Below are 288358 nucleotides of genomic sequence, written 5' to 3'. Positions count from 1 at the left end.
TTATTAGTATAATTATGGGAATGTTTATAGCCTTGGGATATTTTCTTTTTTCAAAGCAAACAGTATCTCTAGGGGACTAACAGATAAGCATGCAATTCAATTTAAGTACTAAATATTTGTGAAATATTGAAAGCTGAAAACTTTGGGTAATTAGTCTAAGAACTGTCATTGAAATACTTTTAACCAGCGATCCCCAAACTTTTAGGCACCAAGGACTGGTTTCATGGACAGTATTTTTCTGCAGATTGGGGGTGGTGGGGAGGCTAGTTTCCAGATCAGTCAGGGGCATTGCATTTATTGTGCACTGTATTTCTATTATCATTACACTGTAATCATTGTAGTATAGAAATGAAATAATTATACAACTCACTGCACACCAGGGTTCGCATGTGGGCTCAGCAAAACTGTGACTGAGACAAGTGCACCTCCGAAAGAGGTGTGGATGGGGCGGTGAATAAAACGGTGGGCGGGCCACACGTGGACTCAAATAAGTGTGGGATTCTTTTTTTTAATATTTATTTATCTTTAGAGAAGAAGGGAAGGCGAGAGGAAGGAAACATCAATGTATGGTTGCTTCTCATGCATCCCCTGCGGGGAACTGGCTCCTGCCGGAAACGGGCCTGCAACCCAAGCATGTGCCCTGACTGGGAATCGAACCGCGATCTTCTGGTTTGCAGGCCCGCGCTCAATCCACTGAGCTACACCAGCCCACACCAGGGCATAAGTGTGGGATTCTTATTTAAAGCCTGCCACCAGATGCAGCTGTGTAATTGAAGTACATCAGCTCCCTGGCCACCAGATGAAGCTTAATGGTCACTTGCCACTCACTGATAGGGTTTTGATAGGGGCCTGCAAACCATTGATTTATTACATTTCCTGCGCCAGTCCAACCTCCCTGCTCATGATCATCTGTTTGCAGCTGCTCCCCCACACTAGCACCTCTACCTCAGCTCCACCTTGGAGCCTCAGGCATTGTATTCTCACAAGGAGTGAGCAACCCAGATCCCTTGCCCGGGCAGCTCACAGTGGTGTTCAAGCTCCTGTGAGAATCTAATGCCATTGATCTGACCGAAGGCAGAGCTCAGGTAGTGGGTGATGTGAGTGATGGGCAGCCAGCAGCTGTAAATGCAGCTGAGGCTTTACCCGCTGCAGCCGCTCACCTCCTGCTGTACAGCCTGGTCCCTAACAGGCCACAGACCCATACTTGTCCACGGTCTTGGAGTTGGGGACCCCTGCTTTTATCTGTCTTATACTTATTGTTTTTCCTAAAATATAAAATATAAGGTGGTATTACTTTTATTATTTTGTTTTCTTGATGTTTGTGTATCATTTAAGCTTCATGTAATCGCATATAACTTGGAGCTTTTGTGTAACTGCTAACGTGTGGGTGTAGATACCGCATGGGGCAAAAGTGGGCCTGCATTTGTTCATATGGAAGAACAATACAGTAATCAATAAACAATAGTGCAATCATAAACTCTATTCAGTGACCTCACAACTGTAAACCTCCTTTGGCCCCACCCTGTTTTTATATATAAATAATTCATATCTAGAGTAGAAGTCATTGCACTTCTTTCTTGACACAGTGTGGTTCTAATTTTTTTTCTGCATTTTGGAGGGAGTGGGGGCTTCTCTCAAAACGTGTAGGTAATAGCTACTAATAAGAGATGTGTGTGGACCATGTAGATGTTCCTGAGGATACCATGCTAAGGGAGATGAATCAGAGAAAGACAAATAGTCTGTGATCTCACTCTTATGTGGAATGTAAAAAGAGCCAATAAAAAAGATCAACTTTGTGGATACCAGAAGCAAATTTAGCAGTTGGGGGCTGGCGGCAGGTGGTTACAAGGTACAACTTCGAGAGGCGCCATGACCAGGTGCTGAGGGTGGAACGTACAGCATGATGACTCTGGTTAGCACTGCCGAGTGATGTACTTGAAAGTCACTGAGAGGGTCGAGCCTGAAGGTTCCCATCACAGGAGAGGATACGATGTATGCTTATCAGGACAGGAAGGTTCGTACTAGAGGATTAAATGTATAGTATATATTTCATGATTAGGGACATATGAAAATGGCAAATAAAGCAAAGTAGCAGTATAAATAACCTCCGGAAGTCAATGTTTTTTGACTTTAGGTATCAGCAATAAAAAGAAACGTCCACCAAAAATTAATTACATTTATGCTTCTGTATATAATATATAAAAACAAAGGGCTACTGCTTTGTCTCTCAATTAGGATAACATGTCTGTCAAATAGTTAACAACTCGTTCTCTCCCATAATCAGTTTCTATCAATCTCACTTCATACATGGATTTCTAACGATTTAAATCCTCTTCTGTTTCTCTAGAAATCATCTGTGGCATGTGAGACTTTTAAGTGTTATTATAATAGTGTTTTATGTGGGTTGATTAACTCTGATATTATTCATTTATTCATCGACATGGATATAGTTTAATCAAAACAATTATTAATTTCTCAGACATTTCTAGACTTTATAATAATAAGTATGTCTTCAATTATAGCTTCTATTTTAAGTTAAAGTCGCTGCCATTTCTTCAGGAGGAAAATGACATGGAATGCAAAATAAAGGCTGCTAAATTACTTCTAAATATGTAGCTTTTAGGAGGTGTTTTATTTGTGAGCTGGACATTCAGCATTAGCATCCCCATGCAGGGAAGAGTACATTTAGTCAGACATACCACTGTGTACCTTCTAGATTCTGAAAAACACAGTGAAAAAGAGCTAAAAGGATGCTGTAAGTTCTTGGTCCCTCCATCAATTCATAGCTGGCATGAAGAATTTTAAACCAAGTTTGTTATTAAATTATATAAAACTGTGTTAGTATTGACAAATGATGTATTTTTTCAGACTGCCTTTTGTGCGGGGGATAAATAAATCTGGTAAACATACCCATCTTATGGTTTTGTTCTTCATGGACACATTTGGAGACAATTGCTCAAACATTAATTTACTAGTAAAATAGCAAGACTATACTTTCAGGGATCATTTCTATAGTTTGTTACTAATAAAATTTGTTACCCATTTCTCCCTTTTAAAAATCTGCTTGCAAATATTTATTAATACTTATAATAAAATATGAAAATAATTTATAATTATGTTCTAATGCAAAAACACTGGGTTTAGTCCTAAGACGTGAGACAATTTTTCATAAATGGCTTTGTAATATACCATAAGTTAGATTGAGCCAATGATAGAGACAGTAATGCATAAACACATCAGAATTTTAAGGATTAGAAATATTTTAATATACTCGATTTTAGTTCATCAAAGGGGGAAGTGAATTGACCATTATAAAGAAAGCATAATTGATTTACATAAAATATCTATGCATTGAGGCTACAAGTCACACTGATAATCTTGAATTCCTGTGTATATGTAATAACTCTTTTTTTCAATAACACTTCTTAACATCTGTGTGAGTGACGTGACAAGAGTCTCTAATGGGATTATTTTACATAAGGAACTAAGTATTGACAAACAAAATGTGCAATTAAGCCTAATCATTAATGGATTTTCAGTCTATTTCAATTCATGAAATTTGAACAAGAACATTTACACTAAACAGATTTTTCAAGTGGAGGTGCTGACTTCTGCCATGTTTTGTTATCTGCTAATATAAGTGATGGGAAACCTCTCATAGTCCTAAACGAGCTGTACTTTCTTATGAATGTTGACGTCGAAGGGGGTCTAGACCAACTGTCACATTTTGCAGAGCAGAAAATTAGGTGCAGAAAAGCAAAATTGCTTTTTCTTAGCTCACTTGAGATTTTTTTCCTAAGAAGTGTAACTTTGAAGATTGGCATTATCTTTTGATTCTGAGTCATTGTTGCTCTTTTAAGTGTGCCTCTCCAACTGAAGATTTTAGACTTGATGATACCTGAAGTATCTTTAAGAGAAAAATAATGCAACATTCAATTTCTCCCATTCACTTGACAATTTGTTATATGTAATATTTTTTTATTCTAATCATTTTAGATAATAAATGAATAGCTTTTATTTCTGTTCAATAACATTTTAAAATAAATAACAACAAAAATGTGTATTTTTGAAGATTAGTTCTTGAAACTGCCAATGGATCGCAGTTGTTTGATGTAGTAAGGATGTGTGACGAACTCCACTATTTAAGTACACTCCATTGTATAATTTTGTCACTAAAATTTTATAATCTTTAAAGTTGCAAGTTAATTTCCTTGAGAATTTGCTAATATATGAAATGAAAAGAACAAACAAATGGAATTTCAGTCTAGTAGAATATTGTGAAAGCTGATATCTTAATTGTTCATTCAAATAAGTGGGCTTTTTATTGACAATATATAGACTTTCATTTTATGCATTCAGTATATAAATTATGTTTATTTGTTTATTTTGAAATGTATTGATCTCTAGATCAACTTGATAGAAAATGTGACTCATATTTATCTGACTTGTTTGTATGGTCCTGAGATAATTCTGTTGTAAGAGTGATCACTAAGTTGGCCTTGAAAGAGTTGATGTATTTTAATTTTCCCTAGCAGTTTATTCTGGTGATGAAAATCTGATTAAGTGCTTAAGAATAAGATAAATCAAGTAGTCTTGTCCTGGATAATTCCTGTGAATTACCCACCTGTGGACTGTCAGCTTGTTACGTGCTTCCTCCCAAATGAAATTATTACTATCCAGGAAATGCCAATGCAGTAAAAATAAAATCTTAATTATTTGAATGTTTTAAATGTGCCTTCAATTAAAACCTGAGAATCAATAGTTGGCCGAACCATCAGCATTGGAAAACTATAATACATAACGGTAAAAATTAAAGCAATCATTTACTATATATATTAGTTACTGAGATTTAACACAAAATGCTTCTAAAGATATTATTTAATCCATACAAAAAAACTTGTGAAAATACATTTTTCTTTGCTATGAACAGAGTGTTTATCTTCCCCATTCACATTTCCATGTTAAAACCCTCTCACGCAATGAGATGGTATCAGAGATTTGGCCTTTGGGAGGTAGAGTTAGATTAGGTATTAAGACAACTGTACTTGAACAACAATTTTAAAAAATTAAAAAATAAAATAAACCAAAAAAGAAAAGAGGAGCGGGCCTTTGGTAATGAGATTAGTGGTCTTAAAAAGAGCAAAGCCCTTGTCTGCAAGCCAGAAAGACAACACTCTCCCCAGGAAAAAGTTAGTGGGCACCTGGATCCTTGACCTTCCAGCCTGTAGAACTCAAAGAGAAGAATCTCAGTTAATCCACCCACCCTGTCTGTGGTGATTGGTTGTGGCAGCCCACATCAGCTAAGCTGCTCTGGCACCAAGAGCTTTTGAAAATATTCTGCCTTAAATTCAAATGATCATTTCATGAACTATTTTGTTTTTCTGCGTGAAATTTGATGAACAAAGAATTCTTTTTTATAAGATTTTGTTTATTTATCTTTAGAGGGGAAGGGAAAGAGAGAGGGAGACAAATATCAATGTGTGGTTGCCTCTCATGTATCCCCCACTGGGAACTGGCCTGCAACCCAGGCGTGTGCCCTGACTGGGAATCGAACCACGATCCTTTGGTTCACAGGCCCGCGCTCAATCCACTGAGCTACACCAGCCAGGGCTGATGAACAAAGAATTCTTAAAAAGCTGTTTTAGTGAGAAGTTTTATATATATAGATACACACACATATGATTATATTTTTGAAAAACACCTGTGATCATTAATGTTAATTTATTTATTCTTAAACAGTGATAGAGGGACTACATGCTGTAGGCACCAAACATTGAGCAAATAAATAAGAACTCTTTGCCCCTAAAGGAGACAGTGAATACTAATGAAGTCAATTGATTCAAATGGTAATAAATTCTAGGAAGAAAGTAGAAGAAGATGGTGAACTAGAAAAGGACTTTGGCCTTAAAGACAGTCAGCAAAGGACTCTATAAAATGGTGATACTTAAACATACAATTGACTGATAGAAAGTAGTAGGAAGCCAAGTGCCCGTCTGGGGAAATAGTTTCACAGGATACGGGAACACGGAGTGCTAAAACCTCAAAGACTTTCTATTACTGTATTTCAAGAGAATTTCAAACATTTTCCATCTTGCATCGGTGTGTATTGTTTTTGAGGAATGCAAATGACATTACTTAAGTCATTAAGCAAACATCTTTATGTTTTCCAGGGTCAGAAGGAAAGTGAACCACACGGTAGATTCTGTCCAGCCCCTCAGATGTGAAAAAGAAAGTAAGGTAGGTGAATTATTTTTACTTTTCTAAACAATTACACACTTTATTTCATCTTCTTTGTGAAGAATCAGCAACAGTTATATCTGAACATCATATTCGTGTAGGACTTTCTCTGGTGAAGCATATACTTGTTCATTTTATTCAAGTCTTGTATGAGTATTCTATAGTTGGGACTCTCAGAGATCTCGTGGTTGAGTTCTGAGTTGTTACCATATTTTAAAGCAGTTCATATTGGCTGAATGTGCCACTAATCCAATCTAGATATCAAATAGGGGAAGAAGACCTGAAGGTTCTTATTCACTAAGTGTTGATGGAAGAAAATGTAATTCGTTCATGATGTCTAAGTCTATTTTAGATTGCAAGTCATTTCCTTTCATTGTCTATATTTGCATAAATTATTATGACATCATTTTTTGTGATTTATTTTGCCTTTTCAGTTTTGCCAGAAATCTGAACGTATGAAATCATACCTTAGTGTTTACCTGGTATTTTTCTGTATGGGGAAGAAAAAGACTAATTTCAGATACTTTCTTCTGGATAATTATAAAATCAAACTTTTAAATTCTTTGATTCATCCAGAACTTTTAGTAGGGATAGAGCAGGGATGTCCAGCCTTTTGGCATCTCTGGGCCACACTGGAAAAAGAAGGTTGTCTTGGGCCGCACCTTAAGAACACAATACTGCTGAAAACCCATGAGTGAGAAAAATGCTTTAAGTTTATATACAATTTTGTGTTGGGCTGCATTCATAGCCATCCTGGGCCATGGGTTAGATGTAGAGAATCTATGAAGAAAACCTAAATTAAAGTGATTGGAACCTAGGAATCGATTGAATTAAGTATTGTATTTATGAAATAAATATAGTAGTCTTTATAGTAGTAGTAGCCTAGAGCCAAATTGTTCTAATCTGCAAGATAGTAGACATCAATAGGAAAACAAACAAAAAAAGACCTTTTCAATGACCAACATTAGTAGAGAGCCGTGGACACCAGTTGGATGGTTAATCATGAAACACAGGACCCTCACATGATATACTGCATTCTCCACAGTGATAAAGGTTTTATTTCACAAGAAACTTACCTGAAAATAGTTCTGTGTTGCTGAAAGGCAAAGTCAGCCAGAACTCTTCCTACGAACAAAACTCAAGGCAGACTGAGCAACACTTAGAACGGAAGCAGACGAGCCCACTACTCAGAAAAAAGCTAACCTCACTGTTAAATTTTTACCTTCTGAATTCCTTAGAGACTTTGCTCTATCAATAATCCCTTCCATGCAAAGTAGCTTGAACTTCTCTCTTTTCCTTGCTCTTCTATCTCATTATAAATGTCCTTCTGATCTTAGGATGGAGAAGGGAAGAGAAGGGAAGGGAAGGGAAAGGAATGACCAAAATAGCCCTCCTCCCCCACCCCCCTGCTGTCAAAATCTCTTACTCAATAGCATGCCCTGTTCCAACTGTTAAATTTCTTCTCTCCCACCAGGGCAAAGTCGCTTAAAATGATCTTCTTTTGACTGAGCTCTTTATAACCCCCGGCTCACTCTTGAACCTTCCCCTTCACTCACTACCCACTGAAATTGTTCTGGCTGGCATCACCAAAGGCCCGGGTGCTAAACCCATCACATACACAGAAATCCTGGAACTCTTTGACTTCTCTTATGCATGTTGACATTTTGCTGGTTGGCGCTTACTTATAATCTGGATTTATTCCTTTGTGTTTCCTCTGGGTTTTGGATGTTATTTACAGTCGGCCCGCGAGATGTGCTGCCATGAGTTTGGGAAGCAGAAGCCAAGCTGAGTTTCTGCCCCTGGCAGAACAGCAGCCAATGCACGGGCTTGTGGCAGATGTGGCTGTTGGCAGAGACCAGCCACGCTCCCTGTCCCCGTGCCAGCCAGCAGTTCTGGGCTGTGCAGCTGCGACGGAGGCAGATGTTTTGTGCAATTTCCTCAGTTCTGGGTGTCAGCCGCAACTTCCTGGTCCCTTGCATGTCAGTTTCAGTGACATGATTTAAAGACCCACCTGCAGCCCAATCCAGCTCCTGTTCCTCCAGCCCCTCCGGCAGCTCAGGATGCTGCTCATTACTCCCTGGACCCCTTATTGGTGGAAATGCACAGAGTGCCCACCCTTCTCTGATTCCAAACTTGCATGATGCAGAATTTTCGTACCATGAATACTTCTACAACTATACCTTTAATGATGTGAATTTGAGACTAGTTTTTATTCATTGCCATCTTTATAATCCTGACATAACAAAATATGAGATGCACATTTTGATCCTGAAGATGATAATATGATATGTATGTAGATTATATGCAGATTATGATGTCAGTTGAATTCTCAGTATTGTCAGATCCCTTATATAAAAATGGACTGATTGGGGAAGGGAGTTGATCGTAGGAACATGATCTTTAGTGGATTCCTTGAGCTGACAAATGCCATGAGGCTCTGGGATGAAAAGCAGTAGCCCTCTTCTTCATTTTGAGGGCGTTAGTCCTCCCATATTGGGAGACTTCTTAGTGATCTCATGTCACTTGTAGTGGGCCTTTGTTTTAAATGCATCAGCAGCGTACTAAAGATTTAATATATGCATCTGTACCTGTACTTAGGTCTCATAGATAGCGACACGCGCTTCCTAATCATGGCAACGATGTTCAGCCCCTTAAGCAGGGTCCCACTTATTTTCTCCTGAAATGTTATAATAAGCTGCCTTTGAAATGACTATGCATTGAAAGATAAAAAACACCTTTGCATTAGATTAAAAATTGCATTCTAGTAAGCTATGAGCATGGTACCAGCTTGTGGAGAAAGTATTATGCAAGTGCAGACACATCTAAAAGACCATCACTAGAGTGAAAACTTAATTATCTCTGGTGACAAAGTTATTATTATTTATTTTATTTTTTGCTCATATTTAACTCTGTCTTTTCTAATTTGTATAGTGGATCCACTTTGCATGCATTAAAATACATTCAATAGTAAACAACCTTTTCAGCCCATTTTATGGTGTCTCTTCGGTCGTTCTGACATCGTGCATTGTTGAGTCTCTTCATTGTATCACCAACTTCTTTGTTGAAAAATGACTTCGTTATTATTATAGATCAGCGTTGCACAGATTGAGCATATTGAAAATTGCGATAAAAATTATGGTTCCCAGTACAAGAAGAACCTCTTTTATAATGTGTTCATTAAAATGACTTATTCTTACCTGAATGAGACAGAGTTTTGCCTTAGCAGAAACCTAGCATTAAGCAGTAACTTGAATGTATTTTGTAGAAAACTTCAGGGAAAATTTCTGTAAGCGACTCAGCATATGGCTATCTATACCCCCAGTGCCTCCCAGGAAGACGGTTCCAAACCCTGATGCTGGGCTAAATTGCAGAGGGAATCGTGGGCATTGGGAGAACTGTGAGCTTCACAAGGACAGACTGTGTCCGTGACCCAGTGCACCGCCTCCTACGCAGCACATGTTAGTTAATTATTTATTGAGTAAACAAATGGCCTCATGATTTTGTAAGAAAAGCCTAGGCATGGTTTGTCCGCTGGTAATGAAGGCCATGGACGACTACTTCCAATTGCTTTAGCGTTGCGTTTTCAGAAAAGCCATAATTAGGATGGTTAGTATTAAGTTAGTAAATATGTTTAATGTTTTTTTTTTCTGAAAAGACCAATAGTTTTGTTAAAAATGGTAAGCCCACCATTCAGATGACTAGGAGTTCTAAAAACAACAGAAAGTATCCTAGTCAACTTACATTGAGTGCTTCAGACACCACTCTGAAGGCTCTTGTTAGAAATATCACACAGGTCCTCTCCACGCTACCTCCATCTCCCGTGGGTTTCTAGCAGCTGTTTGTTCATTCTCTCTCCGGCAGCATCGTGGCCCTTTACTCACAGAATTCGGATTTCAGGTATGCAGATGAGATCACCCCTCAGTTATGAAGGCCCTTTTAACCTTATGGTGTGTCGGTTAAGTGCTTTTTTCTTCCAATTCTTTTCTCCGTCACTTCTACTGCATATTGAACTCCACACCATGATTAGCAGTGTGGTGGTTGTAGAAAACAAGAGGGCATTGTCGTTTCAATGGGACACTTGTACCGTGGCGGGCGTTGGCAGTAGCCTTCTCTCCTCATCCACTTGGAGCTCTCTCTTAAGTCACAGCGCTTCCACCTTCATCTGGGTGGTGCGCAGCTCAGGCCTGGCCCTTGTAAGTGTCTTCCCATGAATTCCTTTGGACACAAGAACTGTGCGTGGAAACCCAGGGATGCCCTTGTAAGTGTCTTCCCATGAATTCCTTTGGACACAAGAACTGTGCGTGGAAACCCAGGGATGCTGGGAAATTTTCACTCACCTGTATTCACCCCCCCCCCCTCCACAGTGGCCGTAACCAATTGCTGACGAGTTTGGGGCTATGAAACCCAGCACCTTTTCCTCTGCTGAGTTGGGGGTGTAGTTGACCGTCCACAACTTTTTGAAGGAGAAGATTGAGTGTAGAACTTCATGTGGAAATTGGAAGTTTGTTTAGCGCCTTCTCTTTCTGATGAATGTAGTTTTTAAATAGAAAAGTAAGTGTAGCTTTATTTAGGCAAAGTAATCTATACTACACCTTTATTCTAGATGTTTTTCCAGAGGTATCTTTTAGTTTATTCCCTTTGGCATGATTTTGCTATTGTTTTCTCATGATTTAACAGTAAAGAATTTATTTTTGAGTATCCCCCTGTCCTACTGGGTTTTGGATAAATCTTCAAAATGTGCACAGCCTATGGTGATTAATACATCTTTGGGCTTTTGTTCTTATCTTTCCATCACATTACAGCTCTTATTTTTTTAAAAAAAAAATTCTTGTTCTAAACTCAGTAGCCTGTGTGGTTTTGCTGAAGAGATAAGGTTTAATTTAAATATATATGTATTCTTGTGTTGAAGAGAGTGTTCATCTCCCCCCTCATTTTGGAGAAATATAAACATCTTTTTTTTTCTTGGCTGCTTTCCTGTCTCCCTCAAGTTGATTAGAAAGATTTATTCTCATCCTTTTCACATGAGATAACTGCACTCGTCAGCATGTTCAGCTGTTTTCAAAGTTCCATTAGTTCGTGTTCGGTAGCTTTCCACATCTGACAAGTATACATGTAGTTGCACAGAACCTAACAGAAACTCGAAAATCAGTAGCTGGTAGTTAAAGGTTTCACTTTGTTAAAAAGGAGGCACTATCTTGTTGATGGTTGTTTTGAAAATTTGACAGCTGTTTACAAGTAACTCATAGCAGCAACAAAGTCTACAGCTTCTAAAAATGTCCTCTATTACTGCCGTTAAATACAACCCAAATATTTTAGCAGCAAGCTTTTTTTAAAATGTGAGATCTGGCTTCCATATAGTAATGGCAAACCACCAGTACCTTAAATCCTGAAATTAAGACTGTACGCATGTTCAAAGGCAGTACAGCATTGTGGCTCAGAATGATTGATGAAGACTTGAGTGTCTGTTGTAACCTAAAGGACAATGGGCAACTCGCATAATCTTTCCACGCTTTTTTTTCACAAGTTTCTATAACAACAGTACCTACTTCCTAGGGTCTCTGTGCATCTGTTCTCCAGTGTTTTCTTTCTCGTTATCATATAAGAGGACTTTTGTAGGCATACACGGAGCAGAACTAGAGAGGTGCTAACCATGCGTGTGCATTCATGTTCACACTTGCTGCTGTTTGCTTAATGGTCACAAAATTGTTATTGAATGCATTTATAATGACATTGTCTTCAGTCACCGTGGGCTCCATTGCTGTATGTTTACATTGGCTACATCCTAAGGACTGAGTAGGAAGAAAAAGGAAGCATTTCTAAAACGACAAAGAAAAAGTGATTAATAGTCTGAATATTGCAGAGGTATAGGATAAGGAAGGCAAGCTGATTTAATTTGGAAGAGCAAAGAGTGTTTCCTCGAGTCGGTGTCAGTTAAATGGAGATCTATCTGAATGACGAGTGGGACTAGGGTCAGGGAGAAGACTGTGCAAAGGCCCCGAGGCAATGACAAGTTCCAGGGTGACTGGAGGCAGGGAAGGAACGTCAGGGGATATTGGAGAGTTTAAGAAGTGTAAGATTATGGAGGACCTGTTCTTATTAATTAAATGAAAGTTCTCTGAAGGTGGCTAAACAGTAGAACGACATTGAAGGGGCACTTATTTAAGACTGCGTCTCCAGCTACTGTGGGAAGGGGTACATATGAGACCCCTGGGATCTAGCTGGAAGTCTCCTGCTAGAGCAGATGTCAGTAGTGACCATTAAAGTGGACAAAATACACAATTTTGAATCTACACTATTTAGTTTGGAAGGAGGTGGGATGAGATGAAGGGCATGTGTAACATGCTTTCACTCCTGGCAGGAGGTAGGCAGTGATACCATTGACGGGATGTGGAGGAAGAACTATGGAAAGTGATAGATACGGATTTAAGAGAGGAAGCTAAGAGCTCACCTTTTTGTAACTGCTGTATTTTGAGTTACCTAAGAGATATTTACATAGAATATTCTAGATCGTACATAAGTAGATAAGTCATACCACGTGACATAAATTGGTCAGTCATCTACTTACAGATGATATATAAAGATGTGAAGTGATAATCACTCCAGCAGGTTGTTAAAAAATAGGACCTTATTTGAGCTCTTATGTAGATCAACATATAGAGTAGAGATCAGCGCAGACGTTCGGAAGTGCTGACCAGAGAAATGGACAAACACACAGGAAAATGTGATGTTGGAGAAGGCAAGAAAAGGAACTCTTCAAGGCAGTAACAGTGGGCTGCTGTTAAGGGCGAGGATAAAAACGTCCCAAATGTGCTAACATGGAAATAACTATTATAGGACAATGAGTTTATAGTGAAAATTGAATGCCAGGGTTTGACTAATGAATGGGAAGTCATGAAGAGAAGGGTCTTGAAGTGGTAACCGAAGGGTCTATGATTCTAAAAGAGGTTTTTAGATATTTTTGTCTTGCTTCTTGTTTTATTTTGCTTAGTGAAGTCAATTAAACATTGTTCTGTGTTCTTCTGTATTTTTCATTTTCCAGACTTCAACTCAAAACTGATATTCCTGTGTCAGACTTGAGATGATTTATCCCTCCCCCCTTGAGGAATTATGCATTCCTTACAAAATATCCTAAGTTGTAAGAGGAAATCATATGCTCTAAACAACTTTCATAGAATGAATTCATTTATTTAAAAAATATTTCAGAGCTGTGATGCTACAGTGCAGTAGTGGGCACGGGGCTTGGGGCGTGTACACAGGTGTATCCAACGGCTCCCACTCTCAGAAGCTCAGAGACCCCCCTACAGGAAAAAAGACAGGACAAGAAAAGATTGCAATATAATGTAAACACTGATAGCACGTTGCATTGTTGAAGTGCTTATAGTTATTTTGGCATTTTTGGAAAGCGTCCACAATGGAGGCGACACACCAATCGGGGAACATTCATTCCTGATGGAATCCAAGGCTTGAACTCTAAAGCAGAGAAACAATGATACAAGTAGAGGTATCTGTCTATGGAAAAGCAGAGTGTACTCATAAGGAACGGATTGAGTGGAATTCCTGGAAACTAAGGTGGCCGTACAGAGGCTGGAAAAAGTCTCAGGCCAGATGTGAAAACCTGTAATTTAGCTAAAGATGATCAAATTAACTGGGAGATGAGTTATGTGGAAGTTTGTTTGACAAGGGAATAAAAGGGTGAAGAGGGAAAATTGGAATTCAGTTTTTGCCCACTCAAATTTTAGAGGAGTGGAATAATGATATATTCGGTTTAGAAAGGCAATTTTGACAGCCGAGAATATATTCTGAGTTGAAAAGACTGAAGACAAAATATTAGGGCTTCATTTTATCAGTCCATAAAATGGATAATAAAGGCTCAAACTAAACTATTGGCAGTGGGAAAGAAGAGGAAGGGAAATCAGAGAGGGATTTATGAACGGATTTTACAGTCTTCTCTGACAAATGGATAAGATGGGAGGTTGAGAAATTGAAAATTCAATAAAATTTAAGAAATATTCCACCTATAAAACTTATACTAGATGTTTTCACATACCCGATCTCATGTGAATCTCCAGGGCGTCTCTAACGTACATCTTTTTATGCTCACTTGGTAGGTAGGTGTATTGACTTCTGGAAAGGGGGGAATAATTTGCTCAAGATTTTACAGGTAAAAATTGCCGGAATCAGTACTTGAACCCCAGTTGTTTTATTCACCTCTACTTAGCTTGTTTCCTCATTTCCACTTAAAATTTTCTGACTCTCTCAATGGCGACTAAAATCCTAGATGGCCGAATACCACCAAAAGAGTAGTTTTAACATCACTGTAAGCGATAGCCATGTTGAGACTCCAAAGATGACCAAGTGCTTGGCTAATAACTTGCATTCGTATAGTGGGTTACGGTGTCCTAAAGGCTACTCGCACAGAGATTATTTTACATGAGGTTCAGCACTGCCCAGTGAACAGGTGGGGCTATTTCCAGGCGAGAACGCTGCCTTTACTTCCCAGTCTTCTCCTCACCACACCTCCCGTGCATATTTTAGTCCATCATCGTGGGGGAGCTTCACAATTTTCAAGGAATGATCAAACCTGAAGGCTGGAAAGAGACTTGTAAGAGATCAAGTTCAATTCCCTCATTTACAGATGATGGAAAGTTGACCCGTAAGTGATTCCCCCAGAGTCACGAACTGAACTCAGATTCTCAGATCTTCTATATCCTTTTTTATAGTATTTTCTCTCCAAAACCATTCCTCGCTTTGGTTTTAATAGCATTGCTAATACACGTTGCAGTCTTGCTTCTGTTGATGATTTACCTCTTCAGAAGTGACAAGCCTATTTGAGTAAAATAAATTTGATGTTTACATTAAAAAAACAGCATTATGGTTTCCTTCCCCTGAAATATGGGTTCTATGTAATAATCTACTAAGGAATTAAAATACACTAACAAGTGACAGTCATCCCAGCCCAAGACAATGTCGGGTAGTTCATTTGCCCACCTTGGTTCCTGGGGCTTTTATACTTATTTGGATCTTTCCTTGTGGACACATTTGATTTAGCATTTTGAAATCCGTTCAAATTTATCACTCAAGATGGTTTGCATGCACAGTTAACTAAATTACAATTTTGGAAGCTTTCTCTTTTAAACCACACCCATCACTGACAAGGTAGATAAACTAATGAGGATCAACATAATTATCTCACTTTACCTGAACAAAATTTAACTAAAGAATGTCTATCTATTGAAACGGATTGCTTATTTAAATGTATGACTTTGATTTTCAGTTCTAGTTATATTTACAGTAAAGCAATCTTCTAGGGTGTAGTTTCAATGAATCTATTCCCATTTATAATTATATATGAATAAAGTTTACATTCATTTTTATTCAGCACAGTTGATATCTTCAAGGAAGTGTCGTGCCCTTTTTACACTGGTGAATTACAGAGAACAAGTGACTTTGGAAACTACCCTTTGCTCAACCAGCACTCATTCAGTAACACCCTCATTACAGCCCCTCCACTGACTGGGGAGAGAACGCCAATGCCGTCATACTAACAAGGGTCCAAAATAGTCATTTGAATTTTTAAATAAGAATTTCCTAGATGTAGCACCAAATTAAACTAAGTCATTCCAGAGTGGCTACGTTCATGCGAGGATCAGAGTGTCAGTGACCAGCCCCGAGGCGCGGGAGAAAGATGCATTCAGCAAAAGCAGACGGCGACGATGTAGAGGCAGAGAGCCGTGGTGGTACAGCAACGTTTGCTTTCCACCTGATTTTACATTTCAGCAGGACTCAGGGTACGTGCGGGAATTTCCCTCACAAAAACTTTCTTTGGAATGAAACTAATATATTTTGAGTACTTGTCAAATGTGACATCTTTTGCTACTCCGTAAAGTAGAAATTGTGCCCTGGCTGGTGGGGCTCATTGTTTGGGTGTTGTCCTCCAAACTGAGAGGGCACAGGTTCAATTCCTTGTCAGAGGGGTTGTGGGTTTGGTCCCTGGTCAGGGCACCTACAAAAGGCAACCAGTCTGTTTTCTTTCTCATACTGGTGTTTCTCTCCCTCTCCCCGGCCCCCACCCTTTCCCTTCCTTTTTCTCTAAAAGCAATGAAAAAATGTCCTTGCATGAGAACTAAAAAGATAAAAGTAGAAATTGTTAAGTAGGGATAGAAGAGTCTTCAGTAAATTAAAGCTCAGAAATTGGTGTGTTGTGAATAAGTTTGGAGCTGTCTGAGAAGTTTCCTTCTCATGCAATAGGAGAGTTAAAAACTTTTAAACATCCCTTTTTTTGTCTTAGGCGACACACATACTTAAGCGACTTTTCTCGTTTATTTCTGAAAGTAGGCATCTGAATCACAAAGATGCCCTGTCTTCCTGCAGGAGTAAACAGGCCATTACCATCATCTCTGATTGCCTAAATTTGCCTAAAAGAGATGATTTCTCTTCATTTCCAACACAGTGTCTGGCCTCTGTGTTTTTATTACTCAACACACTTCTTAAAATATCCATTTTTACTTATGACTAGCATTTCAGATTAATAATACCATAAAACATAATATCAACCTCCTCTGTCAATTATTCTTTGAAAATTGTGACTAAATTCAGGTAATAATGTCTTCATGACAACATATACTTATTATTAAATAACACATAAAATGTATGTAATGAGGCAAAATAATTAGAAAATTCATATATTCTGTGAATTAAGATAATTGAATACACAAAATATGTAGAAAAAAATGAAAGGAAGCATACTAAAAATTTAATATCATTTACCACTGAGTGCTGGGTTAGGGTGACCTCTGTCTCTTTATACTTTCTGGGACATTTCAAATGACTGTGAATATGTAATTCCTTGAAACTCAATTAGGAGTCAAAGGAAGTTTAAAAATAATCAAACAAGCAAAATATAACCAAAGGCACTGAAATAGAGAACAGGCTGACAGTGTCCAGAGGGGAGGGAATTTCAGGGGAAAGGGGGAAGGGTTTACAGGAACAAGTATAAAAGACACATGGACAAAAACTAGGGGCGGGGGTGGAAATGGGAGGGAGTGGGAAGGGCTGGGTAGGTGGGCTGGGATGGGAGTAAAAGATAAAACTGTGCTTGAGCAACAATTAAAATAAAAAAAATAAGAAAAAAAGAGAACATCTGAGAAATCCAAAAAGCCTTCAAAACCGTGCATGGGTTGAGGCATCTCAACTCAGATCCTTTCTCCGAAATCCCACCACATGTCTGTCTCATTTTGGATTTCTCATAGGCTTCTACAGTCAGCAAATGCAAACCTGAGCTCCTGCTATCCCCTCCATAAAGCCCTCCAGCCTTGCCTTTCTCAGTTCATGTCCAGTCCATTCTTCCGATTGCTCCAGCCCAAATACTGGAATCAGTTGTTTCTACGCCTTTCTCGTATTCCTCATCTAGCCTATCAGCTGTGTTCATGGCTCTGTGTGACCATTTGATGAAATGTGAACAGAACACTCCACACATTTCTCACACCACCACAAGTAACCGTCTGGCTGGTCGCCGCTCTGTCTTTACTCCCTTTAGTTGAGTCTGAACAGAGTAGCCATAGCAATGACATTGGCATCACTCAGGCTGTACCAGGGGTGCTCCGCACTCTGCCACATCCCATTATCTCCTGAGAGGAAAAGCCCAACGTCCTACCATGATTCCCTGGACCCAACAGAAATCTGGCTGCAACAGATTTCTTCACTGGAATATACATTAAATGTGCCTTGTGTTTCACTAATGTATTTTTTTATGAATCATAGGTAAAAAGCTTTATTCATAGGTACAATATTGAAACAATGGACAAAGACATTTCATAGAGCATGTATCTGTCACGGACCCTCTTTTGATCCTTCTTATCTGATGAAACTTCTGAAATGATTTTGAATTCATTTTTTGGTCCACCGTCTTGCATTATTTTCACCATTTCCCTAGGAATCTGTCTCCCATTCTCTAATTTCCTCCCCCATTTCCTACACCCTGTCCCCACAAACACGCATGTATATATAATCCCAAGTCATCATTCTGTGCCTGTGATTATAACATGGCTCTGAGTCAGAAAAAAAAAAGAAAACAAGCTTAGATTTAGCTTAATGGCAGAACTTATAAATACATCTCATCTCAGAAAAAGTTAAGTGTTATTTTCCTAGCACAAGTAGTTTCTTTGATTACTTTAACTCTAGCCTGGAAACAGAAAAATCAGGAGAGCTTCAGATTTTTAAATTCCAGACAGTAATATTGGGAAATATGTTTATGAAATGAGATATTTTAAATTATGGAGAAACTTTTCGTATGTAATTCAAATTCAGTTGGATTTTCAAGGAAATAAAAAATTGCATCACCTAAATATGCATAGAAAACAATGTGGAACTCTCCAAACTAAGCTGTAATTCACAATCCTATACAACAAGGGCAAAAATATACTATGACAAATATACACACTTCTTGGACCAGCCTTCATTGAATTGGACCTTTTTTTTTTAGTAGAGAAATACTAACTAGAACATTTTTTTTTGAAATTCTGTATAAAACAACCCAAGTGTCCATGTATACTATTCAGTTTCTTGTGTTCTGAATTTGGATGCACTAAGGTATTAAGAAGGAAACTTCGTGTCCCTTTTTTAAGATGTGGAACTAGAGTTTTGCTGGCTAGCACAGGTTTCCCGCTCCATCAGTTCAGCCCCACAGCGGGGAGGCTGGAATCTGAACGTTTGGGACGGTAGACAGCAATCAGATTGCACCCACATCTGAGGGATGTTTCTGGTTTTGAAAGCAAAATAAGATGACTGGTCCTCTTCAGGCCCCGCCCCCCTCATCCCCTCTACACGAGCGCCCCACAGAGAGCAGAGCAGAGCGGAGATGCCCCGAGTAGGAAGGCTGTCCTCAGCCTTGGAACCTGGTGTGCTGAGGGTTTTGGAGCAGACTCACTAAGTATGCAGGTCATCTCCTTTCTGCTGTTGTGTTTCCCCCTTAGTAAGCATGGGGGTGCAGACAGGACTCTGACCTTCTCGTCTTGGGAAATCCAAGAAATTTGGGGACTTGGGAGACCCCAAATTTCTAACTTGTCCATTTATAATGCTAAGCGAATACTTATATATACTAATGTATATGAAATGTATTTTCTAACTTTATTGGTTAGCTATCTCGCCAACTTTCAAATTTACGTATGCATATGTACGTATGGATGTAAAATATTTGATTATGGTATAGTTCATATCATAAATATCTTTTTACATTTAATACAGTTCATATTTCTATGTTTAAGCACATTTTATCTCTTTAAACATAGGTTCTGGCAAAAGAGACCATAGACCCTTACTTAGCATTACCAGTCCCTCCAAAGGCCAGGCCGTAAACCTAATAGCGACATGAAAATCATAGGTGTCATAGAAAGTTTAGCGTGCTGAAATCTACTAGTGGGAATTCTAAAGTAGGGATTTAACTCCCCTTTCTAGTTATGAGCAGAGAGCTATAAATTCACCTGCTAGATAGAGAACAAATGTTGTTTAAAGCTGACATTAAAAGCTTTTCATGATGCTGGGGCCTCCTGGCTGGGCACTCTGAGAGGCCGCTCGCAGGGAATATGAAATAGTGCCGCCCGGAGTGTAATAGGAAATCCATTCTCATTTATACTCCAAGGAGGAAATTTGTTCTTGCGCTCAAAGGAAATTTAAAAGGACACCCCCTCAGCAGTGTGAACTGGCTGTGGAGATAACCCAGCTCCTGCCTCGGGAGGTGAGATGAAGAGATAAACCTTCAGCAAGCAGCACTCCTGCGAAAAAACAGAGCAAGCAGGAGGCATTCCCTGAGACACCAAGGGGTAAATCCATTAAAGCGAGGGACAAATCCAGGCAAATACAAATGAGACACTGAGTCAGAAGGGCCGGCCTCGCATTCAAGCAATGGTATTTTCTCCTCTCTGTGAGCCTGCAGCTGAAGAGCAAGGTCTGGGTCCACTTGCCTTGGGTTCAGAGGCCTGCTCTGACCTTTGATGAGCTCTGACCTTTGATGAGCTCTGACCTTGAATGCCTGCATCAGCCGAGGTCCCAGCAGGAATCAGAAAGCGTGCTTCAAAGGGTTTTGCTGAAAGGAATTTTTAAAAAGGGTTATTTTCAGAAGTATAGTCAAGGTCAACTAACAAAGATGCCAGCCTGCCCCTGGGCAAGCCACAGTGGAAAGCTTTTGTCATCTTAGGCCTGAAGGAAAAAGAGGTGGGCCCCAGGCTGCAGTTGAGCAAAGCTGGTGAGGGCTGGAGCCTGGGATGGAGTAGGAGCCAAGAGTTTGTGAGGCAGTGGACAAACCAGCCCCTGCCCATGGCCGGCCCCGCAGGCCCCAGTGGAGGATCCAGGGCCACTCTGCTGTCTCCTCCTGCCTCTTCACCTCCCCACGGACTCCATCAGTCCCCACAGACTAGCAGCCTGAAGCCAAGAGGCTCTGAGCAACTCAGTCCCTGGAGAATTGCTTCCTGGGGCAGAAAACCATTAATGGGCCAGAAGGGGCCATGCCTTGTTGGATGATGGGTAGGGAGCAGGGAAGTCCAAGGCCTTGGACCCTGGTTTAAAGGATGGGAGTGTTCTCCTCCCAGGAGAGTGTGACCTTGAGTTTAAACTTCATCATTAGGAAGTCCATCACTTTTTAAATTTTTATCTCACCTCCTTCAGGACAAAAGCAGCTGCATGTTATTATTATTATTGTTACACAGATCCTCCAGGCCGGTGTTTCTCCCATCAGTTTGCTTTTAATAATGGTATCTGTTGCACACTGTTGAAATGGCTCTTTCTCTTCGCTTGCTTTAGAAAAAATCAAAGCAGAAAGCATGCCCGACCGTAGTGTTCTCTTCTGCCCCAAATTAGGCAGGCTACATCTGCAGATCATCTCTTTCTCCTTGTTACAGTGCATTGATAGCATTTTTCCCCGCTTCCCTAGAAAAACAGAGGACTTTTTACTGTGGCGCAGCAAACCACTTACTTTGTGCAGTAGAAAAGCTCTGAAGAAAGTAAAAAATATCTCCTAAAATGAGCAGAATGTACCTTATTTCCAGCCTAATGCCTTTGTATATCTTTGCTCATTCTTTGTAGACAGTCTGCAAGACTCATGTCAAGGAGAGCAACTAAAGATTGTATGATTCGATGAGAAATCTTTTTCTGCTCTTACTAGGGAAAATGGTTACTTTCTTTATATTGTCTAAATGTTCTGTGTTTACCTTCAAATCATCATCTCAAACTAATGCATTATCGCAGTTGCTGAATGAGAAGAGAAAATGAGCAGAATGAATGATGGCCTAGAATTTACCAAAATTTCTGACAGACTCCAAAGAGATTTGAGAAACTCAGAAAAATCACCGTGCAAGGTGAACACAAGCACACATGCATGTATTCACACATACCTTTTGGCAAATTATATTCAAACTACTGAAAACAAGACAAAAAGAAAACTGTGGAGGCAGCCAAAAAGAAAGAAACATATAAAGGAAACAAAGAGAAAAATAAGCAAATTTCTCCTGGGAAAACTTGCAAGTCAAAAGAAGAGAAGAAATAAAAGTGACTCTATTCATAAATGGCATTATTGTTTATGTAGAAAACTCAAAGAATTTATTAAAATTTTCTAGAACTAATAAGTAACTTTAGTAGGATGGCAAGATACATTTCCATACATTTCCAATTGCATTTTGAGATATTAGCACTGAGTAACTGGCAATCAAAATTTTAAAAAGCAATACTATTTATAATAGCACCAAAGATAAAATATTGTTTATAACTGAGTTTATTTTCTTTTTTCTCTTCTCCCTGAATAACATAAATATATATATTTATTTATTAACTTTATTTCTATAATTTGCTTGCTGCAGGATCTTGTTTAGTATCATGTATAAAGTTCATCTAGCTGTTAGCATTATGTGGGGGCAACTTTACTCTCAAGTTCCCCCCGAGTGCCACAGATGAGAGTAAATATGGGTGAGACATAATGGGATCTGCTTGGGGAGGAGAAGTGAGCAGTGGCCAGTTTCTCCGAGGAGAAAAAGGCCTGGAGCCCCCTCCTCCAGGGCCTTTTATTGGGTTGTAATACACAGGAATACAGGGCAGCAAGGATCAAACAGTAGATAACATTTCAAAGAAATCTGAGGGCTTACTATGAGTCAGAGTCTCTCAGGAACAGAGTTTTAGGGTTTCCTGCTCAAATCCTTAACATATGAATGAAAGCACTCTTAGCAGAGCAGATTTCACAGGTTTATCAGCAAGTCTTAGTGATGCCAGATTTTTCTCCAGGACACACTCTAGCAAGGCAAGGAGCTGCACCTCTTCCCCATCAGGTATTCAGGCTTAGGGGATTAGAGCCAGGAAGCACTTCTCCTGGAGGACATGGGGACGTGGGCTTTGTCAAAGCCGGGTTGGGGGGGAGGGGTGGGCAAGAGTCCATTGCTTCTTTTAGAGAACATGGAAACTGGGGCTTTGTTAGAGCTGGGGGGTGGAAGTCCATTGCTCTCTGTTGCAGCCCCCCCCCCCCAGTCCTTCCATGAAGGCCTCCCAAGTGATTGAGTCTGGCTTAGGTTGCCCCCCACTGTGAGGGGTCTTACCCGTCATTGACTTCTGACCAAGCTTTGGGGGCAGGGAGAGGAAACTGAGGCAGCATTTGCTACCAGAGACAAGCTTTGTCTCCTGTGGCTGGCATTCCAAAGGTCATCCCTCACCCTTAGCCACAAGGGGTCGAGATACAATTCCTAGAACCAGGCAGAGCGGTCTACAACAGCATTAAAAATACAAACTTGCATGTCGGTTTGTTTGAAGAGAGCTACACTTGATTTCATAGCAGTTTTATATGGTGACGACTACAAACTACCAAGTAAATAGAAAGCAGTTCCAAAGGAATCAGTAAGCTGCAAGCCAGTGTTTCCTGCTTTCTTTGCAAAATAGAAGTTTGTATTTATTTATTCTGTCAGCCCTGTGTCTTTCCCATGGACAAAGCAACACAGTGATCTTCAGATGATGTTTGTAAAGCACCTTTATTGAAGATCTACTAACAAAAGAAGTGTCTAAGGAGGTAGAACTCAGATCTTGTAAGCTCCTGTTCATTTTGCCCAGTATCAGCTGTCAGCCTCTTACTGTCTTTCTCTTTTCATGTAGTTCTCCTCCCTGTCACCTAGTTGAAAACATTGCCTTATTTTGGCATTCTGGTTAGACTCCCATCAAAGGTGGTGAAAAGGCTGATATCTTTAACTGGAAGAAAAAATAAAGGGAAGATGTTAGTGACAGGGTAAAGTGTGAATTGCGTTTCCTGTATCTGATAAAAGTAAAAGAAGACAGATAAAGATAGACATAAATATTAGAGGATAATTACGTAACCGCAGCCATGCATGGGAATAGGCATATGGTGGTGACCTTCAGTGTTAAGGAATTCAAGGTGAGCGAGAAAAATGTACACATTTCTCAGATGCAAATGGGATAGACAGTAAAGGGCACTTGTGCACTTAGCATAGAGTAGTACTTTAAAGAACTGACTCGAACCCTGAGAATTCATGAGTTTGCAGGAAAATAGATCCAGATGATAGACATGCAAATCAATAATGAAGCAAAGGAGAGAGTAAAACAAGAAGTGGTAGAAGCAGAGTTTTATAATAATGAATATAATAAAGAAAAAAGTAAGGTCTCAAATAGAGGAAACTAGAAAAAAGAAAAGGAGAAATTAAAAACGATGAGGAAGCATTTCAAAATGTAGACAAAAGTAATCAATCGATGTAAATAATAATTTTGTGGAAAATGTTAATGAAATCACAGCATATTTTGCCTCGGAAAAAGGAATGGCAATAGCAGAAAATAGAGCATTCCTCTGAAAAATCATTCCATTCGGTAGAAACTTGTAACTTTTTCCTTGTGATTTTTATATTACTACATACTTGCTCTCTAAACATCAACAATGGAATGGCATCTGCTTTCTTTTCCAGTGTGGGGTGGGGGGAAGATGGGAAATATGTTCTGTAAAGAAAATTTCCAAAATACAGACTAAAATGAGCTTTACTTTTTATGAGCTAAACCAAGCTTATGTAATCATGGCAACCTTCACATACATCGTTTACAATAGAAAATTAATCAGTTCTATCCCTTTAGTCAAGATGGGCTTGGAAAGGTAATGGGTTGAGAAAAGTCAGACTGTTCTGCTCAAATACAAAGAAATGTTCACTAAATAAAATAAATTGCTCTGGATGAATCCAGGGCAATAGAGGTACATGACCTTTGGAATAGTAACTGGGACAGAGAAAGCATTCAATAAATGCTAGCTATTATTGATGTGATTACTGTTTCATGGTTGAAATCTTGATTTTTGTCACATCAACCTATTTTGGAAAAACACTGCTTCATGGAACAAATCATTCCATGTAGCTAAACCTATTACAGTTTAATCTCTGAAGTCCAAACATGTCATTCATATGTCATTCATTTATTTGCTCATCCTCAAATTGCTATTGATCACTTTGGGAGAGGCACTGTGGCTTAGGTTTTAAGGATACAAAAAGAAATGTGACTTTCCAGCTTTTCATCACATAATTTACAGCTACAATGTGGAAATATAGAAAGGGAAGCACAAAGACATTGTTCTAGAATATGAGACAATTTTTTAGCAATGCCTGATGTGTTCAAATTCCCCTCAGAATAATAGACAACATATTTTTTGGTGATGGGAAATGGTTTATCTTCCACTTTCTCATTATTTGTTTTTTGCAAGCTTTTATCCATGAAAAAAAGGAAAGATTTGTCACGAGGAAGATCATGGGTCAGGTACTCCATATGACCATGTTCCCAGTGTCCGTGATCTGCCTTATGAAACTGATTTCAAATAAAGCACCTCGCCAAGTGACTCGGCATAAACCAAGACCACCTTGCTGGAGGCATAAGCCCAATAGAAGCAAGTGTAGAGTTGGAACCCATCATTCATTGAATTATTAACTTTCTATATGGACACTTTCTAATAATAGTTTGCTCTCAATTACCTGGCTATTCTCATCACTTAAACCCACATCATGTACTAGAGTAATCTCCTAATTATGAAATACATGTATGACAGTGGTCTTTGTTTAATAACTGATAACTGAACTTAATGTATTAATCATACCATAGGATCAATAGAATTTAATGAACTCTATAGCCAGTCCGTGAAATAAGGATAAATTATTCATGTCTGAAAATGAACTGTATTAAGTTAATCAAGCCATTAGGATCATTTTCTAAAATAAATTTTGAGACAAAGGCAATATATCTTCTAAAAAATGAGCAATCTGTATAATAGGATCTGGCACAGATCAAACTGCATTTTCAGTTAAGTTTTTAAAAATATTTTCGTTCAAATTTATCCCACAAATATATGTCATTATTATTAAACATTTTATGAAATAAAGTATTTCCACTTCAGTTTCACAACTTTTTAGAGTGAGTTTATAGACGAGAAGACTTATTTTTCAATTTGTATTCTATATGCTTAAAATGAAGAAAATATTAGAATTCGCTGAATGACTTTTAGTTAAAAATTAATTCAAATAACATGTTATTTTTTGCAATATTTTCTGTATTCCATCTCTTTCTGCTGTAAATCCTCTAGATCTGTCTTTAGATCTTTTATTATTTACATTTTAACTAATTAACTTTTCAATTACACCTATACTATATAATTCTTTTATTTAACCTGTTCATTAATTTTTTATATTTTAGAAAACATTGTATAATAAAACTTTTTAGGGTTTATTTTAATTTACAAAAATGTTGCCAATAGCTGTAGAGTTTCCATAGACACATTCTCTTATTACATTAAAAAGGGACATTTGTTAAGCCTTTGTCTCTCTTCTTTTCATAGGAGTCTCTTCTTAAATCCCTTCCCCAGTGAACATTTCTTCCCTTTTCCAAAGGGAAATATATGCACTTCTTTGGGATACATTCTAAATTTTGCTCTTGACTTTTACATTTGATATAGGTAATTATTTTTCTGTAGTTCATTTACTTTAGTCTTATTTTCGTCTTAAACTTGTCATTTATATCATTTTCCATGTGCTTTTAATATTTGATTTTTATCTGATTACTCAGATGTTTTTAAAATAATCTTTATTTACTTTTAAATAGGTTTGTTGAACTGTTAACTGGTTATATAATGAACCAAAATGGAAAAATCTACATCTCTACGAATTTAAAATCAGATTGATTACCATTGAAAATGAAGTTCATTTTTATTACTAAGTTATTGGCTGGCCCAATGCATCCATGAATTAAATATTAGAAATATGTGCATTTTTTCCTTAACTGATCATGTATTTTTACCATTTAGAGTCTTCTAAGCATTGTCACTAAATCCAAAGCCAAGAACAGGCTGTATGGTCACTTTCAAACAGTGGCCTCTGATTGCGTTTGGTCCTGGTCTGTGACACTTGAGAGGGAGGTGGAGCTCACCCACTCTTCCAATCAACTCTCATCATTTTCTTGAGTAGAACCAATATTCTCAAGGCCCTAAGCTTTTGGGGCAAGCCTTGCCCTAGCTATTCATACGCACCAGAACCTCACCAAGCCCTCTCCTACCCTCTGCTCTTGGTTCCCACTCTCAACTCCTTTCTTCCCCTGAAGATCTTGATCTTCAGTCCATCAATTCATTTCAATGACGCCCAGAGGCAGAACTAACTGAATTTTTTATTGTTGTATATCTCTGATAGATTAACTCTTATCCTTATGTCTCTTACATATAAACTCTTCCTGGACCTTTTTTATCTTATCTAATTGCCTAATATATCTTGTTCCATTAAAAGTGTAATTATACCCCTAAGGTGAGGATCTGCCAATCAAGGATAGTATAGACACATAGATGCAGTTAAGTAGGTATTTTTCTCCTTAAGAACATTGTTTTTTCTACCTTGCTTTCTCCTAGTAAAATGTTTGCAGTCTCAGCAGACATTATGATGTGTAAATTATTTCCTGAAGTGAATGTTTGAGACATAGTTCTTAAAACATCTTTAGTTGGACTGTTTGGTTGGTATAGACCTACTTTGATTCCTCATAGTGAGCGATTTCCACATCAGAATCAGCAACAATTTACATGAGTGATGTTTTTTTGAGTCCGAGATGTCAGGGCTGCGTAGGGAGCCATTTTTCTTAGCATCCCTTTCTGCTAATAGCTCCCGTTAGTGTCTCTTACTGCATCTTTAAAATGTTCAGTGTAAGGAACACCGTGTTCTTCAGAGGTTCCCTTCAATTAGGGGAAATCTTCAGAAATTCTGTTGTGACTGAAAAATGAGCTGCTTTCGTGACTCATATAGTAACAGCCTCAGAATTTAGTTTTAGCTGAGAGAGTAACCCATAGCTCATACTTGCCTCAAATCCTTTTCATTTAAGTCCAGTTTCAAATCTCGGGACAGATGCAAATGTGTACGGCTCCTCTCTTCTTTGGGAAACTTTCCCTTCTTTCCCTTCATCATGATTCTCCCTTTGGCATCCGGAGTGTGGGTTTTGGACTTGCACCAATTGCTCAGCCAATGCAGGTTGCGTTTGGGAGCTGGGCCAACACTCTCCATATGTAGTTTTTCCAGAGCTCTCGACCCTCTCGCTGATTGGGTCTTTTGACACAACTCACTCACTCATGGTTGTCATTTCACTGAAAAACAATCTTAGCAGTGTTTTAACGTATAAAATGAAACCTGACATCCACTTGCATCTCTCACTATAGACTGACTTGCTTTCCTAAAAGTAATCCTATTTTAGAATCTAGATTGTCATTCTGTTTGCCTGTGCATTTTGTAGACACACAGATGGCACACATATTTCATAGACATACCTGTGACTACTATAGGTATTTGTCATATAAATTAATTTTATTCCACAAAGAAATATAATGTTGCGATTTTGTTTGTATGTATACCTTTATAATTGTTCTTTTTCATAAGTCGCAGTACCTAGAATTAAATTAATAGCACCAGTTCTATAGTGGTCTTTAAGAAAATTTGATTGAACTAACACTGTACATTAATCATATTTTTTACTTGCTAATGCATCTTGGAGATCATGAAGTACAAGCCAGAAATATATGTAATAGCAACTTCTTTGGAATTTTATATCTATAAGCTAAAATTCATATTATTCTTCAAACATCATTTATTGAGCTTCATACCATAACCCTGACATTGTTTAGGCATTGGAGATGCAGGTGGGAATGCAGACACACTCCGTTTGGTCATAACACTCATATTCTGAGAGGTGAAACAGATATCCACAAAGTAAATAAATCAGAAAAGTAAATTCAGAGTGGATGCGTGCTGAGAAATGAGCACCGCTATGTGCATAGAGTGAGAGGGTGAAACCACTCCCTTAGGGGGATGATTAGAGAGAGCATCTCCAGAACATCGCTGTTTGAGCTCAGATCTGTGAAATGAGAGAAGTCAGTTGGCAGAGGAGTGAAAGGAAGTAAACAGAACAACAGTACAAAGAGCTCGAGTTAGGAAAAATGTTTTTCCAGGGTAAGAAAGAAGTGGTTGGAGTGATGGGGGGTAAGAGAAGGTACAAGGGTGAGAGTGAAGGGCCCACACTTGCTGAGTTCTGTAAGCCATGGGAAAGTCAAAGTCACGGCGTGGGGATTATCTGATTTCTGTGCTTTTGAAACCTCTCTGCTCCTGGGTGTGGTGTGAATTGAGGGAAGGCCCGTGGGGAGGGAAGAAGGTTATAGTATGGCCATTTCAAGACTTCCAGGTGGTTTGTCTTTTCCAGTGATGTGAAGGCACAGTGGGCATTCACGCACATATATTTTTGTGCAAATCACTCAATATTTCTTCAGGAGAGATTCATAGATTCTTGGCTTAATGGGTCTGTGCTTTTTTCTTAAAACACGTGCCATTTCTCCTTGTTATTATGTAATACTATAAATATAATAATAGTAAAAATTCTTTCTAATTTTGCTAAATTTATACTTGCGCATTTAGTAGAATGATTGGTGTGGCAATATTCTTATATCTCCTATGAATGAAGTCAGCTGTAAGCAGACAACAAAATTATTTCTAGGAAAGTAAATATTAAAATTCTAAGACACATTCGTCACTTGTCTTCTTTCATAATTTAAGATAAAATATCTGCCCTGACTCATCTGTTTTGTCACTAAGAAAGTGGAGCCAACAAGCCGAATTAAATAGCAAGCTGTGTACGTACAAGTATTCATACAGCAGGGTATTCAGGCAACGGTCTTTCTGAAGCAAACCAGCAGATGATTCCGATTCCTGTGAAATGCAATCAAAAGAACAAGGCTCACCTTTCATCCTCCCTGCTGTCTAAACCGCAGTGTGAAATTAGCACACTGGGAATCAGGCATCATGAACAGAACCCTCAAACAACGAACGGCACTTGCCAGAGGGTTAGAGTTTTTTCTTCCCTTTTCAATAAGCTACGTTCTGAGGAAAACTTGGCCATTCATAGTTCACCTTGAAGATCACAGCAGAAGTTCGTTCGCATTAATACTTCCCCGAAAGTGTTCGCATGCACGCAGCAGCCGCTATTTTCTTTCCAAACCAGCAGATTTACTGCCCTCAGCATGCTGTAGCTGTAAATACATTTTCATAGGGTGCACAGAGACAGGAAATAAGACTCCTGGAACTTGGCCATTGTTTGATTTGGTCTCTGGTTAGAAGTAACGTTAATTTGAAAGAATAGATTGATTGCTAACGTGTGGGAAATATTGTGGGGAGTAATATGACATCCAACTCTGCCGAGTGTTTGCTGAAAAGGAAAACATGTATGCAAATATGGGAAATTCATTATAGCTATTTCCTGCAATTCCCGTACTCTTTTCAGATCACCTAAAGTTATTCCATATGCTGTAAAATGAACATTTTGGTTTTTCTCTGTGTTTTAGCAACCTAGACATTAAACTCAACATATACACAAGTTGAATTCTACCTCAGATGCTCTCATTGTAATATTTTCTAGGTGATGGAGTAGCTACTACATAGTGTATGTGCTGTAGAAAATGAATCAAATATTCTCAGAAATGAATCTGACACTTAAGGGAATTTTATAAAAATATGAATTTAATTGTATGCTCATTTTTTACATTGAAATATTTGTAAAATAATTTAACAGTAACATATTCCCTATACATGCAATCTTTGGATTACTAATTTGATTAAAACATATTGCTGCAGGCAAAATAATAGCCTCCCAAACGTGCCCACCTCCTGGGCTCTGGGACCTGTGAAATCGTTACATTTCCAGCAAGGGAAATTCAGATAGCAGACCTAATCAAGCTGCTAATCAGCTCACTTGAAACTAGGAAGATTATCTTAGATTTTCCCTGTAGGTTCAATGTCATCACAGGGTCCTTGGTTGTGGAAGAGGGCAGGAGAGTTGAGGGTCAGAGTCGTGCATTGTGGGGGAAGGTGGATCCCGCCAGCCTTTGCAAAGACCCCTCCCCCCCATCACCAGCTTTGTTGTTCCAGAAAATGCAAAGTGTTGACAGGCTGCTGCTGTTCTTTAGCCCCGGGGGACTCATTTAGGATTTCTGACCTCCAGAACTGTAAGATTGGAAATTTGTGTTATTTGAAGCCACGAAATTCATGGTGATTTGTTATAGAAGCAATGTAAAATTTACTATATACATGTAAATATTTAGTAAATAACTTGAAGGGAATGGATTTTATATATCTTTCATATTGGTAGGATACAAAACCATAATAAATATAGCTTCATCTTATTACAGATATCCTAAAAGGAAAGTACAAGTTCTTGAGTGGGGAAATGAGTAAAATAAAAACTCATAAATTGTACCCTATTTTATAACTCGTTTTTATGCACCAAACTGAATATACTGGTAACTCAACTTAATCTACAGCATCTCCGTATAAATGCTTCTCAAAGGCCAAAGAACAAGGTTCTTAGATTATATGCTAAAGAAAAAATTTTAATCCTGGAATTAATACAGATAGCTACTTAAAAATTAAGATCTGCAAATACTAAATTTTGACAAGATTTCTTCTAGAAAAAAGTGCAGCCAATATCGAGCATAATTTTGAAACAGATTTCCCCCTATGTAAATAATTGTTTTTTCTCTGAGAAGCTTATTGTGTGTTTATTATTTCATCCTAGTTCTTGAGTTGAATATTTGACCCTTTGTATTATATGAAGTGGTTTGAGAATTAAAGTCTACAATCTTATATTAGAATGGGTTAAGTGAAATGAAAATGTAACATTTACTTATCTTTTAGCACATAAGAGGTTTGGGATTATTTTCATAGTAAATACTTTTGCACCAAATCTTTTCATTCACAGAAGGCTGTATTATCACAAATTCGATAATGTCTACCTGAATGAAATCTTGGACTGCTTTATTCAACATTTTTTCCCTAGTTGCCACAAATAGAAACAAATTGCACAAATCACCTACTAACTTGTAGAGCTAGTCCAAATGTAGCCTGACAATGAAAACAAAATTCTAAGCTTAAATAACAACAGTGATTAAATGCTGAAGTCATTTCACAGGTGCCTTTACAGGGTAGTCTGAATTACTACGTGGTCACTCCGTGATCATCCAACAGAGTTCACTGAAACGACAATCAAAATGTGTTCCATTGCAGAAGGAATGTCCCCTGGGACACAGTGGAGTGGACGAAATGCATTTAAATAAACAAATCAAACACTGAGCCCATAGAATGACACATTTTTTTTAAATTGCAGAAAATGGGCTAGACTCCAGATGTCGTTATATCTAAATTGACTCTATATACACATGACATAGGTAATTTGGGGAAAATAGCTACTAATACTATTAAGTCCATTGATTTCTTTCTCATGTTTAAAGGTAGAAAAAAAGAATTGTCTATGGCAGTGATTTTTCAACCAGTGTGCTGCAAGAATTTGTAAAACATGCACTATTTGACTATTTAGCCAGGGTCACTGGCCTCTTTCCCCTTAGACTGTCAAATTAAAAAAAATGTCAAAAAAAACATTGCAGCCCTGGCTGGTGTAGCTCAGTGGATTGATCGTCTGCGAATCAGACGATCGCGGGTTCGATTCTCAGTCAGGGCACATGCCTGGGTTGCAGGCCAGTTCCCTGCAGGCCAACTCCCAGCAGGGGATGCAGGAAAGGCAACCATACATTGATGTTTCTCTCCCTCTCTCCTTCCCTTCCTCTCTAAAGATAAATAAATAAAATCTTAAAAAAAAACACACACAACAAAACAGTGCAGCCATCTGGTATAAATGAATCAAAATTATACCTATTTTTTGTCAGATCAGCAAAAATATATAATGCATTTTCTGGTCTGCTACAGAATTTTAGTAATTAGTTTATGTGTGCCATGAGATGAAAAAGTTTGAAAATTGTTGGCCTAATTTTTCTTGCATGTAAAATAATAATTTTTAAAATCTCTTCAATGTTTAAATTTGGTGATGTTTATAGGAGGAGAGTGAGGCTTTTAGAGGAGAAAATTTTTTAAAAATTCATGCTTGACATTCTTTTCATTAGTGTCTTCTTTCAGCGATGATCTTATAATAGTCCTGGGTAATCACATAAAATAAAATAAGTATCCACAAGTCTATCTGGTATAGATAAATGAGTCAATCAAGTGGTAGATATTGAGGGAATAGGAATATTCTTCCTTGTAATAGAATTGTAACGTATATAGGAGGAATAATGAAAATAGAGAGATCAGGGGAAAATGTCACTTTTCACATGTTCTTAGGAGACCAGTCCCGTTAGAAATTCACACACTAAGGAGTAGCACAGTTGCCTTCGGGGAGTGTGGAGGGGACTTGTGGAGGGACCCAGATGCCCGGAGAAGGATTTTGGACTTGATTTTGTGTTGTTTCCTTCCTGCTTTTCATATTTTGTTTGTTCATAAGTTCTGTAAACTCTTTGTTCTACTTTAAGTCAGATAACCTCATTGGACTATTTTATGATGTTTACAAAATGAAACCTAACTTGATGGTTTATATCAAGTAATTCCACTTTTCTCTAAGAAGGTAGCTTCTGAATGTCACATGTTTACTACAATAATATATGTAAGTAAAACTCAAGTATTATATATATATGTATGTATGTATGTATATAACATGTAAAAGGTGAAATATGTTGCTCTCAAAAAATTTTAGATCCCTAATGTGACTTTCACTTTTACATTATGGGTGTGTGCATTTCTATTACATACATAAACTCTTTGAAAACACATGGAACTTCAGATAAAAATGAGGAGTACCTATAGATTTTTTTTACCTGGCCATTTTCTACTGAATGCGTGTTATTCTATTTGGGATAAAGCCTGCTTGAATTGCTGAATAACACCATTTCAGTGCAACACACTTGAGAGATCAGGCCTGTGGGTGGCAATGATGAAGGGTGTTATAAAAAGGATTTAGTAAGTTTCTGGGCAAAAGGATCTCTCCTACCAACTGTTCCACGAACTGCTATCCAAATATGCTGAGAGAAACCTATCACCCGTGCGACTGACAGGTGCTATAAAGCTAAGCTGCCCTTTCCCAGTGAATAGAAATAAGCCCCAGTGGAGAATAGAAAGTGAATTTAAAGAGGTGAAGTGTTTTTAGGAAGAGTCTATGAAATTTACCTTTGGACAAGTTGGACAAGTAAAATCACAATGTAATCTCTGTTAAAGTCATAGACGGGAAGACGTTAATAGGACAGATTCAAAATAATTTTGTAGTTGAGTATACTGATGATAGCATTGAATAATTTTTCCTGAGAAACAACTAAAATACATTATATCGCACAAAACCATTGTGTATGGTATATTGAATAAGTCACGTTTATACTGAACGAGCCACTAAGCTGTTCGTTTCCTGATATTAAAACCTCAGCCTCTCATTTGAAATAGGAGTTTGGCAGTATATGCTTAAAATGTTCACCTTGTCCAATGCATTTTGTTTCTAGTTTATAATTATACAATTATGTAATTATTATATTGGGGGTATCCATGTTAAATGGATTTCTTAGAGATTCTTATTGAACAGGAGCATGGAGTGGTGAAATGATGAGGGGAGATGAGGGTTTGTGATAAAGATCTCAAATGGATGAACGTAAAAACTCTATAAGAACGTGGTGAGAAAGGATATATTTTCAGACATTATTTTCAATGATAATGCTTCCGTGCAACATTTCAATGCTCTTTGGATAGAAAGGACACATGTGTTTTGGGTTTTATGTGTTTATTCGAATTAACTAAAGTATAAAATGGTTTTTATATGCAAATAATATGAATGTTGTCCAACTTGAGTTCTTTTTGATAAAATCCCAGACAAGATGTTCGTCTAATAAAATTTCAGTTAAATAACTGAACAGGAGACCTGTAGTTTTAAATAAAATGTTTGATTTAAAATAATGTGACATTTTTCTTATTTAAATTGGCAATAAATATCACAAACTGCATAATGCTTAAATTAAGTAGTTCTTATTAACGACCCAAGTGGTTTTCTAGAGAGTGATATCATTTCATGGAAGCGAGCGAGGCAATTAATTGGATTCTATTTATTAATCCACTTCAGATGTAATTAAAACATCATGGCAAACAAAATATATTTGCACTTTCATCTGTGATTGATGCCAATATTACTGTTCTATTCAAAGTTGCCTCATGTTTTAAACAAATGTATGCAAATGCATAATAATAATTTAGATAAAAATCCAAAAAAATCACTAGAGACTTTAAATAGAAGTAGAAAATTATTTTTATTTATTTATTCAATCAAAATTTATTTATTTATTGGCCTCATTCTGTGCTTCAGATGCTGGAATAAATTTAGAATCAAAAGCTTATCAAGATAGCTAAAGCCCTTACCATCTGAAAATGTTATTGTAAGTTTCAAACAACCTCCTAACTATATTTGCTCAGATCTATTGACCTATTATATTCAGACTAGATTCTAAATAAAGCATGACAGGGTTTATTTTGCTTGTTTCAACATTTCCAATAAATGTCATATTGGGAAAAATTTTACTGCTGTTCGCTCCCTTGTCTCTCAGTCATTTGTTTTAGAGAATATTTTTATTCATATTCCCGCACATTAATCTTTCCTTTGGAATCTCTCCATATGAGATCAAGTCATCATTGAGTAAAAACAGCTGAGTTTCATTCTTTCCCATCCATATGCCTTGCATTTCTGTTCTGTACCTTCCTGCATTGGCCGGAACCTCCGAAGTGGCAAAAGCGAACTTCCTCCCTCTTTTCCGTTCTGAGGGCGGAGCATTCAGACCCTCCCCATTAGGCGTGATGCTAGTTGTAAGTATGCTGTTAGCTGTGTTAAATGGTCATTGATATACCCTAGATTTTGGATATATTTTTAAAGCATGAATGGATATTTAATTTCATCAAATGATTTTTCTACATCTATTGAGGTCATCTTATGGATTTTTCTTTTATTGTTTTTAATGTTTATTGAATATTGAATATGGCCCAGGCACCAAATTTAGGACTTTTTTGTGTCCTGTTTTTATGTTATGGCAAACCTAACAGGGAGCCATGAGGAAGTGTGGCTAATATTAGACTAATTTGAATTTTATCAACCTGGTTTGAACATTCCGTACAATTTATATCTGGCCTCACATATTCGCAAGAATTAGCCACCATCTAGAGTTTATGGTATTTTCATTATTACCATATGTTAAACTGTAATGGCCATAAAAAATTGAATTTGGTTATCCAAACATCTTATCTCAGCTTACCACAAGTCATATGAATGGGAAACCAGATAACTACATATAATCAAAACTTGGCTCTGGGTAGTAAACACACAACACAATGTGCAGAGGATGCACTATAGAGTTATATACCTGAAACACACACAAGTCTACCATCCAGTGTCACCCCATCAAACCCATAAAAATAATTATTGGAAGGAGAGAAAGAAAAAGTAGCAAAAGTATAGCAATGAATGCTTCTTATTAGAGATACTAAAGGGGCATCAGAAGGCTACATGAGTGTATAAAACTTTCAGAACAGATGAAATAACCTGAGAAACGTTGGCCATTCTGGTAATCATATTTTCTTACTTTTACCAAAAGTAAGACCACGGGGGTCTAAGACCCACAGGCAGCCATTGTTGACTGTAGGTCTTAAATTGTCCAAACTTAAATTACTTACTCTTTATAAACCTTGATATTCTTTCTTACTTACTTTATTTATTTATTTAAAATCGTTGGGGTGACATTGGCCAACAAAATTTTATAGACCTCAAGGGCACAGCGCATCATCTGCATATTGCATTTTAACTATGAAAGTGGAATTTTTCTGCACACTTGCCCACAGGTTGTCTCCACATTCAAAAGGTGAATGGAAGTATAAAGTAAGGTCACATTCCTTAATTATGATTAGACACAAACATACCAGCAATAACAATTTTGCTTCCAGTCCCTAATAGATGCTGAAATAAAGGTCATTGAAATTTTAGTAATCAGTCTCTCACAAATTTACACAGTATAGCTTGGAAAGCATTCAGACAGATAGTATGCCTCGTTGAGCCTGATTATTCAGCGAAGATGCTCACCTCTATTAGCCCTCTTTGCAGCTGATTATATGTAAACAGCAATCTATATTTCGCAATACTTATGGGTTCTTAGAGGAAGAACTCAGAACTATGTAAAAACAAGGCCAGAATTCCCTGAAAATTATTCTACAATGTGGGAAAATGGGTTTTTCCCCATTTTTATGGTAAACAATAGAACTCAGTATAACCTAGATGGGAATAGCCATGACCATGACATTGTTATTTCTCCACGCAGGTCCTCTCTAACCCCCTTTGCATCTCGGGTCCCTCTCCTCATGCTTTGCTGTGCTGGGTGTGTCTCCTCATCCTCAGAGGCCTGCCCCCGGGTTCCGTGGGGCCTGGGAATTTTCGTTTCCCTGGGTTGGTCTTGAATACGCGACATCCTCACGTTTCAGAATGCCTCTGCAGAATAAGGGCACTTGTCTTGAAATCAAACTCTTGAGGGGCTTCTCCCTCTTTTTGTCCCTCTTTCCTTACACCCTTACCAGTTTTTCCTAAAATTACATCTTTGTAAGTCACACGCACAGCCGTCTGCTTCTCTGGGGTTGCTTTTGGGGACCTTGACAGTGATAAGTAATAATTTATAATGTATACACACTGGCCATCACATAAGTCCCAATTCAACCTCAGCTAGGGTCTGTGGATTGCCCACCACCACAGACTTCAAGGGCACGGTGTGAAGTTTTTGCCGGAACTTCATCTGTTCCTGGAAATCTATTAGACTGTGCTCTCACGCTGTATCTGCTTCCCCCTTCCCATACATTTATCACTTAATCAGAGATCTTGGATCTTGAACCTTCACTTATCTACTTGCTTCAAGTATTGTCTTTGAGTGCATGGTCTCTGCTTGCTTTATGCAAAGCTTTGTTTCTCTCACTAAATCACACCAAGCGCCTCCTGCCTGGACATTCCAAACCTCTACATTTTTGCTTCAGACACCTCTTTACTATGCATAATCTGCTTTCTGCTCGTCAAAGTAGAGAAACTGGAAATCTCTTTCCGAAGGAAATGGTTTTCTGTGTTTAGCAATGGCAGAAAAGGATTCCCCCCATGACTGTTCAAAACAGGACCGCTTCTTAAACATCTTCCTAGCAGCCTCCTCTCGTGAATATTTTGCCGGGGCCCATAGTTCGTATTTGAGGCAACAGAAATTGTAGACTGGCCACCGTAGCATTCTTGAAAACCTTTCCTCTCATTACTGTCGCCAAGGATACTGTTATCCTTGGCGACAGTAAGGACTGCACAGCCTTCAGTCCTTTCTGGAACAGAGTCTGAATAAGAATGTTTATAGTCATGTGTTCACCTCACTAATTTGGAGGCTGCCTGCCTGTCTCCACCTCATGTCCTTAAGGATGTGGCTGCTTGAAATTCTACTTCCTCGTATTTGGTTATTGACTCTGTGGTGGTATTAGTGAAGTTCTGAATTAATTAATGTTTCCACAAGACATTTCTAAATCTGGCTCCTCATTTACCTCTCTCCTCTGTCTTCTTCTTATGTCACTTGTCATTCAATTACTGTGATCTTCTCCTCATAGCCCCTGGGGAAGATTATGGAAGAGTATTAGGGAGATAAAGGTTTAGGGTGACATATATTAACAAGGCTGAAGTGATTGGAAACCCAAATCCGCCTTCATTCCCACCATGTTTAAACCAGTCAGGAACACACAGAAAAGTGTATAGAATTGCCTCAAATATATAATTTAAGAGAAAGAGAACTCTGGAGATAAGATGCTGAAAGGAAAAAATTCAGAATAAAAATTTTATCAGGCAAAGTTAAAAAATTAGACATATATATTTAAAGATATGTTTAGTTCTCAGAAGAGAAAACTATACATGCTGGAATTTTCAGTGACTTTCTTCACATGTATACTCATATTTATTTCATCAAGTAATTTAAAATATACTTGAAGTGGCTTACATACTTTTAAAAAATTAAGAATCTTTCAAATAATTATAAAAATAAGTGTGCCTGTAATTAAAGATAGTCATTTTTTTTGGTTAGGTGTCCAGAACAGTAACTGATAGAATCAACTCTTAACCTATTTCCAATTCCATTATACTGATGGTTTGAAATATGTAGATTTCTTGAGTCATCTGCTAAAGAGACAAACATTAAACTCTTGGTAGTAAATGAAGCTGGTAAAAGAGTAATATGGAAGAATGTGTTTACAAAGCTATCACCCCCCTGAACAAAAATGGGTTCCAGGACGGACCTTCAGAAGTCACCGGCAGAAAACCAAAATGGCCGGAAGGAGAGCTCCGTGTCTCGGGGTGACGCTAGACCTATAACTCAGAGTTGTGCCCCCCCCCACAACACCCGATAAACTGAAGTGTGCACCCAGAGACAACTCCACAGTGGCCATTCTGTTTCTAAGACATTGCTTGCTTATAAATGTAAGAAGACAACGAGATTAAGAAAAGAAAAAAAGAAGCCAAGAGTGGAGAAAGCAATGTAGGTCATGGTTAGAAAATAAAAACTCTACTTTGCACTTCCATGTTCCAATGTTCTATACATGCATTGAAGTGACAGAACCAAAGCATTTAGATTTTTGGCTTTAATCTGGATAACCTCTCCATATAGACAGAGGATGAAACAGATGTTTGGAAAATTAAAACCATTATTCATCTAGAGAACAGGGATGAATACAGTCATGCTTTATTTAAAGCATCATAGGAGTGATACCAGTGTAAATAACATAAAATACAGGCAATAATAAAGAATATGTATAAATGTAAGGCCATTCAGGGACCTCATTCCCTACAGAAACTGTTACTGCTTTTTAAGAACAAGCTCTTTACATTAAATAGCATCAAAACTGAAATGAAAAATAAGGTGATTACAATTAAGAAAATATAATTGTGAATATCTAGATTACTCCTGGTTTAAGATAAATAATTTTAATCAATACTAGCAGCAGCAGATAGATTTTAGTTTCCATTTTTCTAATAAAAGAGAAATAAAAACCCAACCTAAAAAATTACAAAGGTTATTGATATGTTTTTTGTATGAGAGACTTTGAACAAATTTCTGTTTTTCCCAATTTCATTGATATATAATTATTATATAGCATTGTGTTAGTTTATAGCATATAGTACAATGACTTAATACAGATAGTGTGAGGCATAATTTCATTTATTTCTCTCACAACACTCAGCTCATAGATAAGGAAGATGAAAGTAAACTAGTCTTAACATGGTTGATTATTGGCATAGAAATAACTAGGAAGGCACAATATATTTGGAGACTATGGGGACATCAAGTAGAAGTGATGATGCAAAAAGTCTGTACGAACAAGTGGCTGAGAGATGTAGAAATAAATAGATTTGGATGAGAAGATACTAAGAGTTTGAGATTTGTACTTATCAGTGAGTCAAAGATATAGTCATTCTAAGCCATGGCTGAAACAAAGTGAGAATGAAAGCCAGTTGACCAGAGAAACTATTACAATGGTACCCTGTGATTTACCACAATACATGCTGTATTTATGGGGGGTATATAAAATATAATTACAAAACTGCATTAAAATTACTGAGGGAAGTTCTTATAAAGTCACAGAGCTCAGCTGTTATAAGCATTCCTTACAGAAGAGCCCTCAGGTGCACCAAATCTTACACAGAACTGCATTTTGTCAATTTACTTTTAAAATATATTTAATATTCTTAAACAAATAGAGTATGAGCAGTATAAATTCTCTGTTCATCTCTGTTGTTTTACCAGCACATCTGATTCAATATTATTAGGAAATCATTATAGCAAAGACAATTTTGACAACTACTACTAGAAATACTGATAAATCAGTGAATTAAAATTCTGGAAATTACCTATTATTTCTCTTTCAAGCACTAAGATTGATTAGGTATTTTAATATATACTTATTAAATTAACTATACCTTAACTTTCAAAATGAACACAAATCTTTCACTGAAATTTCTCCAATGTCTGGAAGTAAATTTAATTTTTACTGTTAATATAATCATCTGCAGTCATTTTTCATGTAGTTATAACATTATTTTAGACTGGCAACTCATAAAAATTTAAACTTATTATGAAAAGAATATTAAAATATTATTCTTTCCAGGCCATGGTCTCTAACTAAGGCTATATATAACTATTATTATGCACAATTTCAATTTAAAAACAAGTTAAAATAGTAATAAAATTACAATTAATAATAGAGAAAATAAACAGAAAATTAATGACAAGTAATCCAAAAGTTTTATTCTTTTTGAAAAGAAGAGTAAAATAGACAAAGCTCTTTTTGAAGAGTATGGAACTGAGAAATAAGACATACACATCAGTACAGAAGAGATTAAAATTATTGTACGAAGACACTGCTTTAAAATTTATGTGAGCAAATGAATGGTTTCCCAAGGAAATGAATGGTTTCTTTGTAGAGATGTGGATTGACTAGAAGAAACAGAAAACTCAGAGACAGTGTAGGATGGAACTGAAAAATCTGTTGCAGAAGACACAGAATCTAGTTGCCTTTCTCACCGTGTTCTGGCTGCAATCTTAATAATAAGACACATCACCTGGGGTGAAGGGGCCCCCCACTCAGAGCTGGACCCACCAGCAGTCTACATGGAGTCGATGGCTCCTCAACCACTGAAGACTTGAATGTGACATCTCGCTAGAGGGTGTGGGCGTCTGTGACCCCACTTGGCTGCTGAAGAGGATGAATAAGACAACCGAGATGATGGAATGAGTCGCTGGAGAATCAACCTTAATCCTCTTATTTTGGGGGTTTACACTGAATAAAAGTTTCTCTTTGAAGCTGTTTGGGAGAAGTCCATAGCATCCAGTAATGTCTTTGGAATTATCAGTTCTTTTTTCTTCTAGGCTTGGTTTACATCAGCTGCCGACATGCGCTGTGTTGCTTCCTATTGTCTTTCTTTTCTCCTTTCCTTCCCATTCCTATTACTGCCTTACCTTGGCACCAGCCAAGTCCAGTGTCTGTTCTCTCATTATTTTTTAGGCTCTATTAGGTAGAGAACTCAGACTAAATCAACAAGGATATTTTTAAAAATAAAAAAATAATAAAGATAATTTAATGTTTTTAAATTCATAATCCCAAACTTTTCTTTTGATTGAATAATATAGGCAATTTAATGCCCAAGGAGAGCTACTAAATATACAAAGAGACTTGCACCATCTGATATCAAACTATAATATAAAACTCTAATCAAATCATTATGATATTGTTTTGTTTCACATATAATAAATTTTAATAATCTAAGAATATATACACGGGTCTATTTAAATGGGTATAATAAAATAGGTGAAGTATTTAAGTGGAATAAAAAGATATTTCGGTTCATAAATAGGATGGTATTGATCACAAAGAAAATAAAGGCAGACTCCTATGTCACAGAACAGTTTTAAATAAACCCCCAAATGACTCAAGAAACTGATTTTTTAAAACTTCCCAGATAGGAGACCCCAAGTACATTGTGCGAGGAAGGAAGACTTTCCTATATCATGACCAACAGACGCAAAAATAGGTCCGTGCTGCCATATTAAAACATTAAAGCTTTTTAGGACAAAATGTAAGAAACAGGTTCAACTCAGATTACAGACAATGAGCTATTTATAAAATAAGAACCTTAAAATGGAAATGAAAACATTTTGAAAACTGGGCCAAGGATATAAAAAGTTACAGAAAAAGAAACTTATTGGCAATACATATGTAAAAATAATCTCCAAGTTATCAGTACCCAATGAAATATGAAGTTTCCAAAGGTAGCTATACTCATTAATTGGCCAGTATTAAGAGGCTCATGCTTAGAGATAATAAATAAACCACCCAATAACACCTATCAGTGTCCGTGAGTGCAAGGTGAGGAATGCGTCACAGGAGGTATGTAGTGATGGGGTGAGAAGAGAGACATGCTTGCTTTTAGATCAGCTAGTCAGTCACAGCTTCTGCCAGTAAGAAGGGCAGAGGTTGGTGGCTGTGACACATTTCAGTGCCAGGCCCTGGCCTCTCATGAGAACCTACAGAGAACAGAAGCCGTGTACCCTGAGGACTTTGCCCCCTTTATTCAGTATGAGGTCAGTCAATGAAATGTTTCTGCACCCACACCCTGCACATTCATTGTGTCGAAACTGCACTCCTTCCACAAAGGTCACGTGAGTCTTGCTTTTGCCAAGACAGAGGTATGGTTATTGCTTTGTCTGTAGGGCAAATCCATCACCATTATAATTGTTTGCAAAAAAAAAAAAGGCTAGGTATAATTTAGTTTGTTTAAAAAAAAGAGGAAAATCAGGTAGCTACCTGAGGGTGAATCCTTTGTAGAGAGAGCTGTAAATATAAAAATGGAAGGCCCCACCCTGTCAGCAAGCTTGGTGATTTCCCAGGAGAGCAGGGTAATGGAAGTTGAAGATTCTTCTGAGAAGGTTGTGTGGTGTGTGACCTGGGAGAAGGAGACAGAGGCAGACTCAGGTGTGCCTGTGACCCGGGGAAGGGACCTTAAATTTGAGTCCTTGGAGGATTTGGAGCAATGGAATGGCAAGGTGTAGCTTAGATTTATCACTAGGTAGAAAGTACAAGTGACATAACACAGTGTAAAATATGTTACTATTTCTATATAGAAATGTACAAGAAAGTAAATGGAATCTCTCCAAATATGTATGTTTGAGCAGACAGAGAAGTGTGCTGATACATTTATCAAGATGCCAGTAGCATTGCCACAGGCCTGTGGGGTTGCTGGGGTTGTAATAGAAAGCCTCATTTATAATTTAGTGTCATTGGTTGCAACTCTAAAAGCATCAAAAAAGGATGAGTATGCAAGAGGTTTAAATATGATCAGTCATAATTATAATGGAACCAAAAATACAGGAAAGCGCAGAATATTAAAAAGATAATTCAGAATCTTGGCTGTACTTTGAAAGAACAATATACTGAGATGACATTCACAACTAAAAGACAAACAATTAGATATGTATTTAAAGCAGTTATATAATGCTAATGATAGTGTACCACCTTTTAGGAAGTGACTACTTAACTCTAAAAATCAACTTCCATCGTGTTGAGAAGTTCGGATTGCCAGTTAATTTAGAAGGCTTGGGTTTCTGAGGTTATGGGTACAAAAGCGCCATTTTGTGCTCTGTGACTTGGCATTTGCACACAATATTCTTTGTTCTCACATCAGTAAAATGAGAATGATATTCATCTGTCTCAGGGGATTTATATAAGGATTAATTAGATAATGTTTGCAAAATATTTTGAAGATTAAAAGCGCAAAGTGTTATGCTTATTGCTTCACTGCGAACTCCTCTGAGCTCCTGAAGGACTTAGAATCTCTTACTTGGCGGGCAACCAACATTGCAGATGATCAAGCCACTGAAATAGCTGCGGTCTTCAGCACACTGAGCCTAAAATAGTTTTCTTTGAAATTATCCCACGAAATAACAAGAAGCCCTTTTCCTATAGATCACCCAGTCTAATACCATCTCCCAGAATATCGTTCAATCAGATCTTGAGTACCTCAAATTATTTCTCCAGTGATTAATTCATTTTGCCTAATAAACATTGCTTTCGCATAATGCCTACAGAAGCACAATCAGATCATTTTAAAGGATTTACAAGAAAATCTGTGAATTTTAAAGCTATCATTTAATAAAATAATGCATTTATTCATTACCCTACTCAGAGATATTTCAAGTAAGATCTTCAAACTGTAATTTAGACAGAAATCTTGTTTTCATTCCTAGTGATAAGCATGCGCCCCCCCCCAAAACTTCCTAACTCATTCCTATACTCAGGCATTGTTTTTTAGGTGATGGTTTTGGACAATATTTTAGAGTCTAAATTAATGACAAGAGACTGCGCAAAATTTGAAAAGAATATTTACAAAAGCTGTAGAAATATGATATATGCACTATTTAGCGACCTCCCATGTTATACAAGAAAATGGGCTCAAACTTAAAATACATTTATTTAAGCTAAAAGTAAACTGTATGAATATCAAAAATTAACTCTGATTGAAGACACTTTCACTATTTTTTCTTAAAATGACAGATATTTAATATAACTACACATTCATTAAAATCCACAACATTTTAGGTACCCTCTTCATTATAGCATTTATTTTCAGAGCAACATTTATTTTATAATTTCTATTTGAGTGTCCAAGGTTTACCATTAAAGTATTATTATTATTATTATTATTTTATTTTTAAAGGATTTTCTAAAGATTTTTTATTTATCTTCCAAACCGCGATCGTGTGGTTCACAGGCCTGTGCTCAATCCACTGAGCTACACCAACCAGGGCACCATTAAAATATTATTGAAGAAGAGACATAGATACTGATGATCTCTTCAGTGTAGCATCTTTCCATCAACTCATCACTACCTTGTTATACATTTAACTTAAAATTACACTAAAGTTGGAAGTACATGGTAACCTGTCTATCTGTGAGAGGACTATTTTCTCACCAGCAAAACCATTTCTTCCCTCATGCCCTGTAGCAGTATCAGGTTTGTTTAGTAACACTTCCAGAGCTGTTGTTCATGGATTTGGGAAGCCACATACTTTGACAGTACTCAGTAGACAAGTATATAGTAGTAGCGCCTGCCTAACGATGCTTTAGTCCACCAGGGACTGCATGTATGACAGTGGTCCCGTAAGAGTGTAATGGAGCTAAAAAACTTCCTGTTGCCTAGTGATACCATAGCTCTCTTAACCTGGTAGGGCTGTCTGCCCACAAGCAAATCCATGATGACAGAGAGAAAGAGCAAGCAAACAACGGTGGACGTATTTCTGAAATGAGGGCACCCTCTCAAGAAGGGCCTCAGGCAGGTCTTTCAGGAGATGTTCCAGAAGAAGCACTGTGACTGTAGCAGGTGATAGCTCCATGTGTCCTACCGCCCCTGGGGACCCCCAGTGGGACAGGCTGTGCCGGTGGGGGACAGTGACATCGATGATTCTGACCCTGGATAGCCCTAGGCCAGTGTGTGAGTTTGTGTCTCAGTCTTTAACAAGAGTTTAAACAAACTAAACTGGAGAAAAACATACAAAATAAGGACATACACAGAAGCTACGTTTGCAGCCCTCCAAGGTATGTCTTATGCCGTGCCATTATAAAAGTCCAAACGTTTAAAAATTAAAAAGTTCATAAAGTCAAAAAGTTACAAGTTAACCTATGTTAAGTACATGAGGATTATCGAAAAGAGAGAAACTACTTTTATCAAGGTAGTGTGGCCTAAGTGGGTGGCGGCCGTCAAGTCCGCAGTCACGTGCACTCCTGCCCATGCCTCAAGCCCCTCCCCCACTCACTCACGATGCACCCAGAGCAACTTGCAGCTCCGCAAGCCCCTTTCACGGTCAGTGCCCTCTACAGTCATTACATGTTTACCCTTTGATACCGCATTTTTACCGTGCCTCTTCTGTTTAAACACACTTAGATACACAAATAGCATTGTGTCACAATGGGAGGCAGTATTCAGTACAGTAACACACTGCGCTGAAGTGGCTGTTGACTGGGCTGTATCCTCCACCCCAGAACCTATCTCCGTTGCTGAGCGACACACACCTGTAATTCTGTATCTTCCTGTGTGGTGCACGACTATGCGGGCTGTTCTTTACACACACAGTGTCTGTTCATAGAACCTGGGTGTACATCGGCATGTAAGAGATGCAAGAATGCACATCGATTTTTTATGTTAAGTGGAAGTTTTATGGATATTGATCGTGAAAATGTTATAATGGAAAACAAAAGTGACTAGCATATGAAATTAGAAAATATTTGGATATCATCACATTACATGATATGCAGATGCACATTGTAATGACTTGCAAACAAAACAGGACTTGTGATTTAGGGGTTCATTATATAGGCTTTTATAGATTTTAATAAGCTCTATGGTTATACTTTACTTTTTTATTTAAATGAGGTCACAGCACTTGAAAACCATGGGAGACTGTATCGGGGCAGAGAGTTATTGAAGTAATGTTAGGCTGTAAAAAAATCCACTGAAGATTTACTTAAAGTACGTCCAGGCTAAAAGACAGGGTCTGAAAACATTAACATTTAAGGAAAATGAGTAGTAAAAAAACAGTATAGGAGAATGGAAATTAAGAGCCACTAAGGTAGGGTAAAATTAGGGGCCACAAAGAGGCAGGCAAAGAAAGCAATATGTGGAAGTGAGTGGTGGTTAATAGTGGCCCAGAAAGGGATGCTCACCTGATCTGTAAGCAGAATTTTAAACTAAACATCACTGGTGACTTGGGAGTGTGCCATCCTTTTGGGAGCAAAGAAGGAGGGGAAAAGAGGCTGCTTATGGCATAGAAACAGGCAAAAAAATAAAGTAGACTAAAGAATGAATGATAAGGGATGAAAGGGAGACAATAATAAGGATGGAGCACTTTGGGAAAGTATGTCCCCCACCAGGGGTGAGCTAAGACAGTGTGGTCATAGATGTGAGTCACTGAGCATAATGTTGGTTAATTTTGTGTGTCGACTTGGCCAAGGGGTGCCCAGGCAGCTTGTTAAACATCATTTCTGTGTGTGTGCGTGTGTGTGTGAGAGAGAGAGTTGTTTCTGGAAGAACTCGGCAATTGGTGAACTGAGTAAAGCAGATGGCCCTCACCAAAGTCATTTGGCGTGACCTGATAGATAGCTCCTAAACAGGACAGAAGTGAAGAGGAAGTTGCGTTCTCTCTCCTTCTTGCACGAGCTGGAAAATTAACGTCCTGCCATGAGCACCCTGGTCCTCAGGCCGCAGACTCTGACCAGCGTCCACTCCATCTGGCATTCCTGTGTCTCAGCTTGCGGACAGCCCACATGGCTTTTCAGTATCCATCATCCCATTGGGCATCACCTAAACTCATATTCACGCATATGCATATATGTATATACGGGTGGGCAAAAGCAGGTTCACCATTGTGCTGTGAAAGTCATTTGAGTTAATACAGCTATTGTCACGACCTGCATTCTTTTCTCATGGGAACGGCTACAAACCTATTTTTGCCCACTTCTGTGTGTGTGTGTAAATTATTTTTACTTTTTGGTTGGTTGCTTGACTGGTTGGTGGTCACTTGACCTTCATTCTGGGTTCCCATGAATTCCAGTGTGTGCAGAAGAAAGACCCATAAGCATGTGCTTGTCATAAGAAAGTACAGTTAATCGGAAGTAACACCAGCCAATGTGTGTGTGTGTGTGTTATAAGTATGAGAAAAATCAAGGGAAGTGAAGTCATCTTCTTTGTCCAGAAATAGATTGAAGTGAGCCCAAGGAAGGTTCTCAACTCAGAATAGCTGATGATTGAGGATTTTACAAGTAAAATATTCCAACCAAAGTGTGGGGCAGAGAGGGAGAGGAGCCCATAAAAATAAAAACTTAAAACATTACATTGCTGTAAGCTCAGATTTTAACATACTAGGAACCAAGGCGATTGGTTTTGTTTCTTCTTGGGTGGCCTTCTAGACTCACTAGTTCAATATTGTCAGTGTTGGCAATGAAGTTCCAGTTCCTAGACCCTCGTTAACACTTCTGAATGCTTGACCCCCCACAACTCATAAAGAGCTGGGAAAGGATGGAGACAGCAGCAAAACCCACTGCTAGGCCCGCCATTCCTGCAGAAACAGATTCCCACTCGCCCGTTCTCATGTGTAAGCCCGAGGGGCCGCCACTTTGCTGGGGTCCTTGTGCCGTAGTGATGTTAGGTCAACAGAGCTGAGAGCTGGAGGGGTCTTTGTCAGTTTTCTGTTCCTGCCTGACCAGCCACTCCAACACTCAGTGACTCAAAGCCATGAGCATTTACCATTGCTTACAACCCTGCAGGTGGGCCAGGTGTTTCTTCCAGTCTTGCCCAGGCTCACTTTTGTCTCTACAAGAAGTTGCAGTGTGGGTGGTTGACTCAGTCTTATTGATTGGGCTTCCTGTTGTATTTTGAAAGCAGCAGTAGTATGACGACTAGTCTAGGGTGACCTTGGATGGGACCAATAGGCCGGGTGATGTCTTACTCTCCAGCAGAGAAGCCCAGGCTTATTCACATAGTAGTCAATCAGGTTCTGAAAGGGGGAAAAAAAAACTGTTAGTACAGGAAACTTCCAGAAACATAGGCTATCACCAACAAGTCTTCACTGCTGCCACATTTTGTCAAAGTCACAAAGCCAGGCCAGATTCAAGGATTAGAGAAAGAGCTTCCACTCTTGACGGGAAGAAAAAGCTGCCTCCACAACCCAAAAGGGATAAAGAATCAGGGAAGAAATCCACGGTAGGGATTTTAGGGAGTTAAATGGTAGACTGAGGCATATTGAGCATTTTAAAGAGTTTATTGGAGCAAATATTAATTGAAGTCAGGCAGTGCCAAACCAGGAGTAGTTAGGAGTGGTCTAGTCCATAGAAGCCGGAGAAAGACTTATTCAGAGAAGGTATAAAAGCAGACAAAGGGAGTGATGGACTGGCTAAAGCTTAAGACCTCTTTGGCTGCTTGTTATTGCTTGCCCTTAGTATTTTGACTTCGTCACCTGGGTGCACCCACAAGCTCAGATTTCATTTGCCTACATAGGCTCTCAAAGCATTAGAAGCACTTTGGGCTATTAGTTTCCTTATTTAATTAACTGACAAGGGGCTGCCCTTGTTCATGAGGGTCCACCACCAACCCTGGGTCAAAGAAGAATGCCAGGGAACAGTTCCCTCCACAGTTCTAACAGATCCAAGGCAGAAAGTCAGCAGAGAGGAAGCCAGCTGACCCGTAACTATGTTTGCAGCTGGGACAGGTACCCATGTGGCAAAGATATAGAGTGAACTGTGAGCTGGGTTTGAAGGAAGCAAGGTCACCTCCTAGAATATTGCAGTGAAGACAGAAAATGCCCAAGGAGCAGATGAAATTGATGCCATCCAAAACACTATTAATTTAACATCAAGAAAAATCAATAAACCGTCTTCTATGTTCCCCTCCCCACAGATCTGTCTGGTATTTCCAAAAGCCACACTAGAGGCTTAGCATGAAATTCAGCAGGGTTGAAAGTCCAAAATGGAAATATTACCAAATATACCTGGAGGTATAATCTGATATGACTGAGAAATGGCTAAAAATAACACAACTTAACTGGAAATGACCAGATTCCTGTGTCACTGTGCATCAGACAGAATCACGTGTATGAAGATACACAGTGAATTCCACGATGGAAAAATAAAGTTATATGTTTTAAGGATCCACATTTCTAATTACAAAACTTATACTTCCAAATTCCACCAAAATTCCTGTAAGAAGGAAGCATTCATAAATTTGATAAGGAATTTGGGGTATAAGAGTCTATTAGAGCCCTAACTGGTGTGGCTCAGTGGATTGAGCGTGGGCCTGTGAACCACACGATCGCGGTTCGATTCCCAGTCAGAGCACATGCCTGGGTTGCAGGCCAGTTCCCAGCAGGGGACCCACGAAAGGCAACCATACATTGATGTTTCTCTCCCTCTCTCCTTCCCTTCACCCCTAGAGATAAATAAATAAATATTTTTTTGAAAAAGTCTATTAGAACTAGAGGTGACCAAACTGCCCTATTTCAGACTGTCAACAAAAGGAAGTCACTCTGGCGTTTAAACCTCGGTCAAAAACCATCTCAACCCACCCACTGCAGGATTTGCCTTTGGTCATAGCTAATTCTGCAAACAGAGAGAATCAGACTCAAAAACTGCCCGAGGGAGAGCAGAGGTTGTGGAGTGGGTGTACTAAGGCCCCACAGCACTCAGAAATCCAAACTAAGGCAGTGGCCTAAAGGCTTGTAATGAGGTTATGTGTAATTATGGAAAACAAATGTGTAATTGGTAAGCCCTCCACTTGTGATTCAGCTACAGTAACAAAGTCTGGTACTGAAGTCTTAAGCCCTGTAGAAGTTCATAACGATATGTGAATGGCATCCTTTAGCTTTTACCTTTCCCATGCACATGGTCTACTTGGGCACCAAGGTCAGGCCTTGTATTTTTCCACAGGTGCATAGCCTATTTCCCCAGATTCCTTACTGTGCATTTTGTGTTCCTCTCTGTCATACAGGTCACAGTTGTCATCATTTCCCATCTCTCTGTTGTTGAAAATATAATCTGGTATGCTGTGGTTCACCCTAAGAAAGATCTTACATTAGTCTAAACTCACTTGTACCTTAAATCTCCTATGTTCTCCCTAATGGGTGCCATTTTCAAATATGTGTCACTGTAAAATTTAAGCCCCTACCAGGCACACAAGTCCTGATACGACATTGGCAACAATCCATTTGTTTACACCCCATTTTCTTAAGTTATCAAAATAACCCTAGGATATATAAGTAAAGGAACTATAATTGGCTGGTTTTCCCTTATTTGGCCCAGAGGAATGAAAAATTAGCCACTTAGACATAGCATGCAAGCTAGCTTGTCTTATAGCTCCCAATTTTTATTACATGTTTTCAGTGCTCCATCAAACCCTTTTATTTGCCGCAGATTTTGAACTATGAGTGACCAAATCACTAGGTCAATTTTTTTAAATAAATGCTTCTTAGCCCCGGAGTCATGCAGATAATCAAAGAAGATCAAGAAGCCAGAAAAACCTCTAAGACAGACTAGTCCCGACTCTGAGAGTCCTGTTTGAAGTGAGCACTCCCCATTTTCAGAGGACAGAGAAAACAGAGGTTGTTTGGGTTTCTTCTTACAATTTTTTAACACCATCAGGATCGTTCTGTGTTTTAATGGCTTGAAGAAAATACTGATAAGCAATGAGGTTCTATTGTGTTTGGAGAAGGTAGATTTCCAGAAGATTGCTTCAACAAACACTCTCACCACAGTCAGAACCCCGGGGGCCTTTGTTTCCCCCAGGAGCGGTGGGAATCCGCCCAGACTCCGACGCAGGGACGGCAAAGCCAAGGAGCCAATAACTCTGTGCCCCGATAGTGCAGACAAAGGCAGTGACAGAGAGGCCTGGATGAGAGGGAACCTGTGAATTCTAATGACTGCCCTCCATCACTTGTCAAAGAGGAACCACCAGGTGGTCAGAGACCAGTGTTTCCACAACCAGCCGCCATTGCTTCTCCCATGGGTCTGAAATGGGGACCGTGGTCCCATTTTAATGCCCGTGAATGACATGATAGTTATATTACGGATCTGAAAGATGTCACTTACAGTACGTTTGTGGAAATGGAAGTAGAATTCTGTGTATTATGCCAAAACATGTGCGCATGTTTTATTTACAAATTTGTCTAAGTGGTATTTAGACCCTGCTTTTGTGGGTGTGGGGTGGAGGGCGGGGTCCAAACGCCAATGTAATGACTTATTTTTTTTTCCTTCGGTGACAGGAAGCTATTTAGTTCTAACTGTAATATAAATTAAAATTTGTGTCCCATCGCAGTGCTGCAAGGGGGTCCATCCCTGAAAGTTAGGTGGGGAAGAAGGAAGCAAATGGATTTAGCAATCCACAATCTCTATGATCAGTTCTGATTAAAAACAATCACTTAGCACTTGAGACTGAATTGAACGAGGGACTTGCAACTGGAATGGGAAGTGGTTACAAAATTCACATCTGAACGATTTTTAACCCGCGTGGAATTCTCTCTACCATCAAAAATGAATTTCTTCTTTGAGCCTTTTCCTCTTTTAATCTTCCAACCCCTCAAACCCAATGGGCACACACTGCACCACCAGGCCCCTCATTTATTCATTGCACTGCACACCTCTCTCCACCCTCACAAGCCTTATCTTCCTCAATTCTTTGTCCCACCGTAAATTCGAATGAGAAATGGCCAAACTCTTTTTCAATACTGCATGTTTTCAAAATGTTCCATGTACTCATTCTTAAAGGAAAACTTAGAGTACATTAAAAAATAAATATGGAATGTTTTTTAAAAAAGAAATTCTACGTACCTCTAGATAGCTTTGAGAACTGAAGAAAATACTAGGGTCCATGTTTTTGCTGAATTTTCAGAGCTTCTCATTATCACACAAAACAGGAAGGGCATTATTAGTAGTTTCTGCAGTATTGTGTGGGTGGCATATATTCTGCGTTAGTGCTTATATAAAACACAGCGGATGTGAACAACCTGAGGACAACCGTGACCACGTGAAAGCCATGCACTTTGAAGGGACAGTGATGATCACAGACATGGCCCTGAACATCTTTAAGGACTTGAGGTAGCACTCCAGGGAACAGGGGAATCTGACAAGGATTCAGGGAGAGCAATGTTCTGATTGTGTTGTTGCCTAAGAGGCTCCAAAGCAAAATCCCAAGTGTGTGTCTGAAGCTGGCTTGGAAATATGCAGAGAATAAGGAGCCAGAATAATAATCAGAAGTATGTCACAGTATTAGGCACGGACATCAGCACTGGGAGGAAATAATTTGAATTTGTTCAGTGAGCTTGCTAATGATGGTACATAGGTGTGTATGTGTATACACACATATATAAAACATGTATTTAATATAAGCAGGTTCTCTGATTATCTCACTAATACACAGCTCTTTAGAGACCTCTCCTACCTGCATCAGGACATGAAAATTACGTCCAATCTGGGTCTGGTTGTTGTGGAGTGGGAGAGTTCCTCAGAGGATCTGTCCTATCGTGATGCTCCAGGTGATTTTCACAGTCAACCATGAATAAGCCTTAGGGAGATCTGTTATATCCATCAGTTGTCATTGTGTCAGTTGTTCGTCCCTTGGCACCGAGCACAGAGCATCCAGTGTTGAGGACCAGGTCACACAGCTGATTTACGGGGTCCCTGCACTCCGATCCTTGCACTCTGTCCTTTCCGCTTCATCAATGCCACGGCTCAAAAATAACTGTCAGACGTCAGGTCCTTCCAATTTAATTGTTGAAAATAAGCTGTACTGAAGTCAATAAACTCAACACTGATTGAATTGATGAGAGTTAGGAAACAGAAAAGAGGAAATTTCCTTTTCTACTGTCTTTAGAACCCTCATAAGTCCAGATATCTCTGGGCCTTTAATTATTGAATTGATTGGTTAAAAATCATGTTCATTGTAATATTTGATATAAATTGTCCAGGCAAACCACAAGAAATTGGGTGAATAAACTGCATTACTAATGATGGCTTACATATTCTAGTTGAAAAGCCAACTTGCAAAAAGAACAGTATATATCTATATTATATATACATACAATATATATTATTAAGGAAGGAAATATACATTATCTTACTGTTGATTTTTTTTTCCGATCCAGCATAATTTGAGCCTCTCTATGGACATTTTAAAAATATTTATTCCAAGTCTGTAGCATGCATTGCACGAGATCAATGTACTAAATATATTGAATTTGTTAATATCTAGTATGGATTTATTCTGAAAGCTTTGTCTGTCAAAGGAAAGTCTAGTCTTTTTGCTTTCAAAATATAAACAGCATCCTGCAACAAAAACTACATCAAGAACAAAAGTGTGTGATACCGAACATGGAATATTTCTGAGGAAACACATTATGATTTAATAACTCATTCTTTTTCAGTATAACTTTCCCTGTGTACCCATTACTATCAGACCTGTGTAGACTGTGAGTTCAGGAGACTCAGCGGAGGGTATGAGCCCCACGTTGCTTCCACCAGCCCTCGCCATTAATTACGTACTCCATGCAGCGCATTAGGAATTGTAGAAAGTGCCTTTGCTACATGGACAGAAGAGGATGATTGAAGAAATAAGATGCAAGATGAGAAATCACCACTACCCCGTGAAGTCAAGTGATAAGAACATTGTCCTTGACTGTGTTCAGGGCCACTGTTAAATTGAGCAGAATCAAGAGTGACAGGCGACTCTGGGGCTGGCGATTGGTAAGGCACATTCTGTTACATGAACATGCATCAGAATACATTCCATGAAACACAGAGCAAAGAAATTGAGAGGCACTGTAGGGAGGAAAAAGAAAATATTTTTGAAATATTTTTCAAGTAAGCTTCCTATAGCTTTAAGAGATCAATAGAAAATACATGAATGTCAATAACAGGAAAAATTTCATGATTGTAACCAAAAATGTAAAGGTCAGTGTCCTCAGCTTTATGAGAGGTATAGAAATAAATCTAAATCTTTAAGATTTTGAATAATAAAATTACCACCAGGTTTTAAAAATAGAGTTAATAATGATGATTTTTAAAAGAGACAAGAAAGGAGAGTGACAACAATAATAAGTCACAAGTAGCTTTAATAATATTGTGATTCTAAGTACTTTTATAGAAAAATTTCCAGATGTTGAATTCTATAGTTTGTAGTAACAGAATATTATTTTTGCAGAATCTGAAATTTCTGTAGAAACCTTTTTTGTTTCAACAAGCATTTTACAAATGTGTGGATCAAATAAACTTCAGGTGTTAGTTTACATTTATGTGAAATGCAGATAATTTATATTAGAATCCTGTAACATCCTAAAGCTATATTAAAGGGAATTACATATTGATCTGCCAGGCAACCTTTGGTTTTCTTATAATTAAAATTATTCTTACTAAATTTTTAGACTTACATGAACTTTATCTTCTACCACTTCCCAAAGAATAGCATCTCCAAGTCATTCATTAAAAATTGTGTCCAAATTTGATGAGATACAATTGAGAATGTTAAGTTTTGTGGTCTTTGCTACTTATGATTTAATGGGAATGTAGTATTCCTGAAACAGGTTAGTTTTATGCATTTAATTATTATAACCCTAATTAAAATACTCGGGAAGAAAATGTACATAATTCATTTTGAAAAATATGTATATGGTGTATAAGTATCTACACCTAGAGTAGGGATTTTTATTTGAAAGTTTAGAGCATTAATAAAATCAGGATCGTTATATATTTCAAGACCCCCAAATCCAGAGGAAAATGCATATGTTTCTTGAGACAAATGGTCATGTTACCTCCACATTCCTGGGGCAATTGTGAACATGCCTATTTTATAGATTGCAGGTGTCTGGTTCTGAAGAAAACAAATAAGGGCAAAGTCCCTTTGGGTGAGAAAAAAAGGTCGGTGAGGAATTTAAACTGTGTTCAGATCTTCCATACAAGGACCTAGAATAAATAATAGGAAAGCACATGCGAGTGTAGGAAAATACTCGGATGGCAGGGAGAGAGCTGAAGAGAAAGTAGAACTACATCAGGTCTATTAACATCTTAAATGCTGTTGAAAAAACTTAAGGATTCCTGCGGTCATTAGAATCCCTTCGAACTGTTTGTAACAGGTTCAGTGATAGGGGAGAGTTTACTTGACCAAAACTCATCTCCCAGAAGCTGACCTCCCAGAAGAGAAGCCAGCTCAGGCAGAAGCCCAGAGGAAGCTGTCACAGTCTAGCTAGCATTTAAGCATCATTTCTGGCGGAGAGGGGACTCAGACCAGGGCCTCAAGGCTGCCAAAGGAAGGCTTGTACTTCCCACCCATAAACACTGCATTGGCAGGATAGGACCAGAGCCAGGATCCTGCCCATGAGGTCGCTCCTGCGTCTTGAGCCTGGCCCTGCTGAGAGGGACCACTTTGTCACTCATTCATGCAGCTGAGAGGATCACGGCAGGAGGATGAGCGTCCCTCTCCTGGAGTGTGACAGCGTTTCCTGTTAGGTTCTGGGAGTGTGTTGAGCAACTGTGGGTCCCACACACCTGCTACTGCTCTTACCTCTGAGTTTTCCCTTGAGCACTCACTCTTCCACCCGGCCTGACTCTGGTGCACTGAACCCATTGCTCTTGTTTACGGAACAACCAGCTCCACCATCATGTGTAAAAGAATAAGCTACATCATATACTTAGAGCAAACGAGGTTTTTTTTGTTTTGTTTTGTTTTTGTGAATTCAGTCACTTAGAATTGCCGAAACCGTAATAGTGTGTTGCGCCTTGCCATTTCTTTTCCTCTCAGTGTTTATAAATATTTGAAGGGCATTTAATTCTTATTTCACAACAAAGTATTCTTATTAAAACATCAGGAAGGCTGACAAAATCGATATCGTGCTTTCCCATGGGTTCACTGGTCTTTAATATTAGAGAATTGACATCTAAGGAAAGCTAAGTAATGACAAGTTTGTACTGAGTTGAAAACCTAACTCATTTTCTTAGAGAGTTATCAGTGATTACTTTAGGCAGCATCACAGCCCACCTGTCGTGGGGATGTTGCTGGGGCAGAGGTGGCAAAGGCCTCCCTGGCCTGTGGTAGGTCAGTTGAGTAGAAGCCGAGCCAGTATAGAGGAAAAGGGAATGTGTTCTAGGCAGACACAGAACAGGAGTAAAAAGACAGGAAGCACATGGTGGTGTGGTAGGTAGCAGGGAATGGCTTAAAGTAGTGTCTAGATTGAAGAGGATAAAGAAGGGTTTTGTGCAACTTGAAGATGGAGAATTTGGTTGACACCAGATCACTAGCTAGTAAGCCAAGCCAGGGAACTGTGAATGGATCCTGAGAACAGGGAGAACCATTCTAAGGTCAAAGAATCTTAACTGGGTAGGGGAGGGACGGGTGGGGGTGACACTGTCATATGAGTTTTAAAAATACATCTCTTACTGTGTTCTGGAGAATACAGGTTAGATGTAGTTAGGAGGTGATTTCAATAGTCCAAATGAGAAATAACAAGAGAGCGGCAAGGGTTAGGGTGGGGCAGTGGGAGAGGGTTGGTCAGAATGATTTCACAATGTCCTAGGTAATTGCTGGTGATCGAATGTGGAGGAAGGGTGCAAAAGTCAATTCAGGGATGACACAGTTGGATGGATGGTGGGACCATTCACTGAGATTGGGGACCATTCACTGGAAAAGGAGTAGGATTTGAGGAAAACGATGGTGAGTTCACTTGTGAGTTTATCAGCTTAGAATGCTTTGTGACATTCTTCTAATAGGAAGTATTTCATGACCAGTGGTACACATCAGGGACCCAGGAGGATGACTGGACTCATGGGTTACACGTTCTATTGTTCTATACTGTTGTTTCTAATGTTCTGTACTGTTGTTTCTACTGCTTATTTATGGGAAACATATTTGCAACTCACAGGAACTTGAAACCTGTGTAATCTTATTGACCAATGTCACCTCAATAAATTTAAGAAAAAAAAAGGAACAATGGTGCACCATTTAAGCAGATGTGTGACTTCTCTGGGAAGATTTTTATTAGTTCAAGGGTGCTCTAGCTATTGCCTGAAAAGGCTAAGCAAACTCCTCCTGCCAACAAACCCAGGTTAGAGGTGACACACTTAACCTGCTTCCAGAAGCTGCTACATCTACATAATATAAATAAGTAAAGCTTGCCAGCTGTGTTTCAAAAGAGATCTATGCCTAGGCTAAGACACCAGCAATTCCTCAGCTCTACGTTTATTATTTTCTTTGTCGTAAGATGCTTGACTTCGGTNACAAGAGAGCGGCAAGGGTTAGGGTGGGACAGTGGGAGAGGGTTGGTCAGAATGATTTCACAATGTCCTAGGGAATTGCTGGTGATCGAATGTGGAGGAAGGGTGCAAAAGTCAATTCAGGGATGACACAGTTGGATGCATGGTGGGACCATTCACTGAGATTGGGGACCATTCACTGGAAAAGGAGTAGGGTTTGAGGAAAACGATGGTGAGTTCACTTGTGAGTTTATCGGCTTAGAATGCTTTGTGACATTCTTCTAATAGGAAGTATTTCATGACCAGTGGTACACATCAGGGACCCAGGAGGATGACTGGACTCATGGGTTACATGTTCTATTGTTCTGTACTGTTGTTTCTAATGTTCTGTACTGTTGTTTCTACTGCTTATTTATGGGAAACATTTGCAACTCACAGGAACTTGAAACCTGTGTAATCTTATTGACCAATGTCACCTCAATAAATTTAAGAAAAAAAAAGGAACAATGGTGCACCATTTAAGCAGATGTGTGACTTCTCTGGGAAGATTTTTATTAGTTCAAGGGTGCTCTAGCTATTGCCTGAAAAGGCTAAGCAAACTCCTCCTGCCAACAAACCCAGGTTAGAGGTGACACACTTACCTGCTTCCAGAAGCTGCTACATCTACATAATATAAATAAGTAAAGCTTGCCAGCTGTGTTTCAAAAGAGATCTATGCCTAGGCTAAGACACCAGCAATTCCTCAGCTCTACGTTTATTATTTTCTTTGTCGTAAGATGCTTGACTTCGGTTATTCATCTGACGTCTTATCCTAAGCAGTGCTTGGCCCACAGATGACAATCCATAAATTTGGTTTTCTTTCTAATACAAGGGTGACTGATGATGTGAATAGAGTGTAGGATGGACTCACAAAGACCTTTACATTTATCAGCATACTTCCCTTACCCTCTTACTAGGACATAAAGACTGTAGCTTACTTATTTTTATATTCTTATAACACTTAGAACTTTGCTTCTCATATGTAAGTACTATTCATAAATGATTGTTGAATAAATGCTCAATAAATATTTGTAGAATTGACTTTTAGGCCTGGTCTTCTTCCATAAATATGAAATGAATTCATTTATATAGTCTTTTAAAATTGCTTTTGTCTGTAAGTTTCTAGTTTGTCCTCAGAGGCAAAGTCCATGATCAATGTGAAGGATTGTTTTTCTGCCCTGTTCAGTGTATTCATTTCTTTGGAATTGGAAGTACAGGAGATTTAAAGGGATTTAGTGATACCAGGAGAATTGGCAATCAAGTAACTCAGTTTCTTTTCATTTTCATTAAAAGGGGCAAAAGGCCTTAGGAGTTCATGAGACACTGAAATTAATGATGCATCCTAATTAAGTAAATGTTCAGCTTTTTTTTTTTTACTGCAATACTGTACAAAATACAAGGAAAAAATGATCAAATTGCTTCATATCAGTCTTTCCATGAAAATAAACATCCTCCCACTCCCTGTCAGTCTTATTCTTATGGTCTAATTTTAAATCTTCAATTGCTTTGAATATTTTTCTACTTTTCATAGGCTTGTGTGCTTAATCTCATTGCACATAGTGTCTTCCCTTCATACCACATGTTTCTATGTAATATTCAAATGTAATGAGCAGTATTCAGTTCTTTACATCTAAGTCAGTGTTAGTTACAACAAAACCAACATGTGTTGGGTGCTGAGATGTGAACTTGTGTTAAGTAGTACAATCTAAATGAATATAACCATGTAATATTATAAGTTTTTTAACTTGTTATTTTAACTTGTTAATATTATTATTAACTTACTAATATTATGTTAATATTATTAAAATTTTAATAATATTAACTAACAATATTAACTTGCTAATGTTATTTTAATATTATAAGATTTTAAACTTGTTATAGTGCTATGTTTAGTTCACCCAACCCCAGTTTCTATCCATTCCCTATGGAACCCAGTTGGACGAATAAACTTGGTTTTTAAGGAAAGCAAGTTTCATCTTGACGAAAATACCTGGAGAAAGGGACTGACCCTGAGGCTAGAGTTTGCTGTTAAATCATAAGTTGCTAAAGAGGGAAGAGTGTACTGTTGATTCTTGCCCTCTTTGTGTGACTAGTTCTATTTGTTTCCTTTTGCTGCTATTATACATTAGCACAAGCACATGGTGTCTTGAAACAACACAGATTTAATGACTCAATTACATTCTGGAGGTCAAAAGTCTAAAGTGGGTCAGCAGAGTTTCATTTCTTCTGCGAGTTTTAGGCAAGAATCACTTTTCTTCCAGCTTCCTTGGCTGACAGTCCCCTATTACTACGTCTGCTTCTGTCATAACATGTCTTTCTCTGATTCTGTCCTTTCCTCTGGTAGGATTGCATTGGGCAGACACAGCTAATCTGATTAGCAGACATTTGGTCCCACCCCCAAACATCCACAAAGGCATTTGGTCCACGCTGACCAATCCACCTCTGCCCAGGAACCATGGCTTGCTGAGTGACTGAGGCAAGAAAGATTATTATTGGCAACTCAGCCACCATGCAATATTGGACGAGTGAAGCATGACGGCAGTTTTCGGGAATGATTCCTGTAAACCAGAAGTAAAAGTAAGCATTATGGGCTCATTAAAACCAAGGATGTGTTCTAAGAGTGGGCATTTGGAATGGGGCCAAATTGTCCAGGACATTTTGGTGTGAACCAAAAGTCCTGCAAGACGTAAGCTAGGCTACTCTCTGTATCTGAAACTTCTGAACAGTATGAACTCTGTAGGGTCCCTTTGGCCATACAAGGTACCTGGTCTCATGCTCTGGGCATGAAAATGCGGATATTTTGGTGGATATTCCTAGTGTGTACCACACTGAGTAGCCATTGAAATTCAGATACCCAAGACAAGGGAGGATTATAAGGAAGTATAGCCAATCACTACTTTGAATGTCTTCAAAATTATTATTTTGCAGGTTATGCCAAAAATTGTGCAAATTTATGCATGTCAGTTGATGATACATGGATCCATATAGTCATTGTGCCACGGAACATATTTTGGTCACTATACTCATGAATAGATTTTGGGGAGTACAAATGATTTGGAAACTAATCATTATTCTTATCAAAAAAATCTTAATTCCGAAAACCCTGAATAGTCAAATGTTGTGTAAATTGATAGTTTTATAATTTATGTCATAATGTTAGAAACACTCTGCTGTTCTATGAATATATTTTACTTGCAAAAGATGACAGATGAAAAATTACATTTACATAATTTGTTAGTAAAATAACAAATAATTTGATATTTTCATTATATTTCTTTTTTCCTCTCACAAATTAGAAAATATAATATGGTGAATAAACAGAATTCAATTATTATTTTTGTGATGAATAATGGTGCTTCAATTTTCTTATACCTCATTTCTCTCATTTTCAAAGAAACAAAATAGAGGATTAAATTAGTATGGCGGATGATAATGTATTTATAAAAATATAAAGTCTTATACAATAGCAAAGGATCATCATCTTTAACATGATTGACTAAGCCAAATATATGTAAAATATTCTGAAAATATTGTGAAAAATGTTGTCATTTAGTAACAGTATTTCTAAATGTTGGGTGAAAATTAAATACAATAAGTCTGTTAGAACACTAAAGAGGGAAAGTTTGGTGAAGTACTTGATTTTAAGCATTGGATAAATTCTCATTGATCTTCTCCTCCATGTAGGGACCCATATAGATGGGGGGGATTCAAAGTCAGGGAGTCGAGGATCAATACTATTAAAAAACACAGACATGCGTCCTTCATCATGGCGCTGGCAGTTGGTGGCATGTCCTTGGAAAGAGATCAAGCTCCGAAATCCATTGTAGGCACATGAAGACGTCCTTAGTCCTGCAGAAACAGGTGCAGCAACATGAAAGCTCCTCACCCAAAACTCCCAGAATGCTGCTCTTCCCACAGTATTTTATACCTGATGGAAGGGTTTAGTGGGAACCCAGTCAGGCTTTGGAGTCATAGAAACCGATTTCCAGTTCTGAATCTTCCACGTACTCTGTGACTTGTGGGAAATGAATTAAGCTCTTTGAGACTGTTATTTCACTTATGAAGTGTTTATAACCAAAGGGTTATATATATACATTTGGTTATATCTCAGTATAACAGTTGCTATTGAGATAATCTATTTAATGAAACAGACCTAGAACAGGCTCTTAAATATTCGGTGAATCTTTCTCTTTAATAATTAGAAATTTGTATTCATCAACAAAAAGGCTTTGAATAGTGTGGCTTTTATTGTCAACCCTTAAAACATAAAATAACCAATATCAACTTCTCATATGGTTCCATTTTTTTTAGTATTTCAGATGAATGCAAAAGTTTAATTGTATAAGAGCACATTATGGGATCTATGATTATAATCTTGTCTTTTTAAATCCAGGTAGTGATGATAACTGCTAATGAATTGTATTGTTGATATTTATCTTTAAGCTTGCCATTAAAAAAATAGATTGCATGGGATACTCAAATATTGATGCATCTGAAAGAATGAGGACAACTGATATGGCTTCAGCCACTCCAGAAAATTGAATGCTCCTGAGTGGTTGTAGCCTTATAGCTTTCCTTCTAATTAAGAAAGCTTTTTTCTTCAATGGAGCAGAGATTTTTTTTTTATGTTTTCATCACCACGTAGTGTTTTTGGCTCTGCATAACCTTCGTAATATGTGAGTGTGTGTGATTTCAGCCATAAGTCAGGGTCTCATTAATCACCTTATTTGGAGATGATGGCCTTCCTCTTGCTACACTCTTATTTTTTTTTATATCGGCAGGGAATTTAAAAGGTAGAACATAAGGGTGACCTCATGGAGTATGAGATGGCACATTCATAGTTGGCATGTAGATGGAATGATCTAGTTTAACGCTGTTTGGTCAGAGGTGGGAGGGAAGTCTGAGAAACAACCCAATGCATGCATTAAAAAAAAAAACACCCCAAACAGGCTCTTTTCTGAGAAAGTAAAATGATGCTATGAAATGTTCCCCAATCATTGAGGGTGGGGGTGGAGGAAACTGGGAAGGGTAAAACACAGCAGCCAAATAACTTTCTGCAGTGTGGGGTATCAACAGAATAAGAAGAGGATTGCATTTTATACATCTTTGTATGAACTGCTCCTTCTTCCAGTGTTCCCGGCTCCAGTCTCCAACAATACCTGTTTCAGCTGCTACTAACAGAATTTAATTGATTTAGAGTGAAAACTAGCTAAGAAGGTAGGGAAACTACTTTTAAAGTTCCTTGAGTTACTAGTTTGCATATGATTTCACCATGCCATTAATGAAGGAGTTAGACTAAAGATGTTTAAAATCCCTTTAACTTTTGACATACTTTCTTGAGATTCAAATATGTTGGCTCATTGTATTGAGCAGTATATTGGCCTTATGGCATGAAGTAAGTAAGTAAGGCATGGAGATACTTGCACTCTTTGGGATTTAAGAAAATTTAGACACTTTCAAAGAGAAAGCTCTAAAACCAAAATAAAGACATAACAGGGATTAAAATAAATAAATGTAAATATTTGAATGAGGGCAATTATATATGCATAATTATGGATGCCATGTATGAACCTGATATACAAGGGACAGTTTAAATATACTTAATCATGCTTAACCCATTTTTTTGCTATAAATTGGAATTAAGGTCAAAATAATCTAGAGCATATTGACATTTTGCTTCACCAGCAATTTACCTCACACTTTCTCTAATGCAATATATCTTGAACATTGCTTAGATTGGGGATTTTAGTGGATTGATGGTAAGAAATACATTAGGCGGTTTGCTTACATTTAAGAGAACAAAGAGCCAGGGTAGCAAACAAGAACATCACCAATCATGCAAAATGTGCTAAAATGCCAATAATCTCTAATAATGCAGGAGAGGACATGCTCCATGTAAAATTAAAATATATAACTCCTGCGAAAGTTCTAAGTAAAAACCAGATTTGTACTTAAGGTAAAAGCCGCCAGGAGGTTTAAAGCCCACAGCTGTCTTTTGAGGTCCACTGTAACTATATGATTTAATATAATGCTCACACATTTAACTTACCTAATAAACTCAGTGTTGTAAACTGTTTTGAAGTTAAGAAACCATGGAGCACAAATTTATTTTTTTTAACCTATACTTTTTTCCCCCTACAAGTATTTTAAAGAATAAGCAACCTCTCATTTATCTGATATGAGAATTTAAAAAAATTGAATGTTATGTTTTGTGATTTAAGCCAAGCTGGGTCCTCAACGAAACAATTGTATTTCTTTGAACAGCAAGTTCGGCCAGTAAGTTTGGGCAGCACATTGAGGATTTATATGAAAAGTGCGTTCTTCATCACAGCCATTAGGTTGTGTTCATAAGTGGGTGTGACTTAGGATATTCATCCTTCTTATGTGGACATCAGGTTCCGCAGCCAAATACAGTCCCTGTAAAACATGAGACATACACAGAAATCATCCTTTTGGTAAAGTGAAGGACTGAAGGAAAACTTCGACTCTACAACATCATTAGGGCTGGAATAGAGCCTAAGGAGAGAACGAAAACGAGTTATACAAACAAGTCCTTACTGACCCCACCCCAGCCTCAGTTTTGATAATAATAATGTCAGTAGATATTTATGCATATGCACCCTTGCCTGGCTCTTGTAATAATGCCGCTTAGTTGTCTCCTGGGATTTTAGACTACTATTTTGAGAAAATTGATTGTCTGAAATGAAGTTTATTCTACTCAGCAAAATTTTAATATATGATATCTCCAATGAAGTTAAGGCCATCCTGTTTGCTTCAGGAGTCAATTGTGGGCCAGTTAGCTTTTTCTTTATCATTAATTTTTAAAAATATTTTATTTCTTTTTTTTATTTTTAGAGAGAGGAGAGGGAAGAAGAAAGAGAGGGAGAGAAACATTAATGTGTGGTTGTCTTTCACATGGCCCCCGCTGGGAGCTGGGCAGACAACCCAGGCATGTGCCCTGACTGGGAATCGAACCATGACCCTCTGGTTCGCAGCCCATGCTCAGTCCACTGAGCTACACCAGCCAGGGCTTTATCATTAAATTTTGATGGGTGAAGTGTTTATAGTAGAGGGACGGGCAGTAAAAGAGGGTAGAATCTGATATGACTCTTTCACCAGTAAATATATTTTGTAACTCAAAACTGCGATGCTTTCTCTTAGAGTAAGTCCCCTTTCAATGCTCACATCCGCAACGGTCAGCTTACACTTGGCATGCATGTTCAGCCCATTTGTAGAACTTGTTATTCTACACTCGGTGCCCATAAGTAAGCACTGTCAAGAGCCGTTTGGCCTCTTCCCCCTGGTACGCTTCCCCACTCTTCAAGGGATGGTCATGCACAGCCTGGGGTTGCTAAAGACCTGGAAACCAGAGGCCCTTGTGAAAGGGATGGGTCTCATCACAACATGCAAATCACTCTTCTGGAGGCTACAGATTCATACAAGAGATTGAACCAAGATGCACGCATTAGTGGAAGGTTGCTATAGCTTTAACTTACTTGGTGCAAAATATATATATACACATATATGTGTGTATATATACACACACATATGTGTATATATATGTATATATACACACATGCATATGCATGCATTCTCATTTCTGGAATTGAAATAATACTATATTTTTGAATATTGCTGAGATATACCAAAATCATAGACATGGGGCTTCTACTGGAAACTGTAATTTTCAGAAAGGAAAGAGAATTAGTAAGAAATAAGGGAGGTGTTTACGTGTCCCTTTGGCAGAGCAAGCAAGGATCAGCTTTGCCTGTGTTCCAGTTTTGAATATGGGAAATGAAGGGGCTTAAAGCCCTTCCATCGCCTCCTGAAAGTCCCCTGCTTCAAATTCACCCATATTGGCAACTGCTGTCCCCGGGGGTGGGGAAAGGGATGTTTTCACCGGCCCTGCTTGTGATTTACATACGGAGAGCGAAGAAGCAAAGGAAGTTGGGGGGGGGGGCGAGGGGGGCCGGGAGAAGCATTGCCTTTCCTTTCCAACCACAGAAAAGATTACTTACCAAGAACAGTTTTGATCCAGGGTGAATGTTTGATCCCTCTATCATTTGCTGCCTCAGTCTGTGCAAGAAATCAATTTCCACCCAACGTTTCCCTCCGAGAGAGAGAGAGAGAGAGAGAGAGAGAGAGACAGAGATAGAGAGATAGAGAGAGATGAATGCTTGCTCCGGGGTCCAGAGGAAGGTAGAGCCGAGGGCAGGAGGCTCCCGCAGTGCTTTTTATCCACATCCTGGCTCAGGAGTGAGCGCAGAGAAGGGGGGAGGTTCCCCAGGGAAGGTCGGACATGGCCAGGGCATTTCACCGCCCAAATAGAAATCGTACCCGCTTCCCTGCTCCCTGTCAGCAGAATCACCAACCCCTCAGTCACACTAGCCATTTCCCAGGGGAGGTAGGTTTCCGAAAGGAAAGGGAAGTTCCCGAATTGAGACGCAGAGACAGGGATTTGGGATTTGGTCTTGGAGAAGGAACGTGACCGTGGAGAGGAAAAGGGGAGAAGGAATTCAAATCTTACCTGATTGATCAGGGGATCCTTCGTGCGGTAGTGGGATCCGAAAATGGCTAAAGAATTCGTTCTGCAGCACAGCCCTGCCTAGCGCACTCGCCCCGGGTGCAGGAATCAGAGGGGCTGCGGGGCCTCCAGGCCTGCTACCTGCTCCCCAGGGACGGTCCCGGAAGCTCCAAAGCCCCAGCTTCTAAAGACAGCTGAAGCGGAGGTTTTCGGGTAGAAGTCGGCTCCTTGAGTCTCCGGCAGCAGGTTCGTGGGGAAATCAGGACCCGGGAGAGCTCCCGCCGCCACCGCTGCGCTTCTAACCACTGTGCAGGGTCCCCTGGCCTGAGCCTCAGGCACAGCGCCCCGGACAGCGCTCGGGTGACGGCCTCAGCCGAGTCTTCAGCCCTTTGATCGCCTCCCGCCCCCCAAATGCTGGTGATTTGATCATCCTAAAGTGACCACAGTCATTCCTGTGGGGAGTGGGGGGTGGGAAAGGCTGGCGGTGCTGGGCTTCTTCACCACTCCGGCCCCCCCCCGCCCCCCCCCCCTACAGTTGCAGGGAGCGAGAGGGTTCCAAGGGAAGCCCTAGTGGAAGGCGCTGATAGAATAGTGTTAATCCCAATCATGATGTTCCCGATGCAGGTAGCTTGTAAGGCACAGAGAGTGGGGAGGTGAGAGCGCAATTTCGGAGACGGTGCCCCCTCGGATTCTCATTGGACGCTTCCCAGCGGTCTCAGTCATCCCCGCTGCTCCGTCTGTCCGGATGCCTACAGCCTCGCTCCCGAGTTCTCTCTAGCTCTCCTCGTCTTCAGCGCATCCTTCTACTCCTCCTTGCAGATTTCTCTGTGTTCCACCCCCTGTCCTCTGGGGTAACAGGGCTTCTGTTCCCCCCGCTCTCCCGCTGTCCGCAAATTTGCATTTTGACCACCTAAGGATCATCATATACAAGTCCCCTTCCGCCCCCACCCCTCCCCAAGTAAAAGGCGCCTCTTCCACATTTTGCTTCCCTTCCTCCGGGGTTCTTGGCTCTCGGTGTAACTGGGTTTTACTTGGTTACATGCCACCAGGAACTGCTGCGTATTTCAAAGTCCCACCACCCTGCAGCTCCAGACTTTACCTTGATTGGGGAGATCATGGAGTCTCTGTGTGAATTCTGGACATATTTTCGCTCTCTGTCATCTCGCTTCCTGAAATGTCCTCTGGTAAGTTATGCTCTTTACACATTTATTAGAAACTTACTGCTGCTGTTCTTTTTCATAAGCTGTGCTTGCTTCAGAAGTGCTGCTTTTTGAAACATTGCTTGTGACTTTCAGAACTCAGAGATCTCTGTGACCGTGTCTGATGAGTATGTTAGTTGCTGTGGCACTGATCTACATCCCATGTGGTGAATCACCTCCTCGTCTTGTAAATTCTCTGTTTGTTTCTGTTATTTGTAGCACAGGCCATAGGAAACAGTACCCCTTCTGCCCCCCACCCCCTCCAGTAATGCTTCTTGGCACACACTCTGGTACCATTTGAAAGGTCAATTTTTATGCTTATCTAAGAGTGAGCTTAAAAGAGACCTTATGACAATCTCAGGGTCTGGGAAAGCTTGCTGGCCTCTGGTCATCGGAAGGTTGTCCAGGTCAGTGCTGGTCACTGCCAGCCAGGAGGTGACCAAGGGAGGACTTGTGCAAAGTGTGTTTTTATGGGTTAGCAGAACAGTAAGCACTGCAAGCCAAGGTGTGGAGAGGAGTGTGACTTGTCAGTGCACCATTTCCCCCCCTCCCCGCCCCCAACAACATCCCACATCACGCACGGGCACGTTATTTTGGGCACGGTGTTTCAATGTAGGCATCATATCTGGGAGCACATTTCTGATTTCGTGAATTTAGCCAGTGAACAGTTAATTGGACAGAGTCCTCACTTGGTGAAGTGCTATCTGAAGAAAGCATTGATTATCTCAGTTCTAATACATTGAAATTCAGGGACAGACTTTATATGAAAAATGTAATCACCTCCTTCTATGCACGTTCAACCCCAAGACTCAATTTTTAATAAGTATGTTAAAATGTCAGTGTGTTTTTTCCTTTCATGAACATTTTTTTTGTGGGCTTAACAGGATGATCACGTCCCCTTTAAGTGTTTGGGAAACATTTTAAAGCTCAGCATTAACTTCACTCAATGATAAAGACATCGTATTCATTAAAGGCCAAACGCACATGTATCAGTAATCTCTAAGGAAAGAGAGGTTTAAGGGTTTTCCTCTGAGACTGCCCCCCCCCCCCCATAAGAACAAGTTTCTGGTTTCTGCAACATTTCTCTCTATTGGGATGAATGGACATGAGAACCTATTGTTCAAGCTTTTTTTACATTTCCTTCTCTATACATGAAATTCTCGGAAAGAACTATTCCCCTCGTCACTGATGGCTGACGCGACAACCCAAGTAATGCTTTTCAAATTCAGAAACCCTGCTAGCTTCCAGACCTCAGTGTTCCTGGTCCAGCCACCGCCCATCCCCCAGCCTCGGGATCCGAGGGTTTTCCCCTGGGCTCCCACCAGGAGAACCGGTCTGAGACCTCCCGCCCTACCTGGTACCCCTCACCCCGCACTAGTTTCTACCTAGTCCCCTTCCCTGCCTGGTCGTCCCTCTGTCCTGACAAGTGCCATCAGCGCCCCTGACTTCCGTTGAAGAAACCAGGGCTTAGCGTAATTCGCCCGTTCAAAACCCCCTCTTTGGAGGACGGCTGCTGTTGCGCAGGGTGGAGGGAGGGGGAACCAAGTTTCGGTGCAGTCAGATCTCTCCTTCTTCAGCGAGTCTTCTTCAGAAAGGCGCAAGCGGGTGGTATTTGGGTAAGTGCGTTTTGCTGGCTTATAACCTCACTCTCAGGCCTGGGGAGGGGACATGCCCATCTGAGAGACTCCCGCAGTCAAAGACGTTTGAACCCGAGGACTAGCAACAGGCGAATGTGCCTGGAGATTGTCTGCAGCCCCTGGCAACGCCTAAGCCACCTGGGCTCCAGGAGCGAGGAGGTCCAGGTGCCCAGTTGACTGGCTGGCCCCGGGCTTGGCTCTGGGTGTGGGAGTGACCCGTGTGGGTGGGGACTGTGCCCCTGGCTCCGACCCGCTGGCGCGCAGGCTCTGCACTCAGCCCTGCAGCGAACGCCGCCTGCTGTGGGCTGTTGCAGCCCCGGAGCTCGGGGCGCACCAGGGGGGGTTCATCCTTGCTGAATGTTCCCTTTGCAGCCTTCCTCTGGCTGCACTAGAGCAAAATCCTCGCTGCGGTGCCAGGGAACAGACTTGGGAGCTGGGGCCTCGCTTATCAAAGCCCTTTCTGCGCTGGCGTTAATTAATTAACTAATTAATTAATTAATTTTTAATGAGGCATCCCTACGACGACTTCATGAGGGCTCCTTAGCCTGCCTGATTTGTAAAGCCCAAATCGCCCTCCTCGGACTTGCTTGGTTGGGTTTAGGACTCCTAAGTGACTTCTCAGGCTCTGGGTTAAAGTGCTGTTGACCATTCCTCCCTCCCCTCTCCAACTGGCAGCAGTCTGAGGGGCTGTGGGATGGAGGAGTTGATTTCAACTTGCAGCCAGAGCTTGGACCCTGAGGTTGAGGTTCAAAGCCAAGAGTGAGGTTTGGGGGCCCTTGGGCTTATATGATACCTACTTTCCAGTGGGGCTTTTATTTTTATGGGTCCGGTTTCCTGGCGCCAGGGTGGGAGGCAGGTGCATCTGGGACTGGAGCCGGGGCCTCCGGGCGTCCACCCGAGAGGGGGTGGTGCCTTCTGGCCGCTGGTTACAGGCTGGTTCGGCAGCCAAGCGGGGGCACCGGTTTCCGGCTCTGATGCCCATTCTCCTAGTCCCCAGGAGTTGAACCAGAGAGCATTTTCCTTGGCACCAGGTCAAGAACGTGGTCAGCCCCTCGGAGCAGGGACCTCCTTCCAATGGGAACTCGGCAGGGACACGCTGGGGAGGTTCTAGGTCCAGAGAGGAGATGAGACGCTCCAGCTGTCTGAGCCACCAACCCGAGCAGCTCCCAAAGAGGAAGAGGCGACCAGGGTTGCTAAATGTTCCCTACCATTGCTTACTAGTATTCTAGCCGTTCAAGTGGACGGAAGCAGAGAAACAAGCACCAGGGCATAAAGCTGTCACAGCAGCTTGGAGGGCAGGCGATTCGGGTTTGCGAGACGTCTCCTTTGGTGTGCCTGGTGGATGTGTTTGTCATCACGCAGTGAAGCAGGTAAGGACTGAGTATCTGTGTTTTTTTGACAGTCGTGTAACCTGTGCCTGACCCCCTCTGGTGATCATTTTTCTCTCTTTCAAGCGGTGGAGTGCGTGTATTTTCAGATGGTTCGGCTGTGATGCAGAACTTCTTGATATTCACATTCATGCACATTTTTTAACTCCATCGACGTGTCGAAAGTGCATGGATTCATTTAAATGTCAACATACATTGACTTAAATGTTTAACAGTGGTACGAAGTCATCAACCGGGCCAAGGGGAGAGGAAAAATAGGGAGCGAGTAGAGAGTTACAGGGAGACATGTGTCAGCCCAAGCAAGTAAGTAAGATAATGGCATTATCAGTACTTCCCGAAAACACCCCTGTCATTAAGGTCACAGACCTTAATAGATAGAGAACACTTGCAGAGCTAGTTAGGGCATCTCGAACTAGCAATTCAATTCTGACTACTTCATAGGAATGGACATTTTCTATTTCTTTAAATTAAAAAAACATCCTGGGAGTGGGGGTTGACGGGTTGTCAAACGAGAAGAGTTCTCCCTAAGGCAGTATTATGTATGACTCCAGTGTAGAAACCTTTGGGCTCAGGAAACCATTTGGAAAGTGAAAAATAAAATCCGAACAAATTTGAAAAACTAATGGCAGATCTCCCATAAGCAGAGCTTTTTTAAATGATAAGTTTTGCAGATTTATAATTCTAGCAGTCAGTAGATATCATCCATGATCAGACTTAACGTAAATGTCCATTACAATGACAAAACAGACTTTGAATGTTTTAATGAGTTTGGTTGTTATTATGGGTGCTGGTTTGTGATGTTGTGTTTACATGGTAAAGGGTTCTGGAGTCCCCACCCGTTGAAGCCAAAAATATTAATAAGACATTATCCTGAAGCTATTTCTTTTATTTCTTAATGCTTTCTCTTCTCTAAGAACTTGTATTCTCTATGATTTTCTCTGGAAATATTTTTAGTACTTACATTTATTGACATGGATGCCTGATCAATAATTTTTCTGCTTGTAAGGCTCACTGATAACATCTTGAGGAAGTATAAAAAATAATTGCAACTTTGGGTCATAAAATTGCAAAGTTTCAGTGTTTGGGTTTTTTTTTTTTCTTTTTTCAGTTTGATGCAAGAAGTAATTTTTACTTCCCTGGGAAAATAATTTATCAATGGAGTCCAACTCCTCAAATCTTTTGCATTCCCCCCCCCCAGAGTTTTATAGTAGTGAACTTGCTCATTGTATGTGTGTATGTGTGTATGTCTGTATGTGTGTATATATATCCCCACTTTGGGGTGGGTGGGGAAGGTATTTATTTTAAACCTACATTGCTTTAATAATGTTTTCCACATGATGAAAAAGGCATGATGCCATTTGTGACTGAGTTCACTTATTACTTAATCAAATAACATGTGATTCCAGCCTTTGGCGACACTTTCTTTCAATACACTCAACATTATACTGGCAATGTGAATTTTTATAAAATACAGTGCATCTTGATTTCTCCACACAAAATGATTGCTACATTGTAGTTAAGTAAGTCAACCCCCAAGTTAGAAGAAATCGTTGGAACTCTACAGGAGCACATCCCAGTGCCCACACACAGGTGTGTATTATGTACACATGCGAATATATAAAATTAGCCTTACCCCTGGATTTCTGTATTCTTTCCAGAGAAGTGAAATTTCTTTTCAAAATGTTGCCTTGTGTGTTTCTCTCTGCAAGTGCAGAGAGCTCCGCTGGTGGGACTTGAGAACTTTGATGTCTGATTATGAACTTGGGCTTCCATTTCCCGTATTTCCTGTTCTTTTGATTTTTGAACATTATCTCTAGAATGGTCGGAACTACTGATGAGAATACGTGTCTACAATTTTAGTAATTTAGAGAATTGGCTATTCCTATTAAAAGTTCAGACACAGAAATATACTACCAATCTGTGCAAGTTTAGCACTAAATTATATTTTGTTTACAAACATCACAGAGGAGCTTAGCTATGGTTGTGCCTTTTGGTTAATGGGGTCTGTCTGCTTTTAAGGTTGATCATATTTTTCTCTTCACCTCTGAGCAGCAGGTTATTTTGAAAGGTAGAGTCAGGGGGAGCTGGTATCCCTTCCCTGATTTCATCTGAAGTTCGATCTCATTCATGGGATGCTAGTGAGAGCCCCCGACCACTTTTTATTTATTTTCCTCATCTCTCACCTGGGGAAAACCACGTCTACTTTAAAATGTCTTTGTACATAAAGTGACATGAGATGAGGATGCTTTAAAAAAGGCAAACATTAGGAAAGCAAAATATATTCCTAAAAGATATCATTTATGTGTACTTTATTTTTGTCTTTTTGGATAGAGCTCTCTGTCTATGTAAGAAGTAATGTTGACTCAACCCCCCCCCAATTTAATTAATTGTTTTTTAAAATTTTGTATCGTTGTTCAATTGTAATTGTTCCCATTCCCCCCCAACCCCGTTGCTCTCCCCTGCTCTGCCCCCCTCCCCCACATAGTGTCAAATATTCTTGGTCTGTAGTGTCATGGTGTCTAATGGGTTTAAATACTATTTCTTTTATCTTAATATTGTACAGCTGAAAGTAAACGTTAAACGACGCACTCTTTGAGGCACAGTAGTTCTTCCTCGCATTCATTTACCTTGGCTTTAATGCAGTTCTGGGAGAAGAGTAACTGACAGAAGAAGCAGCTCTTGCTTGACCCTTCAGTGTCATTCCATTAAAGGCAAGTCTGCCTCCTCTAGCAGATTTCTGTCATTAACCTGATGATCTCTATCATCAGTTTAATGGGAAACAGGATCGGAATTCTTGTTTTCCACTCAAGAAAGACCGTTGATTCCTAACATCTTTTACGAAGTGTATGCAGCTCCCCAGAGTGAATCCTGCAAGGCCTGGTGTCATCCATGTTTTAGTTTAGCAACTACTCGGGTAATTTTATTAAAATATTTACAGTGTGATTTTGACCAGTTTCTCCAGGCAGTCATTACTCTATGCTTTTGTGATTTTAATGTTGATATTTCATAAGTTCCAAAGGATAACAGAACCGAAAATAATTTGTGTTTGAGTGTTACTGGGTGCTAAAGGAGGTTCTTGATTCTTACAAGAAAGGGCTAGTTTAATCATGTTTAGTCTATCCTCGAACCTAGAAATGATTCCTGAAGATGAAATTTCATCATGAACACTGAGGGCCTTTCTGCAGAAAATGTATCTGGAAGTTCCGGCCTCACTTTTCTTCTCCTTTCTCTTTTTTGCTTAGTGGTACCACTCCAACCATTTACACTAGTCATCAAATATCTTCATCAGTAACATTTTAAAGATTTGATCACTATCTGATCTCACCTTTAACAGAAAACTAAACAACAAACAAACAAGCAAAATACAACCAAAGACACTGAAATAGAGAACAGGCTGATAGTGACCAGAGAGAAGAGGGGAGGGAATTTCAGGGGGAAAAGGGGAAGGGTTTACAGAAACAAGTATAAAGGACACATGGACAAAAACTAGGGGCGGGGGTGGAAATGGGACGGAGATGGGAAGCGCTTGGGGGGCGTGGGCTGGGATGGGAGTAAAAGAAAACCATACTTGAACAACAATTAAATAAATTAATCTAAAAAAAGATTTTATCACTATCATGTAAATGCATATTTGATGAGTTATGAAGAATATTTATATCCAGTTAATCACTTGCAGACCTATCCAGTTACAATGTTTCCAAAGGTGATTATTTCATAAGCTATCAATCCACACTTCTGTGTTTAGTGTCTGAAATAAAGTGTTCGTGCAATCGGTTCCCACATATTTCTCAATTTTGCATTCAGAGTAAAAGATCATGAATAATTAGTTGATACTCTAATAATAGAAATAAACCCAGTTATGATTTTCTAATCAATTTTCCCCATATTGAAAGATATAACTAATATATTTTTAATGAACTGAGTGTATTAGTAAGTACTATATCATGAAATAAATAGTTTGGTTGATTGTTAAAATGTTGGTTTTAACCAAGAAATTATAAATGCAGATGTAGAAAAGTGGTATGCAGTCTAACAAATTAAGGAATTTTATAGATTCTTATTCTATATTCATTGCTGTTTCTTAAACACAGGTCACAATTTCTTAAAAAAATAGTTTTTATTAAGTTTATAGTCAACAATGCAATTTATCCTGTGCCCTATTTTTACTCATATTTGATTTTTAGGAATATTTGTTTGAATGGCTAAACCCTAATTTACTGAAAGATAAATGCCTTTAAAAGCACCCAAAGCACATTTCCTTTAATAGCTAATGAAGAAGCTACTGTGTTATAGTTCCAGAAAATTAAATCTATAAAATACACATTTATTGATTAAATTAATAAATATGTTACCATTACCTTCAAATGTATTGTAGCTCTCTGCTGTATAAGAATTATTGTCTCATAATGGTGTGTTTTATTTTAATTCCATTATAGATTTATTGTGAAAGAATACTTAATAGATAGACTTATTCTTGCTGATTTCTGTGAATATTAGCCGACCTCATCAGGATTGAGCTGTTTTTTATGAACTTTTCTGAAGTCTTGCATTTTGTTAATTTTAAAACTATCTCCTGACTATTGCACTATTAAAAAACAATCTCGCCTTGGGAAGACCAGAGTTGAGTAAACATACATTTTAGAGTTTCACTGTCAGACAGTGGCCAGTATATAAACACACTGCTACTTTATAGACTCATTAGATACCCACTCTCACAACCAAAAAATATTTTCTTTCAAATATGTCAAAAGGTGACCACAAATATCAGCTAGTTTGGGGAAAAGTGATTACATCAAATTAAAGGATAAGTTTAAAACTCGAAGCCTGGGTTTCCTCAAGTATCATATTGCAAAATATCATGTTTACAAGTTGCTTATAATGAATGTGTGCTTTTCAATTTGTAATATCTTTGATATGCATATATTTTTCAAGAATCAACTCTTGTTACTGCTTTTAGATCAGTTTTGTGCTGTGTGTAGAAGCTCCGTCTGTTGCAGCTAAAGTTAATAGAGAAGAAAAGTTAACTCAGTGATGGAATTCCTGGGTGGACAACATATAGATACATGACTTTCATGGCTGTGGGGTGGTGACATTTCTGATGGTCTGAAAACAAACAGCCCTGCGAATCCACATGTAGAGACGGTGGAACAGTGTGCTTCAGAAATGAGCACCTCTTACGTAATGAAAAACACAATCTCACTTTTCCGAAGAAAATTATTAAAGGTTGACTAAATCATGCAGTAAAATGATATCCTTAAGATAGTTAACTCATGCTTTTCTCAACCTTTTCTTTCATATTAGTATGTAGACCAGGTCTCCCTTGCTCAAAACATTTATATGGAGTGGCCCTACCTACGTTTACAATAAAAAACTTATTGTTCATTCAGACCTGTCAATACTATACAATAACAAAGTTACAGAACATTTGCTAAATGTGATAGGTCATATTTTTAAGATTATACTATGGAATAATGTGGAAGAAGATTAAGGTTTCCAAAATAGAATACAAGGAATCTGCCAGTTATCAATTAACCTCAGCAACAAGTGGAAAGTATATTTTGTGTTCCCTATGAATAATTTCATTCCAAATAGAGTTATTAAAAAAACTCATGAATTTTGAATTAAAACTTTTCTTGAAGAAGGAATTAGGGTGGAATATGAGTTTTCTGGATTTATAAGCTATATTCTTTTCTACTTACCAAAAGTTTCATCTTGTCATTCACCATTGCTGCAAAATAACACTTTCATTTCTCAAATGGCAACCAAGAGAAGGGGTCTCAGTCATATCCAGGAATTAAAACTTAAAGTTGATAGCTAAGAAAAAAGGAATCCTGGATGATTTTCTAAGGGGCACCCTACATGCTTTTAAAAATTCATCTTACACTCTTTTTTTTTTTTTTGGCTAATACTTGTTTTAAGCATCTTTCTCACCCTTAAGTGGGGACATAGGTTATACATCCCTCTTTATTCTTAAATAGACCTTTTAGACCTCGGACAGATTATTATTTTCAAGGTAGGTGCAGCTGTCTTCATATCTGGGAATAGGGAACTGTGGGGATAGAGCTCCGAGCATCCCAGTTGCCTCTTAGTGTGAACCACTCATCCATCCGCGGGATGCAGGTGTTTCAACACATCTCTTCTTTAACCAATTTGACAGAACAGAACAACAAATTGTGGTCACATGGAAATAGGCCAAAATGAACATGAAAGGTTACTCATGTCATGAGAACCTTTTAAACCCATCCTCAACAGCCGCTACTGAAGGAAATCTTCTCTGATTTAGAGTAAGAATTGGCAACTCTAATATAAACCGGGGTGACTATTGAAAAGATTTCTTTTACAATAATGATACTGAGTCAGTAAGATAAGCAAAAGTTTAATCGTGCTTCACATGATTTTTTCATCATAAAAGTGATACACATTTGACATGTTTTGCTATCTTTTAGGTATAGATTTGCAGAAGCCCATGATGAAGATGGAGATTTATTTGCTCAGGACTGGAAACTACAATTCTTACCTGTTCATTGAAAATTTATGTATTACCAAATTTTGGTCTCCTATAAGTCCTATAATACTGATACCAATAATCCTTATTCAGAAGGTAATTTCTGACAAGTTTAGACAACATGATGTTAAAAATTACCCCTAATGTAATTTATCAAAATTACATGATATTTTGGGTATAGCTAATATTAAGTAGTCCCTATATGTCCCATTTAATGTCCCATTTAATTCAAAATATGGCTAGTTCTGTTTATATTAAAACACTCTTTAAGAATAAAGATGGTTTTTTCACATAGGTTAACTTTGATTCTGAAATTTAGTTCTGTATAGCTGAGTTCTTTATCACATTTTGAGCTTGAAGACAATGTGAGCTATTTTAGAAGTTAAAGTAATATACTGACAAGAGCGGTTTTTGCAAATAGGAAATGTTTTCAAATTGCGTGTTGGTAAATAATGGGAAAGCCAGGCACTTATTTTAAGAAAAAGTTTAGACAAGCTAGAATATATTACCAACATCAGGCAATGTAAGGCTAACTACCACGTGAAAAGATGGACCATTCCAGCATCTCTGGCAACTGAGAGAGATGTGCTGTGGTCCATTGCTAATGAGTCATTCTCTAATAAGAAACATGCAATGTTCCGGTGCCATTATTGGGTGGTGGTGCAGAAGGCATTGGCCAATGGCAGGTAAAGACTTACCTACTCGATGCAGGATCGGTTTGCTTGTTGTCGATCTCCTGGTTTTGGTATTTTCAGTTTTTGTGGGTCAATAGCTACCTTAACTCCTTTTGAATGTAGTAGTATGTAAATTTTTAAAGTAAGCATAGACTGGATGGTTTTCCATTCATGAATCTTCTTCAGTTTCACAATATGCTTCGCGTACCCTCGTTAACACCCCTGTTTCTATGACCAAATCATGAAGGACTTGCTGGCAGGGGATCCTACTGCAGCGACCCCTAAAAAGTGATGGAGCAGGCACTGAATTGAAGTCCTTTTCGAGAACTTTGTGGGTTGTCTCATTTTATTTGCTTACACTAGCAAGAGATCGTCATTATATTAATCTGTGCGTAATCTCTTAGTCATCGTACCTTTTTGCTTTCCTTCTGATATTTTTGAAAGTAACTGAGCTTCCTTGATTCAGCTTACATCCTATAGGTTAAGACTGGCCTTAGAGACATGAATCCCCCTAGTCATTTCACTGCTAAACCTGTGTTCCGGAGGGTCTTCCTCGTTATTGATTTTAGCTGATTAGGCAACAATGTGCCTCTGAATTACAGCATCACATGTTTCCTGTCTTAATGAGGATTTCTTAGCCTTCTGAGGAGTCAGTACTTCAGAGGGAGGTACCCTTCTTGATCCTGTCAATCCATTTTGTTCTTCCATCAAGGAGAGTTCGGTGCTCCCAGCTGAGGGTAGAACTGATGAAAAACCGATGAAGAGAAGGGGAGCCCCATTCCTCAGTTTTGTCCAGCACATTGGGCAAATCCCCAAGGTCAGAGTAATTTGGGTTCTCTTTAGATTTTAAATATAAAGCATCTCAGTATTTCAACATATGTGGTCATAGCACAAAATATCTTGGTAAAATTAAAAGTGCACTTATTTCCAATGTATAAGAAATGCAGTCAGAGACGAATGTTTCAGAAAATGTAATTAGATTACAAAATCTAATTTTAAAGTAAAATATGGAGAATGCTTCAGAGAACTTATTTATAACCACACACAACGGTGGTACTGACCACCTTTGACTAACAAAACAGTGAAACAAAAGACAGTTTAAAATCAAGATGAAAATAACCTACGTGTAGGAATGGAGTGGAAATGATGATGACAGATATGTGGGTATACTAGGGTGACTATGGATGGACTCAGGAACCTGCTTTTTCTTTATTTTATTCTGCTAATAAAAGTCATTCTAGTTTGTAAGGAGAATCAAGCGTTTCTTGTCAATAAAACAATTTTGTCACTTGAATGAAAATTGAAAGGGAATTGGAGGAAGCAATGGATTAAAAAACATACTCAGCAAATCTAGGTGAGTTTAAAGGTAATAAAGCTCTGCCTCTGTCTTAATGGACAAAGTCCTCAGTCTCAGTTTTGCAAAGATTTCAGACTGCTCCTGGGTAAATGATGCTGGGTGCAAAGTGAAAATGTAATGCTAACTAGCTCTTCAGCAAAGGCAGTGCTGTAAATAAAGGCTTACTAATATATATAATCTAAGAGTAAGTACTAACAATGAGATGATATTGAGAAATCTTGGAAACTGGTAGGCAGATATACAAGACGTTTGTTGATCTATAATATGACCAAAACTTACCTTGGAGCTAACGAGGAGTAGAAGGTAAAATGAACTATTTAATTAGAAGATATATGGACAAACATAAGCAGAATATGTCTTCTGGAGTCACGCAGAAAGGCAGTATTGCATTTGAGAAACTTTCAAAGGAAGTTCACTAAACATATTTAAAAATCTTTTTAAAAGGTCCAGATTATTTAGGAAAAACTTTTAGAATTTAGAATTCTTAGAATTTTAGATTCTAAGAATCTTCAAGTTCTTTTTATCCATTTCTCAGGAAAAGAAAATGTTCAAACTTCTTAAAACTAGGAGTGTGTGTTTATAAATATGGTCAATGAATTCCTAAAATTATCTTCTAATGCTGGTTATAGATATCATTTTATTCACAGGATAATAAATCTTGTAACTATTTAATAATTCCTACAGTAATATCACAATTCCTGTAAATCTAGTATAAGCGACATCTGGCAGAGATTTGTGCCTGCACTTTCCCCAGACTCCAGGGACTAAAACTGATGAATTCACTTATTAGTTTAATAACTTTCACTTTCTTTTATTGGCTCTCATGATTTTCCTTCATTTTCAATACCTCTAAGTTTAGCTGCTTCTTTCAAATATCCTTCAAGGAACTCTATTCTCTACTTTGGTCATTGGCTTCTGTGTTACAAAGTCTTCTCTCACACAAGGATCATTAAAGTTATTAACCCAAAGCAAATAAGAAAACAATTTAGGGCATTTAATAATAATTAAAATCTAGTACTCACACATAGAAAGGTGATTCAAATGTGCATTTATCTGCTTTTGAGACAAACCAGGTGGATAAAACCCTTTTACTATTGAACGTTAAGACTAGTGACCACAGGTCCAAAGGTCTTTGGGCACCTGCATCCTTATCTTACTGCTTGCCAACTCTGCCTTTCTTGCTGGTTTGGAACTCTTCAGGGCAATTTTCCAGAGACACTTTCAGGAGAACTTTTAGGTATCATATTTGGTCATCATGCATCTCTCTAAAAAGACCTTATAAGTATAATCCCCCAAATTCATCTACGTTTAGTCAGGATTCACATTATTATGTAGTAATAAACTCTCCTTTTAGAAAAACTAATTTCTGAGTGGAAGTGGAAACATGTACCCAAATTAGAAATAGAAGAAGCAGAAATAATTAAAACAATGGTGTTGGGAAAATGGACAGAAACGTGCAAAAAAGTGAAACTAGACTGCCTTCTTACACAATAGAAGAATAAACTCAAAATGGATTAAAAACTGAACTGGCAGACTTAAAACTATAAATATCTTGGAAGAAAACACAGGCAGTAAAATCTTGGACAGTTTTCAAAGCAGTATTTTTCTTTCTGATGTGTCACTTCAGGCAGGGGAAACCAAAGGAAAAGAATAAACAAATGGGAATACATCAAATTAAAAGGTTTTGCCCAGGAAAAGAAACCAACAAAATAAAAATTCAATGCACCAAATGGGAGTGCATATTCTCCAACGATATATCTGGTAAGAAATGGATATTTAAAATTTATAAAGAACTTATAAAACTCAACACCAAAACAAACAATTTAATGAAAAGAACGGGCAAAGGACCTGAATAGACACATCTCCAAAGAGGACCTATGGATGTCCAGTAAATGTATGAAAAGATGTCCAATGTCACTAATCACTAGAGAAATGCAAATTAAAACCACAGTGAGTTATCACCTCACATCTGTCAGAATGACTGATATCAATAAAACAACAAACAACAAGTGCTGGCGAAGATGAGGAGTAAAGGGAACCCTGGTGCACTGTCAGTGGGAATGTAGACTGGTGCAGCCACTGTGGAAAACAGTATGGAGTTTCCTCAAAAAATGAAAAGTGGACCCAGTGATTCTACCTCTGGGAATTTATCCAAAGGAACCCGAAACACTAATTTGAAAGATTACATGCACCCCTGTGTGCACTGCAGTGTTATTTATAATTGCCAAGATTTGGAAACAGCCCAGGTACCCATCAGTAGATGAGTGGATAAAAAAAGCTGTGCTACATTTACACAATGGACTACCACCATGTTGGAAAAAGAAGGAAATCTTACCTTTTGCAAATGCATGGATGGACCTGGAGATCGTTATGCTGAGTGAAATAGGCCAGAGAAAGACACATACCTTACGACCTCACTCATATCTGGAATCTTAATGAACAAACAGCTAGCAAACAAAATAGAAACAGACTCACAGATGCAGGGAACAGACAGCTGTCAGAAAGGAGGGGGTCAGAGGGCTGAGTGAAAGAGGTGACAGGATTGAGGCAAACAAAAATCTCACACACACATACAACAGTATGGTGATTACCAGAGGGAAGGGGTGAAGGGAGATAGAAGAGGGTAAGGAGGGGTAAGTGGTGACGGAAGGAGATCTGAGTTGGGGTGGTGAACACACAGTACAATATACAGAGGATGTGTTACAGAATTGTATATCGGAGACCTGTGTAGTTTTATTAACCAATGTCACTCCAATCAATTCAATGAAAATAAATAAAAAAATAGAACCTAAATAGATGAACAAATACCTAATACTAATATCTTAAAGTAGTCCCCGTACACGTAGTTTAAGAAAATCTTTCCATTTTCCTGTGTGTGGAGATTAGGAATAGGCCCGTGAGAGCTTTTTAACACATTTGGTAAAGAAAAGAATGAAACAGTGGATCTGAGTAATTATATATTGGAAAATTACAGAATTTGAGAATAGGACCTTAAATGCCATGCAGTTCGGTCGTTTCCCACTTTTTCTGTAGTGCTCTGTGTCTTACAATATCATGTGCTTGAGCAGAATTAGATTTAATTTTGTGATTTGAAATTAAACAGGTATATAATTACGTGATTTCATACCAGTAGGAAATATACTTTGAAAAGCTGCTAATGTCCTTGTCACATGCTTGGCACTATTCCTGCTTCTTTGCATAAGGAAATATAACATTTTGTGACAATTACATGTAGCGAGTGTGAATGTATTTGATCAGCAGAGTAAAAATGTGTGTTTAACAAAGATAAGAAATATTTGTTAGTCATAGGGTGATTATACCATTCCATTATGCATGATCGTAATTCTTAGTTTATGGATGTAAGTAAAATATATTCAAAATGATACAGATGCCACATAAGAAAAACAATATGTAAAAAATATCTGTCTTCTTCATCAGAATTGGAAATTATGACTTGAATCATGTGATGATGTTCAATTTATACAAATACTTGATGGAGATCCAGCATCTCCCAACCCATATTTCAAGCTGTTTCTATTGTATAATGTTATGATAAAGCATTTTTTAAGTGTACCACTTGGGAGACATCCTGTGTTGTTGACAAAGAGGGCATTCTTTAATCACCACGGTGAAGTGACCCACACAATTGGGACAACTCACATAGCACATGGGTATTAGTCCTTTTGGTTGTGCGGCGGGTAATTCATAGACTATGAATTTGATGACCCAGGCCGGTCACATTATATTCCTGTTTAGGCATTCTTTATAGTTGCAAAATCATTTATGTGTGCCTCTCAATAGAAGCAGATGAGGATTAAATTATGAATTATAGGGTTATAACTAGAAAGCAAATTAAAGCCATCAATTGCCTATTCAAGCACCAGAGAACTGTGACAGCTACTATAATTAATATAGTTTACCTAATAGTGTGCATTTTGATTGCTTTCTAAAGAGATTTGTCTAAGAAGTTTCACAACCCAAACTTTGTCATTGGTGGAATTTATATATCGCGTAATTATACGATAGAAATAACAACATTAGAAAAATTGGTGAAGAAGGAAAGTAGAATTGAACTCGAATACGTATAGAATTTTTTCTATATCATGTAGACATTGCATCAGCAGCTTTATGTAAAGTCCCTTGGTTCTGCCACCCTGGGATCACACCTCTCTTTACTTGATTTCTGAATGCTCATAAAATGAATGTATGTGGTTTCATAGTTTATGCATAATCTGCATTGTCTTAGTTCCTGTGTGTGTATGAATTATGTAGGTATGCCTATTTATCTCATGCGGAATACAGAGGGGCACATTTAAATCTTGTAGATACTGAAAGTAATTTAATAATATTCAATTTAAATAATCAGGAAAGTTGGTTTCTAACTGGATATTGGGAAAAAAATATCTGAGTGAATGTATACCTCTGCTTCCACTCCCCCCCCACATCCATCCATCCATTCATTTACTTACAGAGAGAGAGAGACACACACTCACCGATATAAAGATGTAAATATCTTTAACTCATTTTAAAGTGTTTTCCTAAAATCGCTCAACGATAAAATGCACTTAGTATTAAAATGTATGACATGACTTATAATAGAATTAAACATTTATATTTATCTGGAATGCGTTCGATGTTATAATGCATTTAGCAGAAGAAAAGAACCCTTAGTCACAACTTTTTGTTGTGGCGTCCGGGTTCCACGCTCCACTGTGAGACGCGCTCACAGTGGGCTCACTAGACTGAAGACATATTTTCCAATGCACTCAACAAGATCCCGGGCGAGGGGGATATAGCTTGGGCNATGTATGTGTTCTTAAACCCATAGTTTTGTTCCACCCCCCATGTCTATGTTGTGAAAGTAACTCCCTAAATATCTTTAACTCATTTTAAAGTGTTTTCCTAAAATCGCTCAATGATAAAATGCACTTAGTATTAAAATGTATGACATGACTTATAATATAATTAAACATTTATTATTTATCTGGAATGCGTTCGATGTTATAATGCATTTAGCAGAAGAAAAGAACCCTTAGTCACAACTTTTTGTTGTGGCGTCCGGGTTCCACGCTCCACTGTGAGACGCGCTCACAGTGGGCTCACTAGACTGAAGACATATTTTCCAATGCACTCAACAAGATCCCGGGCGAGGGGGATATAGCTTGGGCAAAAAGAAGTCATTTGGGTTTACTTACTCGCTTTGGCTATTGCCCAATTTCAAACCATGGTATTAGTTGTAAAAGAAAGAAGGATTCGCCCCATCAACCCCTCCGTTGCTGGAAAGACCCACGTGGGGCTGACTAACCGCCTGTGTATTTCGTCTAGGTGTTGAGGGAAAGCTAAGAGGATGACGGCCCTAAGTCCCCAGAGGAAGGATGATATGGCGGAGCAGAGCCGGTGCTGACCTGTTCTCTCTGATGGCTCTATGGGAGTGGATAGCCCTGAGTCTTCATTGCTGGGTTTTAGCGGTCGCTGCTGTCTCCGATCAGCATGCCACAAGCCCCTTCGACTGGCTCCTGTCTGATAAGGGACCCTTCCATCGCTCGCAGGAATACACAGATTTTGTGGACAGAAGCCGACAGGGATTTAGCACAAGATACAAGATATACAGGTATGAAGCCAAGGGAAAGCCGTTGTGGAGATCTCTGCCATGAAGGTTGTGTGTAATAAACAAGTTTCTCTAAGGGAAAGTTTCAGAGGGGAAAAGGTTCCTATCAGAGGGTGTTGTTTATCATTCACCACAGTCATGTTTTCGTGTTATGCAGACCTGTCTCTCATAGATGTGGTATATTCTAGAACAATGAGGTAACGGTGACCACTTGGATGTCCCTTTCAAATTCTGGGGATGTGTTGCTGCCATGGAGTCAATTCCAATTAATTGTGAGGTTGGATCCATCATTGTAAACAGCAAAAATCGTTAAAGCGGATTTTTCTCAAATGGTATTTCCTGTCTACTTTACACCATGCCATTACCTTCTTTGAGCTTAAATGGGAATAATATCTTCTACTGGTCACTGAAATTTGAGTCAGTTCATCATTTTTTATATTTTATTTTTATTTTTATTTTTAGAGGGGAAGGGAAGGAGAAAGAGAGGGAGAGAAACACCAGTGTGTGGTTGCCTCTCACATGGCCCCTACTGGGGACCCGGCCCACAACCCAGGCATATGCTTTGACTGGAAATCAAACTGCAACCCTTTGGTTCACAGCCTGTGTTCAATCCACTGAGCTACACCAGCCAGGGTGTCAATTTTTAAAATCTATTGGGTAATTGTACATTCAGAAGCAGCAGAAATGGCAGTGGAGTAGAAGTAGATACATAGGACCCGAAAGTAAAGGCCAAGAAAAAAGAGGGAGTTGAGATATATGGCCTTTAATATTCTGTGCTCTTCAGTGTTTGGTTATAAATAAGGTACACAAAAGAGATCCTGTATTAAACCCCACAGACCACCTGTCCCCCGAGTTCAGTGAATCCCGTAAATAGAGGACTCTATGAGTGGTTGCGTGAATGGATTCAGTTGTACCCATCTTTGCCACAGGGAATGTTTGACCGAAGGTCTGTTTGGCTTGTTTCTTCAGGACAGAAGCTAACAGTTTTCAGTGACTGGTTTGGCACTCACAGAGAAGCAGCACAGAGCTGTGTGTGTGTGTGTGTGTGTGTGTGTGTGTGTGTGTGTGTGTCTGCACCTATGTAAATGCTGTGGTGTGTTTTATTTCATGCTGAGCATGTGCACCAGAGGGCACTGCACTTCTGATCCGTATGACGTCTTCTACACAGCACTGGGAGAAACGTGTAAGTTCTCTCCGCAGAAGAGACTGAGGGCACTGAGCTAGCTCTATGCGGCCTCACAGAATTGCTGGTTTGTGTGTATGTGTGTATGTGTGTGTGTGTTAATAGGAAATTCCTTACTCCCAGCAGCCAGAGCCCTGCCATAAATCTACAAAAAGACTGACTAATTTTTTTTACAAAACGAAATGACCGCGATTAAAAACTTCCTTTCTGAAATGCAGTAGGGAATAGCATGTTATGAGCCCAGGTCTATTCCTTGGTTCCTGTTTGTTGGTTTAGCTGGCTATTCCCCACACAGATTGGGTGAAGGGAGCCCCTTGAATTCAAGGTGCAAGAACATCTTCTAGTGCAGCCCACTGTGGGAAGACGTCCAGCAGGGTGTCGGACAAATGGGTGCAGAGCATCTTTCCGTGAGCCAGTGGCATCTCTGTTGGGAGGTCTGAGGTATGGTCTGTGTGTGATTGTTGGAATTTGGTTTGTTAGTGGACTGGTTACCAGTTGCACACATGGCATAGCATGTTTTTAGAGGTTTCAGGCTGTGCAAGAGGCATTCAAATGACTTGGGCCGCCCTAGTGAAGAGTAATAAGAAACAACACCTTGTGATTTGTTTGCAAGGCTCATATAGCCCCTTTACAATTTCTGGGACTCTTCTTCTAAGGGCCTGAATAAGTCCTGTACTTCTCAACTTTCCCATGTCTTTACCTTTGTGGCCTGAATGAATGTGTACGGAAGTCATCTGTTCATGGACAGTGGAATAAGGTGTCCTTGTCTCCAGCCCGGACCAGACTAGGATTTCTTATGCAACCTTTGAAACATTGTCTCGTGATGCTGTTAACCTTGATGGTTGCTATGAAACAAACACTACAAATATAATCATGAAGATTTTTTTCATCTTGCCAGTGGGAGATATTTCATTGGTCTAACTAGCATTTTCCCGAATTTCAGAGAATTCTACTTGCCTCTCATTCCAGTAGAATGGATTTGTGATCTTCCTGGAGAAGTTAACTTTATTTTTGACATACCAGGCAATCTCAAATCTAAGGATTGGAATGGTTTTCCAGGGTTCTGTGGGTGCTTTTTTTTTTGTTATGCTGCTGTTCTTACTTTTGTTTGTCATATTTGTCTTCAAGAATAATTGTTAGATACTTTATATTTCACAGAGGTTTGCCCTCTAATACATAATTTGTGTTTAAGACACATAGATAGAAAATTGATATTTTTTCCAATTTAAGCACTAGCTTTATCATTTTAAAAGGCCACCTAATTTTCAAAAGTGATCAGAAAAATTTTACTAGTGCCTGTTGTTACTGTCATAAGCTATTTCATGCACGGCATTGCACTGAGATAGTTTCTGAGAGGCATCAGTTAGGAATGTAAAACACATTAAGCCTGTTAAAATAATTATGTCAAATCTCTTTCATTTGTCTTTCTTCATCTATCTCCTTCTCCAGAATCATATTGTCCTTCTCATCTCAGATCCAGAAGAGCAAGATCATAACTGAACATTAATAAGATTATTGTAAGGGCTTACAGAAAAAGAAATGTGATTTTTTTGAAAGGTGCCTTTTGGGGTTCAACTAACAAGGCTTAGATATATTTGTACTTTTAAGTGAATGTGTATTAGGAAGTATTATTTTAGATTTTTTTCTGAAACCACATAATGACTCAGGAAGTGATTATTTTATGAGCAGATCATTGATTTCTAGATTCTAGGATGAGCTTGCTAACAGTTGGTTATTTGGTTAAATATTAGAAGTTGGGTTTTCAGCCATCTTTCTCTCTTAGTTGAGGATTGGAAATAGAACCTAAGCCCAGACATTTAGGGTAAGTGTGTTCACTCTTAGAAAACAGACTCTGCCTGGAGAAATTTTTCCCGCTGCAGAGCCTAGACTAGGAGCATCCTGGCCCCTTACTACACTGGAGCCCCCGGTCATGGTTCTTATCTTGTAGAAACACATTTTGCAGCACATTCACCAGCAAATGCATTGTTCCTCCAAGCCATGGAAATCCACATCCTTTTCTTAACTTACAGGAACTCTGGACAAGAGACTCACATCAGCAACACAAACTTACACACAGTTACCTCAAACCATGGGTCCTACTGATGATGAAGCCCTAAGCTCTCTCCACACATCGCCAGCAAACCAAAGAGTTAGTGGGAAAGAGAGACCGACATTCCCCCTTTGTTCACAAAACCTAGGTATTGATAGAGCTCTCTTTACATGTCACAAATACAACCAAACAGTAATGACACCTTGGTGCTGGCAGTGTATGACAGTGTTCCTGTCACCTTGTAGGGCAACCTTGTAGTGAAGCAAGAAAGGAACACGTAAAAGATGGTAGAGCACAGAATTGAAGAAGTGTCATTATGATTGGGTGGAAGCGATTCCCTCTCTGTAATCCCAACATGCCACATACACGTACACTAGCGTGTACCCACAGGCTCCAACTGGTCTTCTACATATGGTATCTGTAAAAAGGAAGGATGGTGAGGAGAGAATCCCTTGGAAAGGGAAAGAAGTTGGGCAAGATAAGGTAATAATGCAAATCAAATAAAGTGTATCAATAAGAATACAATCTACATAATAACCATTACATATAGAATTAAGTATGAAAATTGTAAATATGGCTGTGAAATTGCATGGAAATGTGAAAATCTAACTTTTGGAAGAGATACTATTTAACATGAAAGATAGTGATTAAGTTTATTTAAATCACCTAGGTTTATAAAGTCAAACAATATGAATAAATCTCAAAAAGAAAGGGCAATCTAAAGATTGAGTGAAACCTTTAAAATATTAAGTAGAGAGGCAAAATTTATATTTATTTAAACTCTGAAAGTAGGAATGGGGGGCAGGAAGCAGTAGTGGTTAATTCATCTATCTTCATTCTTCTATCTTCTCAGAAGTCACACGAATACTTTAAAAAGATATCTAAGACTCTCATATTATTCTGTTCTTAAACATAACTTTTATAACTTCTCCCTGTTACTTCAATTGTTTCTCATTTCTTATACGTTACAGTGTGGTGTCTATAGTGAGAAGGAAGCTATTTTTCTTAGTTGGTTGATTTTCTATAAATCATTCTATTAGTTTGCTAGTGCACTTTACAGTGCAGTGATAAATTAAGAAGAGAGTTGTAAGTAGTAATTTTATACATAAATATACTAAATTTTAGTTAAATACATTTATTCAATAACTCTATTCAGTATGTCTCTAATTTTGAGATGAAACCATTTAATAAATATAAAACTAATTTTAACTCACAGCCAAATATATCTATGAATTCATACTTTATATGTTAGTAGACATTAGAAATATTTCAGTCACAAATAAAATAGAACTATTAATTCAAAGGTTTAGGAAATATAACTTTCAGAAAAGGCAGTTCTTAATGGGGATTGTATATAATCTTATGATTATAAGTAAAGGACATGCTTTGTAACAATTAATAGAATTTGTAAATAATAATTTTTAGTCTAACAGTGTGCTCATGTTTGTTGCTATTAAAATGAGAATATAAACAGGATTGCTAGTCCACAAAATTATTTACAGAAGAGAAAATAACAATTATGATTTTTTTTTGGCATTCAAACAAATAATTTATTTGATTATTTTTCTCTCTTTGGTTCCAACTTACTGAGCATTCTAATTCTTCCCTGTTATTATCTCTGTGGTCTTTCTCCAAATACAATGACCAAAATTATCAGTTTTGTTTCTTTTGTTATCACTGTTGTGTGTGTTTTTTTTTAATCGAACGCTATTCCAAAAATGCCAAGTTTAAAATTAGAGGAAAAAACCCCTAAGTGATAATACCTCTTCATGTTTTTCTTCACTTTTTTTCTTGTGGATGTATTGTGTATATTGAAATGAATGCTAATAAAAAATAGTCATTTGCATTATACCTCATCGTAAGTAAAGGTCGTAAATGGACGTTTATCCATGGGCTTTGCCTCTCAGTCTCAAATAATCTATGCTGATACACAGAGGTTCTACAAATGTTGGTTGAACAATTACACCAAAGATGTTCATATATTCTTAATTTTGCTTTAATCTGTTTCTCTAAATATTATAGTGAAAAAGGCACTATGAAATGTATACTATTTATTAGATCAACAAACTTAAGAAAATATGAACTGTTTTAGTTTAAGTATAAAAGCCTAACATTTTGATTATAGGCAAAGGAGAAAATTGTAAGCTCTTTGACTACTATTGAAGAATTATTAAAGGTTCTCTGAATATTTTAGTGATAGTCAAGAAACAGAAGATTTCACAATATGTGGCAGTAGTTCACTTATGTACAGGTTTATTGTCAAGGGACCAGTAGCCCATGTATACATATATCCTACATATGTGATTACTTTTTGTCTCTCTCCACCTTTTTTAGTGATCTTCCTCCCTTTTCCACTTATGTGCCAGCTGCCTGTTTCCTTCTTTTGTGACAGTTGTGCAAAGGCAAAGAAAGTCGTGTCACCATTCATTTGCATGTCCTTTTTCTAGCAGACTTGACTTTGGCTATTTGCTTAAATAGATAATAGCAGCTGACTAATTAAACTAGCTCTCCCATTAGCCTCACATCGGCAAAGCTCTGTTTTGCCGTGGCTTTGTGTTCTGTCTTATTTTAAAGAAACACATGACCATTATTCCTAAAACATAATAGAAAATTAGATTTAAACCAATACCCCCAGTGAAAACTGATAAGGTCTTTGTTCACAAAATGGATTCTCTCGGAGATTAACCATTACATGAAAAGTAATCTTTGGCAATCATCACTAATTTTCTTCCCATGTAAATTCATCCCATGTAATAATACTTGCGATGTTTATTAAAGGAAACTAAGTGATGATGAATTTCTATGCAGTTATTAGAAGTGAGGCTTTTAAAAAATAAAAGATTCTAAGGATTGAAAATGCCCTTAAGATTCACCTACTCAAGCTATAGATATATTTTTTAAAGATTTTATTTATTTATTTTTAGAGGGGACGGGAAGGAGAGAAATATCAATGTGTGGTTGCTTCTCATGCATTCCCCTGCCGGGAACTGGCCTGCAACCCAGGCATGTGCCCTGACTGGGAATCAAACCTTGGTTGTTTGGTCTGCAGGCTGGTGCTCAATCCACTGAGCTACACCAGCCAGGGCTCAAGCTATAGATATTTAAGTCGTGCTTTCTAATCCCTATTCCTAGGATCACAGTCAAGTGATCATCAACCCTTTCTTTAAATGTTCCAGGTAAGTGAGAACTCACCCCATCCCAAGATAACAGAATCCATATATGTGCAGGTATAACTATTAGGAATGCTCTCCCATGAAGAGCTAGAATTTGTGAGCTTGTACCTTCTAGCATCTGTGCCTACTAACCTGGTTATTGTTCATTCACATCAGAGCACTCAGGCCTCCCATTCATCCTGTAGTTTATAGAAATGATATTTTGGCTCTACCCCAGGCTGTCTCAATGTTAAGGCTTCACTGTCCTCCGGCCGAGAGCACGGTGTGTGTCTTCTCCTGCACTGTAATATAAAAACCTGGTTGTCCATTTGACAAATCTGTCAAGATGACAGTAAGAAATGGTATCTCTGAAAGGTGAGAGTTGAACTGAGATCTGAAAAGCAAGCGTGATCTGTTCAAAAGCTGAGAGAAAGTCTATCCCAACTCAGAGGAGACTGCCTGCAAGCAGGGGAGGACCATGCACCTGGTGTCCCCTGAAGTTAGAAAGACCAAGAAGCTAGATGTTGGGTGCATTTAATGCTGCAGTTGAGTTCAGTTGCGGTTCTAAATACCAGGAGAGTTTGTTAAAGTTTATGATCAGAGGATCTGTTTTACTTTTTAAAAGATTATTTGTCACTGTGAAGATAATGGATTAGATAGCCAACAATGGTAGAAACCAGGATGGCAGCCGGACGTTTACAGCAGTCCAATGGAGAAATGGTGAAGATGTGCACTGGGTAGTAACAAGACAAAATTAAATTTCCCCATTTTCTTTAGTTCTAATTTGGAACAACATTCCTAACTTCTCAATCCTTAAGGAGTGATCCTGTGAACAAAACATATTCTAAAATATTTGTTAGTCTCTATTGCCTCTTTCAAATAAATGTGATTTGATTATTACCTGTGCTTATTAAATGGTTCATATAAAGTATGCTTTTCTTACAAAAATGAAAAGCGAACATTGTAAACTATGTTCACACATGGGTTGACACAGCAAGTTGTTCCCTGTTAGAGTTCCAAATACCAGATGTGATCATTATTGTGAATCACTGGTAAACTTCAGCTCATGGGAGGTCCCCACTAAACCTCAACAATTCCATTCTTTTCCTTACTCTCATGGCAGGTACAGGAATTGCAGAGAAAGGTTAGGGCAGATGCTGGTTGAGAAGCCCAGAAACAGGTCCTGCCTCTAGTTAGTCCTACAGAGATGGAAATTTTACCAGCCACTCTATTTCCTCCTCGTAAAACAGGAAGTAGGACTGCCCACAGAGACAGAGAGTTCTTGCCTCCTACGAGAGTAAAAGACAGAAAACTGTACTTGAACATAATTAAATTAAAAAAATTAATATTCTAAGAAAAAAAGAAGGTGTCAGCCCTGAAACCCCCAGCTCCTTCGGTGTCAAACTGGAGACACAAAAAGATGGAACTTTCTGATGACTGCTTGGTCAAAGGGTAATACATTAAAATCACAGTGTTCAGTTTTTGTGAGTGATGTGGATTCTGAGTATCACCAATTTTTGAATGACCCAGAGGGTGAGCAGACTATTTTGAATTCACAAATTACCAGCTCCAAGTATGGTTTCCAAAGTCATTCACTTTGGAAATCAGAGAAATATATTCTGAATGGCAATTGGAGATTCCATTGTTTCCAATTGCAATAAAGTTCCTCGACTTCCATGTTATGTTTAAGATATAATTTCTGGACTTTGAGTGTGAAAGCTGTGTTTAGTGAGGCATAATCTGACCTGTAAGTGAATTCAAGAACTGTAGCAAGATGTGGAGAGAAAGGTTCTGTTTTATAGAAATCTGTTGGGATTTGTGTATTTGTGATTTGAATTTTTGGTTATGCCCAATGCCTCACTCTTTCTATTTGTGTATATATTTGTGTATGAATGAACTTGAATGTGCTTTGTTCCTGGGTTTGCCTTTAACCTTGAGTACATATCTCTCAATAGCATTATGTGGTTTTTATTTTATACTAAAAAAGAGTGCCCAGTAGAGCTCATGGGTTTTTGTGCAAATTATTATTTTTCAATTCTTTCAGCAATGCAGATAAGCTTTTGAGTGACATTTTAGAGGAAAATGAATAATAATGTAGATTAATATTCACTTAATTTGCATTAGACAGAAAAACAAATACAGTTATGCAGTAGGAAATTCTTGAAAGAAAATGGCTTACTTGCAAGTTTATGCATATGACAGAATTCACTTTTCTGTAATATTTTTCCTCATTGAAAAGGAAATCCTCTTTTTCAGTTTAATAATTTATTAAAATGATTGTTTTTAAGGAAGAATACAATTTTCAAAATTAATTTTATATAACATGATCTCTTAAACTTGCATATAAATAAATGGAACCTATGTACATACAATATCACATGTATTTAAAATCAATGAATTAAGATAGTCATACTGAGTGTATTATTTAAACAAATGTCTATCACAATTCCAAGAATGTTTTTATTTAAAGTTAATAAGTTCATGAGGATTTGTGAATATACTGTCCTTTTGGAAATAGCTACTCGAACTAACATTCTGGCCTGTGGAATAATCTATAACATGTTATAAGTTATCTATTTTCTGAGACATTATCCTGTAGTTCTATCAGATATATTACTCAGGTATAAGTTTTATGACAAAAAAAATCCTGTAAGGCTGTCATCTGAACAGGATCAACATATTTGATAGTTTACAGCACCATTAATTTGATTTCTTATAAATTATACAATGAGGTTGAACTGTTTCATTTTATAGGTTGGTTTTGAAAGCAAGAAGCAAACAAATAAATTCCTTGCTTCATAAAACTAAATGATGCCTTTTTGTCAACACTTCAACATTATCCCTTACAATGGTTCAAGTAGCAAAGTCTTGATAAGAGACAGTCACATATAATATTGAATATATTACAGTCATACAATTTAAATACTAAGTTCTGACCTGTTCTCTGTGCATGTATTCTTCCTTTCCCCCCAAATTGGTACCCTTTGACTTTTATCATCGGGAATAGGCACATTCAGCTGACTTTTATACCTTTGTATAAATCTTAGCTCAGCTGAAAATGTAGATGGTTATGGCCCAACATTGTAGGGCTGAGCCTACCTCCCACTCCCTGTTTTGTGCGAGTATAAACTTGAACTACATCTGTTGAGTTCTGAAACTGGGATTCTGCTTTGTTTTTAAGAGTAATTGACAACCCACACAGAAGTATTGATACCTAGCTGTCTGCTATGGTTTTTTGTTTGAGTCACAGCATTGACATTTCTTTCTTTCATTCTTAAATCCGACTGTTGGGAAAGTGACTAATGAAGACCCAAAGTGGCTGGTGAGATGTTTGAGAAGCATTTCTTTCTGTGATTCAGCTGACCTCTGATAAAAGTCAGATCTGCAGTGCACATCTCTATTGGGCCATCAAAGCTAACATGATAAGAAGGAAACACGTACTGCCCAGAGACAATGCAATTTACCTTTGGGTATATTTCCATCTCGTAGCGCTTTTCACATGCATACTTCACACAATTGAGATTACATAGGGTTTTTTTAAAAGATTTTATTTATCTTTAGAGGGGAAGGGAAGGAGAGAGGGAGAGAAATATCAATGTAGGGTTGCCTCTCGTGCGCCCCCTGCTGGGAACTGGCCTGCAACCCAGGCATGTGCCCTGACTGGGAATCGAACCTGGATCGTGTTGTTCACAGGCCCGCGCTCAATCTACTAAGCTACACCAGCCAGGGTGAGATTACATAGTTTTAAAAATTGTACTTGTTTCTGAGTTTTATAATATAAATATTTCTTAATATAACATATTTAATTAGGTCACATACTCTCCTGTGAAGTATAAGATGGTAGAATGGTGAAAACTATGACGTAAAAATCATAGACATACTATACATTTAATGTTCCCATAGCAACACCTGTTTAAAAAAATGAGGGGAATGGGAGTATAAAGATGAGATGGGGAATATTTTATTTCTTCTCTCAGGGATAATTGTGAATATTATCCTCGGGATTCAGTTATATATTTTCATTACATATTTACAAACTAAAGCATACATATAAACGTATAGAATTCTCAGACCATATTGTAATATTGCAGAAATACATGCTTCTTCCTTTTTTGAAACTACACACGCTATGTATCAGTGGCTAAGCACAGAACTTTTTTGCACAACTGACAATGTATTTAAATTTTTTGCTGATTAAAAACAAAACCCTTGGCTTTTCATTATTTATTGGCTTTTCATGAAAGTCAGATTTATTGGCTTCCCGTTGAAATGGATACTGTTGAAGAGGGAGATTTTATTGCCACGATTTTGTTCAAGCCATTTACCTTTCAGAAAGGCACAAATCAACATTGTTTGGACCTAATGGTTATTGATTTGGAAATAATTCTAACCAGTACAGTTCTTTAAGGTCACGCCAAGGTTTTGCCAACTGAGCTGTTACACAACAGTCCATGTTGCCTCAGCTTCTTTGCATAGGAGCCATTTTATTTCATTTGGCTTCAAGTTTACATTTCCCGTGGGGGGGGGGCGGGGAGAAGGTTGCCTTGTTAAGTAGGTTACTGCTGACTCATAACAAGGAATTGCCATCATAAGTTCAAAATGGAAATTTCTTTGAACCAAGTAATTTGGCACGCACTTTTTTTTTCATTCCGGCTCTCCGTCAGCTTTCTTCATTGTTGAAGTAAATTGGTTGCTGGAGGTGGAAGATGTAAGAGCATTGTTCCTTCATTTTTAAGAGCTGTGTTAAATGCGTATTTTAGGACGGTCTCTGTGTATTTGCCAGCATTTATCTGTTGTTTGAAGTCCTTGGTTTCATCTGGAAATTGTGCAGTCGTCTCAGGCTCCAAGCATAAATCTCTTTTCTCCTCATCTAAGGCTTTTTTTCAACTGCGTTGTTCATTATTTTCTACGTATGTAAATTGTTCTGTAGTACCTCTGACTCATAGTTTGCACAATTTCATTCTGTCCTTCAGACGATCACCTTGCTTTTATTATTTTATTTTTTTTCCTTTTCCTATCTAAGAGATCTTTCTCAGTGTTGTCCTCCATGCCTTGGTAGTCTCCGTTCTGTTTGTGTTGGCCTTCATTCTGGTTTGTGTTTTATTGCTGCCATTCTGGTTCCCTGGGAGTCCTCCCTTATCTCATCCATCATCCTTTTAATGACATCTCTTGTCTCGCTCTGGCTTCTTCATCTCCTGCGGGTGTTCCTTTAAAGAGGTTTGCGCTCTTACATACTTCTTTGCATGTTATTGGCGGAGGTCCAAAATGTCCTTCCAAAATTAGGACAGAGGGAAAGACGATTTTCTGAAACTAACATCCCCGGAAGTCAAAATTTTCTTTTGTGGTGTTTTTTTTTTAGAGGCCCTCTGCGGTGGTTTTCCCATGACCTAATAACCTTTAACCTCTGAAGACTCTGCTGCGCTTGCTGTTGCCCATCCCTTCTGGTATGACCAGCAGGTGGGCCCTCTGTTGGGCAGAGTTTCTGGACCCTAGTTTCTATCAGGCATTTCCCAATGGTACGCAGTTGGGGTGTTACACTAAGCCACTGAGTAGTTCCCAACAACCTGAATGAAAAGTGTGCATGAAAGCCTAAAATCCCTGGGATAACACAATTCCAACAATATCCATCCCCGCTCTCCCAATGATATTGCTCTTCACACGAAGACTCTCTCTCTCACTTTACAATGCACCCCCCCACCGCCAACATCTGGTGCTTTTCTGGGACTTGGTGTCTCCGGATGGATCCAAAAAGACTGGGACAGGGAAGAGCGTATGATTTTGAGAGCAGACCACAGGAACCAGTGATAATATTTTACGCCAGCCTCTCAGTTTTGGCTACCTAACAAGGCATTTGAGAACACAGTGAAGTAATTCAGCAGACTCAAGAATTTTATCCATAAACCAAGTTGTCTTTCATGGAAAGAGGCAGATGATAAGATACTATTAAATCTGTAATAAGTTGGAACAAACCCCAAAATGGATCACACATGTACCTCGTTAAAAAAAAAACCACGTATGTGACACTCTCAACAATTAAGAAATCCAATATAATTTAAAGTTCAGGATCTGCAAAAGAACAGGTGAGGGTTCACAGTGAAGCTGGGTTAACATAAACTTCACATTGTTTAAAGTTGGGTTGTAGTGATTGAAAATTATAAAATTCCTATAGACAACAAAGCTACCATAATAATAATAAAAAAATAAGACTGATGTCTAGCACCGATGACAGAAGCTACACATGGACATATGCTTCCCCCCGCCACCCCCGGAGGTGGAACAGTTGAGAAATACGTGGGAAGTGAAGTTTGACAAATTTATTTGTGACTAGGAGAGTATCAGAAAATAATATTTCATCCTTTTGTAATAACTTAATCTTGAAAATGGTTTAAATGTGCTGCATTGGATAAATAAATATAGCATAAAGCTTAAGCTTTACTTATGCTTTAAAATGACCCGCATGTTTTTTTGTTAAATTGCCGATATGGAAAAGCATGATAATTCTTCTCATGGTAAGAGTAATTGATCTGCCTGCTGCTGTTCACAGTATTTATGGAGGGGAAAACGTGCACTGTTCTATGAATCCATTTAGAGTATTTTTAATATTTGATCAGTACCCTTTCTCTGACTCAATGCTAAATAAATGAACGAAGAATCCGAGTCAGTGTAGTAGAGCAGGCTCCCTTGGAAAGACTCAGTTCCAGCGCTAACAGACGTGTGGGATGACGTTTGGCTGTGGCCTGAGCTGAAACCTCAGACATGAAAGCGAAGTGCTCAGCTTCCAGAAATAAGGAGGTAACCCCCGTAAGAGAGCGCACAGCATGCTGAACACGTCAGGACTAGTTTGGGTGTCCTAGTGACACCCCAGAAAGGGTCTGTGTGCCTCAGACCCTGGCCCACAAGGAGCTGGAGCAGAACGGAAGCATAAAGAACTGTTCATTTAAAAGGAAGATAGGAAAGATCAGGGCACCAGAAAACCTCTTTTCCTCCAAATAAGATGCTCCAGGAAGCTTCCTGCCTGCCTGGACCACAACTGACAGTCAGTCCCTTGGGAAAACTAGCCTTTCAAAGGTCGTTTTTAATATGAGACAGTGATAAGTTGAAACAAAGTAATAATGCTCTAGCATTTTAAGTTCTATAATAGCTGCTAGTGTGGACAAATGATATATGTCAAAGGAAGATTTTTTTTTAACATAGGAAGGCTATTTTAATTCAGCGAAAAATGCAAACCTAAAATAAATGCTTAATACTGAAAAAAACTCAACATCCTGTTTAGTTTTTGAATGAAGTTCAAGATTTTAAATTCAGTCTTCCCCTCCCCCATTCCAACAACTGACTGCAGCTCTTATTTCTGGAAGCCGGGTGGAGAATATGATATTTACAGGGGAAATAAATCAGTTATAAATTCTAGGAATCCTCCAGCAGCTTTGGTGCCGTAAGTTTCTAGTTACCTATCAGATCAGAGAATACTCACAAGGAATTCACAGCCTGTGTCCTGAATGTGTCATTTTTCATGTTGACTTCCCCAAACACTGGCATCATTTTTCATCAACAATTATGTTCATGATTTTTGAAGGCTTGAATAATAACATAGGATCTAATTTTCTATTGTTATTTTCCTGAGGTTTATAGAGTAGCTGAACTTTCTGAAAACCACTTGTATTAATCCAGCAGCAAATAATAATCTTTCCAAAGTGAAAATATAACCTAACCTCAGACACTCACATACTTCTATGTTCCTCCCCCAAGTGTGTGCCTTACATGGCCGAACCTTTGGGTTCAATCCAGCTGGACTCTCAGATGTCTCATGCTCACTCTGAAAGTCAAGATTCTGCTCAGAAATTCCTGCTAGAATCATTAGAGATCACTTTCCAACGATTGTGTCCCTTTATTTTCTTATGAACTCCAACCTCAGGAAAACATTAAAAGTCCATTTCTTATACACATTTTGAAAATAACCATTTAAAAGCTACTCAACCACACTTTAAAAATCATGGGACCATTGCCTGGAGTTGTGATAGTCACAGAGTATGAACACACCCAGTGGAATAGAACCACCTCTGAGAACCACGCAGCAAGAGTAGGAATTTGTACAGAGGATCAGTTGAGAATATTAGAACTTTTAGAGAGAAAATTTTTTACAAAGATTATATAATATGAACATAGCAATTCCAGGTTTCATAGAATATTAATAATTAGGACATGACCTTTTTGTTGTATGAAGTCCAAACAACAAATTGATATTTACTAATATATGTAACTAATTTCAAGAAATGGAGCAAAGATTTATAACACAGAGAATCAATGACTTCTCATAACCATCCCATTACCACCCTTTGCTGAGGTCATAGAATTCCCTCAAGTGTGACACGTATATGCATTTCTGTAATAATTGAATAAAATAATGGATAGATTCATTTCCAAGATTATTTTTTGAAAATTTACATCTTCAACAGTTCATCAGTCGTAGATGGACTAAAGAATCTGCTAAAAGCCAAGGTCTCCCTAAATCCTAGTCACCCTTTAGATCACTTGGAATGGCAATAAGTAACGATCTCGTTCCGGTACCCTCTACTATTTTTCATGAAAGGCTACTCATTATTGTAATATTCCAGTTGTGCCTCATACACACAATAAGACATTCATGATTTAAACAGGTAGGATGGTTGTTGGGAATCCTTATGAAAAACCTGGTTATTAGCCATGTATGGGATCACAGCTTGAATGGTCTGATTTCTAATTACAGTGAGTATCCTTGAGAGGTGTGCGCGATCGTCAGTGGACTCGCTGCAGGAGACGGTTGGGTCATCCTTTCCTACTAAGGGAGGCTCAGGCAACGATTGTCCTTGCTAAAGTCAAAGGGCAGGAAACTCACACCTCTGTGCTCAGGAGGTTTCATCGAACAAGCTTGTTCTGACCTCTTTCTGGCAACCATAACGTAGAAATGTTTAGATGGTGGAAGGGCCGCAATCCCACTGGAAGCCCCAGGTTTTGCTACCGCCCTGCGTAGGCTGGCCCATGTCTAAAATCTCAACTGTTTTTTTTTCTGGACCTGTGAATGAAATAGCTGATGTTACCTGGTTGAATGGCAGGATTTGTGAGTTTCACTGTCAAAGAATGGTAAGATTTTTTTTTTTTTTTGCTGAGGATGATGGTTTGATGGCATCGTCTATAATTGGAGGATTAAAGTCGGCTATTTGTCTAAACAGAAATTTGTCAAAACCTAACACTTTACCAAAGGTATGTGGACAATTTGTATTTGAATTAGAAATACTACTGCTGAGACTCTGACCATATCTGGAATATGTGACATGTTTTAGAGATAAAAGAATTGGTTCATTTGGTTAATCCAGGGTTACCAATGGAATGGTTGTTAAACATTTGTTTTTCACCTGCCCTTATGATGAAGGTGATCAGTCTGATCTAATTGCATTTGCCAGCAAAGCTTTCCTTTCTCCCTTGGGTCATCAGTTCCTGTGTTCTTCCAAGCTCTGACAACCTCCCACCTTTTCCTCACACGTATTTTTTTCTAATTTTTTAAAATATATTTTATTGATTATACCTTACATGTATTAATATACCTCTGAAGCATGTACCCTCAGGGATGGTAACACAAAGACCATTGAGAGGATGTGACACGTTGAGACCATGGGAGACAAAATAGGGGCCAAATGATTGACGGGAGATGTCATCTTGAGGGACTGGAGAATTCTTACGGCAGCTGTGCGTCCGTGGTTACTAACACGTGCTCCTTGAATAGCTTTGGTTGTCAAGTCATTACCACCTGCAAAACCATCTGTATGCTTTTGAGTCTTATTTAAGACTCATATATAGGTTCATTATAAAAATCTATTCTGGCCCCCAAACTTGGTTGGCTTGCAAACATGTTATACCAACACAGCTGATATTTGCAAAGCCTGTCAAGAGCAATATCTTATTTTCAAAGAAAGAATGCTTTTGGATGATATTTGCATATTGACCTGGAAATATTTTTTTAAATAGGGAATTTTTTTTTTTGCCCGGAGGTTAGCATTGATGTATACGCCAGAATTTTGCATTATTTTTTCGGGTTTTTGGGAGTGACCGTTGTTCTTTTTCTAGTTTCTTAAGAAGTTAAACTAAAATCTGTGTGTGGTATATGTGTGTCTAAATGTACATGTACATATAGCTTTGAAGACTAGGAACCATACAAAGAAGAGATGAAAAATGAGGGGGGATTTGCTGGCTTTATTTACTTAGCATTAGATATCAAAACATGAAATAAACTACTTCTGTGTGTGGTGTTATTTCAGATATCCATTCATTGTATGACAATATTTTTAGAACTAAGTTAGATGGAAAACTCCTGGATGAATACTTGTATTAGTCATCTTCAAACTCCATTATAAATATTATAGGACAGTTTTTAATAAGTATCAGGAATAAGTATGAGAGTATATGATTTAAAGTTAAAATTCCTAATAGAATTTTATATTTGGTTCCTGTGGAACCAAAACGAGCCAAAGAAACATATTGGATTTAGTTTTCTTATCTCTGTTTATTCAATAAGATATCAGTGAAGATGAAATGAATGACTTTTGTTTTTGAACATTGGTTTTAGTGTTCAGAAATTAATTTTAACTTTCTAAATGTAATGCTTTCAAAACATTCAGTTTTTCATTTTCCCTTGTGGTTATAAAGGAACTCACATAATTAGAGTTCTCTAATATTTGAAGTTTAGCTAAGGGATGAATATTGATTTTAAGATATGTTTTCTCTCTTAGATAAGCAAAGAGCCTTGAGCTTACAAGTGGGTACTTAAATGGAAAATACAGAATAATTCTAGCGTTTTCATGAAAATTATTTACATCAGATGCATGAATACTTTATAAGGTGGTTTGTGTCACCAAAGAATTTGTATGATTTAATTTTCCAGGAAAAGTGAACTCTCAGAGTTCATTTTCAATATGGATCCATCACGCATTGGTCTGGACTTGATTGCAGTGTAATGAGTATGTCAAGGCAGCATTTCAAAAAACACTACAGCTGAGTTGTGAAGCCGTAGGAAGTGGGGGTCCCAGGAGGCTGCCCTGGCCCTAGCCCTGGCCCTAGCCCTGGCCCTGGGTTGGAGGCCCACAAGCCACAGCAGAACAAGGCTAGGTGAGCAGAGAGAAGGTAGATGTGAGCCTCCTGGGGCTCCCAATGGGTCTTGATGCTTGTTGACCTTATTTATCCAGTTAGCCCCTTCTCGCACCTTCCTCAACCCAAAGAGGTGTGCACACAGAGTCTGTAACCAATAAACAAGCCCTGTGTCTTTCTATACCTTTTATTGTTCTGCAGATTTTTTGTGTAAGGAAGCAGAGGTTGATTTAATTTTAGGGTGAATTATTCCTAAATGAATTGACTTTTCAAAGTTTTAAAATTGACTAGTTTTGTTCAGAGGGGTATAGGAAGAGATGTTCACCATCATTAATGATCAGTAAAAGTAAAATGCAGCTAAACACTGCAAGGAGATATGACCTCCTACTTGTTAGGATAACTCATCAGAAAAAATAAGTAACAAGGGTTGGTGAGGATGTGGAGAAACTGGTAGGAATGTAACATGGTGCAGCATGAATGTTTCTCAAAAATAAATATAAAACTGGCATCTGGGCCATCAAATTCTTATCACACTTCTGGCAGGCCATGGGCATTCAGGAACTTCTGTGGACATGTACTACAAAAGTGTGTCAGATATTACGCTCATGTGTGTCTGTGTTCTGCTTCTGTTTTTGAAATTTAGTTCCAATGAACTCGGGTTCTTTCTCAAGCACATATGCCGTGCAAGATGTTCTTACAAGGGCAGCAGTTATGTCTGGAATAAATTGAAGTCCATTCTGTCACAGTGCTCCTGGCCCAGGGTGGCCAGACACATGTAGTCGGTCTTAGCATACAGTGGATGTTTATTAATTAGGTGACAGACTGAAAACTGGGTGGCCTACAAATACAGAGTGAGCAATTTGTGCACACTCACCATAGCCAAGAGCTATGTCCTAGGTTTATACATTGATATAAATGTTTACCTACTACAATGTGGAAGAAATATAAGCCAATGGACACATAGAAGTAAATCTTTGAAGAGGTTCATGGTTCTTGAGACAGCCTCATCAACATTTGTATTGAGATGATCATTATTTAATCAAATTCTTTTATTTTGTGCTTGCTATAAGTGTCCATTTAAAAGACATTCAAAGGCATCCACCATTGGGTGTAAGGTTAAGAACGAATTGAATATGACCGAGACACTGAAGAATAAAATGTAAAGTAAATGTAGATGATACACATGAAAGAGTATTGAAGACTTTTTGAGACTGAGTCATAGTTAGATGTGCATTTATATTGTGCTTACGTTCATCTGTTGAGTAGTCTTCTAATTTAAAAGGTAACAGGTGTATGTAGATGAAAATGTCCACCAGTAGAGAACGATCTGGTAGGACAAAAAAGAATCTGAGTGAGGTGTAAACAATGGAACCACGAACCTTCTTCCAGCTCCATTTCTCAGCTGTCTGGAGATTCTGGGAGCAAACTGATTTTCTTACCTTCATCCTTTCAAGTACTTAGAGTTTAGCTTTCTCTCACTTTTAATTGGGTTTTCTGTCTGTGCTTTCTAAATTCCAAAATGTGTTTAAACATTTGATCTGCTATGATTTTGCTGTCCATCTTTGGTCCTCCACCTTGTAAATGTATACCTTTTAAAAATTCTTCCTGTCATTTTAGCAAAGCTTGGGTAGGGAGGGAAATAGACATTTGTGCAGTACCCTTATTCCCAGAAGTCTTCATTTTATTTTAACCAGTCCAGTGAGACTTTGGCCTCTGGCATTCACTTGAATAACTTGTGTTAATATGATAACGACATTTCCTTTCGTTGTATCCAGTGCTCGTTTTTCTCTCCTCTCCATACATACTTGACCTTCACGGAGTAAGTCTCTGTTATCAGACTTTTGCGGAAACGTTACTTCAATTGTCTTTCAGAACAACGTTTTCTGTTTGTGTCTCTTCTATAACTGCTTGCTCCTCTCATTCTCCCTTCCAGATTCCTTAGCCTTTTCATGACCTCAAAGCCTTCAAATGCTCTAGTTCTCTGTTCTATTTCTTTTTTGTCTTTTATATCTTCACATTCTCCATAAATGACTTAATTCAATTAAAATACTAACTGTATGCTCCTATGTACTGATGACATGAAATTTAGAACCTAATCTCAAACCTCCCCATGAGCCCCAAACATTGCTCGCATCTCTGTCTGTCTGATTAACACGCTCAACACAGAATGCTTGGTTTTTCACTAGTGAAACAAGAAAAGCAAACAAACAAAAATTTCTAAGACAACACTTGCCTTCATCTCCATATCTTAGTGAAGCCAATACTATTTGTCCAGTTGTTCAGCCAGAAATCTTGGAGGTGTACTCACCCTTGACCCTCATGTCTGATTTGTCAGCAGATCTTAGAAGCTTCACCTTGGGCCACACGCAGCACCCGACCAACCACTTTTCGTTTTCCGTTTCCAGCATTACCAGTGTACTCTCTGGATCATTATCAGTTCTCACTTCTCTAGTCTGTTCTCCGGTTAGCAGTCAGAAGAATCTGAAAGGAAAAGAGAAAGAAGAAGGGACAGAAGGAAGGAAGGGAGGAAGGAAAGAATATTTGTTACATGTATCGGATAATTCTTTGTTATGCACAACCTTTTGTCTTGAACCAAGGCATAACATTTCAAACATTACTTGTTAGAAAGTTAAATTGATGTCCTGTTTATTCTGCATTACTCTGTCAGCATTTGATCTTAGAATATTTCCTAACCACTAATATTCTATACATTATCTGTCGGGGAGAACTGGGGAAATAGAAATCGACACACATGATTTATTTGATCTATTTTAAAATTTTGGCCCTGGTGGGTGTAGCTCCGTGGATTGAGCATAGGCCATGAACCAAAGGGTTGCCCGTTCGATTCCCAGTCAGGGCACAAGCTTGGGTTGTGGGCCAGGTTCCCAGTGGGGGCCATGTGAGAGTCAGCCACACATTGATGTTTCTCTTTCTCTCTTTCTCCCACCCTACTCCTCTGTCTAAAAATAAATAAATAAAATATTTAAAGAATTACAAATAAAATAATTTTTTTATTCTTTTTTAAACCCTCACACGAGGATATGTTTATTGTTTTTAGAAAGAGAGAGAGGAAGGTAGAGAGACAGGAAAAAGGTTAAATTAATGATGTTAATATGGTCTATTGCCAAGTTTTAAACCTTGTATAAATTAGAGTTTAAATGCCTTTAAGAAATAAATGCCATGACCCACAACTCTTTTTCCTTGACTATCCCATTGTTTTCCAACTGGGTTTACCAAAGAACTGGATAATAAGCCACGCCTCTAACGTTAAACTTTCTGGAGAGAGCTTGGCCTGCCACAACCATTTATTTATTTATTTATTTTTTAAAAATATTTTATTTATTTATCTTTTTAGAGGGGAAGGGAAGGAGAGAGGACAGAAACATCAATGTATGGTTGCTTCTTGTGCATCCCCTGCAGGGAACTGGTCCCTGCCAGAAACTGGCCTGCAACCCAAGCATGTGCCCTGACTGGAAATCAAACCGCGATCGTCTGGTTCGCAGGCCCCTGCTCAATCCACTGAGCTACACCAGCCAGGGCCCACAACCATTTATTGACTCTAGAAGTATTCCAGGTCCTCGATTTCAGGCACGCTGTGCTGGCATCTATTATATAACTGGGTGAGCCCAGACTGCAGCGACATTCAATTGGAAGGATCCCCGTCATCGGTGGGGCTGGCCCTCAGAGTGGCTGGCAAAATTCAAGCTGTGTGTACCTTTTTCCTCAATAAATTACTCTGCTGTTGCTAAAAAAGCTTAGTCTATAATGATCAAGGAGGTTCTGATTGAGAAACACGGCTAATATTTCAGACTGAGATATTTTAAGATCCCTTGTAATGTGGCATCTAATCTGACTGAAGAAGACCCTCGGGAGTGTTTGGGTGGAATCTGTGATTTTGTACTGATCACTCTTCTCTTTCAGTGCTTTATTTAAAGGGAACTAGCTAGAAAAGGTACCTAAGTTAGTTACTAGGTGGGACTGTGTTGATGATTTTTCATTTGAATTTTAGAAAACATCTCCCAGAGTCAACTATTTCCGTTTTGGTGGACGTTTCTTCTTCTTCTTCTTCTTCTTCTTCTTCTTCTTCTTCTTCTTCTTCTTCTTCTTCCTTCTTCTTCTTCTTCTTCTTCTTCTTCTTCTTCTTCTTCTTCTTCTTCTTCTTCTTCCTTTTTTTTGTGAGAGAAATTAGACAAGAGAATCAAAGGCTTTTTTAGGGAACTGCTGGTTCAGGATGATAAAAGCATGTTCTTAATAGATAGGATGCACGCTGATTTTAAATGAACGTGGATGTATGTCACAACAGGATGGCCTGGATGCCAGTTCATCTCAGAGCTGCCCCGAGTTCTTGAAAAATAAGCGAGGCCAAAGCCACACTAAAATGCATTTTATTTTATATCACTTTAGATTGAAATGTGATCTGTCAGGAGACTCATCTCGATAGCTCTGATTCTTGTGGTGCTAAGAAAACACAGGCGAAGCAGAAATAGTCCTGTAGCATGACATGATTTGTGCTCCACTTGTAAAACAGGGTCCATAGCATATTAAAGAATGATGAGGAATGGATGATACTGTGGAACCTTCTATATTATTCCTCTGGACTTCTGAGTAAGAGGAAGCTGTTGTGTGTTAAGAGCCAGTGACATAGAATTACTGGTAGATGCTGAGTTGAATGCAAGTATTCCATACCCGTCTCTGCATTTTCACTTCTGAAACTCTGTGGGGTATGAACAACTCACAACTTTGCAGAATGTAAGCGTTTATACTTTACAAGATCCTGGTTAGTCTGAAGAAATTGTTGGCTCCTTCTGGAGCAGATAGTAACTTGGAGGTCAAATGAAAAAAAAAGGAAGAAAAACATAAAATCAGCCTGCCTCAGCGCCCCAAACCATCAAGTATTAGTTGAATGTCGCTAGACAACTTGGACCTCCTAAGTAACGTGATGGAAAGGACACATGGACGTGGCTAACTTGTCTTTAGTCTTACAACCTGAATATATTTGAATTAATGTTGCTCGGTTGCCTTTCTTACACAGTTACTGCAGAATAAGTGGTAGAGGACAATTGTAAATGAAATCCTTAAATCCACCTGCAGAATTCAGAAAGCTTAAAGCTGCAGGATAAACCAATATTAGTGTACACGTTGGCCTTCTTTCGGGGTATATCACACCCGACAAGCCCTTCCCTTCTGTCGGCACGCATTCTCCTATCCCGTCTTGCATGTGGTACTGCGCTAATTTGTACAGTGAGCCTCCCAGCTGCCTTCTCGTGATCCTGCAGCATCATTAGAGTGCAAACGGCTCGTCATTATTCATGCTAAAAAATGATGTGGCCTGTCTCTGGTTCTGGGAAAATATTCCTCACTCCTACACGCTAAGAAAAGGCAGTGCTATCAATCCTAAAATCCAGGAGCTGCGCATGCAAGTCATAGCTTTCCTTCTTAGCCACTTTGATAAATTGAAGAACAATTGCTTGCTTTTTGGTTCATTTGTTTACATATTTTGGTTTTCTGTGTTAGACATATACTAAGTAATTTCTATGCAGGATTTTTAAAAGCCTTCGGGGGCCTTTATGGTTCCGAAGTCATGGCAACTGTTCAGCTGTAATTTTTAGATTAATACCATTTTGAAAACCTGGGGAAGAAATTGTTCAACTCCCATCCCAATTAGTAAAAGCATTGCTGCTGAGAAAAAGACACCAGAAAATTCAGAATGAAACTTTGTTTTAACAATTTAGAAGTGTCACCATAAAAACTATATGTATTATCAGGTAAGGTACTTAATCTTTCTGAGCCTTAATTTGCTCACCCATAAACTTGAGTTAATAATTTATGGGTTTTTTTGGGCAATCTCACAGGGCTTTTGAAGGACTAAATGACATAATGTATATGAGAGAGTCTTGGAAACTGTGAAGTGCTTTGTGAATTTAAGGAAACGGTATTATTAGCCATTTTTTTATAGAGATTACATCTTCCCCCTTGGTTAACCATATTGTCCTTGTGTTTGTTTAATTAAGAAGGTGCTGTTAGTAATAACCATTCTTCTTCAGAAAAGGAAGTAGATATATTAATCAATAATGTGTCTCATAAAGTTGTGAGCATCTGTAATGTTATTAACAACAACAAAAAAACCCTATCTTTTTAGCATGGTTCTGTTGGTCCATCAAACAGAATTATTCTGAAAATATAATATACCTTCTTATTGAATTTCAGCCCTGAGTCATAGGACTTACTCATTCGATTTATTTTTCTTCCTCCAGCAATAACTTTGCAAATGTATCCGATTGTGCTGTGACACAATACTGCTTTTAATTTTGCTTGCTGCGGGCTGAAATGTTTTCCATTAGAGTAATTGTTTGCCAATAACAAAACTGTAAACAGACTGCAAAGTAGCCAGTGATTTGATTTGAAGCGTGTAGATGATGGGGTTCAGAGTCAAGGGCTGAATTTTAATTTGCACGTTTTTTTCTTATGCTTACATTTGGTCCTTTGTGAAATTACCTGGAGTAATTATCACTATCTGTTAGGGCCTTTTGGGTGGATGAAGTGAGATGTGGTAGGGAAATTATTTGGCACATTGTTAATTTCAAATGCATTCAGATACATTTTCCTCTTTCTCTTAAGAAGCTTTCCTTAAGACACACATTGTTCTCAGATCTAACAACCTCCGCCTTCAATTTTCACTGTGACATGGAAATATTTACCAAATTATCTAAAGGGATAGAAACATCGATTCAAAATCAGTAAACAGAGTAACAAGAGTGGGGACATTAAAGGGAATTAATATCAAATATCCAGATAAATTTTGAAAAGTGAACTCCAAAATGTTGGAGAAGCTCAATACTTTTCAGTTTCTCCACAGAGTCATCCTTCAGGCCTGTTTCCTTTGGAAAATATGTTTCTTATTTCTACTCTGATTCATTTATGGGATTAATTCCTTATGCAATCAGCAAGTCATTCACGTACCAGTCGACGCACAGTGACGATCTCTATATGTCTTGTTCTGTGCTATGTAGTGAAGGTAGAAGGGGATCGCTGGCTCCGGCATCCTAATTATTTGATCTGATGATGTGGCTTCTCCTGTCTCCAGCAGATTTTGTCAGGCAGTGTGATGTCACTCTGCCTGTTTTCACCCGGCACCACCTGATGGGTTAGCCAAGTAGAAATCTCATAAAGCTTTCTTATTTGTCTAGGATACCATAGCCTAACTCACACCAAGTTCGATTAGAGTCTGTTCATTTCTTTACGTTCATCTTAGGCCAACCTGATATTGAACTAGATACGAATACTTGAAAAGTGTCAGTTGTTGGTTTAGAAGAAAATGTTTTGAGGACAGTAGAAAAAATGTTGTAATAATAGAGGAAAAAAATGAATCTATTAAAACTATTAAATGTGAGTACACTTTTTAAGAATTCCTTGCAGGAAAGTTTACCTTATCATTTAGTGAACATAGTATCTTTATTTTTCTTTTTTTTTCTCTTTCTTTGCTTTTTGTTCTTTATTATGACTATTATTTTTGGTAGAGTTTTCAAAATTTTACCTTTCACCTGATTCATCAACTTGTCAAACTTGAGCCTTACATTTATATATGTTCTGTTGAATATAAAGCGGAATTGATGTTTTGCTAAATTAAGCATTAGTGTATGACCCTGGGGCTTGCTCACCTGTGAAGGCCCCAGGTGTTTTCACAGCAAAGCATTTTCCCCTGGAAGCACCTTTACAGAGGTTTTAACACCGAGCCTGAAAGGACTTTATAAAAAGTAAATTGGGTTTCTAAAGTTAATAATTGCTATTAAGTGTAGAGATGATGTAACTAATTTTAATGTACAATAAGAAGGAGCTATTAAAAATCATTAACATTTCAATGTTCATCTGTCTAAAAAAATCTTCCAGTTGATGAATATATGAATACATTAATTGCAATATTTCCGTAATGTTTAAAACAGCCTATAGTTTTACAAATGAAACTATAATTAACTATATAATTTTTTTATATAATAATATATTATTACAATGTCTTTAAGTTAAATTTCCTTTTTAAGAAAAAAACCTGCCATATAAATTAAGCTTTGCTGTCATACATGAAATAATCCATGCCTACATATATGACATCAGTTTTCATGTAAGAATGGTTCGTAGGCACTTATTCTTAAGACTGCTAGTCTAATAACAATAACGATAATCTGTTTTTACTATTAACCATTACATTTAACTCATGCATATCAGACTAGTGTAGAACAAACATACCCACTAAAAGTAAGCAATTGGTTCTACTTCCTCTCTGTAACACTTCTGACACCAAAGATATGTCCTCCCCATACTCACTGGTTCTCTCAGGACGCCAGCGAGAGCCCTACAATTCCATTACTGGGGTTAGCGCAGCCTCGTGGGTGAAGGGCTCAGGCCCCAAACACTGTGTCCCATTATAGACACCAGCTGCAAGCAGCACATCGCATCTCCAGGTTACCCACCCTTGTGTTGGCTTGGCTAGAAATTGGGTGTCCCCCTGCTCCCCTGCCTGGTTCACTAAGTTGCTGCAATGGCCCTCAGAACTGTGGGAAGCAGTTCCTTATGGTTACCAGATTGCCATCCAGGATACCACACAGGATGTGGATGAACAGCCAGAACAGAGTCAGGTTCAGGAGGGTCCAAGCCCAGCGCTTCTGTCCTTGTGGAGATGGGGCGCGCCATCCTCCTGCCCCTGGACGTGTTCACCAGCCCGGAAGCTCTCTGACCCCTGGAGTGTATGGATTTGTGTGGCAGCTTTATCCTGGCAGCGTGTCCAATTATCAGCTCAGTCACCAACCCTTCTTCCCTTGCTAGAGGATAGGGGCGGGGCTGAAGTGTGTAAGCTTCTAACCACGACTCAGGCTTTCTTGTAACCGGCCCCCTGCCAGGAGCACGCCTCCTCACTTCATTAGAACACAAGATGCTTGTGTTGTCCGGGAAATTCCAAAGAATTTAGGAGCTCTGTGTAGAATGCTCCATCACTCAGGAAATTGCAAGGATTTTAAGAGCGCTGTGTCACAGCTGGAGTCGAGGACCCAATATTGGAGCAAAAGGTGCTCCTCGCACCCCGATCGCTCAGGAGCATACAGGGGTCTCTGGGAGTTCTGGGCTCGGTACCAGATTCGGAGACCCATCTGCTCCTCATTATTTCGCGCTGACTGCGACTTAGCGAAGTGCGAGTGGTAAATGATACGTAGATTTCTTTTTGTTCAGTGAAAAATGAATGTCCGTGGGCAAAAAGTCTGGATGAATAACAACTTCAAATTGAGATTTCAAAGGGATTTGCATTAATTTCAAAGATAATTTATTAAAGTTTTGTTTTACCATACAACATTATTTTGACAACTAGATGCGTATGTGTAACTCTTGCATTCGGTTCAGGAGAACTGTTTGGTCTTGTTTATTAATTAGGGCACGTCCAATGATAATTAATAGAAAGCTTGACTGAAAAGTGGTTCATATGCAGGCTTCTCAAAATTTGATGTGCTTGAGAATGTCATGGAGACTTTGTCCAGCTGGTACACACTCTTAGGCATCTTTCCAAGTTTCTGACTCAGGCAGTCTGGGATGGGGCCCAGAGTTTGCATTTTTTAAAGTATTTTATTTATTTATTTTTAAAGAGAGGGGAAGGGAAGGGAAAAGAGTGGGAGAGAAATATCAATGTGTGGTTCCCTCTCATGTGTCCCCCACTGGGAACTGGCCTGCAATCCAGAATTGTGCCCTGACTGGGAATTGAACCGTGATCCTTTGCTTCACAGGCCCATGCTCAACCCACTGACCTATACCACCAGCCAGGGCTGTGACGTGTATTTTTAATTTAACCTGCAGGTGTTACAATGGCATAGACTCTCTAATCATCTTCGGGATCATTTTCAGATCATTTTCAGAACTGTAGGAATTGCCAACACTTTTATAAATCGGAGGCCTGTTGTAAATTCAGATACACAAAATATTCTGTTCTATACTCTTTTGCCCCACCCGATTTTCCAGTCACATTCTCTCGTGGATTTGAGAGGTCTTTTCTCAGAGTATGTCACACCTCCACCTCTCAGAATTCAGATGACCCAGGTTTGGGGAAATCCATCAATGTTTGTTACCTGAGTCAGTGCAGTTAGTGAAGACGGGGAAGGAGCGAGAGACAGTGGTGGGTATAAGGCACAGTGGGTTGAAAGTAATCAGATTATTGTCATTATTAGGATGTATGTCGTCATCCTCTCTATTTAAGTAAATCTGAGGCTGAAATAGTCATCTGTAAGTCAGGGAGCCCATGAGGATAAATGACTTCAGATATGCTTTCAAGGGCTGGAAGTGAGTGGCCCTAATTGTGGCCTTTGTTTTTGACCCCAGAGAATCTAATAGAGTGGTTTTCAGTGCAGGTCGACAGGCCAGAAAGTCGGGGCGGAGAGACCGCGATGCTGAGGATCTTGTACCTGGGTAAGAGACCGCCTCTGTGTCTTAACCAGGCAGAACACGATGCTCCGCGGAGGAAAAAAGCCATGTGATCTGTTCTCTTCCTGTTCCACTTACACCCGCGAGCACCAAGAGACTGGTTGTGAACAGAGGAACCCGACATACTCATTAACATTCTTGTCCCTTTGAAACCCCTGGGGAATTCTAAATGAGAACTATTTATTGTACTCCAGGAAGATATTCTTTAGCTCCATGCTCAGGTACCGCCGCTTTCATTTTTAGCTCTAGGCCATTGGAACCTGATGAAGAGAACGGAAGGGTCACAAATTGGCTCCCCTGGGAAGATTTCCTATTTTTAGTCAGGGGCCTTAGTAACTAATAAAAAAAAAAATCCTATCAGGACTTTTTAAGAAATATTTTCTCCCTTTGCTTTCTCAGGGCACTGCAGGTGTGTGTTTTTTTTTTTAAACATATCATTTATTTTCATTAACAATATTAAGTGGATCATTTCAATTCACATATATCTAGTATGTCCCAAGAGTGTTTCAGCATTTAGCTTCGAGCTGAACTGTCCCCTCTGTTAGGCTCAGAAGTTATCAACAAGGAAAATTAAGACAAATAACTCATCATCTCTAGATGAACAGGCATAAAAACAACATGAATGAACACTTTGTATTGGAGGGAAAATAATTTTCTTTCTGCTCTTTTAAGTGTTTCTGTCTGGTTTAATCATCAAACTTCTATGAGACAGATTGACCGGAGAAAATAACCAGATTTATTCCAGATGTACTTACAGGAGACCCCATGGAGTGTGGGGCCTGAGAACCCACCGGGGAGGGGAGGCTGCTGTGCTTCTAGAGGAAGAGAAGGGAGGGAGGCCTAGGATGTCCCCACGAGAGTGGGCCATTCACAGGTAGATAAGAAAGAGCCACCATGTGGTGGACCAGCTCTTCCTGGACCACCAGAAACAATGGGCCACGGAGGGGAGTCCAGCAGCAAGTGGTGTTGGGTTCTAGTCTGTCCACCACACTCAAACCTTGTCCTGATGCCAAGCAGGTAGCTCCCTCTGAGATTTTTCTACAGGATTTCCTTTAGGGAGGTAAAGGGGGCGGGCCTGAGTGTCTTTCCCAAGACTTCGGTCTAAAAAAATAACCAGCTTAAAATAGTATTCGGAAAAGGTGTATTTGGGGAGTGACACACTCTTCTTCCTCTCATCGGCCACCCACCCATTGGTGGTACATGCCTAGCCTTGATGTGTTAAGACATATCTCAGCAGAGGCACTGAGCAGTTTTGGATGCTGAAACCTTCTTGGAAGAGTTCAGTTTTGAAAGATGTAACTTTTTAGCCACGTTATTCTTCATACCGTTTTTCCCTGAAGGGAATAGTGTAGCCTGTGTGTGCTCAAGACCATGACTGGGCATACGTGTTAAATTAATGGAGCATCGACTGTAGGATACTGGCTCTGGCCCTTTAGAATGGTGTATCACAAAGAAAAATTCATGACTTCTGAATTGTTTTTAACTTCTGTGATATCTGAGAATAGAAGCTTGATTGATAGGGATATTTCAAAATCAGTCAAATTCTGATTTCTGTGGCTTAGAGAATACTTCCTGTAACATATGTCACAGGTGATATAACTTCACCATAAATCAAATCTGCAGTGAACAGGACATTAATCCTGTGGTATAGTAATATTTCAGCAAAATTTGACAAGTTTATATTTTTATTTTCTTTCCTTAGAAAAAGATTGTAGCAATCATCTCAAACAAAAAAGAATGATTCAGAAAACATTTTTGATGTGTTATTATCATTACTCAAATACTAAAATATTAGTTGTCCTTCTTTTTCATGAGACGTTTACATTGAGTAAATTGTGGGGAGAATTTTAGTCATTAAAGTCACTTAATTAAGCTACTGACATAGGTAATTAATTCTAGAGTTAATTCTATCTTTATAACCATAATTTGAAAGGATACTCAGTTGCATCCCAAACTTGCAACTCAGGGAATACCAAATTTAAATTTAGACTATAATTAGGTTAGAGTTTCACTCTATTATTTTTTTTAAGATTTTATTTATTATTCTTTTTAGAGAGAGGGAAAGAGGGGGAGAAAAAGTGGGAGAGAAACATCCATGGATTGTCTCTCCTACATGCCCCAACTGGGGACCAAACCCCAAACCCACAAACCAGGCACATGCCCTGATCAGGAATCCACTGGCAGCCTCTCACTCTGCAGAGTATCACCCAACCAGCTGAGCCATACTGATCAGGGTGAGTTTCACTGTGTTCTCAGTGCGGAGAAAATCAGGATCCGGCCTGATGGAAGTGAGAGGTTCAAGACTCTTTGTTCCCAACCTAGGAGGTGAGCAATTATCAATGGTGAAGCAGAGAAGTGAGTCACATGCCTGAGTCATAATGTGTGGGAGGTGGGGACAGACAGGACAGAAAATACTGCGATAATTATGGACAAGTGAAAGAACAGCCACCAAAGGTGCTGGAGGGAGGCTCACACCTGTCAAAGAACACCAACCATGAACAAGTCCAACTCGACATGGAGACCTGGTGTTGGCAGAAGGTACTAAGAGGGTGGGACTGGGCATCTTCGGGGTTCCCACAGCTTCCAAGTAGCATGTAATGGGCCATGAGTGCCCCCTTGCCATGTTAAAGGGATGCAAAGCAATGACAAGTGGGTCGGCAGCATAGGATCAGACTTGGAGTCCAAGTGAGAAGGTGAAGGTCGAGTGGCAGTTGAACTTCAGTTCGTAGTGACAAGCACAGCAGCTGCTGCATGTTGGACCGTGGTCTGTTCACCTCCATGCACTCACAGACTCGCTCATCTCCTTGGTTTTGAAGAGAAGTTAAAGAAATAGGGACATGGAGAAACTTTAGGCTTACGGAATCAGGAGATAATGCCTAAAGGGAAATTCTTACATGCTGAAAGCAAATGTGTTTGTTTACCTGACTTTATATTGATTTTGTTGTCCTTTCCTACCCACTCACAGCCCTCCCTATATCCAGCTTAGCAGATGGGGACATTTAAAAAGACATGACCAGTCAAATGTTAATATAGAATTTAATTACACTGATATTAGATTAATACAAGCATCACAATACACTTTGATCAATATGCTTTGAATTTTTTAACATCCTGACCATTAAAAGGATTGTATTCAGGATTTCTTTAGTGATTGTACTAAATCTCCACTTTAAAATGATATATTTTAAGCATGCTATAAGGACATCTGCAATTTTGCAAGCATTTAGGAGTCTTCCTCTTTACAGAAGGCAAGAAATTACTCAGGGCCAGGCTGTGCGTTACCTTGTCTTTTAATCCTATGATTTAGGTGAGTGTCCACTAAGTATACAAATCTTTGTATATAAGCAATACTAAATAAACAGCATTTGTGTGGAGATTATAAACATTAATAATGAGTACAGAATATAGTATTTTTAAAAAAATATGGGTAGCAAAATACACCTTCTTCTTACCTTTAATTAAATTATTTCCTAATCCTTTTTTGCTATGTTTTAGTTTTAGTATTTCTCTATAGTGAGAGAACTATGATATTTTAGCTACCTAATTTAAGAGAAGAATAGGGCTCCCACTATTTTAAACCTGTTGGTCAAAGCAACCGGCATAGTTTGCAATAATAAAAATTTGGAGATTTTGCCTTTTTTTTGGCGTACACACGTGCATGATCTTTGTAGACAAGAGAATTAGTAATTTGAAAAAGAGTGCAAGAAACACATTGCCAGCTGAAATTGGTGTTGTTGGAAATAATGACATTTTAATTGCACTACACTGTTTAATAATTCCATTTTTATTAAAACGGAAATTATATTTGTTCCGGGGACTCATTAAATACTCCAAATGATGAGGCTAAATAATGGTACGTAAAAAGAGGGAGATATTTTAAAGTATTATAAAATGTGGCAGAAGTGAAAGCCTTGACACTTTTATAATCACATACATGTTCCCTGGTTTAATTTGTGTCTTTGAATCAAACTCCAATCTAATTATGATGAGCAATTTACCTGCAATACTTCAGTTATGTAACTGATAAGAAATTCACAATACAGCAGAATTGACATTGAATATTTCGTATGGATGAAGGTTGGGTTGAAAAGAAAGAAATTCTTGCTATTTAGTAATTTCTCAAGCAAAATGGTAGTTTTAGTTCAGAGGGAAAACTTAAAATAAAATGCTTAAAGTGTGTTTCCTCTACTTAGTCCTCTTTCCCTTGGCTTAGCTCTAGGGCATGTGGATACATTAAAACACTTCCTAAAACTGAAATTCTGCAGTGAGTGCAAAAACTAGCCATAACATCCAGTTTAGCATAATCAAATGCAAATTTTAGCAACCATTTTCAGAGTATTACATGCACTCAAGGTTTTTCAGCATGCTTTTAGATTTAATAGTTCTGAGATGTGAGCTATATATAAAAAATTAATCTAAAGTATATTTTGAATTTCTCCTTTAAGCACATGATTTTACTAGGTAATTATAAAGGAGAACACAAAGATGTGATTTTTTTATGTTTAAAGTTTTCTAATGTCTATTGCTTTATTAAAAATATGTATGTGTATATGAATAACTTGCTGCTTTTCATTTATTCTTCATGCATGAATTGCAAAAGTGGATTTCATGTATACTTTATATCACAAATTCTGTTTCTGTATTTGATGAAAAGCATATATCAACAAGGTTTTGTGTTGAGGCCTAAAAGATACAAATGTGCAGTTCTTAGTATGTTCTCTCCTCGTGGAGAGCTTTCTTCCCCATCAGACCTGGCCTCACCTTAGCAGCCCTCTTAGACTTACTAGAAGGCCATTATCAACAAGTTGAATTGACATAAGCAACGCCTGTTGCTATCCTGATCTTAAGAGAATTTTATAGTCACTTTAGGTCCTTTGGCGTACGCTACATGTGCGACTATGCATTCACATCTATGTGGATATGCATTTAAATGCATACACACATATGTACACATGTAAATATATTTAACATTTACTGCATATATAATGTGCTCTAGAATTCCTCAGTTAATGTTCAATGGAATATCACACATCAAGCGCAGTTGGAATCGTGCTCTATCTATAATATCCTCAGTGTAGTGAAAAGCCTACGAAGATACCTGATACTCTTCCTATGAGTAGGTTTTTCATTTAAGTACCTCCTGTTCCCAAAACTTTGTGATTTCAGCCAGGTCACAACTGCAAAGGAAGTGTAATAAGTAAGAAGACAGCAGGCAACCCAAAAGAACGGAATCAGGCACAAACATTTCATTACATTAATAACCTTTCTAGGACAGCACAGTGTGAAAATTCACAAAGCGTAGGTTAAAAGAAGTCTCAATCACTTTTTTGATTCCTGTATTACTTTATATTGATTGACTGGTTGATAGCATTGAGAACTGACAGTTCTCTTCCTACAACGCAGCCGGGTATTTGTAGAATGGCAATGGAACAAGGTATTGGCTCTATTAGGGAAGGTTTTATGGTTTTCATTGTTACCCTGGTTGACAAAATATAGATGGTGTGAACATGGAAAGGAAATACAAACTAATACAGGTTGAGGTCATCTTACTTTCTCTGTTAAGAAACTTTTGGGATGGATCAAAGTGCCCTTTTCAGAAAGATACCTTTAAGCCTGGGCCATCCCATTCTAGTCTGCGGTACAACGAGTCCTGTGTAAGGAAGTGAGAAAGTCAGATGGCTGGGCGGCTCCACCCACACCACCTTTGAGCTGGATAACCTTGGTCACCTGTTTGACTCTCTGTATTTTCCACCTGTAAATTGGGAATAATGATAGTATCTACCTTGCAGATATGTTGTGAGAATTGAATGGCAAAAGTTTTGTGTACACACACTTCGTTTCTGGCTATAGGCAGGGAACTGAACATTATAGATAAATCCAATATTATCGATAGTATTGCTACCATTAAGTTTACAGTAGTCCATTTTGATATTACTGTTAAAGATTTTTATATTATTTTAATCTCTTATTTATATTATGGGTTAGATCACAATATAATTTTAAAGCCTGTTTTAAGAGGAGTATCAATTATCTGGCACCAAAGCATTTTTGAAGTTAATCTCCTGGAGAGTGTTTTTAAGTACAAAGTTTAGGGTATTTGATCAAGGTAAGCCCTTTTTCCATTTTTAATGTCATACTGTCCACTGCGTTAACCAAGTAAAAGGGCCATGCATTGAAAATTAGAGTTACCCATACACCACCATTCCCGGGAAAACATTGTAGAACCAAAGAGGATGCCGTCTGAAAGCTAATGAGTAGTGTCTGTCCTACGGCAGGTATTGAGTGTAAAGTAGAAAGTTAACTGTCTTTAATGCTTAGAGTGATGAAGATAGGCATGTTTTGGTCTATATCATTGACCTTGATAATCTGGCCCACTGTGTTCTGTAACATCAGTGGATTCAATTTAACTTGCAGCATAGTTACAACTCAATCATTTCCTACCTGTGGCTCACCATGGGAAGCCTTAGTTCCTGGAGAAAAAGGTGACTGAAAAGCACATTTCTGTATCTTACACTCCCTAAGAAATCTATAAGGTTTTAAAAATGTCAGCTTGATCTTTTCAAGATTCTATTTCAAGAGAGCTATTTTAAAATCTCTTGTTCGGTAGGGAATATAATTCGTGTTTGTGTTCTAATAGTTAATCCAAGACTAGCTATCTGTCATGATGACAAATTGTTGTCATAGTACTGTCAACCCAAATGTTCTTTCTAATTCAAATTAAGATGCTAATTATGCTGAATATGTTGAGTATTTATATACCAGCATATGGAGTCCCACATATATTTTATTAGGTATCTGCTATAAGGCACTGCTGTGAAACACTATTAAGTTTTGGAAAAGGATAATCTATATTCTGTTCCTTCCACAAACTGGTCAAATAAGTTTTTTCAAAAAACCTGTATAGGAATATTTTTATTAAGTGTATAAATATGTTGTTGATCCTATAAATTAACAAAGCAAGAAAAGATTACTTTAATCCATGACTGCCCATTTCAGCTCACTTCTGGACAGTAAACCTCGTGAAAATTTACATGCACTTTATTTTTAATTCTTCTTTTTGCATTTTTTGTATCTAATTAGGGCATACCCACACTATTGGGCCTGTTCTTATAACGAACTCTAAGAATGTCCATGTTATTAAAATCAATAGTCAGTTGATTCATTTCAGTTCTAATAGTATCTATTTTCATTTATTAAAGACTTATCAATGAGTAGACATGCCAAATGATACGACTTAAGCTTGTGGTTTTATTTTCCCAGAAAAGAGAAGACTCTCTCCCCCAATTCATGAAATAGAGTTCTCAACCTCAGTATGATGGGGTCCAATTAAGTGCTATCCAGTTTCCCTTGATAATAGACACTTGGGCACGTTGTCCACCAGTTACTCAGTCTGAGCTACAATGGTGGATGTAGCGTATACGTATAAGGGGATAGGATGGTGTACGTCTATCAAATTTATTCTTGGAAGTAGAAAATAATATCTTTTTAAAGATTCACAAGCCGTATGGTTTACAGTTGGATATTTTACCAAAATTAGTATTCTGTTAGGAAGAAGATACAGGAGAATAGAAGGAATGAATAGTAGCGAGTGATCACAAGTAGTTTGAGATTCATTTTCCCTTTTTTGGTGAGAATTGTGTCAGGTACAAGCCTATCAGATCTTGTTCTCCCACACAAATTTACACCTAATAAAAATGCAATAAAATACTTACTATTATACATGCATATTAGTTCCTATATTCTGTGTGTTTCATACTAAACAAAATGTTGCCTGACACATGATGTTCATTCTGTCCAGCATATTCTTCTAGCCTCATTTTGCCTTATTCCAACTCCATACATTGAATCATTTATTCATTATTCATTCAAGCAGTTATTAAGCATCTATTTCGATGCCTCATCCCCTGTTAAGGGCAATACATGAACTAGAATCTTGGATGCATTTTTGACCTCAGCTGATCTGAGTGTGGTCTTGGAGACTCCTGTAGATCTTTGCTAAAGAGTCATTAGTCTGTGTATATTTCCCACCTTGTAGGGAAAAGAGCCAACTGGCAGGAGCTGCTCTTGCAAATACTCAAGAACCAAGCAAACTTCCCCCAATAATGATCATACCTGTAACAGGAGGTGAGATGGCCAAGGTTGAGATCATCCCAAAGGCCAACAGAGAAAGGAAGCATTTCTCCCTTTTAGTCTCTGACCATTGTGGTGAGTGCTAATTGAAGTGTGGCAAAGGCCAAACCAAGGAGTCCATTCTGTTGCATTTATCCAGGTGAGAGATGAGGGTGAATTGGACCACGGTAATAATAGTCTTGGAGGTGGTAAGTGGCCAGTTAACGCACACGGTTGGAGATGTGGATGAAACGTGAGGACGACGGAATTGTGAAGATGGCAGTAAACACTGTTTAAAGGACAACAATGATGAGGTTATTTAGCAGAGGATGCATTTCTCATAAAGTGTGTTTGGGGGAGGAATCAAAATCACACTGCCTTTGATTTATTGAGTTTAATTAGGCTTCCAAGTGGAGCTACCCAGGGTACTGGCGCATGAAGTTTAGGGAAGAAATCCATGCTGAAGATACAAGCTTGTGAGTCATCATGGTAAAGGTGGCATTCAGACCCCCGACACGGGATGAAGTCATCAAGCAAGTTAATGTCAACAGGGGGGAAAAGAGGTTCGGACTGGGACTCAAAGTGCTCGGTGCTTAGAGGCTGAAATGAACGTAGCCAGTACAAGACTTCACCAAAGGAGCTGGTGCTGGCAGGATAATGAGAATGCCATGTCCCTCTAGACATACGAAGTCCCTTTGAGAATGTTTATGAAGTTCAAACTGCAGACTTGCCTTCATCTTTAACCTTCTCGGATAGTTTCTCATGTCCGTTGCCCTTTCTAAATTTTAGTCTCCAAAATTAAACAGCGCTCCAAATTCATTCTGACAGTGCAGGGTACAGTGCACTTATCAATTCCTGTGATAAGCACCCTATAACTCTATTAATGCTGCCTTGGATTAAATTAGCTTCTGCTAGCTTGTCATATTATTTGCTTTGATTAACTGAAAATCCCCAGATCTTTGGCACATGAACTGTTTTGAAGCCAAGGTTCCTCCATGCTTTAACATTTAGTATTGATTTTTGAAAACTATATCTAGAAATAGTCATTTGTCCTTAGTAAATGTCATCATTTGACATCAGCTGATTTTTCCTTTCAAATTTATTTTTTTACTTTTATTTTTAAAATTCTTTTTATGGAAGAAAAATCCTTTCAAATTTATTCTGGTCCTTAAGTCAGCAAGCAAATAAAATAGTTATGGTTTTAGCTACATGTCACAGAAACCTGATCATTATAAGTTAATTGCCTTCTCCAACTCACTGACAGTAGTAGTCAGAAGACAGAAGGTGTGTGGCCCCCTATTAGAACCCTAGACAAAGAACAATGTTGATTCTTCGCGCCATTGCAAAAAGACAATAGTTCTTGCTAGTGGTGCTGGTATTTGCAAAACATTTTAAAAATCAAATTGAAAGTCCAGATTTTAGTCTCACTCTAAAAGAGTAAGAGTGTTTATGATCATATAATTAGAGCGTAAGGGCATAATGGAAACATTTCCTCCTCCTGGCACAGTTAAGAAATGGCTTGCCATTATTGACTGAAATGAGTTGTCAGCTCTTTACTGGGATAGTCATTTAATCCTCACCGAAAGCCTAGACGCTGGATGTTATGCAGATCTCCATTTTGCAGAAAAGAGAAAGGGAGAAAGTTGAGCCTAGAGAAGTGGGGGTCGTGCCTCTTTAGCTGTCCATCAACACTTAAGAGATGAAGTCAACATATCTCACCAGGCAAATGACTGCAGAGCGTGGGCGCTTATCCAGTAGGTTCTGTTGGCTCCTCACACACGCTGCCTCTCTAAGGGGCCAGCACAAAGCTGAAACTGTAAGGAGTCTCCGCACTGGATAGAATTACTACAGATATTTGCAGCTGTATGCGTTTGGATGTTTGAATATATATTTATTTAGAAATTTAAAAAACTGAATTCTTACTATCTGAATATTTCAAAACCTGACTTTTTATTTAAAAACATGCTTTGAACCCATTCCCATTTCAGAGTGTCTAGATGTACAGCATTAATTTTAGTGAGCACATAACTTCTACTGGAAGGGTGATTCACTACACAATTAATCTCTTGTTATCTAACTTTGTTTCTAAATTTTCAAAAAAGCATTTTAAATAAAGCTGATAAAATTCATGACGATACAGTTTTCGCCAGTATAATACAATGGCTTGGAATCACATCGCCTAAATTCTAATCCAGGGCCCCCCATGAAGTGGTGGTTTTAATCCCTAGTGAATTATTTAGATCCTGTAAATTTCACATTGCTGATGTTGGAAGGATGTGATAACAGAGTTGTTGTAGCAGAGTTGAGATGTCGGTAAAGAAAGAGAATGCTAAGGAAAAAAAACCTTAGAATTATGCCTGGGAAATTACGAACTATTATTTTTGCACTTACATCTGTGCAAACTACCTCATTATCTTTCCAGTACCCAACTGACACCACACATAGTTACCGCCAATGAGATTGACTCTATTCCCTCTGCTGTACTTTACGTCCCGTAACTACTAGTTTGCACTTCTTAATCTTTTCACCTCTGGACCTAGAAGGTATTATGCTCAGCGAAATACGTCAGTCAGTAAAAGGCAACTATCTTATTATTTATATAGACTAAACCACTGAAAGGAAAATTTGGGGAACAAAATATTTATAACCTTCTCCACTATGATGTATATATGCAAAATTTATTCCCAGAAATACTTTACTGGAGCCCATTAAAACTTTACAACAGCAAATGCAATACCTTTAGTTACATAGCCATAGATTATAGTTTTTGAGTATCGTTACTGAAATTGGAAATGGCATAGAAAAGTTGATTTTCCTAGAAGAGACATGTAAACCACTTATGTCCTCGGGTTTCCTTTAGCAAAAAAGGAAGTTTTCTTCCTTTTGTTTCATATAAAATTTAATAATTTTTAGATCCAATTTGGTGGCTGCATGTACATGACCCTATACTAATAAAATTCTCAAAAGAGAAGTTGAGAAAGTAAAAGTAACCGGAAAGGAATGAGAAAGGAATTTGGAGTTGAGTTTCCCATCAATAAAATAACAAGGAATGACATTCCATCACAACTTTCCATATAAGTAATGAGGCGACCATTTTAGCACATGTGTCCCTGTGATAGTTCCATCTGACAAGTGTGAGGAGGCATCTCATAGGGTCTTCATTTGCATGTCCCTTATGACGGGTGACATCGAGCATGTTTTCATGTGGCTATGGGCCATCTGCGTGTGCTCTTTGGGGATGTGTCTATTCAGGTCCTCTGAATGTTTGTTGAAATCAAATGATTTGTTTTTGGTGTTACGTTTTATAATTTCCTTGTATATGTTGAATGTTAATCCCTTATGTGGTCTATTGTTACTGAATATCATCTCCCATTTAGTAGAAATGGCCAGTCATGAAAATAGTTATAGAGTTATAAAATACAGTGCTTCTAAAAATGATGTGCTTCTATATCTAGAAGATATAGTCATTAATACAGAGGTTGGCAAAAGTAGGTTTATAGTTGTCTGTATGGAGAACAATACAATAATCAATAAATATAATACAAGAATATACTTTGTGTTCCGGGTGCTCACAACTATACACCTGCTTTTGTCCCACCCTGTATTATAATAACTATGGTGCCAGATGACTACTAGACTTACTAGGGTGATCTTTTCATAAGTATATAAATGTAGTCACTATGTTTTACACTTGAAACTAGTATTGTATTATGTCAACTGTAATTGAAAAACAAATTTTTTCAAAGTCCCTGAGCCTTATATCCCTATAATCTGGCTGAACATACCACAGCTTCTGGGCCCTTCCAAAGGTCTCTGATTGACTATATGAGAACCAAGAGTTTAATTTACTTTAAAGGCAGAAGGCAGCAAACCACACTGATGCACAACGTATCCATTCAACAGGGAGGGCAGGTGGAGTGGGGCCCCTGCACTGACACCCCATTGTTAACCCAGAGGAGAGGTGTGTCCTTAGAAACCATGTGTAATTGAAACCTCCTGCTTGTTTGTCAACACATGGAAAGCAACAGCCACCTGGAAGTGGTTTTCATTATTTGGGGATTATACGGGTGTCAAAAGTGACAAGAGAGAAATATTGTTAGTGATGTTGCCTCCTTCTTTTATCTCAGACTTCCTTGTGAATGTGGCTTAGTCATCAGCCCATACATTTATATAATATTTGCTTTGTGAAATGTTCACATTTTACTTTATACATCGCAACCATACTTAGGAAAACACATTTCTTGTTCTTCATGGAATTTCTTGTTCTTTATTTCACTACTCACACTTTATTTAATAACAAGGATTCTATGTTGGAAATCTACTTTTAATTGCAACACCAGCTGGAGCCTTGGATGATTAACTACAAAGGGCCTCTGTCTTAGGTTTAGTTGTTTTTTTAATTTACTTACAAAATATGGAAGTGAAGGAATGCAAATAAAATTTTAATTTTAGGAAGTGTCATTTTTAAAAAGATTTTATTTATTCATTTATAGAGAGGAAAAGGGAGGGAGAAAGAGAAGGAGAGACATCAACGTGTGGTTACCTCTTGCGCACCCCTACTGGGGACCTGGCCAGCAACCCAAGCATGTGCCCTAGACTGGGGATAGAAAAGGTTTTTCAGCGTAAATAGCTTGTTAAATGGCAGAGATTGGATTTCTCCCCAGGGCTTTTGATTTGAATTTATTTCACTATTCACACTCTGTTTTGGTCACTAACAAAATTACGAGTTTACTCTTTCATGCTATAAATGATGTGCTAAAAGTGGTAGCGGCAGTGAATCTTGTATGACGGCCACATAGTTACTGAAGTATCTAGAACCCAGGCAGCAGGTCCTGCTGACTGAGAGAGGGCCACGCAGATTGCCATGCTGCTCCGAGGACACGTGACGTTGGGACTTGATCATGGTGCTTTCTTGCCTCTGCACAGGCTCACAAGGCAATGCTGTTGCCTTGCAGTCTAGAGGAGGTCAATAATGTCTTCCATGAATCAGTAGCCAAGTTCTGTGGCTGTTGTTTTGCTCCTAGAACAAGAAATTTTGGTTTTCCTTAATCTTACAGCCCACTAATTTTTTTTAAAAAACACACAAAGGAGGTACTCTGTGAATGACCTCATACATTACACCCAGTTTGATGTTTTCCTGGTCAACATCAGATAAATAGAGAAGGAAAAATGCACCCAGCCATGGGTGTGTGCCAATGTACTAACTTCAAGGGCCCCCTTTCATATGCCCCTCCACCTGCACCACTGAGCAGACACGGATCAATACCGTATCTGTTCTGGGTTGTCAGTCTGCCAGTCGAAAGAGGCGAAAGCACTTGAGAAAACTGAGAAGGAGCCTGGGTCCACATGACTGCAGTGAGCTGAACTCACGGCAGGATTTGCGTGTGCTGGATTGGGTAGCCGTGGCTCCTTTACGCGGCGGGGACCGCAAGGTGCATAAATAACAAGGCATGTCCATGTGGACCGAATGCAGGGAGACCTGCTGAACTGTGCTGGGGCCAACTTAATGGCTGCCGATTTTGTGAAAGGAATACTTATGTACGTATAAGGATCAATAATTTTTAAATATTTAAAAGCAGGTGCATTCATTAGAAGGGCCTGTGCATTGCCAGATAAAGGACAACATTGAGTGGCATGCTTTAGAGGGAGAAAAAGGTTAATCAATATGTATTTTGCTTCAGCATTTTCCAAAAGTAGGGTGTCTTTTGCCCAGGAAGATTATTAAGGACTGAGTTCCCTGCGCCCTGTCTCCTTTAAAAAAATCGAATTTTGGCTCAGTGTGGTCTTTTGCAGAAATGTAGAGTTTGGGGTTTTTAAAGACTTATTACTCTATTAAGTTGAAGGATGAGTTTGTTTGGACTTGTTAAGTGAGTGTACACATCCAAGTTTCTCCAGAGCCACTGAATGTGCAGTTTGCACCAAAAACAATGTTTTCATTTGTGGTGGTGTTTTAGGAGGGGGGATGTAAATCCTGGCTGTGTAGACAAGGAACGATGTGACAGGGTTTCTAAGTATGAAGTCATTAGGGGGAGAGGTGGGGAGGATTAAAAAAAAAAGCTCAAGATTCTTTGCAAGTATGTTCATGCATCTTGTTTTTTTCTTTTCTTCTCATTTTATACTTCAGTGAAAAGGGTAAATGTAATTGGAAGGTTCATTGTAATGCAAGTTTTTAGACTTCCTGAAGTAGAAAAATATATATATTTTAAAGAAAAGAGTTAATATCAAGAGAGAAAATGAATCGCCACACATGTTCTCTGCCAGGAATAAATGCGAGTCGTATGCAGCATGCGTATCTATGTTTTGTATGTGCACATAATTTTCTGCTACCACCGATTATTTGTGCCTTTGTGCTTCTAAATTTATGCAATCTAAGCTTTACTCAGAGGATTTCAGCTTACTATAAAACTTTCTAAAATGAAAATTGCCTTATAAAATCTGAAGAAGTTAATTTCCACAAATTATCTGTATGAAAAGAAAGAGAACATTGCAACAGTCTTGGAAATAAGTAATGATTCACACACCTAGGGTGGGAGGGATTTCAGTGTGTGCTGAATGAAATTGGGTTGGGACATCAATGAGAATTAGCTGATGGATTTAATGACAGAATGTGCTATTCGCTGCCATTCATTTACATTATTATTATTTGACACAGTAAATCTCTGGCAGGAGTTTAGGAATATTTTATATGATTTAGGCTAAAAGGCAAGATAGCTAAAAGAACAACTCAAGGTCACTGGTAGATACGCATGTGACCAAATAAAATGTTAAAGATCCCTTAAGGTTAGAGACAGAAATGTCTAAAAATAGAACTAAGACATAAATGGATGCTTTTACCACTTTCACCTCGATTTTATTTTAAAAATAGTGAATGAGAGTCAAATCCCATAAAAAAAATGTGGACTCCACTCTTGAACCTCAGCACAGAATGATCTGTAACCATCCCAGAGGGTGAGGTCGCTGGCCTCCTGAGAACTCCACCTGCTCCAGTGCTTTTTTTATGGAGGGAGGGTCAAGGGGGCAAGGTATTGTCAACAGGTGGCATGGGGACCAACATTGAAAGTGTTTCAAATAACACCTTTGAGTAAACAGATGCACGAGGACAGGCCCAGCTGCTTTTATAACCAGGGTGTAGCTGGGAACTCTGGTATCCTAGGTCAGGGAGGAGGGAGGGAGGATTGGTGTAGGAGCTGAGACAAGTTCTAGTCTTGGTTCTACCACTTATTCCTGTCGTTCCAGTCAAATTAGGAAGTTGTTTTGAGCCTCATAGTTTTTGGTGGTAAAAAAAAAAAAACCCAAGAACCTGACTTACCATCTTATCTTTATAGGTTTGTAATATCATAATATCATTATCAATATGATAATATAATATCATATCATAATATCATAAACATTAAAATATTTTTATGAGCCATAGGGTGTTGGGATACAAATAAGTCTAGTTTGAATGCCTGGCTCCTCTATTTACTAAATGTTTGTAACCTTGAGTAAGATGGATTTTGTCTATGAAGATAAGTCGTGTTACGTGTAAAGTAGGTAGGCCGTGAAAACTACCTGTATGGGTTGCCAACATCATGGGAACTGTGAGCCCACAAACTGGGTACGCCACCCTACCTCTAGATTTACTTGTCTGTTAGTCAATGAGTTTCCTTCTTCATTTAGTTTGAGCTGGAGGTATTTTTATTGCTCATAAGAGATCTATTATTCCTTCTTTAAATGTGCATCTGACTCCAATCTCAGTTCTGGTACCTCTTTTCCACTGAAACTGGTGTCTTTCTAAGGAATTACATTCAGTCTTGTTGAAAGCATTAAATACAAGTAGTTCCTGATAGAGATACATAACATTTATTTTTCAGTCCACATCTCCTTCCCGAAGGCCACGCCAGTCCTCATGTCTGTCTGTGTTTCTGACATCTTCTTTTGGATATTACCGTAAATAGCCATCTCAAAATGAAGATGTCGAAAATGGAGCTCTTGATATCTTTCCAAAAATATTCTGCCTGCTCAGATTTCCTCACCATCACTCAGCTGCTTGCTTAACTTTAAAACCTATGGGTTATTCCCAGTGTCCCCTTTCCTCACTGACCACATGCAGTCCATGAACAAATACTGTTAAATCTCCAGTTCACCCATCTTGCTCCATCCCATACCCCGGCCTTAACTCACGATACAGTATCCAACCTGGACCATTACCCTAGGACTCTCAACAGGACTGAGTGAATTCACTCAGAGTAGCCAGAGTGACTTCTCAAGAATGTCAATTAGATCACATCAATCCTTTGACCAAAGATATTCAGGGATTTTTTTCCCCTGTTGTTCTTAGAACAAATTCTAAGTCACTTCCCATAAGCCTTCCCATACTTCTTGGGTTGGCTCCGTCTCTCAATGCCTCTCTTGTACCCTCCTTCACCCCCTTACTCTCATGCTAGCTTGGTGCTCAGGCGTTTTTCCTAGCCTTCTCCTTTGTTTATCTCCTCCAGAGTGTGCCTCCCTGGCTTTTCTCAGAGTCTTTTTATTCTTAGCTTCCACATCAGTACTTAAATGTCAGAAAAGCGTTTCTTAGCTGCTGTATCCAAATAGGATCCCCGGAAACTTTTTATTTTTAAATTGTTTTGCTGGTTTATTTTTCCCCTTCATAGCACTAGTCTCAAGCTGTACTTGTTTTGTGATTGTATTTTTCCACTTATTTATTGCAGTTACCTTGCCTCCCTTCCTAGAATGTAAATTCCACAAAGGAAATGTGTCCATGTGAGGACTGCACNACAGTATCCGACCTGGACCATTACTCTAGGACTCTCAACAGGACTGAGTGAATTCACTCAGAGTAGCCAGAGTGACTTCTCAAGAATGTCAATTAGATCACATCAATCCTTTGACCAAAGATATTCACGGATTTTTTTCCCCTGTTGTTCTTAGAACAAATTCTAAGTCACTTCCCATAAGCCTTCCCATACTTCTTGGGTTGGCTCCGTCTCTAAAATGCCTCTCTTGTACCCTCCTTCACCCCCTTACTCTCATGCTAGCTTGGTGCTCAGGCGTTTTTCCTAGCCTTCTCCTTTGTTTATCTCCTCCAGAGTGTGCCTCCCTGGCTTTTCTCAGAGTCTTTTTATTCTTAGCTTCCACATCAGTACTTAAATGTCAGAAAAGCGTTTCTTAGCTGCTGTATCCAAATAGGATCCCCGGAAACTTTTTATTTTTAAATTGTTTTGCTGGTTTATTTTTCCCCTTCATAGCACTAGTCTCAAGCTGTACTTGTTTTGTGATTGTATTTTTCCACTTATTTATTGCAGTTACCTTGCCTCCCTTCCTAGAATGTAAATTCCACAAAGGAAATGTGTCCATGTGAGGACTGCACAGCTCTCTTTCCACTGCCTAAAACAGTGGCCAGCAGGTAGTAGGTCCTCAATAAGTACCCGCTTTGTGAAGAGGTGAATGGGGTGCATTAATACGTAAGACACAAACCAAATGCCCAAAATGAGGCACATTGTGACAGAGGAGAGAAGCATGGGCCCAACTTATAATGGGACCCACACAGGACCAAAACACAGGTGTGTGTGAACCAACCAGGAAATAGGAGAAGCATCAACCACTCTGATGGGGCCTGACGTCCTATGACATCAAGTGTGTTTGTCTGCTTTTGTGATTGTGAAAGAGGTTTTAAAATTTTTCTCAGGCTTTTCCCACTTCCATTGCTTTTTGCTATGCTTTTTATTCTTGTTGGTAAAAGAAATAAGTTCTTCTATCCCCTTATCTCTTTAACAAGGCTGCTGATTTCTGTATTTTAACTTCACACTCCTCACCTGGCTGAATTATTGTATTGTTTGCACAGGTTTTTGCTTGAGTCTTGTGGAGTTGCCAGGTTTTAGTTATTTCATCTGTAAATATTGCTATTTTTAGTGCCCTCTTTCTTTAGAGTTTATACTACTTTCTCTGTGTTGTTTAATTACATCGGTGAAAGGATTTACCATTGTGTTAAATGGTAAAGTTGGTTATTCCCACATTCTTGACTTGGCAATAAAACTTCTGGTATTAGCTCGTGTATATGAGGCTTCCTTTTCATATATATTCATGAAAAAATATATTTTATATATTCGTGCTTGTTATAGAACACACACATATATAAAACACATATATGTAAATGTGTATACATGCATATGTATTACATCAAATTATATATGTTTTCTACAGATGTGCATGTAATACACACACTCAATTCTCATCCTTCACAGCGGTTATGTTCTATAACATTGCCTCAAACAGTGAATTTTGTGAATTTCGAGACATATCTCACCTAGACTACAGTCTTCAAGGTTCAGATGTGTTCAAGCGACTTGCCTGGGGCTGTCCCCTCCACGGTACCGGTGTTGGCGTCCAACCCCTGTATGCTGGCCACAGAGCGGGATGGTGCTGGACTGCACTGCGGTGCCCTGCCATTGCTGTCTGGAGGCCACCTCGGTGGGGCGTCGAAACAAGGCCGAGCGTACACTTGGCTGGACCTCAGGCAAGAAGGTACAGGTGGGCAGCTCCTGCTGCACTGCCCGGGGTCCGTCCCTAAGCACGGACTGCAGTGTGACAGCTGTGTGTCAGCCTGCCAATGACGGCATGAGTTTGCAGCCTGCCGTAGATTGCATGCACTGCATTAGCAGATAAAGAGTATTAGTGGCACCTAGGTTTATAAATCATGTTAAGAAATTGCCGTTCTGTGTCACTCAGTGTTTCGTTCACCAGTGCAGTAATCAGTGTTGTTTCAATGCATTTCTTTCCGGTGTCCAAAGAGGGGATCATTTGAATGTTCTTCTCAGATATAGTAACATTGTGCATTTGGTTTATGAACTTCCTAATATTCTAGGACCTCCCCGGCTTCTTAGAATACCCTTCTTACTCATAGTACAATGTTGTTATTTTTTTAATGGAGTCCTGGAGTTTATTTTCTGGTGTTTTATTTAGATTTTTAATTGATATTATAGCAGAGTTTAGCATGTGAAATATTTATGCCGTATTTGTTTTGTCCGTATTGATTTACAGTGGCTTCATAAAAACAATTTGGTTAGAAATCTATTTTCTGGAGGAGTTGCAATGACATGTACGATTATTTGCTCTTTAGAACAGTCTGTTTTCGGGTGTAATTCATGATCTAGACACTGGAATTACCTCATAAACAATTAGTAGATGGGGAGCTGATGGCTGTTTAATGCTCCAGTTAGACTCTTCTTGGGGTATCTTGGGTCTAAAACACTGCATAACGACAGCCGCAGGAAAGCATCGTAACTAACAGATGCCGCGGTCCCCTTGGGCCCAGGGCACTTTCTTGTTGGCCTTCCAGCTGGTACAGGTCTTGATCTTGTGGCAGCAAGCCCTTCCCGAACCGTATGGGGCGATGGCGTCATAATCCCGGGGCCGCCCTCTCTGTCTCCAGCCAGCCAGAGCGCGGTCAGGAGGCTGCCGACCAAGCGAGGGCAGATGCCGGACACCAGCTGGAATGGCATCTGACGCCCCTCGGCCTCTCACGTGCTGACTTCAGTGACTGCTGAACGTGTTCGGGGTCTGGATGCCCGGGTGCCCTCGCTCAGGCTCCCAGGACTGCACTCCTTCGCTGCTCTCCTCTGTGCCTCAGACGGGTGGCTGCTGACAGGACAGGTGGCCCTTAGTCACCCCAGGTGGAAGTCATGGGAGAGCCTGCAGCAGTTGGAGAAGGAGCCACAGCTCCAGTCTGTGGCGTATGTACTTTCCAGATGGGGAAGTAAGACCCTGGAACTCCTTATGTGGCCGCAGATGCCTGATGTGGGGGCCAGGTGGGCACAGACATGATTCCAAGGTGGTGATACTCGAGCAGCCTCTGGAAGCCTCGGGAGCTGGGTTGATGCCCAGAGCTGTTGAACTTGACCATGTGACCGGACTGGTCAGTGGCTGGTCCATTCCGTGCCGCAGATGGAGGCCACACCAGGGAGGGCACACAGCCCACCCTCCTCTCCTAGGCCATCTCTTCCATGGGTCCCAAGAATCCTCCATCCCATTTCCCCATAAACCTATTTATTTTTAATACCTTTTTTTCTTTGGGAGGGCTTTTTAAAAAAGGCAAAAATAGAAAGATCTGTATACAATAGTAATTCCCTCTGAATTCAGGGTCATGTTTTATCAGAATAGTTCTCTCCCTCCTCAAATTTTTCAGCTTTATTTTAATGGCTTCTTTAGAAGTATATAAAGCTTTCAGCAAAATTAAAACTATCAACAGAATTGTAAAAATAAATCCACTTTTGCAAATGGAAGAAATTCAACTATCTTCTGTACTTCTTATAAATATAGGCGACTTTTCTTATTTCAAAATATTTGTCTACTTGGTGTGGTTATTGCAATTTTTAAGCGGGCCAAATTTATTGCTTTTTAAAATTATTTGACTACTTTCCTTACTCATGATTAACGTAGATTTTATAGAACCTGGATGTGTCCTGAAGACCTGCGTTCACATCTGCAGGCGGGTGATCCTCTAAACCCCTGTGGCTCCAACAGGCCAGAGTAGCTGAAGAAGCGGTTCAGCTGACGTGAATGGACGGTTGCAGTCCTGAGACTGTTTGTGATTTGCTTGTGGATTACATCATCTGTATGTTTTTCTTGCTCCCAGCTAAAGAGGCTGCTTACTTTCTTACTTTGGGCCCCATGGGTCTATTTATCCTACTCTCTTATGACATGAGTAGTTTCTTACTTAAATTCTCTCAGCAAGATCTGTAGCAAGAGCAGAAATAATAAGTGATTATATGTGAATGTACTTACTTTTTCCCACAGTTGAGTGTGTGTGTGTGTGTGTGTGTGTAGGATTCATATGTCTTTGTATGCTTTTATTCACTCACTCACGTGACTGACATGCCACCTAATATAATCTGTTTGCCGACCCCTCTCCTAAGTCCCAGTCTTCTCTTTCTATCAGGCATCATTATGTGCCTCTCTGGATGTATGAAACTGAACTTATTTAAATCTGACTCATCGCATTTACCTCCTTCTTCATGATCTATTTAGCCTCATGAGCCAGCACCTAGGATCCTTGCTGAGCCCTCCTGTTACCAATGTTACTGGTGGGGCCCAAGTGGAAAGGGGAAAGAAGTATGAAGTAGAAAATGGCCCCCATTCCTCAGGACTCTTTCCTTTCCCTTTCTAGACCCTTATCCCCAAATGTGTTAATATTCTAAAACAAAATATCGTCCTGCCGTATGTGTAAAACATGTGAGAGATTTAAAAATTCTGCAATGTCTCCTTCGTGCACGGCGGCCTTTAGACTCAGGACCGATGTCCCCAACATGCAGGGGCCCAGCCGCTGGTCCTGTCGATTTCACCTCTGGGTGTTTGTTACTCCTGGCCTTCACCTTCCCCAGTTCGGGGGCCCATTTCGATTTGCCCACAGGGCATGCCCAGCGGTGCCTGCCCTGCAGTATCTCACCTCTTTGCAGCGATGACAGAGATGTTTACTTCATATGCTACTTGGTCCCCGTCCTCTTCTGAGTGCAGGGTCTTCGGTGGCTCCTCCAAGCCTCATCCTGCCCCACCCCCCCCGGGTCTCTGTGGAGAGGCCCCCCTTCCCGTTTCCTTGCCCTTCACTGTGCCTTCCATGCCTCAGTCAAATGGAACTGCCCACTATTCTCTGAACAAGGCTTTTCCTCCACATTCGTAAAGATTTTCGTCCTTCCTTAAGACGCGCCTAATCTCTTCCCACCCACTGCCCGGATACGTTTGGTGTCTCAGTAGCTGGTACCCTGACTGCGCACACAGGATGAGGTACCCTTCTTTATGCCCCTTGGATATCGTGTGGATATATTAATGTCACCCCTGTGACATCCAGATGACTTATTTACGTGCCTGCCCCTTTCTCTGGATGGAAGCTCCCTCAGCAAACCCGGGATTCCTTTCCTTAGGACTGCGGCACCCCACCTGCTGCCTGGTTATTCCTGAACACTCTCTCCGCGGGGAAGAGAGTGAACCCCGAGCTTCCCCCCACCGTGGCGGGGGTAAGCCTGAAAAAGAAATCAACCACATTGCCTTTCAACTCTCCCATTTAAGATTGTCATAGGGGAAATAGATTCTCATCCCAGGTGAAAAATAAGATTCTATGATAAACTCATACTTTGAAAAGTTTATGTGCATAAGCCCAATACAATGAAGGTCAATGAAAGCATGCATTAAGTAACTCATTTTTTAAAAATTAAAGTTTGATGTTAGAAATGCTTTATAAAGCTGACCATGCTGTCCCTCAATCTTGTTTGGTTTTCATTTTGTCTACATGTCATTTCTCAGGCAAATCTGTTCCAAAGCAGGATAGAGGTTCTATGACCACATTCGTTGGGATAGTGCTGCCTTGTAGCCTGCTTCACTGGGATTCATCGTTTCCAGTATTTCCTCTCAATATCCAAACTATTCTGGTTTGCAAAATAATTACACATGGAAACGTTGGTGGCTTATGTAGAGTGTCACACCGAACATCACAGGACAACACTTTACAGGGGTTGAATAAGTATTCCTGTTTGTTTCATCATGTGAAAATTGAAATTGCTATTGAAAAGGGTTTGCTAAATGCCCCCCCCCCAGCAAAATCCCCCCCCCCCCACCAATCAGGAACACCCTGTTTAGGAGCACGTTAGGAGAGACGAGTAAATAGGAAACTACAACCTAGTGATTGCGACGTGCTGGGTCTCCTCTGGGAGCGTGGTCCTATACATCTCAGCCAAAGAAGAAGCAAGGGTCACAAGGACCTGGGCTTCTAGGGAGGGGAGGGAACTTGCGGACAGAGAAATGAAGCTGGACCAAGTTTTTAAGTGACTTATGTATCAAAATTTCGGGGTTTTGTTGTACAGGCAGTGAGAAGCTGTGGAAGGATTCTAGGGAAGAATGTGATTTGAGCAGGTTTGTGTGTAGAAAACACAACTGTGAACAAGAGGCAAAATTTTTCAAGAGGATGTTCAAGTTAGAGAGATTTGGCCCTATTAAACCCAGTTAGTATCAGTGGGGATGGAGAGGAGGGGCCCATCTGAGAGACAGTCATTGTGGGGTGGTAGCAAAATCTGTGTGGTAGGGGCACTGAGGAAAAAGGTGACATTTCTGGGTATGGCGATTGGTTGGTGGTGCGTGATCCACTCTCTCTTTAAAGAGAAGGGAATATCATTATGTGCAGAGACACACATTCATATATAAGTACCCGGTACCCCACAAGGAGAATAAAAATGGTAATTACCAGTGTCACTTGCATTATTCTTGTAGCACTCGTGTTTTCGTTATAGCTGCTTAACATCAAAGGGTTCACATTTGAGCGACCCACCGTGATCATTCTGTGTACCAGTAATGACGAAATCTCAGTCGAACCAACTCATATCCGCTCGTGTGAAGTGATGTCGCTGACACACTTCCAGTATCCTCTCCCTCGTGAAACACCAGTTTTACGGCAAAAGCCACAGCTTTGCTTAGCCTCCCATCAGGTGGCATTAGTGCTGCCTTTTTTGGGCTCACAAGATTATCATGCTGAGGAATACCAAGAAGTAGCCACCTTTGCCTCTTCGTTCTGTGCATTTCAAATTCCTAATTACAGGCAGATTTCCCGCGTCCCCCATTGTACTTCTTCCCTCGCCTGGTAAGCAACACACCTTATTATGAAAAGCCCAGCCGTATGAAGTGTGGAATGCATTCAAAACAAACCGTGATGATCTCTGGTGAGAGGCTGCGCCTATCACTTCAGTTAAAATGTTCAGTAAACAAAGATTTTTTTTTCTTTAGTTGGGTTGGTCACGGACAGCAAAAATATAATGCATCTTTTTCGAGGAACAACCATCCCTGTGTCTGCTCTAAGGGCAGGATGTCACAAAAATGTCTTATAGGCAGTGTTCTACCTTTCCCAGTTTAGCGGGGAACAGGGGAGGGAGAGGGGGAGAGAGAGAACATCTGTTACGGTATAATTACCCTTGGGAGGAAATCATCACACTATTTATACCATAGCGTGAGTGTGATGAAGGTACACAGGTTTGTGCGTCTGGAGACAAGGCAGGGCGGTGCAGTGAGATCTGGGAACCTGACAGGAGAGAAGAACTGCGTGGTAAATGGGGTGTACAGTATAAACGAGGCCAGAAGTCTTTGAGACATTGCACGAAAACGTATTTCGGCATTCACGAACATTTTATACCACCTTTCTTTTCACTAGAAAAGGGGCATTTATATGGGTCTCCTTTGGGTAAAAGCTGTAATGTACATAGTCTATATTTTTAATTCTTGAATTTAACCATTCTCATTACATGTAGCACCTAGATTTTAATTTTCTCAGCAGAGACACAGTGGCTATTTTAGGAGACATCTCTTTGTGTCACGCGAATCCTGGTCATTGCCAAATATTTAGCATCATCAGGCCTCTAGTATATTTATTCACTCTGCCACATTTGACACTCAGGAAAAGTGCTCATACATTGGTAAGCTTCCCCCTGGTGGGCTAGGATTGCCCAGACAGATGAACGCTTGCTAAATTCTGAGGATGCAGTTTATAGGTTTAAAAGTCTAAGTCAAATTTTTTGGTCAAAATGCTACATGAAACATATCATAGAAATGCTCTGTTCATCCAAAGTTTTATTTTTTTTCACATAGAAAAATAGAATTCTACATAATTTTTGTTCATTTTCAATATACCAGTCTGAGCAATTCTCCCTGAAATTTGGAGCAGTGTGCAATGAATTCTTTTTGAGCATGCTCTCTTGGTTTTGAAGAAAAGTAACAATTTCTATTTAACATGTAACAAGAAAGGAATTTCCTTACAAAATGTAAAAATTCTTATGTCTAGCTTATTCAAAGAATATTCAAATCACTCTTTGTAAAGCTTTCAACTGTTTCAACATATTAAAGGTAAATTACTTTCATGTTTTACTATATAATTTATTTATTACACTGATTTATTTATCTGGGAAATGGCAATTAGAAAAGTGAAAAATGACAACTTCAAAGAGTATTTTTGTTCAGTTTATATCTGTCTCATAAGAAACTACCAATCCTTTTAAAAATTCTTCAACACAGCTACGTGAATGCAGGCTAGCATGCAAGTACCTATAAATTAAGAGAACTTATTTCTGTGACATTTTTTAATAGATGCTTAACAGGCTGAAGAGCCTGGAATAACAGTGCTATTTTCAATAAGGCAAAAAATTGTATTTTTTCTTCACAGTTGGCATCTTTTCAGCCAGATAGCATATTTTAGTAGTTTTCAATATCTGTGTATTTTATAAATGCCACAAAATACCATGCTATTATAAGCTACTTCTTTTCCAACTGTTTTGTCAGAATTCCTTTCTTACGGATTTGTATCTGTAAACTACTGATAATATCAACTGGTAAAGTAGATAAACAGTTTCAGAAATTGTAAGTTCCAGTTTCAAGCGAAATAACTGCCCTAATGGTTTGACATGTTGGCCGTGTTTCCAGTGTAAATCGCTCCCATGGACTGAATACTGGATTCTCGATGAGTAATGGAAATGTAAAACTCTCTCTCGGAACATTTCACTCCCTAAGTGGAGTGGCATTCTTTATCTACTTTAGAGCTGTAGCACAGACTCTACTACCAAGAAGCAGGCCTCTGTCGTGATAGATTTTGGCAGGTAAGTCCTTTCCCCGTGGTGGGGAACCGCCCAGCGCCTGCCTGCTAGGTCATTTGCTAAGCTGGATCGAAGGTGGCCCCCATCTTCAAAACCGTCAAGGAAGGCCAGTAATTCATTTACTTGAAGCAGAGCTAGCTACTTTCATCATTATTTTTTTTTTTAATTCATTGATTTTGAAGAAGGAAGCTTTGATTTGTTGTTCCACCCCTCCACGCATCTACTGGAGCATTCTTGCTTGTAGCCTGATGGGGGTTCACCCTGCAGCGTTGGCGCTTCTGGAGGTCGCCATGTAAAAGGAAACCCAATTTCACAGTGGTCTGAAGCAACGGGATGTGCGTTTCCCTGTCTCTTAGACAAGCCAGGTGTACGTGGTCACTAGTGACTTCGCTCCTTTAGTCTCTGCCATCCCACTTCGGGGTGTCCACCTTTCAAGGGCAGGCCCCTCTCTTGTCCTTTGTACTCCTGGAGTTCAGGTGGCAGAGAACATTATACCAGGTGTTAGGAAGAAAGAAGGGAGGCTACAAAGAGGGTGCTGCTGGCAGTTGGTCCTTTTTGGAGTTTTGCTGGGAGTCCGACTCCCCAATACTGAGTCCATTAGTGACGCCTTCTAGCTAAGAAATAGGTGTTTGGGTTGAACACTTTGCCACCAGCATGTATCTAAGGAGTTCAGCAGAGTGTTACGTAAAATCGACAATGTTGTTCTATCTCCTCTTGGGCTCTAGTCTTAGCTTCCAATGACCTTGGAAGCTCTAAAGCTCCTCGATGAACACAATGCTTTGCATCAAAGGTGTATTTTAGTTATGGCTGCCTAGGTTAAAGCCCCAATTCAGTCCATTCCTTTTTCTCTGTTGGAATATTACTGTTTCAACTCATACTCTTACTAATGATGGCATTTCTAAGCTTCCATAGAAACCTTGAATTCATGACTTCATTCTTTACTTTTTTATGATCTAGCTACTTGGCCACGTACTATAAAAGACAAAAGGAACATTTTTTCACTTATGTAGTTCTTGCAGTGATAACTGAAAAGCTCTAAGGAAAGAAATTAGGCATGTCATGTAGTAGTCATCTTAGGGGCCATGCACACAAGCCTCAGTGATCCCAAGGTCGTGAGCAAACAAAAAAATAAGACTAAAATTCCTAGCTTTCTCAAATAGAATGAAAAATTCACCCCACTTTGTTCCAGTTTCTGGAAATTGAAAAATCAGGGGGGAAATGAATTTGTAAATTTGTTTGTAGGCAAATATTTGTTAAATGCTTGTTCTGTGCTGAGACATGGATACTAGGAGTGAAATATATTCAAGGTGTGTGTTTTTCCCAGAACTTCAGTGACCAAGAGATAAAGACATGAATATTTTTTTTCTTATCTCTAATGGCAAGTTATCGATGAGTCTTGTCTTAAAGCGTTTTTCCTAATCTGATTTTTAAGAACTGTTTTGTTGACTTCTATTGTTTTTCTCATTTTGTGAGGAGGAAGGAGTGAATTTAAGGTTGGATACCCACACTTGAACAGCTTAAGCTTGTGTAAAACACAAGTCCTGTGCCCCTTCTTTTTCTTAATTGCATTTTGACTCAAACCTGTGCTAATGCAGTGAAGAAGAAGCTACTTTCACGCCATTTTGCATGCCGATCCCCATGGCTTGCAGACTGTTGCTTCAGGTCTTGGCCTTCATCAGCCATAGCCCTGAGGCCCTGCCAGTGTTTTCCAAATGTAGTTGTATTATGTATAGGAAGAAATATGCACATTTTCCTCATTATATGTTTTGGCAATATTCTCCTACTCTGATCGAAATACTGCCTTTGCAACTTTTCCCCAGGATGTTCCATGAGGGGGCCCCTGCAAAAAATTGTTTTATGTCAAATCCTTTCAGTACAAGTTGATGGTTATTCTCACCAATCTGTGACTATCTAGCGCTGCTCTTGAAAGCCTATTAAGATGATAGAGCTCCTGGAAATGCCACATTGTAAGGACTCTTTTATAGTTCTAATATCTGGTACTCTGAAATATCATTTCTATTTTATGTAATCTTTTCCTAACATTTTCATTTTATCTAATCTTTTGCTTAGCTCCTGGTGTGACAATTTATTTAAATATGGACAGTCTTTCAAGGAAACTGGCTATTTCTGCTGTTGTTGCTGTTAATCATTTCTAGGAAAGATACGTATTTCCCTATTTAGAATCAATTTGAGAACTGGAAGACACTTGGGACTGATTTCCAATGAATGTTGTAAAGGGGAGAAAAAAGCCTTCATTTAACTTAATAGATTATCCTTTTACTGTTTACTGTTTTGAGGAGATAAATGATAAAAGAGCCTGCAGAATTGAAAGATTATTGGTTTTTTTGGAGAGTCAGTGTTTCTCTCCCAGAAATTTTATGACCTGCTTTCCCAATGAAGCTACCTTGTTTTATCAATAATTTCTAAACAATTTGCTTGCAAATTTTGCATCTTTTTCAGGTTTTCTAACTATAAATTAACATTTTTTTATTTTAAACCCTTTTGCAGTATAAATAAAACCGTCATGTGTGTGTAACTAATGCACATTGTATTTCCAAAAAGGTATTGAAAGACTAAAAGGAAGGAAGGGGACAGAGGGAGGAATAACAAGATTCTCCTAAATCCATCTTTGTAACTCGGATTCTTGTTTTACTTTCATTCTGAGTGCCATTGCTTCATTTCCATGGATAAACTGGCATTTGTAGAATTTTCAAAGTTTAGAGAGTCCAAATTTAGAATTCTTGAATCTATCCTCCAGAGAAAAATCGTAGTGTCTTTTTTCTGGAATGACTAAAGCACCGGGTGGCGGGGTGACTGGGGGAAAGAAAAGTAGCCTTTGAGACCTGTGAGTCCAAGTGCTTACCCCTTCCAAAGCAAATTTGACATTGGATGTTCGTATCGAGGAACAAAGGTTATGATTAAAATACTGTGTGGGTTAATGGGCTTATTTAAATGATCTGAAACTCATACCCTGATTTAGAAAATCATTAATCATCTGTGACAGTTTTTACACCATGTACGTAGTGTGCATTCAGTACGATTCTATTAAAACGAATGACAGAGCTCTCCCAGGGCCCACTGCTTTTGTTTTAAATTAGTATCTTTATCGCCCTGTCATCACGGTCTCTTTCAGATTTCTACTCCTGTAAGGTCATCGATGGCCTATAGGTTAACGTAATGCTAAATTGTTCAAATATTTGAACTTTATCCAGTGACGAGTAATCATCTACTACTAGGCCAATTACTATCATTATTGAGCCAGACTATTTATTATGTCAAATTGTTCAACTACTTCATAGCTCAGAGGGTCATGGGTGGTTGCTCATCAGTGCATGTTTGATATTGTGTGAACATATTGTTTCATTTGTGGTCTGGTTGTTACCAAGTTTTTTTAAGATGAATGGAAGAGAAAATCAGGATTATTAAAAAAAGTATTCTCAGTGTTCTCTGAGAGGTGCATGGTGATTATATTTATTTTATAAGACTTTACTTTTTATAGCAGTTTTATCAATAAAGGTAAGAGGAAGATGCAGAGATTTCCTGGATACCTTCTGCTGTCATGTGTGTGTGACATGCCCCATTATCAACATCTGCCACCAAAAGGGTACAGTTCTGACGAACCTGCAGTGACAAATCGTATCCACCCCCCCCGCCCATGGTTTACCTTATGTAATACTGTTGCCCTAAGGTTGTTACCTTATGAACAACATGGGTCAATACTGTTCATTCTATGGATTTGGACACACAGATAATGACAGACCCATTCTTATAATGTCATACAGAGCATTTTTCTGTGACCTGCCATTTTATTTCTCCCAACCCCCATTCCTGGCAACAATTGATCTTTTTACTGTCTCCATGCTTTTGCCTTGTCCAAAATGTCACGTAGTCGGAATCACCCAACAGGTAGTCTATCAGATTGGCTTCTGTGACTTAGTAATGGGGATTTAAGGTTCCTGCATGTTTTTTCATGGCTTGATAGCTCACTTCTTTTTTAGCACTGAATATTTCATTGTCTGGAAGTCACAGTTTATCCATTCACCTATTGAGTGATATCTTGGTTGTTTCCAACTTTTGACGGTTATGAATAAAGCTGCTGCAAACATCTGGGTGCAGGTATTTTTGTAGACATATGTTCATTTTCAATTCCTTCCAGTACACGGCTAAGAGTGTGATTGCCGAATTTCATTTTTTACTAATGAGTGAGAAAACTACTGAGTCAAAAACAAAACAAAAACTGTGAATGGAAGACAGCAGTGGTCTTAGTCTATTTGGGCTGCTAGAACAAAATACAACAGACTGAGTGGCTATTGACAACAGAAATTAATTTCTAGCAGGTCTGGAGGCTTGAAGTCTGAGATTAGGGGGCCAGCATGGTTGGGTGAGGGCCCTCTTCTGGCTTGAAGACTTCTCACTGCATGTCATATTACAGAATGGTGAGGGATGTCTCTAAGTCACTTTTAATAAGGACATCGATCCCATTCATGAGGGCTCATCCTTAACGACCCAGTCGCTTCCTCAAGGCCCCACCTCCCAACACCATCCTGTTGGGTGTCAGGCTTTGACAAATAAATTTGAAGGGGGAGGTGATGGGGACATAGGTATTCAGACAATAGCAGTAGCAGGAATCAAATCTTTGTTATTTATATTCGCATCCACCAGTTTTTTCTCTTACTGTAATCAGTCAATGATTAACACATCTGCCTGTTCATCCTAACAAGCCCTCCTTGATTCATCATAGACTTTCCCCCCTATAACAGTTAAAGAGCACAGCTCAACCACATACAAAGGCTCTCCCATCCCTACTGGATCAAGTCCACGACCTTTTTCTGTACCTGTGGGGAGGAGGTTGGCAGACAGGAAGTAATCAGTTCTCACTCTGGAAGAACGCTCTGTGAACAAAATCATCATACAAGGAATTTTTCCACCACCGTTGCTGTTTGGATGGACAAAGAGGAGCTGTTGTTCATAGGTTTTTGTTACCGAACAAGGGTCCGAGGGGGGGGCAATACTTGGCCCACCGAGGGATGCCAAAAACTGCTACAGAAAACAGGGGCCCCTCCCAAGGACGATACACTAATATCTATAGGGCTCTTCTGTCCGCCGCCAATTGGAAACACATCTCTCAATGCCAGAGATTTGTGAAAAGGAAACAAAATGTTTATTTAATGCTATTCAGGCCTAATGCCTTCCTTAAAATATTAAAGTCTTTAAGGGTATACACCTACACACACACACACACAGCGCTCCCTTCTCCCACTGTCCCAACTCCGGGTACCGTAAATCAGGAAAAGAGCACACTTCCGTTTTTCAGGTCTCTGGCACGTGAGCTGTGTCGCCTGCCTGTCCAGGCAGGATCTCCAATTAATCCAGAGTCCCGTGGCACCTTTCACTGGCAAGAGTTCTTTGTACCAAGTCCTAGTCAAAGTCTCTCCTGCTTTCCAGGCCCACCGAAAGCGTGCATCTTCTTCACCTAGCCACAGGGATCTCCATTCTGGCAAAGCTGTGTGGTTTTCCCTTTCACCTGGCCAAGAGGGGGGTCTGCACTCTGCTGAAACCGCGTGGCTCTCCCCCTCACCTGGCCAAGAGGGGGTTCCTCACTCTGCTAAAGCCACATACCTCTCTAGCAGGCACTCTGTCTCAGAGAAGCAGCCCCAGTTCCAGCCTGGTTCGCTGCCACTCACTTCTCCCTGGCCCCAAACTTGGCCACAGCTCTTTAACATATCTATGAAACCAGTTAAAGGTTATAGATATGTTAAATGACCATTCCAGAGGTTAGCTGCAAAACTGTTGCTATGCAAAACAGCTCTCAATGGCCCTGATCCATTCGTCCCTTCCCCCAACTGACACCTTGGGGGGGGGGGGCGGTGAGGATATCTTAATATTTCCTCCAATATTCCTGTACACTTTGAGTTCTGGACACCATTCCAAATCTTTTCTGGGCCCCCCCTTGGCTGCACCCTGTATCATTTTCATTCGCTATAACATCATGCATTTCTTTGCTTGACCCTCTCCTTTTAATGTTCCCAAGTTGATTCCTGAGCCATCGCTGTGTACGCCCACAGGTCCCTTGTCCAGCGAATGAGACGTGATGGGTGGGAATATTGCTGAGAGATGAGTGTGCATCCCTGGTTTACCAGGGTTCCTACTGGGCACAGAGGGAAGGATTCCATGCTGTTTTTCTCAGTCTAGGATGACAGTCCTTCCCAGAGATGTTCTCGATTTTAATGACGCTGCAGGACTCAGAGAAGCTAAAGTGCTCCAGGAAGCATTAAGCAGAAAGTGGGCGAAGAGCACTTTAAACATTTTTGTAAAGCTGTACAAGGGCCATTGTCCCCAAGAGGGTGAGGCACATTGGTTGGTTGGTGGGCACTTTTAGTCTAGATTCCAGACCTGCTGCTTAGTCTCTGCAATGGCAGGATAGAAAATCTTCCTTTTCAATTTTTTTTTTATTCAGGATCACCTATACTCTGCCTTATAAACTGAAAATAGACGGAGGGAACTATCATGCTTCCTAATGTGTACTTGCTTACACACAAAAAAATGTGTTTGCTTTAATCAGCTGTCACACCTTGAATTATGAGCAAGAACCAACGCATTTCTAGGCAAGAGTGGTAACTCTATCTAAGCCCTTCGTGAAATGAAGGTGATGATATGATGTCAATTCTTCTTAGTTAAAGCTCCTTACTAACCATTTCTAAGTCTAAAATTACATTACGTTGCATTTGAAATTGATGAACTGTCACTATTTCCATGGAATTCTGGAAGAATATCTATAATGTAAGACAGGTAAGCAAGATACAGTTCAGCAGGAAGACATAACACCCCTGCAAATGTGCTGTAAACTGGTAGGTAGAAATATGCTTGCATTTAAAAGTTGTTCAGCCTCCTTTCAGTTAAGTATGCCTTGTGCTTTGACATGCAGCTTCCGCATATCCTGCTTTTGAAAATTTGTGTTAATAAGATCTGTGTGCACGATATCACAACCAGTCGAAGTGCTGGCATAAATTGCATTATTCTCTCTCCTGGGTGTTGACAGGATTAGTCGGCATTAGCTTTCCCTTTGCTTTGCGTTGGGCTCCTCAATCATTCAGTCAACTGCATGTGCCTGCAATGTGCTTTTCTTTCCATATCTGATGTAAAACCCTGAACTTCCTCTAGTAATTATTAACACGTCTAAAACTCACAGAAACAACACATTATTTGTAGAGCTAGCCTCAGCCCACCATTGTTAGTTGCCCGTCAGCTCAAATACCACAGTGAAAGAAAAGAGATTGTTCACACTGCATTCACAAATTTCTATCAGCTCCTTGGATGCAGCCTTAATTGCTTAAATCGCTTACATGTCAAACTTAAATTTACATTAGTTTTCAAAAACATCAGATCACATTTCTTGGAGTTACTTATCTTTGAATTCTCGGACTGTAAGGGTTTATGATACAGAAAACAGAGTGAGTCCACTCGGACCTACCGGTATAAAATCAAAGAAATGGTGGCAAACTAGGCAACACTGTTCATGTAGCAGAAATAGTTGTGATCATATTTAAAAACACATAATAAAAAATCGGAGCGTGGCCTTTGATAGTGTCCAAATCCAAAGTCAAAAAAAGCAAAGTTGACAGGCCTAGGGAATTGAAGAGTCCCCCTCTGCTTAGTTTAATTCTTTTCTCTTCAATCAGAGTTGGGGGGTGGGGCAGGGTGGGGGTAAGTCCTGGCTTCCTTTGGTGAGTTAGAAATCTACCGCCAGGGTGTATGGTCTTCAACATTAAGCCTGTGGTTCAGACAGAGAGAATGATTTCTCACTTGGATTAATGGCTCCTTTCAAGATGCTTGATGCTGTTATGGGTACAACTTAAGATCATATGTAACTCTTGCTTTTTGCTGACACTTACGAAGTCCTAAAGTTACTTTATCAAATAACCATTGTGCTTATTGTGCACATTTTTCTAGGTAAGGCCATTTGCAAAAGATGAAAGAGGATGAAGAGCAGGGAGAGAGGGAAGAAAGGAAGGTTGGAGGAAGGAAGGAAGGAAGAAAAGAAGGAAGGAGGAGATAGAGGAAATTCTTTCAGTAGTTATTTTCCAATTTAGTGAAATATTATTTACTCCATTTTTCAAGCTTCCTACAGGTGGTTTTGGCTGCACCAGCTTTAGTTCGCTTTCATAGTTTCAGGAGCCCATTTTCCTAAAACTTAAGTTGCCTTTGTAAATAACATGCACAGTGATATTTGTCTTGAGCTAACAGCCTCATTAACTATGCATGGGCTTTGATAAGAATCACATTTTCTTTAGTGGAAAATAGTTCTCTCCATACTGTAGTAGCACGAGCTTTGGGTTTTTCCTTGTGATAGTTTATTTCCCGTGATGCTAATGTAGATCTGTGTGGCTTTCTTTTAGAATTCATACAGTAGTCATCCCATAATATAGTTTATTAAAGACAAAAACAAGTAAATGAAAGCTAGGTAATTATTCTGACTTTATTGCTAAAAAAAAACCCCACATATGAGAATGTGAAATTTTTGCTTAGAGCCCAACCATAGCATCAAAAAGATGTCGTTGTAACCTGGGTGGATCTGCCATAGCCCATGGCTACAACTGCGAGTACAGTGTCAGTGGAAGTTAGGCACTTTGGTGTGCCGCGGGAGTTGCAGAACATGCAATTTAGAGAACAAGGGACAGTAATGATAAAATCAGGGACTATCGTAGCCTGAAGGTATCTCAATGGTTACCACTTCATTGTAAGGCTGGGAAACGGGGAAGGTAAGCCACTTGCCTTTATCTATATTACACAGCTGGATTCCAAAATGCCAGACTTCCCACTGTGATGAGCTACTGCCTTATGATAGAGTCCCTGGACTCCTGGGGATCAGTGAATAGTCCTGTTGCTTGCCAGGGATCCCGTCTGGAGGAAGAGAAGTTTTCTGCTCTCCCGGTTCCTGCCGTTTGTCTACAAAAATATCAATGGGGAAAACCCTTGATGGTCCAAGTACCAGGTATAGATGCACAAGGTTAGGGACCCTGGCTCCTCAAGGATTATAAAGTCTTGTTTATGATGAAGGACTTCCATATTTTTATTGGCTGAAATTGTTTTCCTGAGACTATCCTGAGTTCATTTGGACAATATTTGGTGATTTCAATTCACATTTATAAGAAAATGGAGTCACAGAGAACAGGCTGACAGTGACCGGGGGGGGGGGGGGGGGGGGGGGGGGNATATAAAAAGGATACATGGACAACAACTGAGAAAGGTGGAAATGGGAGAAAGGGGGGAGCACGGGGGTGAAATGGAATGGGAGTAATAGAAAACTGTACTTGAAAAATAATTAAATAAAAAAATTAGAAAAAAAAGAAAATGGAGTCACATATTATTTGAAATATCTAAATATTTGTTTGGAAAGATTTCACCCAAGCTTTAGAATGTGAGAAGCCCATTTACATTCTTTCGTACTAGTCCTCTGACCTGAATGTCTTCATTAACAATCTAAGGTTTAGGCCCTGGCTGGTGTAGCTCTGTGGATTGAGCGTGGGCCTGCAAACCAGAGGATCGCAGTTCGATTCCCAGTCAGGGCACATGCCTGGGTTTCAGGCCAGTTCCCAGCAGGGGACACACGAGAGGCAGCCACACATTGATATTTCTCTCCCTCTCTCCTTCCCTTCCCCTCTAAAGAGAAAGAAAGAAAATGTTCAATAAAAAAACAATCTGAGGTTCACATCTTTATTATTATAATCAGCATTTCTTCTAAACATCTGTATGTCCATAAAATCCTTCAAACTATATTACTGTGCTACTTTGGGTACAGTGCATCGAAACCAGGCAGTTAACCTGGAAATGAGGCACTCACTGGGGTCCTTATGGAGACCTGTAAATGTTTGAAGACTGCCAGGTAGAATCAGTAAGTAAATGAATTGTGTGTTCCTCAGAGGATAGAACTGGGTTCAATGAGTTGAAGTTAGGAAGAAGTGGAATGGATTTCAGAAGATGTGCACAATATAGATTGAGCTCTGTTGTGAAGAATTGATTTCTTTCCCAGTAAATGATTAAAATAGACATTGACAATCAGTTGCTCAGGATATTGTTCAGGTCATTCCTAGACCAGGAAATAATTTGGAAGATAAACATTTAAGTCCATTTCCAACCCTATGACCATTTTACAAACTGAGTAGTAAAATATTAAAATATTATTTTGTGATGTCATAATTTAATGATTAGAAAAGCATATTTGGTTTGACTTTATTAAACTGTGTCTATGCTGCATTGGTTTTATTAACTTTATCTTTATTTTGGTTCATCCACTCTTTTGATATCATATAAACTGGAGATTTGGCCACCCCCTATACAGCTGCTTCACTAAGGTTAAGGTCATTAACACCTGTGATCCACACACCTATGCTGTGCATGCAGTTACTTTAGAAGAAAGACCTCAGAAAACTGTGTGTCCTTGAACCATCAGTTCACCACTTCAGGGCCATGTAGTGGAAGATAATTGTCAATATGTTTTGTACTTCAATTTCCTCACATAAAAATTATAGAAGAAAAAAGCTACCTTAACTTTTGCTAAAAATTAGATGAGATGGTTCAAATCAATTAGCAGGGGGTTCAGCTCATAATTGCATCCAAAAATGTTGGTCATAAGATTTGGGTAACAGCTAGTATTGTGTAATAGTTGATATTGTAATTATCAATGAATATCCTTACATATTGTTTATGGGTAAGAACAGTTTTTTTTAAAATAAAACTTTACATCCCCAAATCAACAATTTCACACTGATTTTTTGTGCAAAAGGTGTAACATACTCTTTGTTTTTTTAAACAGCGGGTGTACTGGGTACAGAGATGGATGGCAAAGTGAAGGAAATCACTGAAATGCCTTCACAATAAAATGCACCTAGATTAATGGTAGCCTTAATTAAATGTCTTGCTAATTCAAGAGCTGTATTTTCTATTATGTTTCCCTTATGTTTTAAATCAGATAAAGCATTTTGAAAAGGGATTATCTGCTTCATTTTTCTAAACTGCCCTTGGTGGAATCCTAATAGACTAAACCATAATGAAATCTACTCTTGTCTTTGCTGTGAGTAGAAACGTGACTTCATCTCTTGTTGCTGATTGTCAAAGTGGAAATAGGAAAAATGAGAACAGGGCAAAATGAATAGAATGATCCTGTTGTTCCCAGAAGGGCAGTCATCCCATTTGCATTCTCCCAGGAGACGCCCCTCAGGGCTGTAGCCCCAAGTTCAAGCCTGGCCACTCTTTCTGCCGATAAAGGCACAAGGGCCAAGGAGAGCAGATAGGTGTGGACCCACAGTGGGAGCATGGGGGTCGGGAGTCCCGCTGGCCAGATACAGTGGTCAATAAGAAATAAGAACAGTTAGCATTTGGCTACCAGACATTATGCCAGTTTGGCCAAGTATGAGATCTTCGGCAGTGACCTTCATATTTGATTAATGATGGGCTTTTCAGTGGGACAGTTTGTTCTTTCCCACCCACAGACCAATACCTACTTCCAACTTCCAGAAGTAAAAGAACAAGAGGGTGAAAGAAGAGATGGCATTATGCTCGCAAATTATTTGTTTAAATATTGTAAGGAAGTTGTAAGAAAATCAAGGCTTTTATTATCCCTTTATTACTCCAGACAGCTTACATTTTTTAAAAATTGAATTTGTTGAATTTATCTAAATTCAGTACTCAGAACAACTTAAATTATTTAAATTGAATCTTTACAATAAAATTATAGAGGTTTCAGGGGTACAGGTCTATAACACATCATCTGTATATTGCATTGTGCGTGTCACCCCAAGTCAAGTCTCCTTCCATCTCTAATTCTCCGCTTTACCCTCTCCTGCCTGCCCCTACACCCCTCTCCCTCTGGCAGTCACCATGCTGTTGTCTGTGTCTGTGAGCTCTATTTTGTTTGCTTTGCTTTATCCCTTCTAAAATGTAGTTGTTGTTTCCTCCAACATTTTACACAAGCTTCCTTCTGGGTATCGGCCTTTCTTCCACACACCAGGGTTAGGCCTTTGTGGCTTGCTCCTATTTGTCCCACTGAGGTGCCTTTTATTTATTTTAAAATCACTTTATTTTAAAATCTAAGCACAATGAAAAGGAAACTTTACTTATTTTATAATCTTCTGTTTTAATTTTTTTTTATAGTTTGCTATCAGATTTTTGTTTTTGAGCTCCACATGGTTTCGAATCTTCGTCCCATCTGGGGAAACCTGATACTTTACAAGATGTTGCAATTTTTAAATTAACCATCAATATTGCTGCCTTTTTTTCTGCCCCGTTGATTCTGTTCTAGCACAAATTATTTAGAGGCAACTTATTTCACTAAACTTATGACAAAAATAGGATCAAGATAATGCCTTCTTTGTGGTTACAAAGTATTTTTATATAGCTAATTATATAAACATTGATATCTATTATTTGAAACATTACAAATACTATTTTAGAAATATCTGATCATCAGTAGCATTCAACATTATTGATGAAACAATGTAAGCAAGTTTCAAATCAAGGGGAACACTTAACCAAACTTTGGCAAATGTTTCAAAACTAGTTTGTTTTTTAAATCAGATTGTGGAAATAGAATGAATCACTGCACTTTCTAGTGATTTATCAAAGCTATGTTTTTCTCCCCACACAACTTCTTGTTTATTACTGATAATATTCAAGAATAATTTAGGGGAAAAACATGTTTGTGTCCAGTGGCTTGTGGTGAAGTTGTTTCTGGAATATAGCTTCACTATGTATCAGAGATTGGAAGCGATTTTAATTGCTCTTAAACTGTGAATGGTTGTGGAACAGTTGTTTGCATTTATTTATTATTCACCTAGAGTTCCCTATCTTTAATGAGAGAAGCATGGTGTTCCAAAGGTTGTGCCTTCCTGTAAGCACCCTTTTGTTGATTTATTTATTAAGGATTCAGCTTGTAAAACTGCGCACATTTCCTTCAAAAAGGCTGAGGATGCGTCCCTCAGCCGTTTCACACATTGAAGCCGCACCACGGCCGAGGGCTGTTCTCTTAAGATTCCTTGCAGGTAACTGGAGCCTTTTCATTTGCAGTAATTATGCAGCTGTCGCCTGGTTCTGTCCTGCCTGTCATGTTGATCTCGCTTTCTTGTCTCATCTCAGTGACACGAGTCCTAATATTCAGCCACACAGAACAGTTAAATAACTGGTCAGTGCCGATGAGGAAAAAACTCCTGTGTAAACTTGCCATATCCCTTTCAACATATCTCGCAGATACGTACAATTTTACCTTTTAAATATTAATGCACTTATTGTTATTTCACTTACTCAGTTGGGTAAATCTTATTATATTTTAAGAAAACCACTACGGCGCATTCCACCCTCAAGAGACGACTTGGCAATAGTTAGAGGACTCTTTCTTCCTTTCGCAAATATTATGATTCTAAGCGATCATCAACATTGTCACTAAATGTGCCAACTACACTTTAAAATCCCATCATCATTTCGGCGATGGCAGAATTCCCTTTGTAGTTCTTTTCATTAAAGGGCCTTCCCGTTATTGCTTTTGGTTTGTCCGATTTTATCATTTTTACCATTCAAACTGCCTTCCTCACCACCCCATGCCTCGACTTCTGATTTTCTTCCATGCTCCCAATTCACCTGTGCTGCCTGGCACTCTTACCTATTGTCTTGATAGACACGCAGGAAAATAAGACACTGCCCATTTTGTCGGTCTGATTTCCTACAGGATCTCACCAGCTTCCCTTGAGTTCAGCAGATGCTGGATGAGGCCCTTTCTCCTACTTAATTGACTAGACAACCAGTTGTAGCCATCATGTTTCATTACACTGCACTCAGGCCCAAACGATTGTACTTTTCCTTCCTTTCGTTGTCGAATGGTGGTAAGTTACTTGTAACCTGTGGCCCGCATCTCAGTATCGCAATGTGCATGTTCAAGGTAATTTGTAAGGTAAAAAATCCACATGCAAAGTAAAGTTTGTAGATTTGCTAACAATAGGAATGGTTGCAAGGATACGTTGGCGAATTTTTGAAATCACTGTTTTAAACTCAAATGGAAAAGAATGACAAACTCGCTCAAGCAACAACCCACATATTCCCAGAACAGGGTATTATAGCCACAGGTTAGCAAAGAATTCCAATTAAATGTTAGAGACGATGAAAGAAATAACCCTTCACATGTGCTGAGACATTCCCCCCCGAATATCACCCATATTCTTAGCTATCTCTTACTATCTAACCATACCAAATGAGATTTAATTTAAGATTTGGGGTCAGTATTTCAGAGCTTTAATTTAAGAAATTTTATCTTGCTCCGCTTTTGAAAACCTTTGTGCCATTCACATTTGAAAGCTCTCTGTAACTTTGGGGAAAACCTTTCCAGAAGAAAAACCTGAGAATATTGAATATGCCTCTTAAAGTCTGTTTCATTTCCTATTACGAGATGTAAGGACAAGTTATGAGAGAACGGGCCTGCATCTAAGGCACTTTGAACACCGAGGAACGGCCAACTTCTCATTTCAGCCCTCTGCGGCAGAGTACATGCATTTGAGAGATCACCAAGAAACATAAACTGATTTGGGTTCAAATAACTCTTTGGGAATATATAAATGGAGTGTTACAAGTTCTACATTTTGACCTCTCTCCATTTTGATGTCATCCCGAGATTTATTTTAGCTCTTTAAAATACATATATATATTCCCCTTTATGACATCCTTACATTATAGTCCCTTTTCAACTGTGTAGGAATTCTTTGGGCTGATTATTATATTGAACTTTGCAATAACACAATTTATAAAAGATCATCATTTCTATTAATTCTTGGCATCATTTCAAATGCAGTTAGTTACTTAAACATAAAAATGCTTTTATTATTAAGCATTTCCATCCACAAGGTGACCTTAGAGATAGTTCTCATATATCCAGGAGTTTTGGGGCAGTCTTGACTTTTAAATATTCTGTCCAATTCAGGGACCTTATGCTTTGAATTTATATTCAGAAAATAGAGTCACCATGCCCTTAGGCATGGGAGCATTCATTCGACTTGCACTGTCCTTGTAAGTTTTGGTTTTTCCAGTCTTTATAAACTCTTTTTGATCTGTGAGAATAAACTTGACGTAGTTGTATCCTTTTGCTCTCTCTCACTCTCTCTTTATCCCAGTTTAGTCTTTATATTATCACCAGTGTTTTGTATTTTTATTTTATCTAAAAGATCAAATCAACATCTATTTATATAAAGAAGGTTTTTTTTAAAAAATAAAATCATCATGATTTACACTTTCTCACTGGGTAAAGCAATCTTTATATCTACTCAAGATAACAGTAAAATCAATAGTGACATCTGGTTAATAATGTTCAGATTTCATGATTAACTCATTGTGAACATTACTCTATGAATCCTCAAAACAGTATCATTTTATTTCTGTTGTGTTTGGTCCTCAGACTCTTAATCAACTACACTGTGCTGTTATGCACTGTTTTGTGGGGTTTTTTTTTCAGATTTTATTACAGATGATACCCCTTTCCATTCTGTCTGCCTTCCAGTGGCCTGGGGCTAATCTCTGGTCCATCAGCATTCAGTGCTCGTCCACTGAGCCATGTTAGCCTTGAATCCCTCCTTCACATTTCTCACATCTAAAAATCCTTGGCAGGCTTCAAGGCAGCGTGTAAGTGCTAAGTCTTCTATGAAGCCTTCCCCGATGATGAAAACAAAAGTTCTACCTTCGCAAACCAAAAGAAGTTACGTTAAGTACTAACACACGAGTCTTGGCGCTTGCTGATGGAGTCCATCGTTGTTTTCATTAGAATTCTTATCTTGCCCTACAGTCAGGAACAAGTGCAGGGTGATGGAACATGCTTGTGTCTTAAAGCTAAAGGTGGAAGGATTTTAGGTCTGGCTCTAGCACGGAGAACTGGTTTTTGCCAAGCGACTAAGCTGTGAGGGAAATGAGAAATGGTCGTTTCCCGCTCTCCCTGAGTTAAACCGTGGCGCCCTCCAGCCAGGTTAAGGAATCAACGTTCATGAGCAGGTGTTTCCTTGATGTTTATTGACTTGCATTACTTTGTTTGTGTTGAAAACTAAGTATCCTTTTTGTAGTTCATCATGGACTAATCTAGTAATTGAATTTGTTCTTACCGTGTGTATTTGGGGTGGCCTGGAGAGAGAAACATGTAGACTGAATAATGTTAAGTTTGGGAAAAGATGAGCAGTGAGGAGCCTTGTGGGATAAGACTGAGGCTTCTGGCATTTTCTAAGAGGGCTCTTCTGACATTATCCAATTTTTAAAAAGATTTTATTTATTTATCTTTAGAGGGGAAGGGAAGGAGAGAGGGAGAGAATATCAATGTATGGTTGCCTCTCATGGGTCTCCTGCTGGGAACCGGCCTGCAACCCAGGCATGTGCCCTGACTGGGAATCGAACCGCGATTGTTTGGTTCACAGGCCCGGGCTCAATCCACTGAGCTACATCAGCCAGGGCTTCATTATACAATTTTTAGTGAGAGAAGTGAGGGTGAGGGTCTGTGGGGTGGGAAGAAGACTTGAGGAAATGGTAACCAAGGGAGAAAGTATGACAATTAGACATAAAAAGTTCATGAGACTGCTTTCAGTTGCCCATAACAGATTATCTTGACTTTTAGAGGAGCTAATTTAGTAAATGACTAAGTGCCAGGCATTGTGTTTGGCATTTTACATACCCTGTCTTATTACTTGGAAAAGAAATTTGGCTTGATAACTGTACCAAAATGGTATTGCAATTATCTTTAGGCATATGTAAAAATATGTTAGCATTGGAACCATACTTTAGTATTTGAATTAGTCTCTTGATTACAATTCCTGTTCTCAGAATGTCTGTATGTGTCTATGAACATGACTTTGAGCTGTCAAGGCTTGTTTTGGTATGTGGGAAGTCAAGAGACCAAGGTTTTCAGCACAGTCAACTGTAAATGATCTGCATTCAATTTATTATCGTCCTCCTCATAACTTTTCCCTTATTATGAGCTTTTTTACTTGGTGTTATTTTAAATAGGAATTGGTTCTGTTAAGACACCTGTCTTCATAAGAAACAAAAAATGTGAGCACTAATATGCCAAGAAAAAAGTAACAAATAAGAAGGAATATACAGAAAACTAGAGATTGGTCATGTCTTCCACCTGCAAACTCTGGAAGGATTTGTATAAAACTGGGCACAGTTTCAAAACCACTACACTAGAACATTACAGTAGGTGTTAGATTAATTTCAGGTGTGTTCTATTTTTAGTTCTGAAAATTTCTTTTAACATATAATTTTTTATATTCACAACTGGAACTGACTGACAATAATATTTTCACATTCACAAATTACAGGCAATGAAAGACATTCTCATAGGAATAATTCCATTTTCAGGAACATGAGGTAACTTCCCTTTATTGAAATAATCTGCTAATTATTAAATGACTGGAAAATGAAAATGGATTTCCCTTCAAATGATTCTTTGACAAGATCTCATTTTAAGCAAAAATTTCCACCCCATTTATATTATTTTATGGTACAACGTAGAGTAAAACACAAAATAAGATTTGTAAAATAAAAATCTAATCATTGAGTTTAATATTGGTCACACCAGTTATTTTAAACATTCCTACAAAATTGTTTTATATGATAACTATAAGGAAAATATATTACTTTTTAAATGTATGTTTGGATCATACCACTGCCACCCATCTCCAGGGGTCTTTCACCTGTGACACTGAAATTTCACACCCATCAAATCACATCTCCATTGCTCTTTCTCCCAGCCCCTGAGATACACCTTTCTGTGTTCCGTATCAATGAGTATGACTCCTCTAGGTTCCTCAAAGAGGTGGAGTCACGTAGTAACTATCTTTTGTGACTGGCTTATTTCCTTTAGCAAAAGGTCGGGGTTTATCCATATTGTAGCCATGTGTCCAAAGTTCCTTTATAAGGCTGAATAATAGCCCCCTGTATGTTTATATTACATTTAGCTTATATGTTCATTTACCAGTGGATACTTGGGTTACTTCTACATATTAGCTATTATGAATAATGTTGCTATGAATACAAATAGACACATACTTCTTTGAGATCTTGCTTTCGGTTCTTTGGAGCGTATGCCCAGAAGCAGAATTGCTGGAGGATATTGTAATTCTATTATCAGTGTTTTGAGGTTCCTCCATATTGTTTTCCACAATGGCTGTTTGCTATATATTTTCACCAAGAGCACACAGAGTTTAAAATTCCTTCACATCCTCAACGACACGTCTGTTCCCCTTCTTTTGTCCTCCCTTCCTTGCTCCCTCTCTCCCTCCCTCCCTCCCTCCCTTCCATTTTTTCTGATAGTAGACATCCTAGTAGGTACAAGACAATATCTCATTGTGGTTTTCTTTTGTTTACCTAATATTTAGTGATGTTGAACATCTTTTCATATGCTTGTTGGATATTTATTTGTCTTCTAAGGAGAAATACCCATTCAAGTGCCTTGACTGTTTTATAATCAGATTCTTTTTATTTACTTAGTGTGGCCGAGTTAAAGGAGTTCTTTATGTGTGCTGGACAGCACCCTCTTATCAGATACATCATTTTCAAACATTGTTGAATACCTCCTGTTCCATAGGCTGCTTTTTTACTCTATTGATTTTGTCCTTTGATGAAAGAGTTTTTCATTTCGATCTAGTCCGACTTGTCTCTTTTTACTCTTGTTGTGTAGGTCAAAGAATCAATGTTTGTTTTTATGGATTCTCTCTATTGTATTATTGTATGTTATTTCTTCTTTATGTTTGTCTTTTTTCTTGCTTTTGGTTTGTTATCTTGGTTTTCTATTAGAGGTGTATATCTAACTATTTTTTAGTCTTTTTTTTCTTCTATAATGTAAGCATCTGAGATTATACGTCTCATGTTTAGAACTACCTTAGCTGTTTCTAAGAATTACTGATACAGAGCATTATTCAGTTTTACATAATGTATTCTTTTTATTTTCTTACATTTCTCTGTTCTAGCTTTTTCCATTTTTGATTCTGAAGAATTTTAATTTTCATGCCAGTTCATCATGTCTTAAGAAATCTTAGTCCAGCATATTTAATTATTTGTATATTAGAGACTTTACATAATTTTGCTGTAAATGGAAACTGTTTTCATTGTTTTTAATTATCTTTTTGTTACTATTTCAAAGCACAGATGTAAGAAAAAGGAAAAAGAAATTATTTCTAAGTACAGAATCTTTTCTTTAGAGATGAGCAATGCCTAGCATTTTTGATGAGTATAACCTACACTTGAAAGACATTTTAATTACAAAAAGAAAAAATAGAATTTGAACTGAAGGAGTAAATATTATCATACCATGATAATAACTAGCTTAAATAATTATATGGCATTTCTTTTATCCACTAACATTTACTAAGTGCTTGGATGCATAAGGCTATTTGTATAGACAGAGGATGACAGGAATATAACATCATAATTTTGGGATAGTCCAGACTTTTCCTCCTAGATTTGACAAATAACATTATTTTTATTTTTAGGGACTATTTAAATGTCTTTAACAGGAGGTTCAGTTCATCACAGTGAATTTAATTTTGAAAAAAACTATTAGTGTATTTATATAAATTACATGTTTTAACTTCTAATTTGTATTCTTAACTATTAGTCTTTGAGTTTTGCAATGTAATTTAACCAAGCTTAACTAGGGCTTGGTTTTCAAATCTGTCAAGTGAGAAAACTCACTACACAGGACCCATAGCATTTTGCACTCAGGAGAGCCTCGGGGTACAAAGAGCCTGTGCCCCTCAGCGCCATACAGGTTTCCTGGGGGTGATTTATGAGTGGAGAAATTAGTACTGTCAGTAGTAATTTTAACAGTTAAGCAAGGCTGTGAAAATTGAGCAATGATAAAGATTGAGGTAATACATTATTTTATAATAGAACTTTTTATTTAAATGTCCTAAAATGTTTTATGAATGTTATGCATAAGAATGACCCCATTTACGTTTGAGATACAACATTTATGTAAACCATTTATCCTGGTCTGTTCTCTTTACTCATTTTAACCGTGCTGTGATTTATCTGTGCAAAAGGAAGTGAGACCTAGCACAAAAATTTAAAAAAACAAAACAAAACAAAAACTGATCTACCCAGAGAGACTGCAGAGATGTTTGCTACTTCATGAACTTGATCCACTAGATCAAGGTCATCAAGGTCATTTTGCCTTCTTTTATCGCCCACTTTAGGTTTCATTCCAAAGGAATCTATCACGCTGAAGAGGTGATATATGTGTTCCACAAGGCCACATGACAAACAAACCACACTTGTTCTCTTTTCTCTAAACAGAAAGTTATGACTGTGGTGGTCTTCGTTTTCAGAGTATCGGTTGAATGCTGCAGAGCACACCATATTTTATTGTTAAAGTGTGTGCCTACGATATGGTGCTGTAGGAGAACTGCCAATATAGAAGTCCTTGCCAAATATTGTTAATCACATAGTAGAGATTTGTATAATTTGGGGAACTTTAAGAGTGCAGTTTTTCCTACAAAATTATATAAGTTTAAAAGAGGAAATCATAAAGGAAAAAACAAGACACTTGTATTTCTTAAGTCCATACGCAGGATTTTATAACATACAATATTCAGGTCATTTAGTGCAAAATAATTTAGTGCACAGATGTGTGAATATAGAACTCTTCCTCTGTACCTGTTTCCATTTTATAAAATATTTTTATCAGTTTGTCTCATACCCAATGTTACTTGTCTATCAGTTGACTATGTACTTTCCTAACTTTTATGCGAATGGATATTTGAATTACTCATGGGAAAAAATGAAATTATCTGTGATTTTCTTTTGATTGTTAATTTTTTTCATTATAGAGTTAGCTGCTTTTAAAAACACTGAAAGGGCGGGGAGAAGGTACTTAATTGTGTCTGGGTCTGTAATTACAAGAGCTGAGTCATCTTCTGTTGATGGGGCAAATTACTGGCAATTTTCCAATTTGCCAGATTTCCACATATATCACATGAATAATTGAATAATGAGAATGAGCCAAATCCAGGGTAGTTCATTTTAGCTGGGTGAATTCAGTGCCATCTGGGCTTCTGGCTTTACTAACTTTTAATTGACCTTGTTCTTTCAGAAGAGTGCTAATACTCAATTTATTAAATAGTTATTCAAGCTCCAACCAGAACGAGTGAGGCCACTTGTTAGAATACTTAATTGCTGCGTAAGTCTAAAATGCAGAAATGAAGTTAATGCCTCGATTTTTTATATTAAAAGCTTACTTTATCCAGTGTCCATTTAATAATTATATAAAACCGTAGCCCAATCTCTTCACATGTAACTTATATTTTCTCAGTCCTTTGGAGTGTTTTTCTGTTTTGCTTAGTTGCCGCTTTCCAAGTAGAATGCATCAGCTCCACCAAAAGCATGCCTTTTTTCCCTTCTCAGCCAGGCTAACCACGTCTGAAATAGTTCTGTTGCACACATCATGGCAGCTGAATCACCCACAGAAGAGTCATTACACCCTGGGACATTTGTTTATGGGGACCGTCCAACAGGAGTACACATCACAATTGGTTGGAGACGGGGTTGGGGGCCCAGATAACAGAGCAGTGTCTGCGTGTGTTATTGGTGCGTTTGAAGCCTGCAGGGGATATTTAACAGATTCGTTTTATATACATCCTCAACATAGAAGACAGAAATACTAAGTGCACATTAGATACCATGTTTCAATTAGTAATCCGTAGATTCTGATGATAACAGAGAAAAAGGCAGTATTGCCAATTTACGCCTTACCAGCTCGATGTTTATAAAATGGTGCTCTTGCAACTCAAGCCTGATTCCAGCTAAAAGATTATAATTTGGGGAATGAATGGTCTATACTTTGCAAAATTAAGATTACAGATTTTTCTGAATATTTGTTTTGTCACAAAACACCAGGCTTCTTACCTATCACCCGGTGGAGTGGTGAATAGTGGTGAAAATTAATAGCAAGTTGAAATGAATTATGCATATCTTAAAACCTCTGACCTACTATAGCATTTTTCATTTCCCTAACTGCATGGAGAAAATTATAACACTTAAAAAGATCTTTCTTTAAGACATTATAAAACATGTATTTTATGACAGCGAGTTACTATTTAAACCTAATTTTATTATGCAAAATTTTATAGAAAGATTGACAGTTCATCTCAAAAATGTAATTCCTCCAAAAAAAATACCTTGGTTTTGCTTTTTTACCTTATGTTACTTGAAATGAAGCAGTAAATTTATTACAAGCTCAGATATTTAATTGGTTAGGTACCTTGCTATAATTCATGGAGTATAAATGTTTGAGCCAGTGTTTAATGTAGGGATTGTATCATCATGAAAAAAATCTCAATGAAATGATTGCATAAATGTTTAAAGAAAGTATCAAAATGCAGATTATGTTTTCATGATCAGATAAATATAATTTTGGCATTTTTTTCTCCCTCAGGAGCATTTAACTTGCTAGTCTGTGTCTGGACCAAGAAGAACAATTCACAGATTCTTTGAGTTTAGTTATATGTATCAATTATTTTATGATTTTTGCTCATTAATTCCACCCAAACTTATTACCTTGGTCAATATTCGGATGTATTTGCAGCATGGACAACCTGAGACACAAATCTGTGACATCACAAGGGTACAGGTACCGAAATTCAGAGTGATATAAACAATGGACCCTGAACCATTTCAGTTGCGGTACAAATTTTACTTCTTCAAAAACTCCGCAGAGTCACTGTTACTAGATGTATGCTCAGAAATAAAATGATCATCCATCAGGGGGTTAACAGCTTGTTGACATTCATAGAGCTTCGAATTTTGTGAGCTGAGTTGGTGAGAATGGGATTTCAAGCTTGAGACGTCTGACTCCTGAAGCCATTCTCTTTGAAAACAAAAACAAAACTAGCTTTGCCTCCCCAAAATATTTGAATTCCTATATGAAATGCAAATATTTTCCATTTTGTAACCAAGATAAAGAATTGCTTTTTAAATTAGCAACGTAAAAATAGAGACCTTACGTTTGTTTATTTCTTTTTTGCTTTTAATATATTTTATTGATTATGCCATTACAGTTGTCCTATTTCCCCCTTCATTCCCTTTCACCCTGCACACCCTTCCCCCACCATTCTCCCCCTTTAGTTTATGTCCACGCGTCTCAAGTTCTTTAGATTCTATATTTCCCATACTATTCTTGCCCCCCCCCCGTCTATTTTCTACCTACCATCAATGCTACTTATTCTCTGTACCTTCTCCCCACTTCTCCTCCTCCCACTCCCCTGTTGATAACCCTCCATGTGATCTTCATTCCTGAGGTTCTGCTCCTGATCTAGCTGTACTCTTAGCTTGCTTTTGTTTTAGGTGTGGTTGTTAATAACTGTGAGTTTGCTGTCCTTTCACTGTTCATATTTTTTATCTTCTTATTCTTAGATAAATCCCTTCAACATTTCATATCATAAGGGCTTGGTGATGATGAACTCCTTGAATTTGATCTTATCTGAGAAGCACTTTATCTGTCCTTCCATTCTAAATGAAAGCTTTGCTGGGTAAAGCAATCTTGGCTGTAGGTCTTTGGATTTCATGACTTGGAATACTTCTTTCCAGCCCCTTCTTGCCTGGAAGGTCTCTTTTGAGAAATCAGCTGACAGTCTGAGGGATCTCCTTTGTAGATGACTGTCCCCTTATCTCTTGTTGCTTTTAGGATTCTCTCCTTCATTTTAATCTTGGCTAATGCAATTATGATGTGCCTTGATGTGTTCCTTCTTGGATCCAACTTCTTTGGGACTCTCTGAGCTTCCTGGATTTCCTGGAAGTCTATTTCCTTTGCCAGATTGGGGAAGTTCTTCTTTATTATTTGTTTAAATAAGTTTTCCACTTGCTCTTCCTCTTCTCCTTCTGGTACCCCTATAATTTGGATGTTGGAACGTTTAAAGATGTTCTGGAGGTTCCTAAGCCTCTGCTCATTTTTTTTTGAATTCTTGTTTCTTCATTCTTTTCTGTTTGGTCATTTTTTTCCTTTTTTTGGTCCACTCCCTTGATTTGAGTCTCAGTTTCCTTTCCATCACTATTGGTTGCCTGTGCATTTTCCTTCATTTCAATTAGTTTAGCCTTCATTTGTTCCTCTAATTTGTACCTAAAATCGACCAGTTATGTGAGCATCCTGATCACCAGTATTTTGAACTGTACATCTGATAGGTTGGCTATTTCTTGGTTGCTTAGAGTTATCGGCTCTGGGGCTTGAGGTGTTCTTGAGCTGTAATGTTTTGGTCTGTTCGCACCTGTTACGCATGAGGGGCAGATCCCTAGGTATTCACCAGGGCGGGGCAACTCAGTCGCTGGGTTGTGACGCTGTATGTGGGGGCGGGGCCACAGAAGGGCAATGGCGGTCTCCTCTGCCGCTTCCCGCTGCTGTGGCCTGCGCGGTGTGTCTCACTGCTCGCTCCTCCAGTGGAACTTCCGGCCAAGATGGAGATGTAGGTGGAAACATTGTGCCTTCTCGCACCACCAAGTTTAAAGACAACAAAGTTTTAGTAACAAAAACACAACCAAAACACAGAAAATTGAACTATACGGCAGTCCGACAACTATGAACCATTCAGCCAGACCAGTAAGGGGTGGAGCCAGTGGTGGAGCGGGGTCGGAGGGGGGTCATGCAGGAAAACTTGGCCAGACTGACCCAGGCGCGTGGGCGGCGGTTGGCAGATCCCAGGATTGGAGTTGTGACAGGCAGACCCAGTGAGGGCACAAGGCGGCAGGCTGACTGCGGTCACACATTTGCGCCCAGATAAACCAAGCGAAGGAGAGAGCAGTGTTTATTTCTCTTTAGAGAGAGAACGAGAGTGGGTATTTTATTTTAGTCCAATATGTCTGTCTTAACTTTCTCTGCACTGATCAATAATTACCAAATCTGTATAATTATATGTATGTAGTTGATGAAAAATTGTGGTAAGTGGTAACAGATGTTAAATTGTACTTCCAAAATTTAGAAAGAAATGAGTTTTCTTGTTACACAATCCCCTCTCTCAAGTTAAAAAGTCATTCATGGGCAGCATATTACAGAACAAAGGGGCCAAGCTGAGGCTGATACACTGTTATTAAAAGTACCCCCTCAGGTTTGTTATGTCCGCCCATAACTGGTAGCTTTACAGCTACCAGTTACACATCATAAAATGAGGAAAAAATAGTATTGATTATTGGTGGCCATTCTTAAGATCAGTGCGATTTTACAGATGTAATTAGGAAGTTATTGAGAGGAAAGACGTCTCTCAATGCCAGAGATTTTAGAAAAGGAAAGGAAATGTTTATTGAAAGCTATATAGACTTAAAGTAGTGACCTAATGTCTTCATTGAAATATCAGAGTCCTTTAGGATAGCCAGGGACGTACACAGTCCTTCCTTCTCCTTCTGCCCTTATCTGGAGTACCGGATCTCAGGAAAAGAAGGAGAAGTCCATGATTCAGGCTTCCAGCAGCTACATGGTCCTCTCTTCACCAAGGCGGCGGGGGGGGGGGGGNGGGGGGGCGGGCGGGCGGTCTCCATTCTGCCAATACCTTGTAGTTCTCCTTAGCAAAGCTGTGAAGGGGTCTCCACGCTGGCGAAACCACGTGGTTCTCCAGCACCGCCACAGCCCCGTGGTGATTCTCTGCAAAAGCTGCGTGATTCTCTCCTGCCACGTGGGGATTCTCTCTCACGGCTGCAGGAGTTTCCACTTGGGCCAAAGCTGGGTGATTCCCCCATTAATGGCTGCCGCATCTGGGTTTTAAATCCCTGAGTCAGTCCTCCTCTGCAGTCCCATTTGCAACTTCTTGCACAATTGGCTACACCTGCCAACACTCCCATATCCTTCCAGCTTTACTGGGCTGCCATACTGGGTCTGGGCAGGTGTGGCCCCATGGCGTGGAGCCAATCATCTCCAAGCTCTCACCTGGGCACTGTAACCGGGGGAGTTGCCTCCCAGTTACATCATGGGTAGAAGTCACTCCCTTCTCCCTGGCTCAAAGCATGGCCACAGCTATTCAACATATCTATCACAGCAGTTAAAGGTTATAGATATGTTAAATGACCATTCCAGAGGTTAGTTGCAAAGCTGTTGCTATGCAAAACAGCTCTCAATGGCCCTGCTCCATGTGTCCCTTCCCCCAACATACACCTGTGGGGGGGAAGGGGTGAGCACATCCTACATATCTTTCTAATATATCTTGGACATCTTGAGTTCTGGACCCCATTTCAAATCCCTATTTGGGGACCCCCCTCTTGGCTGCACCCTGTTACAAGCATGTATGTGTACTTTTTACATCAAAACTTTTGCGAACAGCTGTTCAAACAATGGTTTGATTTAAACGTGGATACTATAAATGATTTATATCTGTGATGGTACAAGCATGAGGCACCTTTATATTTTTACTAGATTGATTACCTTTGGGAATAATGGCAGTGACTATGATAATGGAATTCTGCATTATTTTTATTAAAATTGAAATAATACCTTATTTACAGAAAATGATGTAAAATTATGGATGATAAAAATGAAATAACTTTCAGGCACTTTATAGCTCTGAAAATTTAACATAGTTTAAGAACTGGAAGTATCCATCACTAGCCACACCAGACCATTTTTTACATATTTCTTTGTAACTCCATCTCCATTTCATTTTACTTTCTGCTCTCCTCAGGAGGCCAGAGCCACAGTGAATTCTGCTGCTTCCCAGGGAGGGGCACTGCTTTGGGCAATCTTGCTAATTTGTGTTCTCTAATCTACTCTCAGTTTGGCAGCTCATTCAAAATGCACTACTCTTGAATGGTGCTCCTCAGAAATCCTGCGTGTAAACATTTTACCCAACCCCTATCTGTCATTGTGCTTTGAAGTGCACAGATATATTCTGCTAAATCCCTTGCCTTTTCCAAAAATACCTTCCAAAGCTTTGAAGCTCCCAGTACTCTTAGATTTTTTTTTTAAAGGTGGTATTGGTGTATCAAGTGTCTGGAGGCCAAAGAAAGCCCGTTCTCTCGGCTGCCCACTGCTTGGCCTTCAGCTGCTTTAGAAACACTCGCTTCAGAGGCAGTCATCCGGGCCATTAGGAACATTTGCCTTTTCCTGGCCAAACGGAAAACAGCATCGTTTGTGAGCTGTGGGAGCTACACAGAAAGACTGTTAAAAGAGCCAGCTTTGCAGCTACCAGCTACACATCATAAAACAAGGAAAAAATAGTATTGATTATTGGTGGCCATTCTTAAGATCAGTGCGATTTTACAGATGTAATTAGGAAGTTACTGGTACTGGAGACTGGCAAGTCAATTTATGATGCTTCTGCTGGATTTCTTCGCAGTCTGTTAGTGCTTGGGTATTATGTTTTGTTTTAATATTCTGTGGCATCTGCCAATTTCAATGAATACAGATAGGATTAAAATTATAAGGCAACCAATGTGAAAGGCATTGTAGTACTAGCCTCTAGGGCTTAGGCAAGCAACTTCATTTAGTGTGAATTAGCGGATAAAGATAAATCATTTCCGCAACAGCATCATCTAATTTTGTCACTATTTTTATGCAGCTTTTTCTTTGATATTGAGTCCAAAATATCCGATGCCAGCAGTGGTAGTAGCTTCTACTTTTGGAGGGGGGAATTAAGTATGCATGTGTAATTTTAAAGAGATCATGGTAGTTAATATATTTTGAATATATTGAATGCACTTACGTATTCACATAGAGTTTAAACACTAATAAAAGGGCAACGGCAGTGTGGCAAAATGATGATATAATTGATAACACTCTTGTTTTCCAATCTTCTGCACGAGGTGTGTAGGGATAAACGATAATAAATATTGTTGTAGAAAAGTCAACATTACGTGGACACACAGAATAATAGGTGCTTGCAAGTCAGAATTTTGAGCAGGCAAGCACAGAACTCTAATCAACTAATAGAGGCTCCTAAGTGCCAACAAAAACATTTTCAAAGTAATGCTCTGGCTGAGCTGGTTATAGCCCATTTGTGTGTTTTACAAAATAGCGGCGCTTCTGAGAGGGCCAAGTTACATTAAAGTCTAATGATTATGCCTATTTCATCCGAAATGTCCAAAGTTATGAGAGGAGGACACTCGTACTCCGTGAAGGCTGTGGGGGGAGGGCAGCATTATTTGGAAACAACAGTGTTCTTACTTAATAGAAGCAGAACGCGTCTGGTCGGACCAATGCCTGCAGGTAATGTACTCTCGTTATGATAACCATGCCCCACAGCGTCTTTTCCATTCAGCACACCATTGCTTCCTTTTCCCCCAACTTTAATAAATGCCTGGTCTAGTGACAACGGAGGCGAACCTTATCTTCAAAAAGGGAAACACTGCAGCCAGGAGTTTGCGGTACAGGCATCGTCGTCATTCCTTATTGTTTTCTCAAGTTACCCCAGGGTCAAAAAGCTGTACGTCTGTCATGGTGTACCAGACTAGATTGCAAGCAATGAACCACCCAAGAAGCTCATAATCTAGGTAGTTTTACATGACAAAATTTCTTTTTAGTTAACGCCCGCATGCATACCATTGAGCTGCCGGGGTGGGGTGGGGGTTGGGTATCAAGGACCCAGAACGAGGGACCAGGCTAAGTCAACAAGCTCATTGTTCACTGGTCAAAGGAAGCCACGTGGGCATGCTAACTTGAGAGGACACTAGTAAACACCACCGTACTCTGTGCCCTGGAAAAAACGAGACCCTAAGTGTTTGTATTTGGATCTAATGACTACTGCTTCCAATGTGGTACTTAACTGTGGAGACATGAGTTCTGTACCTGAAGTGTTCTTATCACCAGTTCTCAGGACTCATTCAGTACTTTCTCCCTGGGTTTTCGTCAAAATGTACAGAGATTGTAACGATGGTCACATATCATTATACTACAAACCAAGTGGGGTGAGTGGAAATGAGAGATCTCAGATCTCAAATTAACATCTATGTTTTCTACACAAATTGCACTTTTGGGGAATGCACAACGGAAGTATAATATTTTACTTCATTCTTTGGATGTAAATATGAAAAACTGGCCAAGAGAAGAATTTTAGATGAACAATTAGTTCTTGAAATTAAGATAACAATTTGCTGTAGTTACTAACAATACTGGTTTTAATTCCCTGATTTAGTTGATTGATTAGTTTTACTCAGTCTGGTGAGACTCCTGAAGAGCTTGCCCTTTAGATTTGGTTGTTGCATGACACAGAATAAATGACTCAGGGATGGGGGAGGGCAGCAAGGTGCTTTGTCCAACTGAAATGTCAGAAGGTGAGTCCAGACCACAAACTTCATGGAAGCTCGCGGACTGGGGTAGTAACATGTCCCTCCAATGATGGAGCCCCGGGAGGCTGGCCCTGTCTTAGGTTCTTCACAGCTGTACAAGGTCTGTGAGTGTAAGGGGAGAGAAAGCACATTCACAGTGACTTAGATTAGTAGCATTTACATCCAACGGCAGCGATAAATTGGCTAGAGGAGTTGTGCTACATAAGCTTTTGCACACTTGTATTTTTGCACATCAACATGTTTTCAAGTCTTTGAATGGCAATGAATTGATTCCCATTTTATCTTGCTTAGTGTGATCCTTGAGCCCTGAGGTCAGAGGTTTTCTTACATTCATCTAAATCACTAGCAAGATTTCTGATAACAATAGACAGTGAATAGTAAGCCATGAATAACTTTTTTTTTTGTTAAATTAGTGTTATTAACTGATCTCAGAAAATGACAAATTTGTTAAAAGTATTTTACAACCATAGCTGCCACTTTTTAAATTTGGCACACCCAACTTAAAAGTCACTTTTCAGCTTGGGAAATTGGTAATCACGTTGCATTTGCGTTTCAAAATATGTTTTCAACAATAATTATTGTAAAAAAAAGTTTCTCTTTCAATCATGTTTTTTTAAAATTCTTCATAACTCTATAATGTTACATAACTCTAAGATGTTACAAGTTTCTACACTAAAATGAATAAACAAAGGGATCATTAGAGTGATGGAAATAAATCCATTCTCTTTTTTCAATTTCCCTTAGAAAATGAAAAATATTATATTAGTTTTTTTCCTTGTTTAATAACTCTATATTCATATTCTATGCACAGTAGAATTCTTTTTATGAGTACATCTTCTCTTAGGGGGAAAAATCGGTAGAAACTGTTTACTTTGAGTGGTTTATTTTTTCCTCTACATGACTGGGTTTTAGAATATTCACTCCAATTAAATAAATTATAATATTGTTTCTCCTACTCATGACACGTGAGGTATTACTACAAGCAAGAGGTGCTGTAATGTCGTGACCCCAGCTAAGCTACCAAGTGAACTTTTCAAGTGAAAACATTTGGATAGAGTATGTATTTATGAATAAAAAATAAATTTGCTTTTCAGGGAGTTTGGCCGCTGGAAAGTAAATAACCTTGCAGTTGAGAGAAGAAATTTCCTTGGCTCCCCTCTGCCTCTTGCCCCTGAATTCTTCCGCAACATAAGACTTTTGGGACGTCGACCTACTCTTCAGCAAATCACAGAAAACCTTATCAAGAAATATGGGACACATTTCTTGCTATCTGCTACTCTGGGAGGTACGACTCTTTGAAAATACTTGTGCCTGTGTGTGCTTGTGCAAAAAACTGTATAAATTCAAAAAAGGGTTGATCTATCCAGATAGCTACAGTTTGAATGATTCCAGAATTCAATCATTAAGTCATTCAACACACTTATTATTTCTAAATGCCTTATATGGTGTTTACAGTGGTGTTATGTGAGGCAGATGAGTATCAGTTTCTGCCTGGAAGCAATTTATCATTTACTAGCAATCATTAAATACGGGTGTTGTTATTACACACTCTAATTCAAGGTAATATGCCAAGTTGTGTTTAAAAATTGAGTGATATGTATAGTCTAATCACAGATGGGAGTCCTTTAAGTTACAGAAAACAGAAAAGATTTTTCTGGGGTAAATATTGGAGATCTAAAATCACATTTTTAATACCATTTTAGTATTTCTGATTATAGTTGATACATAATATGCGAGGAATGATAAATATTAATTATGTATAATGTGAAAGTAGAGATTGATAATATAACTTATCCCTCAATCAACTTATGAATTTGTAAAAATTCGGAAAGCTATGGTTTAATAATATCATTAGATCCATATTTTATTATGGAGACGTATAATTCAGCATTTTCAATGCATTTAAATGATATTTTAGGAGGTAATATCTAACAGGAAAAATATATGGCATTTGCCTAAAAAGTTAAGAATATCCCAGAATGTTGTGCATTTTATCTCATGTGTTACTTTGTATAATGTGCAACCATTCCAGTGAGAAGTAGATGGTATTCTTTCCCAGAATGAAGGGCACCAAGCAGAACTGCATGGGAACACTGAGTTTCTCAGCAGGTTCGGTAAGTCGGGCAGGCTGAGCTGAGCCCATGGAGAAGTGACCGGAGAGACCGCCTGTTCCTTGTTCCCCCGACTCTTAGGTGACGAGTCTTCCCTGTCCTCTTCCCGCTAGTCTGGTCTGTCAGTGGCTCAGGTCCGTCTCTCCCTACAGGACATGGCTCTCACCAAACTCTTTCCCGACCTCCACCCCAGCGTCCTCAAACCAAGTCAGCATCACGTTCTCCGCTCAGGTTTTACGGAAACTCGAGTCAAGTCCAACCATTTCCTGCCTTAAATTAAAGCCTGTAGCTGTGCACTTAAAACCCGAAGGCCCTGACAGCAGCCTGTGCCTCACACTGTACCTTTGCTCTGTCCTCCTCATTCTCGGGCTTTGTCAGCCACTGTGATTGTTCTGTTCTGATGTTATTTTGTGGAGGAGGCCCTTCCTGACCATCCTGCCAGCACTAGTGCCCGGCAGACCTCTGATGTTCTCTCCTGTTCCACGACCTTCATGGTCTTTGTAGCATTATTAGTATGTGGAATATTTTGTATACGTGTTTCCTGGTTCGTGGTCTGTCATTCCCGCAGATTTTCCTGAAAATAGGGACCTTGCCTGTGCTTATCACCGCTTTACCCCTGTAGTTAAATAGTGCTGGGCACAGGGTCTCATTAAATAGTTGTTAAATGGATAAATAAGTGAAACCACACTTTGCTGGGAGGCCGAGGGTATCCAGTTCACTGAGTAAATGTCAGGAGTATAATGCATGCAGAAGATAATTGAGATATAATTTAGGAGGGAGACTGAATGAAAGAAGCATGCCCAGGGAATCAGATGTATCAGTTAAACAAATAAAGACTCGGGCTTGGGGAGAACCCCACGTGTGAGACCAAGTGAGCCAAGCCTGGGCAGGCTGGGAAAGGGCAGCTCCCAGGCACCTTGAGAAGCATCAGTCTGCAATGCATGTCGCCTGAGGAGGTCAGGTGAAAGGTGCATGTGGCTTAGCAGGAAAGGCTGGCCATGGATTCACACTCGCTCTCCGTTCCCTTCCTCCACAGATGAGTGATGCTGAAATACTAAGACAGAGACGTCAGACAAACCTGGCGTTGAATCCTGACCTCCCCGTCCTTTTAAATTTGTTTTTATCTGAGCAATTGTGAGACTTCAGCACCCGTGAAGTCACTTCTCTGCTTTTTCGGTTTCTTTAGTAAAAGGGACACCTACAGGACAGGGTCACTGGAGCATTTGTGTCAATGGAGAATATTGTCCTTGGCACGGTGTGTGACATCATTGCAATGTGATGCATTTATGGTATTGTTGTTATGGTGATACAGAGAGCCAAAAAACCCTCAAAGTATCCGAATAATTATGGTTGTAGATTCTGTGAAAGCTGTGTGTATTGGGCTTAGTAATATCAGTCATAAATAATGCAATAAAGGCTAAAGTAACAGTGAAAAATTATTTCTATGATGTCTTGTTAAAAAAGTCCAGTGGATTTGAAACAGATAGGAGGCTTTATTACCACTCTCAACAATGTGTGGTACCCAGCAGAATTTCAGGACATAAGCTAAGGACGCTCTCTCCAAATAACAAAGGGAGGGGCAGAGGGCAGGCAGAGAGATCAAAAAGTCGAGATGATTCTCATGGACATTTTTTGTTCTTTAGTCACGGAATTATGGTGACTTTGATTCCTTTCGTTGTTTTGGTATGATGGATGCCATACTTTTGGTGTAAGATTAGCTTTTGTCTCGTAGGGCGTATGTGGCATTTAGTCACTTCTTCAGGTTGACTTGTCCAGCGGCCACAGTACACTGTCTCGAAATCACTTTGCTTCGATTATTTTAAAGCCCCGTTCAAGCCTTTTTTAAAGAAAGTGGGTCCCTCACCTACCTTCACACCTCTGAGTTTTCCAATGATTTTGTGTTCCCAGTATTTTCTACCTCAAGTATTTTCCTTCTCTAAATGTTACTTCTATTTCTCTTCTGGAATCTGTTGGGTGATATTAATAATTTAGCTAAAATGCACGGAATTATTTAAGTAGCTTAAGGATATAAACTATTTGCAATTGAAATGTGTACCAGGTTGATTTCATGCAATTTTAAAATGATCGCTGTTGTAATTACACAAAAGCTTTTTTGTTGCTCTAAGTGTATTTTACTTCACGAATTTTACCTGACTGAATATGCAGTTGTGTTACTCCATTTTTCATAAAAAAATTCAGATTAGTGTTATTTAACTTGAACTAATTCTCCCTCACTCTTTAATTAGCTAACACTAAGGAATAATTCTAATACTAACACACCGTGGATGCAATGTATACAGCAAATTTTTATTTTATTTTGTTTTTTATTGTTGTGCAATTACAGTTGTCCCCATTCTGCCCCCCATTACTCTCCCCTACCCTACCACAAAAAGCCAGTTATTATATAACTAAGGACTTCCAAAGTAATTAGATTTTCAACTAAATTTACACATTTAAAAAAACTTGAATGTAAAATACTATCAATGTTAGCATGATGGAAAGGAAATAAGTTTTAAAAATGTCTTCTTCCCCAAAAGTTATTTAGTACACCATATTATTGACTTAGACATAAAACTTTGGATAGCATATTTGAAGCCTTAAATGGGATATTTTATGATAGATAAAGCCAATGATTGAATTATCTTCCTATAGGGACAAATAAATTATTAAAAACCTTCTCCAATATATATCATTTTTCCCATTTATTTCATCTTATAACTTCCAGACTATTTATCAATATAGAAATTCAGCTTGCTCCTTTTTGGAAAATGATATCTAAACTCCATCACTGCTTAAATATCTGAAATAAGCTACTCAATTTGCAGAATCAATCGTGAAACAGATTGCACTCTGGGGACATATCGATTTCTAGCTAAGGAATATATTTCATGACCGTTTTTATAGTAAAGTTTATTACAATAAATAAATGACAAATACTGAAATAAAAGTGTATCTGTGTATTGAATATAGATGTACAAAGGAGAAAAAATTAAGTTAATAGGGAAGAAAAAAGGACTTGAAGTTTTGGGGCTCACCAGGAAGAGGAATGGTGTCTGTTAAAATGCACCAGTCTGGGTTCTGAATACACTGACAAGGACAAAGGAAGGTAGAGACCAGAAAATTCATTTAAGATTTTATAAAAATGTTACAGTAAATATTTCTGATGATCTTCAACATGACCTAATCTCTAGAATTACACAGACGTGTTCAACCACTCAGTCAGAGCCATAGTCCCAAGCCACTCACCCACTGTCTCCGAACTCCTGGAGGGAGCTTGGCTCTCTCAAGCCTAAGGCAGTGAGGAGCAAGTTCAAGTGTGTGGTCTTTCCTCGCAGTACTGGCTAAAGAGGAAGAGGAGGAAGAGGCAGGCTACTTGGACCTTCCTTACTCCAGCTTGACACCCCACCCCTGCACCTCAGTGGGCAGAGTCAGGAATGCAGGGACAATGAGAAAGTTTGGGGGAGCCACCCCCCTGGTAGAGGGGTGCAGGGAAGTAGGGTACTCCATTCCTGATAGAAATGTTTTTGGAAATTAGACCAAATATTTTTCTAGGAGCCTATAGGCAATATATCGATTTGTTCACTTACAACTTTAAAAAATATGTTTCTTTTTGAGCACCCCAAAGACAAGTTCAGCTGGACCACTGGTTTTGAATGTACAGAGATTTAAAAGCCATAATTAATATTTAGGGGAAATCATTATAATTTTCTTACTACATGATTTGAATGTTTTCTCAGGAAAGAGCTTCTTATAAGTATATTTTATGGTTACCGTATTGCTCAACTCCAGCATTTCATTAGATATTCCATTTTGCTTAAATATAGATATTTTCTTCACTGATAAAATGGAAAAAAAATGCATGTAATGGCCAGAGTAGTATTAATTAAAATAAAGGATGTAACTTCTGTGACAACATAGTGTATAAGTAAGTTAGCTTGCACGATAGTTTTAGTCCAAAATTATTACCATATATTGCTTGTATATGTATTTCTTTCAAAGAAAGAACAGAGTTCAGAAGTCAGGTAGTAAGATAGCATATGGATTGACTATCAATTAGATTTTTTCTATTTTCTTACATCCCCCAAAATATCAGAAATGTAAATATCTCATTTAATTTCAGAAATACTTAATTCTCACTTATCTCTATGTAAATTAAATTCCGTATAAAGAATCCTCAGAGAGTTTTTAAATTTCTGTCATATATCACCTTTCAAAATCCATTAATGGGTGTCTTTCTCATTTTCACTTGGTCTCTTCTTAGGAAGTACACATTTCTTTTATTTTAGTTTAAGAGTAACATAATGAATAAAGCAGATCTGTCAAAATATGTGCAGTTAATCTCTTGAGCAAATATAAATACTTATTGAAAATTCATGGAACTGCTTTGTGTAGTAGGATGCATATTCTTTTTTAAGAAAAAGAACTGAAAGGAAAAGAAATATTTTCTGAAGCTTCATCTCCCAGATAATCATTAACATAATGGGGCTCTTGGGGAACAAGCCCGAGACACTGGTGTTTAAGTGTACCCTCACACTGCTTAAGTGCACGCTACTGAATTACATCAGTTCCTCCCTCTGTCTCTGTCTCTCTGTCTTGCTCTCTTTCTCTGACTCTTCCTCATCTTCAGTCTCTCCTGTTCTCTAGTAAACAAAATGAAAATTTCGAAGTTAAAGCAAGGCTGTTAATTAACTTTCAATTGTTTCTAACGCAGTTACGGACTACAATGACTTGAAACCATTTATGTAAATGGTAATACGGTAACAAAGAGGAAAAGGTGATTAAAATTGCTATGTCAGTTCCGAGTGAGATTCCTGTGAACTAAGTCAAAAGGTACATGCTCAGTTTTAGCGTCCTCTAAGTTTGATTATAGACTTTTTATTCTTCTTCACCACACTTGGCTAAGGTAGATAAAGCCCCTGTCCACTTGTCTGACAGACAAGGGCCAAGGTCTCCAGTAGTTCAAACACCCATGACCTTCCATGAAGGAATGCACTGGTCACTGGTAAAGACAGATGTTGAAGCTGGTAACACATTTTACTGTGACCCGGAGCCTCATTGCTCGAGGGTGGTCCATGGTTGCACAGTATCAGCATCACCTTGGAGCTTGTTCCAAATGCAGAATCTCAGACTGCATCTCAGATTCATGAATCAGAAGCTACATGGTAACAAGAACTCCAGGTGATTGATATGCACATTCACTCGGAACAGCACTGTTTTGAGTTTTTCTATAAATTCAGAATGGTCTTAAGAGTCCCAGAAAATTTCCCTTCTGAGAATTAATCTCACCAAAATAATAGCAGGGCTCTATTAACTATACATAACAAAAATGTTCACTGTAGCATTGTTTGTAAGCAGCTCCAAAATATAAGAAACTTAATTATATTTCACTCATGGTAGATTCGTTTCATCTAACCTTGGAACTATTTATTATAAATTCCTCTTTTTAAATGTTATTGTTCCATAGAGAATAATGGAATGGTATGAGTAATTTTGTTTCGAAAATTTTTAGACATTTATGGGAGTTACTGTTAATAATCATAAGGTCAGTTTTCCTTTTAGAGTGTTTTACAAAATATATTATTTTTCTCTTTCAAAGCTGTGTAAGGCTATTCTTCCCATAATATCTCACAGATGCCGGTTGGTGTTAAGCCAACATGTCTGTTTTTTAACTGTATATATTTGGTTCTACTTCTTGTCAGAAGCCAGTTTTTTTTTTAAACATGGATTTCTCCCCCATTATGTCTATTTGTTTCTAAAACATGGTCTTATTTTCTATAACACTATTTTAGTGGAAAGATAGATACATTATCGGGATGAGTACCTTTTAGCGTGTTAAGCTTAGCGAGGATGGTCATCAATTGTGAGAGCAAAGCAAACACCATGAGAACTGAAATATAATTTGAAAAGGACAGCAGTACTCAAAATAACCTAAGACTTTAGTTCGAGGGATAATCTGATCTGTCTTTACCAAAAATAGAATAACATTTTTGAACTAAAAGGACACATCAAACGTAAAGCCCACAATTCGATTTAACTTAAGCTATGCTTGCAATGGTTATTTTTGTAAGAAGGGCTTCTGCTCAAATAGCGGTTCTTTGTGAGTAGAATTCACACAAAAGCAAAACAGATATTCACAGTGAGATCTTTAAGTGGAAGGAAGCTGAGTGGCTGGGAAGACATCTACCATAAATGTACTTTTTTGTTTATTTTTTTTTCTGGGCAGAATGGTAAACATTATAGGTCAGTCGACTAACCCAAGGTCAATAGCAATGAAGAAATAAAATGCCCCCAACCTATCAGAGTTAGCTTCACTGCAATTGTAAAAATCTCAGTGAATCGAAACACTAGCAGAAACTGTGTGTCTCCCCGCAGACCCCCTGTGATTCTCCTCATTCTGGGAATGAAGCAGAAAGGTCCTCTGGGGAACATGCTGCCCTCCTGGCAGAGGAGGACAGCAAAAGAACCATTGGAACTTGGCCATGATGCTCAGACCTTGGCCAAGGTCACGACATGTCCGGTTTGGGTGTATTCCACTAACGCGAGCATCTTCCTTTCCAGTACCAGGCTAAAGGACATTACCCGCACACTCGTAGTTCTTCCCTGCAGTGCATCTTGAATCCACGTGTGCATGTTGGCATCCAGGATGGGTCAGAAAATACGGAAAATAACCCAGTCTGCCGCACCATCCTATACTGGTTGATCCCTAGGACTTTTTTCATTCTCTTATCTATTTTTTTATCCTAACTTTTCTGAGAGCTTTACCTCTCTCTTCAATAACTTATACATGACAATGCAAAATGAGAAAACCCAAGTGAAAAGAGAACAGTATGAAAGTTCTTTAATTTGTGTTTCTCATGGACACTGTATAATTAAAAATTTAGGACAGAAACATAAACAATTGTGAGGCCTGCAGCAAACCAAATAAACTGACCATAGGATACCGTTAAAGTCATGGCTTTTTTGTTTTCTTTTGTCCTGTTTCTAATTCTCTGTGAAATTTTTCTTCAATATGTGCATTTAATGTCCATAAACTACCACAGTATTTTAGTTGTAAAAAACCCAGCTGCATGGTTTCTATGTGAAATAATCACATCTTTATATATCCACAGAATATAATCCTTTTTACTTTCTAACAGACTCAGAATGTTGAATAGCTTTCAAAATCACATTTTTTATTTTTAAAACACATGAATGTCCTTTGGAACTCATATCATGCTTTTGAACTACAACAGCTTAAAAAAACATGAATAAAAATGACATTTGAACAAAAATTATTTAGTTGATTGAATAATATTTCCATTTTCAAACCTGAATATTGTGTTATTTACATAAAATTCAATGTACTTGTGTAACTGAATACCTAAGAGAGATTTACAACTAAAGTTCAGGATGCATTTGTCTTTCTTTAAGACTGACTATAAAAGTATCAAAGAATGCGAAGACCATGAACATCACAAAAGCATGGTAGTTGTATATGATTAAAAAAACCAAAAACCGTATCTCTTGGAGAAAGTAAAGGAGCTTATTTACTGTTAGATTGAGCAGCTTTGTCTCTGTGTCTTAGCTATTTAACAGCATGATTTACAAAACTTCGATATTGTTGTGTGGCCTGTTGTAGCCATGGGCTTCCTACAAGGTGTTCGTAAAACGTGACTGAACAATTGTTATTTGAAGAGCCTCTTGTGCCAAACTGTGGGGAAAGCTTTTGCGTACATGAACTAGTCTTCCACTGTGGAGAAGGACCATGAGCGGTGTCTGAACAGATTCTCTTTTTCCAGCTACTGGAAGGAATAACCAACTGCTATCTTTAATTATCCCGTATATCTTGATTACAAGATCCACTAGAAAATAATTTTGACTACGTTTAGGCTCCTGGGGTGAAATTCAATATCTATGAAGTGCTTGCGTATGAAAACTTAAACCCCCCTCATTTACTGTTAGATCCTAATAAAAAAAATGTAGAAGGAGCAAAGGATCTCTCTGGAGACTCTTCTATACAGACCCCCGAAAGGCTCCACTTCCTAGGACCATTATTTTTTAGGGGATTTCTGTGAGGCGGTTAGGATTTCAACCTATGAATTGTAAGGGGGCACGAGCATGGAGACCACAGCACTGACATACACCAGAGAGCCGAATTGCGGCTCCTTGGAATATCACAGCACCATTGCCCTTTCTCTAGGCACGTGCAGGATGCTGGTTCTGGTGCTCCCTCACAACTGGGCACACGCGTGGAATCTTCTCAGACTCATTGGTCTTCCCGAGATGCATTCACGCACATGTCCACAGTCGTTGATCCCCTCTTTCTGAGTGTAACTAATTGTTGGGGATTTTTGTTTGTTTGTTTCTACAGTAACTTACCTATAGATTCTCTTCTCTTTTTCATTTCGGCATTCCCATCAAAAGCTATTTATGACACATCTAACCTAATGATGTTAATCATTTGGCCCACTTATTCATATTTATGATGGATTTTTTTTCTTTTTCCCCAGCTACTCTGATGAGTCTGCCTGATTTCCAGGATTTCTAATATCCATTGACCTGACCTTTTGTTGAAAAACGGGCTGTTGTTTAGGATTGGACAATTACCTAGGCTGTGTCATTTTAAAATGGTATTTCTTTACTTTGGAGAAGAAATGCTAACTACTCTTCTACTAGAAAACCACAGTGGTTGTTGTCTAAAACTGGTGTGACACGTTGTAAAGGGGCACACTACTGCCCAAACAGAGGTGCCTAAAAAGCAAGAACGGGCATTGAGTGTGACGCTGACTTGTTAGATGAGAATCGAAAAAGTGAGAGGTCTGGACATGGCTAGTTCTCACGGTTACACTTAACCAACATCAATTTTTTTTCTCAACATTTGAACATTGAAAATGCTTACAGTTATATGTGCTCTACATGGGTAACCTCTGAATTTAACATATTTACATAAATATAAATGCATTTGTGCATCTTCTCTGTAGTTCAAGGGTATAACTGAAAACTAAATGACAAAGTTGTCTTGATCATGTTTATAGGTGCTATGCTGATCTGTGGCAAGCATTTCTGCAGCATTCTAATTTTGTATTATGTCCTCCACAAAAGTTCATTTTATATAGTTTCTTAATAGCTGCTTTTGGGCCATGTGAATGGGAGGTAACTGAGATAAACTCTCTCAGAAATGGAATAAAGCCTAGGGGCATCGCTTCACAAAAGCAGCTGTTCAACAGGCACTAGATTCACAGGTACAGCCGCCAACATCTCAAGCACTTTCCTGAGCAACAGGAAAACACTTGCAGAACAACAGGAAAGTGAAAGTCTTTGCCCTTTTGTTGTTTATCCCTCTTGTGTTTCATTCTGTCATTTCCTCGCCTGCAGATATATATATTTTAAATGGATGGTATGTGGTAAATGGGATCCTGTGAACTATCTTCGATGCAGGAGAGGAGTCCCTCACGATTTTTGTGGACAAGCGGAAGCTGAGCAGAGGGTCTGAAGGAAGCGATTCCGGTGCCAACAGCTCTTCGGTCACCCTGGAGACACTGCACCAGCTGGCAGCCTCCTACTTCATCGACAGGGACAGCACCCTTCGCAGACTGCACCACATCCAGATCGCGTCCACAGCCATCAAGGTAGGACCGGCTTTGCCCTGCAGGTGCGGGGCACCATTGTTTCCTTACCCTGGAAGCCCACATCAAATTGTTGGCATGTCCCACCGACTTAGGTAATTGTGTTCTGAAGTTATTTTTGACATTCCCTCTTGTCATCAGTAATGTAATGTATTCAAGATACAATTGTGTGTATCTTGATGTGATTTCTTTTAACTTGATCTTTGGGTTGAGGTTCTTCATGGCCAACTATGAGTTGAAGTATCATGTACTCAAACTATGTGGTTTTTATCCTGGGGAACACAGAGTTCTTCATAAAGTTTTGGTGGATAAAGTCTTCTTTTAATAGCATTGATTTTTTAAAATAAATCTCCATATTTTGTTTTATTAATTTAAAACCAGTATCCTTAGAAGGGACTTTGTTAGACTCCAAGTGGTCAGTGCTGCAGAAGTGAATAAGAAATCCTGCATTAAGCAGTATTTTTCCTCAGTGCTTTTAAAATTAATTGCAATTTTTTGGTTATAAGTTTCTAGAAGGCAAGATACACCATAATCTACAGTTAATAGGTAAACTCTGTGTGTTCACTAAAGTCCTTTGCTTGTAACTGTATTAAGGTTGAATTTACTAAAGCTGAGAGGGAAAATAAGGTCTTCATTTTATTTTATTTTAAGAGAGAGAGAGTGTGTGGTTTCCAAACCAATAGACATTTTGGCATGTTCTCTGGGGGTTTAGGTCAACACATATTGTTTTGGCCAATAGCCATCGCAAAGCTAACAGACCAGAAAGCTGGCTCAGTCAGTGTGCTAGCGTGATTCTAGATGAAGTTAACAAGAGTAAAATAAAACACAAAAAACATTTTTGGGGAGTCTCAACTCAATAGTTCCCAATTGTTGTAAAAAGCAGTCATTAAATCTATTGTGTTGCTTTATGAGATTCAAATGAATGTGTGTATTATTTTGCCAGTGAATTGAAAAGTGTGGACGTCAGTATCTGGGAATGCTAGGTCAAATAAGCCCAAGAAATGCCTTTTGTGATGATGTGTGAGAGTGAATAAGGGTGACACAGGAATATCTTTAGCTTAAGGTTACCCATTAATGCTACCCATCTTCAGTAGTCCTAGTAAATGAGGTTGGGAAAAGAGTTCTGTAGATGTAAATTATGCAGTTGTAGGTAGTTTATTTCTGACTGCAGGACTTCAGTTATGCTGAGTTATCAAGTATACACATAGTAGTTACTTTGTATAGATCAAAATGTAGCCAGAATGAATGAAGATGTCTTAGTTAATTTAAAAGTATTGTAAGTGAGGGTATCGTTAGAGATATTTAGGTCGAGGTTGCTGGGGAGAAATAGATTTTCCTTTCAGAAATCAATTTCATTGATATAAACAAGAACCTAAAATGTGTTTTCTAATGGAAGACATCATTGTTGTAAGTGTGTTTATTACATGGCTATTGATCTTTTTCGCCCAGCCTGGAGTAGAATCATACAATAGCAGTTTTGTATGCACACTGGGAAGAGAATATTCATTCACACTCCATGGGGAGAGACTTAGTGGGTATTTGTGTACACTCGCTTCTTTCTCCACAAGTGAACTTGGGGTCACAAAAGGCACGTGTGGTAATAGTAGAAACTACTGTTCGCAGGCCTGGTTCCTAGATCCTGGTGAAACCTTTGGGGGTGATGTAATCTGAGAACTGCTCTGGGGAAGGGAAGGGAGTGACCTGGGGTGGGAGAGGGAACCGCTGGCCTCCAGAGCTTGGTGGCCATGACTGGTGTCCTTCAACCGCGGGCTGCGGATGGGAGGGGGGGGCCTTAGCTCAGGAAGTGCACACAGAGAAGAGTGTGGGAATGACCCCAGGATGGTTTGTAAACAGAGGCACCGTCATGTGGTGCCCTGTTTCAGTCACAGATGGACTGTGCTCATGGCCCTGGACCCATCGGATTATAATGAAGCAAAATTTCCCATTACCTAGGGATGTCGTACAGTCTCAGCAGGGTGCATTTCTCACGTGTTAGTGGTGATGCTGGTGTGAACAAACCCACCGACCTGGCAGAGAGACTGAAGAAGCGTCGTGCCCACAATCCCAGGAGCAGGTGGTGCCATCTCAGTTTGTGTAAATGCACACACTCTCAGGACAAAATGGCCTACGGAGGCCTTTCTCACACGTGTCCCCAGGGTTAGGTGGAGCGCGGATGCACTCGTGCCTGGCGCTATAATGAGGGGAAGGGGGAATGAGGTGTGTTCCCCCGGTGGTAGGGCAGCTAACGGTATAGTCACAGAAGTATGGAGGGAGTGCAAGAAAGAAGTGCTGGGGATGGGGCTGGGGAAGGCTCCTGGGCCTCTCAGGATTTAATTTAGGGCTGGATGGGTTTCTCTTCTCCATGAGCTGTCTCATCTGAAATGCCTGGCGGGTCTCCAGTCCAGGGTCAGCTGCAGCCCAGATTACTGTTGGAGCCCCAGGGAAATGTCCTGCCGTAGAGTGTGTGGTGTCCACACGCCCTTGGGGAGGTCTTCGGGTCTCTGGGATTGCGCATGCACACTTTTATATGCTTGTGCATTTTCTGAAGGACAATACCCTGGATTTTCGTCAGTTAGCAAAGGAGTCCCTACCCAGATAAAACGTGTCTGTCCTTAATTATAAGATTATAATTGCTTAGATAGAAGTAACATTAATGTGGTAAGAGGGACTGAGTGGGTGGGGGTGGGAGGTTTGTACCTGGAATCCAAGGCATTTAATTACTGAAATCCTTTATGTTTGAATAAATAATTCAATACCAAGTGCTTTTATAATATATTTAAAACCAAGAGCTTAACTCTTTTACTAAATCCCTAAAGGTTCAATGACTTGCTATTATGTGCTAAAGATTCAAACTAAGTGTGCAAAGATCCGCATTTTCTTTGATTACATAACACATCTTGTGTTTTAAGTACCAGATAGGAAGCATTTAATTTCTTGAACAAATTCACAGAATTTTGTCAAACAGTAAAGGCAAATAAGACCATTATCTGATAATGGCACAAACATAATAAAATCTGCAAAATCATGCCTGCTTATGTAATGCTAATTCTTACAAAAACTCAAAAGAGTTGGACAAATAGTGTTAACTATGAGCCTTTTCTAGAAAATGGAATAGAACAATTTGTTGTTCTTCTATTTTCTAATTGTGAATGTAAATAAATAGAAGAATGGCTCAAATGCCCGTGTAGCTTAATTAACTGTTACATTATTCCAATTAATGGCATTTATATCAAGTATTATTTTCAATATTATTTTTATTTATTTATTTATTTATTTAGAATTTAATGTTTTTTTATTTTTATTTTTTAAAGATTTTATTTATTTATTTATCTTTAGAGGGGAAGGAGATGGAGAGAAACATCAATGTATGGTTGCCTTTCGTGCATCCCCTGCTGGGAGTTGGCCTGCAGGGAACCGGCCTGCAACCCAGGCATGTGCCCTGACTGGGAATCGAACCGCGATCCTCTTGTTCTCAGGCCCGCGCTCAATCCACTGAGCTACACCAGCCAGGGCTCAATATTATTTTTAGTGCAATAATGTAGCAAGAATAACAGCTACATTGGCTACTGTTTTCAAGTGTCAATTCAACTGACTTGTTATCTAAAAAAGCGAGCTAATACATGCTTAAGGTTTATTTTGAGTTAGACTAATGAACTTTAATATTATACTGTTGAGAAAGGTGAGAAAATAAAAATAGATTATACATTTTTGGAAAAATCTAACACCTGATGTGGGAATATGCATTTTTGAAATTTTTCTAATATTTTGTTTTAAAAATTATATTACATGCAGTGAGAAAACTAAATTTTCAGACACTTAAAAATTAAATTATTATTTTCTGAAACAAACACTGATATATACTGTATTTTAGGCATTTTTCTAATATAGAAAAAATATCAGATTTTTAAAATTATAATATTTGACCTGTTTTCCAACAAAAGCAATTAGGTGACATTTTAAAACACATAATAAATGTTGATCACAATAACCCCGCCTTTAACCAGAAAAACAAGGTTTCAGTTTTATTCTGTTTTTTTTTGTTGTTGTTGCTGTTGTTCTGTTAGTATATTGTAGCTGTCAATCGAGATCACCACATTTATGCAAATCTCTGTTTGTCATTTAACCTTTATTTAGCTACTGGAGGCCAAACGAAATAGCACGGTGTCAGGAGTCACATTTTTCTGCAGGAACTTGGAGTTGGTTGATTAGAAACAATGATTTGGAACAAAGACTGGCGCAAGCAATTTTAAATCAGTCAAGTTTTGAACTATGTTTCTTCTCACATATGAATTATACTTGTAGGTTACAAAAATACAAAAGAAACAAATGTCAATCGATACTGCCAGTATAAAAAGTAATTTCACAGGGCTAGAGCATAGGCGAAAATGTAGAACTTTTCAAGCAGCATCAGTAAAGCAACCTTTAGGAAAGAAGGAAAAGAAGAAAAGAAAGAGCCGAGAAAAAAAAAGCGTTGAAGCCTTTACAAAATATGCCCATTGCAAATATTAGAGGGTAAGGACAGTAAGGAGCAGTTGGCAGTTTATTCTATATGTAAACTGGAATTTCACATTTATTCATAATATGCAGGAAAATCAGAAAACAGGAGGAATTTCAAGCTATAATGTACGTACTTTTAACTAAACAGAAGCGCCTGCCCTGTTTGTTATTGTTACGTAACTATGGTATGGATGCTGAAGCAGCTCTGAAAAATGTCTCTGGCTTCCCCAGCTGGCTTTTATCGTTCAACACCCTCAGAGCCCTTCGAGGGGCAGAATGACAGGTGTTCTAGTAAACAGGAAGGAAACACCAGACCCTCCTTTGGCAACAGCTTATTTTTATTAAGAATGTATGGTTGCTCTTTTCTTTTGTGATGATTCTGTGCACTGCGTTTCCTGCTCTGCAAAGCATCCAGATCCCCGCACAGCGGAACTAGAAAGATCCCATCAGTTTAACAAACATGGGAAGCTCTTTGGCAGAATGTCCTCGTCTCTGAAGGGCCTGCAGCACTGAGCTTGCAGGAGTGGGCATGGGGACTCAGCGCACATTTGTTAAATGCATTTGGTTGAATTTGTGAATTTCCAGCTGCCGGGAAAGAAGGTGCTTAGCAGGGACACATTTCTTCCCAAACTACGTGTAGATGGGCTAGATATCTGTTGTATATGTTTCATAGTGTATCTGATGGCCCCTCAGTAGAGAAAGTGTTCTACATTTACTGAAAGAATGGGAATTAATTTTTTTCAAAATCATCTTTTTATGAATCATCAGTGTATGAATTCAAAGAAAACCTGTATGGCTTTTCTCACGTTTAAGTAAAGTGAGAAAGTAAAGTGAGAAAATTTTACTTGGCATTGGAATAGGTGCATGGTTTAGGAGCTACCTGGATTTATTTTTTGGAAGAATTTATTTTTAGAACAGTTTTTGGTTTATGATAAAATGGACAGGAAAATGCATGAGTTCCCCTTATATCTCCGCCTTCTACACATGTGCAGCGTCCCGTATCAGTAGTGTCTCCTAGCAGATGAACCTATGCTGACACATCGTAATGACCCAGAATGCGATACACTCTTGGTTTTGTCCATTCTGTGGATTTGGACAAAAGTATAATGCCATATATTCATGATTGTGGTACCATCCACAGTATTCTGAGTGCCCCCAAAATGTGGGCTCTGCCCCTTCACCCCTCTTCTCCTCTGCACCACCCCAGCACCCACTCCCTGATTTTTTTACTGTCTCCACATTTTTAAATAAATGCTGCTAAATATTTCATTAAGTTCAATGAAAGAAATAAATATTACATTGTACTTCTCCCTGTTGTTCTGAAATCACTTCATCTACCTGTCAACAGATGATAACCAGCCATTGTTAGATGATACATGTTTTTCTAAGTTTCCAATTGCATTCCAGAGATAAATACTTGATTGAGAAATATCCTCCTATTTTCCTTTTCTCCATGTGTCTGTACCTACTTCCTGTTGCAGTAGGTCATATTATACCAGAAAAAGGCAGGAGAGCAGAACAGTGAAGAGCTCTGATTCTTTCTTTTTAAAAATATTATTTATTTAGTTTAGAGAAGGGGGGAGGGAGGAGGAAAGAAAGGAAGAGAAACATCGGTGTGAGGAAACATTGATCAGATGCCTCTTGTACATACAAGCCCTGTTGGGATCGAACCCGCAACCCAGGCATGTGCCCTGGCTGGGAATCAAACTGGCGGCCTTTCACTTTGCAGGATGGGGCCCAACCAAGTTAGGGCCCAACACTGGTTAGGGCAGGGCTCTCATTCTGAAGACACATGCCCCTGGTTGGTGTCCCAGTTCACTATCTATTGATCATAGAATCTTGCTCAGATTAACTGTATTCTCTATCAGTTTAATCATCTATAAAAGGAATGTACTGATATTGTTACAGAACAGACACACCATGGCCCGGACTCCGGAGGGTGGTGTACTAATGCTGTCCTGACCACCTACTGGGCTCATCTATCCACCGCCAGAGGAAAGACATCTCTCAATGCCAGAGATTTGTGAAAAGGAAAGGAAAGGTTTATTTGAAGCTATACAGACTTGAAGTAGTGACCCAATGTCCCCATTACAATATCAAAGTCCTTTAGGATAACCACAAGTGCCCACAGTGCTTCCTCTCCCCCTGCCCTAATTTGGGGTATCATATCTCAGGAAAAGAAGCACATGTCCGTGTTTCAGGCTGCTGGCACTGTCAGCTGTGTCACCCTCCAGGCGGAATTTCTAATTACTCTAAAGCCATGTGGCACCTTCTCAGGGCCTACTGGCAAAAAGTTCTTTCACTCTTTTTCCAAGCAAAGTCTCTCCTGCTTCCCGGATCATGTGGCCAAAGGGAGCACCCCAAAGCCATGTGGGCCTCTTCTACCAGAGCTGCAGGGGCCTGCACTCTGGTCAAAACTTCATGGTTCTTTCCTCCACCAGAGCTGAGGAGAAGGTAGGGTTGCCACTCAGGCAAAGCCCAGTGTTGATTCTCTGCTAAAGCCACCTGGTGAATCTGTCCTTCTCATATGGCCGCGCGGGTCCCCACTCTGCCAGAAGTGCGGTATTCCTCTTCACATGGCTGCTGTGTCTGGGTTTTAAATCCCCACGCCAGTCCTCCTTTGCAGCCCCATTTCCGACTCCTCCAAAATTGGCTGCACTTGCCAGCATTCCTGTGTTATTCCAAGTTTACTGGGCTGCCATTGTGAGTCTGGGCAGGGGTGGCCCTGAGGCATGGAGCCCGTCATCTCCAAGCTCCCACACAGGCACTGCAACTCAGGGGGGCCTGCCCCCAGTTACGTGTTGGGTGGAAGTCACTTCCATCCCCCTGGCTCAAAGCAGGGCCACAGCTATTTAATATATCTGTGAAACCAGTTAAAGGTTATAGATATGTTAAATGAGCATTCTAGAGGTTAGCTGCAAAACTGTTGCTATGCAAAACAGCTGTCAATGGCCCTGCTCCATGTGTCCCTTCCCCCAACTGACACCTGTGGGAGGTGATAAGGGGTGAGGACATCTTAATATTTCCTGGACACCTTGAGTTCTGGACTCCATTCCAAATTCCTTTTGGGGGCCCCCCCTTGTCTGTGCCCTGTTACAATATCACTTATGTTATATTGCCATCATGAATGTTAAAAAATTTAATATATTTAAAGTTCCTAGAACAGTGCATAGCACATATTAATTGCTATATACATGTCAACTTGACAGATTAGCCTACAATTACAAGATAAGGCAGACAAATAGAGGACTCAGGCGCAAACTCTAATGCAGAAAAAACAATGTGAAACAGAGTAGAAATGAGTCAGGGTCCCCTTACCCTTAGCAGGAGAAGTCAGCTGGTACAAAGGGAGCCACATCAAGGGTACACAAAGGCAGGCTTGACTTGTTAGGACTACATTGCAATGCAATAGTCCTTTTATTGTAATTCATGAACACTCACTGAACCTAAGATGAAGGCTCACTTTCGGGTGAATTTCTGCATTTCCGCTTATAATGGAAGGCTGTTGGGAAAAGGGTTTGTACAACAGTCCAAAATTCTTCTTTCCAAAATTCAGGGAATAGAAGTAATTTGGAGGATGCCAAACTTAGACAACCTCCTTTTTTAAAAATAAGTGGTCAGTTCCGATTTTCACGTAGCTTTTTATCATTTATTATGGGTACTGGGATTACTAGGTCTAAGTGTTCATCACTCACTTCTTATCTTTTTAACAAAATACTCATTTTTTTTTCAGGACTCAGGGAGATAAGAGACAGTTTATTCTCCCTCCTCTTAAATTATAACAATTTTCAACTCATTGGAAAAATGAAAAAAACCCTAGGCAAGGTCATCTTCAAAATAAATTTTTCCTTGACTTTGCAGTATTTTAAAAAAAGGCATAAGGATGGTATAAGGAAAGAAATGACCTCTATACCAGTTAACTGTCCATGTAACCCAGTAAAGGAAGGGTATTGTCAATAAACTATTGTGCTTTCGAGATAATTTTTATTAATAGAAATGTTGACATGTATGAAACTATTTCAATCATCAGCCATCAACAGTGTTTTGATGAATCCCAAATATGTACAATATTTCCAGTCCCACCCTCAATCCAAGTCCCCCTCTGATTTTTCCAGTAACCTAAAATGTTTTCCTCTATTTATCATGATTTTTAATCAAATTCAAAGGTTAGAAATAAGCTCTTCGCATGCCATTCTCTACATTTCTTCTTTATTTCTAAGCCGTTGATGGGGTCTGTTGATTTCGCTGGTTCCTCCCCTTCCTTCCTCTAGGTTCCCGATAGGACTATAGTTCCGGCACTTCCCTCTATAGAGCCCCAGATCTGTTCTCCTTGACTTTATTTTCTTGCCTTTCAAATGCAGCCTGCAGACTGTCCCAAGAAAAATCCTCTACAATATGTCCTTGAACCAGACTAAAAAGTTGCTGGACACTTGGAAGGTTTCTCATTTCCCATTATATCTAATGGTCCGCAGATAGCAGTCTCTGTATTTGAATGACGCAGTGCCTCTCCTCAGTTCCTATTCAGTCATTTCCACAGTGACTTGAGTAATAGTATAAAGGAAACTGGGAAGGAAGTAAACAGAGATACAAAACCATCTCAGAAAGCCGGAGTGTAAATGAATGCAAAGATTTGACATGCTATTGGATATGCGTGTGAAGTTAAAAAAAATTGCAATTTTTCTTCTTTAACATTCTAAACCTTCACTATATTATTCCTACCTCTTAAAATGTGAACACTTTTTTTTTTTTGTCCAGGGAATTAATAAAGAAGGCGGAGCTAGGTTTAAAAAGTAATTTCTGATGTGCTATATAGCACCAAACTTATTTTATGCCACTTGCTAATGAATATTTTCCCCTTCACGCTCCTTAAGAGGAGTTCAAACTGTAAGTGATAAAAACTGACCAGTGGAGCGCTGGGCGTGGAGTTTCTATTTCAGATGGCGGCTCCTCTCTCCGGCTGGATTGTGGAAGGTGGAGGGAGGTTAAACTCCTCTTACATTTTAAAGTGCTCTTTCGAGTGCATTAACTTCCTAACATTTCTGCCCTGAAATGCTATACTAATTTGATATTTGTCCTGTATCATTTTTCCATCTACCCTACGCAGAAATCTGAGTTGACCTTAATTGTATTTTCTTTCCTTTTAAACTACAGTCTCCTTCGGCAATTTCTGGACGCCTAAATGGAAAATTTTGTCATTTTTAAAGTGATTGGATATTTTCTTTTAAATTTAGAGGCTTCTCCGAGAACTATAATAATCTTGTCACATTGAAAATATATAGCATTAGGCATGTGTGACTTATGTAAGGAGAAAAGGTTGGAGCCTGCTTCAGTTAAGTGCATGAGAAATGGACTTTCACCCTCCCATAACTTAAAACTGGCTAAAGCAATTTAGTTCAAACTCTCCAACAAGTTCACCTTTGGCCAGAGTTAAAGTTTGAAAAATCTCCTCCAAAATGGAATCACACCAGAGAAAATTATACCCTAAAAAGAAGATACAAGTTTAAACATTGTTTATTTTTTCGCTAAATATATAATGTTTCTACTTAATACAACACATTGTTTAATGCTCATTTTCATGGAAATCAATGCTAGTTTTTACAGTTGCTAGTTTTTAAATCTGAAGCATCCACTACTTAAATTAAATTTTTTTCATAAAATGAGTGAAACCATTTAATTACTTATAGTTGAATGAATGAAAGTGGCAGTTAAAGCAAAATATATGCATAATGTGTGATCCTGCAATTGCTAGATGCAATCAGTTTTTAATGCCCCATACCAGTCAAATTTGTACAAAAGTTTGCAGATCACCCCATTAATTTGCTCACTTGGTGAGTGTTTATTCTGTGTCTGTGATGCACCCAGCACTGCTAGGTGTCAGGCCTCTATAAATGAAAAGGCCATGACTTTTAGCCTGGAAGTATTTAGTCTGGTGAGACACATCAGTAGAGAGAAAAACAATGTGGCAAAAATAGCTTTACCTCAAGGACACTCGCTGGTTCTTGTCCGAGGGAACTGGTAAGAATATTCAGAAACATTTGATCTGGTCGTGAAGAATAATAGTAGGGTAGTCACGTGGGAAAAAAACCCAGACAATGGGTGGAAAGCTTTGAAATGCGAAAGAGTAAGCTATGCTAAGAAAATGGAGAGGATTTCAGTGTGTCAGAAGAATTCTGTGCCTGGTTAGTGAAAAGTGTTTACCCAGCTTATAATGACATGAATTGAGTTTTTTTGTTTCCCCCATTGCTTTAGCTTTTCCCAATTTTTTACCCATGTCTTTAGTACACCCTTTTCCAAATGAGTTTGTGGCTTCTGTGATAATCGAGGAACAATGTTTTCTCCCTTTGATGTTGGCCCTGGTCATGTGACTTCGTCCATGGGATGTTGATGGACAGGGCACATAGACTTGAATTGTACTTTTGTGTTTGCACTTCTGTCCTCCAGCTTCTGTCACTGTCACATGAGCAAGTCACTGGGCAGTTGCCAGAATGAACGCCCTGGAGCAAACCCACGCTCCTTGCACAGCTGGGAGCTCATGCTCAACACCAGGGTAATCAGGTGGGGGAGGCAGACCAGCCACTAAGAGTTCATCGGAATCAAGCAGTTTCTACCAAGAAATAGTTGATTGTGGGATTGGGACAAAGTTAGTTACAAAACAGGAGAACAAAGCCTGAAGCTAATTAGGGTTCTGTAACAAATCCTCTGACATGTCCATGATTTAATGGTGGTCGTTGTTTGAATGGGACATCTATCAACATTATATCTCAGAAACGTCATTGCATTAGAAAGGTCCAATGGCATAGAAATAAGTTAGGATGTTAGTGCGGTTAATAATGGAAGAGTAGACAGAGGCTTTCACTAATGCAACAACAATAGAGAAACCAATAGCTTTGGAAACATAGAGTTTACATATTTCACACAAAGCAGTGGAAGGTATAGGGGAAGAAGCTAGAGAGAATGAAGGTGGATTTAAACCTGTGCCGTATGGTGGACGTGGTCCTGCCATGAATTTGATAGGGCATGACAGGACGCTGGGTTTATATACACAGAGCTAATAAACTCAGTCTGGGGCACAAAATACACAAGGCATTTGTGACAAACCCAAGTAGTAATGTATAAAATATAATTGCAATTATGGGTCACAATGTTCAAGGGAGGATCTAATGAGAGAATATCTGAGCATTTCCAATATACAGGTAATAAGTGAAGAGATGGGAGTGGACAACATCAGTCACAGAGAGCTTGCTGGTCAGGAAGAGACAGGGGCATTCTGGGAAGATGGCAGTTTAAAGAGAGAACTGATTTGCTCTGGTCCGACCTGTTCATCTCTCCCGAGGTCGATAGGCTTAGGTGCCCACTAGAAAACAGGCCCTGGGTAGTATAAGAAGTTTCTGAAGCATTTTTTCCCCAGTCTGGCCCCATTGCTTTGTAAAGTCTTTATTTTGAGTATAAGAAGGCAATTGACCCTGGGGAGGATGGAGTGGGCAGAGATGGCTGGTCCCCTGTGAGTCTAGCCCTGTTCCCCTGACCCTCAGGAGCCGAAGAACAGTGGAATACATGGGCAGAGTTCATCTAGTCCAGGCATGAAAGCACCTTGGGGTGGAGAAGCTAAATCTTAATAGCTTCACAGAGAACTAATAAGCTACCACAATTCCTTTTAAGCTCACAATTTAATTGTGTTGAACAGTCTTCAGCTACTCTCAGGACTGCAGCCGACAAAGTATTTCAGCAGTGGAACTGGAGTCCCAATGGGGAAACATAAACCACCCCCAAGCCACCTAACAGGGGCCAGGACAGAAAAAGGAAGAGCCAGGGGAACGTTCATTCTCAACTTCTAAAGAAATTCAGACGCCAGAGAAAAGTCTTGAAAACTTGACAAATACAGCTCAGAATGTGTTGCTCTTGAGAAAAAGTTTAACAATTAATGGAGAATTGTCACAAATAAAACATTTATAGAAAGTACATCTCAAAATTATAGGAATGAAAAGAAAGAAAAAAATTCAAAAGCTGAAGTTGGGATTGAATATAGATGACATATCAAGCAGGCACAGCATCTGAATATGTAGGAAGTTTATAAAAAGAAAAAAGTACACAATAAAAATGGAATAAAATTTATAAACTCCAGGAGGAAAACAGTTTCAATTCAGATATTATCTCGCTGTGAAACTGTTCAGTAACAAATCTATGCAGCTTGCTTTCCCGACTTGCTAATTAACCACAGACTTGCAGAGAGACTACTGTGCTGGCGAGAGACACAATTGTTATATCAATGAATGAAATCACATTTATACTGATGTAGGGGAAGGGGGCACCCAACCTAAAACAAGCGATGTGGCACCACAACATAATACTACTGATAGAGCAGCTCATAGACTCTCATCAGGCCCCATAAATACAGGATCAAGTACCCACATACTCAATATGGTATCACGTAAGGACTACTTGTATGTCAACTGAGCCAAGGGAAGTTGACCTAATAATTTATTATAAAAGGCAGATTAGTCCTCTTCTTTTGAAAATCTTTCATAGAAAATAATTAAAACAATATTTTAAAAAAATAGAATCAAGGTTGAGTCATTTAGAATAGATCACTTATGAAAGTTTCTCCCTACTAATGCTACGTGAATGACATATGCGTGAATAGGGATTTTCTTTTCATCTTTTAGAAAAGGGGAAAGCATAAATCAAAATATCAATAAGATAGTCACTGAAGCATCATTTTCTCTAAGATTTTTAAAAATGATGGTAATTAGTGTTCAGTGTGGCTAAGAGTTCACCTTGTTGTATGCTCAAGGGGCACCTGTAGAATGTCAAAGTGAACAACTTTATAACCACGGTGCCTCCAGGGCGTGTGGGTTGGCTTGGGACTTCGCTATGAGAAAGGCTTGTTGCCAGTAGAGTGTCGGGAAGTTGCTGCAGGGCCCTGGCCTCTGCAGGAGGTAAATGGGAGGAAATGATACGGAGGAGAGGAGGAAGTGGGGGAACGGTAATGGAGGAGGAAGACAAGAAATGCAGAGAGTCCACACTGGATATGGATTATTTTGTTTCTAAATTTTTTAATTCTAAATTAAGTATTACAGGAAATATACAAATGCATCCTTAAAAAATTGCCAAACTTCTAGTCCTTTCCACTTTGTTATGCCTCCATTATTTATTATAATGTATTGTCTAATTAATAGGTATAATCCTCAGGCTCTGTTTCAGCTAAAAAATGGGGTAAGGGCAACAATGCATAATGCGATCACAGTATTGCTGAGCGATTTGCCCAATGTATGGCTTTTTTCCTTGGCTCCTTAGAATTTTATTAGTACACATGGAATTCATGTAGACAGTAAGATTCCTCTTTCTTTAATATCTTTTTTTGTTTAGTTAAAGCCATCTTAGTGCTGAATTTGAATGATTTTTAGTTGCTAAAGAATTTGGATGCATCCTAGCTTTTTTGTGAGTAAAAAGATAGAAATGACCATTAAACTGTGTCTGTAATGGCCAAGAAACAAGAAATCCACTTCTGCCTTTCTGATGATACTCGAGACTGCCGAGTTTTGACGTGGTGTGCTTCTCTGGCTTGTTTGATTGGGTGACACATCGAAGCATACGTCGGCTTCAGAGTGAAAGAATGTGCGCAGACGTTAACTCTTACCATAAAAAGATAAATGAAGACAGAAGCGTTTGCTATGTGTTTATGGAATTCAGAAATAGTCAACGCTCATGAAACTTTAAAAGACTGTAGTAAAAAGTTTTACATTTTCAATCATAAGCAATACGCATGGTTTAATAAACAGTTCAGAATAGTCGTAGTACGTAGGCAATTTCAGGAGAGTAATACAACATTTTGGTAGAAGTATCTTTTTGGAAATAGAAGAGTAGGCACTGTGGGGGATGCCAATGTACTATACTGACGTCTAAATTAAAGATGTTTAAAAACATTAACAGTGAAATAGTGTTACTAAACATGTAGCACAAAAGGAGTTCTGTCTAAGCAGGTACCCGGCTTTGGTGCCCTGGTGTGGCAGAGCCCTGGGTGGCTGGCACTGTGACGAGTGACTGATTGTCCCAGCCTGTGCCTCATGTGCACTCCCGGCCAAGGTCGATTGGCACGACTCTTGATTCTTCCACTGTCTTCCTCTCACGAGGGGATAGGTGCTTGCACTCCAGCACTTGACATTCACACCTGCACATTCATAGTCACCTCATCCAAAGGAAGGAAAACATCATTCGGTTGAGAGGAACCTCAGCTCACAGGTGACCCCTTGACCGAGACTCCAGGTGAGTCTTACCTGGGCAGTCTGGGTGGATCTGGAAATACATCAATGCAGCAAATTGTGCAACAGCCATTAGTGAAAGTGTGCGGCTCTGTTTAGGGTGACCCTTTGCTCGCTTATCCTGATGACAGAGCCATTAGCTGAATCGTGGGTTAGAGTCTCTCCCAGCTCTGGTGTGCTCCCTCTCCTGTTTCCTTGCTCCTTCCATTGAAGAGAGAGAACACATCAACTCTGAAGAATAGCTTGAAGTGGTTGGATCTAGAGGGACAGAAAGGGTTTGGGGAATAGAATAAGAAGAACCATAGGGAACAGCATGTGCACAGTCCTTTGCAAAGGGCAATCTCTCTCTCCGGGGGAGAGGCAGTACGGGCTGAGGATGCTCTGCTAATTCCATTGTTTCAGTGACTTGACTACGTCACATGTAGTCTCTCATATGACTCCTACTTTGGTGCTTCCATCCATTGCAGATAGCCGGCAATGTCGTTGTTGGAAATGATTACAAAACACTAGCAGTTTTATGGGATGGTTTATATAAGCTCCACCAAATAGTATTTGTGTTCAGGACTTGGATCCTGAAGTATTAGTTGCCCTTGCATCTCCAAGCGTGTGGTCGTTTTACAGAGATTCAATAAACTAAAAGGCAATGGTGATTGCAATTCGTAGAATAAACGATAAAGAAAGTAAAAGCCCTCAAAATATTTTACTTCTTCTGTTTGCTTTCATTTCTAAAATAAATGTAGTGTTGTAAACATTGCCCTGAAATACATTTATTTTTTATGTGAAGCGCCAGAAAAGAACCTGTGGTTCCTGAGTTCTGAAAACGTGATTCCTCTGGGCAGGCGTGGTGGCAGCCTGGCCCACTGTGGCAGTGACAAGTGTAGTGACTGCCTAATAACTCCCCGGAGCATGGACAGCAGGCCAGCGCCCTGAGCCGGTTGCGATCTGTATTTGTTATTTGTAATGCCCCGAGGCAACGAAGCTTCACCGCTTCCCTTATTAATGCTACATGCATCAGAAAACTTAGCCAACTCGAGGGTGAAAATGAGATTCTATAGCTTCTATCTAATGAAGCCCAAAGTCACCCCTGATGCGACATCATCATTTATAGGCATCGCAGACGGAGCTTTGATAGAAACGTCGGTTTTCTAAATGTATGTACATTGTACTAGGGAACCCAGAGAAAGCTTTGTTCTTGTTTTGACACTGAGTTTCCTGCAATTGCTGTGATTTTAGGCTCGTGTTATTTCAAAATATCATCTGTAGGAGCGTGCGTATAGATCTGGCCTCTCTGAGACCAGCCAAGAGCAGGCATTGATGTCCCTCGGAAATCGTGGTCTCTGAACAAAGGGGTCCTGATGTTGTTCAGCAGCCTCGTTGTGACAAAATTGTGTCCAGCTTACCTTGTTCCATGGCACCCTGAATAGACGCTTTAAGAATCTGAGCAAACTTCTCTCTTCTAGCCCCACATGGAACTTGATATTTTAATGTGTGTTCAAGGGAGCAGGCATACCTTTCCTCCTTAGGGTGATCTGGGGCAGTTTGTGGGTGACGTGCATGTGTATTCTTTGCATCAGACCACTTATGGAGTATGGAAAAAACAGGTCAGTCATTGTAACCACACCTGAGCTCACGGCGGCAAGTACAGATGAACCCTGCACCAACACAATTGCTCTCCAAAGAGCACACGCTCTGTTTTGTCCCTAAATAAAGTGTGAGCTCTGTCTTTTGTGTTCCTCTCCTCAGACCTTCACAGCTTAATTCACATACTCTGTTTTGGCAACAGTATTTCTCATTTCTTAGAGTTTACAATTTATAGTTGCAGTGTTTATTTTGTACATGTTTTATGGATACACCTTAGTATTGTTTATAGTCATACTCTTTGCCCTCATGATTCAAGGATCACTATCCCTCCAGTAGTTAAGTCTCTAAAAAGCTTTAAAAAGGCAACCCTAGAATAAATGGTTGTGATAGTTAAATTATAGGAAATGAAACTAAGGAACATAGTTTTCAATATAAAGGCATTTGCACAGATAAATAATTCAACAATTCAGCTTTACATTGAATTTGATTTGTGTACTTTTTATGTGAAAATATGAGTCATCTTGGCATTGACTGTATATCATGAACTATTTTAAACTTCCATTAAATGGTTGGAGCAGGTTCAAGAAGCATTGACAATGTCAACTATACTTTAAATTATGGTATTAATTGTGTATAATGCACCAAATGCAATGCTTGTTACTGTGTGGAGATGCAAAAAAGCTTCGCAGTGATACACTCTGTATTTTTCACTTGGGGACATGCAGCATTTTATAGCTGAATCTGCACTTTTCTCACAAAACTTACTGTAAGTAATAAAATAATTCTTAAAATTAAGTATTACATGTATATCGATATGACTTTTATTTCCATGTGCTTCTCAGATTAACAGTATGTCACGAGTTGATTTCTAAGTTAAATATTCAATCCCAGAAATACTGCGGTGTGTAGAACTAGGCTTGAATTGAAATGGCAGTTTGAGATTAGTGCTTAGTAAAATGTTGAAATAAGATGTAGTGACCAACAGAGAAAAAAGCTGATAAGAATATTTTTAAACTTAGTGTTCCCATATGAAACATTATATATCTTTATAATTTCTAACTAGTAAAGTAACTTATAATTAATTATCATATAAGTAATTATATAATCTCTCTCATAGTTTAACCATATAATTATTATATGCACTTATTACATAGTTACATATATAAAATTGTTTTAGCTTCATCATATGATATAATCATCAGGTATTAGTTTTAATATACTTTCTTTTAACATCAACACTTTCAAAATATCTTCCTTAGTTTGATAGCTTTAAGCATATGCAATTATAAAAGATCCTATATATGTAAGAACAGAAACACGCATGCTATCAAAACTTGTATTTCAGTTTTTAGAAGTCTAGTGCAGAGTGATATAAGAATGTATGGGCTTTTCTATTTCAGAGCACTAATAAATTAATACTTGGAATAAAATCCAGTTCATTTGGCCTTCAATCAAGGTATATTAACAAGCACATTTATAGCAATATTTATTGTTCATGACAATGACCCAAGATGCTACACCATTCTAATTGACTTATACATCAATCCAGACCAATTAAATTGTGCTTTGCCGTAAATTTATTGCATGAGAAAGAGACAGAATGGATGGGGCTGAATTAGATTGATCGAGGCAAGCAGAGTTTCAAAAGCTTAAGCATAGAGATTAGAAAGCCAGTATGATTTCTTGAATGGGTATTTGATTTACACGAGCCAGGAGGTTCAAGTCCCAGTCGCAACTCTCATTTCCCTTCCAGGACACCGAGCTACCTGGACAGGGCCTCCCTGGGGCCAGGTACTGCAGCCGTGTCGTGAGGTGGGTGGGCGGGAGCAGCGTGTAGCTGGCTGACCTGTAGACATTCATATAGGCTGGCCCTGCCGCGTTTTCTTCAAGAGGTTCTCCAAGGTGTGCACTAAATAAACTAGCATTCTTTTGTAATAAAGATTTCTAACTAAAATTCAATGTTTATCAATTTAGTTCCCTGTTACCGAGTTCCTACCACGTGTCAGGTAATTCTGGATAGAGACTTTACAATTAAATATGGAAAGAAGTTAAATGGAAAGAGTTGATGGTAAAGTAATTTTATAATTGCTGTAATAAAACAGAAGGAAAACTTTATGGTAAGATAAATCAGTAAGAAACTGAAAGATCAGGAGGGCTTTAACATCCTAATTCTTGGTATATTTACTTATTGACAGCGTGTGCCTGTGTCTGCTTAGGAGATCCTCAAGTTTTTACTCTCCACCACCGTCCACCCCACCCTGGGTTCCACAGGATGGCTAGTGGGGGCTGGGGCAGGTCCTTCTTCAGGTCCTCTGGCTCTGGTACTACCCCAGAGGGTAGGTTCCATCAGCTAGTTGCCCCGGAGGCAGGCTGGCACTGATAAGAACAGAGTGCTCTGCGGTATTTAAAAATGGTTTCTTTTCCTCTCCCCTGTGGAAAGCAAGAGGAGATTTTCCTCCAGTATGTACTGTGGAAACCTGGTTGGACCCTAGGGGTAGTTCTCGGAACATTGTAGGGAGTCTTGTTTGGACCGTTGGGATTTTGAACCACCTAGGACGTATCCACATGGACCCTCCAGCAACTCGTGGGTCATGGGTCAGATTATGGGGGTGAGGGAGGCTTTTGTTCTTGAGTCTCGGCCCTGGGCAGAGGAGACTTCCAGTCGTCTCCTGTCTGTCCCTCCAGGATTGAGGGCAGCTGGTTACCCTGTGCCTCGTCTATCAAGGATTCAAGAATTGCTGGCTTTCAGTCTGTTCAGGCTTTGATTTGATAGGACTGAGTGGCAACTTCTAAGCTCCTTACAGGAGGAGCCAGAAGCCAGAAACTCACTGGAATTCTTTATACATTCTGGGTATGAGCCATTTGTTGGGTATATCAATTACCAGTATGTTAACATAACTTTAACAAAGAAAGAACTAGTAAAATGAATAACTTTTGAGGAAAACTTCATACAATAATGCATCTTTTTCAAAAACAATGATCAGTCTTTATACTGAATGAGGAAACACTCTATCAAAACAGCAATATGAGCCAATATGATTGATGTTCTCCAGTTTAGTGTCATTCTGAACACACCCCAAAACGGCTTTTAATGTGTGTGAAGTGATTAAAGAACAGAAATGTTATTTCTGGAAGAAAGGCATTTTGAGGGAAATATGGTCCCAGTTAAAGACAGTAGGCAACAACGGGTGATGCAGTTCGCCCAGGTGTGGGTGCTACTAACACATCCTGCTGGTCCCCTTTAGTGCAGCCTCCATGCATTCCTCTTGCTACGCTGTGGGGCGGGAGCATCTCCTCTTAAGTACTGATGCTTCTTCTGCATTATCTAGGGAGGAGGCAGGTCTTGGGGAGAGCTCACTACACCCAGAAGGAAGGCTCTCTCTCTGGGCAAAACTCTGAATGAGCTATATTGTACTTACCGATATTCTCTTGTTTTACATCTATAATCAATGGTGGTGCAAAATTATTCCAAAGCTACTTGGATATACCCTAATATAATTCTGAAGCTAATGGAATACAATCATTTTTTAAAGAAGAATGGGGCTATAAAAAAGTAACATCCATGGCATTTTGGTGCTGTGAGTGAGGGATGGCCCTGAACAGCAGGCATTCACACACTCACATGTGTTCATGTTTGGTAAGGGGATGAGAACCAATACATAGAGATGGGGAAACAAAAGGCTGTGACACTTTGGGCTGGTAATTTATGTTATTTTTTTGCTTGAATTTTTATTTATTTTGAATTTGCCAGTCTAAGGGAAAAGAGGTCTGTGTCCCTGACTAAATAGTCAGGTATTGCCGTTTTCAAAAATTCTCGTGGCGCACTGGTTGAATGTTGCTGGAATAGATGATATTCCATGAACTTAAAGAGCTTGCATTCTCACGAGGGGACTCATCGGTAGTCATGATAAATGAGTGACGTAGGCAGCATGTTAGAAGATGCTAACTGCTATGGAAAAGTAGAACAAGCTAAGGAGAAGAGGAAACAGTGATGTTTGGAGGAGGGGAGTGTGAGAGGGTGTATTCCTTTTCAATGAGTTAGCCCACTACTTCTCGGAGAAAGACCTGTAACAAACATGTGGGGGAAGTACAGAGGTGAGCTCGGAAATAGGGGAGGAGCTCACCAGCTGTAGGAACCACGAGTCCGAATTTCGGACACATGAGGGTAACCAGCGTGGTGGAAGAACAGGAAGAAGCCAGTGTGGCCCAGGCAGGTGAACGAGGAAGCAAGCGGGGAGGGGAGCTGAGAGAGGAGACAGGAAGTGGGATAATATGGCTTCGTTTTGTCTTAGGAAGGGCTGGTTTGTACCCTGAGAGAGTTGGGAGGCCAACGTCAGGTTGTGAATGGCAGAATGGCGTGACCTGCACTGTTTTGCAAATATTCTGGTTGCCAAGAGGAGGATTTTTTTAAACACAAAGATTACACAAAATGCCTCAGCTTTAAAATATGTTTGGTTAAAAAAATATACCCTCAGGATCCATTTCCAGTCTCACATAATGGATTAAACTCTTCCTCATCTCCTGACTCAATCCATCCCAGGACGCTCGTGGAAAAACCCATCTACGATGTGCGATTCCACAATTAACTGCTAAGGCTGTGTACTGCAAAGCATGACTTTATACAAATGGTAAAATTATACCAGTGGAAATCATTAACGGCTGCGCTGTGTGGGTGTTTTAACAGGAGATTAATCTTGAGGGTAGGTAAAATCAATTAGTCAAAGTGGGGAACGGTGGGATGTGTGAGGAATATGTTGTAGAAGCGAGGAATTAGAACTAAGAAAGTCCAGCTGATTTTGAAGTAGAAAAATAAAATAATACCGTCAGTTTTTAGACAGTAGCATGGTAGGTGCTTCTGATTTATTGAGGGAAAAAGGAACTACCAAAAAACAATTCTTATGCATAGAGTCAAAACTTGGTCCCCTGCCTAAAGGGACATGCCCTCCCTTGTCATGCCTTGGCTAACATCGGTGACCTTAGGTGGGTGGTGCCTTGGATAAAAGAGGGCTTGCATTATTTGCCAGAAGATGTATTTCTGTCCCAAGGAGAGAAAAATGGAATTAAAGAGAGTTGCTTCCTCTGTGTTTAAGTGTGCGCACTGTTGCTGAATATGACGTCCTAGAGCCCTCAGTGATGCGACACCTACGTTGAACCCCAAGGAACATGGTAAAGTCTGACTTATATCATGAAGTCGATGTTTTCCTTTTGCCAGGTAACGGAAACACGGACAGGTCCTCTCGGCTGCAGTAACTATGACAACCTAGATTCTGTCAGCTCTGTTCTGGTTCAGAGTCCGGAGAATAAGATTCAGTTGCAAGGTATGTAGGAAGAGTCTTGTTAATTCTCTGTCCAGTTGCGATTGCATTCTTCTTCTTTTTATTATAAGTCATGTGTGCAATACTAGGCTGTTGAAATTCTCATAAAAGGACAATTTCCTAAGTTTTTAACTGATAGAAACATTCTAGACCGGGAGAAGAAAATGTCAAAATTCAATTTACTTCTTAAATTACGTAATCCATAGCAGTGGAAAATGTATCATGGTAGTGTTTGACTTTCCCACAGTAATCACTGTCTCAGTAAGTAGCAGTTTTTTCAAAGGTCTGTCTGAGCCTTGAATTTTTTCCATGGAGATTCTGGGCAAACTTCTAATTGTATTCATGCATCATGGAACATGAACTGTTGACCTTTGAAATATAAACATAGATGGCAGTTAAGGATATATTTGTCTTCTGACAGAAATGTACTGGAGAACATACTAACAAAATTGTTATCTGTATATTATTTCCACTATAAATATAGGTTATTTGATAATGCTAGTAATTACCATCTTTTTCCATTACTACATTTTCGAGCTAATTTAATAGGGGATGTTTAAAATAATAACTTTTGACAAATATATACTCTTTTCAAAATGCTTATGTGATGTATAGTGCTCATTCAAATAGGGAAAGGTCATGAATGAATATGGACTAGTTTGAAGAAGTTCAGAAACACATTTGTGATGGTACATTGCCGAAATAATGTTGACCAATCAAAGGAGTAATTCTGAATTGTTCTTCCTAGTATACCTTTTCTAACTGCATATATTATATCTCTGTTTACAATATTCAGTTTTAGATAGAGATACACGAAAGTTGTAGAAATTGTGCCATTCTTTCTCAGTGTTCAATGTTGAAAAGTGTTAACAGCCTTGATTTATTGAAATTTAGTGTAAGGAATAAATGAATGACATTCCTTTTGAATTGTATAAAATTTGCAAGGAAAGTACTTTAAAGTTTTGAACTTTAAATGCTCTCCGATTTATAATGATCCATTTTAGATTGAGTTTTGTTCTAAATATTTTACAAATATTTCCTCTAAATAGAAATATAGTATACAATATTACTTGTGATTTTCTACTGCTTACTCCTTTCTACAAGTATGGATTAACTCTCCATCAGAATGTGAACTTTCATCCAAGAGGACACAAACATTTATATCAAATTTATATTTATTTCAATTGATTAATTTTTAAAATCCCTTAGCACAGTTAATGGGTTCTTACTGTTTGGAAATCACTGCGCTCAGCTTTCAGAGTATTGTATTGTACACACAAACTTCAGTCACCTGTATGTCTTGGAAAAAATTAACACCAGGAATACATGAAGCAACACATCCCTATATTTAACTATGTATCTATTCTTTTCGATTTATGCAATTTCTGCCTCTTTACCTTCTACCCTTTCTATTTGCCATGTTTGCATGTTTCATTGTCTGTTGCAGCTTTGTTTGTGTACCTTGTTGATACAAAGACCTTTCCAAAAACAACCTTAGAAAATGAGTATTGACACTCTGGACTTCTCACGTACGCTGTCTTAGATTTCATGTGCTTGTATACTTAGAGTCCAGTCATCATGCTGATTCACCTTTTCAACCTCCCCGCCTTTGCTTCTTTGGGCAGAAGGCAAAGCATTCACTCATTTGGGAGCAATGTCACTATAAATACATTTCTTTCAAGCACACCCAAAATTATGGGTTATTGTTTATAGCATTTGGAAAAATAAGTGCATCCAAATAATTTTTTATTAAGTTACACCATATGTCTTTGCATTTTTTTATATTTTGTTAGTGATTTACTTAGTTGGCTGAATGGATGGATACAGATGGATATTGATGATATAGATGTAGATAAATAGATACATTTCTTTGTGTATGTTGTATTGTGTTTTGAAATGAAGCATGAGGTAAAGTAGTAGAAGCAGTGTCTGGTCCTTTAGAGAGCTTCTGAAATCAAATAGGTTATTGAGAGGAGTCTGGAATCAAGATGGCTTTTTAGTATCAGCCTTATTCTTTCAAGCCTTGTTCATTCTCTTGTAGAAGAAAATGAATGGCTCCTGAAGTAGCATTTTTATCAGAGCAGAGAAAGCATCAATATGAATTATTGACGGTAACAGCATTAGGCAACAATTTTAGAACAAAACTTCATGACTTAATCATCTCCGTGAGAATTAGCATTCAGAAATGGGATGTCAAATTGCTGCACATTACATTACTTTTGACTGGAAACAAAAGAAATGGGGTGATTTCTGGCAGTGAGTAAACTGGATTTACTTGCTTCTTTGACCTTGAAATCTGGCTTTGCACAATTAGGTGACAGAGCAGACATCTTTCAAAAACTGAAAGAGCTATAGCTACCACTCCAAATTATTGATATAAAATTGATTTGATATATGACCAAGAGTAATTAGTTCATAGAAAAGTATCAGCAATATATATACATATATATATACATATATATGTATATACATACATATATATATAGAGAGAGAGAGAGAGAGAGAGATTAATGATATTCTACTGTTTTCAGCCCTTATGAATTTAACAAATCACAGAAGGTAGCTTTGAGTCAAAGGGTACTAGAAGTAATTAAAAGTCATTTATTAAATTTTAATAGTAACTTTTTGGTAAAATTCCCAGAAATTGAGACAGTGAATGAGCCATGTAACTGACTAATAAACACTCTTACAGACCAGTTGGTTTCTACTGTTTCATTTCAACAAAATTGACACAGTACAAGGCTATTGCCATATAGAATATTTACGGTAAATTTTAACAATATATTACTGTGCAGTATTTTTTTTGCTTTTAGTAAAAAAAGAATGATATGGATTTATGAAACTTTGGTTCACTATTTTGTCTATTACTATATCAATGGAAGAAATTATCTCAGAGCTGACATATGTAAAAATGAAAAGTAGAAAATGATTTGTATCAAACTAATTTATATTGATCTATATTTCTAGCAAAAAAGTACATAAAGTAATTAACAGCATGAACACATAACATCACGGCCAGTGGTCCTCTGGTCTTTTTTACTCTTTATCTTGCCAGACAAGCATGTGTCAAATATGTTCCAACCTGTCTTTTTTTTATGAAAAGTTATTAATCTTATGAACACAGTATAAGATTTGGCTTAGCCAATTAATCCTACCTAGTTAATTATATGTATTCCAACTCTACTAGTTATTTAAGTATTATTATATAATATTAGTATGTACATATTTCATTTTTCCTAAATGCATTGCAATTACCTTTAGAACAAGGATACATCTCAGTTGTCTTCATATTTTCACTTTGCCTAGCAATTCTCTTCCAAATGCAGGCATTCAATTAATGTTATATTTTTAGGTGAAATAAAAATACATGGTAATGTGACTAATAAGTCCTAAGAATACTTTTCCCAACTAAAGTATGGGAGAATTAATCTGAAAGAATGAAACAGGTACAATTATCAAGATATGGTCAAAGTAATTTTTTCCCCTAAGTGTTAATTCTTTGTTTTTATTAAGTGAACCTCACAGATAATTGTTAAGGGTGAAGCATTGATTTTTGTTGTTGTTGTTAGAAAAAAACATAAAAGTCATAAAAATCCAGTTTGGTACTAAATAGCAATTATGTATTGGTCAAAATTTTCCTTACTATTATGTTTATTTTCATGTACTGATTACTTTGAATGTTTAGACTTTTTCTAAATTTTTTCTGCGTAGCAGGAAATGCTGAAATTAAAACTCCATTTCCCTGAAATATCGTAATACATCTAAAACCAAGAGAGACCCCCAAATATTAATCTCATGGCCTTATTTTCATTTTTGACATTTTTTTCTTAAAAGAGAGCAGCTTTCCTAAACTTGCATTAGAAACGTAATGAACTGCATCACTGGGGCCATGTTAGCACCTGACAAGGAAATGAACTGGAAATGGCTAAATTAGCTCATCTGCTTTCTGTAGTCAGTCTCCGTGATCACTCCTGAACAGTATCGAGATAAATTATGTGTTGTCGATGCCATGAGATAAGCATTAGCAGCAGCCTTCTGTAACTCATTCATCAATGCACCAGCCCATTGTACGATGATATTTATGTAGATGTGGGATGATAAGTCTGGGGAAAAAAAAAGAAAACAGCTTGAAACCAGGTGGCACAAAATCAATGCTTGCCTGTCTTTTCAAAGGTTGACAGGCTCTATCTGCCTGATGGAAAAATAACAAAATATTCTGATCAAGTAAGTCAGAGAGCCAATCAAATAAATTTAAAAATATCAGATAGTCTGAGGGATTAAACACACCTATACTTTCTGGGACTCTTTTTTCTTTAATCCTCACTCAAAGACATGCTTATTGAATTTTAGAGAGAGAAGGGAGGAAGAGAGGGAGAGAAACATGGATCAGTTGCCTCTTGCACGCACCCTTGCTGGGGACCAAACCCTCAGCCTAGGGATGTGCCCTGACTGGGAATTGAACCTACGACCTTTTGGTTTATGGGATGACACTCCAGTCAACTGAGCCACAACAGTCAGGGCTGTGGGATTCCTGAATAGTGCATTCCTGAACAGTGCATATATTGAAAAGAATTATAAATATTTGTAATTTTGTGGACTTAGGTAATTTTCTAGTGATAGTTTTCAGTATGCACCAATCCATAACTTGATGTGCTGAGTTTTTGAACTTTTTTGAATATAAATATTCATAATAAATATACTATGCTCTTATTTTTTTATCCAAGTAAACTTGTTTATGTGTTTGTTCTTTAAGGGCTGCAAGTTCTCCTTCCAGACTACCTTCAGGAGCGTTTTGTACAAGCAGCTTTGAGCTACATCGCCTGCAATTCCGAGGGAGAATTCATCTGCAAGGACAATGACTGCTGGTGTCAGTGTGGCCCCCGATTTCCAGAGTGCAACTGCCCCTCCATGGACATCCAGGCCATGGAGGAGAATCTGCTTCGAATAACCGAGACGTGGAAGGCCTACAACAGTGACTTTGAGGAGTCAGGTAAGACGCAGATTTCTACATAACGCTTCATCTTTGCCAAATGAACGACGACATTGAAAAGGTCATTTCACCACTTCGGAAGAACTATTACATTCTCAGAAGGGATTTCATTTGATTTTTTTATTATCATCCTTTCAGATGGGCACATGCATTGGCTTATTAATGGTTATTCAGTATCTCACTGAAAACATTGGTGCTTTGTGTATTACATGTACCATGGACACAAGAACGTAATCTGCTTTTGAGCTCATATATGAGTCATGTTTTGCTTTTCTCAATACAAGAATTTATCAGGAGACATTTCTGCTACCTCTTTGATCCTTTACCACATATTCTTAGGTGCCTGAGAAATAAAAAGTCTGGGTATGGGGTAGGCCCTTGAAAATAAAATAGGCAAGGTTGGAGAACCCCAGAGAGAATGATGAGTTGATGGTGAGTTTCTACAACTATTTTTCACCCGGGAACACATTTATCAATTCCGGGCCACATTGGAAGCTGAGGATCTAGGATTAGCCCCTAGAAAATGTCACTGTGCTGGGACAGAGAAACCAGACAAATATTTTGTGATCCCAGTAGACTGAATTGAGAAAATGGAGGCTGGGAGGATTTAAATGCACAACCAGCCTGCTCTGTAAGACATTTGCCTCGTCTTGAATTTCTCTGTGGCAAATGACTGAGAGATGAACTAAAGACCTCTGAATGAGAGAGGTGCATGTCCTGCAGTGATACAGGCCAGAAGAGCAGGTGCTCACCAGGTCCTTACATAGCAGCCCAGAAGTCCAGACCCTAAAGACAGGGAGAAATAGAGGTCACTTGGGTCCTATGTAATCATAGCCCAACACTTAGACGGCTCAAATCCTCATCCAGTGGAACTGATTGGATGATTCTAAGATCAACTCCCGAGACTGTCTGGGAAATATGAAGAGACTGGCCTCTTGAGGATGGAAACATTTTCTCAGGACTCTGTGGTCTTTGTTTTTTGTTAATGAAGGACACAAAATCCTAGTTTACACCACATGAAAGCAGGCAAGACCTACGCCCAATAGCAAAGACAAAACAAATCCATCACTAGGTGGAGTTGACCCAGATATTGAACTTAGTAGAGAAAATTTTCAGACAATTATTTTTTAAATCTACAAAGAAATGAAGGAAGGATAAAGTAGATGAAGATATTGAAAAGTTCACCAGGGATTTGGAATCTGTGAAACTGGACTGCTCCACAATAAGACAATAAATAGGAAACAGGAAGAACCATTTGGTTCAAATAGGTAAATGCAGTATAATGGGAAAGGTCTGGATTGTCTTCTTAATATATTGTATTGGGTCACATGCAAGTTTACTAGAATGATTATTTTATTAAATATTACAGTTTTCGTGTATTAAATGTTCTAAATAAAAGACTAATACTGCATTGCTGGGTGAAATAATAGTAATGATAATGATAATAATAATAATAATGGAGGATTATCTGATTTTTAGTAGAAACATGCTAAGGATATAGATAAATTAAGGTTAAAGGATGGAAAAAATGTGATGCAAATACTGGCCAAAAATTACTACAGTAACTTTTAAAGCAAGATACATCATTTGAAAATAAAATATTCCATAATAATAAAATAGTAAATACAATGGGAGTATATATCATAATATTTATCATAATTATTAATTCATATGAGTCACTCCAGTTGAGCAGACAAGATTTTATTAAGACTGTCGTAATTAAGGAAAGAATTAAATAGGGAGGAGAGATTGAACTGAACTCCCATGAAGCAAAAGGCAGGGTGATCTTTAAAACACTGGGGTTAATTCATGGGCAAGGGTGAGAGGACATCAATGGGAGGGTGGCCAGCCTGATGCCACGGGACCACCAGCGTTCGCCACAGATTCCTTCCTGGAGTGAGACTCCTTCTCACCCAGAGAGACTGGGAGATGCTTGTCCCCGCTCCCCTGATCCAGGCAGATGGCTCCCAGGTCTTTGAGAAAGCACTTCTGCTTTGTGGAAGATTTGTACCTTAATGGAAGAGAGGAAGCATGGACTCCTGCAGGTTTTCTGAAGAAAAGGGAGGCAGGTACTTGAAGCCGGAAAGAAGTCTGCTTAGCAGCTAATCAAGCTGAGGGGACTATTGAGGCCCTTTGGGTCAATACCTGATAGCAGAGCCCCAAAACCATGAAGAAAAAAATGCCAGAACTACAAGGACCACAAGGCACACACAGAGCCATGGAGTGAGACTTTAATACTCTTCTTTAAATAAATGAAAGAAGAAAGTGTATATCCTTGAAGATCTTTGAATCTGAAAAGGAAATTAACCAACCTGACTAAAATAAAATAGAGCACCAAACAACAAGAAGAAATGGACAAGTTACATTTTTCTAGCATTCATGAAATATTTACCACGCTTCACCATATGCTGAATCTTCAAATAAGCCTGAACCAATTTGAAAAGATTGAAGTCATTTAGAACACATTTCAGACCACAGTGGAATTAAACTGAAATCAACTGGAGTTAAACTAGAAGATAAATGGGCAAACTTCATCTGCCTAAAATTTAAGTGCCAAGCTTCTAAATAAACTACAAACAGAAGTAAAAAAAAAAAAGTTAAGTCAGAAGTTTAAGTTGAAGTAATTATAAGAAGAGAAAATTTGTTGAACTGAGCAAAAATAAAAAGAAGACAAATCAGAACTGTGTAATGCAGATAATGAGTAGCTTTGGGAGGAAATTTATTACCTAAAGATATGTTTAAGAAAACAACAACCTGGATATCAATTATTTAAGCTTTTACCTCAAACTTTTTAAAAGGAAATAATTTCTTAATTAGAGAAGTAGAACAAAGATAACAGTGGAAATTATTGTAATTGGAAGCATTGAACATGTAGAAAAAAATCCACAGAATCAAATCCTGTTTCTCTGAAAAGATTAATAAACCTAGTAATTACCCAGGGTAAGCAAAGTAAATTTACCAAACTTGACAGAAAAACAGACTGAAGAATCTAAGTTATTATGTTTGGGAAAAATGTATCTATTATTAAAATGATTCCTTAAAAAAAACTTCTTTCAGAGATAAAATAAGAAAAATTAAAAACAATCTTTTATATATATTTAGCAATGTAAAAATTTAACAAAATATTATTAATATATAGAGAACAATGTAAAAATAATACATTATGAAAAATGAAATTTACCCAAGTTTAATTTAAGCTTAAAAATATCTATTAGATTACATCAGAAATAGAAAATATAATGAAATCATTTGACCATTTCAATAAATATTTAAAAATCCATTTATGATTTAAAAATATATGTCTTTGAGGAGACTTCTGGCCAAGATGGAGGCAGAGGTAGACACACTGTGCCTCCTCGCACAAACAACTGTTTAGAAACAAAAAAACAATCAGTACTGCCAGAAAATTGAATGGTATGGAAGTCTGACAACCAAGGAGTTAAAATAAACACATTCATCCAGACTGGTAGGAGGGGTGCAGCCAGGCAGCCAGGCAGACAGGGCTGGAGGCGAAGTGGTGGCTGGCGGACCCCGGGCTCGGGGTGGCAGCAGCAGACCCAGCGAGGTGGCGAATTGTGGAGAGGCATGGTGCACAAGGCAGCTGGCTGACCAGGCTGTCCCACATTTGCACACAGATAAACCAGGCAACACTAGGAATCGAAAAATACTGCACAACCCAGGGCTCCAGGGCCAGGAAAGAAAGCCTCAAACCTCTGATTGAAAACACCTGTGGAGGTTGAGGAGCCCGGAGACACTCCCAGCCTCACAGGAGAGTTTGTTGGAGAGACCACAGGGTCCTAGAACTTACATGAGCCCACCCACCCAGTAATCAGCACCAGAAAGGCCCAGTTGGCTTGTGGGAAGAGGCAGATGGGACTGAGGTGCAACAGAGAGGGGAGCGAGCATCATTGTTCCCTCTCTGACCCCACAAACAGTGTCACAACTCAGCAACTGGGTTGCCCCACCCTGGTGAACACCTAAGGCTCCGGCCCTCATACTTAACAGGTGTGACCAAACCCCCCCCCCAAAAAAAATGGTTCAAGCAGAAGAAAAGATCAAAGCTCCAGAACAAATACAACTAAGGGACAAAGAGATAGCCAACCTATCAGATGCACAGTTCAAAATACTGGTGATCAGGATGCTCACAGAATTGGTTGAATGTGGCCGCAAATTAGATGAAAAAATGAAGGCTGCGCTAAGTGAAATAAAGGAAAATGTTCCCACTGATAGTGATGAGAAGGAAACTGGGACTCAAATCAAGGGAGTGGACCAGAAGGAAGAAAGAAACAATCAAACAGAGAATGAAGAAACAAGAATTCGAAAAAATGAGGAGAAGCTTAGGAACCTCCAGAACATCTTTAAACGTTCCAACATCCAAATTATAGGGTTACCAGAAGGGGAAGGGCAACAAGTGGAAAAGTTATTTGAACAAATAATAAAGGAGACCTTCCCCAGTCTGGCAAAGGAAATAGATTTCCATGAAGCCCAGGAAGCTCAAAGAGTCCCGAAGAAGTTGGACCCAAGAAGGAACACACCAAGGCACATCACAATTACATTAGCCAAGATGAAAGATAAGGAGAAAATCTTAAAAGCAGCAAGAGATAAGGAGACAGTCACCTACAAAGGAGTGCCCATCAGACTGTCAACTGATTTCTCAAAAGAGACCTTGCAGGCAAGAAGGGGATGGAAAGAAGTATTCCAAGTCATGAAATCCAAAGACCTACAGCCAAGATTGCTCTATCCAGAAAAGCTTTCATTTAGAATGGAAGGACAGATAAAGTGCTTCTCAGATAAGGTCAAGTTCAAGGAGTTCATCATCACCAAGCCCTTATTAGATGAAATGTTAAAGGGACTTATCTAAGAAAAAGAAGATAAAAAAATATGAACAGTGAAAGGACAAAAAACTCAGATACTAACAGCCACACCTAAAACAAAAGCAAACTAAGAGGACAGGTAGATCAGGAGTGGAACCTTAGAGATGAAGATCACATGGAGGGTTATCAACAGGGGAGTGGGAGGAGGTGAAGGGGGGAGAAGGCACAGAGAATAAGTAGCATAGATGGTAGGTAGAAAATAGACAGGAGGAGGGTAAAAATAGTATGGGAAATGTAGAAGCTAAAGAACTTATGACACATGGACATGAACTAAAGGGGGGGATGTGGGTGGGAAAGGGTGTGCAGCGTGGAGGGGAGTTAGAGGGGGAAATGGGACAACTGTAATAGAATAATCAAAATATATCTTAAAAAATAAAGTTTGTTAAACAATAAGAGCAAATAAGAATATGTCTTTGAGCAAACTTGAATTACATGCAATCTTCTACATTTTAATAAAGGATTTCTACAAAAACAGTGTATAATTGTGAAAATTTGGCAGCTCTCCATCTGAGAGCATGAATAATGATATCCAGTCTCACAACTTCTGTTGAAAAATGTACTCAAGGTTCTCATCGGTGTAGTTAGGCAAAAGAAAAAGAAGTAAAAATTGTAAATATTGGAAAGAAATAGTAAAATTAGCATATTCGGAGAAGATGGATATACATTGGAAATTTAAAAAATAAGCTCTTGAATAAGTGACTTTAGTAAGTTGCCTTTTAAAAAGATCAGTATACAAAGTAATTTCCACAGCCACATGCCAGAAGCACATTGAAACACAAGTGGAGGGAGAACTTGGAGTGAGGACAGTTCTCACATAATAATGGCGGGTGTGGATTAATTCCTTCTTGGAATAAATGCTTGCTCATATCCACCAGAGGCAAAAATACTATATCCTACGGCCCAGCAGTTTTATTCCTAGATGAAAATGCAAGTGAAATATGTACATGTTTGCAACAGCAAAAATACAAAAAGGTACAAGAATGTCTATAGTAACATGATTCTTAATACTCCAGTCATGACAACCACCAAAACGCCCATGGACAAGGAAGAGGAAGAAGTCTAAATAGAATATTCTATAGAGCTAAGGAAATGCTCAACTCTCACCTTGAACAACAGAAGCTGGACTCAAAAGTATACACACTATGGCTGCTGTCCCATTTATATAAGTATAAAAATAGGCTGAGTGCATGGATGCTGTTCCAAGTGAGGGCTGTGGTGACTTTGCTTACAAAAGGGCCAGTAGGAGAGTTCAGGGTCTGGGGAAAGTGGTTTGGTGCTAAAATCTCATGATTCCTTGATCTAGAATCTGGCCAGCATACTCAGTTTCTGAAAATCCTTTGAGTTTATAATTTATTGTATGTGCATTTTACTGTATTTATATCATTGCCAATAATATTGAGGATGTTTTTAAAAATTTCATTGTATAGAAAATTAAAAATCAAACTCAAACTTATTAGTACATTTTTAGTGGAAACCATATTCGCTTACCCACACTTGGAACTGAACAACATGTAAGATATTCTGTTTTTACTGGACTCTTTTCAAAACTAGTGAAATGTATGGAAAAGCACATTGGAAAGTTTTGAGCAGAGCTTTTTTCTTTTTTTTTTTGAGAAATAAAAGGCTTTGGGGGGCCTCATAGAGACACACAGAATAGGAGAAATGATGAGGCAGACGTTGCCTTGAGAACCCGTCTCTTGCCACCCACAGGCTCCTGCTGGTAGAGACCATGCTAAGTGCTTTGGTTGTAAGGAAACGCAGCCAGCCGACTGCATTTTCCTGGGGGTCAGGGGAGCAGCGGTACCATACGTGCGGCACATCCCTTTAAATTTTTCCTTGACTTTCAGGTACAACCGACAGTAGTTTGTATCTATTCATCTATATGCCTGAAATTTGTACCCCTTCCACTAGACGGACAATACAAATTGGGATGGGATGGAGTTTTATTTTATTTTCAAATACTTGAAATGATTTTGAAAGGCGAATGACTAGCATATCTCAAAGATATTTTCATTGAAGTTGAGGAAAAACCAATATGCGTTTGCCATTTTATCATAACAGAAGATGCATCTGCATTTGGGAAAGTCAAACACAAGGTGGACAGCAGGCAGTGTGTGAGTTCAGGTGCGCACAGCGACACAAGAGAGTGTAAAACCAGCCACGCAGTCTAGAGAAAGCTGCACGAAGGCACCATCAAACTCACAGTTCAGTGTCGTTTCGCCAAGGACCGCTGTCCATTCTGAGCCGGTGGCCAGGTCTTCTCTCTGTCTCCTCAGTCCAGGACATGGGGTGCCAGTCGGCCTCTCTCTGGAGCAACGTGTCCCTGTGACAGGGGGAACATACACCTTATCACGCCTTGCCAGGAGCCGCCGTTCACACGAGCACTAGCATCCTCCGTTCTGACCTCTTCCCTGGCACTGTGCGTTTACCGGGCGCGTGATCTTCACCCCCGTTGCTGCTATTGTGGGCTGATGTCGTCCCAGCCTGTGACAGAGCGGCCTGCACACATCCACAGCCCACCAACTCAGTGTTGCGGCTGTGGACCTTGGCTTTCGGCAGCACGACCCAACCTCTCGTTTCTGTCTGGATCAAAACCAGTTTGGTGACCCTGCGATAGTGACACCCCGACCTCTCATATCTGAGGTCGTGCCTTGCTCACACCTCAAGTCCACGCAGGTGAGCCAGCGTCTTGTGGCCACCCTGTTCTCGCCCCAGATTCCGGCTGAGGAAGTGTCCCCATCTGGAGACAGTCTGTTATGGAGACAGTGGAGAGAGAATAGTAAATTGTCACTGGCTCTTACGTGAATTCACAGGCATGTATTACAGTTGTTTTTCAAGAGCATGTCTAATTTCGGCCCAGAGAAATGCCATTTTAGCATATGCCTGGACGGGAAAACAGTTCAGAATGTTGGTGAATAACCAAAGTGTCCATCATCATTGGTCTGTTGGAAATGGGTGACTGAAAATGCCATCTTCTGTGTCATCTGACCATGTAATCTTAGGTGGGAATGTATGTTTCACTGGTGCTACCTGAAGCTCTCTAGTCAGACAAAGGCAGTGCATATATTGTTACGTGAACTTGGACATATTCAGTCCACGGTACAAGGTAGTTGAACATCAGATAAACAAAACTTTATCAGTAACAAACCATTCGATCATTAGCAAGTCATTTAATCTCTTAAAACTTCTACTATCTCATTTGTCATTCAGTTACCTTATTTAGGTAACTAGGTATGAAATTCTCATTTGAAATTAACCATCACGTGTAATGTTGCATTTTCATGGGTGATGCTTTTGGCCGTCATGGGCTTATATTTATAACAGCTGTTTTATAGGGCTAGATTATTAAAATATAGGAGTGAGGGAAAGAAAATAATCATTTCGTAACATCAAGTCTCCAGCGAGGATTCTCACAGTATCTATGCATGTTTTAATTTACTGTGATGATTCGCTCATTGGCTCAACTGTAATTTATGGCTCTCCCCAGCATGAGACAGTGCTCAGCTTCCATACTGATATTTCAAAACCAATTTGGTTTGCACAGCTCTTTGCTCTGATTCACCAGTGCCTGGCTGGATCGCATTTAATATATTATGACTATCACCTTTGCCATCACCAGATTTTATCCTGTACTTCAATTAATTTTCTAACACCATCTGAAAGCAGGTGACTGTGGAGTGTCAAGCAGGTGTTTTATGGAAGGATTCCGATTTAGCTCCCCAAAGCCTTTCTGCCAAACGCCACCCACCTGCTCCTGTTTGCTTGATGTGTTTCTGTCCCCCGATCAGGGCTTGGTGTCCTCGGGGTCTGAAAATGGTGCGACGTTTCTTGAGGGCAGACAACGGCACATTTCTCTCCATCATTGCATAAGAACTAGTGAACTGCGCTGTGGTTAGTGGACACATTGCACACCACGGTGCATGCTGATGGACTGATGGATGAGAGAAAGTATGGGTGCAGCCAGGCGTAGCCCAGGCTTTGATTTCTTCAGCCGCATTCACTGCCTTCTGGAAGTCACAGCAGGTGAGATGGGTCTTCGCAACAGACATCTTCAAAGGAACCATTCTAAGAACCAAAAATACTTCACCCCTCTGTTAGATTGTTTTGTTTTGTTTTGTTTCAACCTAGGGATTCTGAGGGATGTTTTGTTTTGTCTTTTTGTCTGTCACTCAGATCTGAATGAGAGCATGAACTACAAGGCGATAGGTTAGACAGATACCAGAACACAAGGGTAGAGAGCTTGCTCATAAGTTTGAATGCATTTATTATGAAAAGTTCAATCTGCCTCTCTCTGCCTGTCTCTGTCTCTCTCTCTCTCTCTCTCTCTCTCTCTCTCTGTCTCTCTCTGTATATGTATACATATATGTGTGTATATGTATTTGTTCTAGTGCTATCCTAATGTGTATTTATTCGAACTCATACTTTGATAAACTATCCAGGTTAGTCTGAAACAAATCACTCATTCAACACATTGATTCAGAACCATAAAAATAACATAAAGGGGGACCTGATTAAGTGTTTTACTATTAGATTTTTTACATGGACATAGACGATGGTGAAGAAAGATGAATCCATAATACCGTACATTCAGAGACATCTTACTTGTCACTGTATGGTTGGTTTTATAAGAACGCATGTGATGGCTTTCCCAGGCTGTGTGCACTTGGTGGGGCCGCTCGGATCATTCTGATAAGAATGGTTATTCGTTTCACCGTTGAACTCTAGGAAGCCCTGGCAGAAGCTGCCAGCACGCTGTGCATTCACTGCTGCAATTACCTTGTAATGGTTACATAGCCTTTATTAAGTTCTCCCGTGCAGTAGTATATCGAGCACTCCGTGGTCAACTGTTTTGTTGCTGTATACATTTAATTTTCATCTAGCTCTCCCTGACGGTGACAAGCTAACAAGTAGGTGTACTTACTCATTTTCAAAGAAAGCCCTCTGTTTTTAAATCTAATAAAAAACGAATGAGTGAACTCTTTACATGGGTGGACAGTTCGTTTTGAGATCTTCCTCCCGAAGTGCTTGGTCAGCTACTTCGCTGATAAATGAAGACATCAATATGTGGGATTTGCACCTAGGCTTTTGGGTGCATGTGTATAACCTAATAGCAGAGCATTTAATTTAATAGAAATTAAAATGAAGTCAAGGTACCTCCTGCAAAATTGTTATAGGGTCGTCAAATCTTTAAAATTAGTTATTTAAAACGTATGGCAAAAATCTCAGATAACTAAAGGACGTGGGTATGTAAGACGATGTTGTTGTACATGCTTTTCAGCAAACATTACTGCTTCTCATCCTTATGGTCACATAAGAAAGTGACCTTGGAGCACCCTTGAACTTAGATATGGCTCTCTGACTTGTTCTGATGGAGGACACGTGAGAAGAAACGGTGCTTGTTATTTTCTAGAGGGAGCCTTTAAGGACCGAGCCCAATTTGGTAGGTTTGCTTCGTCAGCCAAAGCCATCGATGATGTTCTAGGTGGTGAAGACTGGGACACCTTGTGTCACTGAACAGGACAATGGGCAGGAGAGCCCTGTCACACTGGGATGGATATGAGATATGAGCAAGAAACAACTCTTTGCTGGGGAAGCCTAGCAATAACTTGGTGATGTTCATTATGTTGGGAAAACTTAGCCTATGCTGATGATACGATGCCTGTCTGGAAAAAGTCCAGCTATTGTTAATGTAAGGAGAATGGTTTGCACAGCATCGCTGTAACCTGGCAGCCAAGGAGAGTGGACTGGAATGCACATGTGTGAACAATGACAACTTCACTGTACTGGTCAGTGGGGGCGGTAGATGCTGTTGAGTGAGCATGTGTACTGTGTGGCCATCACATTCAAAATGACTGAATGAGTAGAACAATGAATCTGTATCAAATTTCACACTAGGCTTGAACATTCCTCCACAGAAACAATTTGGATGATCCAGAAGGCCACAGCTATGGCCAGCTGGTGATTGGCAGCTTCATCACCACCACGCACCCACTCATGCATCACATCTCACGCAGAATTTTTTTGGCGAAACATCAAATCACCCAGCCGACTCAGCCCCGCTACAGCTCATATTTGACACCCTGCCACTTCTGGCTTTTCCCAAAACCAAAATCACTTTTGAAAGGGAAGAGATTTCATACCGTCAATGAGATTCGGGAAAATACGACAGAGCTGATGATGGCGATTGGGAAAACTGTGTGAGGTCCCAGGGTGCCTCTTTTGAAGGGGCCTGAGGACTCATTATCCTATGTACAATGTCTCTTGTATCTGTATCCTCTTCAATACATGTCTCTATTATTTATATTACATGCCTGGATACTTGCTAGGCAGACCCAGGAGATAAGAAGACTATCCTATTTCACCATAAATGAAAATAATAATAGATTGGTGTTATAATTTATCTACTTTGAAAAGTGGCATTAGAAGACTTCTAGTTTGATCACCTCCACTAGAAAGTCATGGTAAATATTTGATATATTTTCCAAATGTATTATTTAATGTATTCAGTAGAAAGCAGAAGGGCCATGATTAGACACATTTTAGAACTTACGCCCTTTATGCTTTAAAGCCCACGTGGCAAACACAAGGCCTATTGGCCAAATCCCGCCCTCCACCTCGTTTGATCTGGCCCAGCACCTTGTTTCTACCCGGTGGCAGTGCCGAGCTCCTTGCCCCTAGTTAAGGAGCAGTTACATTTATACAGTCCTCAAGTTACATCCGGCCCTTGGAAGGCAACCGCGAGGCTGATGTGGCCCCTGGTGAAAATGAGCTTGACACCCCTGCTAAAGTAATCCTGCAAATACTAATGTTATGACTGGTTTTGTTTTTATTTTACAGATGAGAAAGCCAGGGCTAACACATGTGGAGTCACTTGCCCAGTACATCCAATACACGCTAAAGCAAAAAGCCACACTCGGACAGAAGTGGGTGGTGCTTCCCCTATTCCCGGCTCTCTCACAAGCAGGGCTGTTCCTGCACAAGGGGATCTTCACCTGCATGCCATCCTTCATGTCGTCTTTAGAGACGTTCACTTACAGGGTGGCTTGCTGTCATCTAGAGGTCTCAGGAAGCCCCCAGTGATTAAAACTGACACATGTGGGCAGTGCACAAAGATAGACACAGGAAACGACATCGTCACTGTGTATATGTATTGAATGGACATGGTATTGATAACTAATTCTGCATGTTTAAATGTTTCTAAATGCAAACAGTGAGTTATATATGTCATCATTTGCGTAATTTACTTTGGAATGATGGCCAGCTCAGAGCTGTAAAAAAAAAACAATACTGCTTTTATTTAGAGTGAATTGAACTCTATATAGGGTGCCTTGGTCACTTAATATTATGTTCCTACATTTACGAAAGGTTTTAATTCCTTTTAGTGCTGGGAATCTAGGTAGTAACACTAATTATCATCCTAGTCTTTATACACCTCTGACTTTTTTCTTTCAAAAGCATATTTGTTCATTACCGTTACAGGAATTCAAGCTTTCATGGACATTGGCCACTGCAAACTTGTGGAGCACAGCCACATGGCCTGACTGTGCTGTTGTGAAAATAACAGTTACTTTCTGTTTGGGGAGGATCTCTTTCCTTTGGTATCACCAGTGTCCCTTCAGCCTCTCACAGTGACACCCCCAGGCCCGCACTTGGCGTCGCTGAGCGGTGAAACGGCCAGTCCCTGAGGGTGTCATTTAATTTTTTGTTATCTTGCTAGTGCGACTCTGCAGGTAGCTGTGAGGAAGAAATAACCCTTCTGTGGGCAAGAGTCAGTACCTCATTTCAGGAGGTGACAAAGTGTCCGTGGAGAGATCGTGAAGTTAGTTGTCAGCCAAACAAATGTGTGGTGTTATGTCAGCTTGTCAGGTTGCTGTGTTGTGGGGACTCTGAGCAAGTGTCACCTGAGGAAGGTTGACCAAATTTGTTGCATAGGCCATGCAAGGTAACACACAGAGAATAACAAGATGAATGTCCCCAAGCACCACTGAAGCATAAAGGCATGCGTCAACTCTGAAAAAATTACAGGTGCTTTAGTGGGCAGTTTGTCAAACCTTCTACTTGGTGGAGAATCCTTGGCTTGATACAATTTAGTGCCGATTACTTAATTTCTATTCCCTGGGAGCTCAGCGAGCCACGGAGCTCAACAGCATGAGTTTGAATGGCTAGAACTACAAGATGGCCCTTGTTTATTTTGAAATTGTATTTATTTCTCACTTTTCTGCAAAAGTAGCATGATGTGGCTGGGTACGAAAATACTTGTAGCTCTAACCTTTGTCCAGTAGTCTCCGTCTTCTTTTCTGTACCAATGCACGTGTCCACTCCCTTCCCCCTGGGGCAGCCTGGGGGTGTTTGCCTAACCTCTCACCCCTCCCTGTGTGTTCCAGCCAATTCCATAGCCCCACTCTCTTCTTATTCTTATTTCTACACCAGTAACCTATCATGTAACCCTGTTGGAATAACCTTAGTTTGCCAGTGGAGTTCAGATCTAAATAGAGCACAGTGCTCTAAGTATGGATTCTTTAATGTTAAATAAAATAAAATAATTATCTTTTTTCTAGATATAATGCAGACTAAGAATCCATTGACTTTTTGGTAACTATATTATTCAGATACACTGAGTTGTATTAAAAATATTAGATATTTTTTACTTAACCTGTGGGTAGATCAAATCTTCTCTCTTTTTATCTCCCCCGCCCCACACACAAACACACACACACTTTTTTCTCAATTAATACCGATCTTCACTTTGTTTTCATATTCCTGCCATGGTTGTGCTCTTTGAGCTCTTTTTGGACTCCGATTGCAGCGTGGACTAAAAAATGGTCTTTTTTGGTTTCTGATTAATTGGATGTGAATCAATTAGCATCCATTAGCATGCATGGACTGCGGTTATTTTAGCAGAAGAGGGCAAATAGCAGAACTGTGTCACACAGCATGCTCGGGTTTCCCCGGAATTTGAGAAGAGTTTCATATTTTAGCAGCAGTGCACGTGTCTCTCGTACACACTCTGTTCTTGGCGCAACTAAGATACCATCATGGGATTTCTGGGGGTTTCTACGTATAACCCACTGCCTGCAGCAGTGTGCCCTGATTCAGCCCTAATTTGGTAACTGGTTATTTTAGGTGATGGATAGTCTTGCTCTAGGCCATGGGTAAACTCATGCACCTACTACAAATGTATTAGGATATTTTTTAGCCTGGTGCTCTTTCCTACCCTCTTGTCCTGCGCCGGAGGGACCAGCTGTGCATGGTGCTGCTCCAACGTTGACTTGTGTTCTGGGTTTGGAAAGAAAGGTTGGGAGCCAATGCATGGAAGTTGGAGGGAAAGGGTGTGTCCTCCTCTTGGCTGCGGGCCTCGCCCTGAATGTGTCTGAAAGTCTGGTAGTGTGCACCGGGGTGTTTGAAAATAACTCTCCTTGAGGTTCCTCTGTAACCAAGACCCCACCTTTGACTCCATCACTTCTTGTCCCCCCAGGGGACACAGCCTGCTTCTGAAAATGCATAATGCCGAGAATAATCTGTTGTGGCCAAAGGAAGCTATGAGGTCATTCTGAAGTTAACAGGGTGCGGATGGGATCTTCCAGGGAACGACATGCCAGACGAAGGGGGATGCAACTGGGGGCAGACGTGTAAAATCTGCCCCAATCCCGGTGTTTTAAGAAGGAAGACAGCCAGCTTGAACGAATGCATATTGATATCTGATAACTGATAGTCCTTAAATATGGTCAGGATCCCTGCTATTTCTAAGGGAAGTTACTCATTCCCAGTTATCTCTAAGCGTTGAGATGTGAGATTATTTAGATGAATGCCCGGAAAAGCCCCGGCCATGAGATGGATGGTATTTGGGGGTATTTGGGGATATTTGGCAGACGACGCTGTAATCAATCTCCCGATAGTATCACGGTCTTTCAGGGTCAGATACGTGTGTTAGAGACCAAACAGGAAGTCCTACCCATTCGGTGTGTGCACACATCCTGTCGCGATCATTCATGTGTCCTGGAGGCAGCCCTTCAATTTTTAGATAGTGTTACATTTTTCCCCTTAAATTGCACTAATATATATCCCTCACTCACATCAGTTCTGACCTCTGGAGCTACACATAATAAGTCTTGTATCTCCCCCAGTTGGCTTTTAAAGTACTGGAAGTGAAATAATTTATTACTACCCTAGAGTCTTCTTGTTGTACAGCTTCAAATTCCTGCATTATCCTGCTCAATACCTATTGTCAGTTTTCAAGTTTGTTTTACTCACACCTGCTATGAAAGTGCTCTGCACAGAAGGACACAAATCAGCTAGAAAGTTTTTCCGGACTGTTTAACTCTCGTTGAGGTTTCCTTTATCAGGGCACAGTACTGCAAGGTCTTATTCCATATCAATTTGTTTTAATTAACTCACATTTTATTTTTAATAAGTACCAAACTGAAATGCTATCTGTACACTCAAGCATTTTAACATTTTACATTTTTTTTCTGAAAGGATTATTCTTAATAATATAATTAGCAATTCTATTTAAATGCCCTCAAGACCAGTCTATCATATAATTGCCAATTCACCATCCGATACTACTTCTGATCAGACCTTCTTATTTCTGTCAGAAATGTCCACCAGTGTTTCAGTTGGAAATGTATTTCGAATTGTGCAACCAAAGCCGTCACAGATAAAATGCCAACATGCCCTGAGTTTCTCTCCTTGATCATTTCTTCTTTCCTGATATCTTGCTGTCGTTCAAACGCGTACTTGTATTTTGAAATTCTCAGATGAAATGCAAGTTATTTACCATCAAGAATGTCTCCTAGGAGAAAGTACCTCTATTCAACCATCTTTAAAACAATGCTTGAACTTCGCAGCGTTTTTAAATTCCAAGTCAGCTCTGATGATAACATCCTAGGATGTGCAAATGCTTCCCAGGAGGGTGCAGAGCTGTAGAGGAATCAAGTTAGTTCAACTTGTAAGAAACTACTTTTTAAAAAAAAAAGAGAAATACATCTGTAATGTGTGTCTTTAAAAAAAATGTTCTTTGTTCGGTTTCCACCCTAACTTCACCCCATGTTCCTTTAAAGACTCAGAGACAGATTTAAAACAAAACAAAACATCCTTAAACATATATTTTCTTTAATGAATTATACCGCCTGGAAAAGTGTTATGCCATTACATAACACAGCAGTTTTAACTTGGTCTCACATCAGCAGGAGAGTCCAGGCATGTCTGACAATGCTCAGAGAGAATGACACAGACGGCTGAGAAGCAGAATTTCACAAGGAGCGCCGTGGTAGAGAGAATCAAAGAAGAAAGGGTGCAGGTCGATATAGTCACACATTTTACTGGAATCGCGGATCCCCCAGGAAGATGACCTGTAAGACCTGCAGCTGCCTATGCCTTGTCCATCATCGTGGTACCCAGGTACCCAGGACCTGTTCACGCATTTTTAGGTAGTGCTGTTTGCCGGGCAAATCGCCCTCATACTTATCATCCTTTCCTCCCCATATCAGATGACGGATGGATCAGAATCTGTAGGTTTTTAGGTGTCGGGACGATGTCAGTGTCCCCATACCTGCAGCCACACCTAATTTGCTAAGCCCCATGTTTAGCAAGTTTCCTGAAAGTCCACGGGCCCAGGAAGCCATTCAACACCAGTCCTGTTATCAGCGCACTGTGCCCTCTCCGGGTAGAGAATACACACGAACGCTGTGATGTCTCACTTCCTGTTCTGTATGTTCTGTGCCAGTGAAACTCTAACTTCATCCCGAGTCTAAACTTAAGATGAGAGGAATGCGTTTTTGGAAGCAGGCAGAAGGCTCCAAGGAGACTTTGGCAAGACTCACAAACAGTAGCTGTTTGTGGAGAAATAGCAACCAAGTAGGCAGAGGGAATTGAACAGAAGGAAGCCTGTCCCCTGGGGAAGCTCACGGTTGGTCCGGGGAGGCAGATTCTCACTGCTGGTACCGATGTCGATGGGGCACAGGTGGGCTCTCGGTGGTCTTGATGCGAGGAGGGGGCATAGTTGGGAACTGGAGACCAAGAGCTTCCGGGGGAGGGAGACTGACAGCAGCAGCCAGGTGGATGAGTGGGCGCTGGCCAGGCCGGGCAGCTCCCCTCCCAATGGGGGACTGTGAGATTCCGAAACAGCAGGGAAAATGGTAGAAGGGGAAACTGGCTACTTAGCCCTTTCTCACATGTATCTTCTTCCATATAAAAAATATTGCATTTATACTTTCATGAAGTAGAATTTTTTTCAGTGGAAGGAATATAGCTAGATTTTCATTTAAGAAAGAATGTGCTTTGATCAGAGAAGACCAGCTTACAGTCATCAGTAATTCTCCCTTTAAGAATTAAGAAAATAATTTTTGTTTATTGGTTTTTAGAGAGGGAGAGAGGGAGGGAGAGTGAGGCAGTCAGAAACATCAGTTTATTGATCCACTTATTGATGCCTTCACTGGTTGCTTCTTGTATGTGCCCTGACCAAGGATCAAACCTGCAACCTTGGCATATCAAGACGATGCTCTAGCCAACTGAGCTACTTGGCCAGGGCTCAGGATCTCTCACTTTAATTATCATTGCTTCTTTTCTTCGTTTTGACTATTATTTTGGCCTGTTTTCCCCCATTTTGAGGCAAAGGTAGCTAGCTACCAGTAGCATCAGAAGTTTACTCCATGAGCTGAGCCTAAGACAGAAAAATTTGCTCCAAATGCTACACCAAAAGTAATGGATTGGAGCCAGACAGCCCTGACCAGGGTGTGCGCACCACACCGCCCAGGACTAATTACTCTCTTGAGAGAGGCTGAGGCTGGGGAGAGACTTCTGGTCTGCCAGGCCCGAGGCATTTTCCCCTCCTCTTCCTTGGCTCAGCCTTTGTGGTGGATAATGTAACATTTGGGGATTATTGTTAACTCCATTGCCCTTCCAGGGTTAAGAGAGAAGAAAATGGAGATCTAACAGGGACATCCAGATGCCTGTTTCCAAACAAAATCGCTAGTTCTGTTTATTATAACATTGGGTCTGCTTTAGGACTTAACCTTGCTTGTGTCCATTTGGGGAAAAACAAAAACAAACTAGAGTGAAGTGTCCCCATGACATCTTCCTGGTGATTAGATTCTACTCCTTTCGGGTCAGGCATGTGGCTCTGGGAGGCCTGGTGGCTAAACTCTGGTTATTGCTTCTGAAAGGTAAATTTCTTCCTGGAAATTCCCCTGAAACTCCTAGACACTCCTAGAAGACAAACAAGCAAAACAACAACAACAACAAAAAAAAACCCTTTTCATTTGCCAACCACTATGGGAAACTAAAGCAATCAGGATGCAAGTGCCTGAGCCCCTGATTATGTTTATCTAGGTGGGGGTGTCCAACCTTTCGGCATCTCTGGGCCACACTGGAAAAAGATGAGTTGTCTTGGGCCACCCATTAAATCCATTGCAACATGTAATCACAAGAAAACCTCATAATGTTTTCAGTAAATTTACGATTTTGTGTTGGGCCACATTCACAGCCATCCTGAGCCACACATGGCCCCTGAGCCCCAGGTTGGAAACCCCTGATTCTAGGGCTTCCTCAATGTCAATCTTGAGAGGTGTGCCTCTCTGGTGGATTTGTGGTTCAGAGAACTGTTGCTATAACTTGACTGCAAAAAAACAAATGCACATCTACACGTTTTTGGAGGAAAGACTCATACTGTCGTTCCAGGGCCCTGTTGAAGCCCATAGGAGCTATCCAGGGAGTTACCAAATCTCACAATGGCCAGACAGCTGTCTGTGTCTTGCAAACACTTTGACAGTTTGATTCATAGCACACAAGACAGCTGAATCCCTGTGCCTCGTCTAGTGACATGCCTGACTCGTGACAGCAGAGGACAGGATGCCATTGATAGGCAAATGGAATCATCGTGGTTTTGGAAGGAGAGAGTCTGCTCTTTAGAGAAGTGTGACTGACCCTTGGAAGCCAGAGTTGGGACACTGTAACAGAGATAGATGGCAATTTCTCCCTTATATGGTTAGAATCTGGGTCACTTCAACATTCCAGTTAGAGCCCTGGCCAGTGTGACTCAGTTGGCTGGAGTGTCATCCAGCAACCAAAGGGTTTCTGGTTCCATTTGAAATCAGAGCACATGCCTGAGTTGGGGGTTCGACCCCCCAGCCCGGGTGCATAAGATCCCCAGTCCAGGCATGAACAGGAGGCAACCATCTGATGCTTCTCTCTTGCATCGATCCCTGCCTCTCTCCCTCTCGCTCTCCCCACCCCTTTCTCACTCTCGGAATGTAATGGAAAAAAAATGTCCTTGGGTGAGAATTAAAAAAAAGATCGCATTTAGAGAAAGGCACAGCGGAGTGGCCACTGTAGGTCCTGGAACACGAGGCTCCTCTACATGTCCTTGGCCACCGTCAGCCACTGTCAGCCACCGTTTGCTTGATGTACGATGTTTGGACAGAGAACACAGGACAGAGGCAGAGACATTGGTTCTGCGTAGCCGAACATGTGCTTCAGAACAGTTGAGTGGAAACATCAGGTACCGTTTTCAAAGAGCTTGAATTATGAAACAAGGAAGAAGCAAAATGGAAGATGAAGGAAAATCAGAGGCTGGAAGGTTTTCAATCTTAAGAAGAGAAGAAAATCAGAGAAATTAACAGGGACTATATAAAAACTTCACCGTACAATTGAAATACTCAGTAGGATTGTAAAGCTGTAGATAGAGTATCATCCTTTTGTAACTGATGAAGTGACTTCAAGTGACTTCATATATTTCAAATAATGTCAAATGAGGTAAAGTATGCAGGAAAATATTTGTAAACTGTGAAATGCCACACAGAAGTTAGTTGTATCTATTTATTTTTGATTGCTATACATATGGATATTATTTCTGGGTGCAATTGAACCTAGTTGGGAACTAAGTGAACATCACTTCAGTGTCAGAAGTTTTCCTTTGGAGAAGGAGATATATTGCGGTTGCTCATAGGTTGCTGTTTTATGATGTACGCGATGTGGTTGCCTGAATTGATTTTAGAGAACTAACACATAAATAATGAAAATCCTTGTTTTGTTTTTTAAATTACACATTGAAAGGAAGCATGGAAAGGAAATATAAATAATTCGTATGCTGAAAGTTCCAAGTAACCTTGTAAATATAGTTCAACACATTGTTTTTACCCAAAGAAGCAACCAGAGAGCTATTTTTAATTATTTATGCTAGCCATCTGTTCCTTGTATATCATGTCTTCTAGAACAGACAAATCTCCTGGCCTTCAGACTTCAGTTACTACTACTTCTACATGAGCAGCTGTTTTCTTATCAAAAATCCATACTGAAGCTGTTTATCCTAAATTGGTGAATTTCATTAGTATCTCCAGGGCTCTAGCTGAATTAATCTATTTAAACAGCAGTCTCCTTAAAAACAGGTGCTTAAGTGGCTTATCCCAATTCTATCATTTCAACAATAGTACTCAGAAAAAGAACACTCCACATTTTCTGCTACAACAAAATAATATGATTCTTTTCCTTTACTCCTCCTTTTTGTTGCGAAAACAGCACACAGTTGCCCACCTGTGGCGCTCCTTTGGCGGGGCCTCAGTCAGAGAGTGCACTCAGTCTCAAATGCTTCTAGCAGCACTAACATTTTTACGATAGTTTGTTGTAATTCTTGAAACAATGACACGTTTTAATACAGATGTTTTCTGATCGCTCGATTCATGTCATGAGGCTACTGTAAGTGATTGTCACAAACTCGGTGGCTTAAAACAGCAGGAAGGTAGAAAACGGAGGTGCTGGCGGGACCACACTCCCTCTGGCTGCTCCAGTAAGGAGAACACCCTTGCTGTCCCCAGCTTCTGGCTGCCGCCAGCCTTTCTTGACTGAAGACCGCATCCCTCCAGTAATGGCTCCGTCGTCACCTCCCGCCTCCTCTCCTGTGTGGAGTCTCCTTCTGCTTCTTTGTTCTAAGGTCCCTGAAGGTGACCTTTAGAACCTATTTCAATTGTCCAGATTAATCAGGCCATGTTGTCAAAGAAACAATTGCTAAGGAGAAATTTAAAAGGCAAGGAAGATGTTAAGACTATTAAACTGGGGGAGATGGACCTCAACGCTACTTTAACAAAAGATGGGAGAAAGCTTAACCCCTGGAATGAGCTACAGGAACAGTAGCAGAGGGCAAGTCGGGGGTGAGGAGGGCGGTTAGCTCGATTAGGTCATCTGTCTTTGCTGATTGGTGATTAGTTAGGCCAGCACCTTCCCGCAGAGGGTGAGAGATAGCAGCTCGATCTTTCTGGACGGTTATATTTTAAAGGGACGGCTCCTAGGTCCTTGAGAAAAGACATTCCTGGGGTATAAACCTGTCCAGAGGCCAGGATGAGATTTACATCTGGATGGGGCAGAGAGAGAATTTACAATTGCACGTTTCCTACATTAAATGCTTTAAGTAAAAAGAGGTCAGGGCCTATCTCATTTGGATTGCTAGAGCAAAAATATTATCACTAGTGTGGCTTAGAAACAATCAAAGTTTATTTCTCACAGTTGTGGAGGGTGAGAAGTTCAAGTTCAGGCACCAGCACATTTGGTGTCCATTGGTCTGAAAATGAGGGACCACTTCCTCACTCTTAGATATCTGTTTTATAAGCAATCCCACCCCTGATACCATCGCCTTTGGAGCTAGGATTCCAACTTAGAGATTTGGGGGTGGTTCCTTCAGACCGTATCAGGGACCTATATTCCAGAAGAAACCTGTCCAAAGTTCAGCTGAAGCAGATCTGAAGGCCAGTGTCAAGACTTCAATCTAATGCCTTCAAGGATGTGTTTTTGAATGAAGGTAGCATTTACGGGTGCCAGGGAGTAGGAGCATATAGGTGTTTTTTTGAAAGGCACCAGGGACAGTGTGTGTAAAGGAAACAGAATGAATGACCCATGCACACACCGAGAAGAACCATTCATGGTTCTTGAACTTTCGGCCTCACAGTCCTGACGATTTCATCATGCACCTTCATTATGGTACTTTAAGGCACAGCGTGTTTGGGGGACTTGGGTCGGCAGAAAGAGTAGGTTCAACAAATGTCTTTGAAAATTTTTACTTTTAAATACCTTTTTAAATGACATTTCTTTCATTTGTAGACCAAACATTATCTGTTATACTCATTGGACATAGTCAATGCCATGATTCACATGTGCTTTGTGCAACTATATTTTTAGGTCTAGACCTTTGAATATGGTACTTTGATGCAAATTTCAAGACGGCGAGAAAAATGTAGGGGACAGTTATGTGTACGCCATTTCTAGTCATTTGTGTCTTCGTTCTCTCTGTCATTATAACCTCCCAGAATCGGGGGTCTAGAGTGTGGCACCGTCTCTGTCAACTTTCTACCGAAGAAAATTGACAAGTCAAATGATAGCTCAGAGATTCGGTTCTTTTTTCTTTACGTTGTGGGTTTGTGATGATCAAGGAGAATATAAAAGGGTTTAGCAGCATTTTCCTCTATTCCTCTCGCTAACCCTCAGGGTTCAGCTCAGAACTCTGGAGATTGTATGTGAGACAGACACGAGACTGTGCCAACAGAGAGGACATGGCAGGGTGGGGACCCACAAACACGAGGAGCAACTCAGCCACGGGTCCTGTATTTTTATTGTTCCACTAATTTGTTTTTCTTTCTTGTCACCTTATGCCAGCACTAACTGCTAGGTGTGCTCATTCAGGTTAAAATTAGTAAAAATCCATTTTTCAAACCTGCTATTCCACTGTGCAGAGCAGAGCGCTGTGTCCCGGGTACGGTCAGCACCCTCCCAGCTCTGGAAGGCAGTGCGGGCATGGCCCTGCGTGGCCTGACACTGCCACGGCCTCCGCACGGGGCCGCCTCCCACAGCGGAGAAAGCAGAAATTCAATTTAACAAGATCACAAACTGATATTAGGTAAGGTATCCTGAGTCATCCTCATTGCAGATCTATCTTCCTAGAAAGATGATTCACTTTATATGCAAGGCAGATAGGATCTTGTTTTCATTGAACAATTCCACGGGGAATGTTTAATTAGATTGATGAAAAGTCGGGATTCTTTTTAATAATTTAGAATGAGGAAATTGATTATTAATAAGTACTGCTCTTCGTCAGGGACAGGCTGGGTTGAGGAGAGTAGACAAAAAGGAACATCACAGTGTGGGTTGCCTAATAGCTGTTCGGAAACCTGGGAATATCACATTTAAGATTACAAACAGTCTCCAGGAGTTCTCAATATAATTATGTTTTCTTTATTATTTTGCAAGGGTGTTAATTGCCTACTAGTAATTAACTTCCCATGTGACTGTCAAGAAATGTAATCAATAGGAAGAGCAGAGGGACCAAGCTGTCACGGCTTCTGTGACCAAGATCCTCTTCGCACCCCTGACAAGGTGTTGCCGTTTTAATAAAATGAGCAGGTGCAAATGCAGGAGGTTACTGAGAAAGCCACCAGCGAAATCAGCTCATCTCGCGGCTCTGAGATGAAAACGTAGCCAATCAGAACTTTGAAATATAATTGCCTCGTTTTCCAACTTAAATACATTATGCGCCTCCTGCTAGCGTTGCACCTGGCAAATCTACTTATTAAAGTTATGAAGGGAAGACTTTGCCGAGACATTTTCAATATTATGCTGACATCGGAATAAAAGGAAGGAGAGAGGTGGGCATGATCTAATTCTACTGATGTCTGCTCGGGTCAGGATATATCGTTATTCCTGTGGTGCTGATAACCAAATTTCATGCGGGGGAATATTTCAAGTCAGTTTGTGCAAAGTAAAACCTACTGAATTTCAATGCATTTCCTCTCTCCTAGTTCCTACAGTTCTCTTGAATTTTCTTAGCACTGAGATACTGTGTTATCATTTAACCTATCCAATTTAATATTTCTTTTTTAGCAAGCCTGTTTTCTTTCCGCTTCATCGTAGCAAGCCTGTTTTCTTTCCCCTTCATCGTGGTTTCCTGTACATTTATAGATACTCTGTAAGTAATGGGTAGGGGTTGTGAGAAAAATGAAATTCAATCTCCATCACTGTGCTGGCAATTCATTGGTGTTCTGAGACATGATTAATCTTCATCAGCGAGCAAGGAAGATGCAGAATCAGTGGTCAGATTTGTTGGTGTCAATATTGGAAACTCATTCCTTAGATCTATTTCCACTCTTTCCTGGATGCCATAAATAATGATAAAACATCGGACGTTTGGTTGACAAAAATGCATACTTGCAAAGTGTGATAGTACCACTAACTTATATGAAAGACGACTCCACCAAATAACTGTCTTTAGAATCCAGATGGTCGTAACACTGACAGTTGTAACAACGATGACCACTAGAATTAAGAAAGAAGATAAACACATGCTGTGTGTCCCCATGTTGACCCACTGGGCAAGTAACATAGCTGAGAAACAGATCATTGGTTTAAGCAGCTAGGATTTTGGGGAATGGTTTTTTAAAGCAGCAAAACATACACTCTCTAGACAATTATAAGGCATGTAAGAGGTAGAAGATAGATAGATAGATAGATAGATAGATAGATGATAGGTTGATGGTAAATAAATACATAGATTTCTGTTTATGATTTCAGTGTCCTATAAAAGTAATCTTTTTTATGTTTCCTAATATATAGTAGAATCTAAGAAAACTGTACTTTGTAACATAGAGTTGTTTCTAAACCTTTCTCAACTACTTTGACTACATTTGTGCAGAGTAGCAACATTTCTGGCCAAGATCTAATGTTCCCATGGGTTCCAATAAAGTAAACATTCCTTGAAATTGAGTCTAGCTTTCTTTTTTGGTTGTTTAGTTGTTTTAAGATGAGTTAAGTAATGGATTGTGAACAACTGAAGTCCATTGGAACATAAAAATAAGTGTATTTTCATGTGAGTTCTTTGTGTTCTACCCCAGCATATGAAAGATGGCAAGATATTTTTAAGTAATATATTTTTGGTAAACCACTACCATAATGTTCACACAAGAGTGAAGCATCACTGTATTGAACATTTATTTGGGAGCTTGAAGTATTGGTTCCATTGTAGATCAATCCCTCTGATAACAATTTCACTAGCTTTGCAATTTGCTGTTTCAATTTAATATTGCCACTGGTGTTAGACCTGCTATTACTTTTATTGCTTAGATTAGAATTGAAAATATTGTTGTGAGAAAGAAGCAATATTGCCAGGATTTTATTGTTCAGCCACTTTTCTCCCACACGATGCCAGGTCCCTACAAAAGCACCGGCTTCTCCGACCATACCGTGTCATTTATATCTTTTATGACCGGCTCTCGGAGTTCTCCTCCAAGAATAGTAATGGTGATTTTCAGCGCTGTGGTCACAGCAGCTCACCACTGTAGCAAATCAAATAAACACGATGCTCCACTTTTGAAACTTGGCAGCGCATTTTAGGAAAGACAATCAAATGATAACTGTCTCAATTTTGTTTCTATGCCCCATGAAATTCCAAGATAATATATGATGAATGAAAAGGGGGAAGATTACTGAAACCATGAGGCAACTGTTAAGCTCCAACTAACATGATATTTTTATTGTGTCTGGATGATTTGAAAATTAAATTACTACATGTCAAATTCTTGGGGAATGAACACCACAAATTCCTTTGCTTTCATATAAGTAGCACACCATCTTTTCCTGATAGGAGCACATAGAACATGGGTCCTCTTGTTATTATTATTACAGTATTATAATATTTTTGTTTGTTATTACACATACAACTATAGAGCCGTAGTAGGCATTAGCTTCACATTATACACATTTGCTGCTTGGTATATACACTTTGAATGTTGCAGTTTGTAGGTAGAGTAAGTAATCGTAGAGCAGTCGTTCTAAAAGTGGAATCAGTGGAAACCTGGGACTCCTGGGGGACTGTCAGGAGGCCCAGAAGATAAGCCTCTCACTGTGAGGTATTGAGGTGCACCCTTCTTCCTTCACTTTCATTCTCTTACAAGTGTGCGGTGCGGAAGTCTAGAAACTACCTGGTGTGTGACGTTGCAACAGATCGAATGCAGAAGCAGGTGCGCGAGCCCGGCTGTTTTCTCTCCGGCCAAACACGAAAGGGGGTAGCAAAAATGTGAAGCAATGGCCATCGGTCCCAAAATGCTTTTCTGTTAGAAAACATACTTGTTTTCAGAAAATATGTGGCTGATATGAGAAGGGTTGATTATTGTTATTTTACGTGGACTAATGGATAGCTATTTAATGTAATGGGGTGAACACTTATGACCTACCCCACAGACACGCAAGCTCTTTGGGGTCCTCATAATTTCTGAGACTGTGTAGGGCCCTCATGATGAGAAGTTGGGGAGCAATTATTCCTGCCTTTTCTTTTTCATCCTCAGTTACAATAATAAGCATTCAGTATACTTGACATAAGCTCTGTCAGAATAACTTAAGATAACCTTCAGGGTTGTTTCTAATTCAAGTATGACTTTGCCAATTTGAACATTTAAATGATGGTTTTATTCATATAGTTTTAAAAGCTGTCCTGTCTGGAAATATTTTCTAATAGTTAACTAATATGTAAACTGGTATTGTCTTAATAATCATTATATATTTTACATATGTCTATGACATTTAAAATTACAGCATAGTATAAAAAAACAAATTATGGGTCAACATTTTTTCCAGATTGAATTTTTTTCTATTTTATTTTTTTAATTACAGTTGACAGTAAATATTACATTAGTTTTGGGACTATAGTGGAGTGATCAGACAGCTACATAACTTATGAAAATTACAACTTTCAGTACTAATTAAACTTTGTGTAGACCCGTATGCGTACAAAATCACTAAACTTCTTTGACCTCAATGACAATGGAGAGCGGTATCAGGCATGCTCGTCTGTTTGAAGGGAAAGATATATCAGGTAAATGTTACTGGCTGTGTGGGTTGTGAAGTTAAGTCTCCTTTTACCCCCATGACCACACCCTGGGATCCTGTCTGATCACCGATACCTGCTTGCAAATGAGCTTGATCTCAGAGGCAAGTGTCACTCACGTGCTTAGCAGTTTTCCTCCAGATGTTATTACAAGGCTTTATACGTGGAGAAATTCACTCAGTATCTCTAAGGCATCGTTATAAATGTAATACGATGAGCAAAGCAGCAATAACTACTGTGTAGAATTTAGAGTTAAGTAGCTAGAATTGTGCTTGATACTTAGAAAAACACCCAATGCAGTTTTTCCTCTTGCACTCATGAATAGGTGATTTTGAATTTGCTTGTGAGCAGTGATCACGTGCTACTGCAGCGGAGTTTGATTAATTATCAATACTGTCAAGTTTACGTACAGAATGATTTTGCTACCTGGAACCCATTTGCCAGGTTCACATCCGTAAGTTAATATGTCTGTGTTTTCATCTCCCAGGGTTACTTTCGATCCAGACTCCCTTTTTCCATAGTAATATGAAGGCTTAGAACTGTAATACATATCTCATGTCTACATTTTCCCCACGTGCGTCTCTTGTAGCTTCCTATTTCATATGACTAAACTCAATTCTACTTTTTCAAGTTAAATATTATATATATATATACATACACACACACACACATATATATTTACATTTACAGTGGCTTCAACCATTCCTTTCTGTATCTTGTCAATTGGTTAAACCATTTAAGATATATATACTTAATTCATAGCATGTGTAATGTGCTGTCTTAGGCTTTTAGAAGGGGAAAATGCAAAGAAAAATACAACATTGTCCTGACCCTCAAGAAACATAAAATGATCTTTCCTTTTGTGTTTCCACGAGTCTATTATTTTCCTCCTCTTTCTCTAGTTGGCTCTGTGTGATGTTCCCATAATGTGAATTAGTTTCACATCAAATCTCAATAAAACCAGCCCATCTTACTGCACCGTTATTATGAGATTGGTTGTGATCATGTTTGTGGAAAGTCTCGCAAACAAAAGCACCTTTTAGATAGGGGAGATGATAATTTTATTTTCCTGTCAACTTTTGAAAGAGCTTATGTGAATTATGTCAGAGCCATGGTTTTTTTCCAGACACGCTTAGTTCGGGGCTCTAATTAATAAATGTGTCACTTTGAACAATTTGCCGAATCTTTCTAAGGCACGCTTTCTCATTAGGAAAATGCAGAGTATGATAATAATACACATCTCCTAGGGCTGTTGTGAGCAGTAAATGAGAGAATCCAAGGAAAATGCTCAGCACAGCCCACACAGAAACACTGAATAAATTATAAAAAGAAAAATAATAGCTAGCATTTATTTATTACTAATTATGTACAAATCACTTTATTCTGTTTTCCTGGCGATTACCTAATCTACTGAGAAAACCTAGGAAGATAGTACTATTATAACTGTAATAATGATTTTTATCATAGTTTTAACACTTAACTAGCACAGTGACTGGCCCACAGTAGACACTCAATAAATATTGGCTGTACTCTTGTGAACTCCAGACCATAATTACCTTTGAGGCCCCAATTAACTCTATATCGTCAGCATTTTTGCAAGAATAGAATCTGACTGCCGTAGAGGAGTATATTTAAAGACATTGGATGGGGAAGGTCACAGAATCAGCAGAGGCCATGCCAGGAACAATCCCTAAATCACAGGCAAGAACCGTGTCTCGAGGACGTCTGGGAGCCAATGAATCTGCAGCAGGCACACCGGAGACCTCAGTGCCTTTTCCTGAAGTCATCGCTTTCAATAACGTTATCGGATAATTTATCTGATGGGCCTTTGGAGATTTGTGGTCAAGGTGAGCTGAACGAGAGACTATCCAGATGTACGCAGGACCACCGGACTCTCAGAAGCTTCCCTCGGGCATCAAGGGCTTCACTTGACCTTCCAGAAGATGCATGCACTCAGGTGCCAGCCCCCGGCCAGGCTACCTGCCACGCGTGTCTTCCCATGTCTTTTCAGTAGGACGTCATTAATGAACTAAGTTGTGTGGCCTGGTAACATGGTCTGCATTCCTGTGAAATAAATCGTAGCACAGTGACTGAGAAGTGGTTTAACCCTAGAGTGAAACTGGAATGTTCGATTCTCTTGATTGATAGGTGGCTCGCTCACTGATTGATTTTAGAGAGAGAAGAATGGAGAGAGAGAGAGAGAGACATCCATTTGTTGCCCCAGCTACTTATACATTCATTGGTCAATTCTTGTATGTGCCCTGACCGGGACCGAACCCACAACCTCGGTGTATCTGACACATGAAAGAAAACTACTTGCGATATTTGTTTGCGATGATAGAGGAAGGCATTTGAGTCACGGAGGAAGCTTTATTCCTTGGGCTGAGAGCCCACATTGGCAACGGTCCTTTACTTGGAGTCAGTCCATGATTAAGCGATGCCCAGCATGGTAAGTTCATTGGAGACGGGATACGAGTACCATCTCCACAGTTTTGGGTGTTCAGTGGACCACTAATGCCTGCAACTGCGGCAAGCCTAAAACACAAGCAGTCTCACTTTGGATATAGTCTTTGGGTTGGAAGAGGTAGCTTCATGTTATCCTTCAAATTTTAATAGATCATACTTTGTGATAGGTTAGGGAGCCAATAATCTGCTTTTCTTATTAATTAGGTCAGGCCTTGGAAAATAAATACGGCATGGGTTAGGGTCTCAGTAGACCTAAGTTGAGGGGGATTCAGAGAAAAACCAATTTTCTTTTATTTCTATATCATCATACTCTGATTAATGGAATATTCTAGCATTCACGAGTCCTAGCAATTCATTTACAATACAAAAGAAGGATTTCCCCTACTTAATCTTTGATATAGGCCTTCTGCATCTTTGAAATGATTCAAAATGTGATAGGATAATGTTCTTTCTCAGGGTGACTCAAGTCAGGCATTTGCTGCCAGACTATATATTTTTTTAATTATACAAGTTAAATAGGATGTCAGGGTATGGCTTCTATACGTAAGTCCCTAGGACAGTGATCTGGTTAATACACTAAAGTTTCTTCAGCTCAGACCATCTAAGGAGCTCGCCGGGCCTGTTGTCCATCAGGATACGTGTGTCCGCTGTGCCTCTGATGGTCAGTGGCTGCTGCTTGCCTCCATCGCAGAGCGGTGATTGCATCCTCACGGAAATCAGACAGTTGGCCTGACTTCACGCAGATCCCACGCTGACCGGTGCTCCCAGTCTGCAGAAAACAGCCAACAGTGTTCATCAGAGACGCTGGCAGGCGTTCTTTGTACCAAAGCATGTAATGTACTTTCTCCAGCAAAAATGAGCGAATGCTTCAAAGCCCATTCAAAAATCCGCCTTACCTTAGAGTATTTTCAATAAACTCCCCTTGGGCATGGCAGGTGATGGAAGTGAGGTGTGATAAACACTGGCTTCTCAATGAAGGTCATCCTTTTGATTAAGACCGTTACAATGACAGAAAGCATGGCAGGGTTCAGGATGTTCTATTCCTGGAAGGCGGGGAAAGTAAGCATGATTAATGCTTCCCACTACTCGGAGTTAATCCCAGTCTTCCCATTTATCTGTCTTCCCGTTCCCAGGTCTCCATGTCTTTTCAATTTGCATTTTATTTCTAACTGTAACAACATCTGGCAGGCGTTTAAATTCAAACGTGGGATCAGTTTGTTTTGAAGCCCTTCAGCTAGGAGTAATAGATGATTTCTTCAGCTCATTCTGTGAAAGTTTCTAGTGTGCAGTCTGTGCTTTGAAAAGGAAGTGTAGGAATTTCAGCTCTTAAGCCATCTCTATTTGTAGGAAGCCGCTCACCCTCAGTCTTTCACGTTCTTTATTCAGCTGGGTGTAGGCACAGTCCCAGATGCCGTTTCTACAAGCAGCTCTTCCTTCTAGATGACCACAGGGGGTATTTCTGCTAAGTTCCACCCTTAACACTGCATAGATTTAAACAGCTTTGTTTCCCCAACTAGTCCAAGAAACTAACAAGTTGTCCACAGACACCATTGTCAAACATTTCCGGTAGCAGTACCTCGATCAGCCCAGGTCTTTTTCTGCTGAGTAGGAACAACAGGCTCTCTCTGACCTAACCCGGTAAGACATCCATTTAACAACATTGGATAACACATAGCATCACCAGCAAAGCTGGAGAAGCATACTCTTCTGTTACATAGGCAGGGCAAAGTATGTTAAAAACTTGTATAAGATTTTTTTAATGAGCTCATCACTGCTAACTGCAATGAACGCGAGATTGCACTAAACACTACAATTACCTCTGTAATCACCACCTCCTAAGATATGGCTCGAGGCATCTTTTCTGTTATTGAACCAACAGCGTAAGATTCTGACTCTGAGTGGGTGCATCTCATAGCTTAGATAGCGCATCTATTCTGTAAGGGCACTGGGGAAGGGAAGATCCCAGTCTTACAGATTTTATGCTTAGAGATAAAGCTCTGTTTGGGTAATTTCTCAAACAAGGCAATCCAATGAAGGACAGATTAATTGGTTCACCATGTTAAAGTATTTTAATAGAAAAACTGTGGTGTATGTTTCAGAGAAAAAGAAAACAGGAAAAAACACAATTTATTTCTAGGCAGCTACTAAGGAATCAGAATGGGTTTGTGATTTATGCCCCTGGGTGCCCATCACTTTGTGGCCTTATAAAATCAGCCAGTTCACAGGCGATTGAACAGGATTGCCATTTACTTTGGGCAGCATTATAGTATTTTGTCAATATCAGTATAAACTCTGCATTCATGGCTTATAGAATGGTTTAAATAGACTTGCATTGCTACGTGGCCAAAGTCGTATCAATGATTTAATGGAGAAGTTGAGAAAATTCTCTGCTGATACAAGTCATTTAAATGATCCCTTAGAAATGTTTGGGGAAGGGGAAATTAAAAGGAAAAGTCAACCAATTCTAGTCAAGACTATGGAGTGGGTCAAAATTTGTATATTAGTGGCACTTGCTGAAGGATCAGATTTCCAGTTCAGCCTTTGCTTCCTTTCTGCCCTTCAGGACAGGAGTTTCTCTTACAACTTTTCTTTCCATCAGCCCTTCCCACTCACATTCCCACTTGTCTGTCAATTTTTTTCTCACCTAATTAAGGCCAACACTGATGTAGTGTCAAGATTTGCAGTTAATTTATTTTTTAGGCAAATCTTTGCCACTAAAAACTAGAAGAAGATAGAAGCATCCATACCATCTTCTGGGAAAGTGTCTTTTAAGGAATAAGAAATAGCTTTTTAGAGAGCATTGTAGTTGGGCAAAGATTTGAAGATCAGTGGTAGAGGTGAAACCAGAAAAGTTGACACTCGCGCTGCCTGTCACTACCAGAACCAGTAAGTACAGACAAGAATTGAATCTTTATGGGCACTTTATTCAGATACTATGTACCCTCAAAAACCATCTTAATACCTCACCTCAAGCCGATCTTTTTATAAAGAGAAGAAAGGGTAGGTAAGGTGTTAGAAAAAAGGTTAATTGGATAAGAGTTTTTGTGGGAGGAGGGTTTCCAAGTACTTTATCTGCTGATCAACAACTCAGATACCATCTCCATCAGCTGGCTGACCTCCTAGGGCACCAAGGTTGAATTGCTTGTTGACCTCCTGGACTTCCAGGCATTCACCTAGGTCCTGCATTCCAGTTCCTGGAGTAGCCCTTCCTACCAAATTAATCAGTTAATCCTATCAACTAATGGTAAATCTTTAAGTCTTGAGTTCCCCTATCAGATGTAGTTTGACGTTTAATTGTCAGCTTTGGAGGTAGCAATTAGGATAAGTATAAATGTATTATAGGCTAAATAAACAAGCTAACAAATTAATAAAAATCTTACAATCTTTAAAAAAAATCTAGCTGTAGAAACAGAATATGTTTGGCCATATATCGATAAGGCCACAGAACTTCAGTATAAAGAAGTCATATTTTTTAGTTTATCGCTTACAGAAATTTTATGTTTCTAAAGTGTTGTTATTCACATGTATTACTTCAGAAAATCCTATGTTCACAAGCATAAGAGGAGAAATAAGTCTGAAGGTGTTATATTGGTAGTATTACATTATCAGAAATAATTATTCCTTCTGCTTAAAAACAAACATTTGCCTAGATTTTTCAGACATAATGACACACATTTTTTTTTTGCCTATGATCTCCGTCCACCTTAAGATGCCATGCATCTGTGTTTACCTACTTTTCTAGATACTGTACAATATTTTGTTGTTATAGTAAGACTGTTGCTATGCTTTAATGCCAATAAAATTATCATCCATATTGCATTGTCATTTCTACTGGGAAGATACTTTGATTGTGTAAAGATGCTCATCCATTGGGGGGAAAATCATAACGTGCACCAGCCATCAGAATGGTAACAACCAGTACTCTAGAGTGAACTGTATTGGCGGTGTGTGTTTGATATTTTATTTCGCGTTTTCACGTCCATCCTGTCTACAAAATGCCCATCTATGTCTCCTGCTTCTGGTGAGAAGAGGAAGGCATTTACTCTTGAGATGATGCTCAAGATAACCGTCGGCTAACGTCAGTGTCCTGAGCTTGTTTTAGATGAGCGATGCTAAGCCATGGTTTTTGGCTGGTTAGGCGTATTAAATTAATTTTTCAACTTACAATATTTTAAAATTAACAAGTTTCCAATTAGGATGGGTTTATTGGTATGTAACCCCATTGTAGTGAAGGAGCATTAGTAATATTATCTTATTTTAAATGTCTATTTGCTTAAACGTATATAATGTTTTCATAGGGATGCAAAAGACTTATTTCAATTTCAATAAAATAACACATAAATAACACATTCATATGAATAATAAAAAACCATAAAAGCACCAGTTTCCACCTCAGTTTTCCTCATAGTCCTGTGTTCTAAAGAAAGTAGCTTCTCTTTTGAATGACTTTGGTGGACTTTTATCTTAAGAAATTATTTCTAAATAAAGAAATTACCTGATTACTGTTCTAAGCTTTTAAGGGAGTTCAATTCCATATTTTCAAAGCTTTAGAATACTCTAGAACATCTTTGAAGTATACATGCTAGAGCAGTACTGAAGAGAGATGCTGAACATTTGGAAATACGCAATCAGTCACATCATCCAGGCATTCCATGCTCATCAGTAGAAGCAGAGACACAAATCAGGATACATGTATTATGGCGGCTTCCCTTTCACTTTGGAAATGTTTTCTCCGCACTTACCCATTTAATTCAACTGTGACGCATGAGAATAAAGGGCATACAGAGTATATAGTTGCATGTGGTCACTATGTAAATACATTAGTATTAATATTTTTTGCTGACATTTGAGTTATGAAACTAAAGGTAATTTGCATTCGACATGCAAAACTACTCCAATGCAATTTACATGAAGGGTTATTGGGGGAATTGAATTAATGTTTAAAGCACTTAAAGGTGTTCCTGCCCAAAGTAAGAACTCACATGAATTGGGACAGATCATTAATTTAAAAAATAGGCAATTGGATATCAAGTGTTAACTAGAGTTTCTATCAGGAGAAAGGTGAGGGGAGCAGCAAAACTTGTTCAGCTCTTTTTGAAAATAGTTTCTTTTGAATGGAGAAGCAGCAGCAGTGTTGAGAGTCGGCTTGGTGCCCAGCTGGGCTTCTGTCACTTATTGGGAAGTTCCACCTGGCCTGATTCTTTGCCCCTGAAGCATTCATCAATATCACCCATTTCCCTTTGCAGGGCTGTTTGCTGCTTGTGAATTAGTTTTGTTAAGGTGACTGAGTGACTATAACTTTCCACCAGCACAGAGGATGTTTATTACTATATTATTACTGTGATTGGTGTTATTTTCTCTGTAGTCCTCAAGACTGCATGGCAAAAGTGTCCAATTAATACACACTTAAACGGATATTTCCAGATTGCATGAGATCATTTTGTTTTCTTTTAAAGCTGTATCCTCGCCACAAAGTATAACTGGTTGAAATTTATTTGCTAGTTGAAAAGCGATCCTAGGTGAAGAAAAAACAGAAAAAGAAAAAACAATAGTACTTTGTCTTCTACCTGGCTTTGGTAATTATCGTAGAATAAGATGTTGTGTGGCATCCACTATTCATTGTGCTTTCTGTTCGTAGTTTTGTACATCACTAGACTTATAATGCTAGTGCCATTCGCATTTTATTTTTATATTCTACAAATAGGAATTTTACTGGCCACAGGTGAGAGGGAAAAAATGTCTCCACCAGAATCTCTCTGGGGATTCTGTTGACTTCTAAGTGGAATGACTTTCAGACACTGAAGATGTTATTTTAACACAAATATTTCAAGTCATTTGCCAATTTTTGAAAAGTGAGATGAAAGGCTTATTCGTATTCACTTGCACAGACGGAAACATCTGTGTGTTCAGCGTATAACAGGTGTCCGATAGATGTGTTGGGTGTCTGTCCGTGGTAACTCTTAATGAGTTCATAATGAAGTAGTTATTTGAGTGTTATGTTAAAATGGTGTTTCCTAGAAATTGCATAGTGACAGTTTTCAGCTGACACAATTATGTATGCTTTGGTAAAATCAAATTCCATTTTAAGCTCTCCTTCAACTGGAATATAATTGACTGATTTAGAGTCTTTGAGAATACCACTGTAACAAACAATGGAGAGAACTGAAATATGCATGCCCATGAAACAATAAAGGCTCATCCGAAGTGTTCAAGTCATGGATGACAGTGAAATGAAGGATTTGCGTTCGAAGCAGGGGCGTCTGCTGGCGGTCGGTCCCAGGGATGCTCCTAGTTTCGTACGGCAGCTCCTTCATTCTAAAGAGGGTCTCTCAGAGGAGACTCATGGGACCAAACAAAACATAGGGGACTGTGAAATTGGAATTTTAAAATGCATTTTTTATTTATACCCTGCTTACTTAAAAAAATGATTTGAAGCATTTCAAATGGATGTATCCTCAAGCATCTTTGTTTATAATTATTTGCTATAAAATGGTATATTTTATTTTGTTTCATTTTTCCCTTCTCCTATTAAAAGTCTATACCTGCAGTGCCAAAAAAATGCCAGGGCTCTGTATTTATTTGTTGTGGATAAAATAATAACCCTAATATCCATGAATATAATTTTCTATGATGTTAAAAAATTGCATATTCTAGCATTAGTGAAATAGTTGGGATCTATCAAAATAGCCCTAACACATGAAATAAATATAAATTAATTGCTGTAAATCTGTGTTTGAATTAATATGGTTTAGTTCTAAGGAAAGAAATGACATATTTTAGAAAGGGTTAATGCTAAGCTGGTAGTTTTACGAAACTGTAAGAGTTTGGCCTACGTGCAAGAACAATGATTAACACATCTTGTCCAAATTCAGTTGAATACGAATAGCAATGACAGCTGTAATGACATTAGGAAATGACGGCTTTTCAATTGGATATTTCAAACTAACTATGTGGGAATTTAAAACAACTCTTCGTAACATCATAGACCTTTAAAGTGCCATGAGATTATCATCCAGAACTTTCTACGTCATTTACAAAAGAGGAAATGAAGGCACCGCGAGGCTGAGGTTTAATGCATGCAGTGCATCTTTTTTTAATGGGTAGAAAAGTGACTAAAATGTAGTTTGTCCGTCTCATTTGCCAAATAATACTTGTTCAGCCATTGAAAACATTTTCTAAATCTCACGGTATGTTGGTGTGTGTTTGTAGAGTTAATCGAGCCACACACTGCCTAGAAATGGGTGCAACATGATACTCCTAACCAAATAATATTTTCAACAAGTTAACACAATAACAGATTTACGTTTGGAGTTCCCATTTATAGTATTTACCTGGGATAAAAAGGAAATAAGGAAAAGGCTCAAATATCATATTTAAATTTTTTACTGTGCTAAAATATATATATCACACAAAGTTTGCCATTTTAATCATTTTAACTGTAAAATCCTGTGCCATTAACTATATTCACAATGTTGTGTAACCACCACTATCTTTTTTTCCAAAATGTTGTCATCTCCCCAAGCAGAAATTCAGTAGCAATAATTTCCGATTTTCCCTTCCATCCTTCCTGGTAATTTCTAATTAATTTTCTGTCTCAGCGAACTTAACTCTGCTGTATATTTGATATAAGTGGAACTGTACCATGTTTGTCTTTTTGTGCTGGCTTATTTTAATCCGTGTAGTATTTTCTAGGTTCACTTGCATTGTACCGTGTGCCAGAACTTCATTTATTTTTATGGAGAGCTGTGTTGTGTCTGTCTTGTGGCTTTTGCCTCAACTATCTTTTGTTTTTGGATAATTAATAGACCTTTTCAGTTATTATTTATTGTTGTATTAGCATCAGCTTTTGTTCCTGCTGTTAGTTAGTCAGACATTTGGCGGGGGTGGGGGGGGATGTGATTTCTGGTATTATGATTAGGAAAACAAAAATAGGAGTCAATATTGGACCTTTAAATTCATGTCACTTTTTCTCTTTAGTATACATGTATGTTTCAAACTATAATTTCATGACAAAGTTTAAATGATTAGTTAAATGGAATAATCAGAGTACACAGTTGAATCTTATAATTTTCTCCTTAAAAATCTTTCTGTAAACAATAAGAAATATGCCTCATAATACTATATATATATTCCATAGTATTCTATACTAAGGGAATAAAATTTCTAAAAATATTTCCTTGACATAAAACACTTGGAAAGGATCATTAATACTATGGGCAAAAATGAAAGATGAATTAATGATCACTCCCTATGGAGAAAGTTCATTCAAAGACCATCAGAAGATGGACATGGGAAAAATAAGTTCAGATTAAATTTTCTGCCCAAACTGTGGTCTCCAGCACATATTATTTTAGTTATCTTCTTCCTTGAAAGTTCAATGTTAAGGGGAACCCAGGAGAAAAATATTATTAAAGCATAAACATTTTTTCAATTAATTTACAGCTCACAAATAATAGATTGCATACATTTATTTTTTTATACTAACATGTGAAATGTGTTTTGGAGAAAAAAGAAAGTGATTGTTGGTAATAATAGTATTGGGTTTTGACAATTTTCTTCCAGATGAATTCAAGTTCTTTATGAAAAGGCTGCCCACGAACTATTTCCTCAACACTTCCACCATCATGCACTTGTGGACAATGGATTCTAATTTCCAGCGCCGCTGCGAACAACTGGAGAACAGCATGAAGCAGCTCTTCCTCAAGGCGCAGAAAATTGTGCACAAGCTCTTCAGCCTTAGCAAGAGGTGTCAGAAGCAACCGTTCATTAGTCTGCCGAGACAAAGGTAAGACACTCGTGGCAATGGGGGCACCTGAGAACGCTGGTTTCCCAGGGAGCTCTGCTTCATTCTGAGTGCAGCGTGGTAACGTACACAGCACCGTGCTACTTGCATTATAGGAAGTGATTTGAAAAAAAAAAAACGTATCTCAGGACTCCAAGTAACACACTGCAGTTATCTTCCAAAGAACAGTACAATGAGTAACACATAAGCCAACACCTCCAAATTTTTCTTTTCTCATTAAAATTGAAAAGTCATTCTAACTGGCTGTAGGTGGCAGTCAACTAATAATTGTGTCACGGTGAATACAAAACAACAAAGCCTTACGTTTATGTTGTAAGCATAAGAAAAAAGTAGGACTGCAATGTGAAATTTCTTAGTATGCAATTTTCAGTGAAAAGAACTTAAAGTTTATTTTCTTTGATTAGTGTTCAGAATACCATAAGCCGTATTCAACATGAATATCTGAAAACTGCTAGGGAAGTTACTAACAATTTATGTGAATGATGACAGACTATTAAAATACTGTGTTCGAACTAATTTTGAGAGGCATATTTTTTAGAATTGCTACTTTAAGATGCATTGAACAGTTGGTGCAATAAAAACTGCATTTATTTATTTGAAATCTGATAAAATATACATCAAAATGAAAAGCTAAGGGAAATATAGAAGAAGGGCACCACAGAAATATGCATCTGCACTATCTCTATTATAACATGATTGTATTTTGACTTGATGCTCAAACCATTAGGAGGAGTAATCTATAATTATAGATTTTTTTCACTGAAAAAAAAACCCTAAAAAATCGGTACACTTTCAGTTTTCTAAATCCAGTTTCAAAATAGTCATTGGCATTATTTTCAATTCATTGGATTTCAGGATATTCAAAATCTATATAACTATCACCACCATCTAAATGGAAAACATTTTTATGGTCCCCAAACAAATCCAGTACCACTTGGCAGTCAGTCACCCTCCGTACTCCCACACCCAGCCCTGGGCTGTTTACCCCTAGAAACTTGGCAAACTCACAGCTGTGCCTGGTCCAGGCATTTCACACAAATGAAATCACACAATACGTGCCTTTTGTGAATGGTGTCTTTCACTTAGCCTAGTGCTGTCAGGCTTTTCTCCTCCTCCTCCTGACCTCCCCCGCTGTAGTACAATTCAAAATAATATTATGATCATGGACTGCGATGAAGAACAACAAAAAAGGAACATTGGAGGGAAATGAAGTGGAAAGACTCGGCAGAGTCTGCCAGTGGGGGAGGGTAAAATAAGTCCGCTACGATGTAAACTATAGCCATTAACGGGCTTGGGGAGGACTGCCTGGCCACCAGAACCCTCCGGAGGGATGAGATGCAGCAGAGTTTGTAAGAAATACGAGTATGCAGTTATCTGCTGGAGCTCCTAGAGACGGCTCTTAAACTCGAAGACAGCGAGGGCTCAATAAATATTTGATGAATGCTCTTTGATGTTTTCCTGAATACTTTAGTTTGCCTTCTAGATGCATATAACAATGATTTAATACAGTATGCAGAGTGTTTCCTATTCTATACGAATCGAATCACCTGTTACAATATGCCTAGCATGCTGTTCTGTTTTGTTTCTCTACGAGCCAGACAAATGCCCTCTCCCATTCTTTCAAAGCGACCTGAGTCTTTGTCTTAGTCCCCTCGGCTGCTGTAAAAATACCACAGACTGGATGGCTCAAAATAGGTCTAGTTCTGGAGGTTGGAAATCCAAGAGCAAGGCGCCAGCTTAGTGGGGTTCTGTTGGAGGCCTCTTTGGGGCTGTGGTCAGCCCACTTCTTGCTTTGCCGCACATGGTGGAAGGGACCAGGGAGCCCTGAGAGGTCTCTTTTATAAGAACGGGAACCCTGCCCATGCAGGTCCACCCTCATGACCCACGCACTGTCCCAACACCCCAGCTCCTCATAACTCCGTCTTTGGGGAGAAGGGTTCCGACACATAAATGGTGAAGGGGCACAAACATTCAGAGCTCGGCAGACAGAGGTGGCCCCTGTGCATCACTAAGTCCCTGAGAAGAGCCTGAGGCCATGTGCTATCCATCCTTCTCTTTTGTGCCGGAGTCCTGTCCTTAGTGGACAGTAAGGCAGAAGGCAGGTAGACACGGCACGTGTTGGGGTATTCAAGCATCATTTAAACCCTGGATGCAGCGCACCTGTCTTGCTGAGGTTGCCACCCAACTTCCTCTCCATCTCAGGCATGTTCACCAAGTAGTTACAACTCTATACCACACACAAGAAAAATAGATGTTTCAACATTTTCATGGGAGAAATGTTTGAGATGGATGTTTACCATATCTGACCTGCAGGGATAATGTATAAATTCTTTTAACCATATTTGGTTTTTTCTCCATGGTTCCTTTTTATCCCGTCAGCCTACTTTTTTTCCTCCCTTTTTTTCTTTACTAAACATCCAGATGTTTTCCATGTTAACCTTCTCTCTTAATTGATCCTTTTTCTCTTTCATATGTTCCCTCTTCAAAGAAGTTTTTCTCTAATTTTGTGTTAATGCGGAGAGATTTGTGCTTTTGGAATCCCAGTTTACAACTTCTTGCCAATCTCCTGTAAAATAGGGCTTCGTATCTTGCATCAACTTTCTTTCTGAATGCATTAAAGAATCAAAAATAATGGATTTTTTATTCTCTTTCAATATTTTTACACTTTCAAATACATGAGATACCTAATTATCTTTCCAATATGTCTTTCTTATATCGTCATCTAATTCAAGCTGGCTTTTCTTTCTTTATACGAATAGGACCAATTTCTAGTAGACATAAAATCTAATAAAAAACCTGGATCCATTCTTAGTATGTCCTGGAAGCAGTAAAAAGAAGGTCTAGCAATGAGATTTGCCCTTGAAGGTAAATGTGATTGCCCTGGCATGAAGCTTCTTTAAGAGAGAGGACAATTCATCCTTGTTTTTTTTTTTTGGCTTTTGCTTTGTTTGCTTTTTTGTTCTTTTCTTTGTTTGCTTCTCTGGTTTATGTTTGTTTTGATAGTTGATTTTGTGAAAGTCTGTGTATTCTTAGAGCATATACATGATCATCCAAAGCACCATTTTTGCACAATGTTGAGAAAGGCAGTTTGGGAGACAATGGGCTTGGGGATGGGGGCAGTGAGAAAGCACATGCTGTTGCCAAGTCTTAATGGCACATTACATAAACCAATAAGGAAATGCAGTGCATAACACTAAATGCAGCAACCTAAGGTAAATATAGCTATTAAACACTGGGGGGAAAGCACATTTTACTTGGCACACAAACAAAATGGAAATGGGTGTGGATAAATTGCGGCATATTTTATAAACACTAGGCATAGAGAAATGGAGACTTGTCATTTACTATCAGGATATTTTTGTAAGTAATTTTTATGCATTCAGTAAAAGTGATCAGGGATTATAATTTTTATTTTGTACGACCACTCTGTAATTTTGGCAAACAAGACTGATTTATTGTGTTGTCTCTTTAATAATGAATACAGACTATAGTCAGATAAAGTGATTTACATATGATATTAGTGTATTTATTCCTAGAAAGAAGGCATAGATGAGCCATGGTTAAGCAAATTTGGAGACGATAATTCTTACAAGCTCCTCTTGAAAATCTATAATGAATATATTCATTCAAAATACAATGCCCCACATTTAGGAAAAAAAGATAGATTTGTTTATACAGAATTTTCCAGAAAAAAAATTAATTTCTAAAATGCCTTATTAACTTCGCGAAGTATACACTTTAATAATACTGTACCATCATTTTTATTCCACTTTTTATAGCATCTAGAATCATCCTTTGTTGTAATATCACCACTATAATCATCATAAACTGGTTGATTATTACCTCGAGCTGAAATGATTTCAGAAGGTCTTTGTTTTCTCAACTTAAAATGTTTTCCGAGCGCCAGGTACCAATCCTTGACAAATAATTCTTTTCATTACCGTATTTAAAAAAAATACTTGAGGATTACACTGCCTCATCTCTCTGAAAGTATAATTTGATATGACCCCACATATGAAGCGCTCATTTGTTCACTGAAACACACTATCTCATTTCTTTTTTTTTAACCTGAGCCCTGAGATTTTCATCCCCATATTTTGCATGAGATGGAAGGTTGCACTAACTGCATCCATTTCTGGGATGGTTAATTGGTCCATGAAGTTATGTCTTAGAGACAAAAACGTGGTAGAGCGCAAGGCAACAAACGGATGCTTTGTTGATGTTACATTCAGTAGCAGTGGTTTGTATGTGGACCATATAGTAAGAAGCAATACAAATCCCAAGACACAAACATTTCTCCAAATCTTATGATGTTATTGACAGTAAAATTCTTAGAATGGGTGCCCTTTCAATTTTCAGATAGATTTAAATCAGGGCTGAGAACCAGTCTCATTTCTATTTGAGTCACGCCTCAGAGATTTGACTTATATTATGGAAGAAATGAATACATGTTTACCTGCAAAAATAAATACCTCAGTTACTATTGGGATCGTGCTCTAGATTTACTATCTCAAAACAGAATTTCATCTTATAAAACCGAATTCTGTTGCTCACTAGCCTTTCCCCTGAACATATCCCCCCCCTAAAACGTTGGAGCCCAAGTAAATACCATAATGTAGGGAGATGTGACTAACTTAGAGTGGACTGAAATCCTATTCTGTGGGAAATATAACAGTGTGCACATAAAAGAGGAATAACAAGAGTGTTTTCTCATACTATCTTTAAGTCTCTTCTGTCAGCTTTCATACAAATGACATTGGGGGCTTCAGTGCGTGTATATGCAATTGGTTATGTCAAACTGTCACCAGGAGATATATTGATAAGATGCTATTTGTCCCAAACCCTCTTTCATTCTAAATGATTGTGCTAATAAAAAAAATAATTTGATGTTGTGCTACAGAGGAAGAATCAGGGACATCTGACAAACACTGCCTTTATCCAATCAATCCTGCTCAACTGAGTGGGAGAGAATCTCCTTTGGGTTGCTTCCATGATAAATGTAATCTAATGCGTAATTTGATAACACCATGTAAAGGCAGTGAGCGCTCTTTAATCTTCATAGTATGTTTAATATTATTTATGCTGAGGACAAAAAATAACCTCACCTCCTTTCATTGTTATTTTTTCCATACATGTATTCCTTGTATTTAAATGTGTGTATTATGCATATGTAAACACAAACACACAGCAGGTATGTACACATGTACCAAATCATGAAAATGGCATATGGCTGAAACCCAGTGTTCCTTTCCTTGAGCGTTAAACAAAGGTAACATTTCCTAAAATCAAACGACTTTCTAAATCAAGAGGGGAAGAGCTAAAGATGATCAAGATACAGACCAGCTCAAATCCCTGGAACACTGGAAGAAAAACTGACGAAACAGAAACAACAGCAACAACAACAAACTTTGGAGGACTTCATTTGAGGTAGCCAGTGCAAGTTATAAAGTCAGTGCATACATTCAAAAATCAATGCCAGTTGCAATCAGAATCCCCTATCGCCCAATCCAGATGCACTTCCAACAGCAACAAATAGAACGGCACAAAAGGACATCCGTGTGACAAAAGAACACAGGAGAAAAGGAAGGTCAGTCCTCTGTGCTTGTTCTATTAAAACCCAGCAGGGAGACTTCGCATAGGTTTCTCAGAGGCGACAGAAAAGATCAAGTCTGAGGCAGTGCCTTTTACTGAGCTGAAATAAAATTAATTCGTAGAAGCAGGGAACTGTGCTATAAACAACCTAAACAAACACCATAGTGAGGCTGTAGGAAAGCCTTCCAATTTTAAGGTAGATTTATATTTATGAAATACGGTCCTCAATATTATGCTATGCACACACACCCTCGACTATGAATTAAAAACATAAGGACAAGACATGATTATGTTCCAAATACAATTTTTTTTTTTGCTGCAGCACAACCTCATCTAAATTCCTCTTTAGATGAGATAAATCATATCTCTACTGGATGTTATTAAATCTTTTGGGTCCATATGCAGGAATGTAGAGAGATTTTCGGGAAGAGAGGGTGCCGGAAGCAAACAGGAATGTGGTGCCGCTGGCCGAGTCACCACTCCACATCCACATGAAATAGCCATCCAATAGGCAACAGAGGAGACCCCCGAGGACACTCTGGTGCCCGTTAATACCGAGCTGCTGCCACACCGTGGTGGAGGTGGTGGCTCTGGGGCTGCCTTGCTAAGGAGAACTGTCCACAGTTAGCTGGTTACTAGCTAATGCATAGTAAGCACCAACTGTGTGTCAGTCTCTTCTCAACGCATCCCTGTTTGCGTTCCTCACATATCACAGTACAAGGTAGGTAGTGGTATTCCTCTGAAATTATAAAGGAAGAAACCAAAGTTTAAGCTAAAGGTTAAGTAAGCTAAAACAGTACATAATATTTAAAAGGAGGATGATAGTAGAGTAGAATAAAGGAAAGGGCGTGTAAACGTAAGAAATATCATACCTATAGAGGTAGAAATGATATCTGTAAATTATCTATAAAACCTCTAAATGTGTCTTCATGGGAATATTTGCATGGGACACCAACCACATGGCATTCTGTATTTTCATCAGTAAACTAAGCTAGTGATGGCTTGGAAGAGTCAATGCATTGAAACAGGGAAGCCTAGGAAAAGCAGGGCTTATTTAAAGACTGCCGGCATTAAAATGCCAGGGCGCAGGGGTCCTTTCAGGGACGTTTCTGAGGGGGCCAGTGTGTCCTTCTGCACCTGTCCTTACGAGGAGGTACCACTGCCCAAGCTCCGAGCTGAATTGGCTTCAAAGAACTTGAAAAATGGCCTCTTTGTTTCCAAGTGTCTTTTTCCCGTGAATAGAGGTTTTTCTTTCTAAGGGGGGAGTGGCAGACTCTTGGGGGAGGCACCTGTGAATCTTGGCAGCCCCACTGTCTGAAGCTGTGGGCATGAATAGCTTTACAGTATGGGGGGGGGGAGGGGGAGAGGTGGCAGCCAGGACTTGCTGGGGGAGGACTTGGTAGAATGCTAATGCGTTATCCTTGTACCACAGGACTAGCTCCGCATTGAAGCGGTGTTTTCTAATACAGTTCAGTCCATCTCGCCAGGCTTGAAAACATACCCTTTGGCCTTAATTTTAGAATGTTAATTCGGTAAAAGGGTTGTTGGGAGGCGGAGCAAACTGTCAAAATCACGTCTGGTCCCGCAGTTTCTAGTTTTAGTAAGGAAAATCAATCTCTTGTTTAATCTGAAACTCACTTCTATGTTTACAGTGGGAACGAGAGTTAATACTAGGTTTATATGCATAAGTAGAATCTATGTTTGGTTCATTTTTATACAATGTAGTTAATAAAAAAGGCATCCCAGATGAATTTTTCAAAGCAGATGACCCCATTTGCCAACCAGAAACATCACATGTAGGAATAGATTTCGTATCTTATAGAAGAATCTTTACACTAATAATATGAGTACATTTTAGAGTGCTAATCATCTATGAAATATCCCATTTGAATTGAATAAAAAAGAACAAACTATTTTGGGATTAAGCAAACTGAGGAGTTAAAAGACCTGTACTCAGAAAATGTAAGACATTGGTGAAAGAAATTTAAGGTGACACGAACAAGGGAAAGATTTACTGTGCTCACGGAAGAGTTAACATGTTGGAACATCCATATTATGCAAAGCGATCTACAGATTCACTGTAGTCCCAATCAAAATTCCAAGGGTGCTGTTCACATGACCCAAGAACGCTGTTCACATGACCCTAGAACGCATGATCCAGGGTTTTATGAGGCGGGACTTGTGAGTGTGCTCCATGTAGCCATTCAGAGTTCTGACCTGTGGGGGCTTTGCCTTTCCAATGAGTGGCTTCCAATGTTACCCAGGACATCAACACCCAGCCAGTAAAAGGCGTGAGAGTGGACGGACAAGCGCCACCCGTTGGTTAAGGGCCTGGATGAACAGTGTCCTGTTTCATTCCTAACTCACATCAAGAACTCGTCACATGGTCAAATCTGCATCTGAACCCGCCTGGACACTGATAGCCTGGTGATGCCTCCAAACTTCCACGCTCTTACAGTTGTTGAGAAAATTAAGGAAGATTATATGTGGGGCGCTCCTAGAATAGTGTCTTGAAGGTAGGGAGGCCTCAGAAAATATTAAGTGGAAGGGAGGGGTTGTGGGCCGCCGAGCCCCTCCCACGGCTTTGCTCAGGACTTGCACAGCTCACACACACTCCCTCTCCCGAGATGACTGAACTTGTGCTTAGGGTAAATGGCTTCAGCTAGAAAGGTTTGAGGCTCCTAAATCGAGGGAATTAGCTAATGACCTTACAACAGGGAGTCAAGCATGTTTTGATGAAAGACTTAAATTGAGTAAAACAAACCCACAAACCAAAAGGAGGTCAGAGTTTGGCCAGTTTGGATCCCTGATTGCTCAAAGGGTAGCGTGAGGACCCAGGTCCTCCAGGCTGGGGACGTTCGGTAAAAAGACCTGTAAAAAAAATGTTTTTAATGGGAAAGATCTGAGTCCACTCTTCCTAGCTCAGAGAAAAACCTACCAGCTAGAGATTTCAAGTAATGTCTCAAGTCAGACAGGAATCTTTACAACAGAACCAGAATTGCTCTCTGGACATGCTTCTGGAACTTTCCTGAAGACACTGCTGTTGCAGCAGGTTCTCCGGCCAGGCAACTCCTATTTGCGAGCACAGCCCCACTGAGATCTGTATTCAGAAACTGGGAAGATGAATTCATGCCTCTGAAATAGATATGTGATTCTTAGAGGATTTTTCTCTAAAGAACTGAGTTGTGTGCAGTATGTTGCTTTAACATTAGGACTGACTTACTGAAGCACACGCTTCCCAGCATTATTTACCTCTTATTCTCTTGGGTTTTTGTTGTTGTTTTTTTGTTTTTTTAGAAGTAGGACATGCAAATTGCTTTCCGCATGTTATCCGTTACAGCATATGGAATTAATATATTTCTCTCTAAATCCTCTGTGACTTCTGGAAGAAAATGCTAGAGGAATAAGAAAGATTGCCAACAAGGCGGCTAAAAGCCACCTCTTGTTTGCTAGCATGGTCCATGGCTTCAAAGTCCTCATCACGTTGGCGGGATTCTCATTCTTCATGTGAGGATTGTTGCTTCAGACGCAGATTGGCTCATTGTCCTCCCTGTTTGTATGAGACTGCACCTGTCTTCTGGATGCTCCCTAAAGAACGTAACGCTGTAATTACCCAGGGCGTGGATTACAAATAGCCCCAGACCTGCTCAATAATATAGCGCTGCACACAGAAATTACAGTCTAATGCTTACTCACACACGGGTGACTGAACATGTGTCTCTCCATGCACTCCTCATCCAGTAGACAATAAAATTACCATCTTTAAATTTCAAAAAGATATTTTGTTAAAAATCATTAGCAGAGCTGGGTAAATATTAGAATTGGTTTATATAAAGAAAACTATTAGTGAGAAGGAGAGGTTAGAGTTCGCTTGTTACTAACCTTCTCACACATCTATTTCTTATCTCAATCCTTCCTAATAATAGGGTCATACAGCGGTTCTGTGTAAGTGATACCTTCCTATGGCACTGAATCTGGTGTATTTATATGATGGCAGCAATCACGTTGTATATAATTGAAAGCCTAGTGAAAAATGGACTCTCACGGCCCTGCGCATACATAGTAGACTTGCCCAGCTGAATCAGAGCTTTCAAGTATTTATTTTTATGAAATAAATATAATCAGACACATTGATATCATTTTAAAATTATTTTGCATTTTTTCCTTTTATTTTGGGATTCGTATTGACATAAGGCATTCTTATGGAGTGTATGTATGGAATGCAGATATGTGCATATGTCATACATGTGCTGGAAGGGAGAAATGTAAGAGGGAGCCCAGTTCTTTCCTTTGACGGCATGGCCCAATGGTTGAGTACATGCCAGTTACAACCCAGCAACCAGAACTTCTCCTTAAGTCAGTTTAGCTGCAAGAAACATCAGGAAACATAGCCTTTGAGCCAGTGGCCGCGGGCTCAGCTGAACACTGGGTTACTGCTATTACACAGAGACGGGAAGAATGACGGCTGAAAACAAGCAGGTGTCTCCATCCCATCATGAACTTAATTTTCAAGTGTTAGATTCATTCTTGGAAATGTAGCAAATTCCATAAGATATAATCCAATGAACTGTGTAGAAAATCAATTACATGTTCTGAATAGCTATTTTGTTCTCAATGCCTATGTCTTCGTCATTATCAACAGTAGCTTATGGTAAGAATTGTTCCGATGAAAGGTACAATGTATTATTTACAAAGAACAAAGGTAGACTTTAAGGACATTTTTAAGGAGGGAAAAGATATAGTTGCCTATGTACATACCTTTCTATAACATGATGCATGTACATATCTGTATTCCATATATATATTCCATAATATATAAAAATGATATACTCACTTTATATACATGTATAAAATATATATTCACTTTTACTTTTGTAGAATATGCTTGACAGAGATGCTCTTTATTCTCCATCTTTTAATGCTTTGGAACAGCATGACCTTTATTCAGCTGAAAGGACCCTCATCAGGAGTTTGAGTACTCATGTTCGAGACCTTGTTCTGCTACTAATTACCTGTGTGACCTGAGAAAATTATTCTTACCAATCAAGTTTCAATTTCCTCGTCTGCCCCATGAAGGTGTTGGGCAAGGTGATCTCCCAGGCCCTCCCCTGCCCTAATTTCCAGGGTTGTCTGACTCTGGGTCCATTGTGAGCGCTGATCTAATTAATTTTTGCAGTCACCCTCACGACACGGGATGGAATATATTTCCTCATGATGTTCGAGAAGGGGATTCATGTATCTGTCTGTAAGGATTCCAGTTAAGCTCAAACTGCAATTCTGGCCTTCCTGAAAGGCAAAGTTGAGTTTATGACCATGTACGGCAACTGTGTGGGGCAACCCCTCTCTCTTTTCTCTGTTCTTCTTCCATCAACCTTGAACATGCCTGCCTCCTGACAAGCTATGGAATGCCATCAAATCAGTTTGAATGCCCACACTGTTACTTGTAATGCTCTGTGTTCAAGACTGTTTCCCAAACATACAGTATAAACAGGTGAGCTTTCTAAAATAGTTTTTAAACTGTTTACATGGGAACAATTCCTTTAAACAGGACCATGTAATCATTTTCACGAGTCACATTATCTTTTGCATTGGACATAAGTATTTATAGAGCAGTTTCTAGATGTTGTACTTTTTGCTGGGCTCTGGGAATAAAAACATAAGACATGGCTATCAAGCCTCAGAAGCTTAGGATCGTGTAGGAGCTTAGGAATGGTGCATATTATATAAAGTATATCCATCATTTAAATGACTTTAGACCGCTAGTGGGTAGGGGAGCTGAAGATAATTTGGAAATTCTCTACCGGGTTTGTCCATTACCGTAAGGACAGGCCTTAGGCAAATTTTTATGCAACTATCTAAACAAGGGGAATTAAACAAAGATGTGGGTGTGAATGTGTCTAGTTAACACTCTGAAGAGAATGCTTAGAGAAGTGCAGTAACATACAAGTTTCTGGCCCTATCTGAAGTCAGATGGCTGGGGCTTGGCATGCCTCACCGGGAGCTTTACACTGGGGACTCATTTTTCTTCCCTCTTGCTGATTGATGTGTTTATTTAGAAAATAATTTTTAAATAAGTTTTTAAGAAACCAAACAGTGGATGTGGTGACATTGTAAGTAGGGGTTAGAGACAGTTAAAATAGTGAAACAATAAAATTTAGTAAATAACTGGAGAGGGAGGAAGCATAAAGAATTTTGCAGGATTTTGAGACTTTGCCCCCCTTGCAGACTGAGCTTGTTACCTTTCCTTGGCGTTTACCAAGGGCACAAAGCTCCTCAGTCGGGGACAAAGGACTTTATTGCTCGGGGACAGCAGAGCTGTGCAAACATCAGCATCGATCCCCTTGCCTCTAGCTCACATAGGGACGATGTCAGGGCACCAGCTGGAAGCCATGCAGGGGGTAGGTTATTGCCACAGTGGAGAAGCTCAGTACCAAAGCACTGAGGGGCCAACACCTTTGGGAGGAGGGGCAACAAGCAGTGTAACTGTTGGAAACAAGCCACTCCTCCTGGGGGTAGCCCCATCAGGCTTGAATTGCCTTGACCTCTTCACTGCCCACATGACCAGCCACAAAAACTGCTGAGTGTCAGGAGAAAGAGCAGCCTGGAAGCCTGGCTCACTTGGCGAGAATGTGCTGGCAGGTTCAAGGCCATGGTGCCTGTGTTCCAACATGGGAAGGATTCAAAGCTGACACCCAGGTTTCTCATACTAGACCTTTGGCCTCCGAAGAGCATGGCCTCAGACTCAGTCATCTTTAGTCTCAGTGGCTGGCCCCGACGATGCGCTGTCTTCATCTCTCTATATATTTTATCTACATCTTTATATGAGTTTCCTTGGGGCTGCTGAAGCAGATGACCACAACTGGTGGCTAGGAAGGATGGAAGGAAGGAAGGACCAGACATTTATTCTGTCAACACTAGGAAGCTGGTGATTTGCAACCAAGGCATCAGCAAGATCGAACTTCCTCTGGAGGCCCTAGGGAAGAACCTCCTCTTGCTCCTGCTGCCTTCCAGTAGTTGCCAAATCTCTCGGCACGCCTCAGTTTGGAGCTCCCCGACTCCAGTCTCTGCCCCACTGTCCCCGGCCTTCTCCCCTCAGAGGCCTGTGTCCTGTATCATCTCCTCTTCTTATAAGGACACCAGTACTTGGATTTAGAGACTACCCTGATCCAGCATTGCCAACACCCTATTTCCAAGTAAGTTCATATCCTTAATGTTCCAGGAGGAATTTGGGGGGATACTATCAAACCCATGATGACATTTACATCTGTCTCTAGTCGGTGACTATGTAAATGAATCAATACATGAATGAGCAAATGAACAGATGAATGGATTCAAGACCCTGTAATTGGGTGAGCAATGGGCCCAATGACAGAAAAAATATGGGACAACAGGAAGATTTCAATTAGCCATGCTGATTGAACTTGATAATGGGACTTAAGGTGGGGAGGGCCCACTGGCAGTTAGTGAAAACACGAGTGTTGTCTCGCCACTGTGTGCTAACTGGCGTAATGTATTATTCTTCCAGTGACATCACCCTAGCATTTAGTCCCCACCACTTAATCCATATCCCACCCAACTTGGAGCCTCAGTTCAGGCCTTCCCACCTCGTGATGCGTGTTTTTATAAACCCTCCTGTACCCACTTAAATTTCCTTAAACTTAAATTTCCCCACTTAAATTTTTAAACCCACTTAAATTTCCTCCTACACTGCCATACCCTAGCATAACCTATAATCTGCTTTTTATTTAGATTATGTTTATTGCAAATGTTTATGCATTTCTAGTGTAATATGCACCTGGAATTCATATAGAAAATTTTCTATTTATTTTTTAATTCCCAGTTTCCCACTCTCCTCACATGATATTATTTAAAATGCTGCTAGATATGTAATCACAACTTAATAAGTACCTACTGACTAATCTTCCATATTTATGTTTATGCAACCTTTCTATAAGTAGACTAATTCAGATTTTTGTATGAATTTTAACATAGTTCAAAATAAGGGAACAAGGTAATAACACTTGCTGGCATTTATTTCTAGATCTCTCCTTTGCCGTTAGGTAGAAATGCATAGAAAGACACATTTCTGTAGGATTTTCTGTGCAAATTGCTTTTAAACAACAGGTGATACTCATCCAGCTTCGAATTTTTACCATTTTTGTTTTATCTCTAACGTTAATACACCATTTTCACTATGTCTACGTTTCAAATAATGAAACCCACTTTGTTATGTTCTTGGAGGTTATGCCAGGAACAGCCAGTCGTTAAGGAAGCAATGCCAGCTCGTACCCAGCACAGCCTGCAACCAATTCAGGAGGAGGGTGTCTCTCGTGAGAGTTTTTTTCTGGGCTTTGCAAATGGATCTGATCGTTCCATGTTTAATTTTGTTTCGAGGCATTTTCACCTTGGAGGACAACATGGTGTGTTATATTAAAGGGTCTCCTGCTTGCATTTTTCCCTAGTTTAATTTCGATCCGCCGTGATTTGTCATAGCTTCATGTAACTCTTCTTGGGGGAGGGAGGTATGTATGCACTTAGAGGTGCATGATTGTGAGAACTGTATCTGGTTGATTCAAATGACAGTTTTAAAAGCTGGCATCCTTGGAATGCAATCAGTTTTAGGCAAATCCTGCCTAGGGTTTGGAAAGTTGTGTTTAAACACTTGCCATTAAGGACACGTTCATTTCCGTGACAGAGTTCAGATGTCCTAGTCAAAGAAAACTGCCGGGTGTTTTCTTATGTGTTGCGTTTCCTAACACACATAGCCCATAAACAAATTGTTTCCTAGCCCCCTTTTGTGGAAGGGGAACACTTATTACCCGGTTCTTCGTGACCCCACTGAGTGAAGTCCTGTTGAGGTAGAGGAAAAAGGACATCGAGGAAGGCTGAGGAAGAACGAGCCTTTTCACATTTCTGCATTGTTCAGTGTCAGAGTCACTCGGCCTTATCACTAGCCTTTGGGCTTTTTTTTTTTTTAATATACCTTTCATAATGGCTCGAGACAACAGGAGCTTCTTCAATAGATAAAATAAATTTAAGAAAATAGAAATTACTCCTATCTAGCCGTTTGAAGGAAAAAGGAAATGCAGCAATGAGGTATTTACTCGCTAGATTTGATGGAGTCACAAACTGACAGATGAGTTTATTGTGGGATGACAAAGCCAAAAAATAGATGCTCTCTGAGGGTTGGGGACACTGAGGACAGCCATGGTCCTGACCTCCTAACCACGGCAATACCCAGAGGTGGCCTGCAGGGGGCCCCAGTTGAGTGGCCACAGGCTATACCCAGGTCCTCCATCTTGAATGCTGCTAATTCCAGATTCTGGGGCTTCTTTCCATCTCGAGATGTGGAGCACAAAAAGACACATGTTAGGCAGTTATCCATCAAAATAAACGACAATTAAATCTCACCACTGCTGCCCTCCTGTTCCTTCCATAATCCTGCCCAGTCACGTGCCTTAACAAAACACAAGAACGTTACATAAAATACAGACATCTGTATTCAGTGTAAGTAAACTGTGGAAAATAAGAAGGTTAAAAATGATAGAGGGAAGAAAAAAAATAAAGGTTACTCTAATATATTAAAAAGTTAGATGCCACCAAGAAGAATTCATATGTAGAAGATGTGAACTTTTAATTTTGATAATGGGAGCATGGAAATGTAGCTAATTGAACTTCTTTGTTGTGTATTTAGCTACAAACCAGGAAATCAGGAAAGAGTAAACTGCAATTTTTCCTTCTGATTTCACATACTATTGCAACAGATTCTAAAAGATCAATTTTAACAATTGTGAATAAATAATGTGGAAACCTAGCCTTTCTCACAGGTAAATAAGCCAGAGAGGGCTTGGGATGGCCTGTTAGAAGAAGCTTTGAATTGATTAATATGCCAGAAATTACAAAAAAATCTCAGCTCACTAAGTGGTTTTGGAATAAACAAAGGAATGGCTGATTTAGGTTTTCTCTATTTCTCTATCATTTTTTTTCTCTCTCCATCTCCTCTTTCCCTGGCACAAACTCTTACTACTTTTATGTAGAGATGAGCCTCTTAGAATTGACTGAAGTTTTAATTACCTGAAGGAAATACCATTACCTTTTATTGTGCCTTTAAGAAGCAGCTGGCTTTCTGGGAATGCGGTATTAAGAAGTGTGTAAGAGTATCATATGGCCTATTTAGATCCCAGCTCATCCATTTCAGGGTTCATGTTCAGAATAACTTCACTCCTCACTTTCCTCCTTTGCCAAGTGGAGAAGATATTAGTACCTGTCTTAGGTTCATGTTCGGTTTTAAATGACTTAATAAAGGGAAGGTGGTTGGAAAGATTCCTGGAATGCAGTAGACAGTCAATACTAACTGCTATGGTAAAATTAGGTCCTCATAAAATTACTTCGTTGTTACAAAATGAAAATATAAACACCAGTTAATAAATAAATATGTTTGCTTATACACAAAGTAATTATTGTAAGGCTAAAATTAAAAGAAAACTTAGCATTCCTTTGTAGTTAGGCTGGGAATATAAAAACATTTTCAGTTATAATAGGCAGTCTTGGTACCATACTTTTTATAATTACCTGATTTGAATTACAAGCTAATTTTTTGGATGCAAGGAACTGTATTTTATAATGAAAGGATTACAAACACAAAGTGGTCCGTTTGGGGAAGGGTTGTTCCTATAATGGTGCTTATGGATGTGCTTCTAAGGTTATGCTCCGGAAGTAAAAAGCCTTTACTCGCACTCGTCCTCTGCCTCTTGCTCACCATCTGTACGACCTCAGGAAAGTCGCAGAGCCCCTCTGAGCCTCAGCCATGTACTTTCTAAAAACTGGCAGCAAGAATATTTACCTTGGAGAAGTGAGAATGAAATGACTGTTGGGTAGAGGGCCCAAAATAGCAGCTTAATGCATCTTAGGTATCTTTGTCTTCTCTCCCGGAGTGCACGGAAGGGCCCTTTGGGAACAGCTGTGTCAACGGCCAACCTATTTCTTAACCTAGTTCCAGTTGTATTTGTGAGCATTGTATTTCTCATTTGCACAGGAGGAAACAGAAGTGGAGGGATAGACAGAATGTCCTTGTGTTTGGCTTGATTACACTGTACGTGCTATTTTTTTTTAATGAATATGTTTTAGGTAATCAGAGTTTGGTTTGAAATGGGAGTCCTTGTGTGAGTGAGTGTGTGCGTGTGTGAATTTGGGGGTGGTATGATTTGAGGGCAGAATGTTAATTTAAACCTAAAAATCAGTGGCTATTTGGAATCACTTGTGGGATTTCTCTGTGCCCTGTTCCCCCAAAGACAATACCCCTGGATCTAATCACAATGTTGATGTCAGTTTCTAGTCTCCAGGTAATTATTTAGGGATACTTGAGCCAGTTAAATGGCACCATAAGGAATCCATCAACCAAATCCAGGAAGTGGAGTGCATTACAAAACTGGTCTCATTTTCTCAAAAAAAGAAAAGTCAACAGCATGAGGTAACCAAAGAAGGAATGACTGAAAAAGACTCAAGGGACAAAACTCCGAATAAAATGGGTAGTTCTCTTTGGATCCTGATTTTCTGAGAATTAAAAAGGATTATTTTTAGGTTTTCAGAGAAATTGGAATTTGGCCTGGGTAGTAGTCACTATCAATAAATTCCAGTTCATTCTGGTATGTGATAACAGCAATGGCAATTAGGTAGGTTAATGTCCTTCTCGTGTTTTAATCTTTGAGATACGCACAGCAATGCACATGGGCTACTGGAGTTGAAGTTGGGTAAGGGATACCTGGAACTTCATGTGGGATCTCTACTGCTTGCGTGCATTTGAAGATTTTATACTTAAACATTGAAAACTAATAGAAACTGAATGTAAGCTTCTAAAGAGTAGCTATCACGCCTCTCGTGGGCTTTAAACAATTATTTATGCATTAGGAACTTAGTAGCTAGGTATTATATTACATGTGTTGTTATGTGTACATTTAAGTTTGTCCTAATACAGGATTTTTGTAGATATTTGTAAAATGTAAATATTTAAAGATTGACACTGTTACAGAACAGACCTGGGGGGAGGTGAATGATATACTATTACCAAAAAGGACCCCCCCATTTTTCTCTGGGATTCCGCCCCCCCATTAGGTTCACTATGCCTGCTGCCAGAGGAAAGAGATCTCTTAATACCAGGGATTTGTGAAAAGGAATTATTTATTTAAAAGCTATACAGACTCAGAGTAGTGACTTAATGTCTTCATTAAAATACTTAAGTCCTTTAGAATACCCACAGATGCACACAGTCCTTCCTCCGCCCTCTGCCCTAGTCTGGGTATCGTATCTCAGGAAAAGAAGTAGAAGTCCGTGATTTGGACTTCCGGTGCAGTCAGCTGTGTCGCCACCACAATCTACAGTTAATCCAAAGCCTTCTGGTGGGCACCTTCTCGTGGGCACCAGGAGAAGGTGCCCACCAGCAAGAGTTCTTTCACCCCTTTTATTCCAGGCAAAGTCTCTCCTGCTTCTTAAGCCACGTAGCAAAAGGGAGCACCCCAAAGCCTCGTGGTCCTGACACTCATCAAAGCCTTGGAGTCCCCACTCTGCCAAAGCTGCGTGGTTCTCTCCCTCGCATGGCTGTTGTGCCTGGGTTTTAAATCCCTGCGCCAATCTTCCTCTGCAGCCCCACTTCCGACTCCTCCCACAATCAGTTACACCTGCCAGCGCTCCCGTATCCTTCCAGCTTTACTGGGCTGCCATAGTGAGTCTGGGCAGGTGAGGCCCCGTGGCATGGAGCGAATCATCTCTAAGCTCTCACGCAGGCGCTGTCACCAGGGGGAGCTGCCCCCTAGTTCCATCTTGGGTTGAAGTCATGCCCATCCCCTTGGCTCAAAGCATGGCCACAGCTACTTAACATATCCATGAAACAAGTTCAAGGTTATAGATATGTTAAATGACTGCGCCAGAGGTTAGCTGCAAAGCTGTTGCTATACAAAACAGCTCTGAATGGCCCTGCTCCATGTGTCCCATTTCCCCGGCTCAGACTGGTGGGGGTGAGGACATTGTATATATTTTTCTAATATTTCCTGGACACCTTGAGTTCTGGACCCTATTACAAATCCCTTTTGGGGGCCTCCCTCTTGGCTGCACCCTGTTACAATACCACAACTATAAAAACACTAACAAGATGTTTCTTCTTAAATTAATTTAGCTCACATAATGATGAGAGAGTTCTAACAATCGAATTACAAAAGGATTTAGACATTTTAGTTCCATAGAGGCATTATGTTGAGAAGGTCAAATGTAGTTTGCATGAAGTGGGAGTTTAAATACCCAAAGTGGTGGTGATAGTTCCCTTTTTACCAACTATAACTTGACTTAAAGACGTAATAATCTTTTGAAGTTGAAGAATAACTGAGAGTTTGGGTGTTCCTACACCTCAAACACTGTGTTTCCCACAGCTGTCTCAAAAAAACAGGAATCTGTCTTTGTGCACAGAAATTTCAAGAAACAGTAGGCACGCAAAGTCATCGCACATGACCAAATCCCAAACATTTTCTATGCAAATAGCCACATACTTCAGTGTCTTCAGCTCACCCTTTCAATTTCTCTTCAGGCATCTCCTCTATAAATAAAAACTCATGTTTATCTCACTCACTCAATTTTTGAATCAGAAAATCTATTAAGAAAGTAATGGAAATGTGCTGGTTTGAAATCTTGTCTAGTCCCTTCAGAATGGCATGTTTACGCTGATGGCTGACATTGCAAGACTACTTGACAAGACTAACCCCCAGGTAGATATCCCGTTTTGTGGTGGCTATGCTACCTTGAATTTAATTTGCCACACAAATTACTGAAAAGACAGCAGGTGTTTTTGTCTAACCCCATTGGTTGTGATTAGAGGGATGACAAAACTATGAAAATTAATGTTGACATACCACGTTGAGAGCTAATTTTCTCGTGTGTGTGACATGCCGTAGCATATCTGAAGTGCGTGCGTTTCCCCGTTGGTCCTAAAAGCAGATGTTGTCTACTTCAGTCCATGTTCAGCTATTCACAGCAGCTTTTAGCTACACTGATGAAAGGTGGGGACCTTGAATTAGTCTTTTGTCCAGGAGCAACATGACATTTAGTTGGAGGAGACGTTTAAGGCTGCCAGAATCTATTGTAAGGTGCAGGAAAATATTAACACGTGCGAGCAATGATGTAGGCAGCTTCAGGGAACAACGTCATTTTTCCACTGACTTTCCAGCCTATGGGAGGCAATGAATGGTGGTCATCCTGAGTGGTATGGGATGAAAAGAATAGGAATAGAGTGAATGCAATAGGAAACAAAAGCATCACATGACTCCCTCAAGGCCAGCATTTTGAGGTAATACAGTTGCTTTGTTTCTCAGACAATTCCTCCAAGAAGCAGATACATTTATGTGAAATCTCACTTCCCTGTTAATGTGTAAGGAAGCCAAATAGAAAGGTCCATAGAACATGTTCAGAAAACCAATTTCATCCATCGTATTTGATGTGTGATCAGAGATAGGAAACGAAACATTCTTATTCTTTCTTTCTTCCCTCCTCCCCCAAATATTCTTAAATCAAATAGTAGAGCTACAATAAAATGTTACCTGTCACCTTGGCTTTTCTCCAGCTGTCGGTGACGGACCACAGGGGACTCTCCTCTCAGGCTGAGAGCTTCTCCACTGTGTCCACTGTCCAGAGCACTGAGCCAGCATATGGAGGTCTTAAGTTACTACTGCTTTGAAGATTTAACCTTGATTTCTTTTGCTAACAACATGCAATAGCATAGAAGGTGTTTTCACATACCCTTCTATTCTACAAGAAACTATAGAAAATAGTGAACTCAGACACCGGTGATAGACCAAGAGATTTTTTGATATCGAACGGGAGGCACAGGCACATACTTTTCCTAAAAGGGGCTGTGGCTGTTTTCCAGGAAATACTATAAGAAGCAAAATGTAGAAATATTTGTCAAGTGATAGGTGAGAAATATATTCAAGGATTGACTCTTCTCTTTGCTGTTCAATGTTGCTTTATGCTAAAACATCTCCCAAGTGGAGTTTTTATTCCCAATTTCCCAGGACTTGGTAAAAGAGAACCAGTTAGAGTTTTGATAGTTAAAATATAGAACCTAGGGTTGGGACCAAACAGGAAAGAATTTTTCCCCTAGCATTCCAGATGTCTGATAATCCATTCTTGTATCAAAACTTACCGAATGTGTGTCCTTAAAAGTAAACAATATTTGGTTGATTTAATGAGCACAGTTCTGCAGGAGAGATGTGCCTGCCTTCTTTCTTTCCCACGTATAGTTTAAGTGGATGCACTGTTTGGCGATGGGGATAATCTGTCGTTTTCATCCTCAACAGTCCGTGCCCCACCGCCACCTGCATGATGCCCAGGTACAAACAATGTAACCACAGGTACTTTGCCTAGATGTTCAAAGATGGTTTTTTTTTGGTGGGGGAAGGCGAGGGGATGACATGATGGCGATCATGGAAAAACAGGATTTGACATAATTGTGTTTAATACTTTCATGAGCAACATATACTTTGCTATTTTCTTTTAACATGACAGATTGGGCTTTGAATTCTGAAAGGGAAGTTGTGGGTTTGATTTCATTCTCCTGTCTTTCCTGGGAAATTAATGTGTCAGTGGAGTCTCAGGGAAAGTTAAGGCATGGACTTATTTCAATTTGGAGGAATACGAAGAGGCTGTACTTCAGAACAATTACAGGAGTGAAATATGAGGGGATAAATGGAAGTGAGCAATGAGAGAATATTTCTTATACAAGTCCAGATACTGTTAGAAGGACACTAAAAAAGACACTTTTGATTTACGGAAAGTGGAAAAGTACACATCGGATTAGAAACTCCGGCATGTATTTATTGGTTTACTGACTTTGTTTCACTGGCTTTTTGCAAATGGGTTCTCTAAACTGTTCAGTGTAAAAACAAAAAACATTGTGAAGCCCTGGCCAATGTGGCTCAGTTAGTTATGCATCAGCTAGTAAAGCAAAAGGCTGCATGCTCAATTCCTGGGTGGGGCACAAGCCTAGGTTGCAGGTTTGGTCCCTGGTTGGGGTGCGGGGGGGTAGGAAACTGATGGATGTTTCTCATTCTCTCTGGAATATAATTACACACACACACACACACACACACTCTGCAGATCCTGGCCACCAGGATTCATGTGTGTGTTATGGTTGCTATGAACAAATACACAAAGACTACAGAAGTCCTATGGAGAAAGAGAGACGGCATGGCCACCCTCAGAGAGAGGGGGCCAGAGGCCCTGGTCCCTGCCTGGACAGGCTTTTATTGCTTTTCTGGGAACATTACTTTGAGGAGGGTCCTCATTTACTATGGGCAGATTCCCTGCAGGTGATTATCTTTTACAGATAACAAAGGAAAGAATGTTGCTAATTACATCAAAGAGAAGGATGTTGCTGACCAGGGGGAAAAGTGGTTGAACTGGTCACACTCCATACTGGGGAGGTTTGGCACAGACTTTAGGAAGTTACAGTAGGCACTTGTGCCTCAATTTAGAGTGAGGGAGTTCTAGCAAAAGCAAGCCTCATAGTGGCCTAGGTACAATGCAGGCCTGATTCCCCACCAGAGAACCTATCTGTGGGTGTGGTCCTGTGTGCTGACTCGCTCTCCACTGGTTTTTCACATGGAGGCTGAGCTACAATTCCATGCTATGCGAAGTGGTTCCATATATATGACATTGTGAATATGTAGGTTGTTCTCTGGCTTATGTGGTGTCACAGTCAAGGAGTTTATAATATGCTAATACTCAATAAATTCACTACCAGTTCAGTCAATATTATTTGACATTTAAATAAATTCTCATAACCCAAGAAAATAGCATATACTCTCAACATGAAGTTGACATCGTTTTAGAACTATTGCATTATCAGGATATGGCTAACCTTAGCTAAAAACATGTACATTGATTTTATAAAAGTATTTTTTTAATTAAACATGCCTCCAGGCTTTATTTGAATCCAGCATTGGAAAGTTTAGGCATAGTAACTTTGACTGAGTTATGGCCATCTCCCACTGCCTGAGCTCTTACTGGGCTAGGAGGAATCTTTTTTTCTCCTACTGATGTAGGAATGTGGTCCAACTTCCTGTTGGAGGTGCAAGGTATATCTCTTCCTGTTGGGGGCAGTAGTGTGCATTGAGTGACAGGGGCCTGAGAGTCTCCATTTTAAATGAAGTTTCTGTTTATTAATTTTCACACTTTCCCAGAATTTACAAGCAACCTAAAAATCCATCCATTATGGTTGCAGTCATAAGAGGTGAGTCCACTGTTTCTTTACTTAAACAGCTCAAATGGCCCAGGGACACCCGATCTAAGTCACTTCAGAGTCCCGTTTATGTGGCGATTCTCACTGCCACCCGACTCTGACATTCTGTGCCACGTGGGTTTCAGCAGACCTTCCTTGGCTGAAGCTGCAGTGATGACAGAATGCCGTGACGGCGTTAAGCTGCCAGCGTGAGCCCCATCTTCACCTCACATGGTGCCGCTTAATCCAGCGCACGTCTCTTCCCAAAGCACCTCTGAGCTGCCAAATCATTTCAGATAAACGTCACCTTAGCAAGTAGGCTGAAATTACAGTTACCTAGAAAAATGCCCTGTCTCGATTTTTGTTTTTACTTTATATGTCTGTCTTGGGCTAGCAACATCTCATGTCTGCAGGAAGCCGGCGCTGTCATGTCAGGGGACATCTGACTGTCCACTGTCGTCCCCTCACTCATAAGTGTGGGTAACGATCGTATTCACTGCACAGAGTTGTTGCAAGGGCTAAGGTGTTAATATACAGAAAACATTTAATTATTCCCTGACCCCCAGTAACTGCCCTTTAAGTATCTGTGCTTCTGACTGAATGGTGCCCAAGAGGAGTGTGTGATTACTTTGGTGGCCCTGAGGACTGGGAAGCATGTGGCTTTGACCTCTAGTAAATATATTCTCTGGGTCTGATGAACTAGCTGCAGAGTGGCCTTTGCTAACCCTTGGTTTGCAAATCACATATAATTTTGTAAGGTCAATCTCTTTTTATTGGAATACTTACTCCATGTATCATATGTAAACACACAACAGGAATTAATCATCTAATCTTTTTCTGATCAAGATTTCAGTAACTATGAGCATATCATGTGTCATTTTCTTTTCATCTTACAAGGAATCATTCTATCATCAAAAGATAATGCATGAATTAAAAAGCCGCTATAAATTTGTAAGCAAAAAAATAATAATACCGAATTATGAAGTGAGTTCACTGTTCAAAATTTAAATTAAGTCTAAGCTGACAACACCAGGGAATAAACTTGGGGAATTTTCCCCCTGCCAACAGAACAGATTAAATTCGTAAAGTGACACAGTTTGTTTCTTTGTGCCAACTGGTAAGAGGCTGGCATTGGAATTGCTGTGCTTTTGCCCTGCAAGGGGAAAAAATGGGACATTTTGAATACCACTGGGTTTGTGTCATGGCTGGTATCGTCTGGAGTGACTCAGTTTTCCCCCCATCGGGTGGTATTTTGGTTAATGGAACATTAACATTGGTTAATGTTCCAAAATACCACCCAATGTGGGGGGGAAACCAATTCGCGACGAAGCACTGAGAGGAAAAAGAGATGTACGTTATGCACGTCTGCCTGAGACCTCCCAGGGCCCAATGCTGGCTCTCCCCTCTTTGTTTTTTGAACGGGTGTGGGCTGACCATTGAAGCTAAGGTATTACTGGCTGGAGTCTCCTCGGGGAAATAATGAGGCCAAGAAAAGGCTAGACAAATTGGATTGCTTCTGTCTTCTATATAGTCATTGGAAATATTCTTATTTTCCACAGACTTCCATGTAACACTAAATCAGAAAATCGAGGGGCTAATCGCTGTCTCTGTCAATTCAGTGCTGAATAGTGAAAATACCACAGGCTGGTGGGGCAAAATGACAGAGGCTTATTTCTCACAGTTTGTTGGCTGGAAGACAGAGCTCAGCACCCAGAGACTTAGTGGCCTGAGTGGGCTCGCTTCCTGGTTCACACTGGGAACAGGATTTCAGCGGATAAAAACGTTCAGTTCATTGCAATATCTGTATTCTTTTTGTTTCTGATGAAAAAAACATTGTGTCAAATAGGGCCACAAAGTTGTGAATTGCCATTCCTTAAACCACTGTACAAACTTCACAACGTTTAGCACATACACACAAACTATAGTGTCCGTTTATTCCCATATAAGGTGACGTTTTTAAGGGTCTGGAGCACCCATTTTCCTCAGGTGCTGTATTGGCAGAAACAGTCTCCATGTATATGACTGTGTCCCCAACTCTAGGCCATGTTCATAGGAAGCCATAGCTTTGGGCATGTGACTTTTGACCCTCTTTTTATGAATGAGGTGACCAAAGCAGGACCCCAGCAGGTGATATTTCCTTGATGTTTTTCCCCCCAATGGTTCAATTTTTTAGAACTCTAAAGCTTCAGGATCCTCATCACATTAGCACCTCAAAGATGACCCGTTTGGGGTTTACAGGTCAGTCAATCCAATTCCTAAAGAACACCCTGTGATCCAGAAGGCCCTATTGGTACGTGGAGCAGTGACAGTAACAGAATATGACTTGGTGGTATCTGTCTGTGACTAAGGGAATAATCAGCTTTTGATTTTTTTTTAATGGCACTAGGTATTTAATCCCAAATTCATATTTAGTTTAACATATTAGGGTCTGAGATGAATGAATCTGTGAAGGCTGACATGAAATGCCCTGTCCAAAAGAATAATATTTAACTTCCAAAAGGCACTGAAATTATAGTATTTAGATTTTACCTCTCGGATCCACATTGCACAGTTATGGAGAGCAAGAAAACATTAGAAGTTTGGAATAAAGGACCTGTGAAATAAGATTATTAATCTCAAAGAGAGTTTAACCTCCAAGAGGAGGTCATTGTTTTTGAATCAGCCAATGTTCTAACACTTCAGTGCAAACATTATGGATCAGAATATAGGTCCTGAATTCGAGCAATTTTCTGAGAATTTCAAAAAATCTCATGAAGAGGGCATGCATCTACTTTTAGATATAGTCTATGAGTTGTTGAAGATAGAGACATTTTCCATTTTTTGGAGAAAAAAATTGTAATTAAGTTGCATACAATGATGTTTCTTTAAAAGATAACAGCAGGAATCGCTTCTGTGATGATAAGCACGAGCATTTACATGTATTCTGCGCATAGGCATGCTTTTCAGTGCCTCTCCTTCAACTACATTTCTTACAACAACCTATGTTCTATTTCTACTTTACATCATGAGGCAAGGGAAGAAACTCACACCGAGAGGAGAGAGCGGAAAACACGGAAGGTTATCACGTGCACGGGCCCAGAGGAGTCAGTCTCCAAATTCTGAGCCCTGAACAAAGGGTTCTTGGTGTTTATATAGTCTGCAGCTTCCTGTCTCCTGGCAAAGCGGGATACAGACGCGGAATGTGGAAGTTAGTTCTGGCTACAGGGCTTATCTTAGTCCTTGGGAACATCCTGTTATTTCCCCAGGGTGCTTGGGGGTCGGGTGTACAAAGGTTTCCTGTATCATTCCCCCCTTTTATGCTAAACAGCACTGGGGCTTGTCTGAGTATCATAATCAATATCTGAATGTTCACCCTCGGAAAAACCTATCCTCTGGTAATGGTGCCTCTGTAAGGAGAGGATCTTTGTGGTGGCTTTTCTGGTTACAGTAGTTTCTAGCTGTGGCACTATTGTCTGCACTAAGCTTGGCCCTAAGGTGAAGGCTGGGAACAGGATGAGGAGGGGCCCTAGAATCGGGGCTAGCATGGAGAATAAGGCAGACTGCCACCAGTTGCGGCTTTCAGTAAGAATATTGGTAGTTTCTAATCTCTTACGGATTTCTTTTAGTTTGTTAATCTTTTCTTCTATTATTCCACTTTCATGTATATACTAACAACCTTCTTCCTGTAGGAATAAAAAAGACCCCCCCTTTTTCTTTGGTGAGTAGGCCTAGGGCTCGACGGTTCTGTTGGGCTACTCAGGCTAGAGAGGTTATCTGTCTCTGTAGCAAGGCCATGGACAAGGCTGAGGCGTCCATGGCCTGGTTTTGTTCTTCTTGTCATTTCTCTACGGACTGGAGGCTAATTGTCAGCCCAGCACTGCCTAACCTGGCCCCAACGGCCGATGTGGCAAAGCTCAGCCCCACTAGCATTGGGAGGAAGACTGCCCTCTTTTGTAGCCCCTGGACGATCAGAGTATTTAGCTCGCCAGCCTGATGCAGTACTAACTGAGGAGCCAACCCAACCAGGTAGCACGGGGCTGGACTGTTCGGGTTCATCGTCCAGTAGAGGGTCCCATTCGTTACACCAGAAGAAAGTTCCCGGTGGGCCTCTGGTTGGCAGAGTCTGGTTACAGGAACTGGTTAGTCCGTAGCACTCCAGGTCCCTGTCCCTGGTAGAAGGGTCTTGGAACAAAAGTACTCCTGGGAGGGAAAAGGAGTCTTGTCCGCCCTGACCACTGGTCATGCTGGTGATATTATGGGGTGGCTGCAGTGGCCCAGCGGTCAGCTGCGGCCTTTTGAGATATGCACATAAGAAATAGTCACAGTAGTTGCCTGGATTGGACAAATTTAACATCTGAGCTCCTTGTTGTATTAGTTTTATCCAAGAGAAGGGCCCAATTGATTTTGGGGTACTTAATTCTTCTGACAGGCTTTTCTCTTATTCTTCTATAACTGTATAAACATGATAAATCGTATTCAAGTTGGGAGTCTTAACCTCTTCTGCTTTCTATATAAAGATATCCCCTACTGGCCCAGAATGGTATCGGGAGGCACAGATCTTTCCTTTTAGGCCAGTCCTCCATGTATCTGCTTCTGGCTGTTTTATGGTTATTTCTATGGAACTAAGTCCAGTATAGGTTAGGAGGTTACGCTGGTAATATGGACATCCTCCATATTTATCAGGCCACCAGTAACAATAGTCATGTGGTTGGTTATCTAGGATACAGATAGCAGGAAAAGAGTTTCCTTGCGTCATCCACTCTTTTATACTTTGTATCTTGGATGTTGTTATGGTCAGTTTTATCTCCCCCTTACAGCTATTTTCAGGGCAAGTGTGCATCCCTATGTTGTGGGTTATTACATTGTTGTCCTTACTGTAGGTTTCCCTGGCATAGAACCTCCACACATATGGCTGGTTGAGGGCCGTTCCCCCTGTCGCCCATAGGGGCACTAATACCCAGTTCATTTCTGGTAGTAACCCCCTTTACTCGGGGAGACTTAAGCTTAGGCCTAAATTAATGTAGTTCTGGGCAATAGGTTATGCTAGAGAGGAAACACAGAGGTAAGCCAAGGCTGTACAGTAAAATAGAATAACAATCCCAATGGTTTCTCCTAGGGTCCAATCTTCTGGAGTAGTGGACCCTAAACCTAAACCTAAAATTCCTGTTATTAGGACTACAGGGCTTAAAAACTCAGTTGGGCATTTGTCCATTTTAGTCTCTGGAGCCTATGTTCTGTTACAGAAAAAATGAAGCGACCAGACACCGAGGGTTCAGGAGCACGATCTTTATTATGTGCACGGGCCCAGAGGAGAGTGACCTCCAAATTCTGAGCCCTGAACAGTGGCAGAGGTCTTTCTTTTATACGTGCGTCTTTCTTCTTAGGCTATGTGGCAAAAGCAAGTTACAGAAGCAAATGCGGAAGTTGCGTCTGTTTCCTTATTTGGGGATATCTGAGGTGCTGTGGCTCTCTTCGGCTACGTGGCAGAAGCAGATGCGGAAGTTATGTCTTTCCTACGGGGCGTTCTTAGGCCAGCAGAAAGGGGGCTCTTCTCTATCATTCCCCACTGTGGGTGCTTAGACAGCGCTTTTGGCTGTCTCAGCATCCAATAACGGGACTCTCTGCTCTTGTTGTTGCTGGAGCATGAGAATGCGGCTAGTGGTGTTCCGTACTAGTGCTCCTTCCAACTGGCTGACTACTGTCCTGATGGCCCAGGGTCCTATGGTAATGACTAGGATGAGGATGATCAGGGGTCCTAGGACGGGGACTAGGAAGTAGAGAAGAGTGTCCTGCCACCAGGAGGATGCTCCCGTCCCTGGGCCATAATCTGTCTTAAAGTTCATTTATGCGTTGTAAGTTTTCTTCAACTATGCCACTTTCATTAACAAAACAACAACACTCTTCTAAAAATATACAGGTTCCTCCTTTATCTGCTGTCAGGAGTCTAAGGCCCATTGATTCTGTTGGGCTACCCGAGCTAGGGAGAGGATCTGGCGTTGTAGGGAAGCTGCAGCTGATTCTAATGCCTCATGGAGTTCTCGATGGGGGGCATCTTGCGTTTGTAGGCTGGTGGCTAGTCCGCCCCCCCCCCTACACTAATACTGGCAAGGGAGGTAGCAAAGCTTAATCCTACTAATAAGGGAAGGAAAACTGCTCTGCAGTGGAGATGAAGGCTAATACTTATGTATTTTGCTTCTAGTTCTCCAGGTGGGTAAGTTACTAACTGGGGGGGCCAGGGTCACTAGTAGGTAGGTACGTGGGTCTGAGCAGTTTATCGCTGGGAGGAGGGTCTGGTTAGTCCAAAATAACAACCCTGCCGGAGGGGTGAAATGGAGTGACTTGTTTCCTTGGCACCAGCTGGTACTGTTAGGATACACGTTTTCTTCTGGTACCCGAGAAAGGGGCGCTTGCCTGACCGACTTGGCTGACTTGGGGCTCAGCTGTTTCTATAGCGATCTGGATTGTCTTGAGGTGATGCAGGTTAAGGAATAGTTCTTTTCTTTTGAAGATGATGATAGCTCCTACTGGCCCTTTGTGGGTCGGACCCACATAAACTTTTCCTTTTATTCCTTTTTCCCAGATAGGGTCTTCTGCCTTGTCTAGAGTTAGCACTATTTCTCTTCCCGAACCCCCGGCCGCTTACTGGGATCCATACTTTCGGCAGGACCTGTAAGCGCATCCCCCACAGGTATCTGGCCACCAGTTACAATACTCTTCTGTCTGATCAAGGGATTCTGGCAAAGACCCAGCCCTCTAAGCTTGGGAAGGGCTGAACTGGGATTCTAACTTCAATCTTTCCTGTGCAGGGCCCAATACACTCTTTGACCCCAGTGGTACTGATGGTGAGCCACTGGTTTTTGTGACAGTACTCCTGCACTACTATGGTTTCATTGTATTGCCAGTGGGCTGACCCATAGGCTAGATGGGGTAATAGGATTAAGAGCGATTGCCAGGGATTCATGTTGGGTAGGTTAGACAAAGCAATAGCTATGAATATACAAACCAGTCCCAGGTAGAGTAGCCCTGGGGTTATTGGGTCTCCCATGGTCCAATCTTCTAGAGCAGTATACCAGAGTCCAAGTCCTCCTACCGTGGTGAGGAGTCCAATGAGGGTGTAATAGTCCCAGGAGCAATTGTCCATTCCGCTCTCCCCTCTCGGGTTGTCCTTCGGAGTCTCGGGGCAGGTACCTGGCGGGGACTCTCAGATTCTCTCTGGGGTGACAAGCCGGTGTTCGGGGTCCTCACGAGTCACGAGAAGCCTGGCGGTGGTTCTGCGATGGTCCACTCTTCCACTCTGTCGTGGTAGGTCTTCTGCAGCTTCAGGGTGGGCACCCGGTCCGGTCTCTCCCCTGGTCTCTGGTTGAGCACCTCTGGATCAGCAGTGGCCTTCGCTCTGGTGTGGTGGATCCAGGGGGCGACACCTGCGACCTTTAAAGTGGTAGGGGTGGTTAACAGCACTAGGTAGGGCCCAACCCATCTGGGTTGGAGGGGCTCCTTTTTCTAGTCTTTTACCCAGATGTACTGCCCTGGCCTAAAGGAGTGGGCTGGCCCCCCTGTCGGTACTAGTTCTTGCCCAAGGTGAGCTTGCCTTACTCTAATTCTTGGCCTAGGGCCACTAGGTAGGATGCCTGATGGGTCTCTCCTAAAGCAGCTAAATCTGTGGTGGTAGATAGTCGGGTTAACGTTAACTTTTGGCTCTACTTTACAGGATTTCATAGGGGGGTACCTGGCTGTATTTGGGGTGCACCTTATCCTGAAGAGGGCAATAGGTAAAATGTCTGGCCAGGGGAGGTGTGTCTCTTGGCAGAGTTTTCCCAAAGTCTCCTTTAGGGTTCAGTTCATCCATTCTACCTTGCCTGAGCTCTGGGGCCGGTAGGCAGCATGTAGTCTCCACCTCAGATTCAGGGCCCGAGTCAGCAGCTGCATGACTTTAGTGGTGAAGGCTGGTCCGTTGTCACTCTGTAAGATGAGTGGCAGGCCATGCCGTGGGATGATTTCTCGGAGTAGTACTCGCGCTACTTCCTGGGCCTTTTCTGTGCATGTGGGATAGCTTCTACCCAGCCTGAGAAAGTGCACACCAGAACTAGGAGGTACTTGTACCCGCAGCTGGGTTTGAGCTCGGTGAAGTCGAGTTGGAGATCTTCAAAAGGTAGTGTGCCGGTATACTGGATGCCCTGGTGAGGAACCTTGGGTGCTTTAGCATTATATTGCACACAGGTAGGGCAACGGGCTGTGATGGAGGTGCACAGGTGTCTAAGGTGGGGATATATAGGAACTTTCCAAGGACCTGGCTTAGCCTAGTCTTTCCTAGGTGGGTTAGACTGTGGCAGTTCTGGACAATAGTCTGGCCTTGACTTTGAGGTATGTATAGTCTCCCATCTTTTAGTTTCCAAAGCCCCTCTGGTGTCTTCTGGGCTTGGACTTGACTCGCCTACCGGTCCTCCTCTGGGCTGTAATCACGCTCGGTTGGGGTAACTCCTAGTATTGGGTTGAGGGTGATTACAGGCTCCAGCCGTCTGCGCACCGCCTCCTTTGCAACCTGGTCAGTGAACTTGTTTCCTTCTATTTCTTTGGTGTGGCCCCGCTGGTGGCCATGGCAATGGATTACGGCCACTTGTTTGGGGGCCTTTACCACCTCAAGTAGTCTGAGTATTTCTTGTTTATTTTTTATCTCTTTTCTCTCTGTGGTTAAGAGCCCCCTTTCTTGGTAAATCGCCCCATGGAAATGCAGGGTGGTGTAGGCATATTTGGAGTCAGTATATATGTTAACCTTTTTGTCTTTACTTAGTTCTAAGGGTCATATGAGGGCATATAATTTGGCTCACTGGGCTGACCACCCGGCAGGTAGGGCCCTCGCCTCTATGACTGTTTCGTGGGTGGTGACTGCATAGCCTGCCCGGCACTCTCCGGCCTCTGTCAAGTAGTTGTTCCCGTCAGTGTACAGAGTCCAATCCTCATGGGATATAGGTTGGTCTTTCAGGTCGGGTCGGCTAGCGTAGACTTGGTCTGTAATGTCTGCAGAGTCACGGCCTGGGGCCCCGTGTTCTGCAGGCAACTACGTGGCCGGGTTGATAGACCGCACGGTCTTCAGGTGGACCCGGGGATTCCCTTGGAGCAGCCCCTGGTATTGAGCTAGCCGTGGGTTGGACAGGTNAAAGTCTCTTTTAGAGTTCCGTTCATTGTTCTACCTTGCTTGCGCTCTGAGGCCGGTAGGCGGCATGTAGTCTCCACCTCAGATTCAGGGCCCGAGTCAGCAGCTGCATGACTTTAGCGGTGAAGGCCGGTCCGTTGTCACTCTGCAGGCTGAGTGGCAGGCCGTGCCATGGGATGATTTCTCGGAGCAGTACTCTCACTACTTCTTGGGCCTTTTCTGTGTGCGTGGGGAACGCTTGTACCCAGCCTGAGAAAGTGCACACCAGAACTAGGAGGTACTTGTACCTGCGGCTGGGTTTGAGCTTGGTGAAGTGGAGTTGGAGATCTTCAAAAGGTAGTGTGCCGGTATACTGGATGCCCTGGTGAGGAACCTTGGGTGCTTTAGCATTATATTGCGCACAGGTAGGGCAACAGGCTGCGATGGAGGTGCACAGGTGTCTAAGGTGGGGATATATAGGAACTTTCCAAGGACCTGGCTTAGCCTAGTCTTTCCTAGGTGGGTTAGACTGTGGAAGTTCTGGACAATAGTCTGGCCTTGACTTTGAGGTATGTATAGTCTCCCATCTTTTAGTTTCCAAAGCTCCTCTGGTGTCTTCTGGGCTTGGACTTGACTCACCTACCGGTCCTCCTCTGGGCTGTAATAATGCTCGGTTGGGGTAACTCCTAGTATTGGGTTGAGGGTGATTACAGGCTCCAGCCGTTTGCGCACCACCTCCTTTGCAACCTGGTCAGTGAATTTGTTTCCTTCTATTTCTTTGGTGTGGCCCCGCTGGTGGCCATGGCAATGGATTATGGCCACTTGTTTGGGGGCCTTTACCACCTCAAGTAGTCTGAGTATTTCTTGTTTATTTTTTATCTCTTTTCTCTCTGTGGTTAAGAGCCCCCTTTCTTGGTAAATCGCCCCATGGAAATGCAGGGTGGTGTAGGCATATTTGGAGTCAGTATATATGTTAACCTTTTTGTCTTTACTTAGTTCTAAGGGTCATATGAGGGCATATAATTTGGCTCACTGGGCTGACCACCCGGCAGGTAGGGCCCTCGCCTCTATGACTGTTTCGTGGGTGGTGACTGCATAGCCTGCCCGGCACTCTCCGGCCTCTGTCAAGTAGTTGTTCCCGTCAGTGTACAGAGTCCAATCCTCATGGGATATAGGTTGGTCTTTCAGGTCGGGTCGGCTAGCGTAGACTTGGTCTGTAATGTCTGCAGAGTCACGGCCTGGGGCCCCGTGTTCTGCAGGCAACTACGTGGCCGGGTTGATAGACCGCACGGTCTTCAGGTGGACCCGGGGATTCCCTTGGAGCAGCCCCTGGTATTGAGCTAGCCGTGGGTTGGACAGGTAGCGGTGCCCTGCCCCTTCTAATAGGCTATGGACAGCATGGGGCAAATAGAGGTGCGTCTCCTGCCCGAAGGTTAACTTGTCCGCCTCTTGTAGCAGGACTGCCGCTGCTGCAACTACTCTCAAACATGGCAGCCACCCCACTGCAACACTGTCTAATTGCTTAGACAGGTATGCGACCGGCCTTTTCCAAGGTCCGTGATCTTGGGTTAGCACGCCCAGGGCTATTTTGTCCTTCTCATGCACACAGAGCCAAAAAGGCTTCTCTGGGTCAGGCAGACCCAGGGCTGGTGTGCTAGTTAAGCAGCTTTTGATCTGCTGGAATGCCTCCTCCTGCTCGGGGGTCCATAGGAACGGATCAGAGTCTGGTCCTTTGGTGGCCTGATTCAATGGTTTGGCCATCTGGGTGTAGCTGGGTATCCAAAGGCGGCAGAAACCAGCAGCTCCTAAGAACTCTCTGAGTTGCCTCCGGTTTGTTGGGACTACCATTTGCCTGATGACTGCCTTTCCTTCTGCCCCAAGGGTCCGCTGTCCTTGGCTGACCTAGAACCCTAGGTATTTGACAGTCTCTTGGCAAAGTTGTGCCTTTTTTCGAGACACCCGATATCCCCTGTCCTGCAGTAACTGGAGTAAGGCGCCAGTATGGACTCGACAGTCTTCCTTCCCTGGCTAGTAGCAAGTCATCTACGTATTGGAGTAGAGTGACTTCAGGGTACTTGTCCCTAAACGGGCGTAGGTCTTTTGCCAGGGCCTCACTGAATATGGTGGGTGAGTTCTTGAACTGCTGTGGCAGTCTTGTCCAAGTTAACTGGATCTTTTCCCCAGACACTGGGTCCTCCCACTTGAAGGCAGATATGGCCTGCGAGGCCAAAGGGATACAGAAGAAGGCATCTTTCAGGTCTAGGCAGGTGAAGTGAGTAGCTGTAAGTGGCAACTGCCCCAACAGGGTATATGGATTTGGGACCACAGGATGCAGCGTAACTGTGGCTTGATTGACAGCCCGCAAGTCCTGCACCGGCCTATAGCCGGAGCCATCTGGCTTCTTTACCGGGAGCAATGGGGTGTTCCATGGCGACTGGCAAGGGATTAGGATCCCCGCTTCTAGATGCTTATTAATTATTGGAGCTATGCCGTGCCGGACATCTCTTGGTATCAGGTACTGTTTAATGCACCTCGGAGTTGCTCCGGGTATGAGCTCGACTAATACAGGCTCCTGCCCTTTCACTAGTCCTGGCGGGTTGTCCTCTGCCCAGACTCCGGAGTAGGCTGCCCAAAGGGGGTTCTGGGCTGGCCCTTCGTCTTTCTGGTGGAGTCCATATTCCTCCTCCCTTGGTATTACCAGGGCGATGGTCCACGGTGCGGGCAGGTCCAGGAAGGCCCCCCCAGGTCAGAAAATGACACGTGCCGCCACCTTGGTTAGAAAGTTCCCTGCCCAACAGGGGAATTGGGCAGTCTGGCAGGTACGGGAACTCATGGGTAATCTGGTGGCCGCTCAGTTTGACCTTCCGTGACTGGCAAGACCTTTGCGGGGTGGCCGAGAGGCCAGTGGCCCCCTGCACTAAAACTTCTTTTCCAGTGGGGCGTCCTACCGGGATGGTGACTACTGAATGCTCCGCCCATAAAGTCAATGTCTTGGCCCCCGACTTTTACTCTGACCATGGGCTCCTGGGGACTGAGCGCGATGAAGCCCGATCGCCCTCAGTCTTGGCTGAACCTGGTGAGTGCTAATACGTTGGGGGCTGGCGCCAGGTGGGACTGCCCGACTGTTAGATGACTCCTCCCATCGTTTGCGGGCTGGGTAATCTCGCTTCCAATGCCCCAGCTCTTTGCAATAAGCACGCTGATCTTTTTCTACTTTGGAGTGTCCCTTCTTATCGCCCGGTCTGATTTTTGACGCTGTGGAGGCCGGTTTTCATATACTTTGTTGGCTACTGCCAGGAGTTGGTTTAAAGTCATGTCTACAAAGCCTTCTAGTTTATGAAGTTTCTTCCTAATATCTGGGGCCGACTGGGAGACAAAGACCATAGCGACCATACACTGGTTCTTGGCCGCCTCCCGGTCAAAAGGGGTGTAAACCCGATAGGCCTTCCTTAGGCGCTCTAGAAAGTCCCGGGGACACTCGTCTGCCTTCTGAATTAGGGTGGCTACTTTAGCCATGGTGGGTTTTCTAGCCGCCGCTTTTACCCCCTGTAGTAGAGAGTGGCGATACTGATTGAGGGCCTGTTCTGTGTTTGGGTCCCAGGCCAGCTGCTGCTCGGGGCCGGCCGTGCGAGCACAGTCAGAGGGGTCGAGGGTTCCAGCCAGGGCTTGTGCCTCTAGGTAGTGTTGGGCCTCCTGTAGGATCTTTCTCCTCTGTGTTAAAAAGTGTGAGGAGGAGTTGGTGACAGTCAAACCAGGTGGGTTTGGAAGATTGAATCTACTAATTCAATCATGGCCTGTGGCTTCTCTGAAAATGGAGGGGTATGATGTTTCCAATTTAGGAGGTCAGTTGTATTAAAGGGCTGGTAGTAGTAGGTAACCTGACCTGGCTGGATGGTCCCATCCTCATTGACTCTAGGAGCCGCCTGTACCTCCTGGAGGGGCATCTGGAGAGGCGGCAGATGCTGGCTTCTGAGCCTACTGGCCACGGGGGGCCGGGCAGGATACCGGGCAAGAGCAGGTTCCAGACTAGGCTGCTCTTGAGACGAAATGGAGGGCGGCGGAGTCAAGGGCTCCTGTGGTGGGGCCTGATAGGGTGGTGGCTGGAGAACTACTAATTCATCTTCCTGGGCCTGATCCTGGTGGATGGGGGGCCTGACTCTAGCAACTAATACGGTCGGGGTCCTCTGTCCCCGGGGCCGTGCACAACAAGTTCTCCATCACGTTCTGCCCGAGGTCCCTTTGGGATGTCTTGGAGTTCCTGCACACTGTCTCAGCCATCTGGGCATGTCCTGGGCTAATTCTTGCCATCTGTCTATATAGGGGTATTGGTCGGGGTGACCTGGCTTCCCTGTAACTATGAGGTGAACTGCTCTAATGGTGGACAAGTTCAAAGTCCCCTCGGGGTGCCAGCCGACTCCGAAGGTCGGCCATTCTGATATGCAAAAAGTCTCGAGTTGTTCTGCATTCAGCGATGGGTCCTGCCCTCTGAATTTACTGAAGTTCTGAAGGATACAATCTAGGACTGTGGCAGGCCCGCCTCCCATGGTCTTCCTCCCACTGAGCGCAGACACACAAAGGGTGGGGTCCACTCGCTCATCCGCCTGGCCTGCTCCCTCAAGGGACGAAGTCGGTCTTGGCTAAAGTTGCCCCAGCAGAATTCGGGGTTAACTGCCAACCGTTATGCCATATGACCTGACACAGGAACCGCAGGTTGGGGCCCACTCTTGCTCTGTAGTTTCTTCCCCCATGGAGCCACAGACACACACACTCTTACTTTCACTCTCAGACACACAGAGTTTAAAACATTTCCCTCCCCGAGTGAGGGTCCAGCGATGGGACTCAGCCTAAGTTCCTGACTCCGATCAAATTTTCTGGCTATGAGAAGCGATCAGTCTCTCTCTGGTCGCGGGTCTGGTCCCCGGGGCACGTACCGATTTGGTGCCTCAGACAGGTCGTGGTCCGCTTCTCCCGTATCGCCCGGGGTTTGGAGGCCCGACATCGCCGGGTCTCTCCGCTGTCCTCACCAGAGGCAAATGCCTGCTTTGCGTGAGCTCGATTCCCGGTCAGGAAACCAAATGTTGCGGGAAGAAACTCACACTGAGAAGAGAGAGCGGAAAACACGGAAGGTTATCACGTGCACGGGCCCAGAGGAGTCAGTCTCCAAATTCTGAGCCCTGAACAAAGGGTTCTTGGGGTTTATATAGTCTGCAGCTTCCTGTCTACGGGGCAGAGCGGGATGCAGAAGCAGAATGTGGAGGTTAGTTCTGGCTACAGGCCTCATCTGAGTCCTTGGGAACATCCTGTTATTTGCTTTCTCAAATGCCTGGCTAGCTCTTCCCTGGGGTGCTTGGGGGTCGGGTAAACAAAGGTTTCTTGTATCAACGAGGCAAGGGAAAGGAAATTCAAAGCTTGGCTTCCAAAACGAGATGGGTACCCACTAGTGTCACTCAGGAACTAAACTCTGTATCATTCTTTGGTGTCGATAAAAGTCATGAATGAAAAGTGTAGTGTTTAGTTTTGATATTTAGGTATAAAAGGAAACATTTTAAGAATATACTTCATAAAGCCTATTTCTCTTCAGTTTTGGAGAGCGTTCTCTTTTACCTTTGAATATATTTCTCCGAAATGTTTTAAAGCTAAATTTACTTGGTTGGGAAAGAAAAGACATCATGATCTTTGGGGTAAGTGAAAAAGCCACCTACAATCCTGAAATCCCCTCCACCTTCTATTTTTGACCTCTGCTTTCACCAAATTTTCACAAGGAGTGCAGAAGACTATCTAGCGCATTTCTTTTCCCTTGAGAAATTGATTCCCTCCTTGTGAATGCAGTAAAATAGTCGAAAGGACAGGAAGCAGTGAAGCAGGAAATCCACACTTGGACTTGTTCAACCCGGGGTCTGTGACGGTACAGGCCACCGATCCTCACACGTGACAAGCTGAGACACACTAAAAGCTAAACACGGCAATGCATCTGCAGAGACTTGAAAAGGGTGGGAAAAAGAAGGAACTTGGAAAGCCATTGCTTTTCTACAAAAGAGTGTCCAAGCGGATCTTTCCGAGGTGCCCCCGGGTTTTGAGAGCGCTGCCTTTAACTTAGCCTTGGGTCTATTTATTTCATTGTGTGTGTGTGTGTGTCCCTATGATTTGGAAACGCGATTAGAGTTTCCAGTGAGAGATGAATTGGCTCAGGCAATGAGGCTTTGGTTTCAGGGAAGGAAATACAATTTTCAATCCAGATAGGACATATATTTTATATTCTGTATATTAGAAATAGAATGGCACAAAGAAAGACGGAAAGGGAGGTAGGAGAGGAGAATGTAGAGGAGGGAGAGAGGAAGGAACCAGCTTGGGAGCAACTTCACAACTGTATTAAATGTGTATTTTTAGGGCTTTAAATTTCACTTAAAAGCACATCTATTGATTGAGTGTTCCTTTAATTCGTCTATGCATTTGATCCAATGCTCAGTAAACACTGAAGAGCTGTGATCCCCAGGCATCCTACTGGGCATTGGATCTATAACTATAAACAAGCCCCACTGGGTTCTGACAAGCTGGAGATCACATGTAATGGGATACATGGAGTGCAAATAGAGAAGTGCACAATAATATCAAAATGTATGTGGCTAAAGGCACTATGAAGAAAAGTAAGGAAATGTTTTGAGTGGGAATGAAAGAGTTTTTCAATTAATTTCAGAAAATAGGGAAGAGCTTACTTTGGGAAAAAAAAGTATTACATTGCAAAAAGATGAGCTATGACCAAAAGTAAAGATAGAATATACAAAGTTCAAATATTGTTCTGAATACCTTCCTAAATTGTTTTTTATTGATTGTTCAGACAGGTTAAGACCTGCATCCTAATAGTATCCGGCCTATACTTAAAATGGTAGCCCTGTAATGGCTGAAGCCGAGGTGTCCAAGCTTTTGGTGTCTCTGGGCCACACATTAAATACACAAACACTAGTGAAAACTGATGAGCACAAAAAAAAAAATGTTTTAAGTAAATTTAGGCTTTTGTGTTGGGCCGCATGTGGTGCGTGGGCTGCCGGTTGGACACCCCTACCTGCTGAAGGACGATACTGAGAACCTTGTGCAGAGAATCTCACGGGCGCTGCATGAGGAACACTGGAAAGGCACAGAGCAGCAAAAGTAGATGCCTAACTGTATCTCGCAAGAACGCACTACAGGAGGTATCAGCACTCCCGGGTTCCACGTGAATGAGAGCAAGTGGGTAATGGGGCCTGTTGCCCTTTTCCATGCTCAAACAGCTAGAATGAGAAAAACATCACAGTAAAAAACAAAGGGTTCTCTGAATCCCCAACCACAGACTTCTCCTATCTTACTGAGACTGTGAGCACACCAAAAGAGAATGAATAATGTGGAGAAACAGGAAAATAAGATCTTAAATTCACGTCACGATTAGCCTGATTTCAGGGAAGAAATAAGAAAAAACATGTTAATGATTCAAATCAAACACATTAAACTAACACACTTAACTCTTATTAAAAGAACTTGTTGGTTTTTAACGAGACATTTTCAACAATTTTCTTGAACAGCCTATAAGTGTAAGATCGAACATGTTTTAATAATATTTTTCCCCTCAGTAGGTACTTGTCCTTTCAATGTTGATAAAACCCTAGGATTTAAATCCAGTGATTGACAATTTCGAGTTGTTTATTTTTCTTCCATTCTTATTTTATTCCCTATTCAGGGCTTCCTGTGCCTGAATACTCCGTGAAGCTAAGGGTGAATGAATGGATGGTCATTATTTACAGGCACTAATTCTCCCCCAGACAGTTTATGATAAAAGCACTGCTATTTCCTGTTGCTGGATAACCATATTGACAATCAGTTTCCGAGTATACCAGTGAGCTGGTCTCTTGAGGAGGAATTATCGATAGCAAATCTTGTGCAGTGATGGAGGGAAAAATATCTATTGTACAGGATCTGGCAACAAATAACACCTTTTTTATTACAAAATGTTTGATTGCAAAATCATAAGCATGTAATTCTGTCACGTAACAATATCACGCTGAAACACACCACATGCCATTTTAGGTGAACTGGTCAAATTAAAAGTATAAATTATTATGCCCATATTATTTACCCTACCACTCAGACTCAAGTGTTACTCTTGTCAGACCCTGTATAAATATATACAGTCCGTGTATGTTGTACAAATATATATTTATGTTTTTCAACGATGAACTGTGTGGATCTTTTAGTTCAGTTCAATCACTGCCCCAAGAGGACCTGAAGCAATGACAGGGAGACTTTGGGAGCTAAGTGTGCTGTAACCGCCCCCCCCCCCACACACACACACACACGTGTCTGTATTCACAGGGATCCTTCTGTTTTGTGTTTCTAGAACCTCCACCTACTGGCTCACTCGCATCCAGTCTTTCCTCTACTGCAATGAGAACGGCCTCCTGGGCAGCTTCTCAGAAGAGACACACTCCTGCGCCTGCCCCAACGACCAGGTGGCATGCACGACGGCCCTGCCCTGCACGGTGGGCGACGCCTTGGCCTGCCTTACCTGCGCACAGGACAACCGCACCCGCTGTGGCACCTGCAACACGGGCTACATGCTGAGCCAGGGCCTCTGCAAGCCGGAGGTCGCCGAGTCCACGGATCACTACATCGGCTTCGAGACCGACCTGCAGGACCTGGAGATGAAATACCTGCTGCAGAAGACGGACAGGCGGATCGAAGTCCATGCCATTTTCATCAGCAACGACATGCGCCTCAACAGCTGGTTCGACCCGTCCTGGCGCAAGCGGATGCTTCTCACCCTGAAGAGTAACAAGTACAAGTCCAGCCTGGTCCACATGATCCTGGGTCTCTCTTTGCAGATCTGCCTAACGAAAAACAGCACCTTGGAGCCCGTGCTGGCCGTGTACGTGAACCCGTTCGGAGGCAGCCACTCTGAGAGCTGGTTTATGCCTGTCAACGAAAACAGCTTCCCCGACTGGGAGCGGACTAAGCTCGACCTCCCCCTCCAGTGTTATAACTGGTCCCTGACCCTGGGGAACAAGTGGAAGACCTTTTTTGAGACCGTGCACATCTACCTACGGAGCCGCATCAAGTCCAACGGCCCCAATGGCAACGAGAGCATCTACTACGAACCTCTGGAGTTCATTGACCCTTCCCGGAACCTGGGCTACATGAAAATCAATAACATCCAAGTGTTTGGCTACAGCATGCACTTTGACCCGGAAGCGATTCGGGACCTGATCCTGCAGTTGGACTACCCCTACACTCAGGGCTCGCAGGACTCGGCGCTGTTGCAGCTCCTGGAGATCAGAGACCGTGTAAATAAGCTCTCCCCACCTGGTCAGCGTCGCCTGGATCTGTTCTCCTGCCTGCTCCGCCACAGACTCAAGCTGTCCACGAGCGAGGTGGTGAGGATCCAGTCTGCTCTGCAGGCGTTCCATGCCAAATTGCCAAACACCGTGGATTACGACACGACCAAATTATGTAGTTAACCATTCATGTCAAGCACAACCCAAAATCTTGAAGGAGTTTTTACAGTGCTTTTGTGGAACCGTTTATGTTTGAAAGAGTAAATTTAAATTGTCTTTTCAATATCTGTCTTATATCCGTCAATAACGTTGGATGGCAATCTACACACGTGAACTTGCTGACAATGAATATATTACACTGCAGTATTGGTTTATGAATGAAATAAATACTGACACCCGTCTAGAAGACATTCTACTTTTTACAATAAATTTCATTTGTAATTTTATATGTTCCGTGGCAATGCTTTTGTGCATTACACCCTCTAGAGGGAACATAAAAAAGATACCAATAAAATTTTGTAGCTGAACAGTTATTAAAAAGAAGTGCTGTGGAATTCCTTTTTTTTTCTTTCCATGAAATGAGTCCTATTTTGATATAGCTTGTTAGAACCTGGGGAAAATTCACTGAGATTTTTTTAAATTGAAACATTTGAAGGTTCCTTTCAAGGGCCTTTAGGGACAACCCTTCCCAATAGGATGCTTCGTAAGCAGTTGCATTTTTATGGAAGTAGCACATTATTATCACCTGCACTTACAGAGCATTTCAAGAAGCACCATCATTACTAGAATGAGCAAGTAAACTATTTCCCAACTAAATATCAGAAGGTTTTGTGAAACATATGAAAAAAATGTGTGATTACAAGCACATCGTAGAGAAAGTGAACACTTATATTTTTAGCAACTTGCTTAGTCATTCTTTCTACATTCTAATAACCAATAATCAGTATACTCTACACAATCATTTCATGTCCTGAAAACCTAGTTATTCCAGTATTTCCCAATGTCAATTATATAACATATTTAGAATTCACAAATATTAACCTGTTTATCAACAACTTACTGATATAACTAGACTTTTTCCTCTTAGAGAAGTACTGTTACTACAATATATTTTAAAGAGAAAACTCTTTCAATACCAAACTAATTTTAGTTTAGATTCTTGGTTTGGAATGTAAATTGAGTTCCCATATTTCCCATGGTGTAATATTAGGGAGATCATTAGTACACTTTTCCTGTGAGCATAAAATGCATTTTTGTTTAGATACATGAATGTGTCTGTCCAGTGTGGTTCTGATATTTATCTCTTGGCTCTTGTATAGATATTTCGCAAACATTTCTTACAGTTGAAACATTTGCACTGTCCAGCCCAGCTTTCCTGATGAGGCCATCGGGTCATTTTTCAGGGCACAGAGAAAGGAAACCATGACATGAATGACAAGGAAAAGACTGACAACAAAATGATTTCACAGATGCTCTGGATTCTTGAGATGTTTGTTTCTACTTCCAAGTCATTTTAACAGCAAGTAGATCATTCCGACAACAAATACATATTCAATCTACCATAAGCGAAGCCCTGTTCTACCATTGTTTTGGGTAGCTTGTAGGTAATTCCATACCAATGTATACAATTATTAAACATCATCTTTCTGATGTTATATCAAATATTCTCTTCATTTAATTCTAACAACACTAGGTTATGGATCATTATTCCTATTTTCTTGGTGAAAAACAGGTTCAGCGTGATTTGTCCAATTACCAGAAATCACAAACCAAGAAGTTGAAAGACCAAGATTTCAACACAGGCAGTTCTGCAAAAGTCAGAACTGCCACTAGGACTTTTTCCAGAAAATTCTTAGAGGCCTGACTGTCCAGAGCCTCTGAGGCCCAGACACCAGAGGGTCAACACGCATGGCACCAATGGACACAGAACAGCAGCCGTCCCCTGGCACGTGAGGAAATGGTCAGCAATGCTCTCAGCCTGCTCCACCCCGACCCTATGCACAGGTAAGGGAGTACCTAACTGGGAAGTACAGGTAAGGAAGTACCTAGCTAGGGTTTTACCCAGAGATGTCCTGTGCCTGGCCAGTGTCGGCACAGAAGTCTCATTAGCCAGGATCAAATTATCTTAGTTTCAGCTGTCAGCGTGACCTGTCTATCTGCTCTCACTTCCCCAACAGTAGAGAAGTAATAGTAACGCTTTTCTCTGCGTGTTGTGTCTCAGGCACCACGGCTGCAATGGGAGCAAACGGACCACACAAATTCTCTAGTGCTACACAGATTTAAAGGGTAAATTATCAACACGTATTTTCACATTGCTGTTTCTCACATATTACCAGGTGTTACCTAGACAATAGACAATATAATCTAGCTTAATACAACATACGATTGCTTATATATAGGGGGGGGGGACACATTTCCCTTTTCTGGAATTGGGCTTACATGCAAACATTTGTGCTCACTATTGCTTTAGGAATTTGATAACGCTTGATAAAAATGACTTTACGGTCCAAAATCTTATTTAGAGCCAAAGGTTGAAAGCTGTATATGTAAAGTCAGATTTTAAAAGACCGGGCATTTAGATATCTAAATTAGGAATACGTTGAACTCAATAAATTCCAATGAAACCTGAAGTTCCAAAAGTCAAAAATATATTGAGAATGCATTTTCTCCAAGAACATCTCCTCGCTGCTCCGAGCCATTCTGATGATGACCACACTTTGACTTTGCTTCCTATGGCTGGAAGCGCACGTAGAATTCTAGCAAGTTAAATCAGGATTCAAGAGATCAATGTCAGCTCAAGAGAAAATGTCAAAATAGCTGATGATCTTTTTTAACCAAATAGTTGTCAACCACAGTGTGCATTCAATAATACTTTGTGTTAGGTGTACCACAGGGTGGTTACACAACCGT

The 288358-nt window shown here is 39.8% G+C and overlaps 1 protein-coding gene and 1 pseudogene across 1 annotated transcript; both read left to right on the top strand.

Moving 5' to 3' along the window:
• The first annotated feature begins 2984 nt into the window (after positions 1-2984).
• On the top strand, positions 2985-3071 carry LOC119003291 (uncharacterized; annotated as a pseudogene).
• Positions 3072-67292: 64221 nt separating this feature from the next.
• BRINP3 (BMP/retinoic acid inducible neural specific 3) lies at positions 67293-285935 on the top strand. Its single transcript, XM_037069481.1, has 8 exons — positions 67293-67721; positions 84623-84908; positions 168929-169119; positions 179363-179553; positions 201100-201205; positions 205956-206192; positions 243948-244170; positions 284515-285935. The coding sequence occupies exons 2-8, from the start codon at positions 84673-84675 to the stop codon at positions 285629-285631; spliced, it is 2301 nt and encodes a 766-aa protein (XP_036925376.1). The 5' UTR covers positions 67293-67721; positions 84623-84672; the 3' UTR covers positions 285632-285935.
• Positions 285936-288358: the final 2423 nt, after the last annotated feature.

This window comes from Sturnira hondurensis, unplaced genomic scaffold, assembly GCF_014824575.4.
Source record: "Sturnira hondurensis isolate 20B ecotype Veracruz unplaced genomic scaffold, ASM1482457v3 Scaffold0018525, whole genome shotgun sequence".
NCBI lineage: Eukaryota > Metazoa > Chordata > Mammalia > Chiroptera > Phyllostomidae > Sturnira > Sturnira hondurensis.
Note: the sequence above shows the minus strand (reverse complement) of the source record. Positions and strands in the feature narration are given on the sequence as shown.

Bases quoted from the DNA above. Each gene is read 5' to 3' on its own strand.
- BRINP3 (XM_037069481.1), top strand. From the start codon at position 84,673: ATGATATGGCGGAGCAGAGCCGGTGCTGACCTGTTCTCTCTGATGGCT. The intron at 201,206-205,955 runs GTATGTAGGAAG...TTGTTCTTTAAG, and splicing joins GAATAAGATTCAGTTGCAAG to GGCTGCAAGTTCTCCTTCCA. The intron at 244,171-284,514 runs GTAAGACACTCG...TTGTGTTTCTAG, and splicing joins ATTAGTCTGCCGAGACAAAG to AACCTCCACCTACTGGCTCA.